We start from the raw sequence: 288,358 nt of genomic DNA on the forward strand, positions 1-288,358 counted from the left end.
ATGGCTAAGTTACCCTTAACATGCCCTTCCAGCCCCTCTCCTAATCAATGGGGTTCCTATCTGTTGCTGGGAGCAGGAAATGGGGAAGGTCCAATTTCTGTCCCAAGTAGCTTTCCCTCCTTTGAAGACCAGTTTGGCTTCTCTTCCCCCACCCTTCTCAACCATCTGCTACAGCAGATCTCCATCCTCCAGCTACTACGTTTATCTCAGCCCCGGCCACTTTACACCTCATCAAGGTAGCCTGGCTCAAGCTGCCAGAGGCTGACCAATCAGGAAAGGGCACTACAGGGCTGAATTGGTAACTTTCAGAAAGAGTTCTTAAACTATTTCTCTGTACTAGTTATATTAAATTCAAAATTGGCAAATTGTGGGATTTATTATAACATTTAATTTGGTACCAAACGTGCTACATTTAGCTCATCTCTATTTGAAATAAGACTTTATTATTTTAAAATAAAGTCTCACAGTGTTAGCCTATAGATCCATTGACTACAATGGGAAACACATTTAGCTGTTTCCCTTCACCAGAGCTTATAAAACATCTTTTATAAGGCCCCTGCTTATATTTACACTGCACCCAACCCTGGGGTCACCTAGGACAGACCTTATTTAAAGCAATAAGGTAGCTTGAGACTTTGGAAGTACGTTTCGTTCCATGGTCAAATTTGGGGTTAATTTTAACTTATAAAGCAGCTAGCTAGACAGGACGTCCTTTAGAATTATGGCAGAGTCTACAGCAGTGCACCCAGGGGTGCCCTATTTACCATGGTACTATGGGGTCCGTAAACCTACATACCCAACCATGTAATAGGTATTTATAGGTAGGTTGTCAGAGTCAATTATAATTATGCCTAATTTGCATATACCATTTTAAGCAGGGCACTGGCCCTGGCACTGGTTAGCAGTGCCAAAGTTACAATCAGAGTCGGAAAACACCAGTATCAGCTAAAAAATGCGGCAAAAAGTGAGGGGGCTTCTGCAATCAGCCCAGTTTTCTCACTGTATCATAACCAAATCAGCCTACTATTAAGGCTATGTATACCAAAGGGTACCACCTGCTGCTTTGCTATAGTTCTTACAATACTTTGGGGGCTTTGACGGATAGCCTTGGAATAAATGCAAATGCAAAATGTATGCTATTTTTTGACACTATGGAGAATCCACAATAAAAACATTGCTTCATTCTGCAGCCTCCATCTCCTTGTAATTCTTGCAGGAGAATACAGTGACAATACTCCGGAATGCACAGGTGACTCCCTGGATGCACGTGGGCTTCCACATTCTGTTTGAAGATTTGTAGCCTCATTACGAGGGTGGCAGTACTAGGCCCTCCAGGCTCACAGTGGCTGTCGGACTGCTGCACTCCAGGTGGTCTGACTGCCAAATTATGATTTTGGCTGGCAGACACGCCCAAAGACTGACGTCCCCGCCAGCAACATGGTTCCTGATGTGGTGCAAAAGATATATAAGTCAAAAATGCTTTTCCTATGGAAACATGGTCCTAACTATAACTACCCAGTGGTGACTGCCACTAGGTAACACACACACACACACACACACACACATATATATATATATATATATATATATATATATATATATATATATATATATATATATGTTACCTATGGTCGGTAGTTATAGCTACGACCTCATTTGTTAGCACCTCGTAATCTTGAAGGACCTCATTTACAAATTTTTGGTTTCCTTATAACTTTCACGTCAGTTGACAAAGCTTCACAAGATGTTCTGAAAAAGTGCCCTACTTTGTCTACTTCAGTATAGAAAGTTTTGGGGTGATCCATCAAGTAAGGGGCAAAGAAAAAGGGGGGGTTCAAAAAATATATGTTTCCTATGTTAAAGAGATTTTATACATGACTACGGACCGAACTGATGAAAGGAATTACACTAATTTTGGCAGAAAGCTAGATCTTGGTCCAGAAAGATCTCTTTTTGTGATTAGGTGTAAATCCATTCAGTAGTATTATAAACATTAATGGAAAAAGAAATACAGATATCTTGGGACGCGGATCCTCTGCAGAATGGATAGATGTCATGCTGAGATCTAAGTGGCTGACAATACTTCATCCAGGAAGTGCTGGCAGCCCTCTTGGGACTCAAACTCAACTGAGGCCCATGAAAAAAGCCAAAACACAAAATAAAGGGGCATGGTAGGAATATCTAGACCCTTTATGCATGATGGTGGAGTTCCAAAACTTTTTTTCCCAATTTTGTTTCAGTTTTGCAGAGGGTTCATTAATCTGCAGCAGACGTTTACCAGAGGGACCCTGCTGGGGTCCAAAAACTTTTTTTTCCAATTCTGTCCCAATTTTACAGAGGTTTCATCAATCTGCAGCAAAATTAAATCTGACGGCTTGTTTTGTAAGTGCTCCCCGGTTAGGTTAGGTCCTGGGGGGAGGTGGATTGATTATGCTTGCAGTTTTTCCAAAGCCTCTAAGCTTTACAAACTTTGAAGTATTGTACTTATGTGCAATATATGTGTATTCCAGATTATGAAATCTTTCCGTGCCCTTAGGTAACTAACACTAGCTCCCTCACCATGCACTGATAGTTGCTCATATAGTACATCACCCATGACATCCTCTATGATATCATTTAAAATATCACTGCAACATTTGGAGTAAAATTATTGATTAGAAAACAGTGCATGGTGTGGGCGCAAGTTTTAGTTACCGTATGGCACGAGATACCATTACTTGAGATAACTGTAGAATTTCTATGGTTTTGTGCGTGTAAAATGTGAACATAACTATAACATCTCTGCAACCTCTTTTAGTGAAATAATATATATATATATATATATATATATATATATATATATATATATATATATATATATTTATACATATGTATGGATACATTTATCTATCTATCTATCGTCTATATCTTTGGCATCTGTTGATGAATTTTCCAAAACTTTGCCCTAAAAAATATGATACTCACGTCAGGTGCTGTCTAGGAAGTTTCGGGGTGATCCGTCAAGAGGAGGGCAAGAAGAAGGGGTAGTCCCAAAATGCAATTTTACCTGTTCATTTATCCATAGGAATTTTGAACACGACTACAGCCCGAACCGTAAGACAGAATTACACCAAATTTGGCAAAAAGGTGGCTCTTGGTCCAGAAAGAGCCCTTCGTGTTATTCCAGGGCAAAAGAAAAACTGAATGCGGGGGGTCATCCAGCCTACCAGCAGACCCAGGGACCGCCACCTCCCCGGGGCAATCATTCAATTACATACGTGGGTCACACGGCATCACCACAGCCATTAGGGACTGTCACCTCCCCAGGGTTAACTTACAATAATATGTGGGGCTGTGGGCCCCCCCACAGCCCTGGGGACTGCACCTCCCCAGGGCTAAAATAAAAAAAATGAGGGGGTCTGTTGTGACCCCCGGGGACCACCACCTCCCTGGGACAAATACAACAATGGAGGGGGAAAAGCAGTCCCCCTCATGGAGCAATAGGTGGCCCTGGGGACCACCACCCCCAGGGTTAGCTCCTGCTATGTCCAGGGGTGCCCACCTCCAGGATATAGCTCTTTGCTCTGACTCGGTGAGAGTTTTGATAGCTCCACCCAAGTCAGAGGAAACACTCTAGTTCCAGCAAGCGAGAACTGCCAAACAGCTCTTGCTTGCTGGAAGCAGAGGTTTCCTCTGTTTCCCTGCCCACAAACATGCAGGCAGGGAAACAGAGGAAACTATTGCTCTCACAAAGAGGAAGCTGCATGTTTAGCAGCTCCCTGTCTGTAACATCAATGCTGGCTCCCGCAGGAGGTGGGAGCTATCTGGGACTGTGGGGGACTTCAGGCTCACCCTGCAGACAAATAGCACACTGTGTGCCCCAGGAATTGGGCTCTCTAGGCCGAGATCGGCCTAGTGAGAGGGCCGGTGTGCCCACCCCCCATTTAGTTGTAGTGGGCGCCAGGGAATGAGGTCCCTGGGCTGAAATCAGCCTGAGGAGGGGAGTCACACCCCCCCCCACACCCACACGGCACATTTAACCAACAAGGTAGCACTTAACCAGAAGAAAGTGCTCAAAGTGCTCCAGTTTGCTAGATGTTTTGTGCTAAACTGTGGACAAATGAGCATGTGAGCTTCAGTTCTGATCATGATGTTCATTTCAAAGAAATTTAACATCAACAGAAAACCCTTACCAATATAAACGTATCAGGTGCCCCAGTTGAAGCTCCCCTTCTGGAAAGTACAAATAATCCTAACTCCTGGGCTTGGCAAAGGCAAAGCAAATGTGTTTAATCCAATGTTCCATGTTAAAAAATTATCTGAAATCCTTCGCAAAGTGAATGCATCTTTTATCTATAGGAGCGCAATCTCACACCACATAGACCCTCTCAAACCCACTCTCACAACCAAACAGACACTCTCACAGCCACTCTCACACCCAGAGACACCCTTTCACACCTACTGTCACACCCAGAGAGACCGGGCTGCAGCCAACACGCACTGTGCACAGCCAAATTCCATGCGCAATGTGGTGTTGGGTGGTTAGGACGTGAGTTATAGTTACCTTAGGCTGCGAGTTATAGTTACTTGAAATGAGTCTAACTATAACTGCTGAATTTCTCTGGTTTTGTGCAAGTAAATTCAGAACCTAACTATAAAGTTCCCATAACCTTTGGTTTTTAAGTGAATTCCTAAGGTTGATTTAGTTCTATTTCATAAAAAACGTCCTTTTAACCTTTGAAAATATATATATATATATATATAGAGAGAGAGAGAGAGAGAGAGAGAGATAGATAAAGAGATAAATATATATATATATATTCATATATTACCTACTGGTAATCAACAGTAGGTTATTATAGTTAGAACCTAGTTTCGATAGAAAAGGTGTTTTTTTACTTGCCTATATCTTTGGCACTGTTTGACGAATCTACACACAATTTTCTGAATTTTCAGGAGTGCTGTCTATAGTCTTGTTCTACAGGGAAAGCTTTGGGGTAATCTGTGAAGTAGTGGCCGAGAAAAAGGGGGCACCTGCAGCCCGAACCACTGGATGTAATTACACCACATTTGTCAGAAAGGTAGCTTTTAATCCGCAGATGAGCCTTTTTCTACTTGGTGTAAATCCGTTCAGTAGTTTAGGAGAAATTGAAGGACATTCACAAATACTGCTGATCTCGTACAAAGATCTGATTGACTGCCAACACTTCAAGCAGAAGGTTTGCACCCATTCTGAGACTCTGCTTCAAGTCTAAAAAAAAAGAAAAAAAAAAAAGAAAAGGGGGCAGAGTGCCATTACTCTAACCCTCTAGCCTTAGTCTAGGGGTCCCCGAGGACACCACCAGGGCTAAAATTGCAGCAACTATCATGTCTATTCACACGTTTTGCTGTGATTTCTTTTTTTTTTTTAAAAGCAAGCACGGGAGACTGTGCTTGATTTTTTTTTAAAGAAAATGATGACAGTGTTATTTTAATTGTGCCCCGGGTGGGCCTGATCTGGAAACACTGTAGGCAAAATAGGAGGTAGGCACATGGGGTCCCCTCCTAGGGCTAATAGAAGACCTGGGGACTACCACCTCTCTGGGGCTTTCTATTAAAAAAATCTAGAGGGGGCAGTGTGCCCCCCGTGCCGCGGGGACATTCACCTCCCTGGGGCAAGATACTTTTATGATAAAAGTGGGAGTCCTGTGGACCCTCCCTAGGCCCCAGGGACCACCACCTTCCAAAAGCAACATAAAAACTAAATATTAGTGGGATACTATTGATTCCCCAGGCCTTGAGGACCACCACCTTCCCAGGGATACAAATAGATGCAAGGATGGGGTCCGTCACAGACGCCAGGCCCAGGGGACCACCACCTTCCCTTGGGCAAAATTTGAAAGATGGAAGGGGGCACACAGCCGTCCTCATGGAGACATGCATGGTGCTGGAGGCTGTCACAACCCAGGGCCAGGCTCCTGCTACCTCCAAAGGTGCCCATCGTCGGGAGGTAGCTGTTTGGTTTTGCTTGGTGTAAACCCATTCAGTCGTTTTCTGGTTGTTAAATGAAAACCACATTTATGTATACAGGGACACAGATCCTCTTTGGTTCCCCCTCGGATACTTCTCGGATTCAGTGGAAAAGCAAGGCCCTAAATGGCTGGCCACTACGGAAACGTTGTGACTACTATTTTGTTTTTTGCATTGCCTGGGGGTGTGGGGAAAAACAGTATAAAACATATAAGGAGTCAGGCTACATGTATCCTGCCCCCATAAGACACATGGGGCAAACAATTGCCCATTTGTTTTCAACTGATATGCAGATTTTAGGATCCTTCTTGAATCTGTGGGTATCCTCCTCAAATCCAGGGGAATAGCAAGACATGGTCAGCTGGCTGCAACCTGCCGGAAATATTAAACTGTCTGTCATAAAAACCATAGAAATTCACTGAACAAATCAAGGATTACATGGATGCAATAGAGAGGCTGACGTTTTACTGATACAAAACCATTGCGATGGTGCTGGGCAGGGGGGCATTTGCACTGCCCATGACTGTCCCCCTGTGGCCCCCTGCACCTGTTCTCTGCCAGCATTTTCATCACGGTGATACCCCCATGAAAACGCTGGTGGAGAATGAGGTCGTAATCCACAGGGCAGTGCTGCACCTGCCGTCAACCCTTCAGGATCATCGATCCCAGCCAAGACAGCAGAGCACTGGCGTTGGTTCAGAGGGTCTTTATGTGGCATCAGACTGCCACAGCAGAGGCGGTCCTGACCGCCACCCTGAGGTTGACGGTCTGAAGACTTCCAGCCATGTAATGAGGGCCTTTGTGTGATCTGGACCAAATTCTAAGAACCAGATCATTTGACAGAGACCATCACATTTTTTTAAATTTATCAGAAGCATGCCTTACATATTTAGCTTCCAATTGTTTCTCTATTCAAAGTGCATTGTGCAAAAATTGCAATTCAAGTTTATGTAGCAGAACATAATACATATATTTCATTTAGGCAGTTCTGGGCATTTAAATATAACACTTTTCCGTGCTAAGTATGGGCTTTGTTAAAGACCTCAGACTATGCTACTTTTAGCAGTTTGTACCAAATATTTGTGTGTCGGTTTCTCTTGAGTAATGGACAGAAATTAGTGCTGTGTTTTAGGAATGGCTGGTCAAAGCAATATAATTGATTGGCTTGGGCCAGAGCCACTTTATAGGTCGCTCCCAAGCACAAGAGAACTCCTCTGGTGTTGCCTCTGCCCTCCTTTGGGCACCACCAGTGACAATATCCTAATTTATAATCTCTTGCGTTGCCTTACTGCATGCTCCTCCTGTCCTTGTGGCTCTCACTTTGATCAATCCATACATTTTATTTTGTTTCTCTTCTTCTTTAGGGGTTTTACTTTTTAAAGCACTTGTACAGTAGGTTCTCTTCACATGATGCATTGTAAGACATCGTCAGACAACTCGTACTGGACTGCTCTCAAGCCCTGAAGCCTGCATATTCAGCTCTGCTTGTCCACCCGCCTCAACACATTTTTTAACCCAGGTAGTGGAACCGTTTTTCCCTGCTGCTGGGAAGCAAGCAATCTTCCTTCTCTCCCTAGTCTACTAGATATGAGGGGTGCAGAGGGGAGCTCATTCCCTCAGCAGCCACTGACTCCGGCCCATGGGCTCCCAAGATGATTCTCCTCAGACTATTAGCCCACTCTCATGGAGCACAAAGCCTAACAGTGCTTCTACTCACTGCCGTTAGGGTAAACTACATTTTGTGCTTGAACGCCTGTTCAGCAGAAGTCAGTGGGACCTACTCTAGTAGCATCAAAAACATGAGCAGCCCACAGAAGTCGAAGAGAACTATGGCCCTGATTTATACTTTTTGGTGCAAAACTGCACTAATGCAGTTTTGCATCAAAAAGTTTAGCACCGGCTTGCACCATTTCTGAGCACCAGCCGGGCACCATATTCAAGGAATAGTGCAAGCCAGTGCAAAGGGTAGGCTAGCGTAAAAAAATGACATTAGCTGGGTGGGGCTGGCAGTATGGAAGAAAGGGGCTTTGCACCAAAAAATGACGTTTAGGCAGAAACACAGCGTGAGAACTCACTATGCTTTTTTTAGAGCAAATGTGGTGTTTTACAAGACATGCATTTATATTTTTCACAATTCTACACCGTAATGTCCTTTTAATTTACTCCATCTCTATGCAAAATAGGAAGAATTAGGTTACATTTTCACAATATAACGGATGGTTATTCCATTACACTCATTTTAATAGCTGAAAGTGTCATTCATTTCAAGCTGCTTTATAAAGTGTTCACGACTGATGTCATCAACGCAAAATCCACATTCACCAATCAAACTATGGCCCTCATTCTGACCCTGGCGGTCTTTGACCGCCAGGGCGGAGGACCGCGGGAGCACCGCCGACAAGCCGGCGGTGCTCCAATGGGGATTCCGACCGCGGCGGTAAAGCCGCGGTCGGACCGGCACCACTGGCGGGGTCCCGCCAGTGTACCGCGGCCCCATTGAATCCTCCGCGGCGGCGCAGCTTGCTGCACCGCCGCGGGGATTCTGACCCCCCCTACCGCCATCCAGATCCCGGCGGTCGGACCGCCGAGATCCGGATGGCGGTAGGGGGGGTCGCGGGGCCCCTGGGGGCCCCTGCAGTGCCCATGCCACTGGCATGGGCATTGCAGGGGCCCCCGTAAGAGGGCCCCTACATGTATTTCACTGTCTGCTGCGCAGACAGTGAAATACGCGACGGGTGCAACTGCACCCGTCGCACAGCTTCCACTCCGCCGGCTCGATTCCGAGCCGGCTTCATCGTGGAAGCCTCTTTCCCGCTGGGCTGGCTGGCGGTCTGAAGGAGACCGCCCGCCAGCCCAGCGGGAAAGTCAGAATTACCGCCGCGGTCTTTCGACCGCGGAACGGTAACCTGACGGCGGGACTTTGGCGGGCGGCCTCCGCCGCCCGCCAAGGTCAGAATGAGGGCCTATATCTTTCTCAGAAAAAATGAATAATGTCATGGCCAATGCACTCATGTTCTCTTGTCTAGAGATTGTTCAGTGAATAATTTTTTGATAGTACTGCCAATTAACTATTGGCATACTGTACCTGGTCCACTTGTTGGACCTACAAATGTAACTTTGTGGTGATTAAGTAGCTGGAAACTGGTGACAGATTTAGCAATGATCTGTGCTAGTACAATGTTACTCAAAGTGGTGCCATCTGCACAAAGTGTTGATTTAGATGTACTTTTGAAAAGGTGCCTAAAAGACTTTGCATTCCCATGGAGCAACCAATGGCTTTTGATGCAACACCCTGAATACTAACATTGGAAGACAGGGTTTTGCACCGAAAAGTAACTCCTCTTTCGGGTATGCATGAAGAAGGAAATATGAAACATCTCCAAATTGTTCTAACTTTGCATGTGGGTTGTACTGAACAGAACACACACTTTGATAGATGCTTTAAAGTAAATCAAAGCATCATACGCAAGTACTTGAAAGGTACTCTTCCAGCGCAAAAAATATCCTAGACTCACACAGACCTTCGCAAAATGGTGTGGTGCAAGGCAGCCTGAACGTTCACCACCACTGGGAAGAGCACAGCAGTGCCATGTCTTTGTAGAAAATGTATTGGTCTACTCTCTCCCATTCACCCAATCCAGCACAGCAACTTTGGTTGGCATTAGAAAAGGAACGTCTTATTTGTCTTTTCTTTCATGCTGATGTAATAAAAGCAGTAGCCATTTTCTTTAAAAAGTAATATTTATAAAAAAAAAAATGGAAAAACAGGACACATTTAAATAGATTTGAGATGGTTTTATCTTTCCTCAAAGTGACTTAAGTCAACGAATGAATACGTTTATTGTTGAGTTAGTTAAAGTACAATCATTAAGAACACAAAAATAAAAAACAATAAAAACCAATAAGCTAAGAATAAAATCAACATTCAGAAGTTGTTTAGCAACCATTATTACATAGTTCTAAGAAGTGCTAAATCAATGACAATTACTTTCATCACATATGTGTTATACCAAGTCCGCTAAAAAAAGGTTTTAAGAAAAAGTGCGAAGTGCCATTAAAATGCTTGTTTCCTAGTTAATGCTTGACTTGACATTAAATATCACTTCATTGTACCCGAATACCATATTGTCACAAAATATACATGCTGGCTCTTAAACAGTCATAGTATTAGCTCCTGCCCATACTTCAATAATGCTACATTGAACTAGTGGCAAATACCTAATTAGTACCAGACATTTTAAAATCCGAAGATCCTTTATAATTTACTATTCGGTGGTTTGGACTCTGAAATTTGAATAAATTTAACACACTTCTCAGTAAACATCACGTCTTTTCCTCGTAATCAGACTTTGACCGTCTGACGCCATGCACATATGCTATTATCAATAAAATATGCATTAATAAACCTTTCCATTCCATCATGAGGGCAGGACAAATACATACCATATGACACATGTTCTCCTTGAAGTATTTACAGAGCCAACATGTGATCTCTGCAGAGCATTGCTTCCAAATCCGGGAATTAAATTGGGTTTGAAAGCTGCCCATCTGTAGAGTTCGCAGTTTAAGAAGGGGTTTTAGACCAAACAGATCCCCTAAATTGTGATTTAGGTCGCAGGAGGCCTTATAAACCAATTACCTTCTAGGCGTGCGATCTTTCAGACAGCAATGCTTTATCTTCATTCTTCATCTTCGAGATCGCTTTCCCCATGGAGTTAATAAACCTGTTAAAAGCAAGTGGTGAAAAGCGGCGAGCGCCTGATTTAAGTAGTTGTGGGCCTCGACATCGCTTGGATCATTTATAGCTTTTCACACAATACTACTTAAATTAGGTCTACGGTAATTTTTTTAATTATAACATAATTTGAAAAACGCACCCAGACTAGTCACATTCTGACTCCGAAGACCGAACTCCATGTGTATTTGTGCTGGTGAGGCACTTAATGGAAGATTAAACACACAACATGTCCTTATTCCACCTTCATCAATTATTTTGTTAGCTCCATCTTTTAGCACCTCAATTCCATGTATAAGAGAGGGGACATGCTTTTTGCCATCATAACCATCAGAAGAGGCTGAAAAGACGTGATCGTCGTTAGGGGAGGGGGGATGGGGGATGTTGTGTGCCTGCATGGGGGGGGTGTGAGTGTTTAGAGGGGGTGTGTGAGTGCGTGCATGCATGCAGGGGGTGTGCTGTGTGCCTGAGACACCACAGATAGCTTTTTGTCTAGAACAACACCCAGACTTTTCACCTCAGTTTTAGTAATGGGTTGGGCTCCCATGCTGGGAGGCAAGAGACATTGGGTCCCATAGTGCAGATTTGGTTCCAACCATCAGCACCTCAGTCTTGTCTCCATTCAATTTTATATGGCATGCTGCCATCCAGCCGGCTACCTTCTCTATACATGTGGTCACATTTGATGGGGCTGACAGGTTATCTGGAGCTAGTGAGACAATAATCAATGTGTCATTGGCATATGAAATCATTGTAAAACCAACGGAGCAGATGATGTTAGAAACAGGCTGTGTAAAAATGCTGTGGGACCCCACAGTTCAGTTTATAAATATTTTTGACAGAAAAGATCCCTCACTTACTTGAAAATTCCTACTGGTCATGTACGATGATAGCCACTTAAGGGCTAGACCAGTGATACCAATGGCTTCTTAAAAGCCAAAAACAGACAGATGATACCTTCTAGGCCTGAGACACCACAGATAGCTTTTTGTCTAGAACAACACCCAGACTTTTCACCTCAGTTTTAGTAATGGGGATGCTCGATCAAGGAGGGTCGGCAGCGCTTATTCTATTGTACCTAAGTGTGGACTTTAATTCCGTTTCGCAACCAGTGTTGAATGCTCTCTATTTTCTAAGATTGTAAAATAAATGCAGTTCAGTTGTGTGCACTGCAAAAACAGCCTTTGACCAGTAGCCCTAGTATGTATAGTCAATGTATGTATTTTACGACCTTTTGATTCCATTCTGTTATGTGATTGGAAATGTATGTTCTCACTTCATTCTAAGATCATGTTTTAGAGTCTGTTACATATTCCTTTTCATTGAAGGACATAGGTTCTTCAATACAGCTTGATTATACAGGCTTTCATTGCAAACGTGTTTTATGCCTTGCCAGTACAGTACAGCCTTTTGCAAGGTAAATAAGCTGAAAAATTATCCAGCAAGATTGCAAGACTTCAAATGACAGTTGTTACTTTGCATCTCATGTGGTCAGTTTGTAGGATGGAAGTGTGGCTCACAAGCCTAAAAATGTGCCTGCTCCCTTTTTTCATTTAGTAATGCTTAATTTATTTACAGTAAAGCAAGTACAACAACTATTAAAGACATTCATGCGTATAATCAGGCCCAATTCCACTGCTATTACCAAAGCTGTGGTTTACTGGATGGAAGTGTTTGTTTAGATGATTAGAGCTAGGACATATATAATTATATATGTCTACCACATAATTACAGAACAGTTTTCACCAAGGGGTTCTGAGTAACATCAAATAGATAACGAGTACGATGCTAGAGTTTTATATGATATCACTCAGCACCCCCGGGTGATAAACTTCTCTGTGATTCACTTTTTATCCATCTATAATTTTATAATATGTATGTCTCCTGTAAGGCAATGCCTCCTCTTGTATGATCACCCCGACAATTTTGTACTGATGCTGGTAGTTTTTCATAAACTGACTTATTTAAAAGTCCCTGGAATGTGATACACAAGAAGATAAGGCACAGTGCTCACCAGCAGTGGTTCCTCTGCTAAGGCGGAGGAGCATCAGTCAGCCCAGTGCTTGTGGGAAGAAGAAAAAATTAAATGATAATAACAGAACATTATTATCATTTTATTTTTATCTGGAGCTTGGGGAGGGTTGGGGCTGGAGAAGGGCTCGAGTAGGAGTGGTATGTGCACATAGCGTTTCTCCACCCGGCCGTAATGCACAGCATGGAGGACAAACTGCACAGGGTTCCACTTCCTGTGTGAGCACTGAACGAGACCGCTCACACCAATCACAACTCTGCTGTCATGATGGTAACAGCAGCATCGTGATTGGCTCAGGGGAGTGTGGGCATCTGTGTGCTTCCCTGAAGGGGATGGAGGAGACAAAGCCATCTCTCAATGAACCAGGTGAGTGATTTAAAAAAAAGAAAAATACAGCTTTTTTAGCCGCCCCGCCAGCCCTGTTCAATGGAAGCTTTCACTAGTGCTCACCCAGGGCTGCAGCAATGGTTGTGCCACCCAGTGTGTGACAAAGTGCAAAATGGCTCCCAGCCTGCCACTTCAGCCTGGAAGGGAAGTTTTAAAATTGTTAGTTCAATGTTGCCATTTAAATTAATGGAAAATCCACCACTTCCTTTATGTAAGTCTCCCCCAAGGAAGCCCTTCCGCTTCCTAAGGCAGGAAGCTGTATATAATTACAAAAGGCTTTGTGACATAACCCCCCCGCCCTCTTGACTTACCTGATTCTGTGGAGAGGGATCCTCATGCGGGGACTTCATTGGGTAGTCTGCAAAGAAACCAACAAGGAACGGTTAAACGAAGGATCACCCTGACACCAGATGTTTTTTACAGATCCTACTGGAAAGAGGAAAGCAGGAAGGAGACCCAGAAGAAGAAATCGAAACATGGAAAAGGGGCATAGATATAGAGGAAGGACCTCAGATACAGGGAAGGAAGGAGAGGGAGGAGAGAGGTGGCTAGGAACAGAGGGGGAAGAAGTGAAAGAGAGGAGGATAAGCTATGACACAGAGATGGGGAAGAGAGCAAAGTGCTGGCCAGGATGAGGATGAGAAGCAGACGAGAAGTGAGGAGGAGAAGAAGACAAAGAGCGGGATGCCAACAACAAGTGGTTTGAGGCAGAGTGCTGTGGAGTCCACCAGAGACCCTACAGCTCCCGCCATGGCTTAGGAGAATCATGGCTGCAGTGGTGAGTGACGGGGCCATATTGGGTGGGGGAGCGGGATAAAAGAGTGAATCAAGAAGCACTTGTATGCCTGATAAAACTTTGGGCCTGACTTATTCTCATTTACTTCATGGGGCCCTTGCACTGGTATCACCTTGGGTTCCTGTGCTTTGTGATAATTAATATTATAGAGACAGTGCTACCTCATCTATCGCACTAAGGGGAAGATGACCTAGGAGAAAGAACAAGGCTAATTTCCCTTTCTCTTCACCTCATATATATATCTTTTTTTGAAACCTGAACAATCTGCACATCCAGAAAGAGGGCAAGTCTGGGAACTTTTCCAGGAAGGCTGGTGGACCTCTGTGTTTTGGTGATGGGAGAATCTCTTTTTTCCTATCACATTACTTACCGCAATGTTTTCCCTTTTCTTTCATTACCTGCTTATGTGCTGACAGCCCTCTGGTGGCAGTCACACCCCTTGAAGATGAACCTGTGAAAGAAAGTAGAAGAAGAATCACCTTCATCGTCCACCTGACTACGAAATACCTCAGACCTTCCCCCCTCTTACCAATGGCAACACACATTAAAACAACCACTCAGTGCAACCCTTGGTTTTTTGTTGTTGCATCATCCCATAAAGTCTGCCAAAATTACTCACCAAATAAAGCCTCCGAAGCCTTATTGCTGACCCAGTCTCCCACAGGCATTTATTTTGAATGTTCCCTAACAGCAAAAGTTGCAAATTGTCATTTTTTTCTGTGGAAGAGTTATTAGCCCCATAGGCTAAAACAGTTATCTGCTGACCCCTCAGCCCGGCTAACTTTTAAATGGTACTACTGAACTGTGTAATTCGAGGTATCAAAATAATTGTGCCATTTAACTCAACTAGGCGTCCAAGCCAAATTTAACATCACTCTTAAGGAAAAGCAACTATGTAGTCTAGTTTTTACCAGTGACATCACATAGTCACTGGCCACCAAAAAGCCTTCTACCTTCCTAAGATGTGTTTCACTCCCAGGAAAAGGACCAATATCACCCAGATACAGGGAGAGGTGTTGGCTCTCCATCGCAGGAAGCCACTCAAAATGTTGACCCAAAAGGCAAGCTTCAAAGGCAAAGCCAACTTTTGTGGGCATATGACGATCACACTCCTAAAGGGATGCCCCTTTGCTCAGGTAGACAGGCTGGCAGCAGGAACAGAGAGAGGAGACCAGTGCACAAAATAGTTTTCTAATGGGCATGTACCCCCCAGGTAGCCACACCTCTTGGGTGGGCTACGAAGCTCCTTACATCCAAGGAAGGGTTCAGAAATCTTGGTCAAGGGCAGAATAATGCATCCCAGAATGTTTAGATGCCACAAATAGTCAGACATTGTAATAGAGGAGGAGGGATCCTAGTTACCCATTGGCTAGTAACTGTATTCTGCCCCGAGGGAGCTTTATGAGCATACATATGGAACCTCTGGCACTTGGAACCTCAGATTGCTACAGAACCGGAGAAAGAACCGAAGAAGGACAGTCCTGGTGACCCCTGGACTTGGCATAGAGTGGTTGCACTGTCTGCTGGCCTGCACCTTCTGCATCTTGGACTAACAAAGAGAGGACTGTGCTTGTGGGTCCTGGTTTGAGGAAAAATCGCTCCTAAGCCCCAGACCAAGGAATTGACTCCAGGGTCAATCAGCTGAGCTCCTGGAATTAGCACTAAGGTCATCAAAGCTGAAGTAGCTCAACTCGGCAATTCTGTAGTCACTTCTGAAAAATTGCCAGTGACGGCCATCGGCACCCTAACTGACCAGTCTTGATGAACAAAAGTTGCACCCAAGTCTCCCAAAAAATCTCCTTAAATCCAGGATTTATAAAGCTCTGCGTATCCCTGCACTGCGAGGGAGGGTGGTGAAGTATGTATAATCTTTAACGATAAGTGGGACTTTGTTCCTATTAGCCTGGACGAGATTCTGAGATATGAGCTGTTAGGTTTTTCCCTTAAGGATAGTAAGGGTCTTTCCTTTTCTGGAATTCTCTGCTACCACCCATCAGGACCCTCTTGTTCTTAATTGCAATCTCTTTTGGACTTATTTGGCAACATAGCCCTGACCCATTCCAGAATTATCATTTCAGGTGAGTTAACCTCTGGGCCTTCATGGCCCCTGGCCCTGCATTATAAGATCTTTTTGGGACCTTTTTGGTTTGTAATAGCTTGCCTCAGGTCCCACCCACTCGGATGGGCACATCTTTGACCTTATTTTCTCTACCCATAATCTTGCTACATTAAAGACATCTCCCCTCTCTGCTGGACAGAGCACTTTTTGGTGACCTTTTTTCTACCGGAGGGATTTCAGTTCTGCAAAAGGTCAATTTGGCCTCAAGTCGCTTTGGTAGAGCTTGCAATGAACTCCTTAGAAAACAGAAAGACAGGATATGTTTCAATGTTTGCTTACTCCATTGCTGCGGATAGATCAGCAGATTATTCCCATTAAAGTGTTAAGGGCTTCTGGGAAACCCTCAGCTCCCTGGTAGAACACCATGCTGAAAGCCTTAAAATGTATCTGCAAACAAGCCAAGACACAGTGGCAAAAAGCTTATAAGGATGAGGACAAGAACATCCTTAAAGCAGCTTTAAGACAGTATAAGAATGAAACTGTAAAAGCTAAGGTGGAATAGTATGCCAGCGCCATCTTGGCTGAACACCAAACAGTTCAAAGGAAGTGTTTGGCATAATGCGTGAACTTTCTCAACCAGATTGCCTGAACCATCCTATACCTGTCTCTCTCTAGCACTGTGTGACAATCTGGTTAACTTCTTTGAGATTAATAAAATTATCACTGATATTGATAACTCGACTCATGCCTCTTTGGGTGCCAGCGCCTCCTGGGGGAACAATATGGAAAGGGCTTTCCATCCTGCATAGGACACAGTAGTTTTGCAGCCACATTGGATCATTTTGAATGCTCCATACCAGATGAATTTAGTTCCCTGACATTGTCAATATCTTCTGGCTCACTTGCTGATCTTCTACCACACAGGATTTGGAAGGAGTTTTCCGCTGAACTATTTCCAGCATTACGGCAAATCTGTTGCCAATCTTTGCAGACACGCCTTTTCAAGAAGTATGGAAACAGGCTATTATGACACCTTTTTTACAGAAATCATTGCTAGACGCTATGGTTTTCAGCAATTATAGGCCTATCTCCCTTCTTCCTTATCCAGTGAATATTCTGAAAAGATGGTTCAGTAAGATCCTATCCAATTTTCTGGAAAGGAACTTTTTCCTGGAAGAGGAGCAGTTTGAATTCCTATCAGGGCATTGGACCGAAACTGTGTTGCTCACTGTTATGGATGAGCTAAGAATACGGGTCGATAACGATCAATTGGTGGGTTAGATTCTTTTAGATCTATCTTCTGCATTTGACACTGTAAATCAAAACATTCTCCTGGTTAGCTTGGATTCGATTAGTGTGAAGAGTACAGTTGCCAAATGGCTTCAGTCATATTTTTCGGGCAGGCAGCAGGCGGTGTCCCTCCCACTGTTCTGTTCTGATTTCCAGTCTATTAAACATGGGGATCCACAAGGCTCCTCCATAAGCCCCATTCTTTTAAATATTTCTATGAGACCACTAATTTCACTTGTTAAATCTCATGGGGTAAGTCTGGTGAATTACGCAGATGACACCCAATTAATATTATCCCTGGAAGGGAACTCAAAGGATGCCAATGGAGGCTTTCCATGCTTGCAGGAAGGTCATTGTTGGGTAGCTTAGTGCTAACACTTTGAAATTTAACAGGGGCAAGACCGAGTTTCTTTGCTGCTCGGCAAACAAGTCTTCAGCCACATTGCCACCAAACTTTTGGCCAGTTTCCCCCATTGAATCGCCAGTTCAGGCAGATAGTGTCAAGAATTTGGGGATACTGTTTGACCAGAAGCTGAGCTTTGAAGCTCACGTAAATAAGCCCACAGGTACATGTTTTTCTCTAATTGGAACACTGGGCAAGTATCTCCAAGGACATCCCCATTGATCGCAGAGCACTTAGCACATCCTTTAGCATCCTCCATTTCCTGCATCCTCAGCATCTGGAGCACTCTGTTAAAGTCTGTGATGGTCTTGACGTAAAGTTCAGAACTAGACTGGAGAACGTTTTGGTGATCAGGTATCTTTACTCCTTATTGGCTCCCTGACCCTCTTCCTGCCAGGTCTGAGGGGCTGAACACAGCTCTTACAAACTTTTCAAAAGTTCCCTAACTTTATGGTTACCAGTTCTTGTTTGCATTTGTGCTGAAAAATACTGAGGTGAATATTTCTTTTAAAAAGCTATGTCTCCGGAAACTTCTTTTGGACTTTGTTCATCTTGAACTCTAAAAATTCATAAAAATGTAATCTATATTTTAAAATTGGTATAGAATTTCTTTCATGTTGTATGACTTCCCTAGTTTACTGTTTGTTGCTTCTAAATACTTCACACTAGTTTCTTTCTTTACGCCTTGCTGTTTGGAGCCACAGTTACCTAGGGTTGAGCTAAGATTTTGCAAACAAGCCTGACTGGACCAGGAAAGATTCTACAAGTGTATTATAGTGTAAGGTCTCACAACCATACCATATAATACACCAAAATCCTCACAGCCCCTCAATATAATCTGTCCTTGCTTCCAAATCCTATGCAAGACAGAGCAATAATTTTGGAGACTTACAAAACATGTTCTTTCCTCCCCCACACAAATGAGAAAACATTTCTTACCTGCCAACCTTAAGCGATTCCCACCACCTTCCCTGCCCCAATGAACTTCAATTCACCAAAAGGCCAGGGGTAGGGGAAGTGACTTCACACACCCTTTGACCTTTATGTTCACTCGCAGACACATGCTCACACACAATCACACAACACACTCTCTCAGGTAAATACGCTCTCACATGCACATGTGCATACAACATACATTTCAAAGCTTTTGTTACATACCTCAGCTGTAAGGAAGGGGCACAATCCAGCTAATTGGACTCCATTTTTTATTATAATGATAGTGAATGTTTTTATTCACTATTACTGTAATAAAAGTATTGAAAAAAACAAGGAGATTGGATCCGCAAATGATGTCCACAAGGGAAGATGCTTCAGTGTTCCTGAAAAAGATTTTGCGACCTCTAAGACCAGGGGTCCCAAATGCTGTGCCAGAGGTCTCAAGGGGCAAGCCAGGGGTCGCAGTTGCGACCCCTGGTGACCCCTAAATGACGCCCATGTCTGACCCTTCCCCCACAAACACATCTGCGGTTCCTCCTTTCTGTGGAATGCCTTTATGATGTAGTAACCGGGTAAATAATGTTGTTATCATCTGTTGCCACATCATACCAGTGAGCTTCCACATTTAAATGCTGATGTAACTGATAAAAGTTTCTAATGGAAGTCGTGCTTAACAAGGAAAAACAAAGAATAATTCATAATTCAAATATCTCATTTATATCCACAGGAGATGTGACCGCTAGGCAATATAATGGCCTCTCAGGGTCCTTCCAGAATCCCCTTCCCCATTACACCAGCTTTCCGAACAATCTTAAGTGATTCACTGCTCTGCGAAATTGCCTTTAGTTTCGGTAAACCTCAAAATTAGAGGGGGAAATTACAAAGCGACGTTTTGAAGTTCTGAACACAGAATACAGTCACCTTGACTTCCATATCTTAGTACCTGTTGTCTTTAGCTAGTAAACTGAACGAAATAACAAACTAGATATGGCTTTCTAATACTTTGTTCGTTGTAATCTGACAAGTGTCCCAAACGTGTCGGGAAAACCATCAGAACAGTTGATTCTAAAGTACATGGATAAAATAAATTCTGCCTGATTTTTTTTCTTAAAAGCTCCTGGAATATGTATTGTTTTAGGTGTTCTGCTATATTTGATATACATTTGTGACTAATGTAATTCGCAGTAGTTTCCAGGAGGACTTGTAGGATGATGTGAGTGTCGGTGCTTTCCCAGGAGTACTCTAGAACCTCCTTTGTGCATTCCATTTACGCACGAGCAGATAGACATATTTATGCGAATCTTGGTGCAGATGCATATATAATCCCCCCCACTTTGAAAAAAAAGTTTCTTTTACACCATAAAGAGTTAATTGTCAATCTGAGTAAATCATTTACATCATTTACTTTCTGTTTAATATGAAGCTTTAATTTCCACTCCAGGCATCCCTCTTGCACGTGTAACCTATAAACAATTATGTAGGACCACGTTAAATGTTCTGAACAGAGATGAAACTATGTTCATATCTGTTCATATCTGCTTCTTAGAGTGCTTTTCAATGTTTTACAGAAACCGTCGTGCACCTACGGTGCCCAGGTTGTTCAAAATGCATACGATACAGAGTTAAACCAAACTACCGGTTCAAAACTATATACAAATATTTTTATCAATCAAGGGCCATATTTTAAAGCCCCTAGCGCCTCCTTGCGCCACATTAGCATAATTTATTTTTACTCTAAGGTGGCCCAACGAGGCCAAAATCGCCTCAATGCAAATATTGTGCCACTTTGTAACCCTTTGCATTACAATATGCCTGCACGAGGCATAATTTATGCAAAGGGGACGTTCCCCAGTTAGGGGGGACTGAAAAAATGGTGCAAATAAATCTAGGAGATTTCTTTAAGTCATTTTTTCAGCACTTTTAATGCTTGCTCAGAGCAGGCATTCAAAGGAGTCTCCCGTTGGTTTCAATGAGCCTCTGGGTGCTTTGCAGGATTAGCGTCAGAATTTTTTAAGCTAATCCTGCAAAGTTACGGACTAGCGTCAAATATTCTGATGCTAGTCCCCTAACTACTGCCATGGTGCACCGTATTTTAAATACGTCGCACACATAGGGACGTTAGGGGGGTGCTAATATATACCTAGATGTTTTGTATGTTTGGATTGCGTTTGCAATACTATCTCTGTGGTGTTATTTGGTGCATAAGATTCAAGTAGGATTGCACATTAGGTCAGGATCAACTTCAGAATATTGCATGCAATCTAAATCCACGTTTATGATGCAGTGGTGGCACAAGTGCTGGTACTTGGATATATTTGTGCTGTGGTGGTGCATTCTCTACCAAAGGAAGATGATTATAAAAGGTGACATGAGAGGAAGTGCGAGAGAGGCATGGAAATATGAAACAGGACCAGATATGAGCAGCCTGCGTAAAGTAGTCAAAGTGCTTGTGTGATATACTAGACGAAAACATACAGCAATGACTATTTTCAGCCTGTTATTTCAGAAAATGGTACAGACTGGAGTATTTCTGAACCGCCGGGGAAACATCGATGTTCCCTATTGTAGGTAATTCTAAGGGGGCAAACAGGTGCGCAATCCACCTGCTGTCATGGAACCGTAGGCATTTGAAAATAATTTGTGTTTTTTCGTAACAGATTAGCTATGCTGCAACACCCCCATTCTGAGTGACAAAACCCAATTACCATCCTTCCTGCGGACAGTGACAAGTTTTTACTTGCAGCCGGATGCTTTAGTAAGACTACTTCTCCACTTTGGATGGACATGGATTGGCATTCTGGCCTCCAATACCGACCTAAGTCTCCAAGGCTGTCCGATGCTTAAGTAATCAGCTACTAGGAATGGGATCTGCACTGAATTCTATGAGACTATTCCCTCACAACCCAGCATGGGTTCCTTAGCTCAGGTCACAATTACTATTAAAAAATCTACTGCCAAGATGATTGTGTGTTATTCTTTTTCTATGCATATTACTCAACTTCTAGAGATTCTGGCCCTCATTCTGACCCTGGCGGTTTCAAACCGCCAGGGCCACGGGCAACGGGCAACGGAAGCACCGCCAACAGGCTGGCAATGCTTCCTGGGCTATTCGGACCGCGGCGGTAAAGCCGCGGTCAGAAAAAGGGATCCGGCGGTTTCCCGCCGGAATACCCCTGGCCCAGGGAATCCTCCATGGCGGCGCTGCTTGCAGCGCCGCCATGGGGATTCCGACCCCCTTCCCGCCAGCCTGTTCCTGGTGGTAAAAGCCGCCAGGAACAGGATGGCAGGAACGGGTGTCGTGGGGCCCCTGGGGGCCCCTGCACTGCCCATGCCACTGGCATGGGCAGTGCAGGGGCCCCCTAACAGGGCCCCACAAAGATTTTCACTGTCTGCATAGCAGACAGTGAAAATCGCGACGGGTGCAACTGCACCCGTCGCACCCCTGCAAATCTGCTGGCTCCATTCGGAGCCGGCTTCCTCTTTGCAGGGGCTTTCCCGCTGGGCCGGCGGGCGATCCTTTGGCGGTCGCCCGCCGGCCCAGCGGGAAAGCCAGAATGGCCGGTGCGGTCATTCGGCGGTAACCGCATGGCGGGCGGCGACCGCCGCCCGCCGCGGTCAGAATGACCACCTCTGTCTCTACAAGGAATATTTGGAAAAACTTGGATTGGGGTTACGAGCTGGGTTCCGTCAATAGTATTTTCTCGCAGTGGCTTGGGGCAAACATTAAATGGCACATTGGGGATTGCAGTCTACAGTGGAGACGTCCCAGGGTTCAAAGAATTTCTCTACAGCATCCACCCTTTAAAGAACTCTGAGGATATTTTAATGAAGAGCTTCTGGGAGCTAACCTTTAATTGCAAATGGGTGAATGTGTTCAATAAGGCAAGTGTTGGGAATGTGACAGATGATGAAAAACCCTGCACCGGATCAGAAAAGCTAGAGTTTGTTGATTCTTCGGTGTATGATGTGAACAACTTCAGGTACCCATATTCTGCATGCAGGGCATCTATGCTATGGCTCTGAATGATCTGATCACCTGCAAAGACCAAGAAGGCCCCTTCGTCAATGGCTCATGTGCAGATTCAAAGGTGTTACAACCATGGGAGGTAAAGACACAGTCATGCTTATTAGTGTTTCCTATCTACCTTAGCAAAACCTCCCTCTTGTAGCATATTTATAAGTTAAGCACCCTTACTTAAAAACTCTAACGATTCCTTGTAGTTCCTGAATGAAGCACGAATTGGTTTGTTTAACTTTCTCAACTCAATGTCCACGCTTCCATCAATTCATGGCAGACTTGAAACAGACAGTGGTCCATGTCATGGTCTTTTAAAAGTCTTCCTTTTTTCTGAAGATTACAATATATGTTTTATTTGCAAATGTTGCACTATGTCAAAAATGTTTACATGGGCAACTCTGAAAGCAGTGAGCGTTTTTTTTACTTCATATGGAGACTCCCAGCAATCATACGATGTATTATATTGGCATGTGACATCAAATGAGAGCAGCAGTTTGTGGAAGTGGGCACCTACGATGCCAGCGCTTCTCCACATCTTAAACTGGTCATTAACAAGAGCAATATCTTATGGGGTGGAAATCACAGTCAGGTGAGAATGATATTGATTATCTTCGATAAAAAAATAATAGTAATAATAAGGCATTGATCACTATTCTCAATTATGCGCTGCACACTTGAGATGGTATAACTGAATTGTTTGGAAGAGAACCCTTGAAAATGTGGTCTGGTAACCTAAGCTAGTTAGTCTTCGGTGATAATCTCCTATCTTTACTATTATGTTGGAAAATGTTTATTTTTTGTGACACCGAAAACATTCTCCTAGTTTTCCATTTCATGAAATAGTACAGAATTTACATATCTAAGATTATTCCGCAACCTACCTTTTTTGGTATATCCTCTAATTCCCTTTCTTTTTATCTAGAATCGATGAGGATTTTATAAGAATGTGCTCATTACATTCTGGTGTGGTGAAATGACAAATGAACTAATTTAATTTGGAAGTTAGATTCACTTTTACACTTCTATCTAGTGCAGTTACTCATGTCTTATTGAGTAAGAGAAGATTATGACAAAGATTTACTAAGATTGTTTGTCTGGTTTGTGCCCTTTTTGTGGAGCTGCCTGATGCAAATTTCATTTTGGCACTTACTAATCCATGCAGTTAATTTGCTTTCTTTTATAATATGTTGCTTTGGGCAGGCATTAGATGGGTGTAACTTGGGCATTCCTATGCATCCACCCATGTATTTTGAGGAAAACGCACTTTTAAAAAGACTTGTAAACCTAGGTTTTTACCATAATGGTGCACCTACCCAACAGAGGCATAAAAAAAGAGTACCATCTTCTTTTCTCCTCATCACTGCCTCCTTGCAAGTGTTGCATTCTGCACACATTTAGCAGTACTCTAATGCTGCTCCCAGTGAGATGTGTAGTCCCTAGCCATGAATCAGGGGTTAACCTGGCACACGTCAGGATAGATGACTGGTTGTTTTGGTTATCAAGTTCTCTCAGCCTGGCTTGGTTAGTTAATATCTGGAGCTATGTTATAGTATCAGAGGAGGCTGACACTGGCCAAGGATGAAGCAGAGCTCACAGTCTCATTTATTCCTATGAAACATGTGGAAAATATGGTAAAAACATGTGGTGAAAGTGTATTCCAGCTTCTCACTTTTTAATGTTTTAAAAATATCCACACCAGCGCAGAATGAGCAGTGAAATCTGCCCCACAAAAAGATAATTGCCTGGAGAGGAAGTTAGGGAAAACGTTTTTTATCATTCCTTTTTTAATTTCTCTTTATATTCACACTTTTCTTCTAACCTCTCCTTTATGGTTGCAAGAATACCTAACCAGATGGTGGGGGATGTCATTTGAATTTGCCTTTGCCAAAGTGGCTGAGAGCAGAAGGCCTCAATTTTCCTCAGAGAATGAAGCTGGTGACAATATTATCTGAATCTCCGACTAAGGGCCTGATTTAGAAATTGGGGGACGGATTACTTCGTCACAACGGTGACGGAGATCCTGTCTGCCGAAATATAAATCCCATAGGATATAATGTGATTTAGATTTTGGCGGACAGGATTTCCCTTACTGTTGTGACAGAGTAACCTGTTAACTGAGTTCTAAATCAGGTACTAAGCCCATTATTGTATTTTGTTTTTAAATGTTTTGATTCCCATTGGAGGCAGATGCTTAAAATAAGGCATTTGCCTTTAAAGCATGACAATGCAATTTGTTGAATTAAATGGATAAAAAGAGAAAAGTAAAACCAGTGTCCTAAGGCCCCCCTTAGCTTTCTGATGGCTTGACTTTCTGCGCACCAGGAGACGTAATGACGCTATGTGCAACCTTTCAACTTCTGTATGTGAAAAAAATCAACACCAAAAAACAGGAGCATGTAATTCCTGTGCCACTGTAATGTTTGAATTGCTCCATGCAGTCAGTTCCATAGCAGCGTTAGAATGAGCCCTGGTGCAAGCAAGGAAAATGGCCCCTTTGACTTCTGTTGGAGTGGTAAATTACAACAATTGTCTGGGTTCAGTCGGTCCCACTCCACTGTACCTGCTACACCAGTAGTGTCTACACCCTGTGCCTGAACAAACTGCTCCTGTACCCGCAATGCCTACATTGCTGAGGTGCCAGCACCTTGCTAATGTACAGTGTCCCTGCAACACATGCAGTGAGTAAATGTGTGTTTCATACAAATGCCATGCATCTGTAGTGTTTACCATACTGACTTCTGTACTCTGATTATTCGCCATGCCCAGGGGTCACCGGCTGTTGTACTGTACCCGGCTGGCCCTGTATTGTCCACAGTGCCCAAAAACTGGAGCATGTGCACTCGCCTGCCTACTGCTTTCAGTGTCCCGAGTTCAGATAAGGGCAGGTCTGAGACTCAGTCATGCAAAGTTAAATGGAGCAACCTCTGAGTAGGACTGCAGCATTCAGTGGCTTTTGTGTGCTGCAGTGGAGGCCTGTCCACCTCCACAATATCGCTTTGCAGCACCAGTCTCAGGCACCAGTTGAGGGTCCTTGACTTTCCTTCATATTCTGAACTTCTCAGCTGATTCATGGGTTCCAGTGACTTTGAGCAGCAGCATCCTGTGATGCACTTCACAGTGGTACAGGTGTGTTCAACAATGGGGAAAACTGAAATTAGCACTGTGACCTTCCATTTCAGAGGTTTTGCAACACTTTAAAGAGCTTTTAAGAACTTCTCAATGCTCAAAGGTGACTTGTTTTTGATAGTTATTTATTTACAATCCATGCTTTTTTTTTATATTCAGAATACCTATGCTGATTTTTCAAGCCTGCAGACGAGCCGTTTTACTGTCTTCTTAGCTCAAAAACGTTAACACTCTTACTATTTGCCTCGGCTTAAACATTATCCCATTCTATAGACATATGGGAATTCTGAAATTTATCATCCTTGACAGGCAGAATGCAGGGTTGGAAGTACTGCAATTTCTTCTATCTTGTATTTAAGTTTTCAATCACCTGGTTCTCACATCACATTGCATGATCAATTTTGTCACTTTTGCATGACTGGGGCAAGCTACAGTACAGTGTAATAGATACTTTCATGTACTTCCACCATAATGTATGCGTTTGATTTAATTCTATCTCTAGATGTATTTTTCTTTAACATTTATTTGCCTTCTCTTAATAGAAATGTCTCTGTTGTTAAAAGCATTATTTGTGTTATATCGTTGTACCCCAACTGGATCATTTGTTTATTGTACTAAACTCTACCCAGGTCTCAAGGTTAATTAGGTTACCCCATTATATTGTAATAGCAACTCAGAACAAAGGTCATAAGGCAATGGCCTGTCCTGATGGGAGCACTGCCACTCAAAAAGGTAGGTTAAGTCACTTTCTGCAATGAAGAATTTGAAATCGGAGTTTGGCATTTTGGTGTGTGTTTTTCCAAGCTGAATACTTAAATCTGTATTTCTTCTCACACTGTCAAGATGTATTATCAAAAACATGGTGATTACTAAGGCTGAGATTGTGCAGGAGTAATAATAGTATCATATGCTAATGGGTGTTCTAAGAGGATGCCTTGGGGTTTAACCAAGAGGACTGCAGAATACTCTGAATATTTGGGGGGATAGTGTGCAGGACAAATTCAACAACAACGCCAAAGGAAGATGCATGAATGAGTATTCTATACAACACACCAACCGTCTTTCCTGAACTTAACCCAGCAAAAAATATATATGTATACCTTTCTGCCCTAAATAGTAAAAACTGGTGTTTTTAATGTTGCATTTAGTGCATGAAACATAAGTACTTTCTCAAAAATGTATCTTTATCTGTTTTTCATCAGATTCACTTGACTGCATGAAGTGTCCAACGGACCACTGGTCAAGCAGCGACAAAGATAAATGTATACCAAAGATTATTGAATTCTTATCTTTTGAGGAACCTCTGGGCTTTATCTTGGCCTCTGTTTCCATCTTCTTCTTCATCAATACCACTTGCATCTTGCTTATTTTTAAAAGGTATCAGCACACCCCAGTAGTGCGGGCAAACAATGTCCATCTTAGTCATATTCTTCTTCTTGCCTTAATACTCTTCTTCCTCTGTTCTCTGATTTTCATTGGTTGACCAGGGAGAGTGTCCTGTATGCCTTGTCAAGTTATCTTGGGCATATCATTTTCACTTGCTGTTTCCTGTGTGATGGTAAAAACAGTCATGGTGGTCATGGCATTTAGTGCCACCAAGCCCAATAGCACGTTAAGGAGATGGAATGGCCCCAGAACATCTTATTCCATCATTCTTTCCTGCACCTTCATAGAGTTGAGCTTTGCAGTAATCTGGCTGGTGACTTCACGTCCATTCCCAGAATTTAACAATAGTGCTGGCAATTGGAAAATTGAATCTCAATGTAATGAGGGGTCATTTCTAATGTTCTACTTCATGTTGGCCTTTTTAGGGCTCTTGGCAAGTGTGAGCTTCGTGAAAGCTTTCCCGACCCGGAATTTACCGGACATCTTCAGTGAAGCCAAGTTCATCACCTTCCGCATGCTCATGTTTGTCAGTGTCTGGCTTTCTCTTATCCCGGCTTATCTCAGCTCAAAAGGAAAATATCTGGTAGCTGTGGAAGTGTTTGCCATACTGTCCTCTGCTGCTTGCCTTCTGTACTGTATTTTTACACCCAAGATTTACATTATATTCCTGAGACCAGAGATGAACCCAAGAGAATCTTTAGTGACAAAATCTATAGTGTCTGCAACAACCAATACAATTATTTCCTGAATGAAGTGGAAGTGTAATTAGAAAAGAGCATCAATTCAACTAGAAATCTTTTCCATGTTCCACACAATAGATTGATTTATGTTGTCATGCTCCTTATTCACATACGCAGTACTTATCTCAGGATGCTTGGATGCTACTTTAATCACCAAAAAGGAAATGCTGTTTCCATCTTAAAGAAGCATGGTTCTAATGTACAAAGACATTTTGCAGGGGCAAACTATGCAATTCACAAAATCACAGGGTTTGCAATTCTAAAGGGGCCTTTCTTAGTGCACAAAAATCTTTCAATGAGTTAGAAAAGTTTCTCAATCATAAAAGGGCTTTTGCACTCCTTTCTGACAAGTGAATAAGAGGGGGCGTGAGAGCAGCGTTTCCCTCCTATTTGCAATGGGGAAAGGAACGTATCAATGGTTTGTGACTGCTCCTGCAGTCACAATCTATTGATGTGTTATTAACCCCCAAGTTGGTGTGGTAACTGATTTGCAAAGGGAAAGGTGTCCGCTAGGTGCCTCATTCCCCTTTGAGAGTCATGTCAGCAGCCTCAAGGGGAGCAGGCAGTAGTCCAGAAGTGCTGTCCCTGCTACCTCTGATATCTTCCTAAATGGTAAACAATTTTTTTTAAAACACCACATGTGCCTTTAGAGGACACAGGCTCCTTTTTAAAAGAACACAAATGCTTTTCTAAAAGGCAATGAAGGGAGAGAATTGCTTACCCTATCAGGCCTCCATCACTGAATTGGCAGCAACAGAGGTTGCAAATTATGACCTGCTCAATTAATATTCCATAGGCCAGTCATTTTGTGAACCCCTACAAATGTAATTACAATTCTACATATACAGAGATCACATCATAATTTTCTTTCCTATTCTCAAACCAAACAGTGTGCAATTTGCACATTTCTTGTCCACCAATGTTAATGAAACATGTGGGCCACAATCCTTTGATAAATATTTGTGAAAAGCAAAAAAAATGGCACAGTTTTCACTGGCATTTCTATTATCTCACGTCCGCAATGTTGATATTTTCAAGTTCATTATCCTGCCCTAAATAAATATTTCAGATATAACAGACTCCATAAATGTGATACAATCCAGAAGAGGCAGGATCAGAGTTATACCCATAAGTTTGATGATTTAACAAATGTGTTAGGTTAAAGAAAGAAATGTCAGGGAAGAGGCATCTAATTAATATTCATAAACTGTGGTTGAAACATAACACACACACACAAGAAAATTTTAATTCCAGAAAAAAGTATGGTAGAAAATGGAACTCAGCAAAGATAACTAAAATAAATGAACAGATTGTTGTGACTTCTGAAATGCCTCAGATGAAAAGTACAAATGTTCCAAGATAACTTTACTTTAAATACATAAACAAGTGAAAGATACCATGGGATACTTCAACTTCAGCATTGTTCCTCTTCAGACTATTACTGTCATCTCTATAGAGACACAATGAAAACTAATGTGTGGATAATTTTCTTTCATTTTCAAGAATTAGTTATCTTCACAGTCATCTCTTTGTTCTATATCTGTGTTACTTTCAATGTACCTCAGTCTCACCAAGAATTAAAATATATTGAGTATGCAGATATACTTTGCTAATGGACATAAACAAATTCAAGATGTCTGGATTTAACATAAAGCAAATATGGCTTAGCACTAGGGAAACTCCCCATGTATGGGAACATCTTGGGAGTTATAGTATTATGAGTATATGGCTAAGAGTGGGAAAAGGGAGGTAAGAAGAGTGTCATAGGAAAAGGTGTGAACAATGCTTACAACACTTACAGAGTCAGCAGCCTGTGATCACTCAAAAGGATTCTAAATTACCTCGCCCACCAGCAAATGTACATTAACCTAATCCTGCTTAGAGTGGATTAGATGTATTTCCTGGGCAGGTAATGGTTTGTAACACCCAATATTCAATGGGGTATTTACTCTTTGGACAATCAGGAGGATCTGGCAGGGGGGGAAGAAATCTATATTTTGTGTTGATTTCCATTTATGCTCTAAGGAATTTTGTTGATTTCCAACATAGTTTGAAATCTATGCATTTAATGGGTAGAAAACTACTGTTATGAATCGAGCCATGCAAATAACCTACGTTCTGCAAAATATCACTGTCAAAAAGCTTTTGTTTACTTTGCTCTTTAAGAACTTTATTAACACTGTTTCATACACCTCTGTGTTATACATCAGTCCCTCTCAAGATGTCAAACAAAAGATGCCTAACAAAAAGACATGGCCCAGATGTACTAAGCCATTGAGTTGCCATTGTGTCACACAAGGTGAAGCAAGGCAATGCAAGGAGTTAAGTGATATTTACTAAGCCGCACAAAGCCACCTTGCATGGCTTAGAAAGTCCAGAATAACGCATAGCAACGCCAATTGCTGCCTTGTGTTTTTGTTCAATGGGAAGGCATTCTATGCCTGATTGTGGACATTCCTAGGCATCAGCCTATGAGTTTTGCACGTTCTCATAATTACTAAGGGTAGTAAATCTGGAAATGCATCAAATGTTATGTAATCTTAGCAGAGGTGTAATGAGGAGAAATATGTTTATTTCTCCACATTATTTCCTCTGTCTTAACGAGCTGTATAGAAAGTGGAAAATGCCTCTGAGGATTTTTTTGTGCAGGAAGGAGTTCCTTCTTAACACAAAAACAATCCTGCCTGGGCCACAGGCACTCTTGCACCATGGCTCAGGGGTACCTGGATGGTGCTAGGGGCCACTTAGGGCACCAGCACAGAGAGAGAGCGAGATAGTAGGAGTGTGCTATATTTTAGTAAATATGGCACATTCCACCTCTCTCCATCTGGCGCAAAGCATATTGTCTTTCTGCATTGGCTTCTGTCAAATGTTACTAATTCTGGGCCAAGGCTTTAACATTGTGCTTGCCTTATTTACAAACCTTGGTTCCCCAACCCTACATTAGTAATTTTATGCTTTTAAGGTTGCTCATTTATCCCCACCATGTTTTTCAAGTGCCCAATGTCTATTTTATTGGGTTTGGCCTTGAGCCAATGCCTAGTATTTTTTTCTTTGTGATAACACTGTACCCCACTACTACACAGTTGTCTTTTTTCTTTGAATGATAGACGAGCACCTTTAATATAGGGGCTGAACTTACAAAAGTTGTATTTCTATGTTGTCCAATGCATTCCACTTTTCTTTGGAATGTCTGAGTCGCTATACCTTCGATGAACAACGTCTCATCAGGTTCTGGAACAGATTATAAACTTTGTTTATAGTTTGGAGGACAGGATAGTCTATCAAAACATGACAGATACCGAGTCCACTGTATTACAAGTGCCATAGATTATTAGGCACTTGTAATACAGCTGATGGACATCTGCCACTTTTGTGAGAGTACCGTTTTCTGATCTCTATGTAAGGTCCTCTGTTTGAATACATCCAATATTACTGCACAGCTTCAATTATTCATATCTTTCATTCTCCTGCATGGCAGTGGATACATGCATGGACCACATCCTGGCAAAACGTTCATTACCCCGGCTTACCTCATCAAAGGTGAAATTTCATCTAAATCATGATTTTTGGGCTACTCATAGCTCATGAAATTTACACTTTTCCTTATGCCCAAGGTCACTGTCTAGCTTTCTTCCCAAGGATTGTTGGTTTGAGCAGAAATATTGTTCAGGAACTGTAAAACTGGATCTGTGTCACGTGTGGTGCTAGTAGCGTTCAAATAACAATGGTCATTTGTGAGTGAAAAGTATGCAGGATAATTTATACTGGTGAGAATGGGGCTCTCTTGATGAAGTACATCGTGGGTATCCCATTGTCACAAGTATGCAGCATGTGCAAAAATTACTAATCTAGCAAAAATGTATTTAAAAAAATCACTTTTTAAAGTGCCACGTAGCATGCGAATGCCCCGTAGGGCATTTGTGCGTTTTACATGGGCACCACTTTTTAGTGGGAGGCAGTAAGGGTACCGTAGGCCTTTGGGCTCCCTTGGGTTTGCATTTCCTATTAGGAAATCACAAATTTAGAAATAATAAACCACTTGTACCTATAGGCCTCTATGCCCAAAGGAATGAATGGTGTAGCATTTCTTGAATAGTGATTTCCTAATAGCCATTCCTAGTCTGTAGGAATCGCTATTAGGAAATCTCAGTTTTTGTACATTCCATTTCGCTTTTCCTAAATAGTGATTTCTTAGGAATTGCTATTTAGGAAACACAAAATAGGAATTTTGTACATCTGGACCTCTATGTATCAGTAGTTTGCAACCGTTATGGGTAACAAACCATGGAACAGTTATTGGGGGTCATTCTGACCCTGGCGGTCGTTGACCGCCAGGGTCACCGACCACGGGAGCACCGCCAACAGGCTGGCGGTGCTCCTAAGGGCATTCTGACCGCGGCGGTTTAGCCGCGGCCAGAAAGGGAAAACCGGCCGCCATGGGGATTCTGACACCCCCTACCGCCATCCTGTTCCTGGCGGGTCTCCCGCCAGGAACAGGATGGCGGTAGGGGGTGCCGCGGGGCCCCTGGGGGCCCCTGCAGTGCCCATGCCAATGGCATGGGCACTGCAGGGGCCCCCGTAAGAGGGCCCCACGTAGTATTTCAGTGTCTGCAAAGCAGACACTGAAATACACGACGGGTGCAACTGCACCCGTCGCACCTTCCCACTACGCCGGCTCAATTCTGAGCCGGCGTCCTCGTGGGAAGGTAGATTTGCCCTGGGCTGGCGGGCGGCCTTTTGGCGGCCGCCCGACAGCCCAGGGCAAATCTCAAAATACCCTCAGCGGTCTTGCGACCGCGGAGCGGTATTTTGTCGGGGGAAAACTGGCGGGCGGCCTCTGCCGCCCGCCAGTCTCAGAATCAGGCCCATTGTGTTCTAGAATGCGGTGGTGGCTGATTTACAAAGACTAAGGGATCCCATCAGGACCACAGCCAACACTCACTGAAATTTTCAAAACTGGAAACTTTAAAAGAAACAAAAAAAAGCAGCATTGTTCCTATTAAGCAAATCGATCTGTGTAAATGAAATAGTTTTCACTTCTGAAATGCAGTCACAGGGATAGTTGTCTGCTGTTCCACACACTCCATCATTCCTGTGATTGTAGTCAATCATAGGGGGGTTGCAAATTGCAACCTGCCTGATATTGTTCATAAGGCAGACCATTCTGTGTCTCCTATGATTCAGTTCTTATTTTGAGGCTTGACCTATTAATACATACGTTGGATTGCAAAATTAGATCCTGTTTCCAAAATGTCTGGTTGCAATTTGCAGCCGCTTTTTGTGACTTGTACCTTAGGGCCAGATGAATCAATATGCAAATTTCAATTTATCACACAGTGGCTCCATAGAAATCGCTATTTAGGAAATGCAAAATGATAGATATGTAATTACCGATTTCCTAGTACTGATTCCTATAAAGCAGGATCGCTGTTAGGAAACAGCAATTGGGAAATCATTTGTTCCAGTGGACCAATTTGGCATTTCCCAAATAGCAATTTCCTATTTACTGGGTAGAAATCACATTTTGCGATTCCCCAGGGGACTTTGAACATCTCAAATGCCCATTTAGCATTTCTTAATGGCCCAAAATAGTGATTCAGACTGTTAAGAAATACTAAAAGGCTGTGCACATGTGCAGACTTTGGTCTGCACTTGTACGACCAAAACAATTTGCCTTTTACCTAATTGCGAATCATTGCGAATTGCAATTCGGAAATCACAAATTAGCATCTACTTACAATGTGACCGGCAAATTGAGAGTCTGTGACAAGTTGCATCGCAAATTGTGTGCTTGCTAGTTCCGTTTTCCTAAATTGCGACTTGAGTTGTTACAGACTCACAATTTTGCGAATTCAGTCGCACATAACAAATTAGGGTTGCAAATAGAGCCCGGGGATGAAAATCAGGGAAAAACACTTCCTAGTCATGGGTAATCACCCCTGAACCAGGAAGAGGAAGGCCAACTAGCACACAGAGCAGAGGCCAAAGAAGCTGAGAGGAGCAAGTGCAGCCATGACCTGCAAAACAACAGACAAACGTACTGCAGGGAGGAAGAGGAAACTCAAATTTGCTGACAAGGTGCTAGAAATTCTCATTGAGGAGTGCTGTCTGCACCATGATGTCTTAATTGGATCGGGCAGTTTAAATCTACCTACCTGCACTCCCTCCGAGTTCATTTAACTGTGAGGTTGAGTCCGTCCAGGTGGCATTGTCCTACCCGGATGGGGCTAGGTGGTCATATGATGAAATAAGACACTATGGTGGTCTTTATGACCCTGGCGGTATTTTAACCGCAGGACCAAAACGACGGGAGCACCGCCAACAGGCTGGCAGTGCCTCCCGGCCTATTTTGACCGCGGCGGTAGCGCCGCGGTCGCACCACCGGGGCCGGCGGTTTACCGCCACAATGGCCCCGGCGGATGTAATACGCCAGGGCAGCGATGCTTGCAGCGCTTCCCTGGAGATTACGGCCCCCCTACCGCCAGCCTGTTTCTGGCGGTTTGCACCGCCAGAAAGAGGCTGGTGGTAAGGGGTGTCCTGGGGCCCCCTAACAGGGCCTCGGCCAGCTTTTCACTGTCTGCATAGCAGACAGTGAAAAGAGCGACAGGTGCAACTGCACCCGTTGCACCTGTGTACGGCTCCTATGTTGCGGCCTAATTCCCGCCGGCCCAGCGGGAATGTCATAATGGGGGCCACGTGAGTGCAGCCGAACGGCAGTTACCGCCTGGCGGGCGGCAGAAGCCGCCCGCCAAGGTCGTAATGACCCCCTATATATGTGTGTGAGACCACCTAGTCTGTAAAGGAAATTTCCCCTACCACATAGCTTAAAGCAGCACGCAAAATAATTCCCATAGTGTGAGATAAAAGAGCCCTAGGTAAATTTGTTACCAGTGGTTCCCACTACAAAACCCCATACTTCCTGTGTATATGGGTCTGCTTCTGGGGAGATAAATCTACCTACCACCTGAATTAAATCAGTGCTGAATTGCATGTGCAAACTAGCATTTTTGAAACAAGTCGCTAATTGTGACTTCCTTGAATATATGGTTTGTGACTCGCAAATAGCAATTCTCTATTTGCGAATTTCAAAATCGGGTCACAATTTATTGCAAATCAGTATTTTGTTGCATCACTATTTGAGCTTACCAAACAGTGTTTGAACATACCCAAAATCCATTAATTTGTTGCAAATAGGTTTGCAACCAAATAGCGAGTCAGAAAATATATGTACATGTGGCGCCTGGCCCTTAGTACAATTGGCCCATTTTATTTTTTTGCATGCCCTGTGTATATAAGAGAGCAATGCAATTGATGGCTGGCTGTTGTATAATTAAAGGACCTTTTCATGATGCAGATCACCACAGTGGCCTAATATTACATTTGGATGTCAGCAATTAGGATATCCTTTTAAGGGTGAGACTCTCACTTCAACTCAGAGGGCCTCAATTTTTAAGTCTACCACACTTACCCAAATTATTCAGTCAGTAAACAAATGCAGAAATATATCTAGACAACTCTGGTCTTTAATTATTTGACAGAAGGGAGGTTAAGCTATCCAATGTCTCAATAGTATCATTTATTGTTTTTTTGTACAAAAGTACCACAGGCAGCATAGAAGAGATGTTTGTAAATTTCCTCGTGTACAGCTTTGAAGGCCACTGAAAATATCTGCACTCCAATGTACTGCCCTGACCTAAAGCAAAACTCCGATTCCACTCTTTGGGGCAACTCAGACACAGAATATATCTCATAAAAAAAGTTTGAGGTGCATTATGAAGACAGTCAACTTGGCAGACCCTATTTGTTGAGCTTTGCAAGAATGTCCAGAACATCCTAAATCATTGGGCTGTAATATTTATCAAAACCTGTCATCCATGTCCGATACTGCTAAAGTGCAGTATAGTGGACAGTGAAACTCAGTAAGCCAGGAAGACCAAGAAAGTGGAGGTGATACCTGTGACACTAGGACCCGTGGCAAGTATGCAAAGTAAATCAAGAAGGGAAGGGTTTCAGGAGTAGTTAGTGGGATATGGATACAGTGTATGTGTGGTGTCCAGATCAGTGAGCTGAGGTGGACTTACGCAGGACTTGATGTAGCCCAGTTGTGGGAACAAAGAAGTGTGGTACAGAAGGCGGCCTCACATGGAGCCCCCTACACTGCAAGAATCATCACCCGCAGATAAGTAGGACGTACACCCATGGGGTCATAGAGGATGCAGTGTCTGTGGATACAATGGGGGTGAGTTCAAGGCAACAAAAGAGGACTTCGCCCAACTTTTTTCCATCACACTAAGGAAAGACACTTTTGATTTCCCAAATATGTCTTCCTCAACAAAAAGAGGCACAGACACGTTAAGAAATGGATTTTTGGACCACCTATTTGCCACACTGCTGAAAGGGGGAAAAAGAAAACAACCAAAGTCCAAGAAACTTGTAGGGACTCAGAGTGTAATCCCAGTTAAAATGTCTTGGACCACAATCACAAATGCATCTTTTTTTATGCTTCTTTCTGGCCAGATGCAACTCAAGAATCTACAAGGAATCTTGCCAACTCTAATTAAAGTCTAAGGAGCCATATAATGGGGGTTGGAGAACCCCTTACTCCCTTCATGCCCTGTAGTGAGAAGCTACTTGCATGATATACAGACATGTCATTTTGCTTTGTGCACATAGAACTTAATATAAAGCCAGGTGCTGGCGAGCCCATGTCTAGTGCACAAACATTGGTGAAGACTCATGTGTTCCTATAAAAGTAGACACCATATCACACCACCATGTCCAGATTAGTCATATTGAAAGATAAAAGCAATTATGCCTCCAGGTAAAGTACACTAGATAGATCTACCAGCGAGCTCCTCGTAGCAGAACACTCAAGTTACTTCCCTTGATTTCTGCAACAGTGGAAGAAATTCCAAGGAACCCGCAAGCAAAAATGTAATGTTAAAAGTGATTAATGCCTGAAAAAGCCTTGGAAGCAAACATAAATAAACTAGGAGTTGACATTCTACAAATGCCCTTAGGAATTCGGCAAAAAGTATCACTGGGACTCATTGGACATCGGATTTAGCAGACAGAGTCAAAACATCATAGGAAACAGCAATCCACCTAAGTACTGATGTCAAAGTATTAGAAAAGTGCTTTAAAGAACTCAAACGGCCCATGAGAAGGAAAAACATCCATTTTGTAGAATGCCTGATGACAGTTGCTTCACAGTTGGAATTGTAGGGATGAAAGGGGGAGGAAGTTGACCAGTTTTTTATTCAGATATATCTACACAACTTACATGCATCTCAATTGCCACTTGGTGGTTTTATGGGAAAACAGAGTTGATTGGATGGATCACAGTTCGGGTTGTGGAGCAATCACAGAGTAAAAACAGTATTGGTGGCTGCTACAGACTGTATTAGGCAGCAAGTGGATGTAGGGCAGGGTGCATGGCTCTGAACCTGCTGGATCTGTCCACGGCCATTAATACCATATCCCCATCCCCATTGATTGAACAACTATGTGAACAGAGACAGCATTGAATCTACTGTCCTCCCTCTTTGAGGATAGATCCCAATGGGCAGCTGTATACCAATTCCCATCATTGTATGACAGCAGTTGCGGGGTGGATGGAACAAAACTACCTGAAGATTATTAGGGAAAAGGCTGAGGTGTTGGTTTTGAAACCCAAGCATCTACTTGGAATAATAACTGATGGCCTGGTACGTTAGGTACTTTACCTGTTCCAACAGAGAAGGCCAAGAATTTAGGGGTGATCTTGGACAATGAGCGCTCACTGAATCGGCAGGCCAATCGTAGCTTGTCAACTTATTTCATGATCATCATAATGCTGAAGAAAATCTTTCTGTTTATCCCTCCTGTGGCACGAGACAAGTAGCCCTAGAGTGGGGCATGTCAAGGATTCATTTTTGTAATGAGCTTTATTTAGACACCAAGAACAAAACACAAGCCAAACAGCAGTTAGAGCAGAATGAGCTGGTAAGGCTTATTTTGGGTATTCCAAAATGACAGACAGTTTCTAAGGGAATGCTTGAGCTACACTGGCTCTCTATAAAAAAGCACATTATGTTCAAGACCCTGTACATAGTTCACAAGGCCCTTTATCAGGCCAGCCCAGAAAGAATTAAGGCAATGTTCCACAGGTACATCCAGAGGAGAAATCTTTGTTCAGATTATCCTAATTGGGAGTCAGTGCCTCGAGTCCTGAAGAAAGGTTGGGGGGGCACAGCTTTCTTGGCCACTGAGGTAAGACTTTGGAACATACTCCACTTCATCCTAAGTGTATTAAATGGCACTCTGCCTTTAGAAAAGCCTTAAAGAGGTGGCTCTTTACATTGTAAGGATATCTCCTAGCTTTTTATTGTAATTCTGATAATTAGCCTCCTGTCTGTGCCATACTACCAAGAATGCAACACCTACATGCCTACTGGTATTTGCTGCACTTTATAAATTTTGTTCATATCGTAGCATGCATACACGTCAGTCCACCACTGCTCCTGGGCTTTCTGGAAAGCATGAAAAGTAACAACCAAGAATTAAGCCCCCAATCACCCCATGAAAAAGCTGTAACGTTAATGGACTACTGAACCAAATAAAAAGAGGGTCTGTCTTAAAAGTGGCAAATCAATGTGGTGTAGACATTTTAATGATGCAGGAATTGCATGTGAGGGCAACGTTTAAAGATGCCTCTGCAGGTATCACATCTACAGTGTGTTTCATGCACATATCAAAAGGGCCCTAAGGAGGTGGTACCTTAGTAAGCAGAGGTTTAGGGCTTGATTAGACTTTGGCATATGGGATACTCTGTCACAAATGTGATGGATATCCTGCCACCAAATTACAAGTGCATTATATCCTATGGCACTTACGATACAGTGGACAGGATATCTATCATGTTTGTGAGAGAGTTTCCCATCCCCTAAAGTTTAAATCAGACTCTAAGTTGGAGAGAGGATACATTTAGGCATATTAGTCAACTATGAAGCAGTTGCAGTGATATGCTAACCCAACCATCAGACACTGAAAAGCAATTTTCAAACTACCAGAGACCCCTATATAGGTCCACCAAGTCCTGTGAGAAGGAGCTAACCATCTCCCATCTTACTTCAATACAGAGATCATGCTTAGCCACTGCAGAAAGCTCCATACTAGATTAAACCTTAATTTCACAGCCTGTCGAGCAACTCCCCTCCAATACCACAAGCCTAAATGGATTACCACTGAGTTTTTTTTTAATTCTGGCAACTTCTCTAGCACAAATTCTCCATAATTTGTTCAAAACTACACAAAATGATACTTTTCACCAAGGCATTTGCAAAACATACATAACTGTGAAACTAAAACCATAGCTCCCCCTGATAGATGTGAATCATTTAAACCTATTACCTTAATACATGTGGAAGGCAAAGATGTTACAAAAGTGCTTTCAAATGCACTATTCAGAGTGATCAAAGACCTCTTTCGTCTGAATCAGGTGCCTTTATGCCATATGCTTACACATTGAGAAAGACAAGGGAGGTGCAAGCCCCCATACTACCTCCCTTTATCAAGAGCCATATACACAAGAGGTATGGGGGGATCTGCTGAACGAACCGTCAGGGTCTCTCCGAGTAGTGATAAGATCACTATTTTCCATGATCTAGTTAAAGATGCTGTATTATTGTGATAACTGTGTCTTGGAGGCCTGTTAGGGGGGTTCCTCCTTATGAAATAGTTGATCTCACATACATTATAGAGTCATGTTTCATCATTTGACCTCCTTTCCCCACCCAAGTAGGATAATACTGCCTGGACGGACTCAACCTCGTGGTTAAATGAACCTCGAGGGAGTACTGAAATTAAATTTCTCTGGATAATGTGGGGATCCAATTATGTGAATAAAATTACATATCAGATCACCAGTGTTGCTCACACCCTTTAATGATGGTGTCTGTTGGTAAAGATAAAAACAAAGGCGGGACATTGATGGGTATAATGACTCATAGTATGACTCAAATCCAACTGGCCAACATGTGTCTGCCCACTTATATAGCCATTCCGGGTCTGGGGCATTTGTCAGGGCCTGGGATCCCTCGCGAAGCTAATGTGTTGAAAGTGCCTCTCCTAAACTAAAGGTGACTGGCTTATATAGAATACACTCTGGGCCTCTCTGAGTATTAACTTGAATAAGTGAGATCCTAAAGATTGAGGGCAGGTGGCCCCTGGTCTGGGGAGGGGGGAGATGCCCCTTATAGTCAAACATCCGTCAAAGGGGCGATGTGTAGTGTCACTTATTAGGGCTCCTTTCCCAGCCACTTGTGAAACATGTTGGCCAGTAGGATTTGAATGACATTATGAGTCATTATATGCATCAGTGTCCTACCTTTGTTTTTATCTTCGCCTTTATGTCATACACATTGAGTGAATTAGTCCTAGCAAATAGAGTTAAGGAGCCACTAAATGAAATTTATTTAAAGTCTTTGATGATCTCTCTTGGGGTTATATGTTTACACTATGGGGCTCATTCTGAGCCCGGCGGGCGGCGGGCGCCGCCCACCGGGCGGAATCCGCCGAAAGACCGCACCGCGGTCAATAGACCGCGGGGGTCATTTTGACTTTCCCGCTGGGCCGGCAGGGGATCGCCAGAAGATCGCCCGCCGGCCCAGCGGGAAAGCCCCTGCAACGAGGAAGCCGGCTCCGAATGGAGCCGGCGGAGTTGCAGGGGTGCGACGGGTGCAGTAGCACCTGTCGCGATTTTCACTGTCTGAAGTGAAAATCATGGTGGGGCCCTGTTAGGGGGCCCCTGCACTGCCCATGCCAGTGGCATGGGCAGTGCAGGGGCCCCCTGGGGCCCCACGACACCCGTTCCCGCCATCCTGTTCCTGGCAGGTTTTACCGCCAGGAACAGGATGGCGGGAAGGGGGTCGGAATCCCCATGGCGGCGCATGGAGGATTCTCGGGCCCAGGGGAAATCCGGCAGGAAACCGCCGGATCCCCTTTTCTGACCACGGCTTTACCGCCGCGGTCAGAATGGCCACTGAAGCACCGCCAGCCTGTTGGCGGTGCTTCCATTGCCCCTGGCCCTGGCGGTTTAGGACCGCCAGGGTCAGAATGAGGGCCTATATGTCCACATTGGATGTGGCCAAAATGTATTTCATATCTGAACAAGTTATGCAGCAGACTCATGACGTGAGTGAGGGTTGGGGGAATAAAGCTGCCACTAAACAGAAGAACTATGGAGAAGATGTATGAAAATGCAATATTTCCTTAAAGGTGACTACATAGAACGTACCATTAAGGAAATTTAAAAGGACATGTATGAAATTACCTATGTTCTAATAACGAGTCCTACAGAGTAGGAATAGCTATTAGGAAATCACAATTAGGAAATCCCAGGGCTTTTGATCCAATTGGTAGGTTTAGCATTTCCAAAATAGCAAGTTTGTATTTTGGAAATGCTAAACTAAGAACGGCTATGGCCATAAGGCCCCCCATGATGCGCCCCCAAAATAGTGGTGCACATGTGGAGCACACATATGTCGTTTACTTTAAAAAACAACATCCTTGGGTGCTTTATATTATTGCGCATGGTTAACATCGACTTGGAGACAATGGTAATTGCTTTTCCTAAATACCCAATTCACATTTAGAAAATGCTTTGCACATGTGAATAGGAATTGTAAATAGGTAATCCCTATCCGTGATTTCCTATTTGATGAATCTCAAATTGCGATTTCTGTTGGGGTGAATTTGCAATTTGTGACACTCATAGGGCTTTGTGCAATTGAAAAGTCCATTTAGCATTTCTTAACGGCCCAAGAAAGCAATTCAGACGGTTAAGAAATGTTAAATGGCTTTGTACATCTGGCCCGGTTTGTAAAAAGATATAAGGTTAGGATGTTACTGTTGAGTCTTCTTTTCTGCTTTTCATATTGTGAAAAAGTGAATTATTATTTGAAGTGAACATTACCTCTTCAAGAAACAATGCCACTAGTCCTACTTGGTCCAGGTAGGTCTCAATGAGCTCAAACCTTGATAGCTGTAGTACAGAGCACAGAGCAGGCAAGATTAACGTAAGAGAAATTTATAAAGAATGTATCAGTACCAAATCACTAGAAAACACAACAGAATAAAAACCGCACTCCAATATATAAATATAGAGAATATTGAAATGAATAAATAGACACCAAAGCACAAAAAATTTGATGTAGAGAACTGAAGATGTGATTTTCTAAAGTTTCAGATGTTTCTAGCACCAAAAAGTACAAGGAGCAAACTGTGGGTATCTTGTGCTAGGTAACCAGGTTAAAGACAAACGCGCAGGTCAGAAACAGAGACTTAGTTCAGCCTGGTGGAATGTTTACCTTCTGACTTAGGGCCTCATTTATATATTAACAGACGGAATCCTATTCAGCCATGGGAATGGGCCACCCACCAAATTTATAAATGACTGCCAAGCAGAAAGTTGTTTATAATGCATTGGCAGGAACCGCTTTCATTGCGGTTCTTGTCATTACATTTTAATGAACGGTACAAGGCTAAATCAGCATGACACAGCCCCGCACCAAACAGTTTTCTTTTTTTATTTTCAAAAAGAAAACAAACCTCAAAACTGTTTTTTTATTTTTGAAAATAAAAAAGTAATGGTCCTCTCGCCATGAAAGTCACTTTCTTGATGGTTTGGATCTAATATCTCAGAAGCCACCATCAGGGTCTATGGAAAATCCGATTGGAACTGGTCAGCTGGGCTCTGCAGAGTATTAGACTTTTTTTGCAGCATTTGTGTTCCTGGAATTTAACAGGAGGTTAGCCAATGATTCCTGCAAGTTCACTCTTTGGTCCTGGTTTCAAGAGTGGAGCAGGCCCAGCCTTTAGGGAATTCGCTCCCCAGGTTCAGCAGTAGGTGCAGTTATTTTTCTTTCTACCATGGTTCCAGTGGTGTAGTGAACTGTGTACCCAGAGGTGCCACTTTTATGCCTGACACTAGCCTGTGGGTAGGGGAAATTCGCCAATAACTAAATGGTTTGCGTGCACAACCCTACACACAGTTTGGGCCTAATTACAAGTGTGGCCATCTCTAGACCACCACACTTGTGGTGGCAGTGTGGACCGCCGCCTATGTGGTGGTCCGACCGCCACATTACAACCCTGGCAGACGGTCCACCAAAGAACTGCCAGCTCTGCCATGATATCAGATCCCAGCGGTATGGAGGTTGGTGGTGATCCTAGTCCACCAGGGCAGCGCTGCCCTGAGGATTACGACCCCCTTCTTCACCAGCAGTTTCATGACAGTAGCACCACCATGAAAAGGCTGGCGGACAACAGGTGCAGGGGCCCCCCTGGCCAGCACCATCACAATGTTCACTGTCTGTTTTGCAGACAGTAAACATTGCAAGGGTGCTGGTGCACCCTGTAGGCTACAGCATTGCCGCCGGCTCAATTACGAGCCGGAGACAATGCTGTAGCCTGTTTCCCGCTAGACCAGTGGGTAGAAACTCACGTTTCCACCCGTTGACCTAGAAGGAAACACATATTAGCTCCGGTAGGGAGGTCACCGCATAGGTGGCGGCCATCCTTTTAGGAGTTTGGCAGGAGGGACTTTCCCATCTTCCAAACTCATAATAGGACCCTTAGTGCCATGCTCTGCCAAAATCCAACATGCCAGAACCTTTCGTCTTCTGGTCAGAGCTCTGGGCACATGCCTGAGTTATGTCTAGGGAAAAGCACTATGCCCCTGTACATCAGTTCTGAATTAGTCTGCACCTCCCCACATCCCAGGGATTGGTACCACAATGCATACTTGGACAATGCCAGGAGCAGGTCTACATTTGATTTACATATGCCTGTGACAGGGGATTCCCCTTTGAAGCTTCTGCAGTTAGTGGGCACATCCTCTAAGCTATCCTGTCAGGAGTAGGTCACACCACCTCCCAGCAAAGGCCCTTTTGTTCCCTACCATTGAAGCCATTCACACTTACTTGCAGGAGACTGGTAGGACACAATAAGACAGTTAAGGATTAAGAGCCTGACTTAGAGTTTGGCTGAAGTGGTTACTTCAACACAAATGTGATGTCTATCTCGTCTGCCTATTACAAGTCCATCATATCCTATGAACTTCATCATACAGCGGACAAGATATCTGTCACCTTTGTGACGGACTAACCTGTCCGCCAAACTCTAAATCGGGCCCTAAATCTGAAAGAGTTGCTAGAGGCTGAAGGTAGGAAAAAGCCAAATTTCTAAATGTGGAAGTTTTATAATAGTAATTTCAAATCGGACTTTACTAACAGATTTAATTTTAAAATGCTATTATTTTGAGTCCTTGAATGATGGTTCTAGCCAGTCCCAAACTAAAGTTATGCATTAGAGGTGTTACAATGTAACCCAGGGTTTTTCTATGGAAGCACCAGCCTTGCCATAGACAAAACACTTTGGAGATTTTTCCTGCCAGGACACTACTTTAGTACACATGTCCCACCATTAAATACCATACAGAGGCCCTCATTACAACCCCGGCGGTCGGAGATAAAATGGCAGTAGTGCCGCCAACAGGCCGGCGGTAAAAAAAATGGAATGACAACCATGGCGGAAATTGCCAACACAGACAGCCACTTTAACACACCGACCGCCACGGCGGTAGAAACAAACACCGCAGCAGTAACCGGGAACAGACAGGCGGAAGACAGTGTACCACCCACACTATTACAAGGCACCAATCCGCCAGCTTTTCCAGGAGGTACCAATGCCATCAAAAGCACGGCGGAAACAGTACACAGAAGGGAAACCACTCACCTCTCGACACCCAACGAGGAACCAGGATGCCATGGAGCCCGAGTTACAGGTCCTGCCCATGTTGGTATACCTCCTCATCTACCAGGAACATCAAAGATGGTGGGGACGACAACGGTGAGTACTGCACCTAGTACACAGGGAGGGGGGAGAAAAAAGAGAGTGACAAACACACACAACACGCAACACCCCCACCCCCAACCCACAACAACATACACACACACACATCCAATAACATCACAGATACACCCGTCACCCCCTGGAAGAACACAAGGACCAAATTAAATGAGTTTAACGAGTGTAATAATCGAGCAATCAGATAGCCTAAGATAACTTTAAATCATCAGTATATACAAATATTTACAGCAAGTACACAAGTCCGTACACTGCCCCATTAAATGTACGTGGACCAGTGGTCCCAATAAGCATGGGCAAAGCCCACACATGACACCTGCCTCAAAACAGAGAGAACACTGCAGGGGCATCAGGTAAAAAAAAAACAGGCACCTCCGGGGGACGTGGAGGGGGGCACCTCAGCCGGGTGATGGGACGACGCCACTGCTCCTCGAGGCGGGCTCCTTGCCCACTGCTTGGTCCTGGGGAGTGCAAAGCCACAGACTCTCAAGTGGGTGGGTTGCCCACCGCTTGGTCATGGGGAGTGCAAAGTCACAGTCTTTCAAGTGGGTGGGTTGCCCACTGTTTGGACCTGGGGAGTGCAAAGCCACAGTCTCTAAAGTGGGTGGGTTGGCCACTGTCTGGTCCTGGAGAGTGCAAAGCCACAGTCTCTCAAGTGGGTGGGTTGCCCACTGCTTGGTCCTGGGGAGTGCAAAGCTGCAGTCTCACAAGAGGATGCTGTTCTCAAAATGGTTGACCGCCCAACAGTGAGGTACCTCAGGAGGTCAATAGCCTCCTCACTGAGGGCAGCAGGGCTGACTGGGGCAGGGCCTGCAGTGCCTGGGGAAAATGAAATGCCCACCCTCCTGGGTGAGCGGGCACGGGAAACATGCTGAGGGGCTGCTAGGCAGCCGGTGCTGGTAGGGGGGATTGTTACTGTACCTGTTGTTGCGTTGGACACAGAGGTGCCCGCCACCGCACGGTAGCTCCCATCAGAGGAGGAGTCGCTGTCGCTGGTGTCCCCTCCTGTCCCCGTCGTGGAGCTACCCTCGCCCTCCGTACCACTGGTGCCTTCAGACTCCGTACATTCACCCTCCTGGGCCATGTGGGCTGCAGATCCCTCCTGCTCCGGTGCCACTGCTCCTCCGCCAGATGATGCTCATGCACACAAGGACAGGGTGACAAAACAAAAATGAGGGGAAAGACAGAGGAGACACATGGTCAATGCCAGCAACACCACTACCGTTGGCGGACACAACACACAGGGAGCAGCCCTATGCACTAGGCCATGCACTAACAGTTCTTAGGAAAATCACCTGCCCATGGGGGACTATGCCTAACCCCATTTGCTGCACACCTGGAACCCACAGGAGGCTGACTAGTTGTAGATGGCCACTACCACTATTGGGGTTGGAGTCCTACCCTACCAAGTTTGCCCTGGCCTAGGGGAACCCACAGTCCACATCCCCCGCCACCTCGTAAAGTGCGCAGATTCAGCTGAATGAGACTGTACTCACCCCCTTGTGGCTACTGTGATGCCTTCAAGCGCCTGTCCAACTCCGGATATGCCACCGCCAGGATCTGGAACATCAGGGGGGTCATGGTGCGAAGGGCACCCCTTCCATGCTGGGAGGCCATCCCCAGCTGGGCCTCTGCTGTCTTCTTGCTCCAGCGGCGTATGTCCTCCCATCTCTTGCGGCAGTGGGTGCTCCGTCTATGATAGACCCCCAGGGCCCACACTTCCTTAGCGATGGCATGCCAAATACCCTTTTTCTGGTGGGCGCTGACCTAGAGGAAAGGTAAAGTGAGAACGGAACTTACTCCCCCGTCCGGTTCTTCATACTCATTGGCCACCAGTTCCCACCCATGCCCTGAAACACGTACACTGACCATCCTCACATGCAGGCCTCAGCCCCCCCACAACATATATCTTCCATCCAGACCACTCCATACATTCATGTCCCATGCATCATGCTCACAATTTACTCACCTGTTTGCCTGGAGGACCGTAGAGTAGCATGTACTGGGGGACGACGCCATCCACTAGTCTCTCTAACTCCTTCGAAGTGAAGGCAGGGGCCCTTTCCCAAGACACTCAAGCCATTGTCGCTTCCAGACTGAGGTCACAGCAGCACTTGCAGTGTAGGTCTTTCTCCTGCTGAAGGTCAGGTATCAAGTGAGTGAACAGCTAAAAAATGGTGGTCACATCCGGGGCAGTGCGTACCGTCACTGCCGGTGTACATCGTCATTGGCTCCTGGAACCCATAGGGCCCAATGATAACCAATGCTGAATTGCACAGCGGTCTTTGACCGCCTACCGTAACGCTGCACAATGCCAGCGCAGTTACCTCATTTCCCCTTGTCCCTCCTTACAGGCCAGGCAGCTGCCATTTCAGGGGGGCACATGGCAGGGCACCTAACTGCATCACAGCACATTTGGGCAGGAATACGGACAGACTGCGCCACACACCGATTAAATCACATTAGTGCACAACACCCTTGTGCAACCTATGTGTTACATGACCCTCTGCTCACTATTCTCCTCCATAAGGCACATCTGCTGGGGCAGATGATGAAATGGCATCATCCTCTGATGTACAGATCCCTGGTGGACCTGTCAACAATGGAAGACAGACACATCATTATCACCTACAGACTTGACCGTGCCACAATCCAAGAACTGTGTGCCCAATTGTAGCCATACCTGATGTCAGCTGTCCGCCATCCCACAGGTATCCTCCCTCTAGTGCAGGTCCTGTCAGTGCTCCATTTCCTGGCCAGTGGTTCTTTTCAAACAACAGTGGCCATGGAATCAGGGATGTCACAACCAATGTTCTCTAACGTGTTGTCCAGAGTGTTATCTGCCCTGCTGAAACACATGCGCAGCTATGTCGTTTTCCCCCAGGTGGAGGATTTGGCCACAGTGAAAGCTGACTTCTATGCCATGGGACATATCCCCAACATCATTGGTGACATTGATGGTACGCATGTGGCATTTGTCCCCCCTGCAGGAATGAACAGGTGTACAGAAATCGTAAAATCTACCATTCAATGAACGTGCAGATGGTGTGTTTGGCAGACCAGTACATCTCTCATGTGAATGCCAAGTATCCTGGCTCTGTGCATGACGCTTACATTTTGAGGAATAGTAGCATCCCTTATGTGATGGGGCAACTTCAGAGGCACCGTGTGTGGTAATAGGTGAGCCCAAGGTCCCCACACAGTATGAATAGGTGTCTGGGTATGGGATAGTCCCTAAGGGTTGGTGTATGTCCAACATATATCCCTCGACATTTTCAGGTGGCTCTGGTTACCCCAACCTTTCATGGCTACTGACCCCAGTGAGGAATGCCAGGACAAAGGCAGAGGAACGCTACAATGAGGCACATGGGTGAACTAGGAGGATTCTAGACCAGACCTTTGGCCTCCTGAAGGCCAGATTCCGGTGCATCCAGATCATCGTGGCATGCTGTATGTTGCACAACCTGGCTTTGCGATGCCAGGTGACTTTTCTGCAGGATGATGGGCCTGATGTTGGTCTTGTGGCAGTTGTGGAGCCTGTGGACAGTGAGGAAGAGGAGACAGAAGAAGAAGATAATGACAACAGAAACAACATCATCATGCAGTACTTCCAGTGACACACAGGTAGGAGACTGGCACTGCTCATCTCATATCAGACTACTGTAGGACATTTTATAAGTCTGCCTTATTACCTCTGTGCATGAACGTGACATTTCACTTTGGCTATCCTTCTCACAGATCTGGGTATCACATTCTGCCTTCTGATATGTTCACTGCTGCCCAACAACTGTCATACTTTGTTATGTGCAAATGAACATTTACTATGTTATTTGTCAAAGAGGTTGTAATAACACATTTGTGAAAGTACAGACTGACTCCAGATTGTTTTGTGATTCAAGGGTGTTTATTTAAGTGCTAATAAGTGGAGGGGGATGTGCAATGGGCTGGGGTGATGGTGGAGGTATACCCACGGTAGAGTCCAGTCTCTTTGGATTACAGGTGCATTGTCCAATGGGGCATGGGAAGTAGAGCAATGGCAGTTCAGGGGGGTCAGGGTGACATAGTGGGACAGAAGGGTGACAATCAGAAGAGTCTTATTTCCTGGCAGGGGTCTTGGCAATGTTCTCTGTCTTGTGCCTGGATCGCAGGGACCGTTTGCAGGGTGGTTCTCCTTCTTCAGGGGATAGGGTGCTGGTGGCCTGTTGGTCCTGTGGTGGGTCCTCCTGTCCTCTAGCGCCTGCGGACGTGGAGGGCTGCTCATCGTTCGGGCTGGTGTCAGTGGCCCGGTGATATGCCACTGTCTCCCTAATGGTGTTGGCCATGTCTGCCAGCACCTCTGCAATGGGGACCAGGGTGGTGTTAATAGACTTCAAGTCCTCCCTGGTCCCCAGGTACTGTTCCTCCTGCAGCCGCTGGGTCTCCTGAAACTTGGCCAGTACCGTGCCCATGGTCTCCTAGGAATGGTGGTATGCTCCCATGACGTTGCAGAGTGCCTTGTGGAGAGTAGGTTCCCTGGGCCTGTCCTACCCCTGTGGCACAACAGTCCTCCCAGCTTCCCTGTTGTCCTGTGCCTCTGTCCCCTAAACCGTGACCCCAGGTCCCTGATCGTCCTGGGTTAGTGGGTTTGCCTGGGGTCCCTGTAGTGGTGGACACATTGCTGATTGACTTGCCCTGGGGACAGTGACATGGGCCCGCTGGGTGGGTGCTGTGGTGGTGTTTCCTGAGGGGGAGGTTCAGTAGTGGTTTGGGATTGTGGCAGGGGAACCAATTGTCAAAGAAGTCCCTGATGGGCCGGGCTGATCATCTTGATCCAGGCATGCAGAGCTGCTGTCGTCACTGTGGGCCTCTTCTGTGGGGGGAATGGATATGGCTGGTATCTCCTGTCCGGTGATGTTGGGTAGGAGTCCTGTTGGGATGTAAATGCATAGTTATTGTATCTGTGTGTGCCATCTTGTGCATTGGGTGAGTTTCCCTCTACTCCTGTGCTTGCATTAATGCCTTGGCCCTTGTGTGAGCCGTGATTGTGTGCCATGGCTGAGTCTCTCTACTGGACATGCTTTGGTGATGGGTGTTCATGCAGGACTGTGATGGGTGCCCATGCATTGTTGTCACATGCAGGGCTTGGTATTGGGATGTATGGGTTGTGATAGTGGGATATCTGTGAGGTGTTGGACTGATGGGTGTGATGGTAGGGGTAGAAGTTTGTGATGGCATGCAGGTAGGGTGGGGGGATATAAAAGTAAAGAGTTGACTTACCAGAGTCCAGTCCTCCTGCTACTCCTGCGAGGCCCTCAGGATGCATGATCGCCAAGACTTGCTCCTCCCATGTTGTTAGTTGTGGGGGAGGAGGTGGGGGTCCACCGCCAGTCCTCTGTACTGCTACCTGGTGTCTGGATACCACGGAACGTACCATCCCCTGTAGGTCGTTCCACCTTTTCCTGATGTCATCCCGTATTCTTGGATGGTGTCCCACTGTGTTGACCCTGTCGACAATTTTCCACCATAGATCCATCTTCCTAGCAATGGACGCCTGCTGCACCTGTGATCCGAATAGCTGTGGCTCTACCCGGATGAATTCCTCCACCATGACCCCGAGCTCCTCCTCAGAAAACCTGGGGTGTCTTTGAGGTGCCATGATGTGGTGTGGGTGATGTGTGAGGGGATGGTTGTTGTGATATGTGATGTGTTGGGGTATGTTCTTTGATATGCGTGGATGGTGTATGCGTGATGGCGTTGTGCGCCTCTGGATGCTGGTGTTGTCGTAGCTTTTCTGTCTCTCTGCTTCTTCCAAAAAAGTCGTTGTAAGCGGTTGTGGGTAGTATGGATGTGTGTTTTATAGTGGTGTGAGTGTGTGGGTGTGGTGTGTGTATGTGTATCAAGTGTGTGTATTTTGAATTGTCCAATGTGGTTGTGTTTTGTAAGTGTGTGTGTATTTTGAGCACGGCGGTGTGTACCGCCAATGGATTACCGCTGTTGAATGACCGTCGCGTTGATTTGTGGGACGTGATAGTGTGAGTGTATTCCTGTTGGTGTAACGGTGTGGGTTTTGCTATTGCCAGTTTATCACTGATCTTTGGTGTGGCGGACTTGTGTGGGTGTCTGTATTGTGGAGGATTTCTAAGTGTAGGTCATAATACCTGTAGCGGATTTCCGCCGCAGGCACGGTATGTTGGCTGCCGTCAGAACAGAGGTCAGCGGCCTTTACCGCCAGGGCTGTAATGAGGGTCATAAAGCAACTGTTAGAAATGGGGTCTTTGGTTGCAGCTGTGCTTCGATCAGGGGCCAGGAAACAGTTTCAGGAAGGCCTCGTAAGAAAGGGGAGAGTCTCCCTTTTCTTACAAGGCCTTCTGAAAGTGTTTCCTGGCCCCCGATCGCAGCTGTGCTGGGATCGGGGGCCAGGAAACCTGAAAGTGTTCCCTGAAAGAGTCTCTCCTTTCTTACGAGGCCTGCTGAAAGTGTTTCGTGGCCCCGATCGCAGCACAGCTGGGATCGGGGGCCAGGAAACACTACTAGACGCCCGAATTTCACTTGGGGGGGCCGGTCCCCTCGGAAAACGGGTACCCCCCGGGCGCCTACCTTTTGGACAGGGGGTCGCCCATGGGCAGGGCGATCCCCTGTGGGGGCAATATTTTTTGTAGTTGTTGTAGGGTTTCCCTGGGGGCCATTTTATATATAGATCTATATATATATAGATATATCTATGTACATGGATATATCTATAGATAGATCGATAGATATATATAGACATATGTGTCAATATGTGTGTGGTTTCCCTGGGGGCTGCGATCGCCCCCAGGAAAACCAAACCCACATATAAAAGTGATATATATATATATAGATTTGCCACTAGTTGACTTGCAGTTGCAGCTTGCGTCTTCAAAGCAATGCACATACTTCAACTGATGCTTTTCAACTGTAGCTTTTAGGCAGCAATAAAAAAGTCAAGTAAGTATTGTGACTATGTTTCTGCTACAAAAGGGTCAGACTTGTCTAGTGGCAGTTTTAGTACCATAAAGAAGCGCAGAAGGTTTATATGCCTACTGCAAAGAGCAAATCTGTATTCTATGTAAATAGCTGAGTACATTAGTAAAGTCAGTCATTACCTGCGCTATAATGCAAATGAAATGTATGTGCGGGGTGGAGGGCGGCTATGGAGAGATGAAGTGCACTTTTGCTGGGTGGTAATGAGGGAATCCGAGGAGGAGGGAGTGGGAGCACCAAAAATGATTGTTGGACTGGGCGCAGGAGGTGCTAAAGACTGTGATGAATGGTATGTGACAAGGTGTTTTTTGAGTGCCTTGAAAGAACGTGCTGATTGAGGGAAGAAGCGCAGGTAAGGTGGCCTCTACTGTTGCACGTATCTCACACACACCATTGATTTTGTGACTGTCTATGTAGGCTAGTGTTTTAGAGCAACAGTTTAGCCAATAGGAGCGATGGCATCTTGATGGATGACTGCTGCTGTCACTCGGGTTATAGAGGAGAGCTCTGACATAGGATCAGAGACTGAGACATCAAATACTGAAACAGCATCTGAGGGATAGGACTATGGCGCAGACTCTGGGAGTGATTTTTCAGTCGGAGAAGTCCCATTCGATAACTCCTATTCCAGTACATTATGAGGGAGGTGATGAGGACAGTCCTGCTGTCCCTTCGCAAGCAGTCTGTGCAACTGCGTAATAGTGGGTTAGCCCAACCCAGAGAGCAGGTGAATGCGGTGGCAAGCAGAGAGAGAGAGAGAGTACTCTCTTGGGAGCTCCCCAATTTAGTTCAGCCCCAAATCCCACCGCCCAAATCGTATTGTGGAGACATCAAAATTATCTATCGCAAAACAAACTGGTTTTGTAAGGCAGGCACCTGTGTTTTTTGTCCTGGGTTTGGCGGCCATATAGAGAAACACACTAAACTCAAACATTTCTGGAAACTAGACATTCGGGGGAGTCCACAGAGGTGTGACTTGTGTGGATTCCCCAAAGTTTTCTCACCCAGAATACCCTGCAAAGCTGAAATGTTGAATAAAAACTCTATTTTTCTCGCATTTCTGTCACACAAACTACAGGAATATACTGGGATCCACAAAATTCCTACCACCCAGTGATTCCTCACCTGTCCTGATAAAAACACTACCCCACTTGAATGCCTACACCTAGTGCCTGCGTCAGGAATGGATCACCCCAGGGTCAATAGCTGCCTCATGTAAGGACCAACATTGACCGTTGTGTGATCTATTCCTGTCGTGGGCACCAGGCCTACCCACACAAGTGAGGTACCATTTTTATCGGGAGACTTGGGGGAATGCTCGGTGGAAGGAAATTTGTGTCTCATCTCAGATTCCAGAACTTTCTGTCACCGAAATGAGAGGAAAAAGTGTTTTTTTTGCCAACTTTTGATGTTTGCAAAGGATTCTGGGTAACAGAACCTGGTCAAAGCCCCACAAGTCACCCCATCTTGCATTCCCCTGGGTTTCTAGTTTTCGAAAATGCACTGGTTTGCTAGGTTTCCCTAGGTGCCGGCTGAGCTAGAGGCCAAAATCCACAGGTAGGCACTGTTTTCTATGAAAAATGTGATGTGTCCACGTTGTGTTTTGGGGCATTGCCTGTCGCGGGCGCTAGGCCTACCCGCACAAGTGAGGTATCATTTTTATCGGGAGACTTGGGGGAACGCTGGGTGAAAGGAAATTTGCGGCTACTCTCAGATTCCAGAACTTTCTGTCACCGAAATGTGAGGAAAACGTGTTATTTTAGCCACATTTTGAGGTTTGCAAAGGATTCTGGGTAACAGCACCTGGTCAGAGCCCCACAAGTCACCCCATCTTGGATTCCCCTACGTCTCTAGTTTTAAAAAATGCACAGGTTTGGTAGGTTTCCCTATGTGCCGGCTGAGCTAGAGGCCAAAATCTACAGGTAGGCACTTTGCAAAAAACAGCTCTGTTTTCTGTCAAAAAATGGGATGTGTCCACGTTGTGTTTTGGGACATTTCCTGTTGCGGGCGCTAGGCCTACCCGCACAAGTGAGGTATCATTCGTATCAGGAGACATGGGGGAACGCTGGGTGAAAGGAAATTTGCGGCTACTCTCAGATTCCAGAACTTTCTGTCACCGAAATGTGAGGAAAACGTGTTATTTTAGCCACATTTTGAGGTTTGCAAAGGATTCTGGGTAACAGCACCTGGTCAGAGCCCCACAAGTCACCCCATCTTGGATTCCCCTACGTCTCTAGTTTTACAAAATGCACAGGTTTGGTAGGTTTCCCTATGTGCCGGCTGAGCTAGAGGCCAAAATCTACAGGTAGGCACTTTGCAAAAAACAGCTCTGTTTTCTGTCAAAAAATGGGATGTGTCCACGTTGTGTTTTGGGACATTTCCTGTTGCGGGCGCTAGGCCTACCCGCACAAGTGAGGTATCATTCATATCAGGAGACATGGGGGAACGCTGGGTGAAAGGAAATTTGCAGCTACTCTCAGATTCCAGAACTTTCTGTCACCGAAATGTGAGGAAAACGTGTTATTTTAGCCACATTTTGAGGTTTGCAAAGGATTCTGGGTAACAGAACCTGGTCAGAGCCCCACAAGTCACCCCATCTTGGATTCCCCTAGGTCTCTAGTTTTAAAAAATGCACAGGTTTGGTAGGTTTCCCTAGGTGCCGGCTGAGCTAGATGCCAAAATCTACAGGTAGGCACTTTGCAAAAAACAGCTCTGTTTTCTATCAAAAAATGGGATGTGTCCACGTTGTGTTTTGGGGCATTTCCTGTCGCCGGCGCTAGGCCTACCCACACAAGTGAGGTATCATTTTTATCGGGAGACATGGGGGAACGCCGGGTGGAAGGAAATTTGTGGCTACTCTCAGATTCGAGAACTTTCTGTCACCGAAATGTGAGGAAAACGTGTTTTTTTAGCCACATTTTGAGGTTTGCAAAGGATTCTGGGTAACAGAACCTGGTCAGAGCCCCACAAGTCACCCCATATTGGATTCCCCTAGGTCTCTAGTTTTCAAAAAGGCACAGGGTTGCTAGGTTTCCCTATGTGCCGGCTGAGCTAGAGGCCAAAATCTACAGGTAGGCACTTTGCAAAAAACAGCTCTGTTTTCTGTAAAAAAATGGGATGTGTCCACATTGTGTTTTGGGGCATTTCCTGTCGCGGGCGCTAGGCCTACCTGCACAAGTGAGGTATCATTTTTATCGGGAGACTTGGGGGAAAGCTGGGTGGAAGGAAATTTGTGGCTCCTCTCAGATTCCAGAACTTTCTTTCACCAAAATGAGTGGAAAACGTGTTTTTTTAGCCACATTTTGAGGTTTGCAAAGGATTCTGGGTAAGAGAACCTGGTCAGAGCCCCACAAGTCACCCCATCTTGGATTCCCCTAGGTCTCTAGTTTTCAAAAATGCACAGGGTTGCTAGGTTTCCCTAGGTGCTGAGCTAGAGGCCAAAATCCATAGCTAGACACTTTGCAAAAAATAGCTCTGTTTTCTGTCAAAAAAATGGGATGTGTCCACGTTGTGTTTTGGGGCATTTCCTGTCGCGGGTGCTAGGCCTACCCACACAAGTGAGGTATAATTTTTATCGGGAGAATTGGGGGAACATAGAATAGCAAAACAAGTGTTATTGCCCCTTATCTTTCTCCACATTTTTTCCTTCCAAATATAAGAGAGTGTGTAAAAAAAGACGTCTATTTGAGAAATGCCCTGCAATTCACATGCTAGTATGGGCACCCCGGAATTCAGAGATGTGCAAATAACCACTGCTCCTCAAAACCTTATCTTGAGCCCATTTTGGAAATGCAAAGGTTTTCTTGATACCTATTTTTCACTCTTCATCTTTCAGAAAATGAATTGCTGTGTACCCATTATAGAATGAAAACCAACTGCAGGGTGCAGCTCATTTATTGGCTCTGGGTACCTAGGGTTCTTGATGAACCTACAAGCTCTTTATATCCCCGCAATCAGAAGAGTCCAGCAGACATAACGGTATATTGCTTTAAAAAAATCTGACATTGCAGGAAAAAGTTACAGAGTAAAACAGAAAGAAAAATGGCTGTTGTTTTCAGCTCAATTTCAATATTCTTTTATTTCAGCTGTTATTTTCTGTAGGAAAACCTTGTAGGATCTACACAAATGACCCCTTGCTGAATTCAGAATTTTGTCTAGTGTTCAGAAATGTTTAGCTGTCCGGGATCCAGCATTGGTTTCACACCCATTCCTGTCACTAACTGGAAGGAGGCTGAAAGCACCAAAAATAGTAAAAATGGATTATGTCCCAGTAAAATGCCAAATTTGTGTTGAAAAGTGTGGTTTTCTGATTCAAGTCTGCCCGTTCCTGAAAGGTGGGAAGATGGTGATTTTAGCACCAGAAACCCATTGTTGATGGCATTTTCAGGGAAAAAACCACAAGCCTTCTTCGGCAGCCCTTTTCCCCATTTTTTTGGAAAAAACAAATGTTTCACTGTATTTTGGCTAATTTCTTGGTCTCCTCCAGGGGAAACCACAAACTCTGGGTACCATTAGAATCCCTAGGATGTTGGAAAAAAAGGACGCATATTTGGCGTGGATAGCCTATGTGGACAAAAAGTTATGAAGGCCTAAGCGCGAACCACCCCAAATAGCCAAAAAAGGGCTCAGCACAGGGGGGAAGGCCCAGCAGCTAAGAGGTTAAAATGCAATAAGTATATGTTGAGATATCACTGGAAAGTGATATAAAGTGTCTTAAGTCTTTTAAAAGCAAACAAAAGTTTCTTTCAAGCACAAAGTACCTGGTTCGCGTGAAAAATATCCTCAAAGAACGGCAGAGGAGGAGATGCGTGGCAACAAAGAGGTGTGTGTCAATTTCTCGGGCCGCACACATCGATGCGTTGTTTAGTTTTCACGCAGGGATGGCTGTGCATTTATTTCTGGTGCTCGGTCATGGATCCTCTTCGAGTTGTGGGGTTTTCAGATGCCCCCGGGACAATGAGCGCATTTCTGGCGCTGACAGGATGAAGTCACAGGGGTTGCGTCGATCCGGTGTGCGTTGCGTCAAACTTTCTACTGCACTGCAGGCGCTGCATCGATTCCTCTCTGGAAGTCAGGCTGTGCCGTTCCGGCTTGGCTGTTGCGGTGATCTGGTAGGGCCGTGCGTCAAATTTCCAGTCGCTACGCTGGTGCTGCGTCGATCTTCTTGTTGCAAAGTCAGGCTGCGTCATTCTGGTTCAGCTGAGGCTTTCCAACAGTGATTAGTTGATATATAATGATCACAACAAGGAGAATGTATTATTCATCCGGACTCGTATACCACATTGTATTATCAGCAAAATCAAACTGAGTCCGCGTATAAACATTTCGCACGGAAGTTAGATGGGCCTCTGAGACTGAACACAAGGCACCAGTCATCCCATCACTCTTTTGCCTTTCCGGGTAACTGTGCTGACAATGGCACATTTGTATATAAATGCTAATCGTGGAATAATAACAAATAAAGAACAGTAACAGTCTTAAACAATGGAGTACCTTCTCTGTAAATATTCGATGGCAGTATTACTGTGCCTGCACGTGCATGGGGTTCCCTCAATATTATATGGGTATAATTGCGTGCTGTGAGCCTTGGTTGAAATCCTGATGCCTAGTGTCTACTCTGTTCGAGGTGATTAGTTTAGCATTCTGGCCCGCTAAATGGTAAGCGTGTCAGTGACCCTTTCATGCTGCCCCCAGTTTTCAATAGTCGCTAGGTCACCTGAAACGCTAGGCCATCCGAGCCGAGTCGGGGTCAGTCTCATGGGTTTGTAAGAGTGACAACATTGCTTCCCAGCCACCTGAAAGAGGGTATTTGCGCAGACCAAGCGTGTCCTCCCACCCCAGCGCCACTCCCTCGGCTCCCGCCCAAATAAAAAATGATCGCTTCCAGGGCAATACAGACGGCACCTCAGCAGCCCTCCATCTGCGAGTTATCAGCCGCTTTGCTGTTATCAATCCCAGATTTAAAAATTGTGCGGTAACCCAGTGACCCGGACCTCTAGGAAATAAGCGCAGCACGCAGGTCTCCCAGGTGGGTGGTAGTGTGCATGATGTGCATGTTGATAAACAAGCGACTACAGCTCCCAAATAGTTGTGCAAGGAAGGGCAGGACCATAGCATGTGTAATATATCCACGTCTAACAGTTTACAACGAAGACAGGCTGCATCACAAACAGAGGAAGTATCTGTTAATGCGAGCTGGCGAAAGGTATGCCCTATAAATAATGTAGAATTGTATGAGTCGAAATCTGGCATTGCGGGGGATGGTGGTGTGGCAAGAGATGACAGACCTCCATTGCAGGTCCATGAAGGGCGTGTCCAATTCTCTCTCCCAAGCAGTACACAGAGTACCATGCTCTTGTTACATGTGAGTTCGGAGTGCTTCCATGAACTACCTGATCAGATGTCTGTCCCTTCCCATAACCTGTATATATTGTATTAATAGATGGGTTGGGGGAGCAGTTGTTAGGTCTCCCCACCTGCTCGATAAATATCGAAATAGTGAGTTATACAACAGAAACTGTCCCACCGGCAGGCCTGCATCAGCGACCAGGGTGGGAAACGCAATCAGCGTACCATCACAGTACATATCGCCCACTGTGTGCAGATCTGCAGCGTGCCACAGCCGGAGCTCGGCCTCAGACGTGGCCCCAAGGCCACGAGGTGTGCCCAATAGTGCCAAGGCCAGGGCAAACGTGATAGACCCCTTCGTGAGATGCAGGGATCTGCGGTAACAGCGGTGGGCCACTTGGAGGAGGATCTCCTCCGGAGGAGCCGAGTGCATGAGGGGGTTAAACAGGTGCATCAATCGCATAAGAGACCAAGGCCCTGCAGTAGTTGCTGTGTCGGATAAATGCAGTCCCACCAGCCATCTGGACACCCAGTGGAGCTGGGTGGCCAAATAATAATGCTCCAGGTTGGGTGCTGAAAGACCGCCTGCTCCAAAGGCACATAGAGTTTCTTAAGCGCAACTCTGCAGCACCCTTTATTCCAGATGAATTCACAGAGCTGCGGTTCCAGTTCCCTAAGCTGGTCGGTATGTAGTATGGGAGGTTGGAAAAGTAGTATAATAATTGTGGCAACACAATCAGTTTAAAAAGAGCAAGTCTGCCTGCTACAGAGAGCTGCAGCGTCTGCCAAAATGTCATCTGGGATCTGATAGATATTACCGCCCTGCCAAGATTTACCAGAGAGGTGTAACCTTGGGTTTGGGAGGTTGGGATCAAAGGGAAAAAGACATGACTTTGCCCAATTAACCCGTAATCCGGACAGTGTGGCGAAGTGTTGCAGTATTGTCCCGACCTGCTGAGGGGACACACGTGATATCCCTAAGGTACAGTAAGTGGTCAACCGCATACAATGATACAGTGTGCAGGCCATCTCCCAGTGCAACGCTCCAGTGGGGGCACCGGCCATGTAGCACCGCAGCCAGGGACTCCATGGCAAGGGAAAACAGTAAGGGAGAGAGGGGGCATCCTTGTCTTGTGCCACTGCGCACCTCCACCGGCTCCAAGATATTCCCCCCGTCTTGACCCGGACCCTGGGATCAGTGTACAGTAGCTTAACCATACAGAGGAAGCGGGGTCCCAATCCAAACTGCCGCAAGATCTCAGAAAGAGGTGGCCATTCCAAGGAATCAAAGGCCTTTTCCAGGTCAAGGACTAGGCAACCCGCCAACGGCCAGTCCTGCTTCGAATAGTGCATGACCCGGAACAGTTGCCTGATATTATGGGAAGTATCGCGGGCAGGCACAAAACTGTTTTGGTCGGCATGCACAAGATCCGGCACCATGGGCGCTAATCGCATCACCAGTGTCTTGGCCAGCACTTTATAATCCGTGTTAAGCATTGCTAATGGTCGATATGAGGCAAGCTCCAGTGGGTCTTTGCCCTCTTTAGGGAGTGACACTAATAGTGCCTTCTTCTGCGATGCCGACAGTGATCCCCTCTGCACAGACTCCTCATAGATGCGGAGGAGACGGGCGCAAGAATAGAGGAAAAGGTCTTATAAAAATCGTCTGGAAGTCCATCTGGGTCAGGAGTTTTACCCGCAGATAAATCATGTATACTAGCCTGGATTTCAGAGAGCTCTAAAGGTTCCTCCAGTGTGTCCCGCTGGGCCTCTGTCAGGTGGGGCAGTGTAGTCAGGAAGAGGAATTCTTCACAGTTCTAATGACTCGGCGAGACGGCCAAGTCGTAGAGGGCCCGTTAGTGCTGTGTAAACACAGATTGGATCTCCGAGGGCCTATGTAGGGCGTCACCAGATGCCAAGTGAATCTCCATAACCGGGCCTGGCTTCGCTCGGATCTAGTCAGCCAGGCTAAGAGTTTGCCTGGTTTGTCAGCAGAGGTATGGGTGCGAGCCGAGTGGGCAGCATAAATTAAACAGCGTAATCACTCTAAAAGGGAGAGATGCTCAGCCCGAGCTGATGCCAAGTGTACCATCCCCGTAGGACTTTGAGTAATTTCCTGCTCCGGCCACAGTAAGGTCCGCTCCACCCGAGTGAGCTCACCCTCCACAGAGCGTCGCAGATTCCACTGCGTTCCCATACAGTGACCTCTAATAAAAACATTGAAGGCATCCCATTCCACCAGCCCTGAAGATGCAGTACCCTCGTTGTGTGCAAAATATTCAGGGAGTGCCCCCTCCAGCAATGCTTTAAATGCTGCATCTTCCAGAAGCTCAGGTCAGAGCCTCCAGGTAGGAATAATAGGGGGTGAGGTATCCCAGCCTAGTTGTACAAGTTGTGGGTCATGATCTGAATGAATGCTGCCTAAATGATCAGTATCCAGTACTGCAGAATATAAATTATGCATGAACAGTATTCTGTCGAGGCGCACATGCAGAGAATGAGGGGCAGAATAGTATGAGTAGACTCTGTCAGTGGGGTTGCGGTGGCGCCACACGTCTAGCAGGTGCCAGTCCTGAGTCCAAGGCCCGTATTTATACTTTTTTAGCGCCGCATTTGCACCACTGTTTGAGGCAAAAACAGTGCAAGCATACTAAATACAATTGTATTTTGTACGTTTGCGCCGATTGTGCATCACAAAGCGACGCAAATGCGGCGCTAAAAAAGTATAAATAATGGCCCAAGTATTTAACGCATGTGTGGCAGTCATGGTGGGCGCCGAGGGCAATGGAGGAAAGGATCGGTCCAAGTCGGGGTCCAGTATACTATTAAAGTCACCTCCCAATAGCCAGGGGTAGTCACTCCACCCCGATAGTCGGTTGGATAAGGAGTGGAGGACAGAGGCCTGATCTAGATTCGGTGCATAAATGGAACCCAATACCTAGGCCCGACCCCCAAGCCGCCCTGCATCAATTATTTTATCTTCTACTTCAAAGGGGATGCCCGACCTAATGCAAACCAGAGCACCCCTAGCGTAAGTGGAGTGACCTGTCGCAAACAACTGACCTCTCCATCGGCGCTGCAGACGTGAGATCTCCAGGTGCGTCAAATGGGTCTCTTGTAGGAAGGCTATGTGTACCGAGTGTCATTTAAGGTAGGAGTATATAGAGTACCGTCACTTTGGCGTACGTATGCTGCGCACATTCCATGTGAGAGCAGTATAGGTATTCATGGTGGATTTTGGTAAGGAGAGTGACTAATCAATTCTGTGGCCCATGTAGAAAAGGTCATGTGTGAGGTAGAGGGGTTCCAACACTCCAGCAGGCTAATAAAGTATGTCCTCCATGTCAACATTAATAAACAAAATACCATCAGAGCAGAGAGACAGGCGGTATCTGCCCAAACCAAATAACCCGCAAGGGCAACAAAACAACTATGTATAATGAGTCTTCCCTAGTAAGAGAGTGGGGTAGGCCGAGAGACTTGTAGGTGTGCGTGCAGCAAGTCACATACTCCAGTGTGTGCGGGGAAATGAGTGGGTGTGGGGCCAGTGGAAATTGATACCTATGAAGAGCAGGAGCACGAGGGTGGGTGATGCACCCCATCAGGAAAGTCCCTTGTAGTGTCCCAAATGTGTCCCCAAGCTCGTCTCAGAAAGATGGTCTGGGGTAGCGAGTCCTTTGCTAATGGGCTGCAACATTTCAGTTTCTGCATCCGAGGCCACCGGGGAAGTGGTAAGGGCCACCGCCCACTGTAGCGTGCCGTGACGTTCCTGGATGATTTGCTCCAAGTCTCTAGGGTGGTGCCATGAGCTCCGCTGCCACGTCTTGCACGGGTGCGCCTACCTCGCGGCGTCAGTGGGTCCACCTCTGGATCTCGACCACTAATTCGGCCCGTGGACTCCAACCACTCCCACGCCGCCTCTGGCGCAGTGAAAAAGTGGGATTTGTTCTCAGCTATTATGTGGCTGGAAATAAAAGGGAGTACTCAAGATTCAGGGCCCACAGCTTGCATTTTAAGGGTTAGTAGGAGGCACGGTCTCTCTGCACAGCCAACGTGTAGTCAGGAAACAGCAAGACCCGAGCGTTATCCACTCGAGGCGGGGAGGACGACCTGGCAGCCCAAAGAATAATATCCCTGTCCGCATAATGGGGCCGCTCCCTGGTGGTTGTGGTCTTACAGGGTTCCTAAGTGCAAGCTCCACGGAGAAGAAAGGTGTCAGGGTGCCCTCTGGTACCAACCCCCGGAGCCATGCCTTGGAGTAGGCAACTGCATCACGGCCCTCCGCACCTTCCGGAAGGCCAATGACCCCTGTGTTGTATCTTCGGGTGCGGCCCTCTGCATCCTCAAAACAACGCTCCAATTTGCCTATGCGGGCCAGTGCGTCTCCCATTGTAGTCTCCAGTTGAGACGCCGTGGGTGCCAGTTCGTCAATTCGTGCCTCAAGTGTACCTGTCTTCTCCGCCAGTTTGCGGTGATCCACGTGTAACAAGACAAGGTCACTAGACACCTTGTCAATTTTGCCCTCTAAGGAGGTGCGGGCCCTCTCCAGCAAGTCGCCTATGCGCTCCACCGCCGCCAGCACGGCATCTAGTTTTTGACCATCTGGAGTCACGGCCTCCTGCATGTTTCTGGCATCAGTTCCAGAGCGAAGGTGGCCAGCCCCCGCCATATCCACAAACTAGAAGAGATATCAGGAATACTGTAGTTCTCTGCTCCACTCATGCAATGTGCCCCAAGAGTGGTCGTCTAGGGTGATCCACCAACACACCACTCAGGTTCGGAAGATTGAATAGCACAGGGTGTTCCGGCCTTTCTCACATCTATGCAATGGAGCAAGCCTATTTAGGCAGACTTCTGTCCCACTCCGTCAAAGTGGCCGTTGTATCCTGCGCTCCTCTCGGAGTGTCTATTTGGGGAGCGCCAGCCACTCCTCAGACCATAGGACTGTGACAAGCGGCCAGAAGACCAGGAATGAGGCCCCCCCAGATTCCTCTACAAGCAGGATGCAACGTTGCTGTAACGATGGAGACGCGGCTGGACCCGTTTGCATGCGTGATAAGAAGGGTGCTGCGCAGCAGCACGAGCGGCCCAGCCACGTGAGTCCATGCCTTCTCTCCGGGTACTCGGACCCCAGGGCTGCCAATGGAGTCCCACGGAATCGCGTGCCGATAACCTCGGGACGCCCACGCCGATCAGGAACAGGCCTGCCTCACTCCCGCGGCATCCACAGCGCCCCGGCAGGGCCTCGCAGTCCCCCTGGCCACAGGGTGCCCAGGCACGGCAGCAAGATCAGCAACTCTCTTGATGCGGGCGCTGCTTCAGCTCCAACGTCGTTTGCAGCCAGCCGCACACACACAGGTCAGAGGTGGTGGCAGCGCCCTCAGCCGGCGCAGTCCATGCCCATGCCTCCCTTGCGTGGGCCTCCGCCCGCAACCACATATGCTCCACCACAATTTACTGCCTCAAATGCGGCGTCACAATGCAGGAGTCTGGGCCATTGGAGTCTTGGGGGGTTCAGCGCAGAGAAGCGCCTGCTGTTTGGTAGTCACTGGGCCCACATGTGTATTTCGGCACAGGAGAAGCCGGAGTCAGGAAGTGGAGCTCAATCAGCTAGCGACCGCCATCTTGGCCATCTAGGCACATCACCCGCAGGCTGTGCATCGTTTCTAGCAGGCTGTGTAACGAATTTCACCGCACAAGGAGTCCTTCTTGCAGAGGTGAAGTCTTTTTGGTCTTGAGACTTCAGGGAACAGGAGGCAAGCTCTAACCAAGCCCTTGGAGAGCACTTCTTTACCACAGCCAGAGAGCAGCAAGGCAGCAGGGCAACAGCAAGGCAGCAGTCCTTCACAGAAAGCAGACAGGTGAGTCCTTTGAGCAGCCAGGCAGGTATTCTTGGCAGGATGCAGGTTCTGGTCTAGGTTCTCTTCTCCAGGAAGTGTCTGAGTTGGTAGGGGCAGAGGCCCTGTTTAAATACACAAATGTGCCTTTGAAGTGGGGGAGACTTCAAAGAGTGCCTTAGAAGTGCACAAGGTCCCCTTTCTGTTCAATCTTGTCTGCTAGGGTCCCAGTAGGGGGTGTGGCAGTCGTTTGTGTGAGGGCAGGCTACTGTTCGTTGACATGCACGTGTCAGGCCCTCCACTCTCCCAGACCAGGAAGACCCATTCAAAATGAATATGTCTGCAAGTGAGGCTGCGTATCCTGTGTTTGGGGGATGTCTGAGTGAATGCACAAGGGAGCTGTCAACTAAGCCCAGCCATACGTGGATTGTAAGGTACAGAAAGATTTAAGTGCAGAGAAATGCTCACTTTCTAAAAGTGGCATTTCTAGAATAGTAATACTAAATTCAATTTCACCAGTCAGCAGGATTTTGTATTACCATTCTGGCCATACTAAATAAGACCTTCCTACTCCTTTCAGATCAGCAGCTACCACTCAAGCTATGCGTGAGGGCAGCCCCAATGTTAGCCTATGAAGGGTGCAGGCCTCACAGCAGTGTAAAAACGAATTTAGGAGTTTTGCACTACCAGGACATGTAAACTACATAGGTACATGTCCTGCCTTTTGCCTACAGAGCCCCCTGCCCTAGGGGTCACCAGGGCACACCTTAGGGGTGACTCATATGCAGAAAAAGGGGAGTTTTAGGCTTGGCAAGTACTTTTAAATGCCAAGTCGAATTGACAGTGAAACTGCACAGAAAGGCCTTGCAATGGCAGGCCTGAGACAAGGTTAAGGGGCTACTGAAGTGGGTGACACAATCAGATCTGCAGGCCCACCAGTAGTATTTAATCTACAGGCCCAGGGCACATATAGGCCCTCATTACAACATTGGCGGTAAAAGCCGCTTACCGCCGTACAGAAGACTACCAACACACCGCGTGGCCGCGGAATTCCGCCACAGCTATTATGACCCACATTTCAGAATCTGCCAAAATTCAGACACCCACACAAGTCCGCCACACAAAAGGTCAGTGATAAACTGGCAAAAACAAAACCTCCACCGTCACACCAACAGAAATACGCCCACATTATCACGACACACGAATCCACACGGCGGTCTTTCAACTGCGGTATTCCATTGGCGGTACACACCGCCGTGCTCAAAATACACACACTCTTACAAAACACAGCCACATTGGACAATTCAAAATACACACACCTGATACACATACACACACCACTCCTACACACCCATTACAATATAAAACACACACCCACATCACCCACAAACCCCTATGACCAAAAATTCCAAAAGAAGGCCAGAGAGAGACAGCACCAGCAAGAACAACAGCATCCACAGGCACACAACACCATCACCCACAGAACTTCCACACACCTCACACAACACCCCACTACATATCAGCACACTTATCACCACACACTCCACACCACACATCACCTACACCACCCCATGGCATGGCAAAGACACCCCAGGTTCTCGGAGGAGGAGCTCACGGTCATGGTGGAGGAAATTGTCCGGGTAGAGCCACAGCTATTCGGAGCACAGGTGCAGCACACCTCAAAAACAAGGAAGATGGAGCTATGGCGAAGAATAGTGGACAGGGTCAACGCAGTGGGATAGCACCTAAGAAATCGGGAGGACATCAGGAAGAGGTGGAACGACCTACGGGGGACGGTGCATTCCATGGTCTCAAGACACCACCTGGCGGTTCAGCGGACTGGCGGCGGACCCCCACCTCCTCCCCCACAACTAACAACATGGGAGGAGCAGGTCTTGCCAATTCGGCATCCCGAGGGCCTCACAGGAGTAGGTGGAGGAATGGACTCTGGTAAAACAAATCTTAATGATTACATCCCCCACCCTACCTGCATGCCAGCACATACCCCCACCCTCACCCTCATCTCCAGCACCCCAACTCCTCAACTCCTCACATATGTCCCAACATCACAAACCACCCATTCCAACACCAAGCCCTGCATGCAACAACAAAGCATGGATACACATCACTAAAGCATGCCCACTGCACATACCCATACAACGCCCTAAACCATCATCACACAAGGTCCCACACAGGAATGCAAGCACTGGGGTACACGGTCACCCACCCATTGCACACCATGACACACACAGATGTAATACCCATCCTTTTATACCCCTGCAGGGCCCTTACCGAACGTCACCGGACAGGAGGATCCACACATGTCCACACCACCAACAGAAGAGGCCCACAGTGATGACAGCACCTCTGTCCAACTGGATCTTGATGACCAGCCCGGCCCATCGGGGACCTCGGGACAGTCGGTTCCCCTCACCCAGTCACAGGCCACCACAGACCTTCCCCCCTCTGGAAACACCAGCACAGCACCCACCCAGCGGGCCAATACCTCCATCCCCAGGACACGTCAATCAGCTGTGTGTCCACCACTACAGGGCACCAGGGATAACCCACCACCCCAACAACGACAGGGACCTGGGGGTAGTGGCAGTGGGCACACGGTCCAGGGGACAGAGGCCCAGTAACACAGGGGAACTGGGAGGGCTGCTGTGCGACAGGTGGCGGACAGGCCAAGGGAACCCACTCTCTATGAGGCCCTCTCCTCCATCATGGGAGCCTACCACCACTCCCAGGAGATGATGGCAACGGTACTGGCTAAGCTTCAGGAGACCCAGCGCCTGCAGGAGGAACAGTATATGGGCTTCAGAGAGGAACTCAGAACCATCAGTTCCACCCTGGGCACCATCGAAGGGGTGCTGAAGGAACTTGTGAACACCAGGAGGGACACTGTGGCACTACAAGGGGCCCCTTACACTAGCATGGATGATGAACTGCCCACCATCACCGTCGGCGCTAGTGGACAGGACGCCCCACTACAGGACCAACACACCAGCACCCCACCCCCTGCAGAGGGAGAACCACCCTGCAAACGGTCCCTGAGATCTAGGACAAAGACAAAGCATGATGCCAAGACCCCCGCCAAGAAATGAGACCACCCTGATTGTCATCCTACTGTCCCACTTTGTCACTGTCATCCTACTGTCCCACTTTGTCACCCTGTCCATACTTAAACTGCCCCAGTTCCACTTACTATGCCCATATGGGCAATGCACCTGTGAGACTAATAGACTAGACTCGGCCATGGACATTTCTCTGCCATCACCCATCACCATTTCACTACCCCCTCCAATATTGAGCACTTAAATAAACACACTTAAAGCACAAAACAATCTGGAGTCTGTCTGTGATTTCGAAATAGTGTATTAGCAATTACAGTGACAAAATGCTCTTTCAAATGTAATGTCAACATACCTATGTCACACAGCTCTAGTCCATGAGGAATCTAAGCAGATGTCACACATTGGGACCCACATCTGTGAAATCGTAAGGGAAAGTGACTACTCAGTGACCATACACTGGGTGAATAAGACAGACAATAGAGAGGTAGTAGTGTTAAAGTACATGTAGTAGGCAGGTCTGTACTCTTACCTGTGTCTCACTGGAAATATTGCTGGATCACTGAGTGCCTGTTGTTCATGTCTTTTTCCTCTGCTTCCTCGTCTTCACTGTCCACAGGCTCCACAGCTGCCACAATACCACCATCTGGACCATCCTCCTGCAGAAAAGGCACCTGTTGTCGCAAAGCCAAGTTGTGAAGCATACAGCAGGCTGCAATGATCTGGCACGCCTAGTAGTAGTAGTATAGAGATCCACCTATCATATGGAGGCACAGGAACCTGGCCTTCAGGAGGCCGGAGGTCCGATCGATCACCCTCCTAGTTCGCCCATGGGCCTCATTGTAGCGTTCCTCTGCCCTTGTCCTCGGATTCCTCAGTGGGGTCAGTAGCCATGACAGGTTGGGGTAACCAGAGTCACCTGCAAATGGTGAGGGACAACTATTAGACACGCACTAACCTGGAGGGATATCCCCTGACCCAGACAACCATTCCCACTGACTTGCTTCCAGGTGCTCACCTAATAGCCACACACCGTGCCTCTGGTGTTGACCCATCACATAAGGGACGCTGCTATTCCGCAGGATGCAGGCGTCATGCACTGAGCCAGGGAACATGGCACTCACATGGGAGATGTACTGATCTGCCAAACATACCATCTGTACATTCATCGAATGATACCTGTTCCGGTTTCTGTACACCTGTTCACTCCTGTGGGGGGGACCAAAGCCACATTGGTCCCATCAATGGCACCTTTGATGTTGGTGATGTGTCCCAGGGCCTAGAAATCACCTTTCACTGTAGGCAAATCCTCCACCTGAGGAAAAACGATGTAGCTCCGCATGTGTTTCAGAAGGGCAGACAACACTCTGAACAATACGTTGGAAAACATAGGCTGGGACATTCCTGATGCTATGGCCACTGTTGTTTGAAAAGACCCACTTGCAAGGAAATAGAGCACTGACAGCACCTGCACTTGAGGGGGGATTCCTGTGGGATGGCGGATTGCTGACATCAGGTATGGCTCCAACTGGGTACACAGTTCCTGGATAGTGGCACGGTCAAGCCTCTATGTGATAATCACATGTTGCTCCTCCATTGTTGACAGGTCCACCAACGGTCGGTACACCGGAGGATGCCGCCATCTCCTCAAATGTCCCAGCGGACGGTGCCTATGAAGGACAACAGCGAGCACAGAGTCAAACAACTCAGAAGTACGTACCCACAGTTTACACAGAACACCATTCATACACAAAAGACGGCCTGCATGTGTGTAGAGTCTAGGCCTAGGTATGTGTGACGCAGTTGAAAATGTAGTCATGTGGGCCCCTGAAATGGCTGTTGCCTGACCTGTAAAGTAGGACAATGGGATGTGAGGTAACTACGCTGGCGTTGTACACCGTCGTGGTAGGCAGTCGAAGACAGCGGTGCAATGCTGCATTGGTTACATTGGACCCTATGGGTCCCAGGAGCCAATGACGATGTACGCCGGTGGTGACGGTACGCACCGCCACGGACGTGACCGCCATTTTCTATCTGTTCAATCACTCAATACCTGATCTTCGACAGGAGAGGACCTACACTGCAAGTGCTGCTGTGACCTCGGTCTGGAAGAGAAAATGGCTCGAGTGTCTGGGGAAAGGGCCCCTGCCTTCACATCGGAGGAGTTGGAGAAGCTCATGGATGGGGTCCTCCCCCAGTACACGCTACTCTATGGTCCTCTACACAAACAGGTAAGTACACAGGGATCATGTTGTATGGGCCATGCCTGTGTGGAGAGGGCTGGATGTAAGAAGGAAGGGGGAGAGTGCTGTGTGCATGAAAGACGGTGAATGCATGTGCCACATGGCAAGGGTAGGGATGGGGGCCAATCACTTTGACGGTGCAGTTGGTAATAACTTCTCTTTTTCCCCTGTACATTTCATATAGGTCAGCGCCCACCAGAAAAAAGATATTTGGCGTGCCATCGCCAAGGACGTCCGGACCCTGGGGGTCTACCACAGACGGAGCACTCACTGCTGTGAAAGATGGGAGGACATTCGCCGCTGGAGCAAGAAGACGGCGGAGGCTCAGCTGGGGATGGCTTCCCAACGTGGGAGGGGTGCCCGTCGCACCATGAACCCCCTGATGTTCAGGATCCTTGCGGTGGCCTACCCGGAGTTGGATCGGTGCTTGAGGGCATCACAGCAGCCACAACGGGGTGAGTACACTCTCATTCTGCTGACTACGCGCAGTGGAGGTGTCTGGGTGGGGGAGGTGGGCTGTGGGTTTCCCTAGGCGAGGGCGAGTTCAGTAGGTAAGACCCCTCCGTAAGGCAGGCCAAGTGGCACCCCACCCCACCTCTGTAGAGTGCCAAGTACACCTAGTCATGCCCCTGTGTCATCTATGTGTGTAGATGTCGTCCATAGCCTTGTAGGCCATTTCCCAGGAATTGAACAGTGGACCCCAAGAGTGCGGCGTAGTGCAGGGGGCTTTTGTGTCTGTTGTGTCCGCCAGTGGTAGTGGTAATGCATGCACTCAACATGTCTTTCTTCTGTCGCCCCCCCCTTTTTGTGGTCTCCCTGTTCTTGTGTGCATTAGCATCATCAGGCAGAGTAGCAGTGGCACCGGAGCACGAGGGAGCTGCATCCCACATGGCCCTGGAGGGCGAGACTACGGATTCAGAGTTCACCAGTGGGACGGAGGGCGATGGGAGCTCCACGGCGGGGACAGGAGCTGACACCAGCGACACGGACTCGTCCTCTGATGGGAGCTCCCTTGTGGTGGTGGCAACATCTGTGCCCCCCACATCTACAGGTACAGCCGCCACCCCCCCTACCAGCACCGCCCTCCCAGCAGCCTCTCAGCCTTTGCCCCGTGCCCGCTCACCCAGGAGGGTGGGCATCACCTTCGCCCCAGGCACCTCAGGCCCTGCCCCAGTCACCTCTGCTGCCCTCAGTGAGGAGGCCATTGACCTCCTCAGGTCCCTCACTGTTGGGCAGCCTACCATTTTGAATGCCATCCAGGGTGTAGAGAGGCAGTTGCAACAAACCAATGCATTCCTGGAGGGCACTCATTCTGGCCAGGCGGCCCTTCAGCGAACTTTTCAGACTCTGGCCTCAGCACTGATGGCAGCCCTTCTCCCTGTCTCTAGCCTCCCCCCTCCAACTTCCTCCACCCAGCCACAAACCCCTGTACCTCAGCCTATCCCAAGCACACCTACAGACCAGCATGCACACACGTTAACACACAAGGGAAGCTCTGGCAAACATAAGCACCACACATCCCACAGGCACTCACGCAAGCATCACACACATGCAGACACACCAACATCCAGTGCCTCCACTGTGTCCCCCTCCTCCTCGTCTTCCTCCTCCCTCCCAGTCTCGTCTACACCCACACTTGCATGCACTACCTCTACAGCCACTACGTCCCTCTCCAGCACACCCACCACCACCCGCTCACGTGCGGTCACCACCCCCACTACCATTCACACGTCCCCTGTGTCCTCTCCCAGTGTGTCTGTGACGCCCCCTCCCAAGATACACAAACGCAGGCACACACACACCCAACAGCCATCCACCTCACGACAGCCTCCAGCGCATGCACCTTCACCCAAAGTCACCAAACGTACACCTCCTACAACCACCACCTCTTCCTCCACTCCCAAACCCCCTCCAGCTACCCGTCCCAGTGTCTCCAAAAAACCTTTCCTGTCAAACCTTGACCTCTTTCCCACAACTCCCCCACCCCGTCCGTCTCATAGGTCCCAAAGTAGCACCTCAGCCACAACATCTCCAGGACCAGTGGTGCCTGTAGTCACCGGAATCTGGAGTGTACCAGCCACCAGGGCAGCCAGTGTGGCACGGAGCCACAGCACAGACAGTCCCCCACCTGTGAAGCATCAGAAGTTGGCCAGTGCCAAGCGGGAGAGGGGGAAGACTCCAGCCACCAAAGCCGCTCCCAGGGGTCCCGGTGGGAGTGTGGAGTCAGCTGTGACACCTTCCAAGATGGGGAAGGGCCACAAGAAACCTTGCAAGTCTGGGAAGAGCAGCACGGTGGAGAAGACCGCCATCATACCCGATGCCCCGGAGCCCACCTCCAGCACAAGCCCATCTGCCCAGGACAGGACCACCAGCACTGGCCCACCTGCCCAGGAGGCCAGGACCAGCCCACCTGCCCAGGAGGCCACCGCCAGCACCAGCCCACCTGCCCAGGAGACCACCGCCAGCACTAGCGCCGCTGGGCCATGAAGGACCGCCAGCAAAAGCCCCGCTGGGCCATGAAGGACCGCCAGCAGCTGAGACCCTGCAATGGAGACCACCATCTCAAGCACCGCTGCACAGGGCACTGCCATCTCAAGCACCGCTGAACAGGGCACCGCCGTCTCAAGCACAGCAGGACAGGGCACCGCCGTCTCAAGCACCGCTGAACAGGGCACCGCCATCTCAAGCACCACTGCACCGCCATCTCAAGCACTGCTGAACAGGGCACCGCCATCTCAAGCACCGCTGGCCCATGAGCGGCAAGGGCACTGACGCAACTGAGTCCGTCACGGGGTGAATGACACACTCTGGGCATCATGCCCCCTCCACAACCAGTGGAGACTGTCATCCACTACTTCTGTACTTAGCAGGATGAAGCACTCTGGGCACCATGCCCCCTCCAGAACCAGTGGAGACTGTCATCCACTTGTGAGACTGTGGCTTTGCACCCCACAGGATATGGCAGTGGGCAACCCACCCACTGTATAGACTTGAGAGACTTTGCCCTTGAACTCCCCAGGATAGAACAGTGGGCAACCCACCTACTGTAGAGACTTGAGAGACTGTGGCTTTACACTCCCCAGGATTGAACAGTGGGCAACCCACCCACTGTAGAGACTTGTGAGACTGTGGCTTTGCGCTCCCCAGGATTGAACAGTGGGCAAACCACCCACTGTAGAGACTTGAGAGACTGTGGCCTTGCACTCCCCAGGATGGAACAGTGGGCATGTGGCCGTCTCCTGGATTTGGCGTAGTGCACTCAAGCGGCTGAGGTGCCCCCCCTTTCCCTTCCCCTGAGGTGCCTGTTTAGTTGCTGTCTGATGCCCCTGCAGTGTTCTCTCCGTCATGGTCGGGGATCTTGTGTGGGCCTTGCCCATACCGTGTGGTCCCAGTGTTCCACAGACTTTCTAAGAGCACTACCTGGACTACTATGCTTGGTATATATTATGTACATGGTGTATATATATATTTCTGCCTACTTGCTTTCAATATATTACAATGGTTACACTAATTTTCTATTGTCTTTGCATTCTTCCGTGGGGTTTCGGGGGTGTAACTGTGATGTATTGATATGCAGTAGTGTGTGTGTTGTAGTGGGTGAGGGTGGGGGTGTTGCATGTGTGTGTCCCTGTTTTTCCCCTCCCCCCTCCCCTGTGTCGTAGGTGCAGTACTCACCGTGGTCTTCGCCGCCGGCATTCGTGCTCCTGGTAGAGGAGCAGGAAGACTATCGCAGGGAGAATTTGGAGTTCCGGGTCCATGGCGTCCTCGTTCCTCGTGGGGTGTGTAGAGGTGAGCATTTCCCCTTCAGGATTCCTGTTTCTGCTGTGTTTTTATCCGCGGTGAATCCGCCCCGGAAAAGGTGGAGGATTGGCCTGTCATAATAGTGTGGGCGGTACATTGTCTCCCGCCTGTCTGTTGGCGGTGACCGCCGCGCTGATTGTTTGTACCGCCGTGGCGGTCGGAGTGTTGAAGTGGCTGTCTTTGTTGGCGGTTTCCGCCACGTCATAATTGCACATTTTTTACCGCCAGGGTTGTAATGACCACCATAGTGCACTCTATTAGGGAGTTATCAGTAAATTAAATAGCCCAATTGGGTATGATCCAATGTTACCATGTTTAAATGGAGAGAACATATGCACTTTAGCACTGGTTAGCAGTGGTAAAGTGTGCAGAGTCTAAAAACCAGCAAAAACAGTATCTCAAAAGTGGAGGGAGGAAGGCAAAAAGTTAGGGGTGACCACCCTAAGGCTGTCAGGTCAACGAGTAACTTAGATCTACCCTTTAGAGTGACTTAGATGTATTAAAAAAGAAGGTTTCTGATTGGCAAAAGGTTTTTTTGCCAGATCGAAAAGGCAGTTTTACAACTGCCCACTTTGTAAGTCGTTAGATGTACTACAAGCATTCCTTCTGACACTGTTTGTTGTCTGCTGTAATGCCCTATGTCCTGGGGTATGCCCAGACGTTGGTCCTTTGCTGACTGTGCTGCACAGCCATGCTAGACCATCTGAAGCTGAGTGAAGAGGCCCAATCAGTCTGAAACTGGTTATGAGTTGCTTATGTTATTTTTAGGGAAGACCTGGCTGGCATGGCAGTTCGGGCAGAACCATTCTTACTGGAGCAGGACCAAGACTTCAGACATTGAAAACAATAAGAAATTACAATATTGCTTGAAAATTCCAGGGACTCTAGAATGATAGAGGCTGAAATAGGCATGCCCAAACTACAAGATTGAAAGATTGCCATCTAAGGCCAACATAAAAGATAATATTCTCAATTTAACAATCTTGGGCTGAACATGACTCTCCTGGAAATATTCTAACAGTTAGCAGAACATTTAATTAATATTGCCCGGATTTTGGCCCACATGTATGCATTTCCAATTGTATGGCACAAAGCGCTATGGTTTCTTTGAACTAAAAGGAAAACACCTGGGTTGTTAGAGCATACAGGAACAGAAGCCCCAAAGTTGCAGGCTCCAATGTGGCAATGAGAATCAGGTTGTCCAAGCTGAATGAGTCTAATGAGTGGAAAGACATTTTAAATTCAATCTCAAGAGTGTCTTGTGTTGACCTTCTTTCCAATGTAGTTCTTTACAATGCATTATCTGTTTTATATGAAATTGTTCTTTAACGGTTTTTAATATAACAGGACAGACTTACCAGTAATAATAATTCGGGGTGTACACTTGGAGGGGTTTCAAAATACAAATCATGTTAAGTATTAAAATAAAGCAATACAATAACACACTTAACATATATGAATATTGTCATGAAAGTTCACATCAGAAAATACTCCTCCACCACTGTTCACACTCCTGCTTGTAAGTGATCTGTACCCCCCAGTGTTCAAGGGCCTTCCTCACCCCCCCCCACACTTTAGCCCCACTTCCAGTATGCAGATTATGTGATCAGGGCTAGCAATGTCCTATTGTCCGGTTGATACAGTGTCTAAATATGCCTATCTGACTAGTCCCTCCCAAAGGGTGGTCCTCTGCGAGTGAGTGGTCTATGCAAGATGTTACCGTGTAGAGCTATCTAATAATATCAATGATAATCATAGGAAAGGACCTCACAAATTATCAAATTGCCAGAGTTTATCTTGAATTTTATAAGTTCCTTTTTCACATGTGGCCAATCTGAAGAGTTCGGTCTACAATTCTTGGTGTGTAGATACATTTGGTGAGTGTCAATTCCTTAATATTCAGATTTTCTCGCTCATCAAGGCTGTCAACATCCTTCACCTTTAAAGAATGGCACTGTCATCTACATCTGAAAGGTCATGTAAAATGGCTAATTTGGCAGATCCAGAAAAATCATAAAGGCTGGTGTCATACAGTGTATGCCAAACGGCCGCCCAGTACTGAGTCAGATTTGGGCAGAAACATATGAAATGCAGCTCATCACACATTATCAATAGTATGATCACTAGAAAAGGACTACCACAATATGTGATATACTTGGTCTTAGCATCTACGTATGAGTTATAGGCTTATCTACAATGAGGTGGTAGCCAAGACTGTTCCAAAAATAACTGGGTTTTCCACCTGCACATGCCATTACTTAGCCACCCTGGTTGGAGTTCCCTTAATAGTGCACGTGTTACTGGCAAAGAATCCATCTTTGCCATTAGATTGATCAAATATTTCAGACTTGATGCTGCAAAATAGTAGCAGAGCAGTCACTGGATCTAGAGGGTCTGGCCTCCTAAAGTTTCAGGAGTTATCAGCATTGAAAGGCATCATGATAAGGGTAATGGGCTAAAAGATAAAGCTCACCTAAGACTCATTAAAGATCTTTACTCCAACAATTCCAAAAAGGTGAGTGCAGGCACCCAACAAACTTAAGGGGTAAATTCACAGATCAAGATGGGTAAAGCAAGGTTACATGTCGGCACCAATGCAGTGTAGTCTCTATTTTGGAACATATGTGAAGAACGTATTTACACAATTATAAATATGTTCAATGTAAAAAATAAACTGGTCTGATTAAATCATTTAAAACACAATTGTGTAGTGTGATGTCCAAATTATATTTTTCAACTCCTTCTAGCAACTCACTTGCCTATCATTTCTTAATCATTTATTTGTTTGTTTTTGCTATATCTAATTGCATGTGTGGGAAAGTGGAGTCCCTCTACCAAGAGGGTAGGCACCTAGGAAGTTGCTGAATGGAAGAGGTTAGAATATTCTGTTCGTTGTAGTCAGTTCATTCTCTGTGCCAACTGGTCAAGAAATTGTGTCATGTTAGCTTCACAGATCGTCAGTGATACCGTAGATTTCTTGAGGGGGATATGTTTCTTCTAAATCCAACATATATTTCTATGGCTATGCCAAGAAGGCATGAAACTGGATTATGTCGGGCTGTCTTCCAAGGTGTATCTGTGCCATATGGGCAGGGAACACGGTTTTAGTTATTGCCTTATCAGAAGTGTGTACTAATTGCTCTACTGGTTGTACAATATTTCACGTTGTTTTTAGATGTACCTGTGCATTGTACAGTGTGTCTCTTCTGGTTGACTTTGTGCAAGGTACCCCATTGCAGTGAGTTGATATTAGGGTTGGAACAAAACCATGCTGATGGGTAACAGGATGAGATTGCATCTGCTTATAAATTGTATGAGTTTTTCGACAACCACCATACTACACATATTGGTGTCTAAGGTACCATTTAGAGAAGTGAACCTTCGGGAGGGAGTTTCATCTTCTGACTAGTATTGCATTCTCATCCCTGCACATCTACCAGTTCAGATTCACAGCGGGACAGACGATGATTGCTACCCATGAAATGTGCCAATTCTCTGCTGGCACTAGCGAGTGATTACATGCAAGAGTAATGGTTGACTTGTGTAGTGTGAACCACCTAGGGAACAAGGCAGGTAATTAATGAGCACTTTTTCCATGTTTGCATACCAGCCTAGGAAAAAATATTGTATATAAGCGTACATCCTGGAGAATGTCTGGACTTCACTGCACACAGTGACACAAAAAGCTTTGTCTTCGCAAATGATGATGCTTGTATCCTTCGCTGATGTCTCAGTAAGTGTATTTTGGTTCAAAAATGTTCTATTTGCTTCCAGGCAAAATAAATGAATATTCTGCCTAAAAAGAGATATCTTCTGCTTGGCCATGGAACTCGTGTTTTCATTATGTGAGGTTTTAATCTGATTCTATTCAAAGAAGCACGTTGAGTTGTGACCGCTATACAAGGAAATGGTTTTGGTTTAAGAAAGCACAAATGAGAGTAACAATATATGTGCAGGGAAGAGTTTTCTTGGAGAATGAGCATGTGAGTGAGTTTCCTGAATATTGAAACCACAATATTGATGGGACACAATACGTTCGACAACAGAAATAAAGGACTGACAAGTAAGTAAGTCTAGATTCCACATTCATGTACCCATGTGGTGCATACAGCTTAAAGCTGCATAGATCTGGAGTTAGGAACAGTAACTATAGTTCCCTTTATGCACTTACCTTTAGCTACTCTGTCCTCTGTATTCTTGTACCACAATATTGTTGGTATTGACACTCAGTAGTACAGTCAGTACATAAAAGGGCATTTTGGTGGACCTATGAAAGTGTATGAAATTGGTCATTTGAGAATTCAGTGGTCTTTAATCAGTTCAAGAGAAACAGAAAGAAGGTTGTGCGCAAAGAAGATTAAAAGGAACCGAAGGCCGAATTCATTAATCAATCAACCAAGCCCTTCGTTCCCTGGTCGTGGAGAGGAAGCACTACACATATGCTATGGATTGTAATACTACAGTATACTACATGGTAAATGATAACTTAAATTAATAATATTTTGATTTGGAAGGTCACAATGCCCTTCATGCACTGTAGAAACATTCGCATTAGCTTGGGTGAGCTTTGTTATTTTATGATGTTATTCTGTTTGTGATTTCATCAGTTTACCACTATCCTTAGCGCAGGAAATCAATATGACTGGACAGCAAATTTTTGTTTTTTATTCCAGTCCTTCTTTCTTTGGTCACTTCTGTGGGGAGCTCAGTACATATTTGACATATTTGCAGTTTGTCCACAATTCCCTATTCCTGCAATTTTTCAAGGTCATTTATATTATGCAATTTCTGCTAATGTCCAAACAACATAGATTTAATCTTCCTTGTCTGAAGAAACCAGCAAGTGCATTTTCGCAATTGACTCACCGTTCAACAAAGAGAAATAAAAAAAAAAATGTAAATTACTGAGCAGTTCTTCGTACCGTGATTCTTTTTTGCAGACTCCATGCCGAAATCGGCCAGAAAAAAACCTCAGAAGAAAAAAAAAAGTAAAAAGTGAAGTTCTAATTGCATCAGTTCACAGATTGCATTTTCATCCAGCTCTACTGTCTAACGACTGCCTGTAGTGCTCTTCCCAGCACCCAAATAGTGCACCTGCTTTCAGGTGCTTTCAATGTGAAACACCTTCTAGCCTGGTTTCCAGAGGTGGGTGAATTTAATTCTTCTCATACGTAACATGCTAATTCTCATGAGAATTGTGGACTGTGCACTTGTTATATGCGGAAAGTGTGCACGAGGTTTGTCCTGTGTCAGGAAGGGAATTCAACTCAACATAGTTCTGATAGGGCCTCTGAAATCCCTCTTCTGGGAAGAGGTAGCAAACAAATTAACCAACAAGTGACCCCTGACGTCTGACTACGTTTGTGGAGTCTTGACTCGGTTGGATGTTAAAGCAAGCCAAGATGTGGGGGACTCCCAAAAGCAAGTTAGATGAATTGTCACGGAAAGAACACCAAAGTTCTCTTTTTTGGGAAGAAGTTCAAATGACCATCATGAAATATTAATGAAGCTGAAAAGCCAGAAACTTTGTTGGGGATATACCACACCCTAGAACTACAATATTATTCCACAAAATAATGATATTACAGGCTTGACATAAATGTATGTACCTTCGATTATTTTAGCTTCCATTAGCTGATTTACATCGCACCTGTTCAAATACAGTAACAATCAGCTGTCGTTACTGTCGCTTGTGTACCACCAGTAACATGGCCAGGCTGCCTTGGGCCTTAGTGCAAATAAATAAATGGGCCACCTGACTGCAGTTAGAGTAATAAATGACAGTAATAATCAGTGCCTCTTCCTGCACAAAAACAATCCTGCCCAGAAAGCAGGCACCTTTGCACCAAGGAGCAAGAGTGCCTGCACTAGAGCTAGTCAGCCACAAGTGTGCCCGTGCTACGAGACAGCAGAAATGCTCCACTTCTTTGCAAATATGGTGCATTTCTGCTCTCTCCATTCCATGCAAGACAGCGCATCAAGTGGTCTTGCTGCTTTGTATGAAAGAATAGTAAATCTGCCCTGTTGGATCTGAACATATCTGGTGAGACAGGAAACTGATCTCAGAGCAGCAGCAGGTCCAAACTCCTCCTATGCAGGATTTGAACTTCTTAATCTGAGAAATCTCACACTCAAAGAGAATATTGGTAGGTTATAGGAAAGAAAAAGTATTTACATTTAACATGCAGATTCACTCTCATCTATCTTATTATTTTTTGTAAGCACAGCGTCACCTCCAGTCTGCTGAAGGGGATAACTTATTCCCAACCAGTTCTGTACTTTGGAATGGTCCCAACACATCTGCTAGTCATAATGTACCTGTGGAAAATTATACCTGCTGCTGCAGCCATGGACCAGTCGACTTGCTGTGGACTCTTCACACCAAACATGGAGTCTTATTCTAAGGAAGGGGATGTGATCTTTGGGATTCTGGCTTCAGTTCACTTGGAGAGTGTCATTCCTGCTACAAAATCCTTATTCACTGAACCTCCTGCCCCCAGGCGCTGTCAAAAGTAAGTAGACTTCCACTTTCACTGCACTTTTCTTGGTAAACTGTGCTGAATGATAATATGGAGGCAATCATATGGTTGCCCGAAGTTTAAACTCTGGTGGTGGAATTGCAAAGTTCACAATTTTGCTCCTTTGTGAAGTTCCATATTTATGCACTTCACTTTCAGGACACAACAAATGTTTTTTAACTGTAGCTTTCTCCTTCTAAAAGGTTTGTTTTGATATATATCAAGTTCAATTTTTTCTTTTTCACTTCATCCTTTCTTTAAAACCTTGTTAGTTTCTTTAGCATCACTCTTTGGTCAAGATTTGAAATGTTGATGTATTAGAATTCTTGGTGATAATGATGACTCCGAGTCGAGTTCTAGAAACTCCATACATACATAAAACTTACATACACGTGTGCATACATACATACTTGCATAAACACATACATACATACATACATACATACATATATACATACATACTTGCATACACACACATACATACATACTTGCATACACACATACATACACACATTACCTGATTCCACATTTTTCCTGAATGATGTGTTCTCCTCATTTCCTTCAGCCCAAGGTGCTTCAAACCCCTTCAAAGGTGACTGCCTTCTCTTTAAAAGTTCCCACCAATTAATATTTCGCCTACTTTTGTCATGCTGAGATCATTCGGATAGTGCACTCATAAAAGCCAAGCTTTTCTAGATATATGTCACTGAGACATTTTCATGTACTACTATAGCCGCATTTTTTTTCCTTTTTTGTGCGTGTTGTATTGTTTGAATGAGAACACAACTGTATAAATCACAATTTCCGCTTATTTTTTTAATTGCTGTTAGTGCTAAAATAGGGCATAACTACAGTTTTATGTTCATTTCATTAACATAGAATGGCTCTAATAATCTTTTGAAATTTTGAGAAATATAATACTAGCTACCTTGGACAAATGCATTACACTACACAGGCCCTCATTACGACCATGGCGGACGGTGGTGAAGTGGCAGTAATACCGCCAACAGGGCAGCGGCAAAAAAAATGGAATTATGACCATGGCGGTTACCGCCATGGTCATCCGACACTTCTCCACTCCGATCGCCAGGGCGGAGATGACCACTGGGCTGGAGACTTCAGTCTCCAGCCCAGCGACCGTCACCAGACCGCCGGCGGTATCAGGACCCTGCATACCGCCATGGATTTTGAGAGGTTTGGAACCGCCACGAAATCCATGGTGGTAGGCACTATCAGTGCCAGGGAATTCCTTCCCTGGCACTGTAGGGGTCTTCCCCCCCCCCCCCCACCTTGCTGCCACCCCTCAAAGCTGGCAGGACCCCCATCCCCACCCACAACATGCACATACACACACCCCTACACACACACATATACTACAACAACACATACCCACACATATACAAACAGACATACACACAGGCTGACCCGCTCACATTTCCCATACACACAACACACCCCCGCATGCATACACGCACTCACACACCTCTTCTACACACTCACACGCACACCCCCATGCACGCACACAACACTCCCCCTACCCCCCTCCCCTAACGGACGATCAACTTACCTTGTGCGTTGATCCTCCGGGAGGGGATGGGATCCATGGGGGCTGCACCGCCGCCAGCACCCCGTCACCACAACACCGCCACACCACATCAAGGGATGTGATTCGTTGGGCGCTGTTCTGATGACGGGGCGGTGGAGGTAGAGTAGCCTCCACTTCCCCGCCGACCGCCAGTATGGCTGCTGGCGACTCTGTATCTGAAAAAGGGCGGAGGGCTGCCCGCAGTCATAATTCGCTGCGTGGAAAACCACCTGCACTGGCGGTCTTAAGCACGGCAGTACCTAGGCATCCTTAAAAAAGACCGCTGAGGTTGAAATGAGGGCCACAGTCTCCGTAATTACTCCCATGGCTGGTAAATCAGAAAACTGGATTGTTAAATAGAAAATATGGCATTCGACGTCTTGTTACCTGCACATTGAATATTCCTGCCCTGTGTGTAGAATTGTCAGCAAACCTAGTAGCGAAGAGGCACTGCATATTGGACTTAGTGTTCATACCTTGCCTCAGGTTCCTTCAGTGAGGAGAATTAAAACGGGTTGGGTATATTTGCTGAATTATTCTCAGGCACTGTTAATTACTCTGGATCACAATGCACACTAGTACTTTTTTGCACAATATGCCACCTCAAACATGTACCAGCCATATGTAAACATGCCTTGCTCCTTCTCCAAAAGTAACAGGCAATCCCGAACTGCCTGTCCAACTAACCTTTGGGCAGGAACACAAGCAACCAGTAGCTGCTTGTGGCGTATGGAAGGGGCGGGGCGGTGAGGAAGGGGGGGAGGGGGAAATAAATATTAATGTAATTTTTTTTAAAAGCACTTACCTTCCCTCACCGCTGTGATGCTCCTCTCCTTTCCTCTGTTGCTGCAGACAGGCACAGTCTGCCAACCTGCACTGCGGCCAATCCTGACGCTGCTCAAGCAGGGTTAGGATTGGTTGGGAGCACCCAGCCAGGGCACCCCCAGGCAGACAAGGAACCTGTGCAGGCTCTCTCCAGCCTGACAACTGTGTTTCTGGGCTGGAGAGACCCTACTGCGCATGTGTGTTTGACCAGCCCGAGACAGCTGGCCACACACATGCGCTCTGAGGGGAAGTGCTAGGCACTCCCCCTCAATGCTCTTCACTCCGTGGTCCCGCCCCCTTACCAGAAAACAATAGTAAACTTAGTTTGTTTTCATTTTCTGGTAAAGGTTTAGCAGCTGCCGCTGCTGGTGGGGGCGGGAGGTGACGCTCCTCCACCCTAATGGAGGAGCTGCCCCTGCAAGCAACCAAACCAGTTTTGGCCTATTTGAGACACATTACTGGGGTGCAGATTGAGTCCTGCGGCAAACAGAGCACTAGGGCACTTATGGAGAAAGGCTAAAACTCATTCCCAGTCCATTCTGGTAGCATAGGACCCTTTCCATTTAGTAAACAAATACCACCCACTGACCCTGAACAGGTAGTGCATGGCCAAAACGTGAGCAACGCAGATTACTGTAACTGGATGACTTAGGGACTGATTACATCTTGGTGGATAGAATACTGCATCACAAACGTGACAGATATCCCATCCACTGCATTGAAAGATCCATAGGATGCATTAGAACTTGGAATACGGTGGACGGGATATCTCTCAAGTTTGTGACTGAGTATCCCATCCTCCAAGATCGTAATCAGGCCCTTAGTTCCTTGATACATGTCCTGGCTGAATGCAAGGCCGTTCATAGAGTATTTTATAGACATAAATGAAGTCAAGGAACCCCAGCATAGGGTTTAGGAAACCCTGCACTCGTGGTCTGTTGGATTCCACCAACTACAATGAACCACTATTCATTGGTTAGGGCAGTGGTTCTCAACTTGTGGTCCAGGGACCCACAGTTGCCGGGCTGGAGAGAGCAGACACAGACTCCCAGTCTGTCTGGGAATACCCTGGCTAGACGCTCCCAGCCAATCCTAACGCTGCTTTGAGCAGTGTCAGGATTGGCCTCAGGGCAGGCTGGGAGCCTGTGCCTGCAGTGCAGTGCAGCAGAGGAGCAGTGTGGCAGAGAAGCAGGTAAGTGATATTTTTCTTTTGTTCATTCGCCCCCCCGCACCCACCTCTGCCCAGCCCCACCCCACAAGTAAGCCCCTGGGTATCCTCATACCTTCATCCCTTTAACAAGAGACACAATTATTTGAAATTTGTGAAACAAAAATACAGTTCAACTTTATACACCCAGAAGTTAAATACAAAATAGTGTTGCTCATCATATTTATAAATAAAAACATTCATTGGTAGCATAGTTTTTAAAAATATATTTGTAGTCCACGCCAATCACACTCTGCAATGGTTAGGAGTCATGCCAGGCCCAGGTGTTTCATGGCATTTATGAGATGCTATTCCTGTTTTCATCAGATCCTTCATTTTCCATAGACTTTCTTCTTTGCCATGTGTTTACATTGTATTACAAACAAAATTGTATACTTTTGAGATGCATTCACTGTGTTTGGGCTGCTAGCATCAAGAAGGCCTGTCCATCAGCAATCTTTTTTAAATCAAATTGTGAACAGTAAGATTGGAGGACAGTGATATATCGTTCCCTCATGATATGATGAACCAGCCATGTTGTTTGTATGTGCAAATGTTTAGTAGTATTTTGAAGACCAGTGGAATGTGAGATCATGGAAAATTGAAGGCTTTCTCATCCTGCCATAGAATTCTGGCTTTCCCGTCCAGCCATAGAATGAATATGAGACATAAAAATTGGGTACTTGAAAACTAGGTACAAGACATAATGGAAAGAAATTGACCTGTCATTGATTCATTTCCGTAGCTGAAGCACTTCTACTACAAACAATATCAAACAAGGAAGCATGTGCTCCATGACTATCAATTTTGACAGTTAAATCATCATGCATACCACCTACCCACAACATCCTCTGCTCTTCTAAATATAGCACAAATCCCACACATCTACTCCCTTGTAAATTACATCTGAGCCCCCCTTAAATATGGCTTGCCTTCTGCTGTATGCTGTTGTATTCCCCATTGACTCTACATTTGCTCAAAGAAACATGATTACTTGGTTTTCTTCTGAACCCTAGAAAGACACTGATTAAAAAGTATAATTAAATATGTAAATTAAATGTATTTCATTCACATGTGTACACTTTTTCAAAATTGTCTGTCCAAAGATTTTCTCAAGCTTGATATTAGCCAGTGTTATAGATTTGATTTCACACTTACACATTTCCTTTCCTTTCTCCAGAATGAATCCAACTGACTATCAGATTGTCCTTGCTATGGTGTTTGCCATCAGTGAAATCAATGCAAGCCCTTATCTCCTACGTAATGCCACCTTGGGATTTGAGATTTATGACTTGTGTTCCTCTGAGATTGGTGCTATTGGAGGCACCTTGCAGCAGCTTTCAGGAGGGAAGAAGACAACTCCTAACTATTGCTGTCAATTAGGTCCCAAATTGGCTGGCTTTATCGGAGCTGGTTCAACAGCAGAATCTATTCCCATCGCCAGAATACTTGGGCTCAGCAGGTTCCCTCAGGTATGATATGAATCTAATACATTATGGAATACTATTCGTAAAGTAACACATTCCTTGGCGTGGGCACATTTACTTACCTCTTTCCTGCAAATACCCCTTCTCCAAATGCTTCTACAGATACTGGTTAACAATAAACCTTACAAACATTAAATTGCACCAATGTAAAATGTGCCATTAAAATATACATTAACATTAATCAATAGCATGATTACTTTTGTTTTCTACCGCTCAGAAAACAGTCAGTTTGCCAACAGCAATATATAAGTATTCAATCACCTGAAAACTATATTTGACTGATGATAAACTAAATGGAAAAAAATGTTTGTGGCACACACTGCTCTATCTGTATCAAGAGGAGAGGGGTCTAATTTTTTTTACCAATTTGTTACAATCAAAGACAAAATGATATATGCTTTCAAATTGTTTGTTACATAATTAAGATATATTCTTGTGAAGTAAAACAAATACAATCCATTAGTTGGTTTTCGTATTGTCAATTGACCAAATTGTAGTCAGAAGTACAGCCTTTTTTTATCAATAATTTATCTGCCATCAATAAAGTAATTGTTTAGCCTTTTCCTATAATATTTCACATATCTGTGGTAAATTGATAGCTGAGGTAAATGGTTGACATTAATTTCCCTAATCTAATCAAATCTCTTGTCACAACCATCTTAAATTGATATTTGGAAATATTATCTAACACCCATTGATACAATGATCTGACAATACTTCAGTATCTTATTATGTAGTTGTTGATCCCTTCTAAGCTGTTTAATAAAATCTCGTCTGGGTGTCTTTATTGAGATTGTTTTCTGCAACCTACCGGCTTCCTTAAAAGAGTTGGCTGTTAATATGATCAAAATACATTCAAGAATGGCTGCAACACAGGGGCATAGTATGCTTGCCATGAGGCCATTTATAATAGTCACTCAATGGCCCACCTTAGCCCCTGTTAATGGATTTAAAACCTCACAATACGATCTTCATTCAGTTTTATTATCACTGAAAATATAATTCTGAGAGAATTGGTTATCTATCATGAAGCATAGTTATTTACTACTGATCACCAATTAAGAGGTTAATATCTACCCTGCCCTATTACTTACATCAACCTCATTCTGAATAAATGCCTTCTTTCACCAGGAGTGCACAGCCACCTACTCATGAGAATTCTGTCATTGGATTGCTTGTTAAAGTGCAGAGGAGATACATAAATGTAACAATGTATCCCATAATCTGTCTCTATTCACTGAATAAAACACAAAGGTGAAATATACATGAATTCACAAAGTTCCGTTTTTTACAAGTACATCCTTTGCAAGTGTAGTGAGTAACAGTCAAGTATTCATCGGAGAGTAGCTCAAATTAAATCTTATTCCTGCAATAATCAGCAATATGTTTCTTCTTTCCATGTTAATAAGTCAGAGAATAATGCTGTGGATATCAATGTTTCACTGGACACAACATAGAAAGCAATATATAGTTTCCCAGATATGTTTTACCTCCTTTTTAATTTACATTCATTGAGATCAAGAAGATGCTACAAAAATGGTTGGTGTCTCAACAAGTACACTAATTAGTCTACATTTTTGGTTTGAAGACGATAGCCCACGATGTGTGGTATGTTACTGCTACAAGATTAGCATAACCATTGTTCCACAGGTTGTAGAACCATTTATAGACTTAACTGGTCAATTTCGGTAAATATTTGTAACTAAATATTGAGAAACCTTTAAAGACAAAGTTAAATATATTTAACAGAATGTGGGCATATTACTACTTATTGGTATATCAAACATCACTTCTTATTTAGCTGCCGGTCTCCTTCTTAAAAGGATTCTGTAGAAGCCTATTCAATGTCCTGGTATACTTCCGGCTATCCATTACCACGTTCTCTGTATTGAAAATAATCTAATTTGTCAATGTGTTTATCATCTGAGGTAGTGGACTTCAGCATCAAACCATCAATCTTTATTTAGAATTACTTTTCAGTGGTTTGTTAGAAGTAGCATACAAGTATTCAAGGTAAAAAGGCTTTTGAAGACATTCAGTCTACCTCATGCAGTTTTCATATGTATTATATGAGCTTCTACTCTCATCTACAACTATCTCCAAAAGTATTTCAGCATTAGAAGAATTTATGAAAGCCCCAAATTAAGGGGTCAAATCCATATCCCAAGCAGCTTCCCACAGGACTCCATTAATTTGAGATAGTGGTAAATCAAACTAGGTTTTAGTTACATTATTTACAAGAATTGCCTGCCCAATAGGATAAGTAGTCCATTTATTCAACACATATTTTTAGCATGCTAGGCAACAGACACTCAATATGCCTTCAAAGCAAAAATCGAGTTTTTTGATCATCTTGCATTTACAATACATTCACCATCGCCGGGTGAAAAGGATTTAATGCAAAGGATTCTGTGGTAGTTCAGGTGTCATCATGGAACAATTTGCTGAAAAAAAGCAACATTTTGCTGAAAAAGAAAGGCAATCATCGCAAAAGATAGTGATGACGTGAAAATCCTGGTATGGCACATAGGATCGTATCTTCTTTAATATTGGATACCGATCTGCATTAATTGAAACAACAGACACCTTCTGATAAATTGTCTTTGTAAACTGCAGAACAGTAGTGGAGTATGAAATACTTACACATCACATTTCAACACAGTTATTCTTTGGTGAGAAACTACTGACAAACTACTACGTACGTGGCTTCACCTTTTGCAGGTAGTTCACAGAGTTCCATGTTCCAACTCAGTCGTCTGTCCTTGTGTGCCCTCAAAGATTAGAAAAACTTATAATTGTGAGGATTATTGAAGTATAGTAAAATGATATTAATAAAAAAAAAATCTTGCAGTTTTGTTTAATTGAACACACGTCAACCCTCTGTCGTTTATTGCATAGGAATATACATCATGAAAACTTTAAAATAGTTAAAATTGAAGAACAACATATTCATTAATGGTTGTTTTTAGTTAATTTGGGAATGTGTCTAAAGGAACTAATAGTGGATTGAATGAAATAGGAATAGTGAGTGTGTGGTTGTGCCAACAGCCAGTACGATACCTGACGAACTGCAAACTTCCTCTATCTGTTTGGACATTTGTGCATGAAATGGGCACATTCTAATAAACAGCAAAACTGGGCTATAGATACACATCGAAAACTCAGGCTTTCAGGCACAAACATAAAAGAAGTAGAGTGGAAGAGAATAAAAGTTCTGGTGTAGAATGTGAAAAGAAAGTTTTTTAATTGCAGGAAACAGCTCTGTCATGTATAATTTAGTACAAAAACCAAAGAAAGAATTTTAGGATGGATACCAAACTTCTGAGCCTTCGAATCTTCATTGATAACAAGCGCAGATTGCAGTGCTGCATCCTGGAATGATACAGACTCTGTTTACTCAAAAGGGAGTGCAGTCAGAGGGGTGCAGAAGGGCAGTGTGGTAACAAAATTTGAGGGGGCCCCTGAAAAGTCCCTGGAGGGGGCCACCTTCCTTCTGGGCCAGTCAGTGACCTGCAGCCTGTTCACAGTGTACTGTGCTGAGGGGGCCCCCTGGAGCTCAGGCCCCCCCCTTGCACTGGCTGGGCTGCATCGGGCTTTGTTACACCACTTCAGAAGTGATGCTGGCTCATCGGAAGAGGGTACAGTGCATTTCAGGGGACGTGCTCCTGTTGCCAAGTTTAGTTATAAATCTTAAAGCAAAACTGTCCAGTTTCTTAAAGATGAAGCTACCATGACTAATACGATTATATACTAGTAAATGCTGGATCTGTTGTATTTTCATTTCACTGCAGGCCTTTTTTTAATTTATTTTGTTAACTAAATACTGAAACAAGTCCTCACCTATGAAGGATTCCCCTTCAGGTTGTTGAACTGGCCCCGTAAAACATTCCTAAACAGGTTGTATCCAGGTCCTATTCAGGGGTATTTGCTCTCTTCACAAATTTTGCCCAGAGATCCGCTGTGGTGTTCCGCAGACCTCCTACAAGAGCCCTACCCTCTTCAACATCTACATGGCCCTGCGCACTAACATAGTCAGAAACCATGGACTCAACATCGTCTCCTAAGCCAAACAACACCCAACTGATCCTCTCCCTCACCGACAAGCCCACAACCGCAAAAGCATCTTTCACAATGGGATGAGGGCAGTCGCCCCCTGCATGAAGGACAGATGCCTGAAGCTCAAATCTGACAAGACTGAGGTCCCCATCCTGGGATCCACACCCTCCTCTTGAGATGACTCCTGGTGGCCCCCAGCATTTGGAACCCCCCACACACTCACTGACCACGCACACAACCTCGGCATCATCCTCAACTCCATGCTCTCAATTGACCGCCAAGTCAATGTTGTTCCATCCTCATGCTTCCACACACTACACCTGCTCTGAAAGTTCTTCAAATGGATCCCAATCGGACCCAGGAGAACAGTCATCCAGGTGCTCTTTACCAGTAAATTAAACTACGGCAATGCACTCTATGCCATCACCACCAAAGCACTATGAAAAAAACTGCATATAACCGAGAACACCTTGGCCAGACTCATCCTGGATGTACAGTTGGGGGCCTTAGGCCCTCTGTGCTACTAAAATGAGGTGATGCAGACACATGGTTAGGGTCCTGGCAACTGGCCCCAGTCACGTGTGCCCGGCCCTTTTTATTGGCAGGGTCATCTGACCGGTGAAGGCCTGTGTTGGATGAGCGTGGGGTGTGTGTATAAAGCCAGCCTTCAGCTGAGTGGCTGGTGGAACACTAGAACATGTCCAGCAGGACACTACATTCCTACCAACCTTTATTAAAGAACAAAACAAAAGTCCAACATGTAAAAAAAACACAGTAACTAAACACCACCATCAGTTTCTCGGCCTCGAAAAGGGAGGCCGCAGTATTGCAGTCGACAGGTGCAGCTAGGAGGACCTGGACACCTTCGCACGAGTCCATGATTTAACCAGGTACAGCTGGGCACCAACACTGTGCGGGTGAAGTCCGGACTCTGTGACATCCAGATGGTTACTTCAGTGTCCACTCATGCAGTGTGGATCAGTCCTGTGGCACTCGTGGCGAGGCTGTTTGTGTATACAGTTCACTTTGTTCAAATTGGGTGCATCAGGAGCGTTGGTGGAGTCCGCTGTGAATATGCTTCTTGAGACATCCTGGCTTCATGATGGCCAATCCCTCGAAGACTGACGACATATGCAATGGTGTGAAGTCCTCCTCTGAAGCCTTGGCACATCCTGAAACATTTTCGGTGGAGCAGCTTCCAGACCACCTCTTGTTTGTGGATTCTTCACTCTGGAAATACCTTGAGGCCTTTGCCCCTGGATTGCCACAGGACTGCGTGGGCTGGCGAGCCAACTTAGGCCGTGCCAAAGCAGTCGCAATGAATTCCCAATAGGGCCCCGTCCAAGTCTTGAGCGACCCCAAGGGTAGATGTTTTGTAGTCAGTGCACTTGTCAACATGGACCAGGTGTAGGTGGGCTCTTAGACGGTCTCAGGGTAATTGTCTCTCACCTTGCCAGGAGGGTGTCTAGTTGGTGTTGTATTAATTCACTATAGACAGTCTTGGTGTTCTGGGAACTGTTGCAGTATCCATTGCCCAGCCTTGCTGTCACTTTGACTTCATCAGTGGGGCAATGTCAAGTCCCTCTCTCGTGCTTGGGGAGGCCCCTTGTTTAGGTTGCCACGCGACTGCTGGTGGTCTGCGCTGGGGCTGCTTGTGTGCCATGTCAGGGCAGCCGCAAGACCTCCGAGGAGCCACTGCCTAGTTGCTCGTGCAATCACAGGGTTAGATGGATCCAGGTCACAACTTGTTCTTGCCACGAGAGCAGGATACAGGCAGGGTGAGTAGGTGGTCATTGGTTGACTGGTTCTTCATAGCATAATAGCAACGGTGTAGGACTCCACTCCGGTTGTTTAACTGCTCCTTTGATGGATACCGTGATGCACATGGCAATCATGGTGCTTGCCATTCAGAGAACTGGATGACAAGTGATTGTTGCAAGAGTGAGGGTGACTGGAAGGACTTTGCCATAGCTAGTACAGTCTTTCTTTTCCTCATGTGCAGATGCTAGCAGCGATGCCATCTGCTTCAAGCCGCCGGTGACAGGTGGCTTGGACAGTCGCACTGCGAAGCGTGGTGCAAGTACGCAGTTCGCGCGTGCAGGCGACTTACATTTGGTGCTCAAGCTGAGCTGTGTCCAGTGACGTTGCTGCACCCTGGTGGCTGTCTTGTCTGTGGGTGCACTCTTCTCTTGTGGCATGAGTCCTCCATCTCTCCACCCTGTTGATCTTCCACTCTTGCACTTCTGTGGTCATCAGGTATTGCAGTGTGACTGGTGTTGTCACACAATCTTCTCTCTTCCTTCATCACGGCATGGTGTCGCTCCACGCTCTCTTCTCCTTTGCTGTGGCATCTGGCCACTTATCTTCCTTTTGTGTGGACCTTTCCAAAGCTCCTGTCCTGTCCAAGGACTAGGGATCTTCTCAGTGTTGCGGTGGTGGCATCGTGCCACTCAGGGTGTGCGACCCTCCTCTTGCCTGTTGTGAGTCACTGCTAATTCTGCCTTGAGGCAGTGTGGGCAAGGACACTCCTTGATCAGTCTCCGGCCTGTTGCTAGGCAGTGACAATGGGTCACTTCCTTTCCCACCTCCTCTTCACTTGAGGGCGCAGTGCTTGTGTTTCAAGGCAGTGCTGTCTCCGCACTCGGTCCTACTTGAGCCTGGGCGTGCTTTGCAGGGTTGGTCCCTTCTCTCGACCTGCTGTATGATGGGCCAACTGTGGCCGTCTTGTGTAGCAGAAAGGCCGGCTGGCACAGGCTCATCTCCCATGCGTTCCGTCATGCTCACATGCTCTCATGCTGCGTTCCTCTGTCCATCTTCTTGGGCTCCTGCCCGTGTTGTCAGCTTCGGTGGTGCAGCTCTCTGTGCACCTCTGACATTGTCTCTTTTCCTTCTGGGCATCCTTTGCTGATGCTTCTCTTATCTTGCAGTGATGTCCATCACTGCTGGGGCACGTGGCGCTCTTTCCATATTGGCCGCGGCAGATGGCCGCTAGGGGCTGCGCAGGCCTTGCACACTCTTGTAGTGCCTCACATGGCACTTATGTCCTTTTCCTGCTTTCATAGCTTAGATGGGGCAGCTGCAGTCTTATCCGCTGCTGTGCAGTGGTTGCACATGTTGCTTCTTGTCTTCTGCACCATTTCAGCCTGTGAGTGGGCTGCTGGTCTTGCGCAGTCACTCTCTGGGGGTGCTGCCGTCAACTTGCCTTGGCCAATGCTTGTTTTCCCTTGTTAGAAATTGGGTCTTTGGTTGGCAGTCAGGTTAGCCCCTGTCCAAGCAAGAACCCTCACTCTTGTCAGGGTAAAAGAGAATTACCCTCAGCTAACCCCTGCTTACTCCGCTGGTAGCTTGGCATGAGCACTAGGCTTAACTTCATAGTGATAGGTGTAAAGTATTTGTACCAACACACACAGTAACTTAATGAAAACACTACAAAATGATGCAACACAGGTTTTTAAAATTGAAAATATTTATCTAAACAAAACAAGACCAAAACAACAAAAATCCACAATACACAAGTCAATTTATCACTAAAAATGAAAAAAGAGCCTTCATGTAATTTTAAACACACACTAACACTGTGAAAAATCTACCTTTGGAGTGTCAAAAAATAAACCCTCACGGGTGAATGTGCATCAAAAAGGGATTGTGATGTGTCGATATCACTCCCAAACGAGACCTTGCATCATTTCTCCTTTAGTCGGGTCGGCGTGCGACGTTTGTTCTCTCCGCAGGAGAGCGATGTGTCGATCCGGTCAGCACTCTCGGGTCCAGGCAGGCCTTGCATTGTTTTTACACGCCCAGTGGTATTTGTGTCTAAAATCCAGCCGCACGATGATCCAAAAACCACGCAGCATGAGTTACAATCTCACCAGCCTCCGTCAGCGATGCTTTGGGTTGTTTCTCCAGCCCTGGGTGTCGATCTTTGGGTCGTGTTGCAGGCGAGCGTTGAATTTCAGCCGAGAAGCAGGCGGTGCGCCGATTTTTCAGCCACAGATCGGAGTTGCGTCAATCTTTTCCTCGCACAGAGCTCTGTGCGTGGATTTCTCCCTCTTTGGCTGCCAGCTTCTCCTTTCAGGGTCCCAGGAACTGGATGGACACCACTTGGCAGAGTAGGAGTCTCTCCAGAGACTCCAGGTGCTGGCAGAGAGAAGTCTTTGCTGTCCCTGAGACTTCAAACAACAAGAGGCAAGCTCTAAATCAAGCCCTTGGAGATCGTCACAAAATGGAAGGCACACACAGTCCAGTCTTTGCCCTCTTACTCTGACAGAAGCAGCAACTGCAGGATAGCTCCACAAAGCACAGTCACAGGCAGGGCAGCTCTTCTTCCTCAGCTCGTCAGCTCTTCTCTGGGCAGAGGTTCCTCTTGGTTTCAAGAAGTGTTCTAAAGTCTGTTGTTTTGGGTGCCCTTCTTATACCCATTTTGCCCTTTGAAGTAGGCCTACTTCAAAGGAAAGTCTCTCTTGTTTGTAAAATCCTGCCTTGCCCAGGCCCCAGACACTCACCAGGTGGTTGGAGACTGCATTATGTGAGGGCAGGCACAGCCCTTTCAGGTGTGAGTAACCACTCTTCCCCTCCCTCCTAGCACAGATGGCTCATGAGGACATGCAGACTACACCCCAGCTCCCTTTGTGTCTCTGTCTAGTTTGAGGTGTAACCAGCCCAACTGTCAAACTGACCCAGACAGGGAATCCACAAACAGGCAGAGTCACAGAAATGGTATAAGCAAGAAAATGCTCACTTTCTAAAAGTGGCATTTTAAAACACACAATCTTAAAATCAACTTTACTAAAAGATGTATTTTTAAATTGTGAGCTCAGAGACCCCAAACTCCACATGTCCATCCGCTCCCAAAGGGAATCTACACTTTAATCAGATTTAAAGGTAGCCCCCATGTTAACCTATGGGAGGGACAGGCCTTGCAACAGTGGAAACAAATTTAGCAAAATTTCACTGTTAGGACATATAAAACACATTACTATGGCCCTCATTACAACCCTGCGGTTGTTGATAAAGCGGTGGTAATACCACCAACAAAGCCAATGTTCTCAATAGTGCTGACCAGAGTGTTGTCTCCTCTGATGAAACACAGGCACAGCTACATTGTTTTCCCCCAGGTGGAGGATTTGGCCACAGTGAAAGCTGATTTCTATGCAATGGGACATATCCTCCACATCACTGGGGCAATAGATGGTACACATATTCCCTTTGCCCCCCCCCTTCAGAAATCGAAAGAGCTTTCACTCTATGAATGTGCAGATAGTGTGCCTGGCTGACTAGTACATCTCCCATATCAATGCAAAGTATCCTGGGTCTGTACATAATGCTTTTATCCTAAGGGATAGCAGCATCCCATATGTGATGGCTCAACTCCAGAGGCACCAGGTGTGGGTAGTAGGTGAGCCCATGGTCCCCACCCAGTTGATGTTGGTATAATGGTGTGGGGTTGGCCCTAAGGGTTAGTGTCTGGCTAACTGGTATCCATCGATATTTGCAAGTGACTCTGGTTACCCCAACCTCTCATTGCTATTGAACCCAGTGAGGAATCCCAGGACAAGGGCAGAGGAATGTTACAATGAGGCACATGGGCGAACAAGAAGAATTATAGAGCGAACACTTTGGCCTCCTGAAGGCCAGATTTCGATGCCTCCATCTGACAGGTGGTTCCCTGTGCTACTCACCCAAGAAGGTGTGCCAGATCATCGTGACATGTTGCATGTTGCACAACCTTGCCTTACGTCGTCAGGTGCCTTTTCTGCAGGAGAATCAGGCTGGAGATGGGGGTGTGGCAGAGGTGGAGCCTGTGGACAGTGTAGAAGATGAGGCAGAGAATGAGGATGTGGACAACAGAACTGCAATCATTCTGCAGTACTTCCAGCGACACACAGGTAAGACACTGTAACTTCACCTACCATTGCAGTTTTGTGTTGTAAATTTTAACTAGCAGGCTGATGTTACCACTACTATGGCCACTTACTGTACCCTTTTACATTTCTATTCACAGATATCTGTGTCCCACTCTGGCTCCTGGTGTATTGACTGCAGCAAACTACAGATCATGCCTAAGTATGCATGATTGTACAGTTGAATTGCAATGTCTACAGATTGTGAAACAAATACATAGTTCAATCACTTGACAGGTTCAATTCTTGTATTTTTTACATGGATGTTTATTCATGTGCTTATAAGTGGATGGGTTATTGCCATAGGCTGGGGGGTGGTGGAGGAGAGTTTAGGGTAGAATCCAGTCTATTTGTATCACAGGTGCATTGTCCAAGGGAGCATAGGAAGTAGAGCAATGACAGTTCAAGGTGGACAGGGTGACAGAATGGGACACAAGGGTGACAATCAGGAGAGTCTTATTTCCTGGCGTGGGACTTGGCAATGTTCTCTGGCTTCTGCCTGGATTGCAGGGACAATTTGCTGGGTGGTTCTCCTTCTGCAGGGGGTGGGGTGCTGGTGGCCTGTTGTTCGTTTGGCGGGGCCTCTTGTCCACTAGCGTCAGCAGAGGTGGAGGGCTGTTCATCAGTGTGGCTAGTGTCAGGGGCCCGTGGGTGTGCCACTGCCTCCCTCATGGTGTTGGCCATGTCTACCAGCTCCCCTGCAATGGTGACCAGGGTGGTGTGGATGTCTCTCAGGTCCTCCCTGATCCCCAGGTATTTTCCCTCCTGCAGGCGCTGGGTATCCTGCAACTTGGCCAGTATCCGGCCCATCGTCTCCTGGGAATGGTGGTATGCTCCCAGGATATTGGTGAGTGCCTGGTGGAGAGTCGGTTCCCTGGGCCTGTCCTTCCCCTGTCACACAGCAGTCCTCACAGCTTCCCTGTTGTCCTGTGCCTCTGTCCCCTAAACTGTATGCCCACTGCCACTGACCCTAGGTCCCTGATCGTCCTGTGTTTTTGGGGTTGACTGGGGTCCCTTTAGTGGTGGCACACTGCTGATTGACGTGTCCTGGGGACAGATGTATGTGCCTGCTGGGGGGGTGCTGTGGTGGTGTTTCCTGGTGGGGGAGGCTCTGTGGTGGTGTGGGACTGTGCCTGGGTGAATGACTGTCCGGAGGTCCCTGATGGGCCAGGTTGGTCATCCTGATCCAGGCGAGCAGAGCTGCTGTCATCACTGTGGGCCTCTTCTGTGGGGGGACTGGATGTTGCTGGCACCTCCTCTCCGGTGACGTTGGGTGTGGGACCTGTGGAGATGTAAATGCAGTGTTATAGTTTTTGCATATGACATTGTACGAGATTGTTGCTCTGTATGGTTGTGATTGCCCTGTCAGCTTTGCCTTGTGTAAGCAGTGATTTTGTGGGCTAGGTGACTCTCTCTAGTGTGCATGCTTTAGTGATGGGTGTCGATGCAGGGCTGTGAGTGATGTCCATGCATTGGTGGTGCATGCAGGGCCTGTTATTGGGATGGGTGGGGTGTGATGGTGGGGTGTATGTGAGGTGGCTGGGTGATGGGGTGAGGGTATGGGTGGGGGTATGTGATGGCATGCAGGTAGGGGGTGATAGTAATAGAGATTTGACTTACCAGAGTCCAGTCCTCCTGGTACTCCTGCCAGACCCTCAGGATGCAGTATTGCCAAGACTTTCTCCTCCCATGTTGTTAGTTATGGGTGAGGAGGTGGGGGCCCACCGCCAGTCCTCTGTATAGCTATCTGGTGTCTTGCAACCACGGAACGCATCTTTCCCCGTAGGTTGTTACACCTCTTCCTGATGTCATCCCTTGTTTTTGGGTGATATCCCATGGTGTTGACCCTGTCCACGATTCCCCGCCATAGCTCCATCTTCCTAGTGATGGATGTCTTTGCGATGCCATGAGTGTAGTGTGTGCAGTGTGTGTGGGTGTGTGGGGTGATGTATTGGGGTGTGTGCTGTAAGGTGCGTGGATGGTGTACAGGTGATGGTGTTCTGTGGCTCTGGTTGTGTGGGTGCTCTTGCTGTATCTCTCTCTAGTGGCAATTTTTGTTAGTCGTAAAGGGATGTGGGCAATGTGTGTGTGTGTTTTATAGTGGTGTGGGTGTGGTGTGTGTATGAGTGTCAGGTGGATGTTATTCAAATTGTCCAATGTGGTGTTGTTTTGTATGTGTGTGTGTATTTTGAGTACCACCAAGGGTTTACCACGGTTGAATGTCCGCTGCGGTGATTCGTGGGTCATAATATTGTGGGCATAGTACTGTTGGTGTACGGTGTGGGTTTTGGTACCACCAGTTTATCACTGACCTTTAGGCTGGCGGACTTGTGTGTTTGTCTGTATAGTGACAGATTGCTATGTGTGGGTCATAATATGGTTAGTGGTATTCAGCCGCGGTCGGGGTATGTTGGAGGCAGTAGGCATGGCGGTAAGTGGGACTTACCGCCAATGTCACAATGAGGGCCTATATGTTCTACCTTAACCATACACTGCACCCTGCCCTTGGGGCTACCTAGGGCCTATCTTAGGGGTGCCTTACATGTAAGAAAAGGGAAGGTATAGGCCTGGTAAACGGGTACACTTGCCAAGTCGAATTTACAGTTAAAAACTGCACACACAGACACTGCAGTGGCAGGTCTGAGACATGATTACAGGGCTACTTAAGGGGCTACTTATGTGGGTGGCACAACCAGTGCTGCAGGTCAACTAGTAGCATCTGGTGTACAGGACCTGGGCACCTCTAGTGCACTTTATTAGGGACATACGAGTAAATCAAATATGCCAATTATGGATAAACCAATCAACCATTCAATTTACACAGAGAGCATATGCACTTTAGTACTGGTTAGCAGTGGTAAAGTGCTCAGAGTTCAAAAGCCAACAGCAACAGGTCAGAAAAAATAGGAGGCAGGAGGCAAAAAGATTGGGGATGACCCTGCAAAAGTCCAACATCCCTTTTAAAATGGAAAAGGGGTGCAGTACCTTTCTTTGGCCACTAAATGCCACTGTGGTGCTTCTTTTCAGTCCAGAAACAGTCTTTCCTCGTTTGTGAGAAGAGATGCTGGTGAGGAGCTATGCTGCTTCGGAGCAGTTCGTCGTGCTGGTGGGGGCTCCTGCTTCCACGTATCCTGGGATGCAGTGTTGTTTTACTTTTTCTAGTCTTTTCTTCTTTCTTATTTTTTTACTTCAGCCTCACAGTGTGGAGGTACACTCAATGTAGGCCATGGTGGCCCTGCTTTGCATCCCTCATGGACTTAGATGAGGGGGGCTGCTCTGGGCACTTTACTTTTTCTGTGAAGCGTGACAGTTCCTCTCACCTTCCTCTTCTTGCGGCCGCAGCAGGCAGTGTCACAGCCTTCCTGGCATTATTGCAGGGAAGGAGGGGGGGGGCGGCCCTGGGCATTTCTCTTCATGCCAGTGCAAGGCAGCACTGTCACGGCTGCCTCCTTGAGGCCGCAGCAGCCTTCCCTCGCACTGTGGGCCATGTTGCTAGGAGGGGGCGGCTGCCCTGGGCATTTCTCTAGTTTGTTGAGCTGCGGGCAAATGTTGCTGGGGAGGGCCGGCTCTAGGCACTTTTCTCTGGATTATTTCTTGGTGAGCAGCAGCACCATTGTGACTCAATCATCTTGGCCGCAGTAGCCTTCCCTGATGCTGCAGGCCATTTTTTCCCGAGAAGAGGGGGGTGGTGGCCCTGGGTACTTCGCGCCTCGTTCGCAGCACTGCAGGCCGCTATACTACATGTTGGGTGCTTGCTGGGGGAGTGGGGCTGCCTCGGGCACTTTCCCCAGTTGGTGCGTTCTAGCACCATCGCACTTCTCTTTATGCGGCCGCACCCATCTGTGCAGTTCTGCGGGCCACAATGAATGCTGTGGTGGGTTGCCAGCCCCTACCATCTGCCCATGTGCCGGCGAGGTTAGGGCTGCGACACGCCTTTCTCCCCCTTCATCATAGGGATCCCCGGCGACACACAGCTTTCCCTGCACTGGACGCTGTTGTGCTGGCAGACATGGGGATGCTTTATACAGGGACATTCTTTCCCCCCATGCACAACATTGAAGTTGCTGTCTCTGGCAGCGTGGGGTTGCTTGTACCCACTTGTCACCATTGTAGAGTTGGGGGCTCTAGGCCATCCTTGCTACGACAATGAGGTGATGCAGACACATGGTTAGGGTTCTGGTTAAGGTTAGGGTTCTGGTAACTGGCCCCGGGCATGTGCGCCCGGCCCTTTTTATTGGCAGAGTCACACCAGTGTTGGATGGGTATGGGGTGTGTGTGTATAAAGCTAGCCCTCAGCCGAGTGGCTGGTGGAACACTGGAACTTGTCCAGCAGGACACTACACAGGACATCCCCGGCTGCAGCCACATCTCCGATCACCTGAGAGAACTTCACTCGCTCTCAATCTAAAAAAAGAATCACCTTCAAGCTCCTCACACAAGCATATAAGGCCCTCCAAAACATTGCAACCGCATCCCTCAACCACCATCTGACCTTCCACATGCCCACCTCCAATCCACCCAGCTGGCCCTCAACATGATCCCAAGGATACGCAAGAACTCAGATGGTAGAAGATCCTTCTCTTACCTCACTGCAAAGACCTAGAACGATCTTCTGCTTCCCCACAGGCATTCACCCTCACTACCTCAATTCAAGAAGATCCTCAAAGCCTGGCTCTTAGAGTGATCTACTACCTGCCAGCGCCTTGAGACCCTCATGGGTGATTAGCCGTGCTTTACAAATACCTGACTGATTGATTCCCCTTCATTGGGGTTTTGCAATCAAAAAAGGGCAATACTGCATATTTCAAAAAACTTTACGTCTAACGTAGATCATTGAGTTTAATTATGACTGCAAGATCTAATTACTGCAGCTCAATCAATATTTGAATGGTCCCTCAGACTACAATGTGGTTTTTCAATAAAGAGAAAAACAAGCAGTTGAATGGAATAAATATTACACAGGAAAGAACTTTACAAAAATACATTTGTTGTTAATACAATATAAAATACGCTGATCTGGAAAATAGTGTTTCTTAAATAGTTTTCAGGGCAAAGAGGAGAAGAAAACTAACAGTAGGTTTATGGATGATCTGAGGTGTAAAGGAACTCTAAGGTTCTCAATTTTTAATGCACTCACCGGGACCTGTCACCATACTAAAGTCCAAAGATGAGACCATCCTCAAAAGAGGACCTTAGTTTTGTCCAAGTGTAACTCGTTAACCATTTGACAAATGCCAGCATTCTGAGAGACCTGGTATGAACTAGATTCCTTTCTGGCTTTATGATTGTGCCATTTCTAGAGACCAACTCCTTATCTGGAGGCTTTTCTAGAGTCAACATATCTGGCATGCCCGTGTGGCTGTCAGTGGTTTCCCAGCATAGTCATTCTCCCCAAGGAAGTGGAAACTACCCAAGCTGTTTGGGTGCCAGTCCTCTGAGCTCGCTGAGTCAGCTGCAGCTAGAGTGCCACAAACAGTATCTTCAAAACTCAGGCTATTTAGAGGTTAGTCTACCAAAGTTTAAATGCAATAATTCACCCCATTTCTGCCCCCAAAAATGACCCATACTTGCTATTTTGGTTGTTAGAGTCCATTGGGTCAGAGAGGCTTGATGCCAGTTTCAACTTAGCCTGTAGATTTTATATTTGTGCTGCATTTCTCCTGAATCATGAAATCAAAACAGAATTGACAAATAATCACACTGCACTTCCAGCAGTAGAAAAATGGACAACAACATGAGCTCTTTTCCTTGTTGGTAAAAATAAGTGTTTTCTTGCTACATCACACCATATGTCTGAGTGTCCACTTGTTCTTACCTACAGCAAATCACTACAGCACCAGTGATGCAAGTGGGGCTCACTATCCAAATTGTGTTTCCAGGTTCTTTCTGAAACAGAACACAAGCAACCCAAGACTGTTTTAGATCAAATTGTGCCTCATCATTTGGCTGCATCTTCATTCCAGTGGCACAGGGAGCACAGGAGACACGTAGGGGCATCTTGTCACACTTCAGGTGTCACAATGAAGAATATAAAAGAAGTGATGGAATGCTTGAATTAATCTTGATCACTGGTAATTACTTGGGGGCTTATCCCAGCCCACTGTTTTTTTGCCCACTGTGGCAAATCACTGTAGACCCAGGCACATGCAAACCAACCTTGCTCCTGCTGCAATAAGAACAACCAGAGAAGGCCAAACTGCCAAACCATATCCTGTCTGAACTAGAACACGAGAAACCATACACTTTTGAGTTTAGTAGTCCTTCATTGTCCTGCATATCTTAACCCAAAGAGTACCAGAAATCAAACTTGTAAAGCAAAATTATTTTTGGAGAGATAAAAACAAGTATAAACATTCACACTTGTAGTAGATAAAAAATATTTTTATTAAAAAAATATATATTTAAAATTCAAAGCAAAACAGTTGTTGGTAATAATCATTACCATCACCAATCATTGACCACTGACTTCAAATGGTCTGACAGTGTTCAGAGATCAAATCCAGATTATTCATTTTATCATAACCAGGTTTTGAACATGAGTCAAGATTGATATTCTTTTCAAGGATAAAATCTCGAATTCATCGACTTGTTACTGTATATAATATTCTTAATTGATCTGTTCAGCTAACATGTGTTTCATAATTCATCTGATTCTTCTGGGCTGTGTACTAATAAAGAGAAAAAAATTGAGAAAACATATATGATGACAAAATAATTAGCCTCACATTTCTTTTAATAAACATTTTTTATAATTTCATAACAGTGATATCCTTATTCATATACTCATATTTCAAATGATAGACATGAAGTGACATTGGTAGCAGGGCAGGAAATTCATGATCATGGTATTACCCCAGATAGCTTCAAACTGGTACACATAGCCCAACAATAGATGTCGGTGTACAAATTGGGCACCCCTATTCTGTTAGGATCTTTCAGAATTACATCTGGACTGTCACATGGGCCCTAATGTAAACACTCAGAATTAGTGGTGATGTAAGTATTTCTCAGATTAATGAGCAATAACTAGGCATAACATGTACATAGAGAGTCAAATTAGTAAGTTCAAAACATGACAATGGCAGGTGATAGTATGATTCAGAAAGACAATGATGACCAAGTCCAAAACAAATACAAATTAAAGCAGCTCTAAATTCATTTTTAGATCTGTTGCTTCTAAGCAACTGGTTATAAAGTGAAAAATATCCAATATTAAATATAGTGAAACACATATAAAATAATACTTGCATTGACATAATATCCTTTCTTACAGAGCTGCTCCTTATGAGAAGTGATGTGTCTGCTTGGGTAGTGGTTTTACTGATTTCCTGCTTGTGATGTTGGTTATAGAACAGATAGGCATGGGTAGTTGCTTTACTTATTTTGTGCTTGTTGTGGTGGTTATAGTGCGAGGGCTCTTTGTCTATCCCTGTTAAACTTTGTAGTAGCAATATAACAGATGATCTTGGCCCAAAATGTGCATTCTGTAGGTCACTGAGAAGCAGCTGTCTAAGCCAAGTTCAATTCTGCCAATGTTAAGCCTCCTCTGAGGATTAAATAATGTATCTGAGGTTAATAATACTTTAGCATCACCTTCATAATATAAAGAATATCATGATGGATGTTGCAATCCATGTGAAGTTCATCCTAACTACCTAGAAAGAACTTAGGACCTGATTTAGGAAAAGTGTTGCTGCAGCCAGTGCAGCGCCACTTTTCTTGCGCCCCTTAGCGCCCCCTAACACCACCATGTGTGCACCATATCTAAGATACAGTGCACCATGGTGGTAGTTAGGCGAACTATCATCAACATTTTTTATGCTAATTCAGAAACTTTCAGGATTAGTGTCAAAAATGTTGTTGCGAATCCTATAAAGCCCATTGAGGCCCATTGTTAACAATAGTGTGCCTCCTTTTAATGCCTACTCTGAGCAGGCATTAAAGTGCCAAAAAAATGATGCAAAGAAATCTCTTAGATTTCTTTGCGCCATTTTTTCAGGCCCCCCTAACGGGAAAACACCTCCTTTACATAAATTATGCCTGGTGCATGCATACTGTAGAGCAAAGAGTTACAAAGTCTTTGTAAGACTGGTGCAGCGATTTTGCCATTGTTGGTCCACATTAGCATATAAAAATGGTGTTATTGAGGCGCTGGGAGGTGCTAGGGGCTCTTAAATCTGCTCCTTAATATGGATATGCTCTAGCCACTCTGGAGTTTGAGAATGCAGGTGGAGATGATAGTCTAAACACAAGACTTTGCCACAGTAGGTTGCTGGGGTCGATTCAGCCATTGAATCACATGATTATAAGATTGTTAGAAGCTTCTCGTGAAGGTATAGTTAGGACCTAGGGCCTCATTTACAACCTTTTGATGCAGGACAGCTCTGCAAGTCTTCCTGCTGCACCGCCCTGCGTCACAAGGAAAGGGCAGGAATGCGTAATGAAATAGAGCACATTCCTGTCCTTTCTGCTGGCACACAATTTGGTGCCTAGTGCCAACGCAGGCATCCTTGCACCATGGTGCATGGGTGTCTGCATTGTTGACACAATTGCTTTTGTGCAGGAAAGGAGAGCTTCCTGCGCAAAAACAATAAATGGAGGCCTTTTCCTCTTTCTATCTGTGCTTCAGAATGCAGCACATATAGAAAGAGGAAAAAACTAGAAGAAATAAAGTTATTTCTCTTCATCACGCCTCTCATGGGGGGATGCACAGTTTTGGCGCTTTCCCATGTTTATAGATCCTTGTAAATCTGGGAATGTATCACAGCCTATGGATGTTGCTTGGGAAAACCCAACTCAACACCCATGGAACACCTCCTAGACATAGAGTAGAGCAAGGCAGTGCTTTGCACTGTCTTGCCTTACTCGATGTCTATGAGGCCATGCAAAGCCACGCAGGGTGGTTTTGCATTGACTCATAAATATGATTGAGAGGCCTGCACCAGCGGTGCATCATAAAAAGTGACTCTCCCGCGGTGGGTGCATCTTGTAAATTAGGCTATAACTTTGACAAGTCTTCAAGAACTTTTATACTATTGTGCCAGCCGCTTCTGCTGCATTCTGGAATGACTGGGGTGATTCGTCAAGGAGGTGCTGAGAAAAAGGAGGGTCTCAAAACACTTTTTTTTTCATGCAATTTTCCCTTGGGATTTTAGACAGAACTGCAGCCCAAACCTCTTAACGGAATTACTCTAAATTTGGTAGAAAGCTAAATCTTGGTACAGAAAAACCTCTTTTTGTAGTTTAGTGTAAACATTTTTAGTAGTTTTAGAGTTATTAAAGGAAAATAATTTATGAATATCCAGAGACATGGATCCATGCACTGCCAGCAATGTTGTGTTTGGTTTGCCACAACTGGAGAGAAAAGTTGAGGTGACCATTTTGTGTATTCGGTCTCAGTCCTGGGGAAAGGGGAGGTGGAATAAAACTGAAAAGTCAAAGAAGGGTTCAGGGTAGAGGTACAATGATCCCATGGGACTGATGGAGGTGTCCTTGAGGGATCCCTCATGGGCAAAAAATTGCCCAAAATGTTTTTGGAGGACAAACAAAGATCTACAGATCCACTGTGTTGCTGAGTGTGGCCCCCCTCGTGTGATCTGCGATGAATCCACGGATTCAGACCGCAATTAGAAAAACATACACCAACTCACAGACCCATTCACAAACTTACTCACACACCCATTCACACACTTATGCACCCAGTCACAGACCCACAAAACCATTACCACACCCAGTCACAGACCCACACAACCACTGACAGCACTACTCACACATCCACTCACACACCCATATACACACACACACAACCACTCACACACCCATACAGCTACTCACACACCCACAAAACCACCCACAAACCCACTCACAAACCCACACAGCTATTCATACACCCACTCACACACTCATCCAACCACTCACAGACCCATTAAACCAATTCTAGCAACAGTAACAGAACCACACAGTTACTCACATACCCACTCACACACCCACTTATACCATCACAGAACTGATCACACACCCACTTACACACTAATACAGTCATTCACTCACCCACTCACAGACCCTCAAAACCATGTGCACACCCACTCACAGACCTACACAGCTACTGATACACTCACTCATACACCGATTCACACACCCACATACCCACTGACAGACCCACAAATCCACTACCACTCTTAGTCACATACCCACACAGCCACTCACACATTTACTCACAGACCCACAACACCACTCACACCCCCAATCAAAGAACCGCACAGCCACTCATACACCCAATTACTCATCCACTCACAGACCCATAAAACCACTACCACACCCGGTCACAGACATACACAGTCATCCACACACCCACTCACAGACAGCATGTGGTTGGCTGCATGCGGGGGTTGCCCACAAGTGGTGGTTGGATTAATTTATTGTAATTAAACATTACATTTTAAAAAACTAGAAATTCCCATCACTCCAACTCCTCACAAATGTCCCAGTATCACAAAGCACACATCCCAACACCAAGCCCTGCATGCAACAACAAAGCATGGACACCCATCACCAAAGCATGGCCACTGCACATACCCATACACCCCCCTAAAACACCATCACACAAGGTCCCACACAGGAATGCAAGCACTGGGGCACACGGTCACCCACCCATTGCACACCATGGCACACACAGATGCAATAAACATCCTTTTATACCCCTGCAAGACCCCTACCCAACGTCACCAGACAGGAGGGTCTACACATGTCCACACCACCAAGGAGAGGGACAACTGTTAGACACACAATAACCTGTAGGGATATCCCCAGACCCAGACACCATTCTCACTGACTTGCTTCCAGGTGCTCACCTAATAGCCACAAACGGTGCCTCTGGAGTTGACCCATCACATAAGGGATGCTGCTATTCCGCAGAATGTAAGCGTCATGCACTGAGCCAGGGAATTTGGCATTCACATGGGAGATGTACTGGTCTGCCAAACACACCATCTGCACATTCATTGAATTATAACTCTTCCGGTTTCTGTACACCTGTTCACTCCTGCGGGGGGGGGCAAAGCCACATGTGTCCCATCAATGGCATCTATGATGTTGGGGATATGTCCCAAGGCATAGAAGTCACCTTTCACTGTGGGCAAATCCTCCACCTGAGGGAAAACGATGTAGCTCCGCATGTGTTTCAGCAGGGCAGACAACACTCTGGACAATATGTTGGAAAACATAGGCTGGGACATCCCTGATGCTATGGCCACTGTTGTTTTAAATGACCCACTTGCAAGGAAATAGAGTACTGACAGCACGTGCACTAGAGGAGGGATTCCTGTGGGATGGCGGATAGCTAACATCAGGTCTGGCTCCAACTGGGCACACAGTTCCAGGATTGTGGCACGATCAAGCCTGTAGGTGATGATCACATGTCTTTCCTCCATTGTTGAAAGGTCCACCAGTGGTCTGTACACCGGAGGATGCCGCCATCTCCTCACATGTCCCAGCGGACGGTGGCTATGAAGGACAACAGCGAGCACAGAGTCAACCAACTCAGAGGTACGTACACACAGCTTACACAGAACAAGATTCATAATCTGAAATTTGCATGTATGAGTGTTTAGGCAAGACCTCGGTATGTGTGACGCAGTTAAAAATTAAGCCATGTGGGACATTGGAATGGCGGCTGCCTGACCTGTAAAGTGGGACAATGGGATGTGAGGTAACTGCGCTGGCGTTATACACTGCAGCGCAATTCTGCATTGGTTAACATTGGACCCTATGGGTCCCAGAAGCCAATGACGATCTACGCCGGCGGTGACGGTACGCACCGCCGAGGACTTGACCGGCATTTTCTATCTGTTCAATCACTCGATACCTGATCTTCAACAGGAGAGGACCTACACTGCAAGTGCTGCTGTAACCTCAGTCTGGAAGACACAATGGCACGGGCGTCTGGGGAAAGGGCCCCTGCCTTCACCACGGAGGAGTTGGAGAAACTTGTGGATGGGGGTCGTCCCCCAGTACACGCTACTCTACGGTCCTCCAGACAAACAGGTAAGTACGCTGGGAGCATGCTGTATGGGCTATGCCTGTGTGGAGTGGGCTGGATGAAAGATGGGGAGGAGGGAAATAGGCGTGCATGAAACAACGGTGAGTGCATGTGCAACGTGGCAAGGGTAGGGATATGGCCAATGACTGTGACGGTGCAGTTTGTAATAACTTCTCTTTTTCCCCTGTACAATTCATGTAGGTCAGCGCCCACCAGAAGAAGGACATCTGGCGTGCCATCGCCAAGGACGTCCGGACCCTGGGGTTCTATAACAGACGGAGCACCCACTGCCGTAAGAGATGGGAGGACATTCGCCGCTGGAGCAAGAAGACGGCGGAGACCCAGCTGGGGATGGCCTCCCAAGGTGGGAGGGGTGCCCGTCGCACCATGACCCCCCTGATGTTCAGGATCCTGGCAGTGGCGTACCCAGAGTTGGATGGGCGCTTGAGGGCATCAAAGCAGACACAAGGGGGTGAGTACACTCTCATTCAGCTGATTCAGCGTGCAGTGGAGGTGTCTGGGTGGGGGAGGTGGGCTGTGGGTTTCCCTAGGCCAGGGCGAGTGTGCTAATTAGGTCACCTTCTTCTGGCAGATCCTGTAGCACCCCACCCCAACTGTGTACAGTGCCAACTACACCTAGTCAGGCTCCTGTGACATCCATGTGTGCAGATGTCGGCCATAGCCTTGTAGGCCATGTCCCAGGGATTGAATAGTGGACCCCAAATGCGCGGTGTAGTGCAGGGGGCTTCTGTGTCGGTCATGTCCGCCAACGGTAGCGGTAATCCATGAACTCAACATGTCTTTCTTCTGTCTTCCCCCCCCTTTTTGTGGTCTCCCTGTTCTTGTATGCATTAGCATCATCAGGAGGAGGAGCAGTGGTACCGGAACAGGACGGAGCTGCATCCCACATGGCCCTGGAGGGTGACACTACGGATTCTGAATTCACCAGTGGGACGCAGGGCGAGGGGAGCTCCACGGCGGGGACAGGAGCTGACACCAGTGATACAGACTCGTCCTCTGATGGGAGCTCACTTGTGGTAGCAGCCACATCTGTGCCCCCTGCATCTACAGGTACAGCTGCCACCCCCCCTACCAGCACCGCCCTCCCAGCAGCCTTCAGCCTTTTCCCCGTGCCCGCTCACCCAGGACGGTGGGCATCACCTTCACCCCAGGCACCTCAGGCCCTGCCTCAGTCACCCCTGCTGCCCTCAGTGAGGCGGCCATTGACCTCCTCAGCTCCCTCACTGTTGGGCAGTCTACCATTTTGAATGCCATCCAAGGTGTAGAGAGGCAGTTACAACAAACCAATGCATTCCTGGAGGGCATTCATTCTGGTCAGGCAGACCTTCAGCGAGCATTTCAGACTCTGGCCTCAGCACTGATGGCAGCCATTGTCCCTGTCTCTAGCCTCCCCCCTCCAACTTCCTCCACCCAGACTCAATCCCATGTACCTCAGCCTATCCCAAGCCCACCATCAGACCAGCACGCACACACCTCAACACACAAAGGAAGCTCAGGCAAACATAAGCACCACACATCCCACAGGCACTCACGCAAGCATCACACACATGCAGACACACCAACATCCACTGCCTCCACTGTGTCCCTTCCTCCTCGTCTCCCTCCTCCCTCCCAGTGTCGTCTCTACTCACACCTGCATGTACTACATCTACAGCCACTACTTCCTTCACCAGCACACCCACCACCACACCCCGCTCACGTGCAGTCACCACCCCCACTACCATTCACACGTCCCCTGTGTCCTCTCCCAGTGTGTCTGTGACACCACCTCCCAAGGTACACAAACGCAAGCACACACCCACCCAACAGCCATCCACCTCATGACAGCCTCCAGCACATGCACCTTCACCCAAAGTCACCAAACGTACACCTCCTACAACCACTACCTCTTCCTCCACTCCCAAACCCCCTCCAGCTACCCGTCCCAGTGTTCCCAAGAAACTTTTCCTGTCCACCCTTGACCTCTTTCCCTCACCTCCCCCACCCCGTCAGTCTACCAGGGCCCGACTCTCCAGGTCCCAACCTAGCACCTCAGCCACAACATCGCCGGGACCAGTGGTGCCAGTAGTCACCGGATTCTGGAGTGCGCCAGGCAGCAGGGCAGCCAGTGTGGCAAGGAGCTACAGCACGGACAGTCCCCCACCTGTCAAGCATCAAAAGTTGGCCAGTGCCCGGCGGGAGAGGGGGAGACTTCAGCCGCTCCCATGGGTACAGGTGGTAGTGTGGAGTCAGCTGCGACACCTTCCGTGGTGGGGAAGGGGCACAAGAAACTCAGCAGGTCTGGGAAGAGCAGCACGGCGGAGAAGACCGCCATCAGCCCCGCTGCCCAGGAGGCCACCGCCATCATCCCCGCTGCCCAGGAGGCCACTGCCATCAGCCCTGCTGCCCAGGAGACCACTGCCATCAGCCCTGCTGCCCAGGAGACCACTGCCATCAGCCCCACTGGGCCAGAAAGGACCGCCAGCACCAACTCCGCTGGGCCAGAAAAGACCGCCAGCACCAGCCCCGCTGGGCCAGAAAAGACTGCCAGCACCAGCCCACTGGGCCAGACAGGACCACCAGCACCAGCCCCGCTGGGCCAGAAAGGACTGCCAGCACCAGCCCGCTGGGCCAGAAAAGACCACCAGCCCCACTGGGCCAAAAAAGACCGCCAGCACCAGCCCCGCTGGGCCAGACAGGACCGCCAGTACCAGCCCCGCTGGGCCGGACATGACCACCAGCACCATCCCTGCTGGGCCAGAAAAGACGGCCAGCACCAACCCCGCTGGGACAGAAAGGACAGCCAGCAGCTGAGTCGCTGCCAAGGACCCCGCCGCAACAAACACCGCTGAACACGACACCGCCGCCACAGGCACCGCTGAACATGACACTGCCGCCACAGGCACCGCTGCCAAGGACACCGCCGCCACAAGTATCGCTGAACAGGACACCTCCGCCACAAGTACCGCTGAACAGGACACTGCCGCAACAAGCACCGCTGGCCAAGGGCACTGATGCTACTGAGTCCGCCACGAGCAGGATGAAGAACTCTGATCACCAAGCCTCCTCCAGAACAAGTGGAGATTTACATCCACTACCTCTGTCCTTGGCAGGATGAAGCACTCTCGGCACAAAGCCCCATCCAGAACCAGTGGAGAAAGGCATCCACTACCTCTGTCCTTGGCAGGATGAAGCACTCTGGGCACAAAGCTCCCTCCAGAACCAGTGGAGATTTACATCCACTACCTCTGTCCTTGGCAGGATGAAGCACTCTGGGCACAAATCCCCCTCCAGAACCATTGGATACTGTCATCCACTTGAGAGACTGTGGCTTTGCACTTCCCAGGATTGCACAGTGGGCAACCCACCCACTGTAGAGACTTGAGAGACTGTGGCTTTGCACTCCCCAGGATTGCACAGTGGGCAACCCACCCACTGTAGAGGCTTGAGAGACTGTGGCTTTGCACTCCCCAGGATTGCACAGTGTACAAACCACCCACTGTAGCGACTTGAGAGACTGTGGCTTTGCACTCCCCAGGATTGCACTGTGGTCATGTGGTCCCCTCGTGGATTTGGTGTCATGCACTCAACCGGCTGAGGTGCTCCCCCTTTCCCTTCCCCCTGAGGTTCCTGTTTTATTTCTATCTGATGCCCCTGCAGTGGACTCTCCGTCATGTTCAGGAATTGAGTGTGGGCCTCGCCCATGCAGTGTGGGCCCAGTGTTCCACGGACTTCAATGGAGCAATACCTGGACTACTATTCTTGGTGTATATTTATTTGTTTATTGTGTGTATATATATTTTTGCGTACTGGATTTTAATAGATTACAATGGTTACACTCATTTCCTTTTGTCTTTGCATTCTTCCGGTGGGGTTTGGGGAGTGTAACTGTAATGTATCATGCTGTATTAGTGGGTGTGTTGTCATGGGTGAGGGTGGGGGTCGTGCGTGTTGCATGTGTGTGTCCCTGTTTTTTTCCCTCCCCTGTGTCATAGGTGCAGTACTCACCCTGGTCTTCGCCAACGGCGTTCGTGCTCCTGGTAGAGGAGCAAGAAGATAAGGGCAGGGAAAATGTGCTCTGGTTCCATGGCGTCCTGGTTCCTCATGGGGTGTGTAGAGGTGAGCGTTTTCCCTTCAAAGTCCTGTTTCCGCTGTGTTTTTGTTTGCGGTGAATCCGCCCCGGAAAAGGTGGCGGATTGGTAAGTTGTGATACTGTGGGCGGTACATTGTCTTCAACCTGTCTGTTGGCGGTGACCGCCGCGCCGTTTGTTTGTACTGCCGTGGCGGTCGGAGTGTTAAAGTGGCTGTCTTTGTTGGCGGTTTCTGCCACGGTCGTGATTCAATTTTTTTTCCGCTGGCCTGTTGGCGGTCTTACTGCCGCTTTAACACCGACAGCCAGGGTTGTAATGACCACCCATGTCCCTATATCGTGATCTCATAGAAAAAACACTAAATAGCCTTAGCTATCCAGATCACCGGATCCCTAGGCTATTTCAAATGAAAGGTAATCCCTTGTGACAATGCACCAGAGAGGTTTCATGCTTCGTGTGCCAGGACAGCTTGTGGCTGTTCTTGGCACACATACACTGGTGTGGAGGATGGCACAGTGCTGTCCTGAGCACCAAAGGAGTTTAAGATCATTGATTGTTTACCAAATATTTATGCTATCCTGTGAGTTGCTAGCTAAGTAATCTAAATTATTGTTGAAAATGTTTCTTTTAGACTTTGTATCATTGAGGTTATTAGCTGTTAAAGAAGCATTTAATAAGGATTAGAACATTAGAATGTTGAGAGTTCAGTTGAAGACAATGGAGCAGCAGCAGCCTATATGAACTGAGATAGGCCTGCTAATTTCAACATTTCACCCTTCTAATCCACAGCCTTTTCCTTTCTCTTTCCCCTGCCTCTCCAAAGTTGATGGAGTGGGTAGGGGAAGCAAAAGGCAGGGGCTGTGATGCAGGAAACACAAGAGCCTTCCCCTCCCTCCTCCCATAGCTTACAGAATCACTTGGAGGAAGGGGGAATGCTGCTCAGCTCTTGAGTCTCCCCGGTCCAGCTGAATGAGAAAAAGCAGTTTAGCCAAGCCCAGAGAGAACCAGGGGCTGACTTCAGTGCCCTTTCACTGCACTGCACAGGGCAGTTAGCTGTTGGACAATCACAGCAATAGCTGTGAAACCAAGTGTCTGAGCTTCAGGGATTTCAAACCCCCTCAAGCTCCAAGAGGCCTTTGTTTTTATAACTAGGCAATTTTTCCCTCAACATATGGAATGTTCTAATAGCCTTATAGCTGCCGTAGTGGGCTACACCATCCATTAAAGGCCTGCTCCCTTGTTATAAGTATTTGCCTTCAGCTTGGGCCTTTAACACTGGAGTGTGCCTGTAATGGCCTGTATTGCCCTCTACAGCAGGCTATAAGACTGTATAATATAGGTGGTAGGTCCATTAGTGTGTACTAAGTAGTAGTAGAGAAGAATCTTAAAGAGCAACTGGGTATGAAAGGATATTATCTCAATACATGTATTAATTTTATGTGTTTCATTATTTGTAAGATTGGATTATTTCACATTGTGACAGAGTGTAGTGTTCTGGTCAAGGGTCCTCCCCCGGATTCCTCTGGTGCTGACATTTTGTAGAATGTTGGTAAGGTTTCCCTGTTAAGGCAGTGGAACTGTTGGTGAGAAGGTGCCCCTGAGTAGCCTGGGATGGTTCAACTTCTTTCATTTGTGACCAACTAAACTATGTTACCTTTCCATGCCACTTAATTTCTTCACCATTATATGTGGCGACGAGTGGAGCAGAACCACTCTGATAGAAAAAACCTGCATGCGTATCTGTATTACATTCTGGTACAGATCCTGTCAACGTTGTGAAATTCCAGGAAGTGAACGTTTGCTGTGCCAGGTCAAACCGAAAGTTTGAAGCTGCAAATTGATGATGGACAGATTGCAAGAGACACATTTATTCCTCTAATATTTTTGTCTCAGCAGTGCACCCCTGTTAGCGCTTGCAAGGAGCTTAGTGGGCGGAAATAGGCCACTGATGAAAGTCACCAGCTATACAAAGCCCTATTTCTGAAGAATACAATGACAGCAGCCGAATCACGACAGCCATTTTGGGATCTTGGGGAAGCACTCATAGCATTAACAATGTTTCCATGTTATTTGTAGGCACTGTGGAGAGTTGAGTGTCACTTTTGGTAAAGCACAAGCAGGCATTTTATCGCTTTGGGAAGAAGTCAACCCAGCAGCACTGCATGAGCATAGCATTGTTGAGTGAAGCAACCACACAAAAACGTTCTTTCAGAAACTTTGCTAGTCTGAACAATTCATCGGCATCATCTAATCTGTAAGACTGGGCTTTGTGTACACAGCATCACTGATGCTGTTTTGTGTGGTAAGCCAGACTGTTTGGTGTCATACTATATTGACAGGCACAGTTTGGATTTCGTGAAAACATTATTTGTGCTGGTCAAGTACATTATTTAGCTTTCTCAGGTAATCTATCTAGCTGCTCACACTGGTTTGCCATTGATGGAGGTATTAATTCAGTGCTGTGTTACACTGTAGATTGTATACCAGACTAGGTACTGTTTGTTTTACAGGCTCATCATATTCTATTTGTGTGATTAGTTTTCCCCTGTGTTTCAATATTTAAGTGGTGGAGTGAAAACAAACATGGAGTCTGGTAATCCACCACCACCTTTACTGGATATCCCAGGGAGCCACCTATCCCTAGGAGACAGTGATTCAATACATTTGAAATGTATTTGGGGGCAATTGGCACCGCTAAGTTTAGATCAAAATAGAAGAAATTCTTACATCTTCATTCTCTCGGAACGAATGAAGGTCTACATTTATGCACTTTCCAAATATTTAAGTGAATGAAGTCGAGAAATTAGATGAATTTCAGGAGGCGGTAAAAAAACTCATTAACAGATTTGATGTTCCTCCAAGTCTGGTACTTTCAAGAGAGTGCAGACAACAAGTGAGGTTGACATGTACATATAAGTGTTGCACAAGCAAGTTGGGGAATGCCAATTCAAAGACTTTAGTGACCAACTGATTTGTGGTCAGTTCATTTCTAACTACACAGTTAGGACAATAAGGGAGAAACCTCTATCTATGGGTAATCATACATTGTCTGAAACATCCATCAAATTTGCAAAAGAGCTGGATGACAGAGTCACAGAACATATAAATCCAATTCATTGCAAGGAAGAAAGGGGAAGAGGAAATAATTAATTTCCAACAAATTATTTCGGTCTAAACAATATGTTTTTTAAACAGCTCAACCTATGTACCAGATGTGGAAATCAGTCTCAGTCAAAAGTGGGAAGATCATGAGTAGCACAAAACGTACATTGTAAATTGTGTAGTAAAATTGTCCACTTTAGTAAAATGTGCCAGAGCAATAAACAGAAGAGTGGTAACATTGCAGTTGGCTGTAATGATAAAGAGGTGACTGATTCGACCAGTGAAGATCAAGACATAGGGGGTCATTCTGACCCCCGCCGGCGGCAGAAGCCGCCGGCCTGGCGGGAACCGCCAGACGACCGTACCGCGGTCAAAAGACTGCGGCGGTCATTCTGAGTTTCCCGCTGGGCTGGCGGGCAACCGCCAGAAGGCTGCCCGCCAGCCCAGCGGGAAACACCCTTCCATGAGGATGCCGGCTCCGAATGGAGCCGGTGAAGTGGAAGGGGTGCGACGGGTGCAGTTGCACCCGTCGCGAATTTCAGTGTCTGCTATGCAGACACTGAAATTCTCAGTGGGGCCCTGTTACGGGGGCCCCTGCAGTGCCCATGCCATTGGCATGGGCACTGCAGGGGCCCCCAGGGGCCCCACGACACCCCTTACTGCCATCCTGTTCCTGGCGGCCGAAACCGCCAGGAACAGGATGGCGGTAAGGGGGTCGGAATCCCCATGGAGGATTTCCCAGGGCAGCGGGAAACCGGCGGTTTTCCGTTTCTGACCGCGGCTGTACCCCCGCGGTCAGAATGCCCATGGGAGCACCGCCAGCCTGTTGGCGGTGCTCCTGCGGTCGTTGGCCCTGGCGGTTTTTACCGCCAGGGTCAGAATGACCCCCATAGTGCTGGTCGTGACAGGGGGTGATGTGCGAAATGGTGATCTGGAAGACTATGTCGATCCCTATGTAAATATTCAGGTGGGGACAAAGTGTTAAGGTTATTGGTGGATTCTGGTGCTAGGATCACCATGATGATGAAGAGCTGTTCCAAAAGACCTGGGACAATCAACCATTGTCACCACCAGTCAGAAGGTTGCAAAATTGAATTAATGAGGTATTTGAAGACATTTGATATTTAAAAGGAGCCATATTCAAGGGAAAATGTATGTTGCAGTGAAAGGGTTAAACATACTTGGGTGGTTTCACCAAGGACTTTCCACCATGATATCATGGCATGGAACAAGAGAAGTGGCAGTTGTACATGACAGCAGTTTGGTGGAGGATCCACAGAACCAGTTTCCCAGTGTGTTCTCAGATGGACTTAGGAGAATAGGGGTACAAACAAAAGATAAGAAGAAAAGAAAATGCTATACCCATTAAACACAAATTGAGAGTGGTATCTTCTACCACCAGCGATGGTTTGAAAAAGGATTTTGAAGGGTTGTACAATAAAGGCATTATCGAGCCTTTGGCTTTCTCATTAGTGGTTGCTCAAACAAAATTGGGAGTTGAGAGTGTATGTCGATCTTTGAGCTATCAATAAAGAGATCTGGGCTGAATCACACCCTCTCCCTAAGATTAACAAGATGTTATCAATAATTCCTTCAGCATAGTATTTTACTGAATTGGATTGACCATGGATATGCTACCAGACAGAACTGGAGCCATAACCAAATCATTTGACAGCATATATTTCCCTGTGGGGTACCTATCAGTACTGCCTTTCAGACTAGCATCAGCTGCCTTAGTGTTCCAATGGGTATTGTCTATTATGCTTCAAGTCATAGCTAATGTGACAATTTTTCAAGATGATATGCTGATACATACCCATGATAGCATAACACACAATGTCATGCTCAAAAAAGTTCTCATGATCTTCAGTGATCATTGAGTGGCGTTGTGGAGAGAACAAATGTCAATTCTTAAAGGATTAAGTGGAATATTTGGGACATGTAATTTCCAGTGATGTTGTTCCAATGAGGCACCACCTTCTGTTGATAAGATAGGTGTCAAGTCTTTATTGAGGCTTTGTGAATTTTATTCACTATTTATTCCTGATTTTGCATCACAAATCAGACCCATTTCTAATTTGCTTAAGGCCTAAGTAGATTTTTCTTGGGGGGGAGGGGAGGAATGTGCAGCATCATTTAAGTATGTCAAAGATCAATTGTCAACTTCTCAAATCATATGACCCTACCCTCAAATGCTGTTTGATGGTCAATGCCAGCAACTTGGGTTGGGGTGTAGTGTTATTGCAGAACTCAGGAGATAAAGAGTTCACCATTGGGTTTGCCTCAAGGGTTCTCTGTGGTACCAAAATATAATATTTAGTGATTGAAAAGGAGATGTTGGCTGGTGGGACATTTAAAAATTCAAATATTATCTGTGGAGAAGGCATTTTGTACTTCAACCACATCACAAGCCTTTGGTATCTATTCTCAGCGGTACTAATGTTAAAAACTGTACACCAAGATTGACTAGGTTTGCGTTGCGGTTGCTCCAATTCCAATTTGACGTTTCAGGAGTAATGAATATATGTGCAGACTTTTTGTCAAGGTCCCCAATAAAGGAGAATGCCCAGGACCCAGACTCACCTATTTCTCTTGTTTTCGGCCCCTGATCAGCCAGAATCTTTCCCTCCTTGTTCTTTGTTTTCTCCTTTTTCTGGTCTTTAGCCTTGCACCTATCCCTTTTATGCCTGCCTGTGCCTCATTCTTCCCTCCTTTTTCTCTCTCCTTTTTCTTCCATTTGTTTTGCTGCCACCTGTTTCCTGCCTTCCACTAGCCCTACCCAATGCCACTCAGCACCTCTCCCTCCTCCCAGGACCTACTAATAAGGGCACTGATTGGTCGTGCCACTGACATTCAGTAGGTGTGCCACAGGCAAGCCTGTCTGCACCTGTCTGTGCCTTGACTGCACCCGGTGCAAGGACCCTGGTTCTCCTACACCCTGCAACACCACCACTGAACTCTGAGCCCTAAACCATGGAGGCCATGATAACCCCAGCTACTGCACCTCCCCTCATACCACAGTATGACCTTTCCCCTGCATCCACTGCTCATTTTTCTTCATCATCAAATCACCCACCAACATCCCATCAATCATCATGAAAACCAACCATCACAACACACCAACTCCACAACAACTTGCCTGCCTTCCCAACGCACAATTGTTTTGCAAATATGCCACCGAGATGTGGATCCTCAACCCCAACATCATCTTCCTTACTGAGACATGGCTCACACCCACATCCACTCACAAAATCACCACAGCAACACCTGATGGATACAAGATCGTACACTGAGACTGCACCAGCAAACCCAGAGAAGGGATCACCATAATCCACAAAGAAAACATCCACTACACCTCCAAGACAGAAGGCTCCATCCAGGTCATGGAACACCTCAACTTTAAACTCCAACCAGATGGAAAAAACACCATCAGAGGCACCGTCACCTGCAAACCAACTTCACCATGCCCTTGCTTTTGCACCTTTATCCCCAACTTCATTTTTCCTTTCGCCATTGATTCCAAAGACTACATCTTCCTCGGAGATCTGAATTTCCACCTTGATGACCTCAACAATACCATTACCGCCAGTCTCCTCATTTACAGCATAAACAACATCAGACTCACCCAACTTGTTACTGCCCCATCCACAACACAGGAGGCACACTGGACCCCATTTTCACCTCCAGCAACAGCATCAAGTACAGCCACATCACCAAATTCACCTGGACTGACCACTCCATTGTACATTTCAACATCTACAGCCCGCAAATCCCCCACTGAACTGCCCAGTGCCCCCACCACAGCTGAAACAAAGTATCAGAGAGCCAACAGGCCGATGCCCTCAAAATATCATGCCCTAACACTGCATCAAACCTATACCAACTTGTCAAAAACTTCAACTCCTGGATCACCAACTGTGCGGACATGATCACGCCCATCAAGATCAGCAGAAACACGAGATCTACCAAGCAGGCAACAAGGTACACCAAGGAATTGAGAACAGAAAAACACCACTACAAGGTGCAGAAAAGAAGATGACACACAAGCAAGGATACCTCAGAAAGGACCACCATCAAGACATCCCTCAACATCTACCGCCAGCTACTGAGAGAAACAAAAAAAAGTCCTAGCTGACTGCATTGAGTTCAGTTCAAACCACAGCAAAGTACTCTTCAATAGGCCTGGGTGGAACTTGTGGAGTTTCACTCCACAGAATTTGTGGAATTACAGAAAAACTCTGTGAGATTCACAGAGTTCCACGAGTGGGCAGAATCATGCACGTTGCTGTGATTATGCTGATTCTACATTGTAAAACCAATGTGAACTGCACCACATGGTGGGCCAGAGTGCACTGCTTCTTTCTGCCGCTCAAATTGATTTTCTACTCAAGCAGCAGCTTTCACAGAGCCAACGGTGTCGACCTTCTTCAACTGCCTGCTTTGAGATATCTTACTAGGAGGCATTCTAGCCGCTGGAAATCATGCTAGTGGATGCCAATCCTTGATCGCCCTTGCCAACTTCAAGTTAGCGAGCTGCATGTGAGAAAAAACTCCACCATGTGGCGGTTGGCAGAGCTTTGCTGGAACTCCATGCTCCAAGTGGAATGCCGAGTGGGCAAAACTCTGCAAACTCCACCGGCGGAGCATAATCTTTTATCTACACCTACTCTTCAACATCATCTGAGAGTTTACCAACATCACAGCTACAGAAAAGAGCATCACCCCTCCCAAGAACTATGTGACAGACTAGCCTTCTTCTTCCACGACAAGATCACAACCATATATAACAACTTAAAAGCCCAGAGCAAGCCCTCAGACTTCATTCACCTTCATGCACTCACCTAAATCAACACCGACCACTGACTGACCTCCTGCGACCAGCTCAACCCCCACAACACCACCACCATCATGAACTCTGTTCACTCAGGTGCCCCCAAAGACCCCTGCCTGAACCACATTTCCAACCTCGGAAGCCACAGGATCAGAAGCAAGCTTAGCACCCTCTTCAACTCCTCACTTAACATGGCACCCTTTCCCAAAGAGTGGAAACATGCAGAAGTCAAACTAGTCCTCAAGAAACCAATTGCTAACCTGCATTTATCGACCAATGTATTGCCTTTTAAGTTACTTATGGGCAGGAAACCTGCAACTCAATTTTGACCTGCTTGGATGGCAAGGCTGTGAAAAGACGAAGCATCTGTTGATAAGCTGGATTCAGTTGTGTGATCAAACATTATTTCAGCCCAACGTAAGCAAAAAGTGTATTATGCTCAAAAGACAACTGTGGGAGTGAAACTGATTATTGTGGGTGATTAGGTACGTATAAAGAAAGATATTTTCGTCAAGAAGAGTGATGCGACATTCTCAGAACCAGTTAAGTTAGACAAAATCTGTAGCAGTGCTGTGCGGGTTGATGGACACCATTGGTGGAAAGTCACAAATTTGGTTAAAGTTTTTTCTAGCCAAGACTCATCTCAAAAGATGGCAGGCATTACGATTGGTGTGCCTTCTTTTGAAAACCTGAGTCACATGTCGCTGTTCATGATCCTCAAATGATTTGTAGGAGTGTAAGATGTCACAGGTTGCCTTTAAGACATAGATAATGTTGCACTTTCCTCAGAATTTGCTCACTCTTTTCCGAGTGTGTGAAAACTTACCTCACTATAGGTTATCATTTTCTGTATTAACTCACCACCTGTAACTGTTCTCATCTTTTTCTGTTTCCTTCTCACCACTGGTATCGTTTCCTATCTTTTTCTGTTTTATCCTCAAACTTCAGGTTGTTTTTCTTACATAGTATATAGTTATTGAAACACTTTGGCAGAGGAGAGGGGCTGCCTCAGGCCGTCTCCTCACATGACACCCTGATATGGCCCAGTTTGTTTTTGTGCCTTGCAGTGCCATAAATAGATACATAATGCATGTGTTTTCCTGTTGCCCCGTCTGGACACGGGATTGTCCAACTAAATGCACAGAGTGGGCAACAATTTTCTTTCTGTATGTTGAATTACTTTCTTCCACACAGTGGGGTCTATGTCCCCTCTACACCACATCTGGAATCACAGGTTCATAGGTAAGTTGAGTTCACAGATGCTGTGGCTGGCTTATGATGGCCATTTCCTCATGTTTTGGTGAGGGCCTGTCTAGATCACAGACGGCTGGACCACTGTGGAGTTACAAGGAGCATTGCAGCAGTCTCTGAGCAGCAAAGCAGGGTTCGCAGAGCCGTTCATTATGCACCAAGATATCAGCAAGCCTCACACTATGTGACCACCAAGACGTTCACAGTTCAAGAGAAGAGCTGATCGATTTCTCGAGATTCACGAACATCCATAAAGGTAATCTAGGCCAGCAATGCGACCCATCTTTACATTTCAGGTGGTTTATTGCATCTTGTTTTCACGTAGAGTGTTTGGCTTTACCAAATGTTTGTTCAGTAGTTTTTTCAAGCAACATACACTGAATTCTGTGATCAAGTCAACTCTACGAGTCAGGGCAAGTTCGGAATGTGAATACATGTTATTGATGCAATACGATTGCTCATTGGTGCTAGGATGTGTGAGATCTCACTGTACCTGTCAGGAGGTCACACAACTGCTCATCCAATCGTTGGCCTCTTGTCAGAGCGCTCATAACACAAATGCAAATTATGTTAATCATTATATTGAAAGCTTATAGAGGAGCTACAGAACTGTTAATTATTGAATTATTGACTGCTCCAAAGGAAAAGAAAATGTGTTTACAAGTGATGCAAGAGTGTATGTGGGAATGAGAAAGGGGAGTCGCATGGAGGTGCATGAAGAAGGACGGGTCGTAAAAATAGTGATGAAGAGGAAGGAGATGGTATGTGAGATATATAGAAAATTTCAAAACAATGTGGGGAGAGAAAGAATTCAAGTGGGTAAAAGAGTAAGGGCTACGAGAGGAAAGTGTTGTGAAAGGGCGGATGGGAGTGAATGCAGCACTCTAAAGACTACACCCCTTCCACATACCTTAATAATGTTTAATCCAGTCTAATAGTTTCACAAGTGAAACATTTTTAATTTCAGTTCACAACTAATTATTTTTAATTGTTCTTCCATCAACCTCAACGCCAACTGGTCTTGCTTGATTTGGAGAATGTTTTATGCTCTGTGTCTGAGTACAATAACAGAAAGCTTGCTGGCGCACCAAACCTAGTTGTTTCTTTGATTTTCTCATGGGGAAGTGTCACTCAAAGTGTCACGCATTTAGCAGTAGAATGTTACTCATTTACACCCTGAAACCATTGAAATGTCACACATAAGCTATATGAAAACTTGGCAACTGTTGAAAAACTATTGAACCTGTTAGCTGAAATCTAATTGCTGGTTTATATGTATGAATATAGCTTGAGGAATAATGTTATCATGAATCTGTTACCTGAGATCTAATTGCTGGAGTATATGTTTGAAGATATGCCTTCCATGCAACAAAGATCATGTAATGTATACTGGTAAAAATATAAACATATATTGATATAGATATCACTGCTATGAAATGATAAAAGTGCAAAACAAATTCAGACTAAATATGTTTTAACTGCCTTTATTTAAATGTGCATTTTTTTCTTATTTTTCGTTTTGCTATTACACAGCCTTTGAGAAGTGGATGAATCAATAAAGGAACTGTTGCCTGAGGCTGTGCTCCTGATTCAATGGTCTATACATAAATGGAATAGACCTATTAAGGATACAGTAGCATCTCAATGATTTAGGGGTTTTGTCCTTATGAAGCACAAAGATGTGGACTCAGTTTTAAATTCTGATTATGACATTATGGGCAATCGGGATGTAGATCTCTGAACACTGTCAGACCATTTAAAATGAATGTGCAGTGATTAGAGATTGTAATGAATATTTGATAAACAATGTTCTTTAAATTTAAAAAAAAATTTTTTTTTACAAAATCAGAAAAATAGAAATATATATGATAAATTACAAGTGCGAAAGTATATGATCGTTGTTTCTCCCCTAAAATAAATAATTGTGTCACACAGCAACCGAAAGCCGCAACAGCAAGTGTTCCTGTGTTTCTCTTCCTCAGCGCCAAATTACCTTGTACATCTGGGGCCATGTGCACCAACGAAAAAATGTGTGTTTACCTAATTGAGAATCATTGCAAATCGCAAATTGACATGTACGTACGATGTGACTGTTCAAATTGAGAGCTGGTAACAAGTCGCATTGCAAATTTTATGTTTGCTACTTCTGTTTAACTTAATTGGTATTTGGCTTGTTACCTACTGGCAGTTTTGCCAATTAAGTCACACATAAAGAATTAGAGTCACGAATAGCGACCATGGCTGTAAATTAGGGAAAAAACAATAATCCCCCTGAACAAGAACCAGAAAGTGCCACATATGAGTGTAGGAGGAGTCCAACTAGCACACAGAGTAGAGTTCAAACAAGATGGGCGGAGCAAGTGCAGTCATGGCCAGCCAAACAACATACAAAAGTACTGCAGGGAGGAAGAGGAAACTCAAATTTGCTTAGAAGTTAGAAATCCTCTTTGAGGAGTGCTATCTGCACCATGGTGTCTTATTTGGTAGGGCATCAATGACTGTGCCAGAATCCTAAAAGGAGATAATTTGGCAGGAAATACAGGCCAAAATAATTGCTGTTGGAGTCAGCCACTTCTCTCTTAAAAAGAAATACACAAGAGTTGGTATGACCTCAGGTCGTGGACAAAGGAAGAGGTGGCAGAGCGACTAAAGGAGTCACAGGGAACAGGTGGTGAACAATCCACAGTACCACCACCAGCTGCTATAGAGACCATGGTGAAGACCACACTGGAGTGGGAGGCTGTCGTGGGTATCGGGGATCTTCAAGGCTGTTCACCCTTGATCCTTTTTGGCAGCATTTGAGATGGGTGGGGGAGTATTGCATCCACCTGACTAGTGTAGCACCAATGATTATTTGAACAGTTCCTCAGGAATACATGACACTCATCTAGAGAGTACTATCACTGCTACACAACCAACAATGAGCAATAATTGTGTAGCTAGAGAAAATACATTGCAGAGATCCACAAGGGGCTAAAGGGACCAAGTCTACTGGCATAAACTGGTAAACCTGTTCAGCTCCAGCTCCTGTGTCCTGGCTTGTTTTGCCCAGTCTAGATAAACTCGTCCAGTATTGAACATTGGACATGACTGAGCTCCCAGATTCTGCACAGAGAGAATCATTGTGGTAAGAGCTAGAGATCTTTCATCAGCCAAACAGAGAGCACATTTTGCCAAGCTTTTCTTTTAGCATATTTAGCTGAATAATCAAATGTACATGGTTTGTATTGTGAATACTCTGTTGCTGTATATAGATTTTTCTAATACCTTAACAAGTTATTCTTTAGAGTATTTAGTCCATAATTCCTTCCTCTGACTCTCATTTCCTCTTCCCCATCTTTCATCTCTCACTCTCTTCTATTCCTTCTAACTTTCTATCCTCTCTTTGTTTGTTCGAATCTTCCTTCTTTCATCTCTTCCTAGCACCGTCTATATTTCCTTTATCCCTTTCTCCCCTTCTTAACTTATTTTATTTCCCATCTGTGGGAGGCTGGCCTGGTTTGTAGTGGGTACCTAAGGTACTTACACCTTATACCAGGCCCAGTTATCCCTTATTAGTGAAGAGTAGGCAGTGTCTATACGCCAGGCTGTCTAGGGGTAGCTGTAGGCATAACAGACATGCAAAGCTCTTGGAATAACACTGTAGTTACACAGTACTCACACACAACAAAGACAATAGTCAGTGTTACCAAAAAAAATAAGGTACTTTATTTTAGTGACACAAGGACAAAAATATCGTAGAGGCTATATTCAATTAGGATGTAAGTGTTATACACAAAATCACTATAGGTTACAATGGGCCTAGGGGAAACACAAACCATACACTAAAATAGTGGAATGCGAATGTCGGTTTCCCACCTAGACAAGAATAGTGTGTAGAGGGGTGCTGGGAGTGTAAGAAAACACCAAAGGTAAGTAAATTACCCCACCCCAGAGCCCAGGAAAGCAGGAGTAAATTACTGCAAGTTTCCTCAGGACACTTTAGAAGTCGTGATGAAGGATTATGCAAAAATCAGGCAAGACTGCAAGACACCAGTGATGGATTCCTGGACCTGAAGATCTATGGAGAGAGGAGACCAAGTCCAAGAACAGCTGAAGAGTCAAAGAAGAACAGGAGCCCCTGCTAACCTGGATGAAGGTGGAAAAGAGGATTCTCCAGTTGGAAGAAAAAAGTCAGAAATGCACAGAAGAAGACAGCTGTGGGTTCCTGCTTGGTGCAAGAGATGTCCCACATCGAGTAGAAGAATGCAGGCTGTTTTTCGCCATTGGATTCCGCCAACAAGACTTGGCTCACGCAAAAGATGCATTTGGCATGAGGAGGTGCTACCTGGACCGAGGAGGTACATGGGGGTCTCAACTCGGACTGAGGAGACAGAGGGGGCTCTCAGCACTTCAGAGAGCCTTCAGAAGACCAGACAGCACCCACAGGAGTCCCAGGACATGAGGACAAAGGAGTTGCAAATTTGTGGTCATTGCAGCTCTAAATAAAAGGATCCCATGCCACTGGAGACACAACTCAGAGAGCTGAGCATCACAAGATAGAGTGCTGGGGACTTTGGCTACTCTGTTCATGAAGGATTCCTTAGAGAAGAGCACAGAAGCCCTAGGAGCTGCTAAACATATGGTGCACATGGGTACTGCCTGGCTCAGGGTGGCAAGCTCATACCTCCACCAAATATGGACAGTTGGACCTTTGGACAGTCTGGGTCACTTTGGTCTACCACCTGTGTTCCAGGATCCATGCTCATTGTCAGGAGAGGGGACCCACTGCAGAGAGATGCCTGCTGAAGCAGGGAAGTGACTCCATCACTCCACAGGAGATTCCTTTGGTCCTTCTGGTGCAGGATGAAGACAGGCAGTCCTCAGAGCATGCACAACCTGGAAACTGTTGCAGTTGCTGGCAGGAGCTACAGAGTTGCAGTAGACTTCTTGGATACTCTGTTGCAGTTGTGGAGTTCTGCGGGTGATCCAACAGTAGAAGGTGGAGCAGAGGTTGCAGAGGAACCCTGCTGGAATCTTGCAAAACCGAATCTGAGGAAACACCCATAGGAGAGACCCTCAATAACCCTGAGAGGGGGCTTAGTCACCTAACCAGGTAAGCACCTATAGGGAGGGGTCTCTGACTTCATCTGCTGGAGCTGGCCACTCAGATGCTCCCACAGTTCCCTGAGAATCCTGAAAACAAGATGGCAGAACCCAGGGACATTCTGGAGGAGCTCTGGGCACCGCCCCTGGGGTGGTGATGGACAGGGGAGTGATCACTCCCCTTTCCTTTGTCCACTTTCATGCCAGAGCAGGGCCTGGGGGTCCCTGAACCGGTGTAGACTGGCTTATGCAAGGGCATCTGTGGCCTTCAAAGCATTTCCAGAGGCTCTGGGAGGCTACCCCTCCCAAGCCTGCAACACCTATTTCTGAAGGGAGAGGGTGTAACAATCTCCTCACAAAGGAAATGCTTTGTTCTGCCTTCCTGGGACTGAGCTGCTCAGAACTCAGGAGAGCAGAACCCGGTCTGTGAGGTGGCCACAGCTGTAGCTGCAGTGCAAGCCTCAGAGAGCTGGTTTGGCAGTTCTGGGGGTCCATGTTGTAGCCCCCAGGATGCATGGAATTGGCTCCCCAATGCCAGATTTGGAATGGGGGGACAATTCCATGACCTTAGACACCTTACATGGCCATATTTGGAGTTACCATTGTGAAGCTACATATAGGTATGAACCTATATGTAGTGCACGCGTGTAACTACGTCCCTGCACTCACGAAGTCTGGGGATTTGGCCCTGGACCATGTGGGTACACCTTTGCTAGTGCAAGGGTGCCCTCACACTTAGTAAATTTTCATCTAGCCTTTAGTAAATGAAGGTTAGACAAATAGGTGACTTATAAGTTACTTAAGTGCAGTGAAAATGGGTGTGAAATAGTGTGTGCACTATTTCATGCAGGCTGAAGTGGCAGTCCTGTGAAAGGGTTTGTCTGAGCTCCTTATGGGTGGCAATAGAAATGATGCAGCCCATAAGGATCTCCTGGAACCCCAATGCCCTGGGTACCTAGGTACCATATATTAGGGACTTATGGGTGGGTCCAGTGTGCCAATTGGAATTGGAATATGAAGTCACTAAACTATAGTGACTAATTTGGAAGCAGAGCAAAGGCACTGAAGTTCTGGAGTTACCATTGTGAAGCTACATATATGTATGGACCTATATGTAGTGCACACTTATAATGATGTCTTCACACTCACAAAGTCTTGAGAAAATGTGCCTGGACGATGTGGGGGCACCTCTGCTAGTGCAGGGGTGCACTCACACCCAGGTACTATGCACCTACACTTCAGCGTCTGAAGAATAGATATATAGGTGACTTATAAGAGACCTGGTGCAGTGACAATGGCTGTGAAATAGTGCTTACACCATTTCACTCAGGCTGCAATGGCAGCCCTGAAGAAGTGTTTGTATGAGCTCCTTATGGGTGGCAAAAGAAATGCTGATGCCCATAAGGATCTCCTGGAACCCCAATGCCCTGGGTACCTAGGTACCATATACTAGGGACTTATAAGGGAGGTCCAGTATTCCAATTTGTAGTGGAATACTGGGTTACAATTTGGAGTGGAATACTGGTTTACGAGTATGTAAGTACAAATTTGCAATCAAAGAGAGCAGAAGCACTGGAGTTCTGGTTAGCAGGACTCCAGTGACACAGTGAAGGATATTGACAAAACAGTAAAACACACTGGCATGTAGGCCACAAACTGTGAGCTCTGGGGTCCTGACTAGCAGGATCCCAGTGACACAGTAAAAACACACTGACAAACACTGACAAACAGGCCACAAATGCGTTAACCATGCTAGAAAGAGGCTACTTTCTCACACCAGTGCAATTGTTTTCATTTATGAGTAAATACCCTGTGATTAGTAACCTTTAAAAATGCTTCCTTTTTCCAAAGCAAACATAACTGAACTTACTGCGAGAAACTGTTCTATGCTTAGTAATACAACAAAAGTGTTTTATCCACTACAGATCAGTTATGCTGCAGGACTCCCTATGTTAAGTGACAAAACCCAGTTCCCTTCTTTCTTACGGACAGTTGGAAGCGGCTCTTTACAGGCAGAGGCTTTGATGCAGTTACTTCTTCACTATAGGTGGACATGGGTTGGAGTTCTGGTCTCAGATAATGACCTTGGTCTCCAGGGCAGCCACAAGTTTAAGGAAGAAGCAGCAAAAAATGGGATTTGCATTGAATTCTTTGAGACTCTCCCCACACAAACCAAAAGGTCCACCTTAGCCCGTGTCACTAACATTATTCAAAAATCCTCTTCCAATGTAGTTGTGTGTTTTGCATTTCCAGTGGATATTTCCCTAGTTCTAAATGAGAAATCTGTGCAAGGGATGACCAGAAAAATATGGGTAGGAACAACTAGTTGGATTCCTTCAACAGTTTTTTCACAGAGGAACCTTTGGAAAACATTGAATGGTACACTAGGAATGGTAGCACACAGGGGTGAAATCCCTGGGTTCAAAGACTTCCTTTACAACATTGATCCATTGAAGGGCTCTAAGGATATCTTCCTGAAGACGTTCTGGGAACAAGTTTTTAATTGTATATGGGAGGATGCATTAAATGAAACATATGGAAAGAACATGACAGCTGCGAATGAATTCTGCACTGGGACAGAGAAGTTGGAGTCACTTGATGCTTCGGTGTTTGAGGTTAAAGACTTCACCATTCCTTACTATGCATACAAAGCCATCTATGCCTTGGCCATGGCACTGGATGATGTACTCCTTTGCAATCATCAAGAAGGTCCATTTTCCAACAGGTCTTGTGCAGATCCTAAAAACTTTCATCCATGGCAGGTAAGTGCACCTTTGTATTGACACTTCACTGGTTTCTTCATTAAAAATTAAGTATTACTCCATGCCATATCACTGTCTCTGGATTGTACAGACCCAATACATCTGGGACACTGCTTTACAAAAGTCTTCTTCATCCCCATTCAATTCATATGTTCTGGTTTACATGCAGATGTTACACTATGTCAGGAATGTTCGCATGAGGAGCCCAACTGGAAGTGAATTCCTTTTTGATTCAAATGGAGACGCACCATCAATATTTGAGTTGTTTTATTGGCACATGACATCCAGTGACACCAGCAGTTTTGTGAAAGTGGGAATCTACAATGGCAGAGCTTCAAAAGGCTCAGAGCTAGTCGTCAATGAAAGTGCCATTCTATGGGGTGGAAAATATATTGGGGTGAGTATGATTTTGATGTTCTTCATTAACTGTACTCATTATCTGTCTATTACACTTGTCTTAGATGATAGAACACATTATGGCGGTCATTCTGACCTCGGCGGTCTTATCAAGAGACCGCTGAGGGACCGCCCTACGGAAGACTGCCAGTGCAGGCAGTCTTCCGCACAGGCCATTACGACTGTTGGCAGCGTTCCGTCCGTTTCCGGACGAAGAGCCGCCAACAGCCATACTGGCGGCAGGCGGGGAAGTGGAGGTAGCTCCACCTCCACCGCCACGCCAACAGAACACCGCCCAGCGAATCACGACTTGTGATTCGCTGTGGCGGTGTTCTGTTGGCGTGGCGGTGTCGGCGGTGCTGCCCCCATGGGTCCCGTTCCCTCCCGGAGGATCACCGGAACAGGTAAGGTGATCGTCCGTTGGAGAAGGGGGGTAGGGGGGTGTTGTGAGTTGTGTGCGTGCATGGGGGTGTGCGTGTGTGTATGTGGAGGGGGCGGTTGAGTGCGTGCATGAATGCGTGCATGAATGCGGAGGGTGTGTGTAAGTGCATGAATGCGGGGTGTGTGTGTAAGTGCATGAATGCGTGCATGAATGTGGGGGGTGTGTGTAAGTGCATGAATGCGTGCATGAATGCGGGGGGTGTGTGTATGTGCATGAATGCGTGCATGTATGCATGCGTGTATGTGTGTATGTGTGTGTATGTGTTGGGGATCGGGGTGGGGGGTCCTGCAACCTTTTGGGGGTGGCAGGGGTGGTGGGGGCGTAGGGGAGGGAGTTGGGTGGGGGTGGAGGCTGGGGGAGACCCCTATTAGTGCCAGGGAAGGGATTCCCTGGCACTGATGGTGCTTACCGCCATGGATTTTATGGCGGTTCCAAACTGCATGAAATCCATGGCGGTAAGCCGGGGTCAGGCGGGTCGGAATTCCGCCGGCGGTATGTGACGACCGCCGGGCTGGAGACCCAGGTCTCGAGCCCGGCGGTCGTTACCGCCGTGGCGGTCGGAACGGTGAAGCGGCGGCTGGCCATGGCGGTAAACGCCATGGTCAGAATACTAGAAAAAAGACCGCCAGCCTGTTGGCGGTCTTACCGCTGCTTCACCGCCGACCGCCACGGTCGGAATGACCGCCTATGTGCCTTATTCTCAAACTGCAGTTTGATAACTGCAGATTTACTACTAATGGGGATGGTATTAAGGAGGAGTAAGACTGGTTTAGGGAGGGTCAGGGGGGAGTTTAGGGAGGATGTCATCCACCCATGCAAGAGTAAGCCAACTGCATTACTCTGAAGGTGGAAACATGCAACATTGTAGTAAGGTTACACTCAAAGTTTCAGACTATCGAAAGTAGTAAACTTACTGCAAAGAGTAAACTTACTTAAAAGTATAACTTACCATTGTGAGTCACGCTTATAGAGACAGAGGGCCAGATGTAGCAAAAGGTTTTTCCCATTCTGTGTCAATGGGAAAATGTGTTTGTACATATGGCCCAGAATGACATAAGAAATACGGTAAAGAACAGAAACCTTTCTTTGATTGTTTATCTTTGTCAGCAGAATGCCTCTGTGAATGAATGCATGTACTGCTGAGATCTGGGTTTAATCTGAAAGTCAGAGGTTCAAATTTTGGTATGTCCTTCCAGCCCTCAATTAAGTTCTAAGGAGGATCATTACGTTAATCTAACCAAGCAGAGTAACACTAACATATTTTAGCATCTCATTAATATTATCGAATCATAATGATGCATTAAGTTAATCTTCGGATGCTGCTCATTTTCCTACCGGTATTGCTAACCAATCATCTTAGATGGTTCATGTATCCAGTATAGGCAAAGATATGCTGTTTTCCCTCGCTGTGATTTCTCTCCCTTTAGGGTGGCAGAGACTCTCTCTCTTTAATTGAATCGAGTCCCTGTCTGATTTTGATCCCCATCAATAAAAAAAACACTTCTTGCAACATGTCAGTGCACCTCCTTTAGCTTTTGATATCCTCGAGCCAGAATGCCAATCTGCATTACCAGTGTTGCCATTTCCTTCTCCTACAGACAACCTAAGAACTGCAGTAAACCTATCGGCAACATCCCTTCTCTTTAGTCACCCAGAACAAACTCTTCCAGGTGATAATCATTTCAGCACACCCTTTTTCAACCTGTTTTTTAAAGTATGGACCTAGATTCCCCATCCCTTTCACAAAGTATCATCCAGTTCCTAAGTAAGATTGGTGGAGTCCATTTTATTTGAGCAAACGCAAACACTTACCTGGCAAGTCTTCCAACTTTGGACCATTAAGTACTCTTCTTGCTGCTGCACCAGCCAACTAACTCTAAATATACTTCCAGTCTTCCCTTACCCTGCCAGTTTCCTCAAACCCTTTCTCATTTTAGTCTATAATTTTTTCATTCTTATCGTGTGCAGTCTGTGCCATCCACAATTTATTATCAGAAAATACCTTTAAATTATCTTTCTCAGTTCTACAGCTGAGACTGACATCCAGTTATACTAGCCCATGTTAATTGCTAGAAAGGAAAGCCCCTTTATTACCTTTGCAAACCTAGCAACAGCAATAACTGTGTTAAACTCATGTCCCCATTTCTCGAATCTAGATTTTTAATATTTTTACATGAGCAGCCCAACTCTTGTCCCTGCAATTGCTTTTGGTGTGGACTTTGACCAGAATGACGTGCCCACATTCAGATTTCCAACATCCGTCCTCTGATCTCTACCGACACTTTGAAATGACACAAAGGTTACCTACTCCATCCACACACATTTAAACATTGTCTCAAATAGGACTGTCGAAAGTCAGGCTTGTCTGAGTCAAAGATTCATGTCCAGTTTCACACATTGCATACATTCTTCCTCTACCTCTTGGCCTAGGCTTCTTGTGATACCATAATAACCCCATACCACCAAACTGGGTTTGCCTTATCCACTTACAAGCATTTAGATGTTGGCATACTGCTATCACTTTATTATTCTTAAAAAGCGCTTGAGAGACATGTCAACCTTTTGCTTTCTATAGTAGCTGGAACTCTCAGGCTCTTCACCAATTTCCTTTCTTCTTCTTTAGAACATTCTTTTTTCTCTTAAATTTTCTGCTCTTTTTGCAGGATTTTACATCCACCACTGCATATTTTTTGCAGCCATCAGGTACAACCCTAGAGTTTTCATAAGGCCCAAGTGAGACATGTCTGGATTGAGCATAAAACATATTCACTTCCAAGAATCTTTTGAGTCACTTTATATGATCTTAATATTACTCTGCACCTCATACCTCTCAATAATAATGTTTCCTATTCCAACAATCTTACTTATAATTCCTTTCTGTCTTCCCTACATTTTCCAACCTGCCAATGACTGTATCCCTTGCTACATTTCATCCACTCCATATCCTTTATTTATCCAAAGTAACACCACAGTTTCTGGTATCTTCTTCTATCCTCTTCTTGTTCACTTTTTACATTCTCTACTTCTTCCTCCTTTTCTCTGTTCCACCTTTTTACCCTCTTTCCGCATCTACAACAAAGCCAGCCCAACCATCGCCCTCATACTCCGCAAAATAATCAACCCCTCTTTCGACTCCGCCACCTACCCAGACCCCTGGAAGCATGCAGAAATCACCACTCTCCGACCCGGAGATCCTCTCCAACTACTGCCCCATCTCCCTCCTCCCTTTCCACGTCAAGGTTGCAGAGAAACTAGTCAACGCCTGCCTATCCCACTTCCTCGAAGCAAACAACACTCTTGAACCCTCACAATCCGGGTTCCGCAAGAACCACAGCATGGAAACGGCCCTCATCGCATGCACGGACGACATCAGGACCAAAGTCGACAAAGGCGAGACCATTGCACTTATCCTCCTAGACCTCTCTGCAGCCTTTGACACCGTCTGCCACCATACACTCCGCACACGCCTCCACAACATAGGAATTCGCCACAAAGCCTTAGACTGGCTCACCTCCTTCCTCACCGACTGGACCCAGAGAGTCCGCCTTCCACTCCACCACTGCCAAGAGCATCTACGAAGGCCCCCAAGGGTCCTCCCTCAGCCCCACAATCTTTAACATCTACATGATCCCCCTAGCCAACATCCTCAGAGCACACGGAATCACTATCCTCCCCTACGCAGATGACACCCAACTCATCCTCTCCCTCACCCGCAACCCCACCACCGCCAAAACCAACCTACACGCCGCTCTCCTCGACACCGCCAACTGGATGACCCCTAACCACCTCAAGCTCAACTCCAACAAAACCGAGATCATCATCTTCGGACCCAACAAAACCACATGGGACGACTCCTGATGGCCCACCGCCCTAGACCCCGCACCCACCCCCGCAAACCAGGCACGCAACCTCGGCATCATCCTGGACCCCTCCCTCTCCATGACACAGCAAATCAATGCTCTAACCTCCTCCTGCTTCCAGACACTCCACACTCTAAAAAAATCCTTCAAATGGATTCCCCCAGAAACCAGGAAGACAGTCACCCATGCACTCATCAGCAGCAGACTAGACTACGGTAACGCCCTCTACGCCGGCACCACACTCAAACTCAAACTCCAGAGAATCCAGAACACAGACGAACGCCTCGTCCTTGGCCTCCCCGCCACGAACGAATCTCACCACACCTCAAATCCCTGCACTGGCTCCCCATAGACAAGAGAATCACATTTAAGATTCTCATCCACGCTCACCAATCCCTCCACAACACCGGCCCAACCTACCTCAACGAAAGAGTGAACTTCCACACTTCCACATGCAACCTCCGATCAGTTGACCTCGCCCTAGCCACAGTCCCCTGCATCCAACGCACCACCACAGGAGGCAAGTACTTCTCCTACCTCGCCCCCAAAACCTGGAACTCCCTCCCCACCAACCTTCGCAAAACCAAAGACCTCCTGCTCTTCAGAAAGAACCTCAAGACATGGTTGTTCGAACAGTGACCCTCCCTGCCCCCCCTCCCAGCGCCTTGAGACCCTCACGGGTGAGTAGCGCACTCTAAAAGTTTTTTCGATTGATTGATTGATTTTCTGTGACGTGTGTCTAGCTGGACTCTCTTATTACTTTGTTGAAGCCCCCATCAATTAGCTCTTGCTTCTTGACCATCTGCCTGCTCTCTTCTAATACTTCACTCTGTTTATGATTCCACATCTTCCCACAGCCTCAAACAACCTTTCATCACTGGAGACTAGAGCAAAGCAGCAGATAGCCACAGTGGAAGGACATGGGGAAAATCTGCCAAGTGATTTGGACCATGTGGCCAAGTGGAAAGTGCAAGATGCAAGGGAAAACAGGGGTGGCTGTGCAACCCTGTGAGACATTTAAGTGGGTTGAAAGATGAAAGATGAACAATGAGCTATTCTAATCTTGCAAGGTGGTGCCTGGAAGTCTTTGAAGTGACACAGTGTTTGAGAGATAATTTACAAGTGACATTTGAGCTACACATGAGATACTGCACACACCATCATCCCCATGCAAAATTGAATTCTACCATGTTTCACCTGAGGTGCTCGAGTAAACAAGTGATAAACCCCCACAATCTAATCTGGAGGACAGCCACCGGGTTGCCTTCTGCAATACAGTCTTTTTGACAAAACTCTACACACTCCCAAGTTTCAAATTAATAGTGCATAGCTAATTCATAAACAAACCAAATTATCTCAATCAATGATCAAGCAAGATTCAAGATGATGGTCCAAAGTTGAGGTTAAAAACATTTCCTTTCTTCTAAGATAATTTTAACACAAAAGTTGATTGTGGCCTGTAAACAACTTTTCCAGTCCTTTCAAGCCAAATTGCTTGATGTAAGTGTGAATATAAACATTGGCAGGAGGAAGAAGTGGTTGATTATTTGCTTATACAATTAATGAAAATAAGGAGCATTGAGGAAGTCAACATTGGAAAGAAAGAATACTGGGATAGTGTAGCACTGCAATGAAAAGTAGGAAATAAATGTTTGGAGAGGAAGAGAGGAACAACTTCATGGATGGCAAGGCGGCTCGCTAACATAAGTTTGAGGAGAGGGCCGAGGAACCACTCAGTCTTAGACTCATTGGTATAAGAGAAGTTATTCTGAAAACCTAATAGTTTTGTAGCAGTGATGGACTGCGTTTTACACCAAGCTCCACTAACTGAGGTGTGCACCAGTGGTGTAACGCTATGAAAAAGTCCAGCATACTATGGCCCTCATTCTGACCCTGGCGGTCAGTGATAAAGCGGCGGCCAAGCCGCCAACAGGCCGGCGGTCTAAAATATGCAATTCTGACCCTGGCGGGAACCGCCAACACAGACCGCCAACTTAACACTCCGCCCGCCACGGCGGTACAAACAAACAGCGCGGCGGTTCCCGCCAACAGCCAGGCGGCAGACAATGTACCGCCCACCCTATTACGACCCACCAATCCGCCACCTTTTCCGGGGCGGGAGCACCGCCGATAAGAACACGGCGGAAACAGACTACGAACGGGAAAACGCTCACCTCTACGCACTCCACGCGAGATTCCGGCAGTATGGACCCAGGGTTGCAGGTCATCCCCGCACTCCTATACCTGCTCATATACCAGGAGCACGCCCGGCGGCGCGGAAGACATCGGTGAGTACTGCACCTACGACACAGGGGAGGGAAAAGATTACCGGCACACACCCACCCACCCACACCCACTACAACACACACATCAATGCATTCCCACAGATCACTGTCACAACCCACAAACCACCCCCCACCGAAATAATGCAAAGACCAAAATAAGAGATCATAAACGGGCAGATATATTGAAATATGGACACCAGTAATCCCAATAAATAAATAAACTATGTACAAAATATATACAGCTACTAAATGTAGTCCAACCACTGTCCGTGGATCACAGGGGTCCTGTGCAAAGGGGCAAGGCCCAGTCCCACGACAAGAACTCCACGGAGAGAACACTGCAGGGGCATCAGAAAGAAAATAGGACAGGCACCTCAGGGGGAAGGGAAGGGGGGGCACCTCAGCCACTTGAGTACACGACGCCAGATCCACGAGGGGACTCCATGACCACTGGCCCATCCTGGGGAGAGCAAAGCCACAGTCCAAACAGTCCATACAGTGGATGGCCTGCCCACTGGGCCATCCTGGGGAGAGCAAAGCCACAGTCCATACAGTCCATACAGTGGGTGGCCTGCCCACTGGGCCATCCTGGGGAGAGCAAAGCCACAGTCCAAACAGTCCATACAGTGGGTGGCCTGCCCACTGGGCCATCCTGGGGAGAGCAAAGCCACAGTCCATACAGTCCATACAGTGGGTGGCCTGCCCACTGGGCCATCCTGGGGAGAGCAAAGCCACAGTCCAAACAGTCCATACAGTGGGTGGCCTGCCCACTGGGCCATCCTGGGGAGAGCAAAGCCACAGTCCAAACAGTCCATACAGTGGGTGGCCTGCCCACTGGGCCATCCTGGGGAGAGCAAAGCCACAGTCCATACAGTCCATACAGTGGGTGGCCTGCCCACTGGGCCATCCTGGGGAGAGCAAAGCCACAGTCCATACAGTCCATACAGTGGGTGGCCTGCCCACTGGGCCATCCTGGGGAGAGCAAAGCCACAGTCCATACAGTCCATACAGTGGGTGGCCTGCCCACTGGGCCATCCTGGGGAGAGCAAAGCCACAGTCCATACAGTCCATACAGTGGGTGGCCTGCCCACTGGGCCATCCTGGGGAGAGCAAAGCCACAGTCCATACAGTCCATAACAGACCCCACTGCCACTGGAGGAGGCAAGTTGGCCAGAGGACATCCTGCAGCCCTACCCGAGATAGATCCTGCCCTGCCACGTCTGCCAAAGGGCCAGCGGTTCTTGCCTTGAAGGGCCCAGTTCAGCGGTTCCTGAGACGGCGGGGCCCAGTTCAGCGCTCCTTGCCTTGAAGGGCCCAGTTCAGCGGTTCTTGAGACGGCGGGGCCCAGCGGAGCGGTGCTTGAGACGGCGGGGCCCAGTTCAGCGGTCCTTGCCTTGAAGGGCCCAGTTCAGCGGTGCTTGAGACGGCGGGGCCCAGTTCAGCGGTCCTTGCCTTGAAGGGCCCAGTTCAGCGGTGCTTGAGACGGCGGGGCCCAGTTCAGCGGTCCTTGCCTTGAAGAGCCCAGTTCAGCGGTTCTTGAGACGGCGGGGCCCAGCGGAGCGGTGCTTGAGACGGCGGGGCCCAGTTCAGCGGTCCTTGCCTTGAAGGGCCCAGTTCAGCGGTGCTTGAGACGGCGGGGCCCAGTTCAGCGGTCCTTGCCTTGAAGGCCCCAGTTCAGCGGTGCTTGAGACGGCGGGGCCCAGTTCAGCGGTCCTTGCCTTGAAGGGCCCAGTTCAGCGGTTCTTGAGACGGCGGGGCCCAGCGGAGCGGTGCTTGAGACGGCGAGGCCCAGTTCAGCGGTCCTTGCCTTGAAGGTCCCAGTTCAGCGGTGCTTGAGACGGCGGGGCCCAGCGGAGCGGTGCTTGAGACGGCGGGGCCCAGTTCAGCAGTCCTTGCCTTGAAGGGCCCAGTTCAGCGGTTCTTGAGACGGCGGGGCCCAGCGGAGCGGTGCTTGAGACGGCGGGGCCCAGTTCAGCTGTCCTTGCCTTGAAGGGCCCAGTTCAGCGGTGCTTGAGACGGCGGCCGGTCTATGGCTAACTGCTAATTGCCTGGTGGTGCCCTCCTGGGCAGCGGGGATGGTGCTCCTTCAATGCCCTCCTGGGCTGTGGGTGGTGGGGCCCTCCTGGCCAGCTGGGCTGGGTCCTCCCTGGGCAGCGGCTATGGGGGTGGTGGGCTCTCCCGGGGCAGCTGTGCCGGTTCCTCCCGGGGCAGCGGCTATGGGGGTTGTGGGCTCCTCCTGGGCAGCAGGCCTGCTGCCTGACCTCTCCGACTTGCTGCCCTTGCCCTCCTTAGTCGTGGCCCTGTGGCCCTTTCCTCCCTTTGGAGCTGTGGCTGGTGACTGTCTCTGGGTGGTGTCCGGGGGGGATGTAGAAGGCGGGCTCCTGCGGCGGCCCTTCCGCCTTCTGCTCCTCTTCCCAGGGGGTGGGCTGGCTGTCCCCTTGCTGCTGGGCGAAGATCCAGACATGCGGGCTGGCGGGCTCCAATACCCCTGCACCCTTGTCAAGGGGGCTGCAGGGCTGGTGGTGGCTGAGGTGCTCTTCTTACCCCGACGAGAAGGAGGGGGGGGCTCAGGGTCAGGAAAGAAGTTAGTAGTGGCGAGGAAGAGCTTCTTGGGACAATGGAGAGTGGTAGGTACAGTGGGAATGGGAGTGGAGGGAGAGGATGTGGTTGTAGGTGAGTCACGTTTGCTGTCTTTGGGTGCAGGTGCAGGAGGGATAGGCTGTCGTGAGGTGGATGGCTGTTGGGTGGGTGGGTGGCTGCGTTTGTGTGGTGTGGAAGAGGGGGTGACAGACACAGTGGGAGAGGACACAGGGGACGTGTAAATGGCAGTGGGGGTGGTGACTGCACGTGTGCGGACTGGAGTGGAGGGTGTGCTGGTGATGGAAACACTGGCTGATGGTGAGGTGAATGGAGGTGTGAGTGTAGACGTCACAGGGAGGGAGGAGGGAGACGAGGAGGTGGGGGTCACAGAGGTGGTAGTGACTGTTGGCATGTCTGCATCGGAATGTTGCGTGTGTGAATGTCTGCGTGATCTGTGGTGCTTATGTTTGGATGAGCTTCTCTTGGGTGTTGAGGTGTGTGCAGGCTGGTCTGATGGTGTGGGTGGGACAGGCAGAGGAACAGGAGACTGGGAGGAGGGAGTTAGTAGAGGCAGGCAGGAGACAGGGACAATGGCTGCCGTCAGTGCTGAGGCCAGAGCCTGGAACGATCGCTGATGGGCAGCCTGACCCGAATGAATGCCCTCCAGGTACGCATTGCTGCGATGAACCTCCCTCTCCACCCCCTGGATGGCATTCAAAAGGGTAGTCTGCCCAACAATGAGCGTTCGGAGGAGGTCAATGACCTCCTCACTGAGGGCAGCGGGGGTAACAGGGGCAGGGCCTGAGGTGCCTGGGGCGAAGGAGATGCCCGGCTTCCTGGCAGAGCGGGCACGGGGCGAACGCTGAGGGGCTGCTGGGAGGGCGGAGATGGTGCGCTGGGTGGCGGCTGTACCTGTAATGGCGGGGGGCACGGATGGTGCCACCCCCGCAAGGGAGCCCCCTTCCGAGGACGTGTCCGTGTCGCTGCAGGGTCCAGTCGCCCCCGTCGTGGAGCTCCCCTCGCCCTCCGTCTCACTGGTCCAGTCTGACTCTGTGGCATGGCCCTCCTGGGCCATGTGAGATGCAGCTCCCTCCTGCCCCGATGCCACTTCTCCTCCGCCTGATGATGCTGATGCACACAAGCACAGAAAGACAAACAAAAAGGGGGGGGGAGAGAGAAATAAAAGGATATTGATTACATGGATCTCCGGTACAGTTAGCGGACATGACAGACACAGATGCCCCCTGCACTAAGTTGCGCACTTGGGGTCACGCCTAGAGTTGACAACTGCACCCATGGATGACACGGCCCAGGGATGGCTGTACTGACAAACTACTGAGGGTGGTGGCTGGGGACACAGGGGCTTACGGGGGTGCCCAGCCTACAGATATCGCCCTGGCCTTGGGGGACCCCCAGCCCTCCTCCCCCACCCAGACATCTCCACTGCGCGACAACAGAGTAGATAATGCTTGGACTCACCCCCTTGTGTCTGCTGTGCTGCCCTCACGCGCCCATCCAAATCAGGGTAGGCCACCGCCAGGATCCGGAACATCAGGGGGCTCAGTTGACGGCAGGCACCCCGCCTACGTTGGGAGGCCATCCCCAGCAGAGACTCGGCGGTCTTCTTGGTCCCGCGGCGGATGTCCTCCCACCTCTTGCGGCAGTGGGTGCCCCGTCGATGGTGGACCCCCAGGGTCCGGACTTCCTTGGCGATGGCACGCCAAATCCCGATCTTCTCATGGGCGCGGACCTATGTGACACGTACAGGGAGGGAGAAATACCACGTTCAAGTTTGTCAGCATTTTCCTTGCCAGTGGCCCAACGCCCCCCATCCCCGCCAGGCCCCCCGCCATGCCCCCCGCCAGGCCCAACATGCCCCCCATCCCCGCCAGGCCCCCCGCCATGCCCCCCGCCAGGCCCAACATGCCCCCCATCCCCGCCAGGCCCCCCGCCATGCCCCCGCCAGGCCCAACATGCCCCCCATCCCCACCAGGCCCCCCGCCATGCCCCCCGCCAGGCCCAACATGCCCCCCATCCCCGCCAGGCCCCCCGCCAGGCCCCCAAGCCAGCCAGTGGCCCCAAATCCAGATTGAATTAAACTCACTTGTTGGTCTGGAGGACCGTAGAGTAGCGCATACTGGGGGAGGACCCCATCCACAAGTTTCTCCAACTCCTCTCCAGTGAAGGCAGGGGCCCTTTCCCCAGGCGCAGCAGCCATTGTCCCTTCCAGACCGAGGTCACAGCAACACTTGCAGTATAGGTCCTCTCCTGTGAAAGTTCAAGTCGCAAGTGGATAAGTAGATAGAAAATGGCGGTCACGTCCGCGGCGGTGCGTACCGCGGCGGTGCGTCCCGCCACCACCGGCGCCCTTCGCCATTGGCTCCTGAAACCCATAGGCTTCAATGTTAACCAATGCGGCTTGGCGCCGCGGTCTTGGCCCGCCGCCCGCCGCGGTGTGCCACGCCAGCGCATTGACCTCACATCCCATTGTCACACTTCACAGGTCAGGCAGCCGCCATTTCCAGGGCCCACATGGCTCAATTTCAACTGCGTCACACAGGCCTAGGCCTTGCATAGCCACTCAGACACGCCATTCACTGCATAGAGAATCGTTTACTGTGCTAGCTGTGAGTACGTACCTGTGGGTTGCTTGACTGTGTGCTCCATGTTGTCCTTCCTAGGCACCGTCCGCTGGGTTGGGCGAGGAGACGGATGAATCCTCCCGTGTACCGACCGCTGGTGGACCTGTCGACAATGGAAGAACGCCACATTATCCTGACCTACCGTCTTAACCGTGCCACTATCCATGAACTGTGTGCCCAGCTGGAGCCCGACCTGATGTCCCCCATCCGCCAACCCACAGGGATTCCCCCTCTGGTGCAGGTCATGTCAGTACTCCATTTCTTGGCAAGTGGGTCATTTCAGACAACCGTGGGAATTGCTTCTGGGATGTCTCAGCCCATGTTTTCGAAGGTGTTATCCAGAGTGTTGTCTGCCCTGATGAAATCCGTGAGGAGCTACATCATTTTCCCTGAGGTGGGCGAATTGGCTACAGTGAAGGGTGATTTCTACGCCCTTGGACATATTCCCAACGTAATTGGTGCCATTGATGGGACCCATGTGGCTTTGGTTCCCCCAAGAGACAGGGAGCAGGTGTACAGGAACAGAAAAAATTACCATTCAATGAACATCCAGGTGGTGTGTTTGGCTGACCAGTACATCTCGCATGTAAATGCCAAATTCCCAGGGTCAGTGCATGACGCCTACATCCTCAGGAATAGCAGCATCCCTTACGTGATGGAACAGCTACAGAGACACCGTGTATGGCTAGTGGGGGACTCTGGGTTCCCCAACCTGTCGTGGCTACTGACCCCAGTAAGGAATCCCCGGACCAGGGCAGAGGAACGGTACAATGAGGCCCATGGGCGTACTAGGAGGGTGATCGAACGCACCTTTGGCCTCCTAAAGGCCAGGTTTTGGTGCCTGCATATGACAGGTGGATCCCTAATGTACTCACCTAAGAAGGTGTGTCACATCATCGTGGCCTGCTGCATGCTTCACAACCTGGCTTTGCGCCGCCAGGTGCCTTTCCTGCAGGAGGATGGTCGAGACGGTGGTGTTGTGGCAGCGGTGGAACCTGAGGAGAGTGACGAGGAGGAAGACGACGGGGCTGAAACAGACAACAGGGACAGAATCATTGAACAGTACTTCCAATAGGACACAGGTAACATTTCAAAGATAATTTAGTAAATGTTAACTACTCTCCTGCATCTCTGCTGCCTGTCTATTTGCCCCAGTGTATGATGACTGAGTTTTGGCTTTTCCCTCCCTATTTCAGATCTGGGGTCCCCACTACGAGTCCTGTGCTTCGTTTCCCCATGGACTACAGCTTTGTGGCAGCTGTTTGTTGACTTCACCATGTACAAGGACATATTTGCACTGTCATGTCAATTACAATATATTGAAATCACAGCCAGACTCCAGATATTTTGGTGCAAAATAGGTGTTTATTTAAGTGCTCAAAATGGGATGGGTGGTTTCAAGTGGGTGGGGGCTATGGTGAAGGAATGTCCATGGCAGAGTCCAGAGTAACAGTCACACAGGTGCATTGTCCAGAGGCCTGTGGAGAGATGGAGCATGGGCAGTTCAAGGAGGGACAGGGTGACAATGTGGGACAGTGGGATGACATCAGGTGGTATCCATTGCTGGCGGGGGTCTTGACATCCTACTCTGTCTTCTTGCGAGATCTCAGGGCCCTCTTGCGGGGTGGTTCTTCTCCTGCAGGAGGTGGGGGTCTGGTGGGCTGCTGCTGTGCGGGGGCCTCCTGTCCACTAGCGCCGGCGGAGGTGGTTGGCTGTTCTTGGTCCAGGCTAGTGGCAGGGGCCCTTGGGTGTTGTTCAGTGTCCGCCCTGGTGTTGACGAGGTCCTGCAGCAGCCCTACCATGGTAACCAGGGTGGTGTTGATGGCTCTGATGTCCTCCCTGTACCCCCGATAGTGTTCCTCCTGCAGTGCCTGGATCTCCTGGAACCGGGCCAGTACCGTCGCCATCGTCTCCTGGGAGCGGTTGTATGCTCCCATGATGGTGGTGAGGACCTCGTGGAGAGTGGGTTCCCTGGGCCTCTCCTCCCCCCCCTGTCGCACAGCTGCCCTCCGAGTTCCCCTGTTTCCCTGGGCCTCTGCCCCCTGGCCGGTGTGCCCACTACCACTGCCCCCAGGTCCCTGTTGTTGTTGGGGTGGTGGGTTATCCTGGGTGCCCTGTAGTGGTAGACACACCGCAGATTGACGCGCCCTGGAGACAGAGGCATGGGCCCGCTGGGTGGGAGCTGTGCTGGTGTTCCCAGAGGGGTTAGGGTCTGTAGTGGCCTGGGCCTGTGTGAGGGGAACCGACTGTCCAGAGGTCCCCGATGGTCCGGGCTGGTCATCGGTGTCCAGGTCGACAGAGCTGCTGTCATCGCTGACGGCCTCTTGGGTGGGGGGTGTGGAGAATTCTGGCCCCTCCGCCGCGGTGTGTTGACGGTCGGGTCCTGCAGGGGTATAGAGGTATGGTTATAGTTTCAATTAGTGGCATATGGGTGTATCTATGGGTTCTCGTGTCCCCAAGTGCTGGCATTCGTGTGTGGGGGCTTTGGTGAGGGTGGCTTGTGGGGGGGATGTGTATATGCATTGGGCATGCTGTGGTGATGGGTGTCCATGCTTAGTGGACGCATGCAGGCCTAGGTTTTGGGATGTGTGGGTTGTGATGGTGAGACATTGGCGGGGAATAGGTGTGCTGGGGGTGGGGGTGAGGATGGTGGTGGGGGTGAGGATGGTGGTGGGGGTGAGGGTGGGGGTGAGGATGGGGGTGGGGGTGAGGGTGGGGTTCGAGGATGGGGGTGAGGGTTGGGGTCTGATTTGGCATGCAGGTAGGGGGGAAGCAGTATTGAAGCTTCAACTTACCAGTATCCATTCCTCCGCCGACTCCTGCGAGGCCGTCAGGATGCAGGATGTTCAAGACTTCCTCCTCCCATGATGTGAATTGTGGGGGTTGAGGTGGGGGTCCTCCGCCAGTCTTCTGCACGGCGATGTTGTGCCTGGATACCATGGAACGCACCTTCCCCCGTAGGTCGTTCCATCGCTTCCTGATGTCTTCCCGATTTCTGGGGTGCTGTCCCACTGCGTTCACCCTGTCGACAATCCTCTGCCATAGCTCCGTCCTCCGGGCAATGCTGGTGTATTGTATCTGTGTGCCGAACAGCTGGGGCTCTACCCGAACGATTTCCTCCACCATGACCCTGAGTTCTTCGTCTGTGAAGCGGGGTTGTCTTTGGGGTGCCATGGGGTGGTGTGTATGATGTGTGGGGTGGAGTATGTGTATTTAAGTGAGTTGAGTGTGGTGGTGTGTGTTGTTTTGTGTGTGGATAGTGTGTGGGTGATGGTGTTGAGTGGCTGTGGCTGTTAGTTTGTGGATGCTGGTGTCTCGCTCTGGCCTTCTTTCAGAATTTTTTAGCGTAGGGGTTTGTGGGTGATGTGGGTGTGTGTTTTATATTGTATTGTGTGTGTGGGAGTGGTGTGTGTATGTGTATCAGGTGTGTGGGATTCAAATCGTCCAATGTGGCTGAGTTTTGTTCGTTTGTGTGTATTCTGACCGCGGCGGTGTGTCCCGCCAATGGAATACCGCGTTTGAAGGACCGCCGCGTGGATTCGTGGGTCGTAATGGCATGGGCGTATTTCTGTTGGCGTGGCGGTGGAGGTTTTGTCACCTCCACTTTTCCGCCGACCGCTGGTCTGGCGGTCTGTTGTGGCGGTCGGATTTTCGGAGGTTTGCCTTCTGCGGGTCAGAATGACCGTGGCGGGTTTCCGCGACCGCAGCGGGATTATGGAGGATTTCTGACCGGAGGTAGGCGCCTTTTACCGCCGAGATCAGAATGACCACCTATATCTATTACTTTAGTCCCACTGTACAAGAGCAAAATAAATACTCTCTTGAAAGCTTTACTCTGTCTCACCATCACCCTATACCACTATCAATCTATCCTCTATCTCCACTCTCTGACTCATCCCATACCTATTCCATACCAGAATGATCTCCAAAATAACCCTCCCTAGATTCTTCCCTCCTCTATCCCTCTTGGCTCACCTCAAACCTCAGTTTTTCTACTATGATCTCCCAAACAACCCTACTAAATTCTCCCTCATGTTTGTCTCCTTTGACTCATCCCAAACCTCACTTTACTACTACGATCCCCCTAATCCCTCACTACAGACTCTTCCCTCCTCTGTCTCTCCTTTACTCATCCCAAACGCCATCTTACTACAATGATCTCAATGAACACTTCTGTATTCTTCCCTCCTCTATCCCTCCATTGTTCTACTCAATCCAACTAACTGACACATGTCCTCTGCTCATATTAACTCATACCTACCTATACTAATACTTTACTCATATTTCCCAATACTAATCCACCACTAATACTTTTGGGTTCCAGAGTAGGGTGCTACTCTCCCGAAAAGTGCTTCAATGCCTCGTCAGAGGTAGTGAGCGCTATAAAAATTCAATTACATGTTCAATTTACTGATTCCTTCATGGTTCAACCTCTCTCATCATTCTAGGTGCCTCTGTCTGTCTGCACTGACAGCTGTGCTCCAGGGTACCGGAAATCTGCTCTGATAGGGCGGCAGGTATGCTGTTTCTTCTGTGCGCCTTGCCTTGACGGGAGCATTGCCAACAAAACAGGTGGGTTCAGCGGCATGGAAAAGTATTTCATTGTGCAAATGCACTCAGACATAGCTTATACTAAAGATAAATTTGAATTTAAACACTTTCTGTCAATGAATTTGTTGAACAATTCCTACAGCAAAAATGGGTCCCCGCCCGCATCAGACACCGAATGTAACTGATCAGACATGAGAAGAATTAAAAGTTAACATTATACTTTCAGAACACCCACTGGGATGCAAATCTAATTCTGCATGGACCGAGATTGGAAAGACAGTTATGGAGAAAAACGGAGAGCCATAAAACAGGCATTTACACGGATAAATGTTCTCATGCATAGCAAATTTTAATGATAATGGAGAATTGATTACATGGGCAGAAGAACTTTTTTTGATTTTGAATTGTCGCCTTGTCCTGTGTTATTTGGCTGGTGCTGGTTGAAAACCTTTTGAGAGTGGCCCTGCTGCCCAATGTGTTTATGCATGAAAAGTATTTGCAAAGTCAGCAAGTGCTATTCCATAAAGTGCTTCTTCACCTCCCCTAAAGTATAATCTTCTCATATAAAGAGGGCACACATACTGACCCGCTGACCCGGGGGTGTATGTAAGAACTATTTACACTTCAAGGACAGCACTACCCTAGAAACACTTGCACAACCTGGAAGAATCTTCACTCCAACTTCTGTTGGGATCTTGTTTTCCTTTTTCCGAGTTATGAAAGGTTTCAGAACATTTCCTTAACGTGAGTCCATCGTCACTCACCTAGATTTTACCATAATCCAAGGCAGAATGTTTCAATTGTTTTTTCAAAGTTATTTGAAATGTATTCACAGAAGCGGTGTGTGTCATTCAAACCCTCTACCACCCCACTGTGTACCAGGTGGCCAACCCAGCATTCCTCAGCATTGTATAGGTGTTAAAGAAACCAGAAACCTAAATACTTTTAAATAATTTTATATTTTTTTCTTCTGTTACAGAAAACGTAACACTAGTCTCCAGTAATGTTTTCTAAACAAACGATTTAGGGCCTCCGGTAGGGTTGAATGAGCCTTGACAAGCTATGGTTCACCCACTCCAATCAGATGGGAGAGAGTGTTGGTCTCAGCTGGTCCTACCTTTGGAAACATATGACCAGTGGCGGCTCCTTAGCTATGCCGGAGGAGCATCCCCCCCACCACCAGCAGCATCAGCTGCAAAACTCTTACTATAAAATGATATTAAACTATTAAAAGTGGTGGGCCAAGGGGATTTGACGAGCATGAAGGTGGAGTGCTGTGCACTCCGTACACATGTATGCTTGGCCGGCCGTCTCGGGTCGGCCAAACACACATGCGCACTGGGCTCTCTCCAACCCAGCAACGCAAAGCACTGAGTTGCTGGGTTGGAGGCAACAGAAAGAGACCTTCACCATGCCTTGGAGTGCCCTGGTTGGGCGCTCCATCCAATCCTAATGCTGCTTCCATGCTGCCAGCCCTACCCACTAGCACCGTCCTGCTTCTTTTCCCTCCTGTGAGCCACTGCTGTATATAACCAAGGAGCCCATCCTTCTTTTAGAGGCCAGAGAACTGCATCTGAATGTATGTGCTATTTCAAGGTTCAATATATATTTCACATGCCTGGCACTACCATGAAAGGCATGGTGGGCCCAGGTATCAATGGCCCAGTTTAACAAACAATCATAGTCCAAGATGCCTAAATTAGATTAAAAGATTCCTGGGGAGAGATTGATCATATTATTGCATTGCTCTTGGATCATGCATGGTATCACAAGTTCAATGCAATGGTAAAGTCCGATTTACCAAGCAGCGCAAGACCACCTTCCATTGCTTGGTAAATAGGAAGTAATGCAAGGCAGATCAAGTTTCTGCATTGCATTACCCTGCCCTGAGAAGGCATTTCATGGGTGGAGCATGAGTGTTCCCACATATTCACCCAGTGATTTCGGTGCATTCACAGTGCTACCAGGACTGGTAAACCTGAGAATACATCAAAATGCTACACCTTCCCATGAGAGGTGCACTAAGGGGAAATACCTTTGTTTCCTCTTGTTTCCTTTCCCAAGTGTACTGCAGCACAATTAGAAAGAGTATTTCTTTGCAGGAAGGCCCCCTTCACAAAAACAAAAACAATTCTGTCTGCAATGGATGCATGGGTGACTACTAAGCAGCAGATTGTGTGCCAGGGCAGACACAGAGCAGGAATGTGTCATAAGTTGGTGAATATGGCACATTCCTCACTATCCCTTCTTGATGCTTTGTTGCATTGCATATAAGATTGAAAAATCTGGCCCATGATCTACTGATGTCAAAATAAAAAAGGTCCTGCAAAATGTTTGAGAACAAATGGAGATAGTTAACTGACCCATATGAGGGGGGGGGGTTATCCTCAGCCCCCTGAGTTACTAAAACTGGAAGTATCGAAGGAGGTGAAAAAAATACAGTCAATTAAAAGTTGGACCCTGTTGGTCCCATTAGGAATTACCCATTGATACAGAAATACTAAAGCTAATTCCCCTGGTTTTAACTAATTTTTCCACAGATTTTCACATAGAGATTCCATTTGCTGAAAGTAGCCAAAATCTTAGTGTAAAAATAAACAGGTCTGTAGAAACATCACAGGTGTACATCACATCACAGTAACTAGTAAAAAAATATATTGTGAACACGCTTTAAAAACATCAAGATAGCACCCATGTTGAAACATAATTTCAGTCTAGCTTGTTCAAGTTATAACAGAAAGTTAAACAAGCAGTGTCAAAGTAAATAAGTCTTGTATTTTTTGTCATAAGGAGACTTATTGGCTTCGACAAAGCATCACTTAGGTGAACTCTCTGAATGAACTATACCTGCATTAAATGACACTTTACTTTCTTAAACACAAGTAATTGTATTCCATCCTATCTCTATATACCAACACGTGAGTATATTATTTTTTCCTGGCACTCCTTTCAAAGGCCACAAATAGCTGATGAATCGTAGTTACCTACAGACAGCCCATGCTTGCATCATCACTAAGAGACTGGCTGCCTATGAGCCTCAGTGTGAACAGTGGACAATTGTGCTGCCGTACTGTGTTTTTATGAAATAACTGCGAACGTGCAGACTCAGGTACAAACCTTTTAGTATTCATAAACCCTTCTATTCACTAAATCAGAGGTTTTGCAAATGTTAAAACCCTTTGTCAAAATTATTTAGCACCTTTAATGATTCAGAAAATGTTTTCTGAGTTGTTAAATGGATTTAGAAAACCATGCCAAATTAATATTTTAAAGGGCGTCCCTTCCAAATACTGATTCCTTAGCATTAAACCTGGCATCCTTGGCATGGTTTTCCCTAATTTATTGCCTTCTGATCTCCTGTTTTGACTCAAGACACTTTACCACTGCTGACCAGTGCTTAAGTGCATGTGCCCTTTCCCTAAGACATACCATTGGCTTCCACACAATTGGCGTATTTAATTTCCTGATAAGCCCCTAGCAAAGTCCACTACCTCTAGGCAGGGCCTGTAAATTAAATGATACCAGTGGCACTGATTGTGCTGCCTACTGCAGTAGCCCTTCAAACATGCCTCAGGCCTGACATTGCAAGGCCTGTATGTGCAGTTTTAAACTGCCATATTGACCTGGCAAGTTAACCCTCTAGCCAGGCCCAAACCTTCCTTTTTAATACATATTAGTTCCCTGAGGATTGGCCCTAAACTGCCCCACGGGAAGGTGCAGTGCATTTAAAAAGTTGGACACGTACTTTTAAGTTTTACATATCCAGGTAGTGAAAAACTGTACAACTGTAAAACTGTTTTTACTGTCCATCACCACCAGGTATACTTTGGCAATGAGGGACAGTAAAAAATATATATTACCCCCTTTACCATGGGATATTGCTCCCATGGTGAGGGGGGAGCATTATCTTGTTGATTAAAAAAAAAAACAATCCTTTTCTTTTTTTACATTTTTTAAATAAAAACATGAGTTTGGTGCAAAGCTCTATCAGGTTGACTGAGTCCTGCACCAAATGGTGAAATCTATTGACAGTGACAGCCATGGTAGCGGTTCCTGGTAAATCTTTAGAAATGACTGCCAGCTTGGTGGTCATTTCTAAATCTGGTAGGTGGCATTTCTGCCAGGGCTACCGAAAAATTTACACCGTCACCCCGGCCTTCCCACCAGCATCTGAATTTTAGCCCCAAATTCTTACATTATCAAAAGAATATGTAGAAAATGCTTTTTCAGTGATTTCTCTACCTTAACAACAAATTCCCATGTGCCTATCTATTGTACACTTTATCTGAGGTAAAGGAAAGCCTTACTAAATCACCGTGAAAACCCATTGCCATTTGCGTGGTTCTGTACTTGGACCTATTGGAAAATATATAGATTTTTATTTTACCAGACCATATATGTTTGCCACCAATAGCTGCATAACATTTAATCAAATTAAGAATTTCACTCATGATAAAAATGTAGACTATTTAAATACACCGAAAAGTGAGTACTTATACACTAAAAATTATCAAGAAGAAGGAATTATGGCCATTGAATAACTTTTCACAGCCAATCATGCTCATATGGCAGTGCCTACCAGTTACTAACAACGCTGGGACTGATTTAGAACGTGGCGGACGGGTTACTCCATCACAACGGTGAAGGATATCCAAACTGGCGAAATCTAAATCCCATTATATTCTATGGGATTTAGATTTCAGTGGGTGGGATCTCCATCACTGTTGTGATGGAGAAGCCCTCCCGCTGAGTTCTAAATCAGGCCCTCTGTTCCTTACTGCCCTTATAAACCTATTTTGTGTTTGATGGTACAAGTAAATGGAACCTCACTGAGAGTGGTCTTCACTCCAAACTTTGTCATTCTTTACCCTGAAGACTTTGAAAAAGTATGATCTCAAGTGAAGGCACTAATAAACCATGACAGATCCAACCAGAGCTTTACAGGTAATATATTCATGAAAGGACAGGGTAATCTGAATTAGGTCAGCATCTTCTTGCAATGGATTACTTCAGCACCCACAGATTTGCAAGTCAACTACCTTTTGGAAAGAATGCCTTGATCTAACTGGAAAAAACTGTGAAGAGCTGTTAGGTAATATGTTTAACAGGAAACTAAAAGGAATTATTTATTATGGCACTCCAGTAACCACCCTAGGGCATTCAAGGATGACAGCCTTTTGGAAGAAAACAGAGAGACTATTTTATGTCACTACATTTCACCCCATAAGAAATTAAGTGGTGAAAAAGGAGTTGATTCTTGATTCTCAGGACAAACATTTGCCAACTGATAGCCTGATGTGTTCCTTTAAAATGGACCACAACCTAAAGAATCAGACTGTGCGTGCTGTAAAATGAATCCAACACTTAAAGAATTACAGGGAGCTGGTATGTACTCGTTATGGTTGGTCACTTCAAAAATATCAACTGAAGACTGTTAGTTTATACTCAAAATAAAGACATTCAATCAAACAATTGCTCTTGTAATCTTTTCTCTGTAAGTCAGACCATTCAAATAACTTGCATTATCCATAGCAGGAGTAATATTTGATATCATGAAACTACACCGTCTTGAGTCACTCTTTTTTTGGTTTCTATGGACCTTAACAAGGATAACATATGTGGGCCAGTGGCTAACTGCAATCTGAACCTGTGTACGTAAGGTAACTTGCCAGTATTCCTCAACAAATACAACAGTTGTCACAATTTGCACATCTACTTCTACCAAACGCATTGGTATTTTGCAAACCAATTTAAGTACTAATTAGTTGGTTCACAAACTACTGAATTATGGTGGGCCACAGTTCCACATAGCTCATGAATATTGCTGAGGAAGGTTGCAAATAATGTCTCACTACAATTCCCTACCATCACAGGCATGGGGGCCTGCTGGGATTAGCAGACCACCATGTCTGTGACTGCTTTTAAAAAAAACAATATTTTTTCATTTTAATGCAGCTCATTTTTCTTGAAGGAAAACGGATTGCATTTAAAAAAAACATGAAAAGTTTCTCAACGTTTCCTAAGACTAAACAAGTGCTCTCAGGGACCACCACAATCCTAAAAAATGTCTAACATTCACAGAGGACCCCTTCCTATTTGTGAATGGGTTATCATCTCCTTTGAGGTGTTGGTATAATATTAATGTTTTGCAACTGGATTTCAAGTGCAAAACATGAATACACACTCTAAGTGTTAGAGATTGGGTTTCTGGTTGGCTGATGCAGTCCCCTGTCAAAAAGCAGCTCCCAATTGGACGGACAAACATATAGCCAATTCTCTGTCAGCCTTTACTCCCTTGGAACATTGGGGAAGTTTGGCCACTGTAGTGACAGAGTGATCACTGGCATGGATAAAATAAAGGTCTGCCCACATCTAAATCAGGTGGCAGACCATTGTGTTGGGGAGGGCGGAAATCCGTTGCAGTTGCAAATGAGTTCCCTCTCTGCCAACATAAAAATCAAGCCTTTAGTTCCTGTTCTCTGAGTTGTTAAGAAGACACTTTCATTGTATATTTTGTTTATAGTCTTTGATGTTAATCCCTAGAAACTAACTCCCTTTAGTAGGCGTTGGAGCTCCTTTGATAAGGATGAATGTTGGGGTGCATTGACTCAGTCCTGACAATAAACCCCCATGTTCCTGAGGATGCCTGTGCATTCAGGGTTGATCAATCCAATGGATTGTATATCTCCTTAGTTTAAAGGTAACAGAGTTATTTGTCTCCTTCCGGAGATCACTGGAAGCCCCAGTTCTTCCCATGCTCCCTTCTATTCGTTCACTGCCTTCCACTGGGTAAGCTTGGATTCAAGACAGAGGTGAACAAGCTTGGTTATACAAAACTCCCAACTGGCAAGGCCTTCTGTCATTTTCATCATCTTGCCACCAGTTTCAGCACCAGGGCTCCCCACGGGGTGGCAGTGCGGTTTACAAGTGGTTATGATTATCATCATCGTCACTCTTACAAATGGGCAGTGCTGTCTATACCTGACATTAAGTGCCTTGTGGGCCATGACACCTGTAAAAAGATTGGCAAATTTGAAACCTCTGCCTACAAATACATTAGATGTGAAATACCGGGGGACAAGATCCCTCAGTATTGTGTGGTCAGTTCCAGGGGTAGTTCATGGCTAAATAAATGCATTCTTAAACAAGAGTAAATGTATTTTATGTACATATTCATAGCATATGGTAAATACATTCTTTACAAACCAGTTGTTAGATGCGCATACGTATTTTAAAGTGGTGTTTTACTAAATTAGCATCTAATTGCTGTCTAAAAATTATCTTCTGTTATAATCTTTAGATGCCTTGGAATGCATGAAGTGTCCAGAGGGCCATTGGACATTTGGTGAAAAGGTCCGATGTGTACCAAAGGTTGTTGATTTTTTGTCGTACAAGGAAACACTTGGTTTCATATTGTCTTCAACCTCAATCTTCTTCTTCCTCAATGCTACTGGAATTTTGTGTATTTTCATAAGGTATCAGCATAGACCAGTGGTGCGAGCTAACAACCTTCATCTCAGTTATATTCTTCTGGTTTCCCTCATGCTGTGCTTCCTATGTCCCTTGGTTTTCCTTGGCCAGCCAAACAGAGTGACATGCATGCTCCGTCAGGTGATGTTTGGTGTATCCTTCTCACTTGCTGTTTCCTGTGTGATGGCTAAAACAATCATGGTGGTCATTGCCTTTAGGGCTACCAAACCCAATAGCAATTTCAGAAGATGGCTTGGATACAAGACTTCTTACACTATCATACTAAGCTGTACCGCTGTAGAGCTAAGCCTTGGAATTATCTGGTTGTCAACGTTACCTCCTTTCCCAGAACTTAACAACAGTGCTCCCAATTTGAAGATTGAAGCTGCCTGCAATGAGGGATCTATCTTGATGTTCTATTGCATGTTGGTATTTTTAGGATTTTTGGCATGTGTAAGTTTTTGGATTGCTTTTCTGGCTCGAAATTTACCAGACAATTTCAATGAAGCCAAGTTCATTACCTTCAGCATGCTGGTGTTTGTCAGTGTCTGGCTCTGTTTTATCCCAGCATATCTCAGCACAAAAGGAAAGTACCTGGTAGCAGTAGAGATTTTTGCAATTTTGTCTTCTGGTGCTGGTCTTCTTTTTTGTATATTTGCACCCAAGGTTTACATTGTGTTTGTGAGACCAGAGACGAACTCAAGGGATTTTTTAAAGAAAACATCGGCAAAGTACATCTAAACTGGTGGAATTAAGGCAAAGCCTTAAACTGGTAGAATAGCTAAACTATTTGGACTGCGATTGCTCAGATTCTCTTTGTGTGCATTTGTAGCATGGTCTTCGGCTGCTCTGGACAATAAAGTCTTTAGTGCATGAATAGTGTAAATTATATAGAATTCCTCTATGCTACTGCAAAGATGAGGTTGCTATTATGGTACTGCAATAGTGATTATGGATCATGCTGTCCTAATAATGTTGGAATTTCAAATGTGATAAATGTAAAATGTTACATACATGTCATTAATGAATACATTTATTATTTAACCCATCTGCCTTCAGTTAAGAAAGATCTCCTGTGACATAAACTAAGGTGCTCTCCCCACTGGAATTCTATTTTCTCTGATCCTATCTGTATTGTGTTTCCTAGACTGTACAAAGCCACAATTATGTCCATTGTAAAAATGGTTAGCAAGAAGATAAGAAAAAGGAATTTGCAAGTAATAGTACTAGATGATGTGAATCCTCGCTGTAACAAAAAGATAGGTCAAAATGAACATGGTAAACATACTAAAGTTAAATCCCTTTTACATAAAAAATAGTCAAACTGACAATCAATAATAAGCCAACGTTTTGAAAACTAATTTTAAAGGTTTTGCAGCAGGACTCAACTCAACAAAACAGTACTTCTAAGCTTCTGCACATCTGGTTCCAATGAAATATTAAAAATGGCAAAGTCTGCAAAAATCACTTGGATTGTTTTGATTGTGTCATTCTAATCTACGATCACTGATCCAGAAAATTAGAAAATTCATACAAATTATTCTCTGATGAAAAGGATTTTTGAGATTGTCATCCAAATAGCATTTTTTTAGGAAAATCACATCAGTCTATTAGCCACATTGCTTTCTGAACCTTTGATATTCAGCATAATCTGCAGCTCATAAGCGGAGCATTAGATGAGATTTAAGTATGGTCTTAAAAACAAATTTACAAGGGTACTTTGAGCAAACAGTTGCTGCTTTGAGATGTGTTAAAATCGAGTCCAGATATTTTGACCAGGGAGTTTTGAAAGGGTTCTTCACATGAAAAAAAGCTGAGTACAAAACTGTTTTTAAAAAATGAACATCTTCATGCGGAATTTTGTTTCAGTAGTCTCATAGAAGATCTTTCTATGAGCCTTAGATTGTAACACAGGGCAAATGCAAGTTATTCTATCTGGAAAGATACTTTCAGCCATAAGTGAATGCTCGTAGCAATTAATACTTCATGACCTATATAATGGTTTCTGCTAAGGGATTCTGTAGATGAGCATTGTTGGACCTGGCCCTCTCCGCAGAGTCACCCACAAACGTTTTGCCTTTTGCACTCCACTTCTTGCTGAATTCATTTTGTTGGCACTTTGCTGCCGCCAACTGGTGATAAAGTGCTTGAGCTTACTCTTCCCAAACAAGGTTTGATTGGCATATACTCAATTGGCATATTTAATTTACTTGCACTTCCCTTGCAGAGTGGTATACCATATACCAAGGGCCTGTATATGAAATGGTACCACTGGGTCTGCAGCAGTTATCGTTCCACCCTCCTAAGTAGCACTCTATAGCCAGTCTCAGGCCTGCCATTGTAGCCTGAGGGCAGTGTCAAACTGCCATGTCAACTAGGCATTTAACCCCCCTTACCAAGATTTAAATTCCACTTTTATAACAGAAAAGTCACTACTGAGGTAGACCTTAGGTAGCCCATAGGGCAGAGTGCTGTGAAATTAAAAGGGAGGACATGTACTTCTGAGTCCTACATGTCCTGGTAGTGATACACATACAAATTTGTTTTTCAATAGTGTGAGGCCTATCCCACAGGATAACATTAGGAATCCTTATTATGTTTAATAAACAGTAATTTCTAATTGAGAGGAGGTGGATATATTATGTTTGATACCTATGCATTTTAATGAAAACTCCTCTTTAATGATAATAGGTCGGATTTGTTTTACAATTTTAAAATGGCATTTTCCTGCTGTTAAGCCTTTGTCTCTGTAGCCTGTCTTGGGTCACATGACTGTGTGTAGCTGACAGACTTTGTGATATCCTCCCACAGAGTCACACTATACTGTGAAGAGCTGAGTTTCAATGGGTCATCAACTGGCAGGATGGGGTGGTACAGCTGAGTGCAGACCCACCTGCACCTGCAGAGGCTGTGTCCTATCTCCTCACAATAGGCCTTCCAACCCTGTATTTTCACTGCAGCCAGATGTGATACAGAGGCGGCAGGAAAGCCCAAGCACTTCAAAGAACCGTTCTGAAAACATCTCCCACCTTCTAGGAGCAGACCATGAATGGCATGAGGATCCCCCAAAATAGGACTTTAAGACCCACTTCAGTTCACTATTGGACCTATAAAATGACTGCCAAAGGACTGCCTACAGCTGTGACTCTGCCAGATTGCTGCTGCACCTGGAAGGACTGCTTTTCTGTCTGGAGCTTGCCTTGAACCCTCAGAGGCCAGCCTTGCTATTGAGACCTCTGTCTACACATGCACCCATGACTACCAGAAGCAACTCGAAGGGCTAGTTTGTTGGCCTTCTGTTCAGAACCACATGGCCTTACAGGCTCCTACCATCTTGAACCCACACTTGGACCCAGCCTGAGTGAGTCCTAAACCCCCAAGAGGTCTCCATCCACTCCTGGATCCTTATTTGTGGTGCCAAAGGTGTCCAGATGAATTGACTCTGTCTTGCACAATAAGATGTCCATGGTTGGCGCTTATATCTTTGAGGCAGAATTTTTAACCTTAAACTTTAAAAATGAATAACTCCAGTTCTAGTGATTGGCTTTGGACCTTTTGGTATCAAATCATTTATTAAAATTTGCTCTAGATGTTCTTAGTTTGGTTTGGGACTTCACATTTTGTATTTTGACCTATTAATTTTTGTGTGCTGCATAAATACTTTACACATTGCCTCCTAGCTAAGCCTGACTGATTTTAGTGGCACCCTACGAGCAATAAGCCCATGTTAATTTAGTGACTGTTTGGGCTCACCATGCAAAATTCTGGATGTTACTTGAAGAGGGCACACATCTCATTCAATCAACAACCCAATTTCTCAAAGTGCTTGTGGCTGATTGTAGTACAATATTGTTGTGCTTGATTACTTATTCTATTTGTGCTTGTCCCCATGGGCCCAGGAGGGATACCAGAAAACAATGTAGTCATTTATTTGAAGTTTGTTTGTGTATCCTGCCTCCCATTGAGTCCCTCTGGGACATACAGGGGCACCAGTTGTATTCATATTGATTTATTTTATTTTTGATTGCCCTCCTGTCTGGCATTGGGTTGAAACTGACCCTGGACGGTCAAGCAATGATACGATTCATTTATTTCATTTTTAAGCAACCTGTTTGTCATGGGGTTTCATTGGTCTTGGAGGAGCACCAGCAATTTTTATATTAATTTATTCAATTTTTGTTTCACCTCCCAACCACCTGCCATGGGGTTCTCATGAGCCCTGGAGGAATACCGCCAAATATATAATTTATTCATTAGATTTTTGCCTGACTACCCCTCTTCCCACCACCTCCCATAGGACTGGTCCTGGAGGAAAACAAGCAATTATGTTATTTATTTATTACATTTCTGCCTATCGTCCCACCCACTTAACCACCAGCAATGACTGCATTCATGTATTCATTTTGTCTGCACCCCACTCCTGCCTGCCATGGGTTCCCCATGGATCATGGAGGGGCAACAAGTTAGCTTTTCCTGAAAAATATCCAGCAAACAAATTACCTTATGCATAGATCCTCTCCTGTTAAGTATTGATGATGATAATGGCTTGTATTACATGGGCTAGATTGTCCAAGTCACACTGGCTTTCTGCTTCATTTGTATTGCCTGCAGTTTCACAAGAGTCATGTCAGTCTCAATATTAAGTAGAGAAGTCTGAGAATTAGCTGACAGTGACACCACCATCCTCTGTGATTCTGCCTGTTGGAAATTCTAAACTATATAAGATGATAGTCCTAAAGAAGGAGGTTTGTGCCAAAAAAGTGGCCAGTGTAAAGAGGAAGAAGAAAACTTATCACTGTTGACTTCCAGCCTTCCAAATTTTTCCTGAAATGCAAAGTCAAAAGCAAGAAGCATGACCAGTGGCTCCTGATCTTTTTTGAAGTAGGTGCAGAGCAGGAAGTCAAGCTGTTCACTACTCTTCCACTAGATGCATCAGCTTCACAATCTCCAACATGGAAAAAAAGCAATCCAACACTTTTTCAAGCCCCTTGTCCAATGATCTTGATATGGATTGGAACCCAATTGAGACATAATGATACCTTTGAGGAGAGATGAGGGAAATTGAAGATACATATATGCCTTGGAAGTGAGGGATGTGATGAGGAGCCTGTGATTGCTAGTGTGCAGATTTTGCACAGAGGAGGTAGTGCTCACCTCTTTTCAACCTGATCATAGTCATGCGGGTCTGCCAGCACTGCATGTTTCCATCTCTTTCGTATCTCAAAAACGCACAGCACCTACCAGTTACTGCAGTCACAGATTGTCCTAGAGAGAGGCCAACACACAGCTTTATTATCACAAGAAAGCTCAGTTTGGGACTTAGGACCTGATTACAACTTTGGAGGAGGTGTTAATCCGTCCCAAAAGTGGCGGTAAAGTGACGGATATACCACCAGCCGTATTACGACTCCATTATATCCTATGGAACTCGTAATACGGCTGGTGGTATATCCGTCACATTTGGGACGGATTAACACCTCCTCCAAAGTTGTAATCAGGCCCTTTGTTTCACTCAGAACAAATAGGCAACACATCACAGAATGCTCATTTCGCAAAACAAAGTTTTTGTGGTAAGCCAGGTGAATTATTATGTTACAAGGGGCCAACAAGTGTGTGGGCAAAGCCCCTCAAAAAAGTAACTGCCTGTGGTGAGAGGAGAAGTTCAACTGACAGACAGACATTGTGGTGAGAAATAAGAGGATATCAGTGTTATGGGAAGCAGCCCCACAACTATTGTACATACCACCACAAGGGACAGAGGGATATTGTTACCTCAAAACAACCAAGTAGCCTATTTGCTCACGGTAGGCCACTACTACCCTTGATATTACAAAGCAGACAGTCACAACAAGCAACTATCAAGTCTATGTTCGATACAAAAGTCGCCGGCACTGCTAAAAAAAAAAGTGTCAAAATAGTAACTAATTAGTTTTTCTGTCTATCCAATAGTAAAGATCCAACCTCCCAGCAAGTGTTACATCAACTGTAGGCTTCAGCAGTTACCTTCACCAAGGTTTGTGCTGCATTCAGCTATCTTTAGTATCTGTAGTATTGTAATATCCCAAGTAGTAACCTGTGGAATAGTATCCCTAAGCATGTTCCTGATCTTTTAGGGCTTTGGGATACCTTCCCCACCAACATAACTGCTGGAGGTAAGAGAGAAGACATTTAACTGACAGAAGGAGGTGAGGGGAGGAAGCAGAATAAGATGGTGTGAACCGGAGCAACCCTGTGACTGTTTCACATACCATGCAGTCACTGCCCACAGCAAATTCAGAATGGCACTAGAGATAGAGATATACAGTATTGTCATCCCAATGTACCCTTATGTGCTCCCTGCAGCCCATTACAACAGTCACAACACTCAACCATTAAGGCTATGTTCACAAAGGGGCACCATACCACAGAACTTAGAAATCAATCTAAACATTGGGAAGCTGGTGAAAATGTTAGCATTTGACCTCCGCCCTTTTTGTATTGTGGAAGGGTTTGTTGAATTTGTGGAGATCCTCTGCCCAAAATGAAAGGTTTCCAGTCAGACCTGTTTTCCACTGTTGCTTGCCAGAGCTGCAGCATCATGCGCTGCAATTGGTGACATTGTGAAGGAAAGTGCTGTTAAGTCTGTCCATTTCACAGTGGACATACACTTAAGAAATCAAACCAACATTGATAAAGTCGACAGGTCTCATCTGTATGGCTTGCTGGATTGCAAATGTTTTTAAGAATTGGCACAAGAAGCAATGCATTCAAGAACCTGTAGGTGCCACATTATGTGACTGCATCATTCAGTAGGTGTGCACATGTATCACCATTATATTTTATTTATGATTCAAGATAGTGGACAAGATTTTTCACTTGCACCGTGGCACATTTATGAAAGTCGAGCAGCCTGGCAGCCAAAGGGAGCTTTCATGTCCTCCAAAAAATGTAAAGATAAATATATGAATTACCCTGATGAGGTGTGCAAAAGTGAGTAGTTGAGTGGTAGCAATAGGAAATGGGTGGGTGGGAGAAACAAATGTGTGTTTGAGTATTAAGTTTAAAAAAAGGTATGGGAAGAAGAGAGCAACACCTTGTGAGGAGGATATTTTACCGTAAAAGCATTACATGAGGTAGGGAGTAGGTGCAACATGTAGGAGCAAAATGTACTACTATTGAGTGAGGGAAAGGGCCATGGTACATTGCTTGTGTCTGGACGTGTGTTTTGTCATTGTGCAAATTGTACATTAGTTATGAAGAAAGTCATTCAAGCAGATTCAGAGATCCAGCTGAATTGCATAAGCATATAGCCTGGAAACTCACTGCTTCACACTATCCTCAAGAGCTGCGTGCTCCTCCACTTAGTTTTAATTAGTGGCACTCTGGATGGGATCCCCAGGGCCTATCATGGCTTTGGAAGAGGGGCACATAGACTGTCTCACCTTAATGTTTAAAAACACCCCTAGGGGATAGGGCTTTGGGGATGGGGTCACCAGGGACCATAGGAAGATTGGGGAGGGAGTCATGTGGCCCCTTCTACTTTTAAATACATATGTCCCTAGTGGATATGGCCCCCATGGCCATAACAGACTGGGGAGGGGGACAGGCAGCCCCTTCCTCTTTTGAAAAGAGCCCTGGGATCAGAGGGCAAGACTCAGTGGTCAAACCTCCACTGCACATGGCTAAAGACCGTGTGCGGCTAGCTGCCTTTGGGGGGTTAGTCTCATGCCCTGACAGCAGGCCCTGCAGAAAAAGAATGTAATAGTTAGGCCTATTTTTCAATACAAAGAGCATTTTTTAGTTTTCTAATACCTTTGGCATCATTTGACAAATCTTCCCTAAACTTTCCCAAAAAATCTTTATATCCACCTCAGCTCCCTCTTGATGATCCATCAAGTGGGGTCCCAGATAAAAGTGGGTCCGTAATGCAAACCACAAAATACCCATGCATTTACCATACACAAATTTGGCAGGATACTAGATCTCATTCCACAGATTGTGCTTTTGTGATTTGGTGTAAATATATTAGGTAGTTTTTGAAACATTGGGGATCAAAAATAATTGTATATTTTGGCCGTTGGACTCATTAGAGTATTAAGAGACTTTTGCAGAAATGTAAATTTAAAAATAGCACATTCTGGGGGTCATTACGACCCTGACGGCCGGCGGTAAGGTGGCGGTAACACCGCCAACAGGCTGGCGGTGTTCCGCCAGCAATTATGACCGTGGCGCAATTGCCACGGCCATACCGCCACCCCTCCAATATACCGCCAGGATTCCGCCTGGCGGTCATAATCCGCAGGGCAGCGGTGCAAGCACCGCTGCCTTGGGGATTATGAGTCCCCGACCGCCAGCCTGTCCGTGTCGGTAAACACCGCAATTGAAAGGCTGGCGGTAAGGGGACTTGGGGTGCCCCTGGGGGCCCCTGCACTGCCCATGCACTTGGCATGGGCAGTGCAGGGGCCCCCAGGCATAGCCCTGTCGCGCATTTCACTGCCCGATTTTCGGGCAGTGAAATGTGCGACGGGTGCTACTGCCCCCGCTGCACATCAGCATTGCCGCCGGCTCTATTACGAGCCGGCTGCAATGTTGATGTGACATTTCCGCTGGGCCAGCGGACGGGAACACTGTTACCGTCAGCTGGCCCAGCGGAAATGTCATAATAGGGAGCCAGGAATACCGCCGGCAATGGCGGTTTTCTGTCTCCCGCGGCCTCGGCAGTCTTTTTCCAAGACCGCCGTGGTCATAATGACCCCCTCTGTTTGGCCCAGGGAGTTTTATTTCCCTTGAGCCGTCTCGCTCCAGCTGGATTCAGAGTCCTGTTAGAGCAAGTGCTCTGATTGTCTGCCAGCAACAAGAGAAAATTGTTGTGGTCTGCCATTACAGGACTTGAGGACTTAGGGCCAAATTTATTTTGGAGGCTGGGTTACTCCATTACAATGATGACATAGATCTTGTCCCCAGAAATATGAATAGGAATAGGAAATAATGGGATTTATATATTGGCAGATGGGATATCAGTCACCATTGAGATGGAGTAACCTGTCTGCCAAAGTCTAAGGCCCTCATTATGAGCATGGCAGTGGTGGTGGTAGAAACCGCCAACAGAGGAGCAGTCCGGACCGCCAAATAATGAACCAAACGAAACTCACGCATCCCGCGCACCACCCACAGACAGGAAAGGAGTCCCGCTGACGACGGCAGAGACCGCCCACAGGCCATCGGAAAGGCCCAACACGCCCATCAAATTAAGAACCACCATTCCGCCGCCAGTTCCAGGGCGGGAACCACCGCCACACAAAGCCAGGCGGAAAAGAAACAAATAGAAGGAAACACTCACTGGAGCTCAACAAAACGTGCAGCGGCAGCCATGGACAGGGAGCTGCAGATCATGCCAGCCTTGCTCCTTGCCATATATCTACAAGACCGAGACCGCCGACGAAAGCGACAACAGTAAGTACCGCAACCTAAAAAACAAAGGAGGAAAGGGCAAAGTTACATACCTACCCACTCCACCCACCCCGCAAAGCCCCCCCAACCCTTCCCAGCAGCAATAGTCAGACACCCCACACAAAGAGGGACGTACCCGACCGAAGGCCACTGGAACTTTGCCATAGGACATACAATAGCACCACAGCCATAAATTATTTAAACAAACACCAGGGTGGAACTGCGTGCAGCCCAAACACAGGCCACACAGAAACTTTATTCAGTAGCTCAGTGAGCTAAATGATGCTAACAGGGCCAGTGGCAGTCCATAAACAGTCAATTGTCCTTTGCCACAATTGGCCACACCTGACTCCCACAAGTGCTGGGTACTCCACTCAACAGGGCACCATAGGGGGATCCAGGCACGGAATGGGGGCAGGGGGTGGGTGTGGCTATTTACGATGGGGGTGGGACTTAGACTTGCGTGAGGAGGTTGGAGGGGGGTGGGCTTCTCCTTTGAAGTGGGTATGGGCTGTTTGGCTTGGGCGGAGCAGGATGCCTTAGGCTCTGAGCGGGTCTTCTTCTTAACTGGAGAAGGGGCATGGGAATGGGAAGGCTGGACCAGGGTGGGCTGCGATGTGGAAGGAGTGGAAAAGGCAAGGAGGTGGGCACATTTCGGGACAAGACGGGGTGGGCCAGTGGGTTTGAACAGGTCTACACAGGACAGGAAAGGTTTTTTGGGAGCAATTGGGGTGGGCGTGGATGAGGGCGTGGGAGTGGAGGCAGAGGGAGTTGATATATGGGGTGTAGGTGTGCGTGTAGTGGGTGCTGGTGACTGTTCAGTAAGCTGTGGTGTGGTGGATGTCTGATGGCTGGGTGTCTTGGTGAGTTTGAGTGTTTTGGGAGGTGGGGGGGTGGACACAGTGGGAGAAGACAGATAGCTAGTGTGGATGTATGTTGGGTGGGTGTCTGCAAGTCGGGTGAGTGTGCTGCATGTGTCAACTACAGTGGAGGTGGTGGGTGCAGGTGTGGTGTATGGGGTGCACGTATGGCTGTCTGCTATTGTGGTGAGGGCAGGAAGAGGAGCAGTAACAGTGAGTGAAGGTGCAGTGCATGAGGGTGTGCATGTAGAGGGGACAGACATGGATGCAGAAGAGGTGGGCACACTGGGGGAAGTGGACGTTGTTGTGTGTGCAGGTGTCTGTTGGCTGTGTGAATGCTTGTGGTGGGATGTGTGGTGCTTGTGTTTGGAAGTGTGTTTCTTGTGTGTTGATGTACTTGACTGCATGTCTGAATGTGTGCCTTGGACGGGTGAGAGAGTGGGGTGCTGGAAGGGGTAGAGGAGGTTGGAGAGGGGACAGAATAGCCAGGGAAACTGGCTGCCATCCAAGAGCAGGCCAGAGCCTGAAAAGATATCTGTAGGGCAGACATGGCACTGTGAATGCCTTCCAGATAGGCATTAGTCTGCTGCACCTCTGATGCTGGCCTCCGGATGGCATTGACAATGGTTGCCCTACAGAGATAGCCTCCTCTGTGAGGGCAGCAGGGCTGACTGGGGCAGGGGAGGAGGTGCCTGGGGCGAAGGAGATGCCCACCTTTCTGGGTTGGCGGGCACAGGCAACTCGGTGGGGGGCAGAAGGGAGGGCGCTGATGGTATGGGTGGTGGCAGAAGATCTCACAGTTGTGATTTGTCCACTACTGTCCTCCACCGCCGGAGGACCTTCATCGGAGGAGGTTTCAGAGTCACTACCCCCTGTGGTAGTAGCCTCCCCCGTGGAAGTCCCCTCGCCCTCCCACCCACTGGTCCCCTGAGTGTCCGTTGTCTCTTCCTCAGAGGATCCGTGGGCCGCTGTCTCCCCACTAGCCGGTGCCTCAGCTCCCTCGCATGATGTTGATGCTGTACCAGACACACAAAAGAGAACAGGGATGGGGAGACAAAACAGGAGAGACACTTGTAAGTAGCTGAATGCTGATACACAATGGCCAGACATACTCTTACCCAACAGACACACCCAAAAGGCAGCACCGTGTACTAGGCCGATGACCATGGCCCTGACTACTGAGCAGTATACTGACGTACACCCATATCCTATCATTGCATTGAAGCTGAGGTAGGTGAAACCTGACAGGGACACCCCTACATCCTTTGGGGAGCAGACAGTAGCTGGACAAAAGTCAAAAACCCTGCTCTAAGCACCTTGAGCCCTATTGCGCACACACTCGTCCTTCCAGGCTGAAGTATGGGCTGTGAGTACTCGCCCCCTTGTGACTGCTGTGCAGCCTTCAAGCGCCCATCCAGGTCTGGGTACGCCACCACCAGTATGCTTCTCATGAGGGGGGGTCAGTGCACGACCAGCATCCCTACCACGTTGGGAGGACTTCCACAGCTGTGCCTCACTGATCTTCCGCACCCAGTGCCGCAGGTCCTCCCACCTCTTATGACAGTGGGTGCTCCGCCAGTTGTAGACCCCCAGGGTCCGTACCTCCTTGGCGATGGCATGCCAATGTGCCCTCTTCTGGTGGGCGCTGACCTACTAGGTAGACACAGAGAAGAAACACAGAGGTCAGGCACCTGCACGATGGCAATAGCTGGCTGACTGTTAGACATAGGACAGACAGTACTCCCAGACATGCAGGACAGTGGCACGAAGCATTCCATGCACCAAGCCCCATCCTGGCTCACAGGAGTGCATATCTGTGCAATCCACTCCATCCATTACACACACAGTGCCCCCAAAATCCAGACTCACCTGTACCTCTGGCCGGCCGTAGAGTCTGCTGTACAGGGGCAGGACCCCTTCCACCAGTTTCTCCAGTTCTTCCTGGGTGAAGGCCGGGACCCTTTACCCTGCACCACGTGGAACATCCATAGCCAGAGGCAGGCCACAGCAGTACACAGAGTGGAGTACTTGTCCACACAGGATCAGGGAGTCAAGAGATCACACAAAGATGAACGCGCGTACGTTCCGCGGCGGTATGCACCGTCACCGCCGGCTGCAATCATGATTTGCCAGGATTCCCCATTGGCATCCATGTTAGCCAATGAGGGTGCGAACAGCGGTCAACACCGATGTACGCTGTGACGTCAACCGCTAACGGTCTTAGGTCACTTCCACAGAAGGGGCAGAACTACATTGGGCAGACATTTTGCCATCACCTATGCATCTTGAAATTCAAATTACTCACAATGCTGGGCCTACTAGCCATATGAAGCACCTATGTCTCTATCCATAGAGTATATAATCACACATGATTTACTCCGTTCCCTCTTAGTGATGTAAATGTACATCTGTCAGGTTGCAGTTATTGTACAGACACTACTATGAACAATGCAGTGAATGCTTATAGCAAATATGCCAGTGTACGTGTGCACATGACTCCTTGTTCTTACCCCTCACAGGTACCGACCCTTGTGGCGAGGAAGGGCACCATCTGTGTACAGACCACGTGTGGATATGGGGACCATGGCGGAGCGTCAGATCATTATCAATTACAAACTCACATGTGCAACTATTCAGGACCTATGTGCATTACTGGATCCTGCACTGACTCCCAGAAATCGTAATCAGCATGCCATTCCAACTGAGGTGCAGGTGCTCTCCGCACTACATTTCCTGGCCACGGGCTCTTTTCAAGTGACAGTGGGCATGGGTGCTGGTTTCTGCCAGCCAGGTACTGACAAGATTTCTGAATGCATTTGTACAACATCTTCAATCCTATGTGCGATTCCCCCAAAGTGCTGAGCTCCCTGCCATCAAGTCAGACTTCTATGCCTTTGGAAACATTCCCCAAGTTATTGGTGCCATCGAAGGAACCCACATACCCATCATCCCCCAAAGAGTGAGTGAACAGGTGTACAAAAACAGGAAGAACGTTCACTCCATGAACATCCAATTGGTATGTACTGCAGACCAGAACATATACCATGTGAATGCCATGTTTCCGGGGACAGTCCATGATTCATTTGTTTTGAGGAACAGTAGTGTGCCACAAAAGATGGAACAACTCCAAGAGGACAGAGGGTGGATCATAGGTAAGTGTGCCTGTCACTAACTGACACATTGCAGAAAAACAGCCTGTCAGACTAAGGACATTCCAATGACGACTCTGTATTGACCATTTCTCTAGGTGATTCTGGCTATCCAAACTTGCGTTGGCTCCTGACACCAGTGAGGAATCCCAGGACGTATGCAGAGAGGAAATACAATGAGCCCCATGGAAGTACTAGGAGGGTTATAGAGCGTACTATAGGTCTCCTGAAGGCTAGATTCCGGAGCCTACATATCTCTGGGGGTTCCCTGGCTTATGGGCCTGATAAGATGTGTAGGATAGTTGTGGCGTGCTGCGTGCTGCACAGCGTAGCAGTGAGACATTCAATCCCTCTTTTGGAGGTGGAGTGTGCTATAGGTCCTGATCTGTTACCTCAGGAGAGTGATGGTGAGGGTGAGGATGAGGAAGGGGAAGATGTCAATTCCAGAAACCAACTGATACAACTCTACTTCCAATAACTGTCTGGGACTTCAGCCTGTATAAGTGGTTAGTGACTCATACTGTAAGTGTGCCATGTCAACTAAGGGGAATTAGTCATGATATGCGAGTCATGGACCTCTTCAGCATGGTACAGACAAACAACATATGCATTCCCTTCTTGACTATTTTGAAATACACTGTACCACCACCATGCACAATTTGACAATAAAGTTTACCCCTGCCTGTTGCATCATTACTCCACTTTGTTCAACACTGAAGACAGGGGGCAGTGTTACAGGTGAGATATGTTGTTTATTGGTGGAATAAAGTGAAATGTGCTATGTACAGTGATGGAAGTCGTAATGGTTGGGTGTCCTCAAAACCGACTTGGTGGCAGGCCTGTTTGATATCATAGGTGAGTCCTATTTGTGGTTTAGTACTTTATTTAGCCCTGAACTAAGTGCAGTGGGTGAATGTGTGGGATGGGTGCTTGGCAGTAGTAGCAGTGTCAATTGTTGGAAGGGGGCTTGTTCTTAGCTGGGTTTTCAGTGCCCTATCTTGGCCTGAGACTACATTTAGGTGCCTAATGTGGAGCTACTTGGGGTGACATGGTTGGCCCTTGTGATTCCTGGAAGGGTATTTCCTGTGCTGTTTCAGCTGCTTGGGACAACTGTTGCTGGTTGTCTAGGGCTGTTGTGGGGGCCTCTTGTCCGGTGTGGGTGTCTGAGGGCTTGTTGACCAACTGCAGCAGTGCTCTAGCAATGGTGGCCATTGTGGCATTATGTTCTTTCCACTGCTCCATGGCCTGTTGGTGGTGTTCAAGCTGCATCCTCGGACTTTGCTCCAGGGTGGTTACAATCTGTGCCAACCTGTCTTGGGTATGTTGGTATGCCCCCAATACCTCAGCAATGAGGTCCTGGGCTGCTGCATCTATCCGGTGCCCTACCCCCTGACCCATTGGGGCACTTGACCTTGCCCTGGCCTCCTGTGCCTTTGTGTCCCCTGCGCAGGTCTTGACATGCCACTAGTACTGGGGCCCTCGTCTTCCGGCATGTTGGGGGTGGGAGACTGTGGCCTCTGTTGCTGTGTTCCACCTGTTTGTGCCCTGGGTCCAGTGGTGTGGGCACGCCTCCCCTGGCCTGCTGGTCTTGACTGGGTGTTAGGGGTGACAGTGTTTTCCTGGGTGGGGCTGCTGCATGGTGAGCATCCAGGGCTGTGTGAGGGGCCTGCCTGCTCATCAGTGTCCAGGGATTCTTCACCAGTGTCCTATGATGTGCCTCTGTCTCCCTGGAATGCTGTGGCACTCCGTGTCCCCTCCATTAGGGTTGCATGGGTGGTGGTGCCTGTTGGGGGACATAGAAATGTTTGTTACATATGAATGAGGGTTTGAGGTGGACTGTACTGTGCAATTTAGTGCTGGTGTGCCTTTCAGTGGCCTTCAGGGGTGCCTTTGTGAGGTGGACATTGCATTTAGTGGCAGTGGTGGTGTTACATTGTGGTGGGGGTTATTATTCCATTGTGGGTACATGCAGGGGTGGGTGGCTGTGCACAGCGGGAGTGATGTGGGCCTGGTAGTGAGTTGTGGGTGATGCAGGGTGGTGGATGTGATGGGTAATGGCTGGGAGGGGTGTGGGTCTAGGTGGGTGTGGGTGGGGTGGGGTGGTGCATGTATTAAAGGTATTCTCTATATGGGGTAAATGTAGACAACTTATTTAAGTCCATTCCACCAGTGAGTCCAGTGAGTCCCTCTGGGTGCAGGATGGCGAGTACCTTCTTCTCCCTGTTGGCGGTGGTGTGGTTGGCGGTCCTCCCCCAGTCTTCTGCACTGCGATGTGGTGCCTGAATGCCATGGCCCGGACCTTCCCCCGCAGGTCGTTCCATCTCTTGTGGATGTCGTCCCTGGTGCATGGATGGTGTCCCACTGCATTCACCCTGTTGACAATGGTCTGCCACAGCTCAATTTTCCGGGCGATGGGTGTGTGCTGCACCTCGGAACTGAATATTTGTGGCTCCACTTTTAGGATCTTGACCACCATGGTCCTTAGCTCCTTTTCGGTTAAGCGTGGATTTTTTGGAGGGGACATGGTGATGGTGGTGGATGGCGTCGGGACTGGGGACGGTGTTTGGGTGCTCCTGTGTGGGTCGCTATGCGTGTCCTGTCTGTTGGCGTTCACTGTCTGGATCTGGTGCTCTCCGTCTTCTGGTCCTGGTTTCCTTGCAAGGGATTGTGGGGTGTGTCTGGGGGTGTTTTATGGGGTTCTGGATGTGTGTCAGGTGTGTGGGTGCTAAGCCTGGCCAATGTGTGCATTGGTTGCTGTTGGGCCCACTTGCCGCCCGTGGCGGTCTCAGCTGCCAATGGTCATCTGGCCTCCACTGTCCGCTGAGGTGATTTGTGCATCATTATTTGGAGGGCGGGATGTGGGTGTGCTTGGCGGTGGCACGGTGGGGTGGGCTGGGATTCCCACCGACAGGGTCCTGGCGGGGAGTGGTGGTGTGGGAATGTTTGGCGGGGTTGGGTTTTTTGTTCATTATATGGCAGGTTTCCATTTGCCCCTCCCCTTAAAAATAACATCAGGTCAAGGGGGATGGGGTCCCTAGAGCCAAAATCAGCACAGGTGGGGGGCCATTTGCACCCCCTTCCCTTTATATAAAAGAGTGCCCCTGGAGGAGTGGGTCCAAAGGTCCTAACAAGGCTCGAGGAAGAGGGATTGTATCCCCCTGCCCTTTATTTAAATAAGTGGGGGATGATCTCTGGGGCCGATAATCACTCAGGGTGGGGGTTCGTATGGCCCACCTCCCCATAAAACAATGCACAGCCCTAGGGAATGGGAAACCCAGGACCTAAAAAAACTAGGTCGACAGGTAATATAGTAGTTTTACACCACTATGTAAACTATAACACAAACTAGCACACTTGTTGGATGATATCATCAGTGATGTCATAAATGTCATAGAATATGTCATGAGAGATGTCATGTGTGAGCTAATAAGCAGTGCAATGCGGAAGCGCAAGTTATATTTAGTGCTGCTAACTGTAACTGGAAAATTTCTGTTTTTTTAGTTAAAAAAAATGAATGTTGCCATTGACAAATTCCTCCAACTATAAAGTTACCTTAACTTTTAATTTTAGTGAATATATATTTATATATATCTTCTATTATATAATTATATATATATGTGAACCTCTTTCCTGAGTATACCTACCCCAATCCACAATCCATTCATCTGGATAGATCGAGGAGACTGCACAAGCTGGTATGATCTTTTTTTTTTTTTTAAAGGAAATTTATTTTCTCATATTCAATTACAAAAATGCAAAGTGCGAGGTGCTACAAACAAGCTGGCCTATGCGTTTCGGCAGAAAGCCTTCGACTGTGCCATCACGTGATACAGTGCACAACAACTATTTAAAGGAACATCCTCCTTATACCAATGCCTAATCTTTAAAGAGATATACATACAGACTGCAAGTAATAAACATAACATTCACTATTATACAAACAATCTTTGGAATCAAATTATGTTTTTAACAGCAGAAATAAACATAATATATTTATAATTTATTTTATCAAACATTTAATCCATCATCATATTTATTTTCATGTTCTTGATCTTATAGTAAAGTACTTTGTAATGTGTATGAGAGTACTAGAGACTGTTGTCATGGATTACCAAAGAGCTGAACATCTGTTACAATAAAGTAAACTGGTAAACTAGTACCTAGGTTCTATAGAAAAAGCTTTTTTTAACTTGCCTATATAATTGGCACCGGTTGATGAATCTTCCCAATTAAAACAAAAAAAAAATATATATATATATATATATTGATGCTCATGCTAGCTGTTGTCTGGAATGTTTTGAGGTGATCCATCAAGTGGGGGCTAAGAAAAAGGGGGGTTCTAAAACGGTTTTTCCAAATGTCAATGTGCATAGTGTTTTTGAACAGCCAGAGCTGATTGTCAGAATGACACCAAATTTGCCAGAAATGTAGGTCTAGCTCCAGAAAGCGCTCTTTCAGTTATTTGGTGTTAATCTGTTCAGTATTTTTTTTAACTATTAAAGAAAGTTCAAATTTGTATATGTATATATATATATATATATATATATATAGAGAGAGAGAGAGAGAGAGAGAGAGAGAGAGAAGTAAAGGGTCCACAAACCCTCCCGCTCTTTTGCTGAGATCGAATTGGCTGCCAACATTTCAACAAGGAAGTGTTGGCAGTCATCTGGGGACTCTGCTTTAGTCCCTAAAAAAAAGATTAAAAAAATAAGAACAAGGGACAGGGTAGGGATACACAGTCCCCTTAGCTCTGGTGCAAGGGTCCCAGAGGGACCCCATAAGGCTTAAAAGAACTTTAAAAAAAATGTTGCAGCAAATTTGCAATGGGGTTGTGGATTTGCAGATTTTTTTTTTTAAAACAAGCGTGGTCTCCTCTGCTTGTTTCAGTAAAGCCCCGGGGTGGGCCAGGTCCCTAGGGCATATCCAAAATAAAGGAGGGGGGGCATGGAGCCCCTCTCAGGGCTTATTTATGCACCAGGGACCACCACCTTCCTGGGGCTCAAAAGAAGTATTAGGGGAGCCATGTGGCCCCCACACCCAGGGACAACCACCTCCCCAGTGTGAAATCTTATAATTTTAGTAGGGGGTCCTACAGATCCCCAGGCCAGGGCGCCCACCACCTGCCTGGGACTAACAATCTGTTATGTGCTGTGGTCGCATGCCCCCCACCCCGCAGCTCCAGGGACCGCCACCTTCCCAGGGCAATTGTTTCAAAATAAGGAGGTCAGCACGGACCCCCCTCACAGTCCCAGAGGCCACCACCTCCCCATGGATGCTTTGATTATATGCAGGGGGGCTGCCCCACCACCTCCCACAACCCCATGACTGGCCGAATTGAAAGAATGGAGGGGATCAGTTGAAGACCCCTGACCCCGGGGACCACACCTCCCATGGAGCTGTTTAAATGTTGGAGGGAGGCTGTGCAGTCCCCCTCGTGGAGTCAATAATGGCCCTGGGGAACACCACCAGGGCTGGCTGTCAACATCAGGGCAGTGCGCGCTCTACTGCCAACTAGAATGCAAAAACCAAATCATTTCAAGCTAACATAATTTATGCATTGTGCTGATATGATGTTATTTAACCTTTTGCATTGCAGAGTTTAATCCTGAGAACTTATGTTCACCATGCACATAAATACTGTTCTCATGTAATGTACTGCCGCAGGCTTTCAGACTGTGTCAGGGTGTGGTCCCTTTCCAGGGCCTTCTAGAAGCTTTCCCTGCAGCATGCCTTGGTGTGGTTGGTGGGCTGGGCTAAGACTCTATAAAAGGGAGCCAGCCCAGCTCCACGGGCTCACTATTCAGAGGTCCCAGTGCAGAGCAGCAGCAACTTCCTGAGCTCCTGTTCCGGCGGCCTACTTTGATCCTCCAGGCCTAGCCCTTTTTTAACTTTCATTGGTGATCCTAGATCAGGGCAGTAAGACGGAGGTCGGGCTGGGCCCCCGACCCCGTTATCGAAAACTCTCGAGTTATTGGGCCTAATCTTTGCATGATAATCTAACGTACTCTTATGTTTGTGAATGTGCGTTTGTAGTTTCGTGGCATTTGCATGCTGACATTCGAATCGGCAAGACGCGCAATTTGTTTTCTTGTGTATTAACTCTTGATATTCATTGTGCGCTAGCATTTTATGGCATTTACAAAGGTAGCATTTGAATCGGCAAGACGCGCAATTCTTTTCTCGAGCTTAATTCTTGATATTCATTGCGCGCTACCATTCCTAGGCAGTTACATGATGGCATTCGAATCGGTAAGACGTGCGATTCATTTTCTTGTGTGTTAACTCTTGATATTCATTGTGCGCAACCATTTTATGGCATTTACAAAGGTAGCATTCGAATCGGCAAGATGTGCGATTCTTTCCTTGTGTTTAATTCATGTTATTTATTGTGCGCTACCATTCCTTGGCAATTACATGGTGCCATTCGAATCGGCAAGACGCGCAATTCTTTCCACGTGCTTAATTCATGTTATTCATTGTGCGCTACCATTCCTTGACAGTTACATGGTGGCATTCGAATCGGCAAGACGCACAATTCGTTTTCTCGTGCTTGATTCATGATGTTCATTGTGCGCTACCATTCCTTGACAGTTACATGGTGGCTTTCGAATCAGCAAGACGCCCGATTCGTTTTGTGTGCTTAAAATCACAGTGTTCATTATGCGCTACCATTTTAAGGCATTTACTTGGTGGCTTTTGAGTTGGCAAGTAGCGTGATTTATTTCTCGAGTCTAATTTGTGTTATTCTTGGTGCACTATCATCCTATGATATTTTTTACTACCTATGTAAAGATCTGCAATGTGCGCAAGTCATGTTCCAGCAATTTGAAAGAACAAAGAACCAGGTTTCTAGACGTAATGCTGTGTGTTCCTAATATGTTTCTCAAACACGATTCATATGATGGTTTAGAAATCATTCAGATTCCTTCCTGATCCTCATGCAAATGATAATTCTTGAATTTGAAAATTGCATTTAATCTTTTTGATTCCCTCACAGGTATCCAGTCATCTTGGAGCCTAATCATTTTAGGTCTATGCTTAGGTTGTCCATGTTTTCAGAATGTCAATGCTTAGATTCATAGCCTAGTACTGATATTCATATAACGTAATTTTGATATTGTGTGTTTTAACCTTTTTGCTTCCTACAGGTCTCCTTTCCAGCTGTTCCCTTCCTAATCCCCTTTTCCCCACTTGGACTCTCTTAGACTCTGTGACAATTCTAATCAGAGTATTGGAGCTGTCTTGTGGCGGAAGTGTTGGGAATGTGCACAGACCCAGAGGATCTGGTGACTCTGACACTGGCTTCTGCTATGTTCTGGGGTGCCCACGCCCAGGACATAGCGGTTTGCTCTGACTTGGCCAGAGCTTTGTCAGCTCCAGCCAGCAAGCAAGACCCGTCAAACAGCTCTTGCTTTCTGGGAGTAGAGGTTTCTTGATTCCCTGCCCGCAGACACACCATGGTTAGGGGTTCTCTTTAATAATAAGAATTGATTTCTACTCAGATTAGCCCGTTTTGCAGCTTTAGGTTAATGAAAGACCTGGGAAGAAATCTAAAGCTCTAATCTAAACCTTGAAGTTTACATGCAGCTCTTTCATAACACTTAATTTCTCACTGTTCTATATTAGGATTTTAACTTCTAAACAGCAAGCAACAACAGGATCTCTGACAAAAGCGATAACCAATGGACCTATTCACATTACATGCACTTTGTGATGTGCATGGCAGATGTTCTTTGCAGCAGGTATATTAACCCTCTGTGCTAGTGCTACCTTATGATGAGTCAAAATTTCCACTAGCAAACACTCCAATCTCTCTCCAGGAAGAACTTTAATCATGGAGCTGTCTGTCAAGGTTTATTGTTGCCTGAAAGTAGCTGGAAGCAAGAAACGTGGCAGCAGTTGCATTTGAAACCATAATAAACTTACAAATACAGTGCCCCCACCCGAAGTCAGCACCCAGTGTGGTGGAACCAGTCGCACCGCACTAGAGCCGACCCTGAATATGGGTTAAGGCCGGGCCACGGGGATTGGGTTCACGGGGTTAAAATCAGCCTGGGAGAACAGGTGTGCGTCCCCCCTTCCCCAATATGAAACCCGAGAGACACCCTCTCACAACTATTATCACAACCACAGAGGCAGGCCCTGTGGCCAACCCTGTCTCCGGCAGTGGTTGGATTAACGTATGGTGAGTAAAATTACTCTGCATGAAAAAAAACACTGAAAAAACAAAGGTTACAGGGATGTTATAGTTAGGAAATAAAAGTGAAAGAAACATAGAAATGAACTTAAAAAAACAAAACTTACAGGGATATTATAGTTAGATTCTGAATTTACTCACACAAAACCTTAAAAATTCAGCAGTTATAGTTAGAGTTATTTCAAGTAACCATAACTTGCGTCCTTAGCAACTCGCACCTCTACCATGCGCTGCTAATTTCCCTATAAATTACAGCACTCATGACAACTTCTATAATATCATAAAAAATATGAATGAAACATTAGCAGTCAAATTATTGAAGAAAAAAGTGTGCATTGCAGAGGCATGAGTTATAGTTACCTTATGGTGTAAGTTATAGTTACTTGAAACTATAACTGCTGAATTTCTATGGTTTTTTAAGTGAACACATATATATATATAAATATATATATATACTTCCACTGCCCTTTACTGTGATTAGCAACCAAGGACCAAGCTCAGGCACCTAATCTTCTCTCTCACAAATTTGTATTGCTCCTTCAGAGCAATATTTGCCATCCTCTCAAAATGGTGCCAGGCCCTGTGGGATAGGGTCCCCGGGACTGAAACTGGCCCAGGGAAAGGGGCCGCATGCCCCCTCCCCCTAAACATAACACCTGGTCCAAGGGGATGGGGTTGAAGGGCCAAAATCATCTGGAGTGTGAACCAGGTGCAACCCTCCCCTTAAAGTAAAAGGATGGCCCTGGGGAAAGGGGAATGTCATCAGTAATGTCATAAATGTTGTCATAGAACACGTCATGAGTGATATCATGTGTGAGGTAGAAAGCAGTACATGGCGGGATGCAGGTTATAGTTAGTGCTGCTAAAATACTACTTATTACCACGTAACAATGGCAATAAGCAGTGTATTATACTCTATATTCCTCGTATGTACCCTATTTATAGACAGACATTTTGGCCCTCATTACAACCCTGGTGGTAAATCCCGCTTACCACCATGCAGAAGACCGCCAACATACCGCTGCGGCCGCGTAATTCCGCTACAGGTATTACGACCCACAGCCTGGAATCTGCAACAATACAGACACCAAAACAAGTCCGCCACACCAGAGGTCAGTGATAAACTGGCGATGACAAAACCGACACCGTCATGCCAACAGGAATACACCCACAGTATCACGACCCACGAATCAATGTGACGGTCTTTCAACCGTGGTAATCCATTAGCGGTACACACCGCCGCGCTCAAAATACACACATATATACAAAACACAACCACATTGGACAATTCGAAATACACGCACCTGATACACATACACACACCCACACACCCAATCCAATATAAAGCAGACACCCACATCACCCACAAACCCTTACTACCAGAATTTTTAACCCACACCAGAGATACTCTACCAAAAACAACACCAGCATCCACAGACACACAACACCATCACTTACACAACATCCACGCACCTCAGACAACACACACCAACACACCCTCTCACACATTACAACAGACACCACCTCACACATCTCCCACACCCCATCATGGCACCTCAACGACACCCCAGATTCTCTGAGGAGGAGCTCAGGGTTATGGTGGAGGAAATCATCCGGGTAGAGCCACAGCTATTCGGATCACAGGTGCAGCAGACTTCCATTGCAAGGAAGATGGAGCTATGGCGCAGAATTGTCGACAGGGTCAACGCAGTGGGACAGCATCCAAGAACTAAGAATGACATCAGAAAGACGTGGAACGACCTACGCGGGAAGGTGCGTTCCGTGGTCTCCAAACACCAGATTGCTGTACAGAGGACTGGCGGTGGACCCCCACCTCCTCCCCCACAACCCACATAACATGGGAGGAGCAAGTCTTGGCAATACTGCATCCTGAGGGCCTCGGAGGAGTAGCAGGAGGACTGGACTCTGGTAAGGCAAATCTTTACTACTATATCCCCCCGACCCTACCTGCATGCCATCACATGCTCCCACCCACCCTTACCCTCACACCCATCACCCCAACAACCCACAGATACCACACCAACCCAACCCACACATCCCAAAACCAAGCCCTGCATGTGACACCAATGCATGGACACCCCTGACCCAAGCATGTCCACTACAGAGACTCACTCATGCCCCAAAATCACCAATCACACAAGGACCAAGCCAAAAATGCAAGCACTGGAGTATAGGGTCAACCACCCATTGCACACAATGGCACACACACATACAATAATTATGCATTTACACCCCAACAGGACCCTACCCAACGTCACTGGACAGGAGGTGCCAGACATATCCAGTCCCCTCACAGAAGAGGCCCACAGTGATGACAGCAGCTCTGCACAACTGGATCAAGATGACCAGCCGGCCCATCTGGGACCTCAGGACAGTCGGTTCCCCTTACACTGTCACAAGCCACCACAGAGCCTCTCCCCTGAGGAAACCCCAGCACAGCACCCACCCAGCGGGCTCATCCCTCTGTCCCCAGGACACATCAATCAGCAGTGGGTCCACCACTACAGGGAACCCAGGCAAACCCACCAACCCAGGAGGAACACTACCTTGGGATCAGGGAGGACTTGAAGTCCTCGCCAACACCAGGAGGGACACAGTGGCACAACAAGGGGCCCCTGACACTAGCCTGGACGATGAACAGCCCTCCACTTCCGCCGGCGCTAGTGGACAAGAGGCACTGCCACAAGAACAACAGAACACCAGCAACCCACCCCCTGCAGATGGAGAACCACCCCACAAACGGTCCCTGAGATCCAGGAACAAGACAGAGAACATTGCCAAGACCCCCGCCAGGAAATGAGACCCCCCCTGAATGTCACCCTTCTGTCCCACTATGTCACCCTGTCCATCCTTAAATTGCCATTGCTCCACTTCCTATGCCCCTTTGGACAATGCACCTGTGAAACAAATAGGCTGGGCTCTGCCATGGATATTCCTCCACCATCACCCCAGCCCATTTTACAACCCCCTCCACTTATTAGCACAGGAATAAACACACTTCAATCTCAAAACAATCTGGAGTCAGTCTGTGCTTTCACTAATGTGTAATTGCAATAACTATGGAATATAGCAATGTCAATTTACTTGTTCACATACCAATGTAACACAGCTGTAGGCCAGCAGTAAACATAGCAGAGGGCACAAAGTTGGACCCAAATCTGTGAAATGGAAAGTCAAAGTGACAAGTTAGGGTCTGTACACTAAATGAAAATGACTCACTTATGCTAGTTCCAACAATAGAATGAGATGTGGGAAGCAGGGGCATCTTCTTACCCGTGTCTCACTGGAAGTATTGCCTGGTGATGTTTCGGTTATCGATAACCTCTTCTTCTCCCTCCTCTTCTTCACTGTCCACAGGCTCCACAGCTGCCAGAAGGCCACCATCTGGCCCATCCTCCTGCAGAAAAGGCACCTGGCGTTGCAAATCCAGGTTGTGCAGCACACAGCAGGCCACGATTATCTGGCACACCTTCTTTGGTGAGTAGTAGAGGGATCTACCTGTCAGATGGAGGCACCGGAATCTGGCCTTCAGGAGGCCGAAGGTGCTTTCGACCACCCACCTAGTTCGCCAATGTGCCTCATTGTAGCGTTCCTCTGCCCTTGTCCTGGGATTCCTCACTGGGGTCGTAGCCATGACAGGTTGGGGTAACCAGAGTCACTAGCAAATGTAGAGGGGCAACTATTAGACACACACTAACCCTTAGGGACAGACCCATACCCAGAAAGCTATGTCAACTGTATAGGGACCTTGCCCTCACCTATAAGCCACACACGGTGCCTCTGGAGTTGGCTCATCACATAAGGGATGCTGCTATTCCTTAAAATGTAAGCATCATGCACAGAGCCAGGGTACTTGGCATTGACATGGGAGATGTACTGATCTGCCAAACACACCATCTGCACATTCATCGAATAGTAGCTCTTCCGGTTTCTGTACATCTGTTCATTTCTGCGGGGGGGGTACAAAAGCCACATGTGTCCCATGAATGGCACCAATGATGTTGGGGATATGTCTCAGGGCATAGAAGTCACCTTTCACTGTGGGCAAATCCTCCACCAGAGGAAAAACGATGTAGCTGCGCATGTGTTTCAGCAGGGCAGATAACACTCTGGACAACACGTTTGTGAACATTGGCTGGGACATCCCTGATGCCATGGCTACTGTTGTTTGAAAAGACCCACTGGCCAGGAAATGGAGTACAGACAGGATCTGCACTAGAGGGCGGATTCCTGTGGGATGGCGGATAGCTGACATCTGGTCTGGCTCCAACTGGGCACACAGTTCCTGGATTGTTGCACGATCAGGTTTGTATGTGACCAGGATGTGTCTCTCTTCCATTGTCGACAGGTCCACCAGGGGTCAGTACACCAGAGGATGCCGCCATCTCATCACCTGCCCAGCGGACATGCCCTATGGAGGAGAACAGCGAGCAGAGAGTCATCCAACACTGAGGTATCACAATGTCTTATTTTCAGAAACGTAATTAATCCGCAATGTGCCGGTATCTGTCTATATTCCCGGCCAGATAGGTGTGACTCAGTTAACATCCTTCCCATGTGGCCTCCTGAAATGGCAGCTGCCTGACCTGTAAGGTTGGACAAGGGGATATGAGGTAACTGCGCTGGCGTTCTACACCGTCGCAGTGGGTGGTCGATGACCGCGGAGCAATTCAGCATTGGTTAACATTGGGGCCTATGGGTCCCAGGAGCCAATAACGATGTACACCGGAGGTGACGGTACGCACTGCCGCGGACGTGACTGCCATTTTCTTTCTGTTCACTCACTTGATACCTGACCTTCAACAGGAGAGTACCTACACTGCAAGTGCTGCTGTGACCTCAGTCTGGAAGCGACGATGGCTCATGTGTCTGGGGAAAGGGCCCCTGCCTTCACTTCAGAGGAGTTGGAGAAACTAGTGGATGGGGTCCTCCCCCAGTACACGCAACTGTACGGTCCACCAGACAAACAGGTGAATACACTGTGAACATGCTGCATGGGCAATGCCTGTTTTGAGTGGTATATAGGAGGGGGCTGAGGCCTGCATCTGTGGATGGGTAGTGTATGTGCGTCAGGGCAAGGGTGGGAACTGGGGGCAATGAGTATGACGGTCCGGACAGGTAAGTAATTTCCTTTTCCCCCTGTACCATTCCTCTAGGTCAGTGCCCACCAGAAGAAGGGTATTTGGTGTGCCATCGCCAGGGACATCCGGACTCTGGGGGTCTACCATAGACGGAGCACCCACTGCCTTAAAAGATGGGAGGACCTGCGCCGCTGGAGCAAGAAGAAGGTGGAGGCCCAGCTGGGGATGGCCTCCCAACGTGGGAGGGGTGCCCGTTGCACCATGACCCCCCTGATGTTACGGATCCTGGCGGTGGCCTATCCGGAGTTGGATGGGCGATTGATGGCATCACAGCAGCCACAAGGGGGTGAGTACACTCTCATTCAGATGCCTCAGCGCCCATTATGAGGTGTCTGGGTGGGGGAGGTGGGCAGCGGGTTCCCCTAGGCCAGGGAGAAGTTGGTAGGCAAGGTCCCTTGTGAGGCAGGCTATGTGGAACCCCAACCACACCAGTGGTAAGAGCCATCTACATCTAGTCAGGCTCCTGTGACTTCCAGGTGTGCAGCAATTGGTCTTAGGCCTCGTACCCCATGGTCAGCTGAAATGTCTAGGAACTGTGTATGGCGTAGTGCAGAGGGCTGCTCCATGTGTGTTGTGTCCGCCAAAGGTAGTGGTGTTGCATGCACTGAACATGTCTTTCTTCTGTCTTCCACCCCCTTTTTGTGGTCTCCCTGTTCTTGTGTGCATTGGCATTTTTGGCACGGGAGCAGGAGAGAGCTGCAACCCACTTGGCCCTGGAGGGCGAAACAACGGAGTCTGAAGTCACCAGTGGGGCACAGGGCGAGGGAGCTCCATGGCGGGGACAGGAGCAGACAGCAGTGACAGCGACTCCTCCTCTGATGGGAGCTCCCTTTCGGTGGTGGGGACCTCTGTGCCCACTGCATCAACAGGTACAGCCACCACCCCCCCTACCAGCACCACCCTCCCAGCAGCCCCTCAGCGTGTGTCCCGTGCCCGCTCACCCAGAAGGGTGGGCATCTCCTTCACCCCAGGCACCTCAGGCCCTGCCCCAGTCAGCCCTGCTGCCCTCAATGAGGAGGCTATTGACTTTATGCAATCCCTCACTGTTGGGCAATCTAGCATTGTGAATGCCATCCAGGGTGTAGAGAGGCATTTGCAACAAACAAATGCATACCTGGAGGGCATTCATTCTGGGCAGGCAGCCCAACAGAGAGCATTTCAGGCTCAGGCCTCAGCACTGCTGGCAGCCATTGTCTCTGTGTCCAGCCTCCCCCCTCCAACTTCCTCCACCCAGACCAAATCCCCTGTACCTCAGCCTATCCCAAGCACACCATCAGACCAGCATGCACACTCATCAACACACAAGAGTGGCTCAGGCAAACATAAGCACCACACATCCCACAGGCACTCACACAAGCACCATCCCCATGCAGACACAGCAACATCCACTGCCTCCACTGTGTCCTCCTCCTCAACGTCCTCCTCCTCCCTCCCTGTCTCGTCTCCACTCACACCTGCATGCAGTACATCCTCAGCCACTGCCTCCATCACCAGCCCGCCCATCACCACACACCGCTCATGTGCACTCACCACCCTCACTACAATGCACACTTCCCCAGTGCCCTCTCCCAGGGTGCCTGTGAGGCCCTTCTCCCAAATTACACAAACGCAGGAACACACCCACCCAACACCCATCCACCTCCGGCCCATGCACCTTCACCCAAATTCAGCAGACGTACACCTCCTACAACCACTACCTCTACCTCCACTCCCAAACCACCCTCCATCTTCCTATCCCAGTGTGTCTAAGAAACTGTTCCTGGCTAACATTGACCTCTTCCCTACACCTCCCCCCCGTCCTTCCCCTAGGGACAGGCTTTCCAGGTCCCAGCCCAGCACCTCAGCCACCAAATCCCCAGGCACAGTGGTGCCAGCAACTGTGGGGTCATGGGGTGTGCCACCCATCAGGCTGCCAGTGTGCCACCTAGCGAGGGCAAGGACATTCCACCACCTGCCAAGGTAAAAAAGGTGCCCACATCCTGGAGGGAGAAGCCGAACGTACTAGCCACCCGGGGCTCAGCAAACACCAAAGGGGATAGTGGCAAGACAACTGCGGCACCATCAAAGCTGGGGAAGGGCCAAAAGCTGAAGAGCAGGTGAGGAGAGGACATGGTGGCACCGACTGAGGGACCAGTGTCACACTTTCTGCCCACAACCACGCCAACCTATATGGCGGTGAACACCGCTAGCTGCCCCGCTGCCACAACCGCCACCACAACCGCCACCTGCACCGTCACTTGCACCGCCCCCGGCACGTCTACAGCCTCAGCGACAGTCCTCAGCAACTTCCCCAGTGGGCAGCCGTCCGAGGCAACAGAAAATGTCCTGCTGTGTCCCTCTGCAGGTGCTGACCCATGCACCGCCACCAGCACCACCGCAAGCACCACCGCAAGCACCGCCACAACAGACACCGCCACAAGCACCGCCACCGGCCCCACGGCGTCCTCGGACACAGGCACGATCCACTGACATGGCTACCATCCCTAGTGGTCAGTCGTCTCAGGCTGGAGGAGAGTTCCTGGATCCTGGACGGCTTCCATGAGGCATTTCTTCCATCACTGATTACACCTGCAGGTGGAAGGCACAGCCGCAGCAGTGTGGGGTAGGTCGCTGCCTCCATGGCATATCATGCTACCTGAACCTCGCAAATCTCGTGGCACGCACACCCAGGTGAGGGAAATATACCGGCCACACTGCACGTGGAGCACTCTGGGCACCATGCACCCTCCAAAACAAGTGGTTCTACGTTTTATGCGTCCAAGTGTTCATCGCGTTATCTGTTTCCTCCCTCATTCTTGAGAGGCGGGTCGCGCGCTCTCTCCCTCCCTCACAACAGCCGCCGCGTCCCCTGAACCGCAACGTGCGCGCGCGCGGCCTGTGCGGATGAGAAAACAAGAGCAGCCCTGATACCGGCGGGGGAGGAGGAGGCGGGGTGCAGTCTTCTGAGACCCCGTTAGACCGAGAGAACGCTACCAACAGGCCTAGTCGGGGGACTAATACTGGTCAGAAATTAGCCGTTAGACTGCTACTGCACTTCCCACAGGTACTTCAAAGTTTACACCATCTCAAAGGGTTCCAGCTCTTACTGGCACAACAGCATCCAACAATGACTTGGCCAGTCTCTTTGAGTGCCCTGTGTGTTTTGACTATGTCTTGCCTCCAATTCTTCAGTGTCAGAGTGGCCATTTGGTTTGTAGCAGCTTCGACCGAAACTTACTTGTTGTCCAACTTGCCTTGGCCCTTTGGGATCAATTCGGAAATTGGCTATGGAAAAAGTTGCCAATTCTGTGTTATTTCTATGTAAATTTGCCTCTTCTGGATGTGAGGTGACCTTGCCCCATAAAGAGAAAGCTGATCATGAAGAGCTCTGCGAGCTCAGGCCTTACTCATGTCCTTGCCCTGGTGCATCCTGCAAGTGGAAAGGTTCATTGGATGCTGTAATGCCACATTTAATGCATCAACATAAGTCTATAACAACATTGCAAGGAGAAGATATATTTTTTCTTGCTACAGACATTAATCTTCCTGGTGCAGTCGACTGGGTTATGATGCAGTCTTGTTTTGGCTTTCATTTCATGTTGGTCTTGGAGAAACAGGAGAAATATGATGGACATCAGCAATTCTTTGCCATTGTTCAGCTCATAGGAACACGCAAACAAGCTGAAAATGTTGCTTATCGATTGGAACTTAATGGTCATAGGCGGCGATTGACTTGGGAAGCAACTCCTCGATCAATTCATGAAGGAATTGCAACAGCCATTATGAAGAGTGACTGTCTAGTTTTTGATACAAGCATTGCACAGCTTTTTGCAGAAAATGGCAACTTGGGAATCAACGTGACAATATCCATGTGCTGAAATGGCAGTCCTTTTTGTTTTTCAGGCCAGTGTTTAACTGCTTTCAAATAAGGCAACAGTGCCAATGTTCACCTTTACTGATATTTATTGCCAGATGCAAACTATTTTACTAGATCTTTGGCGTATGAAGGGTAATAAAGGTAAGACGGTTAAAGTACAGGAACCAGTTGCATGTAGTAACACTAATATATTTAAATCAACAGTAAACCACTGAAATATATATATTGCTCTAAATATATATATATATATATATATATATATATATATATATATATATATATATATATATATATATATATATATATATATATATATATATATATATAAATATATGTACCCTGAGATGGGCATCTTTTGTATTAAAAAGAAGCCTGAATCTTAAAATGATGTAAAATAGTTCTGCAATGTGTTTGTAGATTGTACAGTGTAAAGGATGCTGTTTTGTGTATTTTTTTATTTTTATTTTTCACCCTTGACAAGCCATTATGAGTGGTCTCTACCCATTTGCTTTTTCTTCTTTTGTAATTCACTACATAGTATTTGCTGCTGTTTTGTGTAAAATTTGTGTATTTCTAAGTTGTATTTACTTTTAGTTTTTCATCAGTAAATTTGACCTGTCTGTAATGCAGGTTTTTTAAACAAGGATTTGTTCTTCGTACCTCGTGATCAACTATATCTTGTGATGTCTAATCTTGTTTTCAGTTGATACCTTCGAGTCTCATTTTTCTAAATTCAGTTATTTTTGTGATAGTTTGAGCATCTAGGTGAGCTAAATTGCCACAACAAAACTAAATTGATGTTACACGCTTGTTTCTTTTTTTTTTTTTTTTAAAGAGTCATCTGTTGCCCGCAAACACAACTTGAAGCAATTGTGCAGAAATGTTGGAAAAATATGCTCTGGCACATTTACAAAGAGGTTTAGTGAGATTTAAATTATAGCTTTGTTCCTCTATCAATTGCTTTGCAGTACAAGTTGTTGCTTTCCACATTTCTTGAATCAAAAATCAAGTCTCAAAATTGAGATGTTATACATCTTTTATATTTGTCATTAAAGTAATACCTGTCAAACAAGTGGAGAGATACATCCACTACCTCAGTCCTTGGCAGGATGAAGCACTCTGGGCACCAGGCCCCCTCCAGAACCAGTGGAGAGATACATCCACTACCTCAGTCCTTGGCAGGATGAAGCACTCTGGGCACCAGGCCCCCTCCAGAACCAGTGGAGACATGACATCCACTTGAGAGACTGTGGCTTTGCACTTCCCAGGATAAAGCAGTGGACAAACCACCCACTGGAGAGACTTGAGAGACTGTGGATTTGCACTCCCCAGGATAATGCAGTGGGCAAACCACCCACTTGAGAGACTGTGGCTTTGCACTCCCCAGGATAAAGCAGTGGGCAAACCACCCACTGGAGAGACTTGAGAGACTGTGGCTTTGCACTCCCCAGGATAAAGCAGTGGGCAACCCACCCACTGGAGAGACTTGAGAGACTGTGGCTTTGCACTCCCCAGGATACATCAATGGGCATGGACCCCCACTCATGCAGCAGTGGCGTTGTGCGTTCATCAGGCTGAGGTGCCCCCCTCCCCCTTCCCCTGAGGTGCCTGTATATTTTCGATCTGATGCCCCAGCAGTGTTCTCTCCGTTTCCAGTCAGGTATCATGTGTGGGCCTCGCCCATGCATTTTGGGCCCAGTGGTCCACGGACAATGATTAGTACACTATCCGGACTTGTGTAGTTGGTGTACATATTTGTATATACTGAATTGTGACTTTTGAATACTGGATTTTTCTTGATTACAATGGTTGAAACCATTTCATTTTGTCCTTGCATTCTTCCAGGGGGTGGGAGGGTGTATATGTAATGTTGCTGCATGTATTTGTGTGTCTGTTCTTGTGTGTGAGGGTGAAGGTGGGGGTGTTGCATGTTGCGTCTGTGTGTCACTCTCTTTCCTTCCCCCTCCCCTGTGTTGTAGGTGCAGTACTCACCGTGGTCGCCGCCGCATCCGTTCATACTCCTGGTAGAAGAGGAGGTAAACCAGCATGGGCAGTACGTGTAGTTCGGGCTCCATGGCGTCCTGGTTCCTCAATGGGTGTCGAGAGATGAGTGTTTTCCATTCTGTGCACTGTTTCTGCCGTGCTTTTGATAGCGTTGGTTCCGCCCCAGAAAAGGTGGCGGATAGGCCTCTTGTAATATGGTGGGTGGTACTTTGTCTCCCGCCTGTCTGTTGGCGGTGACCGCCGCTCTGTTTGATTCTACCGCCGTGTCGGTCGAAGTGTTAAAGTGGCTGTCTATGTTGGCGGTTTCAGCCATGGTTGTAATCCCATTTTTTTCCGCCAGCCTGTTTGCGGTATTACCGCCGCTTTAACACCAACCGCCAGGGTTGTAATGAGGGCCTTTGTTGTATATAGTAGGACAGCGCAGTGAATAACAGGCATTTGGTCAATCATTTTCATAAGAGGACGCTCTACGATCAGAGAGATTGCTCTTCCCCCATAGAGAGGAGGCAGTGCATCTGTTGCTTGTATACAGATGTACCACGTTCTATGAACTTTAAATGAGGATCTCAATTGTGATTGAAAAATATGTTTTTGCTCCGCTTATAATGTTTCCAGCAATAAATGATTATCTATGTAACTACCTCTTCTCCAGGTTCATAGCTCGCCATTAATATCTCCCAGTGGAGCTGTGCCTGCAGTGCTGATATCTATGTCTAACCTGAATGCCACAGATTCAAAACCTAGAAGGTCCTCTAGGCCTTCACTGCTAAGGAAAAATAAAAATTATCATAATTTAGTTGAGTTAGTAATTCTAAACTCTGATTTTGATGTTTAAGCGTCTAAAGTTAATTTGGTTTTTAGATTGTACTAAGTATAATTATTAATATTAAACCATAAAAATACATTCAACCCAACATCCTCAGCGGCCTCTCACACAGGAGTAAGATGGCCCTACTCTAGTGGTCACTATTTAGCAGTGTAGGGGTCTATTAGGAAAATAATTACCGCTCTTGATGAATCCATGACTATTGAGGAGAAAGCCCCCACCTTAAAATTTTTCCCTTCCTTTTCCACCATTTCTCACATATTTGACATAGGTAGGAAAATGGATGACGCCACTGTGACCTTGTTGTGGATGGACCGGTGGCTCATGGATGGTCATTGGCAGAGACAGAGGAGGGTCTGCAACTATAAACCAGCAGTTTCCATTACCCTTAGCAGAGCAGGGGATGGCAAGTCAAATTTGAGACGGTGGAGCTTTATTTCAATCCTCCTACTCCATCACACACTAAAGGAGGTCTTTAGATTGTATTGCTTCCACTGTGAGCCATCCTTGCTTGGTCACCAGTAAAGCCTTTCCTATTCTATCACTGTGTACTGATTCAAATCATTCTCACCTAAGGGACTCTATAAAATGTCAAGAAAATCCTGCAGTGTGATGATGTCATGGAACATTGATAACAGTGGTTAAAGTCCCTTTCCCCCTTTTCTGGCCCTACAAAATATCAGGACTTTTTGTATGCTCTACCCTAAATAAAGCATTATAATATTTAGCTCTGTGGTATGCTAAGCCCAACACAATGCCTATCTTCTGCTGGCTGTACTCTTGCCACCAGAGCTTTTCACACATCACTGCACTGTCAATCTATACTTGAGCAGACAGAACAGCACTAAGTTGCACTGTACTGCATCACCTACGATAATGAATACAAACCTCACTGGACAACTTAGGATGCCTCTCAAGAAATTGAAGCCAGGGACCAAAGTGGCCACACACGGCCAATCCTTGATGGCTAGTATTGGGAACGACTCTGGTTAAAAGGCCCAGCATTCATGAGAATATGGAGAGGCTCTTGCAAGAAAAGCCAACCTCTCCGTGAGAAGAGTTGTTTTGCAGACAGACAGGTTTATCTGCAGTTCAAAGAAATGTGCGTCCAGTGTGAGATCCCTTGTCTATAATAGAGTCACCCCCGCATTAAAAATATTATTGTATTATCTCCACCTGGAGTCTTTAATCATTACACTATGGCGCCCATTTCAACCTAAGTCATGGTGACACCAGGGCAGGTGGATTAAAACAGGGAGTGACAACAACAAACAAAGGAATTCAATAAAAAGGAGTGCATGCCATAATTCTTTATAACATGTGGAAACTGAAGCTTTGGATGCACTTAAGGCAATGGTTCAGTACCTTAAACCACTTCAGTGGCTCGCTCAAAACAATGAGGACCTGACATATTAACGAGGACCTACATTATTCAAAGAGGACTTGCCATATTTAATGGTGTCAGCCTTGTAGTGTGCCCCCCTGGTCTTTTTGTTCATCAAGAGACCGCTAATAGCCAATGGCACTGTGCACCTTGTACTCCTATTCCGGCAGCATAATGTATTGTGTCAGGGTTCTCATTTGCAGAAGTGCCAGAAAAAGCTGTGGTGGGTCTATTATGGCATTCAGATGTCTAGCTGAATAGGTTTTGTGGTACGGTTATGGGCTGATGTTTGTGGGAATGCCATTTTTCTTTGTTTTCTTTTTTCCTTTTAAATTTGGCTTGACCAAGCTAATGCTGTCATGCACATATACTGCAATTTCCACAGTAAAAGGGAAACGGAGGATTGAAATGTGATTTGCATTATTTTCTGCTCATCTCACAGTTCTAATTCGAGTGTCAGCCCTGATTTTTTGATTTTATACCTGTCTCTTAATGAGCCAAGTATACCTATATACATTTTAGCTGCACCACACCAAGGAAAACGTAGTGCTGCAGGTAGATAGGGTCAGTTTGTGGATGAAGGTTTGACCCTTTGAAAGGTAATTTTAAGTTTTAAGACTAGTTAGTTAACAAAAGCAAGAGGCCTACAGGCTTTGCAAATATGTGAAAATGCTCTCATGGAGACTAAGCACTAAACAGATGAAGAAGGGTTCGACTTCTTGGTTTCTACCATTTAAAAATTACATTTCTCCCTAGTTGATGGTTTGCTGCAACCATTGACTGTTTTAGTCCCAGAAGCAATCTTTAATTCAGCAGGGACACAAACCTGAATGATAGCATTCCTTATAGAAAGGGAAGTGAGGACTTCAAGCATGTTTTCCCAAACATATTCAACTAGCATTAGCAAAGCCAATAGCTTTGTTTTAATGTACTATTGCATAGCAAAAGGTTATGCACAAATGTGCAGAGGCTATTTCTTCTGAATCACTAAGTAGCCTGCTATGTGGAGGTGCTTGTCTGGGGAATAAAAAAAGATGGCACACGTATAGGAAGTAGAAAAAGAGGCTGGTTGCACCGAGGGAAAATTATAACTTTAAATCCGGTTTTACCATTAAAGAGGATTTTTAATGACAATTTCTCAGACGACAAACACAAAATGCTTACCCATTACCAATGGAATATTAACATTTATTAAATATAATAAAGCACTCAATACTATTCAATGGGAGATGTAATTCTCAAAGTAGTAAAAAACAAATTTAATAGATTTTCACTACCACAACAGGTAAAACTCAAAAGTACATGTTCAACCTTTTAATTACACTGCACCCTGCAATAAGGGCTACTTACGGTCAACCTTAAGGGTGACCTTTTTTGCAAAAAAAAAAAAGGGAAGTTTAAGGCCTGGCAGAGGGGTTCTATTGCCAAGTCAAATTGGCACTTTAAAACTGCATTCAGGCTGCAATGGCAGGACTAGAAAATGTTTAAGTGGGTGACACAATAAGTGCTGCAGGCTGACTAGGTGCATTTCATTTACATGCCTGGGTTGTATAGTATACCACTCTACAAGAAACTTATCAGTAAATTAAATATGCCAATCAGGTTAAAGACAAATTTGCCATATTTATGTCTTTAGCACTAGTTAACAGTTGTAAAATGCACAGAGTCCAAAGCCCAAACAAAATGAATTCATCAAATATAAGAGGAGTGAAGGCAAAACGTTTGGCAGTGATCCTGCAGAGAGGCCCAAGTCCGCTATTGTCCGTAAAAGGGTGTCAGACATGGTCTCTGCTTGGTTCCTGCAATTGTCAGTTCACTTGTGTCAGCACCAAGACACTGTTTTGTGGCAATTGTTGCTGTGGTTGTCATTGTTGTGGCAGCATATGTTACTCCTGTGTTTGCTGCCATGATTCTTATCACTGCAGCAGTTCTGGTTTGTTGACCATGCTGTGATGAAATCTGTCACTCCTGTTGTTGTGCCCACCTTTGATGTATCTTTTGAGTTTGTTGTGTTAATATATGTTGTTGCTGTTGTGGTACCTGTTATGGTAGCTGCTATGGCTGTTATGGTGATATCTGCTATGGTTACAGCTGTGGTATAAACTATTTTTAATGCAGTGGTTCCTGCTGTGCTTGTAACCGTAGTTGGGTTTCTGTTGCTGCTGTATTTCCTGCTGTGGTAGCAGCTATTTGTGCTGTTATTGTTTCTGTTGTGGTGACAGGTCTGTTTGTTACTGTGGTCACTGCTGAAGTTACAGCTATGGTCACTGCTCTGGTTTCTGCCTTGGCTGCAGATGTGATCTTTACAGTGAGGGCAATGGTCGCCACTGTTGTGGTCTCTACTGTGTTTGCTGCTGTTGTTGTTGGTAATGCAACATTTGTGATTGCTGCAGCAGCAATTGTTACTTTTTGTTGGGGTCCCTGTGGTAGTAACTATCATTGAAGTTGTGGCTCCATCTGTTGTGCCAATAGTTGTTGCTTTTGCACTTGCTGTGGTTAGAAATGCATGCACTGCTTTTGGCAAAAGCTCTAGATAGGTATATTATTAAACAGTTACCTTCCTTTCTAGAAGAGCATAAGAACCTAGACCCCTCTCACTCGGGCTTTGGGGAACTACCCAGTACTGAGACGGTATTATTAGCAGTCACCAATATCAGGCTCTCCACATATGCAGAACATCGGTCGTATTAGTGGTTTAGGATCTATCTGCAGCCCTTGACACAATCTCCCATTCCATTCTAATTCACAGATTACATGACTCAGTTCTCCATGGTAGAGTGCTACAATGGCTCAGGGACTTCTTGAACAATATCATACAAAATGTCTGTCTTGGCCCTTTCAAGTCAAGAACAAAACATACTAACCAGGGGGTCTCCACGGATCATGCCAGAGCCCCTCTTTGTGCCATATTTATGTAGCGCCGCTAGCTCAGACTGTGAGATTGTGTGGTGTGGAGATCATGTCATATGCAGATGACATCCAACTCCTCATCTCCTTCGGCCCTGACTCTGAAAAAGAGAAGGACACATTTGAGGGCTGCATAAGAGAAATTGATGTTTGGATGAATGAAAACTGTCTCCAATTGAATAACTAGAAGATGGAGATCATGCTATCTGGCAAAGCAATACATTTATGGTCAGTGGACTGTTGGCCTCTAGAACTGTGTCCATCCCCTTTGCCCAAGCAGGTGGGAAAAAATCTTGGAGTAAAACTAGACCAATCCTTGTCCATGAAAGACCAAGTTAATGCCACATGCAGCTCATTTTTTGCTACAATGAGGCCTTTGAAAAAGGTTTTCCCTTGGCTCCAGGACACTTCCACAAAAAACTTTGTCTATGTGAATGCCTTATTGTTAGCAGCAAATGACACCCTGCTGTTGAAGTTGCAGGTAGTGCAGAGCACAGCCACTCAGCTGATCTACAATGTACCAGCCCGGTCATCCTCCACCCCCATTTTAAGCCAACTTCATTGATTGCCTGTTAGAAAGCGAGCTATCTTTAAACTTTGCTGCTTGATACATAAGGCAGGTCACAAGTCCCATCCTGTTTACTTATACTCATGCCTAAGTCACTATCAGCCCACAGGCAGCTAAGGTCCTCTAACAAAGCGCTCCTGCTGACATCATGCATTCGTACCTCCAGGTTTGGAGGCAGATCTTTCTCATATATGGTTTCCTACTACTGGAATTTACTTCTTCGAATTTGCTCCGATTGTGGACATTTTAAAAAGATGTTAAAAACGTGGCTGTTTTTGGGTGTTATACTAACCAAATCAGCAGACCTCTGAGATACTCCTTCAAGAGTGAGTTGTGTACTATATCAAGAGACAGAAATAAATAAAATAGATTGTATCTCGTATGCTAGCAGCCATTATTACTGCTATTGTGTTTACCATTTTGGCAGCTGTAATATTTGGTGTGGTGGTAGATGTGATTGCTCCTGTAGTCCCTAAACTGCTAACAGGCTTGACTTCTTTTTGTGTTCCTGCTGTTATTTCTGTTCCTGTGTTGTCATTCTAGAAGCTGCAGTCTTTTCTATAGTTACAACTGTAGCAGCAGGTGTTGCCCATGTCATGGTGGATTTCTTGTAACTGATGTGGTCCTTGCTCTGCTTGCAACCATTCTTCCAGGTGTTGTTGCTACTGTAGTGGCTGTGGTTGCAGCTTTTGTGACTAGTATTGTGATACGTACAGACACAGTGGGGGTTGCCTGAGCTCGAGATCTTACCCTTTAGCCTGCCTTTATCTTGCAGAGGACCGCTGGGGATTCCACAAGTCAGGAGTCAGGAGACTAATTACCAGCAAGCACTGCGGAATGACAGCCGCAGGTGCTCCCACGTTTGCTGTCATCTGCAATACTTAAAAGCTCTTCATTTTCCCACTGCGCAGGACGCACCCGGATGAAGACTGGGCCAAGTTAGGCTCATCATCATGTTTTTGGAGTTCTGGAGTTGAAGACTTTAAGACTTATCCCATGGCCTCAGTGATTCCAGCAAGACGTCGCAGTATCATATCCAACCTGCATCTTGGATGGCTCACTTTACTAAACTCTATGCCACATGAGACTCTGAACCAGATTGTCATGCTTTTACAGCTCCTGAACACTTGGCAGCTAATAGGTTGTCTGCAGAAGGAAAGCTTGAGTTAGTGCATTTTTCAATTGATTGAGGACACAGGCAAGGCTATAGAGCTTCTTAAAACTGCTAAACCTCCTGGGCCCGATCCGATTCCAGATGACCTGTTTAAATCTGAATCTAAGATTTGGACTAGCAATATTAATCTTATATCGATTGCTATTGCAGGTAGGGGTATGGGAAAAGGGGGGGTTCCTGATACTTGGTAAGGAGCAGAGTTAATCTAACTTTATAAAAAAGGAGACCCTGCTTTCCTTCCAATTATAGACCCACCAGCCTTATTGACAATCTGCAAAAAGTATCTGCTAGGCAGTTATTGGATAAACGTCTACCATAGGTCAAGGATACCCAGGTTCAATCCAAGCTAGGTTTAGACCTAAGACCAACACTTCTGATCAAGTGTTCCGGCTTGTACTTTAAGTACCCCCTGCTTAGAAGGCAAAATCTGTATGTGGCATTTGTTGACCTTGAAGTCGCTTTTGACTTAATTCCCAGGGGTAAGCTTTGGGTAGTTCTGACTCAGATGGGAGTACCAGCGAACCTGGTCCAAGCCATAGAAGAGCTATATAAGGACAACTATGCTCAAGTCCAATTAAGCGTACTGTTTGGCAAGGTTGCATCTTGGCCCCAACCCTATTTACTTTTAAGGAAGTGGTCCAGCTTTTCCTCGACTGCCAGAATGCCTCTTCCACCTTGCACAAGAGAAAGATTCAAAAATTAAATTTTGCTGATGATTCCCTTCTCATTTCTATAACTGATCTCTAATAATTTTAGGTGGAAATTACAGCAAAATAAAGTGCCTTTATCATCCAGCATAGATGGAGGGCTATTCTGTGGTTATATAAGAACACTCCCCAGCTCTGGAAATTTATTGTGCTAGAGCGCAAAGTGCTGCTGTTTATGGAGCAGAGATATGAGGATACTGTGATCACCAACAATTGCTGAAAATACACTTGTGCGATCACTTCTTGCCTGCTTCGCTAGCACCCCTTTACTCCTGCTCTTTTTTTTTCCTTGGAGTCAAACGAATGTTGAATGTGCTCTCACTGAAACCACTGCCACGGTGGGTGTGGAACTGGGCTACCCCAAAACTAAAATAGTACAAGGAGTTTGTAGAGAACCTAAAGCCCCCTAACCATGCCTTTCAAATACCCTTGTTTAAATTTGTGTTTGGGATAACCCCAGTGCAGTTTGCAAATCTGATATGCCTAGGCTCAAAACCTGCTACTGGGAGTACATACATGAAAAGTATGTCCTTTGTGAGGCTTCTGCGTGTCCTATAAAACAGTTCTTCGAAATAAAGATTTTCTCTTCTTTCAAGCTTTCGATTCCATCATGGCATTCCATTCCAGAGGCTTGCATGTATACTTTCGTTATGGTTGCCTACCATTAAAGTCTTTTACCTGCTGATAGAGAAGGAAACCTTCATCTGATTTACGTCCAGTTTGTGGCTTAGCCTCTGAGACTGAGGAACATATTTTCTTCTGCTGTGGTTACCTTATTCACTGTCGAAACTGTGAAATACAATGTTTGTATTAAACTAAGGATACAGTCTAATGTAACTGCTTTCAGGATCCTCAAAAGTGATACTTCAACTTAGGTTCTATTTGCAGTAAGCCACTATCTAGCCATCATATGGCGTAAACGGGGAATTTGCACGTCTAAACCTGCTATCTAGCAATCTAATTTTCTTTTAATTTGCACTGAATTGTATATAGATTTGTTAATCTATTTATCTGTTTTTTATATCTTATTATCATGTCGTTTTGAATATTTATTGTTTTTTATGACATTCATGATTTGTTGATTTTACTTTGTGCTTTGATGGTTGTACTTTTTAACTGAATACAGCTTTAATGATGATGAGTATTAGGACAACTTCTGATGATGTGAAATTTGCAGTGAGTGAAGCTATTATCTCTGCTGTCAAAGCTGTTATGGTGATTCTTGATGTTGTTACAGCTGTGGTGACTGCTCTGGTCAATGTCTTTGTGGCTGCTTAGGCACGAACGTCAATTAGCCAAAATGCCAGGGGTAGCGGAAGTGACCTCACACGCTCTTCGAAGTTCACTTTTACTCACACACACGCTTACACTTATATGCGTTTTTACCCATAACAATACTCTCTCTCACATAAACAGTGTTATCCACAAACATGCACACAGCATACATTTAGAAGCATTTTATTACTTACCTGAGCTGCCAGAGATGGTCATATTCCAGCGAATTGTACTCCGTTCTTATTATACTAATAGTGATAATGTAAGTAAGTGTAAAAAGAAAAATTTCAGAAACCAAAAGAGTGGAACACCAACCAATGTCTGAGGTGCCCCAACACTGATTCTGCCACCTCTGAGGCGAGGGATCGCAAAGGCAGTGCCAGGGGTAGCAAGAGGCAATTTAGGGGTCACAGTTGGGACCCCTGGCGACCCCTAAAGGACATCCATGAGCTTAGGTCCCACCTATGAATACTGAAGTCACTCACTCTGTGGTCACTGCTTGTTCTCTTCTGTGCTTGGATGAGTTACTGCTACTTTGGTAATAGCTGTTGAAGCTGACATGGTGACAGCTGCTGCTGCAGTGGTGATTGTTCTGGTAATAGCTGTTGTCACACTTGTTGCTGCTGTGAGATGCTGATGCTATACGTGTTGCACACTCAGCTGTTGTTGGTCCTGCCTACTTAAAAAGTCCCAATAATTAAAAAGACATCCTCATGCTGTGGCCCATTTTTATGCAATCATCATAACTGGACTATTTCTATCTCACCTGATAAATTCTGATCCTTGACCTGTCTGAAAATAATGGGTATTGTGAATATTGCTTTTTTTCCTGGACCAACCATAATTGGAACCAAAGTGTGCCTATGAACGCTCATATCAAAAACCTACGCTTGATTCACAAACTGCACTGTTGAGTAAATTTACAGTTTTGAGTAAGTTTACTACTTTCGGGTATTCACAAACTGAACTTTGTAGTGACTTAGGGACATATTTATATTTGTTTTGCGCTGAATTTGTGTCATTTTATTTATGCAAATGTGGTGCAAAACTAACTTCATATTTATACTTTGGCGCTAGACCCATCTAGCACCAAATTTATGGAGTTAAAGTCATTTTTTGGACGTGGAAACCTACTTTGCGTCAGTGAGATGCAAAGAAGTTGTTCCTGTGCAAAAAATGACTCTGTGGCCTTAGCGCCATATTTATCCCCCACACTAAAATCATGCACGGGGGAGGAAGGGTCAAATAATGGTGCAAAGCTCTTTGCAACATTATTTAATTCCTGGGTCAGGGCAGGTAGTAGGGGACCGGTGGGCCAATTTCCATGGTGGAACACCATTGAATAAGCCCCCAGGTGCCCTCCCCATGCCCCAGGGACACCCCCACCCACACCAGAGGGACAGCGGAGGATGGGGGAACCCATCCCATGTAAGTATAGGTAAGTACAGGTAAGTATTTTTTAAGTGCCATTGGGGGCCCTGAAGTGGACCCCCGTGTATGGCACTGGGTGCACTGGGCATGCCCACGGGACCCTGGTCCCATGTGCTGGCCTTTGGGGTGGTGGCATGACTCCTGTCTTTGAGACAGGAGTCATGTGTTATGTATGGTTTTGCGTCAGAAAATGACGCTATGCTGGTTAGAGTCATTTGTTTTACTCTAACCTCATTTTTTGGTGTAAAAACCCCTTCTTCCATACCGCCAGCCCTACACGGCTAACGTCATTTATTTTTACAATAGCCTACCCTTTGCACCGGCTTGCACCATTCCACAAATATGGTGCCCGGCTGGTGCTTAGAAATGGTGCAAGCCGGTGCTAAACATTTTGGTGCAAAACTGCATTGGTGCACTTTTGCACCAAATAGTATAAATCAAGGCGTTACATTTTCAGTAAGTTCAGTGCTGCCAATGGCCAACCACTGGTTGTGGTACTGCAATCGTCTCCCTTGCAAAATAATAGAGGATGGTTGTAAAACCCTAGGAAATAATGTTAAATTACATTACATTGTTTAAAGTAGTTTTAAATATATCTAAAAATGAAGTAATGTTTCAAAAACATAAAATAGATATTCTTATTTTATAATAAAATATTTAAATTATTTAAATATTTTATGTTAAAGTAAAAAAATACACAGAAAGGGTTAGTGGCTTCCGGGAAGCCAACTGACCCAGAACCCTAATAGTGACAGAAAATTGCAATATACCCACCGTCTGCTGGGCCCATGTGTCAAAACTACACTCAAAATAATGTAAACTTCATCTTGTTTGACACGGGGATAGGGATTTTTAGGGCCCCCTGGGAGGAAAAAGACTGTTGGTGCTTTAGGGATGAGGGTGTGCCTAATGGCACCAGATAGATGCCACTTGGTCTTTCACTAGTTATTTTGAAATAAAAACAGTCCCTTGCATTTAGTGTCTGGGGCCTAAACAAATTGCTTGTTAGACTCACTAACCTCTTGTTCCAGTGATCTGGTTCCTGCAGGAGTGGCAAATGATCTACCCACCACTTTTTGACTCTACTAAAACTCTTAAAATGCACCCTCACCCACCTATTAGTGTGTTGTGCTCGCTACAGCCAAATTCGTTTTTTGGGAGACTCTTTCTCGAGAAAGAAGGGAATCTTTTCGTATCTACTGCTCTAAAAACTTCCAAAGATAACTAGAGAGGATAGAGGAGATGTGATTGGAGTTATTCAAAAGACTAAGGGGGTTATTCTAACTTTGGAGGAGTGTTAATCCGTCCCAAAAGTGACGGTAAAGTGACGGATATACCACCAGCCGTATTACGAGTTCCATAGGATATAATGGACTCGTAATACGGCTGGTGGTAAATCCGTCACTTTTCCGTCACTTTTGGGACGGATTAACACCTCCTCCAAAGTAGGAATAACCCCCTAAGACATCACAGCTCCAACTCAAGGAATCTTCACAAATTGAATTTATGGACACTTCAGCACCCATACATAATAATTATTTTATTTATGTCTACCATTCTTTGTTTGAAGCGCTGATCCAAGTGTGCTGCTCAGATAAGTATCATATCACTAACTGTTGGTCTCTTAAGATTTCCAAACATTCAAATGCTACAATGTGTTGCTTTCCTCAGAATTCACCCTTGGACCTTGGAAGGGATGAAAAGCGTATAAGAGGAACTTTTAGGTAATCATGAATACAGGTCAGGATAGTCAAGGCAAAGCAAAGCAAGAAAGTGTATGGTTTAAAGAACTTTTGACAGGACTAGGTTTATAAAAACCTTCAGGTCCTGCAAGAGCACCTCACTCTCACGACATTCAAGAGGAAAATCCTGACACCGCAGACCCAGTCGTCCATGGCACCTCAAGGGCAGGACTAAGGTATGAACCTGAATAAAGCCAAACTCGGGCAGACATTGATAACGCAAATTTCAGCGTCCTGAAACACAGGTTTCTCTTTAGTCAGCTGTCTAAAGAGGATCCTAAAAAAGGGTGAGTTCTTGTGAAATGTACAGGGTTAGGCTGTATGCCTTGTGGAGATGGAAGCGTCTGACATTCATTGTGCTTCCTGCCCTCTCTTAGCAGATTGGAGGTACTTTTTTCTAGTTTTCACCCGTTTTTGAGGGGGGTGGGGGACTTAGGCATCAGACAATCACCTATTGCAGTCTGGTCCTCTCCCTGTTTTGTTTTAAAAAAAAAACCTGTGTAAGTGTAGCAGGCTTTCTGTCCCCAGGCTTTCTGTCTCCAGGAAAGCAGAAAAAGTCTTGGACCCTTCATGGGATGGGGGTATGGCCCGATCCTTGGGTGGGTGTGGGTGCAGCACACATAGGGGGTCATTACAACATTGGTGGTAAAAGCCGCTAACCGCCATGCAGAAGACCGCCAACACACCGCCGCGGCCACAGAATCATTATGACCCACAGCTCGGAATCCGCCAAAATTTAGACACCCACACAAGTCTGCCACACCAAAGGTCGGTGATAAACTGGCAAAAACAAAACCTCCACCGTCACGCCAACAGGAATACGCCCACACTATCACGACCCACGAATCCACGCGGCAGTCTTTTAACCGCGGTATTTCGTCGCGCTCAAAATACACACACTCTTACAAAACACTACCACATTGGACAATTCCAAATACACACACCTGATACACATACACACACCACTCCCACACACCCAATACAATATAAAACACACCCACATCACCCACAAACCCTTACGACCACAATTGCAACAGAAGGCCAGAGAGAGACACTACAATCTACAACCAAGCATCCACAGGCACACAATACCATCACCCACATAACATCCACGCACCTCACACAACACACCACTGAATATCACCCTACATATCACAAAACACCCCACCCCTCACATCACCCACACCACCCCATGGCATGGCAAAGACACCCCAGGTTCTCTGAGGAGGAGCTCAGGGTCATGGTGGAGGAAATCATCTGGGTAGAGCCACAGCTATTCAGATCACAGGTGCAGCACACCTCCATAGCTAGGAAGATGGAGCTATGGTGAAGAATAGTGGGCAGGGTCAACGCAGTGGGACAGCAATCATGAAATAGGGATGACATCAGGAAGAGGTGGAACGACCTACGGGGGAAGGTGCATTCCGTGGTCTCAAGACACCACATTGCGGTTCAGAGGACTGGCGGCGGACTCCCACCTCCTCTCCCACAACTAACAACATGGGAGGAGCAAGTGTTGGCTATTCTGCATCCTGAGGGCCTCGAAGGAGTAGCTGGAGGAATGGGCCCTGGTAAGTCAAACCTTAACTATTATATCCCCCACCCTACCTGCATGCCAAAACATACCCCCACCCTCGCCCTCACCCCCATCACTCCTACTCCTCACAAATGTCCCAATATCACAAACCACACATCCCAACACCAAGCCCTGCATGCAACACCAAAGCATGGACACCCATCACCAATACATGGCCACTGCACATACCCATACACCCCTCTAAACCATCATCACACAAGATCCCACACAGATGCAATAATCATGCTTTTACACCCCTGCAGGACCCCTACCCAACGTCACCGCACAAGAGGGTCCACACATGTCCACACCACCAACAGAAGAGGCCCACAGTGATGACAGCAGCTCTGTCCAACTGGAAATAGACGACCAACCCGGCCCATCTGGGACCTCAGGACAGTTAGTTCCCCTCACACTGGCACAGGCCACTACAGAGCTTGTCCCCTCTGGAAACACCAGCACAGCACCCACCCAGCGGGCCCATACCTCTGTCCCCAGGACACGTCAATCAGCAGTGTGTCCACCACTACATGGAACCCAGGCTAACCCACCACCCCAACAACAACAGGGACCTGGGGGCAGTGGCAGTGGGCACACCGTTCAGGGGACAGAGGCCCAGGGAAATCATAGGAACTGGGAGGGCTGCTGTGCGACAGAGGGAGGACAGGCCCAGGGAACCCACTCTCCACAAGACCCTCTCCAACATCATGGGGGCGTACCATCATTCCTGATGGCAACGGTACTGGCCAAGTTTCAGGAGACCCAGTGGCTGCAGGAGGAATAGTATTTGGGCTTTTGGGAGGAACTCAGATCCATCAATTCCACCCTGGGCACCATCGTAGGGGTGCTGAAGGAAATCCTCAACACCAGGAGGGACACTGTGGCACAACAAGGGGCCCCTGACACTACCCTGGACGATGAACTGTCCACCACCTCCGCCGGCGCTAGTGGACAGGAGGCACCGCCAAAGGACCACCACACCAGCACCTTATCCCCTGCAGAGGGAGAACCACCCCGCAAACGGTCCCTGAGATCCAGGGTAAAGACAGAGAATGATGCCAAGACCCCCGCCAAGAAAAGAGACCACCCTGAATGTCATCCTTTTGTCCCACCTTGTCACCCTGTCCATCCTCAAACTGCCTCAGCTCCACTTCCTATGCCCCTTTGGACAATGCACCTGTGAAACTAATAGACTGGACTCTGCCATGGACATTCCTCCACCATCACCCCTCACCATTTTACAAACCCCTCCAATATTGAGCACCTAAATAAACACCCTTAAAGCACAAAACAATCTGGAGTCTGTCTGTGATTTCAAAATAGTGTATTAGCAATTACAGTGACAAAATGCTCTTTCAATTGTAATGTCAATATACCTATGTCACACAGCTCTAGTCCATGAGGAAACAAAGCAGATGTCACACAGTGGGACCCACATCTGTGAAATCATAAGGGAAAGTGACAACTCAGTGACCATACACTGGGTGAAAAGGACAGACAGTAGAGAGGTAGTAGTGTTAAAGTACATGTAGTAGGCAGGTTTGTATTCTTACCTGTGTCTCACTGGAAGTATTGCAGGATCACAGAGTTCCTGTTGTCGATGTCCTCTTCTTCTGCTTCCTCGTCTTCGCTGTCCACAGGCTCCACAGCTGCCACAACACCTCCATCTGGACCATCCACCTGCAGAAAAGGCACCTGTTGTCGCAAAGCTACATTGTGAAGAATATAGTAGGCCACGATGATCTGGCACACCTTCTTTGGTGAGTAGAATAGGGAACCACCTGTCATATGGAGGCACTGGAACCTGGCCTTCAGGAAGCCGAAGGTCCGCTCTATAATCCTCCTAGTTCGCCCATGGGCCTCATTGTAGCGTTCCTCTGCCCTTGTCCTGGGATTCCTCACTGGGGTCAGTAGCCATGACAGGTTGGGGTAGCCAGAGTCACCTACAAATGGCGAGGGACAATTGTTAGACACACACTAACCTGTAGGGAAATCCCCAGACAACTATTCCCACTGATGTGGTTCCAGGTGCTCACCTAATAGCCACACACGGTGCCTCTGGAGTTGCCCCGTCACATAAGGGATGCTGCTATTCCCAGGATGTAATCGTCATGCACTGAGCCAGGGAATTTGGCATTAACATGGGAGATGTACTGGTCTGCCAAACACACCATTTGCACATTCATCGAATGGTAACTCTTCCGGTTTCTGTACACCTGCTCACTCCTGCGGGGGGAACCAAGGCCACATGTGTCCCATCAATGGCACCTATGATGTTGGGGATATGTCCCTGGGCATAGAAGTCACCTTACACTGTAGGCAAATCCTCCACCTGAGAGAAAACGATGTAGCTCCGCATGTGTTTCAGCAGGACAGACAACACTCTGGACAACGCGTTGGAAAACATAGGCTGGGACATCCCTGATGCTATGGCCACTGTAGTTTGAAAAGACCCACTTGCAAGGAAATGGAGAACTGACAGCACCTGCACTTGAGGGGGGATTCCTGTGGGATGGCGGATAGCTGACATCAGGTCTGGCTCCAACTGGGAACACAGTTCCAGGATTGTGGCACGATCAAGCCTGTAGGTGATGATTACATGTCTTTCCTCCATTGTCGACAGGTCCACCAGCAGTCTGTACACCGGAGGATGCCGCCGTCTCCTCACATGTCCCAGCAGACGGTGCCTATGAAGGACAACAGCGATTACAGAGTCAACCAACTCAGAGGTACGTAAACACAGCTTACTCAGAAAACCATTCAGAACCCGAATTTTGCCTGTATGAGTGTTGAGGCAAGGCCTAGGTATGTGTGACGCAGTCAAAAATTAAAGCCATGTGGGTCCCTGAAATGGCAGCTGCCGGACCTGTAAAGTGGGACAATGGGATGTGAGGTAACTGCGCTGGCGTTGTACACCCTCGCGGTAGGCGGTCGAAGACCATGACGCAATTCTGCATTGGTTAACAGTGGACCCTATGGGTTCCAGGAGCCAATGATGATGTACGCCGGCGGTGACGGTACGCACCGCTGCGGACGTGACCGCCATTTTCTATCTGTTCAATCACTTGATACCTGATCTTCGACAGCAGAGGACCTACACTGCAAGTGCTGCTGTGATCTCAGTCTGGAAGAGACAATGCCTCATGCATCTGGGGAAAGGGCCCCTGCCTTCAGCACGGAGGAGTTGGATAAACTCGTGGATGGGGTCCACCCCCAGTACACACTACTCTACGGTCCTCCCGACAAACAAGTAAGTACTCTGGGAGCATGCTGTATGGGCAATGCCTGTGTGGAGTGCTGTGGGTGAAAGATGGGGGGGGGGATAATGATGCGTGCATAAAACGACGGTTGATGCATGTGCCATATGGCAAGGATAGGTATGCGGGCCAATGACTGTGACGGTGCAGTTGGCAATAACTTCTCTTTTTCCCCTGTACAATTCATGTAGGTCAGCGTCCACCAGAAGTAGGATATTTGGCATGCCATCGCCAAGGACGTTCGGACCCTGGGGGTCTATTACAGACGGAGCACCCTCTGCCAGAAAAGATGGGAGGACATTCGCCGCTGGAGCAAGAAGAGGGCCGAGGCCCAGCTGGAGATGGCCTCCCAACGTGGGAGTGGTGCCCGTTGCACCATGACCCCCCTGATGTTCAGGATCCTGGTGGTGGCATACCCGGAGTTGGATGGGCGCTTGAGGGCATCACAGCAGCAACAAGGGGGTGGGTACACTCTCATTCTGCTGATTCAGCGTGCAGTGGAGGTGTCTGGGTGGGGGAGGTGGGCTGTGGGTCTCCCTAGGCCAGGGTGAGTGTGCTAGTTAAGTCCCCTTTTTCAGGCAGGCCCTGTGGCACCCCACCCCACCTGGGTACAGTGCCAACTACACCTAGTCAGGCTCCTGTGATATCCATGTGTGCAGATATCGGCCATAGCCTTGTAGGCCATGTTCCAGGGATTGAATAGTGGACACCAAGTGCGCGGCGTAGTTCAGGGGGCTTCTGTATCTGCTAACGGTAGCGGTAATGCATGCACTCAACATATCTTTCTTCTGCCTCCCCCCCTTTTTGTGGTCTCCCTGTACATGTGTGCGTTAGCATCATCAGGCGGAGGAGCAGTGGCACCGGAGCAGGAGGGAGCTGCATCCCACATGGCCCTGGAGGGCGAAACTACGGAGTCTGATTTCAACAGTGGGACGGAGGGCGAAGGGAGCTCCACGGCGGGGACAGGAGCTGACACCAGTGATACGGACTCGTCCTCTGATGGGAGCTCCCTTGCGGTGGCGGCACCATCTGTGCCCCCGCATCTACAGGTACAGCCGCCACCCCCCCTCCATCACCGCCCTCCCAGCAGCCCCTCAGCCTTTGCCCCGTGCCCGCTCACCCAGGAGGGTGGGCATCTCCTTCGCCCCAGGCACCTCCGCCCCTGCCCCAGTCACCCCTGCTGCCCTCAGTGAGGAGGCCATTGACCTCCTCAGGTCCCTCACTGTTGGGCAGTCTACCATTTTGAATGCCATCCAGGGTGTAGAGAGACAATTGCAACAACCAAAGCTTTCCTGGAGGGCATTCATTCTGGTCAGGCAGCCCTTCAGCGAGCTTTTCAGACTCTGGCCTCAGCACTGATGGCAGCAATTGTCCCTGTCTCTAGCCTCCCCCCTCCAACTTCCTCCACCCAGACCTAACCCCCTGTACCTCAGCCTACCCCAAGCACACCATCAGACCAGCATGCACACACCTCAACACACAAAGGAAGCTCAGGCAAACATAAGCACCACACATCCCACAGACGCTCACGCAAGCATCACACACATGCAGACATAGCAACATCCACTGCCTCCACTGTGTCCCCCTCCTCCTCGTCTCCCTCCTCCCTTACAGTCTCGTCTCCACTCACAAGTGCATGCACTACATCTACAGCCACTACTTCCATCACCAGCAGCCCCACCACCACACCGTGCTCACGTGCAGTCACCACCCCACTACCATTTACACATCCCCTGTGTCCTCTAGCAGTGTGTCTGTGACACCACCTCCCAAGGTACACAAAAGCAGGCACACACCCACCCAACAGCCATCCACCTCACGACAGCCTCCAGCGCATGCACCTTCACCCAAAGTCACCAAACGTACGCCTCCTACAACCACAACCTCTTCCTCCACTCCCAAACCCCCTCCAGCTACCTGTCCCAGTGTTCCTAAGAAACTTTTCCTGTCCACCCTTGACCTCTTTCCCTCACCTCCCCCACCCCGTCAGTCTCCTAGTGCCTGACTCTCCAGGTCCCAACCTAGCACCTCAGCCACAACATCAGCGGGACCAGTGGTGCCAGTAGTCACCGGATTCTGGAGTGCACCAGGCAGCAGGGCAGCCAGTGTGGCAAGGAGCCACAGCACGGACACTCCCCCACCTGTCAAGCATCAAAAGTTGGCCAGTGCCCGGCGGGAGAGGGGGAAGACACCAGCCACCAAAGCCGCTCCCAGGGGTACAGGTGGGAGTGTGGAGTCAGGTGCGCCACCTTCCAAGGTGGGGAAAGGGCACAAGAAACCCGGCAAGTCTGGGAATATCAGCACGACGGAGAAGACTGCCATCAGCCCCGCTGCCCAGGAGGAGACTGCCAGCAGCCCCGCTGCCCCAGACATGACCGCCAGCATCAGCCAGCTGCCCAGGAGGCGACCGCCAGCAGCCCCGCTGGCCCAGACAGGACCGCCCGCAGCAGCCCCACTGTCCAGGAGGCGACCGCCGGCAGCCCCGCTGGCCTAGACAGGACCGCCAGCATCAGCCCCACTGCCCCAGACAGGATGGCCAGCATCAGCCCCGCTGCCCAGGAGGCGGCCCAGACAGGACCGCCCGCATCAGCCCTGCTGCCCACGAGGTAACCGCCAGCAGCCCCGCTGGCCCAGACAGGACCGCCAGCATCAGCCCCGCTGCCCAGGAGGCGACCGCCAGCAGCCCCGCAGGCCCAGACAGGGCCGCCAGCATCAGCCCCGCTGCCCAGGAGGCGACCGCCAGCAGCCCCGCTGCCCAAGACAGGACCGACAGTAGCTGAAGCGCTGCCAAGGACAACGCTGCCATAAGCACCGCTACCAAGGACACTGCCGCCACAAGCACTGCTACCAAAGACACCACCGCCCCAAGCATTGCAGGCCTATGAGCGCCAAAAGCACTGAGGCTACAGAGGCTGCCACGAGCAGGAAGAAGCACTCTGGGCACCAAGCCCCCTCCAGAACCAGTGGAGATTTACATCCACTACCTCTGTCCTTGGCAGGATGAAGCACTCTGGGCCCAAAGCCCCCTCCAGAAACCAGTGGAGAATGTTATCCACTTGTGAGACTGTGGCTTTGCACTCCCCAGGATTGAACAGTGGGCAAACCACCCACTGTAGAGACTTGTAAGACTATGGATTTGCACTCCCCAGGATTGAACAGTGGGCAAACCACCCACTGTAGAGACTTGTGAGACTGTGCTTTGCACTCCCCAGGATTGAACAGTGGGCAAACCACCCACTGTAGAGACTTGTGAGACTGTTGCTTTGCACTCCCCAGGATTGAACAGTGGGCATGGGGCCCCCTCGTGGATTTGGCGTTGTGCACTCAACTGGCTGATATGCTCCCCCTTTCCCTTCCCCCTGAGGTGCCTGTTTTATTGCTATCTGATGCCCCTGCAGTGTTCTCTCCGTCATGTTCGGGTATCTTGTGTGGGCCTCGCCCATGCAGTGTGGGCCCAGTGGTCCACGGACTTTAAGGGTGGAATACCCTGGACTAATATTCTTGGTGTATATATTTGTAAATAGTGTATGTATATTATTTGACCACTGAATTTGAACATATTACAATCGTTCACCTCATTTCTTTTTGTCTTTGCATTCTTCCAGTGGGGTTGGGGGGTGTAACTGTAATGTATCATGCTGTATTAGTGTGTGTGTTGTCGTGGGTGAGGGTGGGGGTGGGGGTGTTGCATGTCGCCTGTGTGTCACTGTTTTTTCCCTCCCCCCTCCTCTGTGTCATAGGTGCAGTACTCACTGTGGTCTTCGCCGCCGGCATTCGTGCTCCTGGTAGAGGAGCAAGAAGATAAAGGCTGGTAAAATGTGGAGCTTGGGTTCCATGGCGTCCTGGTTCCTCGTGGGGTGTGCAGAGGTGAGCGTTTTCCCTTCAATGTCCTGTTTCCGCCGTGTGGGCGGTACATTGTCTCCAGCCTGTCTGTTGGCGGTGACCGCCGCGCTGTTTGTTTGTACCGCTGTGGCGGCCGGAGTGTTAAAGTGGCTGTCTTTGTTGGCGGTTTCCGCCACGGTCGTAATTCCTTTTGTTTTCCGCCAGCCTGTTGGCGGTCTTACTGCCACTTTAATACCGACCACCAGGGTTGTAATGACCACCATAGTGTAGTGTAGCCATTTTAGTTATAGCTCCATGCATGTTATTTTAACATACCAGGCCTGCCGCTGTGCACTTTAACCTAGATGTATTTTATTGGGCTTTGCTTTATTATTGTTGCAGTAGCCACTTTTACAGTCTTGTTTTATTTTCTCTCTATCTGACTGTTTTTGCCTAGGCCAGCACTCCGTTCTCAAACAAGACATTCTTGCTCACTCTGTACTTCTTTCAAGGCTACAGCAAGATACGTTGCCGGTGAACATGGTATAAGTTTAGTCTCTGACATTCATAGAAAATACACATCCTTACATAGGGACATTTTCTTAGAACACCAGCTGTTTTATTATAAAAACACATTCTTGTCCTTTACACGTTAGAGGGAGATTCCAGCCAGAGAACCACGATTGAATGCTGATTGCCAAATGCTTCGCTAAAGCTGTTTTTCAGACTTCAGGCCTTTGCTCAGGTATGGGGGATGATGTCTTTCCAGGGGAACCTGAAGGGCATAATTAGAGCTTAACACGCTGTGCTCTATCATAGCCTAGGTAGGAATTAGCCTGTTGACTCTAGTGACAATACGGTAGCATTATTTTGATGTTTAACTCTCCTCGTCACAATTTTAATCTTGTCAAGCTGTATCGTCCTGGTTATTGCAGTCCACGCTTTGCTATCTAAGATGCAGTCGCTTTATTAAAGCATTATTGGAAAATAAACTGCCTCTGTCATTGTGTATTTGAGACTAATGTAACTGAGAGAAACGGATGAGACCTGAGTGACGACTGCTTCCCTGAGAAACCAGTTATGTCATGCGCTCGGCTGCCCATTCATCCCTGCCCTTGGGTAGAGATGAGGCACTGCTAGATAGCCGGAAGAGAACCCGGATTGGAGCGACAGGTGTCATCTGTAATGGGTTAGGCTCAGTCTCCCACATTGCAGGCGATTCTGCCACTAGAAATACAGTTGTCTCGTTAGAATAATGAGAGACCAAGGCGACAATAGAAAGAGGAAGAAATAGAAGAAATAATGGTATTTTTTATTGGTATGCCTCCCCTGGGAATGGTTAAGATTTCTTTGTCATATTCCCAAGTTTACCTGTCTTGGGAAATCTGAGAATGCATCAAAAACCATGGGTGGATGCATGGAAACTCTCATGCTCCACCCAAGGAACTTTTCTTTTGGGCAGAGCAAGGCAGTGACTTGCGCTTCCTTGTGTTTCTACAGGTTTGCCAAGCCACGCAAGGCCATGCAAGGTGACTATAGGGGTCATTCTAACCCTGGCGGTCGGTGATAAAGCGGCGGCCAACCCGCCAACAGGCCGGCGGTCAAAAAAATGCAATTCTGACCCTGGCGGGAACCGGCAGCACAGGCCGCCGCTTTAACACTCCGACCGCCACGGCGGAACAAAGAAACAGCGCGGCGGTCACCGCCAACAGGCAGGCGGCAGACAATGTACCGCCCACCCTATCACGACCCACCAATCCGCCACCTTTTCCGGGGCGGGAGCCCCGCCGATAAAAACACGGCGGAAACAGACATTTTCAATGGAAAACGCTCACCTCGAGACACTCCACGCGGAATCCGGACAGCATGGAACCCGAATTGAACATCATACCTGCTCTCGTCTACCTGCTCATCTACCACGAGTACGAACTCCGGCGCAGACGTCAACGGTGAGTACTGCACCTACGACACACGGGAGGGGGGAGGACGAAAGGTTACGGGCACACACATATGCGACCGCCCCCACCCCCCCAATATGTACACACCAATGCAGAGCAACAAGTCACAGTGACACCACACAAACACCCGTAAAAAATACAATGACACAACCAAATTTAGAATAAATATTTATGTACAAAAAAAGCTCCTGGAAATTATTGACCAACCGTGATAAATATATACAAAAATAAAAAATATATACACATCAGTGTATAACTGGAGTAACAAGTCCTGCACATCCTACGAATCTAACATGTCCGTGGGCCAATGTTCTGCGAAACAAGGGCAAAGCCCACACACGAGACCTGAGTCCTTTGGAGAGAACACTGCAGGGGCATCTGATGTTAAAACTACAGGCACCTCAGAGGGAAGGGAAGGGGGGGCTACCACAGCCACATGAGTCCACGACGCCAGATCCACGAGGAGCCACCATGCCAACTGCACCATCCTGGGGAGTGCAAAGCCACAGTCTCTCAATGTCTCTACAGTGGGTGGGCTGCCCACTGTACCATCCTGGGGAGTGCAAAGCCACAGTCCATCCGGTGGATGACAGTCTCCACTGGTCAAGGAGGAGGCATGGTGGGCACAGTGAACCATAAACAGTGCCTGAGACGGCGGTTCCCAGCGGAGCGGTGCTTGAGAGGAAGGGCCCAGCGGAGCAGTGCTTGAGAGGAAGGGCCCAGCGGAGCGGTGCTTGAGAGGAAGGGCCCAGCGGAGCGGTGCTTGAGAGGAAGGGCCCAGCGGAGCGGTGCTTGACAGGAAGGGCCCAGCGGAGCGGTGCTTCAGATGAAGGGCCCAGCGGAGCGGTGCTTGAGAGGAAGGGCCCAGCGGAGCGGTGCTTCAGATGGCGATGCCCAGCGGAGCGGTGCTTGAGAGGAAGGGCCCAGCGGAGCGGTGCTTGAGAGGAAGGGCCCAGCGGAGCGGTGCTTGAGAGGAAGGGCCCAGCGGAGCGGTGCTTGAGATGAAGGGCCCAGCGGAGCGGTGCTTGAGATGAAGGGCCCAGCGGAGCGGTGCTTGAGATGAAGGGCCCAGCGGAGCGGTGCTTGACAGGAAGGGCCCAGCGGAGCGGTGCTTGAGAGGAAGGGCCCAGCGGAGCGGTGCTTGAGATGAAGGGCCCAGCGGAGCGGTGCTTGAGAGGAAGGGCCCAGCGGAGCGGTGCTTGACAGGAAGGGCCCAGCGGAGCGGTGCTTCAGATGGCGATGCCCAGCGGAGCGGTGCTTGAGAGGAAGGGCCCAGCGGAGCGGTGCTTGAGAGGAAGGGCCCAGCGGAGCGGTGCTTGACACGGCGGGGCCCTCTTCAGCGGTGCTCTTCTGCACGGCGGGCCCTGTTCAGCGGTACCTGTCTTCACGGCGGGGCCCTCTTCAGCGGTGCTCTTCTGCACGGCGGGCCCTGTTCAGCGGTACCTGTCTTCACGGCGGGGCCCTCTTCAGCGGTGCTCTTCTGCACGGCGGGCCCTGTTCAGCGGTACCTGTCTTCACGGCGGGGCCCTCTTCAGCGGTGCTCTTCTGCACGGCGGGCCCTGTTCAGCGGTACCTGTCTTCACGGCGGGGCCCTCTTCAGCGGTGCTCTCCTGCACGGCGGGCCCTGTTCAGCGGTACCTGTCTTCACGGCGGGCCCTCTTCAGCGGTGCTCTTCTGCACGGCGGGCCCTGTTCAGCGGTACCTGTCTTCACGGCGGGGCCCTCTTCAGCGGTGCTCTCCTGCACGGCGGGCCCTGTTCAGCGGTACCTGTCTTCACGGCGGGGCCCTCTTCACCGGTGCTCTTCTGCACGGCGGGCCCTGTTCAGCGGTACCTGTCTTCACGGCGGGGCCCTCTTCAGCGGTGCTCTTGCAGTATGTCAAGGGAGTCAGACCTGGCCTGGACACCCTGCTCACTCGCCATCCGAACGTGCAGGGTCAGGCCCCTTCGGGGACGGAGTCCTGGGCCCTTTGGTGTCGTCCCTTGCAGCCGGGATGGGGCTTGTGGGGCCCTCCTGCTCCGCGCTCCTGGTGGCTGTCCTCTCCGCCCTGCTGTCCTTCCGCTCCTTAGATGGGGCTCTCGGGCCCTTGCCTCCCCTGGCTGTTGTGGCAGGTGAAGTGGCCGGAGTTACCTCCTTGGGGGCAGCCGTCTCTGTCCGCTCACGGCGGCCCTTCACTTTCTGGGTCCTCTTGCCTGGGGGGGTGCTGGCTGTCCCCTTGCTGCTCACCGAAGTGTCACTGCCGCCAAAGGGTGGACTCCACATGCCATGCACCACTTGCACTTTAGAAGCTGGGCTGGTGGTGGCTGAGGTGACCTTGGGACTTTTCCCAGTTGGAGGGGGTGGGTCAGGGGAGGGAAAGAGGTCAAGATTGGAGAGGTAATATTTCTTGGGACCAAGGTAAGGGGTAGGAGTAGTGGTGAGAGAAGTGGAGGAAGAGGATGTGGTTGTATGAGAGTCAGGTGTGCTGTCCTTGGGTGCAGGTGACTGGGACGTAGGCTGTTGTGAGGTGGTTGGCTGTTGTTTGGGTGTCTGCCTGCGTTTATGTGTCTTGGAAGAGGGGGTGACAGACACAGTGGGTGAGGACACAGGGGATGTGTAAATGCCAGTGGGGGTGGTGACTGCAGGTGTGCGGACTGTAGTGGAGGGTGTGCTGGTGGTGGAAGAACTGGCTGATGTTGGTGTGCATGCAGGTGTGAGTGTAGACGTCACAGGGAGGGAGGAGGGAGACGAGGAGGACGGGGACACAGAGGTGGTAGTGACTGTTGATATGTCTGCATCTGTGTGTTGCTTGAGTGAATGCTTGTGTTTTCTGTGGTGCTTATGTTTGGATGAGCTGTCCTTGGGTGTTGAGGTGTGTGCAGGCTGGTCTGATGGTGTGGATGGGATAGGCTGAGGTACAGGAGACAGAGAAAGGGTGGAGGCAGATAGAAGAGGGAGACTGGAGACAGGAACAATGGCTGCCGTCAGTGCTGAGGCCAGAGCAGTGAACGCTCGTTGATGGGCAGCCTGACCCGAATGAATGCCCTCCAGGTAGGCATTGCTCCGATGCACCTCCCTTTCCACCCCCTGGATGGCATTCAGAAGGGTAGTCTGCCCAACAATGACCGTCCTCACCAGGTCAATGAGCTCCGCACTGAGGGCAGCAGGGGTAACAGAGGCAGGGGCTGAGGTGCCTGGGGCGAAGGAGACGCGCGCCTTCCTGGCCGAGCGGCCACGGAGCGAAGTGTGAGGGTCTGCTGGGAGGGCGGTGCTGGTGCGCTGGGTGGCGGCTGTACCTGTTGTTGCGGGGGGCACAGATGTTGCCACCACCGCTAGGGAGCTCCCAAACGAGGACGTGTCCGTGTCGCTGGTGTCTCCACCGGCCCCCGTTGTGGTGCTCCCCTCGCCCTCTGGATCACTGGTGCCCTCGGTGTCTGTGTCAGTGCCCACCGGGGCCTGGTGACCTGCAGCTCCCTCTTGCTCCGACGCCAAATCTCCTCCGCCTGATGATGCTAAAGCACAAGAAAACAAAGATTTAGGGTGGGGGGAGAAAAAAAACAAAGTTGAGTGCATGCCTTATCAATGCCCTTTGCGGAGAGGACAGACACAGGTGCCTCATGCACTAAGTCGCGAACTAGGGGTACACTACTCAGTACTTCTGACTAGGCCAACAGGTCTAGGGACAACAGACGCGCAAATGGGTGATGCTGGACCATGGGTAGCTGCGCTTGGCACCCTACAGAGGTGGGGGGCGGGGGCACAGGGCCATGCCTAAGGGAGAGGACTACACTACAGAAAGCGCCCTGGCCTAATGTCACCCACAGCCCTCCTCCCCCACCCAGACGCCTCCACTGCGCATACAGATAGGAGAATGTGCAGATGCTCACCCCCTTGTGTCTGCTGTGCTGTCCTCAAGCGCCCATCCAAAGCAGGGTAGGCCACCGCCAGGATCCGGGACATCAGGGGGGTCATGGTGCGACTGTCACCCCTCCTAGGTCGGGAGGCCATCCCCAGCAGTGTTTCTGCGGTCTTCCTCGTTCCGCGGTGGATGTCCTCCCACCTCTTGCGGCAGTGGGTGCCCCGTCTGTTGTGGACCCCCAAGTTCCGGACTTCCTTGGCGATGGCACGGCAAATATCGATTTTATGATGGGCGCTCACCTGTTTGACATGTACAGGGTGGGAAAGAGAAAAAGTCACATATCTGTTTGTTTGGAGTACATGCCCCCCCCTCCCCAACCTTGCCATGGGTCCCATTCTCTCATCTGTCGTGCGTTGCATTCCTCATTTCCTCCCCACCCCACCAACTTGCATCCCCCCCACACCACACAGGCATAACCCATTCAATGTGCACTCAATGTACTCACCTGTTGGTCTGGAGGACCGTAGAGTAGCGCATACTGGGGGAGGACCCCGTCCACGAGCTTCTCCAACTCTTCTGAACTGAAGGCGGGGGCCCTTTCACCAGTAGCAGCAGCCATTGTCACTTCCAGACCGAGTTCACAGCAGCACTTGCAGTATAGGTCCTCTCCTGTGGATGATCAGGTCTCGAGTGATTAAGCAGATAGGAAATGGCGGTCACGCCCGCGGCGGTGCGTACCGCGGTGGTGCGTACCGCGACCGCCGGCGCACATCGTCATTGGCTCATGAAACCCATAGGCTTCAATGTTAACCAATGCGTCTTCGCACAGCGGTCTTCGACCGCCTACCGCCACGGTGTGTCCCGCCAGCGCAGTGACCTCACATCCCATTGTCCCACTTCACAGGTCAGGCAGCCGCCATTTCAAGGGCCCACATGGCTTAATTTCTACTGCGTCACACAGGCCTAGGCCTTGCTATGGCACACATACAAACATAGCAACCCATACATTTACCTGTACTGTGCAAGCTGTGTTGTACGTACCTGTGAGTGGATTGACTCTGTACTCCATATTCTCCTTCCTAGGCACCGTCCGCTGGGACTTGCGATGAGAAGGAGGAATCCTCGCGTGGACCGGCCGCTGGTGGACCTGTCGACAATGGAAGAACGCAATATAATACTACGATACCGACTTGACCGAGCCACCATCCATGAACTGTGTGGCCAGCTGGAGCCAGCCCTGATGTCCCCCATCCGCCAACCCACAGGAATTCCCCCTCTAGTGCAGGTTCTGTCTGTCCTCCATTTTTTTGCAACTGGCTCATTCCAGACAACAGTGGCCATTGTCGCGCCGCACCGCGCGGCGCGAGCCGAGAGCTCGACTTCTGCCGGGCGTTCGGCTCGGGCCGCGCACCGCGTTATTAAGACGCGGCGCGCCCCCAGCCTCTCCTGCGCGTTTCGAGGCCCCAGATTTGCTTGGGGCCTCGTTCTTCCTTCTGCCTTTCACTGTCCCAGGGGTCTCTGAACCCTCTTACCTGTTTTTCTTCGTTTCTTTGTCCTTTCTTCTTTTTTGCAGTCTGTTGTGTGCCTTTCTTTATGTTTTTTCCTCCTTCCCAGATTCCTGTGCTTTCCCAGCATTCCTTGTTCCCTATTCTCTATGGTTCCTCTACTATTCTGTTCTATGTATTGTTTCCCTATCTAAGATGGTGTCCTTTTACTTCCTGTGGGTCACTTCCTGTTTTTTGGTATATAAGGGCTGTGTTTTTCCTCTTTCTTTGCGCTGCAACACTTTCTGCTCAGTTAGTGTCTTCGCTCCTGATTTCCTTGCCTTTTGGTTTTGGATTCAGCATTCTGTGTTTTCTGATTTTTGCTCCTTTTGGATTCCTGTTTGTTTGTTCTTGTTTTTCTCCAGGAGTCTTCCTGTTTGGAGGTTTTTTCCCCTTTTTAAGGGTTTTTTTCCCTCTGGCGCTACTTTCTGAAGGGCACGGTCTGTTCTTGGTGTCTCCATTGCCTACAGCACCGTGGCTGCCAGAAAGAGTCGCCCCTTTTTGGGCCAAAGCCGAACATTGAAGATTCACGCCACCAGATCTGCAAATTCCAGGCGCAAGCAGCACGTGAGTCGTGACAGATTGCAGCGCCAAACCATTCCGACGTCCTCAAACACCATGGATAATACAGTGGCGGCTGCTGCAGATCCGGAGCAATCTCTGTTGACCACGATTCAGCAACAAGCCCAGGAATTGCAACAACTACGTAATGAAAATGCTGCGTTACGACAGGCTTTGGCCCTCCGCACCAGTGATGTTCCGACAATCTCCGCTTCTACCCCTTGTTTCTCTGGTGAACCAACCAAGCTTCGCGAGTTCTTGGATGCTTTAACGGTGTATTTCGCCTTCCGACCTACTCAATTCTCCCACGACAGGACCAAGGTGGGTTATCTTATCAGTGCCTTATCCGGTCCAGCCTTGGCCTGGGCAACCCCGATGGTGTCCTCCAACGACCCTGTATTGTCAGACTATTCCGCCTTTGTGAGTCGCTTCAAACAGATGTTTAGCCGTCCTGGATTGGAAGCCTCCGCTGAAGAAGCCTTGTGCGACATCCAACAAGGCTCCCAAGACGTCCTGCAATATATAACCCGTTTTCGTCAGCTGGCGGCAGAGACCACTTGGGTGGAACGTACTCTGGTAACATTATTTCGTAGAGGACTCAAAGAAGAAATAAAGGATGAACTAGTGCATTCTACCAGAGCGGAAGATCTTCGTGGCCTGATGGATCAAGCACTGTCCATCGAATATCGTCTTCAGGAACGGAGATCGGAAAAGAAAAGGAGTAAAGGGTTTGCCCAGCCAAGTAGCTCACGTGCATACCTGCAGCGTTCCGAGGAACCTCGCACTCCTGCTAGAGACATCGAAGGGGAACCCATGCAGGTGGATACTACCCGAGGTCCGCTCTCTGCTAGTGAACGAGAAGACAGACGCAAGAGAGGGTTGTGCCTGTATTGTGGTTCTGCTGGTCACATGCTCCGTACCTGTCCAGTACGTCCGTCCAGGCCTTCGGGAAACGCCACCTCCCGTCCTCTGTAAGAAGGGAGGGGACGGGATCTACAGCTATACCTTCCATCAGCTCCTTTAATGACAATACAACTGCCTTGTTCATCTTTCCTGTCCTGTTACAACTTCCTGACGGTCGTCAAGAAAAGACTATGGCATTACTAGATTGTGGTGCTAGTGGTATATACATGGACAAGACGTGGGCTGCTGCTAACCTAGTTCCTACTCAAGCAAAAGAAGTACCCGAACAGGTACACACTGTGGATGGATCTTTGATATCCTCTGGTCCTGTAGACACCACTACCCTGATGTTAAGTCTACAGGTGGGAAACCATCAAGAACACATCTCCTTCGATCTTATTACGTCCCCTAACCATACCATCATTCTTGGAATTCCGTGGTTCATCAGACATAACCCATATATAAATTGGGTTACCCGGACAGTCTCTTTGTCTTCGCAATTTTGTCATGAGAACTGTTTTACTTCCGACAAGTATTGGTCTCCGAAAAGATCCTTAGCTACTGAAGGTGCCACTGGTATGTCCATTAATACGGTCCAAGGGGTCCCAGACCACTATTTGGAGTTTCAGGATGTTTTCCAAAAACCGTCAAAACCTGTGCTACCTCCACATCGAGAATATGATTGTGCAATTCCATTGGAACCCGGCACAATTGTTCCTTTTGGGAGGATGTACTCCCTCACGGAACCCGAAAAGGAAGTTCTAAAGGAGTATCTGGACGAAAATATACAGAGTGGTCTTATTGTTCCATCGTCGTCTCCGGCTGGGGCCCCTCTCTTTTTTGTGCCCAAGAAGACTAAGGATCTTCGTCCGTGCCTGGATTTTCGAGGTCTGAATAAAATTACCATTAAAGATCGTTATCCTTTGCCTCTCATCAGGGACATACTGGAAGCAATCAGAGGGGCCCAACGTTTTACTAAATTGGATTTACGAGGAGCCTACCACCTTTTACGCATAAGAGAAGGCGACGAATGGAAGACAGCATTCAGGACCCCATTTGGCCATTTTGAATATAGGGTTATGCCGTTTGGTCTTACTAACGCCCCCGCAATCTTCCAGAGATTTATGGACTCAGTGTTTTCAGACCTACTGAATCAGACAGTCGTGATCTACCTAGATGACATTCTTATTTATTCTAGAAATCCTGAACTCCATACTTCCCATGTGAAACAAGTTCTTCAAAGACTTCGTGATCATCAACTATTTTGCAAACCAGAGAAATGTGAGTACGACATGACGGAAGTCAAATATCTGGGCTATCATTTAAGTCCCACCGGCATAGCTATGGATCAAGAAAAGGTACAAGCTATCCTAGAGTGGCCTTCTCCTTCTACCATAAAAGAAACACAATGTTTCCTAGGTTTAGCAAACTTCTATCGACAATTCATTCTAGACTTTGCCAGTCAGACTAGCCACATAACTCACACCTTAAAGAAGGACAATTTAAAGAAGGGGTTTGTCTGGACTGAGGCTGCTGAAGCAGCCTTTCAAAGCTTAAAGAGAGCCTTCACCCAAGCCCCCATCTTAAGACATCCAGATACCACCAAACAATTTATAGTAGTAACTGATGCTTCTGAGAGAGCCATCGGAGCTGTCTTACTCCAACGACAAGAGGATGATGGCCTTAAACATCCTGTTTTCTATTTGTCTCATATCCTTTCCACAGCTGAACAACATTATTCCGTACTTGAAAGGGAATTATTGGCTCTGAAAACAGCCTGCCTTGAGTGGAGACAGTTTCTGATGGGTTCCAAGGAACCATTTGAGGTGAGGACAGACCACCGTAATTTACAATGTTTAAGAAATTTTGTATGCCAGAATAGTCGTCAGGCCCGCTGGGCCTTTTTCTTCAGTCAGTACGATTTTTATATTACATATATTCCAGGATCTCAAAACATTCTGGCTGATGCTCTGTCTCGCCGATATCCAGAGTGTTCTCCTTCCTCATCCCAGTATCTTCTAGAACCCAGTAAGATCATTGGAGTGGCTCAGTCTTTCCTGGAAGAAGTACAACAAGAATACGCCAACCTATCGGACCATGACATAGAAGAACTAAGACCATTATTGTACAAGAAACAAGGATATTTTTATTACCAAGACCTGATATTCCTCCCTACAAACAAGGTGCAAAAGAAAGCATTACAAATGTGCCATGATTCCCCTGTAGCTGGTCACAGAGGCATCAAAGCCACACAAGAACTACTTTCACGATTTTTCTGGTGGCCTACCTGGAAACTGGATGTGGAAAAATACGTTCAGGCCTGTCCCATATGTGCCCAAGTCAAAATACCTCACACCAGACCGGCAGGATTACTACAGCCTTTGCCTGTTCCATCGGCCCCATGGCATACTATCTCTACTGATTTTATGTGTTCACTCCCACCATCAGCAGGAAACCGGGTTATCATGGTCACAGTGGATTCTTTCACAAAAATGGCTCATTTCACTGGCCTAAAAAAGCTGCCTACTTCTCAAGAACTAAGTCAAATATTCATAGATCATGTCTTCCGTCTCCATGGACTTCCACATACCATAATATCTGATAGAGGACCTCAGTACATCTCCCGATTTTGGAAGCATTTTTGTAAAACACTGAATATAAATAGAGCCCTGTCTTCAGGGTTCCATCCTCAGACCAACGGACAGACTGAGCGTCTGAACCAAGGACTAGAGCAATATCTTCGATGCTTTTGCAATTCTACCCAAAGTGACTGGAGCACTTACCTCTCTTTAGCTGAATTTTCCTACAATAACTCAGTCCATAGTGCCTCCAAGGTCACTCCCTTTTTCTGTTCCTATGGTTTTCATCCTACCTCTTTCCCTACTTCTCCACAATCCAACTCTCCTCTACCTGCTATTAACTATTTCTCCAAACGCCTTCTCCAACTCCATAAACTAATTCGATCTAATTTGTTACATACCAAGAGGTATATGAAGAAGGCTGCAGACAAGAGACGTACAACCAATCCAAATTATCATCTGCAAGATAAAGTCTGGCTCTCCTCCAAATTCTTGCCCTCACGTCTCTCTCAAAACAAGTTCACACCTCGTTACTATGGGCCTTTCCGTATTCTCCAGTTGGTCAATCCTGTCACTGTCCGTCTTCACTTACCCCATACATGGAAGATCCATCCGGTTTTTCATGTTTCTCAGCTTAAACCTTATGTGCCTGATCCTTACTCACGTCAGTTTCCTTGTCCACCTCCTGTCCTTGTGGATGATGTTCCTGAATATGAAGTGCAGGAAATTTGTGACTCTCGTCTTTTTCATAAACGACTTCAGTATCTGATTCATTGGAAGGGTTATCCTCTCAGTGAATGTTCATGGGAAGATGCCTCTTCCGTTCACGCTCCTCTCCTGATTCAACGCTTTCACTGTTTATTCCCTCTTAAACCTGGGCCTTCGGGAGGGGGACCTACTGTCGCGCCGCACCGCGCGGCGCGAGCCGAGAGCTCGACTTCTGCCGGGCGTTCGGCTCGGGCCGCGCACCGCGTTATTAAGACGCGACGCGCCCCCAGCCTCTCCTGCGCGTTTCGAGGCCCCAGATTTGCTTGGGGCCTCGTTCTTCCTTCTGCCTTTCACTGTCCCAGGGGTCTCTGAACCCTCTTACCTGTTTTTCTTCGTTTCTTTGTCCTTTCTTCTTTTTTGCAGTCTGTTGTGTGCCTTTCTTTATGTTTTTTCCTCCTTCCCAGATTCCTGTGCTTTCCCAGCATTCCTTGTTCCCTATTCTCTATGGTTCCTCTACTATTCTGTTCTATGTATTGTTTCCCTATCTAAGATGGTGTCCTTTTACTTCCTGTGGGTCACTTCCTGTTTTTTGGTATATAAGGGCTGTGTTTTTCCTCTTTCTTTGCGCTGCAACACTTTCTGCTCAGTTAGTGTCTTCGCTCCTGATTTCCTTGCCTTTTGGTTTTGGATTCAGCATTCTGTGTTTTCTGATTTTTGCTCCTTTTGGATTCCTGTTTGTTTGTTCTTGTTTTTCTCCAGGAGTCTTCCTGTTTGGAGGTTTTTTCCCCTTTTTAAGGTTTTTTTTCCCTCTGGCGCTACTTTCTGAAGGGCATGGTCTGTTCTTGGTGTCTCCATTGCCTACAGCACCGTGGCTGCCAGAAAGAGTCGCCCCTTTTTGGGCCAAAGCCGAACATTGAAGATTCACGCCACCAGATCTGCAAATTCCAGGCGCAAGCAGCACGTGAGTCGTGACAGCCATGTCATCTGGGATGTCTCAGCCTATGTTTTCAAAGATCTTGTCCAGAGTGTTATCTGCCCTGATGAAACTCATGCGGAGCTACATCATTTTCCCAGAGGAGGGTGATTTGCCTACAGTGAAAGCTGATTTCTATGCCCTTGGACATATCCCCAACATCATTGGTGCAATTGATGGAACCCATGTGGCTTTAGTCCCCCCAAATGACGATGAACAGGTGTACAGGAACAGGAAGAATTACCATTCTATGAATGTGCAGGTGGTCTGTTTGGCTGACCAGTACATCTCCCATGTAAATGCCAATTTCCCTGGGTCAGTGCATGACGCGTATGTTATGCGAAATAGCAGCATTCCCTATGTGATGGAACAGCTACAGAGACAGCGTGTGTGGCTAATAGGTGACTCTGGTTACCCCAACCTGCCGTGGCTATTGACCCCAGTGAGGAATCCAAGGACCAGGGCAGAGGAACGGTACAATGAGGCCCATGGGCGTACTAGGAGGGTGATTGAGCGAACCTTTGGGATCCTGAAGGCCAGATTTAGGTGCCTGCATATGACTGGTGGATCCCTAATGTACTCACCAAAGAAGGTGTGCCATATCATCGTGGCGTGCTGTTTGCTTCACAACCTGACTTTGCGACGCCAGGTGCCTTTCCTGCAGGAGGATGGTCCAGATGGTGGTGTTGTAGAAGCCGTGGAGCCTGTGGAGAGTGAAGAGGAGGAAGACTCAGAGGACGACACAGACAATAGGGACAGAGTGATACAACAGTATTTCCAGTAACACACAGGTAAGAATCACCCACGCCATTTCACAATTGCTTATAGCCTCCTGCATCTGTAATTTCTGTAGTTCCCCCCAGATCTTTTTCATTAATTTTTGCCTTTCCCTTCCCTTCTCAGTGCTGTCTGACTCAGTGCCTGACTTCTGCTTGGTTTGCCCATGAACTACACCATATTGACATTGGTATGTTGTCATGACTAATTGACAGAACAGATATTGAACAGTAATATGTAATACATTTGTTAATAATACAGCATGACTCAAAACAGATTTGTGTGCAATATGTGATTTATTTACAGTGCTAGATATCGGTACATGTGATTCTAAGGGTGATGGGTGGGGGTGGAGGAATATCCATGGCAGAGTCCAGTTCTCAGTCTCACAGGTGCATTGTCCTTTTGCCTGTGGAAGGATGGAGCATAGGCAGTTCATGGTTGGACAGGGTGGCAATGTGGGACAGTGGGAAGACTTGAGGGGGTATGTCCTGCTGGCGGGGGTCTTGACATCCTACTCTGTCTTTTTTTGGATCTCAGGCTCCTCTTACGGGGTGGTTGTTCTTCAGCAGGAGGTGGGGTTCTGGTGGCCTGTCGTGGTGTTGGGGCCTCCTGTCCACTAGCGCCGGCGGAGGTGGTAGGCTGTTCCTGGTCCGGGCTAGTGACAGGGGCCCTGTGTGGTGCAACATGGTCCCGCAACGCGTCCTCTATCCTGTTGAGGGCCAGGACGATGGTCCCCATTGCGGTCCCGATGATTCTCAGCTCCTCCCTGAACCCCATGTAGCGTTCCTCCTGCTGTGCCTGGATCTCAGTGAACCTGGCCAGTACCGTCGCCATCGTTTCTTGGGAGTGGTGGTAGGCCCCCATGATGGTGGTGAGGGCCTCTTGGAGAGTGGGTTCCCTGGGCCTCTCCTCCCCCCCCTGTCGCACAGCAGCCCTCCGAGCTGCCCGGTTTCCCCCGGACTCTGTCCCCTGGACGGTGTGCCCGCTACCACTGCCCCCAGGTCCCTGTTGTTGTTGGGGTGTTGGGTTAGCCTGGGTGCCCTGTAGTGGCAGACACACCGCTGATTGAGCTGTCCTAGAGACAGAGGCATGGGCCCGCTGGGTGGGAGCTGTGCTGGTGTTGGCAGAGGGGGTCGGGTCTGGTGTGGCCTGAGGCTGCCTGAGGGGAACCGACTGCACAGAGGTCCCTGATGGTCCGGGCTGGTCATCAGGTTCACTGTCGACAGAGCTGCTATCCTCAGTGTGGGCCTGTTCCGGTGGTGGGATGGACATTTCTGGACCCTCCTGGCTGGTGTGTTGGCGTTCGGGTCCTGCATGGGGTAAGAGAGTTTGGTTATTGTTTCTGTGTGTGCAATAGCGTGCGTGTTATGGGTGCCCTTGTCCCCCAGTGCAGGCATTCCCTTGAGGGAGGTGTTGTGAGGGTAGTTAGTGGGGGGGGGGGGTTAGTGCAGTGGTCATGCTTAGGTGATGGGTGTCCATGATTTGTGTTGGCATTCAGGGTTTGGTGTTGGGATGGGTGGGTTGTGCTGGTGAGACATTGTCAGGGAGGATGTGTGCTGGGGGTTGGGGGTGAGGGTGGGGGTGTGGGTTGGCATGCGGGTGGGGTGGGGGGGATATAGTAGTTGAGATTGGACTTACCAGAGTCCATTCCTCCGGCTACTCCAGCGAGGCCCTGAGGATGCAGGATGTTCAAGACCTCTTGCTCCCACGATGTAAATTCGGGAGGGGTGGGTGGGGGTCCGCCGCCAGTCTTCTGGACCGCGATGTTGTGCCTGGAGACCATCGATCGGACCTTCCCCCGTAGGTCGTTCCATCTTTTGCAGATGTCCTCCCTATTCCTGGGATGCTGTCCCACCGCGTTGACCCTGTCCACGATCCGCTGCCATAGCTCCGCCTTCCTAGCTATACTGGTGTGCTGCACCTGCGAGCCGAAGAGCTGGGGTTCCACTCTTAGGATTTCCTCCACCATGACCCGGAGTTCTTGTTCCGAAAAGCGTGGGTGCCTTTGGGGTGCCATGGGGTGGTGTGGGTGAGGTGTGGGGTGGTGTATGTGATGATGAGTATGTTGGTGTGTGGTGCTTTGTGCTACTATGTGGTGTGTGTGATGGTGTAGTGTGCCGCAGTGTGTCTTGCTATGGTTTGTCTGCTGTGTCTCTCTCTCTCCTTCTCTCAATAATTGTGGTCGCAGGGGTTTGTGGGTGATGTGGGTGTGTGTTTTATAGTTGATTGATTGTGTGGGAGTGGTGTGTGTATGTGTATCAGGTGTGTGTATTTCGAATTGTCCAATGTGGCTGTGTTTTGGTGCTGGGTGTGTATTTTGACCGCAGCGGTGTGTAGCGCCAATGGAATACCGCGTTTGAAAGACCGGCGTGTGGATTCGTGGGTCAGAATGGCATGGGCGTATTTCTGTTGGCGTGACAGTGGAGGTTTGGTCATCTCCAGTTTATCGCTGCCCGCTGATGTGGCGGACTGCAGTGGAGGTCGGATTTTTGGAGGTTTGGCCGTTGTGGGTCAGAATGACCGTGGCGGCTTTCCGCGGCCGCGGCAGTGTTATGGTGGTCTTCTGACCGGCGGTAAGTGCCTTTTACCGCCGAGGTCAGAATGACCCCCTATGTGTGACTTGGCAAATATTCTGGGTTTTGCTCCATCTTGCGCTACCTTGCATGGTGCAAGGGCGATGCCAAACTGTGATAAATGTGGCTCTAGGTTTCCAGATATGGCATACTTTAGGTTTGAGATGAGCAATTGTAGTATGAAGCACTGACATCCCAGGTCCTTGTGTCAGTCTGCAGTAAAATTTGCGTGCCAGGATGCTGAGAGTCCAAAATCGAAGGACTCCCTAAGTGCTGTTTCACCTGTGTGCCCTGTCCTGATGGGATCATCACTAACCAAACAGGTGGGTTCAGTGAAACATAAATGTATCACGCCCTAAATTTTGCTCTTTAAAATGGCTGTTAAAAAAGATGTTTTTCTTCACAACTCTGCAGTGAGGAATTCAGTGAGTATAACTTTTGGATGAGTGGGATGCACCTTCATCAGGTATAGGACATTCAACATCAATTGGCAAGTAAACAATGAAAATCGAAAGATGAAGGTTCAAATTAGCCACAAGAATGACATGCTAGTCCTGCATGGGCTGTGGTTGAAAGACAAAGGCCCTGATTACAAATAGTATACAATAGGCTCAATATTCAACATCTTTCTTAATACCCTGTGAGATATTTACAAGTTATGATAAATGTTTCCGATTCCAATATGTGAACCTGGAAATAAGCCGTAACTTTAAGATTCGCTATTCAACTCAACAAATTCTGCAGGCTTTGTCTGTTTTTCTGAGTACCTCGCTCCAATAAATGTTGGTAGGTTTGACTTGTAGAAATCTGTCAGGAAGAAAACACAGATCATGCATCATAATTATTATACAACATCAAATTTAGATCTCAGCTAACTGCGTATTTAGCCCTAAACTTGTAATCGGGGCCAAAAAGGGAGAACAAGGTTATTAATGAATTTAATGGGCCACAAATAAAAACATTTTACCCATGGGTAGAGAAGTCACTGAATAATAGATTGCATTTTTTCAATGGAGTATGAAGAACAATAAAGTATTTTTTCTGGAGCTTCTCAAATTGTAAATACTTTTAGGGGGATTATTTTCAGAATGTAAATCTGTTGTATTTGGTCCTTGCAAGTTATAATCCATTTGGAAGTGTCCCTCCTACATAGCTCTAGTAACTATAAATAGAAAAGGAGTTAAGATGACACCATTACAATGTATTATTCTTTCTTTTTATGTTGGTTTCAACCAAAATGTCACACTATTGTTTACCTGTTCAAGCAGTGTAATCCATATAAGCTTTTCCTCAGTTCAAAATGAATCATATAAGGGGTTAGAACCCACCAAGGCTGCCACTATCTTTCAGTCTTTATTACAGGTTGCCTTTGAAGTTTTTGTGGCCGTTGGAGTAGAAAAACAAATAAACATGTGCATAGCTGAAATAAACAAGCAAAACGGGCTAGACTAATAAAAGAAGGAAAGATGAAGACGCATAGAAATTTTAAAGAAGGTGGCCTGAATAATAGTAAATAGTAAAAAGGATTGAAGCTCTTCACATCACACACAGCTGTGACATAGATTTAGCATTTTTGCGACTAAGATATGAAATCAGTGTACACATGCACTTTGGATTGTTTGGGAGTTAAGCTATTTGTAATGACATTTACCCGAAAATTGACCCCAAAATTGACCACTGAGGTATGAATGGAATATCATTAGTTTTGCTTTCTGGAAGTTGCAAATTTGCGAATAATATTTGGCTTAGCATAAAATTTCTTACAGTTTTTCCACAGTAGTTTGAATGTGCTATTTTGGATATGGGCTTTCTTAAGGTATTTCCCTGAAACCTTTTGCTTTTTCCTCTCAGTGTTTTGCTGTCGCTCATTGAGTGGCTGTAGGAGGCTGGCCCTCTATGTAGTGTGCAAACTAGGCACACTTTGTAGGGGTGCAGGCAACCACACATTGGTTTCCAGAGGCAAAAACTAGATCAGCTAATGCTCTAATTTTTTAAATAGCTTGGTCGAGTAGTTAGGTCAATCTTGGAGAAGTGCTAAGCATTTGTTGTACTCACAGTATCAATCATGCACCACACAAACTCAAGGAATAACTTGAGACCAATTTTATAAAAATACTTCAGATTTTTAAATAATTTTTAAGACCAAGATGGTCCAGATACATTAAGTGCTTTTGAGTTATGATTTTTCAAAGTTTTAATAAAGTTAGTCTTTTTGTGAGTAATCACGCAACATAGGAATCAATAGGCAGTCACTTTTAAAAATGCACTAAAAATCGTACAGTTGGCTTCCCACTCTCTTCTTTGCAGGGTGGTTGAAGCAGTCAGTGAGCACACTGTGACAGCGGGAGAGCCTTGGTGGCTCCTGGTTCCAGCGGGAGCAGAGCTGGAAAGTCTCTTGGCATGTGCACAGGGCCACAGGAGATGGTTTGCAGATTTAAAGGTGGTGCCTTCATATCCCTTTGGCCTGTTGAGGTCGCAAGAGGTTAGGGACCTGTGGAGCACAGCTGGTTCCTCATTGCAGGGCACAGGGCGGCAGGGTGCACGGCGAGTTGGTGATCTAGGAGCTGTGTGCAATGGAGCCCTTTGGAGCTGGAGGTAAGTCTCTTTGAAGGTTGCTTGCAGGACAGCAGTGGCACTCTGGCGGGGGTGTTTCTGAAGTTCCTTGACTTGGGCTGTTGCAGCTGTGGGAGAGCTGGTTTTCTTGGAGTCTGATGTCCACTGACAATTACCTGGGGTATTAGCACAACTCGGCCACTGGAGGGTGCAGTGCCACCAAATTTGGCATACTTATAGGTCTCACCTGGGCTGTTATCAGTGTGCCACTGGGTCCACATGTGACTTCTGGTTGCGGAGATATTGGCCAGTCAGTGAAGTGACCCTCACTGGCTTGTTGGTCTTTGTTTGTTTGTAGAGTGGTGCCTCCACACAGAAGGGAGATCTGGTGTGATTTGTGAAGCCTGGATGTCTCCTGGGTTTCCTGGGGTCGGTCCAGTGTCCGGATCCCAGATCCTCTGCAGCAGCGATTTTCAGGTTCTGGGTGCAGCAGGCAGGTTTTGCCACCTTTTCTTGTGCATCTGGTCCACATTTCTCTTGCTTTGTATCTTCTTTGGTGCTGGTCCTCTTTGTCTCTTCCAGTCTGATTTCTTGGTCTAGGGGAGCCCACTAAATACTGAATTTAGTGCGTGTTTTAGGGGGAACCTGGTAGTGTCCAATGCAACACTTACCTTTGGGTGGCTACACCCACTATAGTGGCCACTTCCTGTGGGAAGGGTGACTTCCCTAAACCTGATTGGTTATTTTCCTTCATTCCAACACGGAGGAAAATTAAATGGAGAGTCCACTTCGCCTGCAGGACCCTAGGGATGGTGCATGCTCAGTGAGACCCCTCCTCCTGCCCTTTGTTTGGTTTTCCCGCCTTTGCTCCCATAAAAAAAGTGGGGGTTTGCAAAAGGGGAGGCCATCTGTTAGCAGCAGGCCTGGAGGTTGAGTTTCAAGGGCGGTAGCCCTTCGAAGCTCACTGCCAGGGCAGTGAACATTCCTGAGAGAGGGGGTGTTAGCTCCTCCACCCAGGAATGGCTTTGTTTCACAAACCAGAGAGACAGGGCTGTCCCCCAGGTTTGTTTATTGACTGTCTGGATGTGGCAGGCTTGCTGGAACCAGTCAGCTACCATGCCAAGTAGTTAGCTTTTTCAGGGGGTACCTCTAACATGGCCACTTGGTACTTTTTATAATAATTCCAGTACTGGTACCAGTTTGGATTTATCATTCTGAGTTGTTTGATACCAAACAACCCGGGGTAGAGAGTAGCCATTATGTAGCTGGGAAAGTCATATTGACCAGTGTCCAGCACATATATTAAAATGGCTGCTCTATTCACTGACTATGTTCCAGGTTTGGCAAGGACACAGTGGAGCACATTGCTCATGCAATTATGCCCTCACATATAGTATGGTGCACCATGCCTTAGGGCTGGAAGGCCTGCTAGAGGGGTGACTTACCCATAACATATGCAGTATAGGGTGGACAGGGCACACAGGGAGTGTTTCATGTCGAGTTTGTCTTTTAGGTTTGCACCAGGACACTTAGGTGGTCATTCTGACCCCGGCGGTAAAATGCACTTACCGCCGGTCAGAAGACCGCCATAACACCGCCGCGGCCGCGGAAACCCGCCACGGTCATTCTGACCCGCAGAAGGCAAACCTCCGAAAATCCGACAGCCACAACCGACCGCCAGACCAGCGGTCGGCGGAAAGGTGGAGGTGACCAAACCTCCACCGCCACGCCAACAGAAATACGCCCATGCCATTACGACCCACGAATCCACGCGGCGGTCATTCAAACGCGGTATTCCATTGGCGGGACACACCGCCGCGGTCAGAATACACACAAACGAACAAAACTCAGCCACATTGGACGATTTGAATCCCACACACCTGATACACATACACACACCACTCCCACACACACAATACAATATAAAACACCCACCCACATCACCCACAAACCCCTACGCAAAAAAATTCTGAAAGAAGGCCAGAGCGAGACACCATCACCCACAAACTAACAGCCACAGCCACTCAACACCATCACCCACACACTATCCACACACAAAACAACACACACCACCACACTCAACACACTTAACTACACATACTCCACCCCACACATCATACACACCACCCCATGGCACCCCAAAGACAACCCCGCTTCACAGACGAAGAACTCAGGGTCATGTTGGAGGAAATCGTTCGGGTAGAGCCCCAGCTGTTCGGCACACAGATACAATACACCAGCATTGCCCGGAGGACGGAGCTATGGCAGAGGATTGTCGACAGGGTCAACGCAGTGGGACAGCACCCCAGAAATCGGGAAGACATCAGGAAGCGATGGAACGACCTACGGGGGAAGGTGCGTTCCATGGTATCCAGGCACAACATCGCCGTGCAGAAGACTGGCGGAGGACCCCCACCTCAACCCCCACAATTCACATCATGGGAGGAGGAAGTCTTGAACATCCTGCATCCTGACGGCCTCGCAGGAGTCGGCGGAGGAATGGATACTGGTAAGTTGAAGCTTCAATACTGCTTCCCCCCCACCTGCATGCCAAATCATACCCCAACCCTCACCCCCATCCTCGAACCCCACCCTCACCCGCACCCCCATCCTCACCCCCACCCTCACCCCCACCACCATCCTCACCCCCACCACCATCCTCACCCCCACCCCCAGCACACCTATTCCCCGCCAATGTCTCACCATCACAACCCACACATCCCAAAACCTAGGCCTGCATGCGTCCACTAAGCATGGACACCCATCACCAAAGCATGCCCAATGCATATACACATCCCCCCCACAAGCCACCCTCACCAAAGCCCCCACACACAAATGCCAGCACTTGGGGACACGAGAACCCATAGATACACCCATATGCCACAAATTGAAACTATAACCATACCTCTATACCCCTGCAGGACCCGACCGTCAACACACCGCGGCGGAGGGGCCAGAATTCTCCACACCCCCCACCCAAGAGGCCGTCAGCGATGACAGCAGCTCTGTCGACCTGGACACCGATGACCAGCCCGGACCATCGGGGACCTCTGGACAGTCGGTTCCCCTCACACAGGCACAGGCCACTACAGACCCAAACCCCTCTGGGAACACCAGCACAGCTCCCACCCAGCGGGCCCATGCCTCTGTCTCCAGGGCGCGTCAATCTGCGGTGTGTCTACCACTACAGGGCACCCAGGATAACCCACCACCCCAACAACAACAGGGACCTGGGGGCAGTGGTAGTGGGCACACCGGCCAGGGGGCAGAGGCCCAGGGAAACAGGGCAACTCGGAGGGCAGCTGTGCGACAGGGGGGGGACGGGCCCAGGGAACCCACTCTCCACGAGGTCCTCACCACCATCATGGGAGCATACAACCGCTCCCAGGAGACGATGGCGACGGTACTGGCCCGGTTCCAGGAGATCCAGGTACTGCAGGAGGAACACTATCGGGGGTACAGGGAGGACATCAGAGCCATCAACACCACCCTGGTTACCATGGTAGGGCTGCTGCAGGACCTCGTCAACACCAGGGCGGACACTCAACAACACCCAAGGGCCCCTGCCACTAGCCTGGACCAAGAACAGCCAACCACCTCCGCCGGCGCTAGTGGACAGGAGGCCCCCGCACAGCAGCAGCCCACCAGACCCCCACCTCCTGCAGGAGAAGAACCACCCCGCAAGAGGGCCCTGAGATCTCGCAAGAAGACAGAGTAGGATGTCAAGACCCCCGCCAGCAATGGATACCACCTGATGTCATCCCACTGTCCCACATTGTCACCCTGTCCATCCTTGAACTGCCCATGCTCCATCTCTCCACAGGCCTCTGGACAATGCACCTGTGTGACTGTTACTCTGGACTCTGCCATGGACATTCCTTCACCATAGCCCCCACCCACTTGAAACCACCCATCCCATTTTGAGCACTTAAATAAACACCTATTTTGCACAAAACTATCTGGAGTCTGGCTGTGATTTCAATATATTGTAATTGACATGACAGTGCAAATATGTCCTTGTACATGGTGAAGTCAACAAACAGCTGCCACAAAGCTGTAGTCCATGGGGAAACGAAGCACAGGACTCGTAGTGGGGACCCCAGATCTGAAATAGGGAGGGAAAAGCCAAAACTCAGTCATCATACACTGGGGCAAATAGACAGGCAGCAGAGATGCAGGAGAGTAGTTAACATTTACTAAATTATCTTTGAAATGTTACCTGTGTCCTATTGGAAGTACTGTTCAATGATTCTGTCCCTGTTGTCTGTTTCAGCCCCGTCGTCTTCCTCCTCGTCACTCTCCTCAGGTTCCACCGCTGCCACAACACCACCGTCTCGACCATCCTCCTGCAGGAAAGGCACCTGGCGGCGCAAAGCCAGGTTGTGAAGCATGCAGCAGGCCACGATGATGTGACACACCTTCTTAGGTGAGTACATTAGGGATCCACCTGTCATATGCAGGCACCTAAACCTGGCCTTTAGGAGGCCAAAGGTGCGTTCGATCACCCTCCTAGTACGCCCATGGGCCTCATTGTACCGTTCCTCTGCCCTGGTCCGGGGATTCCTTACTGGGGTCAGTAGCCACGACAGGTTGGGGTACCCAGAGTCCCCCAATAGCCATACACGGTGTCTCTGTAGCTGTTCCATCACGTAAGGGATGCTGCTATTCCTGAGGATGTAGGCGTCATGCACTGACCCTGGGAATTTGGCATTTACATGCGAGATGTACTGGTCAGCCAAACACACCACCTGGATGTTCATTGAATGGTAATTTTTTCTGTTCCTGTACACCTGCTCCCTGTCTCTTGGGGGAACCAAAGCCACATGGGTCCCATCAATGGCACCAATTACGTTGGGAATATGTCCAAGGGCGTAGAAATCACCCTTCACTGTAGCCAATTCGCCCACCTCAGGGAAAATGATGTAGCTCCTCACGGACTTCATCAGGGCAGACAACACTCTGGATAACACCTTCGAAAACATGGGCTGAGACATCCCAGAAGCAATTCCCACTGTTGTCTGAAATGACCCACTTGCCAAGAAATGGAGTACTGACATGACCTGCACCAGAGGGGGAATCCCTGTGGGTTGGCGGATGGGGGACATCAGGTCGGGCTCCAGCTGGGCACACAGTTCATGGATAGTGGCACGGTTAAGACGGTAGGTCAGGATAATGTGGCGTTCTTCCATTGTCGACAGGTCCACCAGCGGTCGGTACACGGGAGGATTCATCCGTCTCCTCGCCCAACCCAGCGGACGGTGCCTAGGAAGGACAACATGGAGCACACAGTCAAGCAACCCACAGGTACGTACTCACAGCTAGCACAGTAAACGATTCTCTATGCAGTGAATGGCGTGTCTGAGTGGCTATGCAAGGCCTAGGCCTGTGTGACGCAGTTGAAATTGAGCCATGTGGGCCCTGGAAATGGCGGCTGCCTGACCTGTGAAGTGTGACAATGGGATGTGAGGTCAATGCGCTGGCGTGGCACACCGCGGCGGGCGGCGGGCGAAGACCGCGGCGCGAAGCCGCATTGGTTAACATTGAAGCCTATGGGTTTCAGGAGCCAATGGCGAAGGGCGCCGGCGGTGGCGGGACGCACCGCCGCGGTACGCACCGCCGCGGACGTGACCGCCATTTTCTATCTACTTATCCACTTGCGACTTGAACTTTCACAGGAGAGGACCTATACTGCAAGTGTTGCTGTGACCTCGGTCTGGAAGGGACAATGGCTGCTGCGCCTGGGGAAAGGGCCCCTGCCTTCACTGGAGAGGAGTTGGAGAAACTTGTGGATGGGGTCCTCCCCCAGGATGCGCTACTCTACGGTCCTCCAGACCAACAAGTGAGTTTAATTCAATCTGGATTTGGGGCCACTGGCTGGCTTGGGGGCCTGGCGGGGGGCCTGGCGGGGATGGGGGGCATGTTGGGCCTGGCGGGGGGCCTGGCGGGGATGGGGGGCATGTTGGGCATGGCGGGGGGCCTGGCGGGGATGGGGGGCATGTTGGGCCTGGCGGGGGGCATGGCGGGGGGCCTGGCGGGGATGGGGGGCATGTTGGGCCTGGCGGGGGGCCTGGCGGGGATGGGGGGCATGTTGGGCATGGCGGGGGGCCTGGCGGGGATGGGGGGCATGTTGGGCATGGCGGGGGGCCTGGCGGGGATGGGGGGCATGTTGGGCCTGGCGGGGGGCATGGCGGGGGGCATGGCGGGGATGGGGGGCATGTTGGGCCTGGCGGGGGGCATGGCGGGGGGCCTGGCGGGGATGGGGGGCGTTGGGCCACTGGCAAGGAAAATGCTGACAAACTTGAACGTGGTATTTCTCCCTCCCTGTACGTGTCACATAGGTCCGCGCCCATGAGAAGATCGGGATTTGGCGTGCCATCGCCAAGGAAGTCCGGACCCTGGGGGTCCACCATCGACGGGGCACCCACTGCCGCAAGAGGTGGGAGGACATCCGCCGCGGGACCAAGAAGACCGCCGAGTCTCTGCTGGGGATGGCCTCCCAACGTAGGCGGGGTGCCTGCCGTCAACTGAGCCCCCTGATGTTCCGGATCCTGGCGGTGGCCTACCCTGATTTGGATGGGCACGTGAGGGCAGCACAGCAGACACAAGGGGGTGAGTACAAGCATTATCTACTCTGTTGTCGCGCAGTGGAGGTGTCTGGGTGGGGGAGGAGGGCTGGGGGTCCCCCTAGGCCAGGGCGATATCTGTAGGCTGGGCACCCCCGTAAGCCCCTGTGTCCCCAGCCACCACCCTCAGTAGTTTGTCAGTACAGCCATCCCTGGGCCGTGTCATCCATGGGTGCAGTTGTCAACTCTAGGCGTGTAGGGCATGTTCCACGGAATGCGTAGCGGACCCCAAGTGCGCAACTTAGTGCAGGGGGCATCTGTGTCTGTCATGTCCGCTAACTGTACCGGAGATCCATGTACTCAATATCCCTTTATTTCTCTCTCCCCCCCCCTTTTTGTTTGTCTTTCTGTGCTTGTGTGCATCAGCATCATCAGGCGGAGGAGAAGTGGCATCGGGGCAGGAGGGAGCTGCATCTCACATGGCCCAGGAGGGCCATGCCACAGAGTCAGACTGGACCAGTGAGACGGAGGGCGAGGGGAGCTCCACGACGGGGACGACTGGACCCTGCAGCGACACGGACACGTCCTCGGAAGGGGGCTCCCTTGCGGGGGTGGCACCATCCGTGCCCCCCGCCATTACAGGTACAGCCGCCACCCAGCGCACCATCTCCGCCCTCCCAGCAGCCCCTCAGCGTTCGCCCCGTGCCCGCTCTGCCAGGAAGCCGGGCATCTCCTTCGCCCCAGGCACCTCAGGCCCTGCCCCTGTTACCCCCGCTGCCCTCAGTGAGGAGGTCATTGACCTCCTCCGAACGCTCATTGTTGGGCAGACTACCCTTTTGAATGCCATCCAGGGGGTGGAGAGGGAGGTTCATCGCAGCAATGCGTACCTGGAGGGCATTCATTCGGGTCAGGCTGCCCATCAGCGATCGTTCCAGGCTCTGGCCTCAGCACTGACGGCAGCCATTGTCCCTGTCTCCTGCCTCCCTCTACTAACTCCCTCCTCCCAGTCTCCTGTTCCTCTGCCTGTCCCACCCACACCATCAGACCAGCCTGCACACACCTCAACACCCAAGAGAAGCTCATCCAAACATAAGCACCACAGATCACGCAGACATTCACACACGCAACATTCCGATGCAGACATGCCAACAGTCACTACCACCTCTGTGACCCCCACCTCCTCGTCTCCCTCCTCCCTCCCTGTGACGTCTACACTCACACCTCCATTCACCTCACCATCAGCCAGTGTTTCCATCACCAGCACACCCTCCACTCCAGTCCGCACACGTGCAGTCACCACCCCCACTGCCATTTACATGTCCCCTGTGTCCTCTCCCACTGTGTCTGTCACCCCCTCTTCCACACCACACAAACGCAGCCACCCACCCACCCTACAGCCATCCACCTCACGACAGCCTATCCCTCCTGCACCTGCACCCAAAGACAGCAAACGTGACTCACCTACAACCACATCCTCTCCCTCCACTCCCATTCCCACTGTACCTCCCACTCTCCATTGTCCCAAGAAACTCTTCCTCGCCACTACTAACTTCTTTCCTGACCCTGAGCCCCCCCCTCCTTCTCGTCGGGGTAAGAAGAGCACCTCAGCCACCACCAGCCCTGCAGCCCCCTTGACAAGGGTGCAGGGGTATTGGAGCCCGCCAGCCCGCATGTCTGGATCTTCGCCCAGCAGCAAGGGGACAGCCAGCCCACCCCCTGGGAAGAGGAGCAGAAGGCGGAAGGGGCGCCGCAGGAGCCCGCCTTCTACATCCCCCCCGGACACCACCCAGAGACAGTCACCAGCCACAGCTCCAAAGGGAGGAAAGGGCCACAGGCCCACGACTAAGGAGGGCAAGGGCAGCAAGTCGGAGAGGTCAGGCAGCAGGCCTGCTGCCCAGGAGGAGCCCACAACCCCCATAGCCGCTGCCCCGGGAGGAACCGGCACAGTTGCCCCGGGAGAGCCCACCACCCCCATAGCCGCTGCCCAGGGAGGACCCAGCCCAGCTGGCCAGGAGGGCCCCACCACCCACAGCCCAGGTGGGCATTGAAGGAGCACCATCCCCGCTGCCCAGGAGGGCACCATCAGGCAATGAGCAGTTGGCCATAGACCGGCCGCCGTCTCCAGAACCGCTGAACTGGGCCCCGCCGTCTCCAGAACCGCTGAACTGGGCCCCGCCGTCTCAAGCACCGCTCCGCTGGGCCCCGCCGTCTCAAGAACCGCTGAACTGGGCCCTTCAAGGCAAGGAGCGCTGAACTGGGCCCCGCCGTCTCCAGAACCGCTGAACTGGGCCCTTCAAGGCAAGGAGCGCTGAACTGGGCCCCGCCGTCTCCAGAACAGCTGAACTGGGCCCTTCAAGGCAAGGAGCGCTGAACTGGGCCCCGCCGTCTCCAGAACCGCTGAACTGGGCCCTTCAAGGCAAGGAGCGCTGAACTGGGCCCCGCCGTCTCAAGAACCGCTGAACTGGGCCCCGCCGTCTCCAGAACCGCTGAACTGGGCCCCGCCGTCTCAAGCACCGCTCCGCTGGGCCCCGCCGTCTCAAGAACCGCTGAACTGGGCCCTTCAAGGCAAGGAGCGCTGAACTGGGCCCTGCCGTCTCCAGAACCGCTGAACTGGGCCCTTCAAGGCAAGGAGCGCTGAACTGGGCCCCGCCGTCTCAAGAACCGCTGAACTGGGCCCTTCAAGGCAAGGAGCGCTGAACTGGGCCCGCCGTCTCCAGAACCGCTGAACTGGGCCCTTCAAGGCAAGGAGCGCTGAACTGGGCCCCGCCGTCTCAAGAACCGCTGAACTGGGCCCCGCCGTCTCATGAACCGCTCCGCTGGGCCCCGCCGTCTCAAGAACCGCTGAACTGGGCCCTTCAAGGCAAGGAGCGCTGAACTGGGCCCCGCCGTCTCAAGAACCGCTGAACTGGGCCCCGCCGTCTCATGATCCGCTCCGCTGGGCCCCGCCGTCTCAAGAACCGCTGAACTTGGCCCTTCAAGGCAAGGAGCGCTGAACTGGGCCCCGCCGTCTCAAGAACCGCTGAACTGGGCCCCGCCGTCTCATGAACCGCTCCGCTGGGCCCCGCCGTCTCAAGAACCGCTGAACTGGGCCCTTCAAGGCAAGGAGCGCTGAACTGGGCCCCGCCGTCTCAAGAACCGCTGAACTGGGCCCCGCCGTCTCAAGAACCGCTCCGCTGGGCCCCGCCGTCTCAAGAACCGCTAAACTGGGCCCTTCAAGGCAAGGAGCGCTGAACTGGGCCCCGCAGTCTCCAGAACCGCTGAACTGGGCCCTTCAAGGCAAGGAGCGCTGAACTGGGCCCCGCCGTCTCCAGAACCGCTGAACTGGGCCCTTCAAGGCAAGGAGCGCTGAACTGGGCCCCGCCGTCTCAAGAACCGCTGAACTGGGCCCCGCCGTCTCATGAACCGCTCCGCTGGGCCCCGCCGTCTCAAGAACCGCTGAACTGGGCCCTTCAAGGCAAGGAGCGCTGAACTGGGCCCCGCCGTCTCAAGAACCGCTGAACTGGGCCCCGCCGTCTCAAGAACCGCTGAACTGGGCCCTTCAAGGCAAGGAGCGCTGAACTGGGCCCCGCCGTCTCAAGAACCGCTGAACTGGGCCCCGCCGTCTCATGAACCGCTCCGCTGGGCCCCGCCGTCTCAAGAACCGCTGAACTGGGCCCTTCAAGGCAAGGAGCGCTGAACTGGGCCCCGCCGTCTCAAGAACCGCTGAACTGGGCCCCGCCGTCTCAAGAACCGCTCCGCTGGGCCCCGCCGTCTCCAGAACCGCTGAACTGGGCCCTTCAAGGCAAGGAGCGCTGAACTGGGCCCCGCCGTCTCAAGAACCGCTGAACTGGGCCCCGCCGTCTCAAGAACCGCTCCGCTGGGCCCCGCCGTCTCAAGAACCGCTGAACTGGGCCCTTCAAGGCAAGGAGCGCTGAACTGGGCCCCGCCGTCTCCAGAACTGCTGAACTGGGCCCTTCAAGGCAAGGAGCGCTGAACTGGGCCCCGCCGTCTCAAGAACCGCTGAACTGGGCCCCGCCGTCTCAAGAACCGCTCCGCTGGGCCCCGCCGTCTCAAGAACCGCTGAACTGGGCCCTTCAAGGCAAGGAGCGCTGAACTGGGCCCCGCCGTCTCCAGAACCGCTGAACTGGGCCCCGCCGTCTCAAGCACCGCTCCGCTGGGCCCCGCCGTCTCAAGAACCGCTGAACTGGGCCCTTCAAGGCAAGAACCGCTGGCCCTTTGGCAGACGTGGCAGGGCAGGATCTATCTCGGGCAGGGCTGCAGGATGTCCTCTGGCCAACTTGCCTCCTCCAGTGGCAGTGGGGTCTGTTATGGACTGTATGGACCGTGGCTTTGCACTCCCCAGGATGGCCCAGTGGGCAGGCCACCCACTGTATGGACTGTTTGGACTGTGGCTTTGCTCTCCCCAGGATGGCCCAGTGGGCAGGCCACCCACTGTATGGACTGTATGGACTGTGGCTTTGCTCTCCCCAGGATGGCCCAGTGGGCAGGCCACCCACTGTATGGACTGTTTGGACTGTGGCTTTGCTCTCCCCAGGATGGCCCAATGGGCAGGCCACCCACTGTATGGACTGTATGGACTGTATGGACTGTGGCTTTGCTCTCCCCAGGATGGCCCAGTGGGCAGGCCACCCACTGTATGGACTGTTTGGACTGTGGCTTTGCTCTCCCCAGGATGGCCCAGTGGGCAGGCCACCCACTGTATGGACTGTATGGACTGTGGCTTTGCTCTCCCCAGGATGGCCCAGTGGGCAGGCCACCCACTGTATGGACTGTATGGACAGTGGCTTTGCACTCCCCAGGATGGCCCAGTGGGCAGGCCACCCACTGTATGGACTGTATGGACTGTGGCTTTGCACTCCCCAGAATGGCCCAGTGGGCAGGCCACCCACTGTATGGACTGTTTGGACTGTGGCTTTGCTCTCCCCAGGATGGCCCAGTGGGCAGGCCACCCACTGTATGGACTGTATGGACTGTGGCTTAGCACTCCCCAGGATGGCCCAGTGGTCATGGAGTCCCCTCGTGGATCTGGCGTCGTGTACTCAAGTGGCTGAGGTGCCCCCCCTTCCCTTCCCCCTGAGGTGCCTGTCCTATTTTCTTTCTGATGCCCCTGCAGTGTTCTCTCCGTGGAGTTCTTGTCGTGGGACTGGGCCTTGCCCCTTTGCACAGGACCCCTGTGATCCACGGACAGTGGTTGGATTACATTTAGTAGCTGTGTATATTTTGTACATAGTTTATTTATTTATTGGGATTACTGGTGTACATATTTCAATATATCTGCCCGTTTATGATCTCTTATTTTGGTCTTTGCATTATTTCGGAGGGGGGTGGTTTGTGGGTTGTGACAGTGATCTGTGGGAATGCATTGATGTGTGTGTTGTAGTGGGTGTGGGTGGGTGGGTGGGTGGGTGTGTGCCGGTAATCTTTTCCCTCCCCTGTGTCGTAGGTGCAGTACTCACCGATGTCTTCCGCGCCGCCGGGCGTGCTCCTGGTATGTGAGCAGGTATAGGAGTGCGGGGATGACCTGCAACTCTGGTTCCATACTGCCGGAATCTCGCGTGGAGTGCGTAGAGGTGAGCGTTTTCCCGTTCGTAGTCTGTTTCCGCCGTGTTCTTATCGGCGGTGCTCCCGCCCCGGAAAAGGTGGCGGATTGGTGGGTCGTGATAGGGTGGGCGGTACACTGTCTGCCGCCTGGCTGTTGGCGGGGACCGCCGCGCTGTTTGTTTGTACCGCCGTGGCGGGCGGAGTGTTAATACGGCGGGCTGTGTTGGCGGTTCCCGCCAGGGTCAGAATTGCATATTTTAGACCGCCGGCCTGTTGGCGGCTTGGCCTCCGCTTTATCACCGACCGCCAGGGTCAGAATGAGGGCCTTAGCCTGCTATGGCAGTACTGGGTGCAGCTGGATGCATGGCCCTAGAGGGTGGCACTGGGAACCTGGTTAGCAGTATTTCAGTGCACTCCAATCCAAGCTACATTCATAAAACAGACAAAAAGTGGGCAGTACTGCAACAAGGGGCCAGTTTCCCACAACATACACATTTAAAAACAAACACAGTGAATATTGTCACAAACAAATTCACCTATAATAACAAACAAACAAAAAAGCAAAACAAATGTTGTGGTTATTCATTGAATAGCCCTACCACAGCTCTGGAACACTATTTGAATTGTGCTTATGATTGTCCTTCAAAGAGTTCATATTCCACCTAGGAGGTAGCCAGGGAAATACACAAATAGCTTTTTTCTATGCCCAATTAAAACTTTTTCCGGACATGGATAATTATGAAAACTCATCCTTGGTTTGCTCTTACAAATAATAGTAGGTTGACGCGTTTTGGCCTGTATAGACGTAAAGGCCTCGTCAGGACCAGCCATTGATAGGTGACCAATAATACTAAAGTAAAAAATACTATACATGACACATTTATTCTAATCCTCTTTTCCATTGCTAATTAACGCTAAACCAAGAATGTAAGTAGACCCAAGCCATTGGTGACCCAAAGGAGGAAATACAGTGCTGTCTACATGTACTTAAACAAGCATATAAGCGCAGGTACTCATGTTTATATCTCAAGATTGTTTGTACTCATAAAAAAGGGTGTGCACCTCCATGGTGCCAGGTGTAGTCAAAAACTCATGTTAGATTCGTAGATTATTCATTTTGCCATTTTGCTTGATAAAAAGAGCTGCCCACTTCCATACTTCAAAAGACAACACTGAGTCCAAATTAGTGCTCATCACGTTGATGGAATTTATGGTGTGCAGCCCTGTTTTGGAAAACAATGTTAACACACAAAAATCCATGCTCAAATCAATATGTACAACTCAGACCTTGGCACAGGACTGAGACATCTTTGAAAGTTTCCATGGGCTAGTAAGAATGAATTACACAGCCTTGTAAAGTCACCCACAGTCCTCTTTTATGTAGTGCTAGTTCAGAAACCTGCAAGAGAAAATGCATTGATTTCTAGGTAATTTTAAAACATTGAAATGTGTTGCCGCTGTGACAATGTATTGAGTGCCAGATGCTTACCAGTGGTATTTCACATTCAGACATGAAATTTGAATGTAGTGTAGGCAACTGGCTTGTCCTAGTGAAATTAGAAATAACAAGACACTTCATTTGACTGACCCCAGGAACAAAATCGCACGTATGGGAATGCTTTGGCCTGTACACTTACTTGGGCTGTGAAGTAGATTGTGTTCTCCCTAATATTGGGTAAAAACAATGAGTAGCGTTCCTCACTGGTAGCATGACATCACTTGAAGATATGAAATTAAGCAACCATTGCAGTCCGCATTTTAAAGTCCCGCCCATGTGGGCAGACCAGAGTGCATGTACTCGGGCTCACATGGCAAAACTGGTTGCCATTTTGGTAGGAGTCACAATCGGAGTGCCATCTATGAATTTGACTTGCAGCCATTATCTTATGAATGTAATGTTTGGGGGAAAAGGGGAGCATAACCATCACTGACACACAGCTGTGTGAAAAAGTCTGCTTTATTGACAACAGGCCCACCTAACAATCAAAAACCCCTGGCCTTTGCCTCACGAAACTAACAACCTCAGTATACATATCATTTAACTGTACCACAACACTCACTTCCACACTCCCCTTCCTCCTCCCTTCCCCCTTTCAGTATTGCCCTCTAGTCCTCTTCCTTTTGTAGTTGAGTGATTGTTGTTTAAAAACTCATTTCCAGCTGATAGTACTCTGCAACTGTAACTACCATAACTTCCTGCTGAACATTTAAACAACCTGGCTCGACCAGGCATAATCCAATGCACCCTCTCTTTTCCCACCTGCGTGTGCCGCTTTCAAGCCTAAACTGTGCAAACCCTCAAAGCTTGACCTGCCCACACTAATGCATCTGCTTCCAAGAGACAACTATTTACAACATTTCCCCCTAGCGCGTCCATAAACAAGAAGGCGCCCCCTGAAATCTGTAATGTTTGCACCCCCCCAACCTTAAGCTCAAGGGGTGGGAGGGAGGGGAAAAGAGACCTTGGAGCCTATCCCTGACAAACTACAATGTTGCCTTGCCAAAATGGTGGTGGGCGGCATGAAATAGCTGATTATATAACCCGCAACCATTAAAGAGCCCAAGATAGCTCAAAGGCATCCAAAGCAGTCTTAGACTGCTGAAATTCCCAATTGGTACCTGGAGGGTGGAGAGCTCCCCGGTGTCGGTTACCACCAAAACCCCAATTGGGAACAGGAGAGCATAACCCAGACTAACAGGAGGCTATGTGAAAAAGGCAGCTTTATTGAAAATAGGTGCAACTAACTTTCAAAAACTTCTGACCTTTACCTCACAAAACTAACAACCTCACTATACATATAGTTTAACTCTACCACTCCACCAAACCCCTATCTCCCCTCCCCTATGTTAGTATTGCCCTCCTGTCCTCTTCCTTTTGTAGTTCAGTGATTGCTGTTTAGTACTCTGCAACTGTAACTAACATATCTTCCTGCCGAACATTTATACAACCTGGCTTGACTAGGAGTATTCCAGTGTACTTTTACCTTTCCCATCTGGGCTGCTGCTTTCAAACCTAAAACTGTGCAAGCCCTGCAAACTTCACGTGCCCCCACCACCAGGAAAGACCCAACAGGCTTTTTCTACCCCCCTTTCCTTCCCCCTCCCCACCTCTAGACCCTTTTAGCTGACTCAAAACATGCTTTACAAAATGTCCTACATGTGCAACAAATAGAGTTCTAAGCCCACAAAAGAAAAGTGAACTCCAACCCCCCTAAAAAAATGGGTCTGCCACCCGCATAGCTGCAAACTCCAAATACATGACTCTTCTCTCCCCGCAGAAACCTTTCATCTCTTTGTTTATTTTCCTCCTTGCCCCCTCAATCGCTGCAGGCTGTCTATCCCCCGCCAGACCATCTCTGGCACAAATGCTGTCTAGAATAAGTGGCACCCTGCCCATTGCTGCTGCACTTCCTTAATATCATTCTTCATGTTTATTAGAATTTGTAGCACCTTCTCAGACACTAGGGCCCTCATAATGAACTTGGTGGTCGAGATCGCCATGCCGTTGGCGGCGGAAATTACCACCACCGGCATGGCGGTCAAGACCGCCAAATAATGAAGGCAGTAGGGACTGCCATAGGCGTCCTACCACCACCGCCAGGCTACCGCCGACAGGGCAGCACTCCGGATAAAGAACCCGTTTCTGCCAGCCATTCCTTGGTGGTTTCACCCACCAGGAAAAGGCTGGAGGAAGGGGTGGTCTGGGGCCCCTCTAGGGGCCCAAGCACTGCCCATGTGCTTGGCATGGGCAGTGCAGGGGCCCAGTGCAGTGCCCCGTCGCACAGGCCCCTGCCCGATTTGAGGGCAGTGATCTGAGCAATGGGTGCTGCTGCACCCGCAGCACTGAGGAATTGACGACGGCTCCACTGATTTCGCCCGCCAGCCCAGCAGAATGTATATTATTCGGTCGGCAGGGTCTCAAGGGGGCTGGCGGTCTATGAAAAGACCGCCAGCATGAATGTCGGGGTTTCCCACCGTGTTCATAATGACCCCCTGAGTCATTTTCATCTAGGTGGACCATAAGCACGTTTGGATACTGGCCCCTTACCATCAGCTTGTTTAAATATGGTAACAATTCCTTCCACTGCATCCGCCCTGTGCATTGCAATTGTAGGCAGAACTCTGTAGATTCTAGGGCCAAATTGGCACCATGAATGCCCCTCTGTTCTTGTATTCTTGCCCATGTCTTGATGGAGTAGCCCACCAACAATACTGACTAAACCTTGTTAGCTGTTCTGGCTACTGAACCTGTAAAAACAAACACAACAGCGATCACCAACAACGCAATTAATGCTGTACTCCCTCCGCATGCACGTGCCTCTGAAAAGCATCTCCCCGTCCTCATAATAGGATCCCTGCTGCAACCTCTTCTACCCACATCCGTAGCCAAGTCTATTCTAAAGGAGTGTGTACCAAAATCTCCCGGTAACAGGCCCAGAGCCAGGGCTGCATTTAGCAGAACTGACAGCAGCTGAAAAACTGTTACAGGTCTTTTGTCCCTGTGCACAAACAATAGCTCCACCAGAACTCCCTGCCTAGCCGATAACTTGTGTCCCAGCGCTACTGAGCATATTATCTTATCAGGATAGACCCTCAACAGGACACTGTGACCCCAACCATGTAGGTCTGTTTTTGACCTGCTAAGCCACACCAAAATCAGTTCCCTCCCAAAATTAATATCCTGCCATTATACTCCTTGTTGTCCCCAGCCACCCAGGAGTTCAGATACCCTGAAGGCCCCAAAGAACATCTATACAATCACTGTGCTAAATAATGGATTCAGCATCATCAAAACAGATTGAGGGCAAGGCTGGCATGATGACCGTAAGTAGCGCCAGTGTCACCAGTCTCCTGGCTGAACCTCGATTTCCCAACTCCCAAGCCCAACCCTCCAACATATGCTTCCCTAGCTCCCCCAAAGATGGAGCATACCACCAATGTAGCTTTGGCATGAATGCTATCCTTGCTAGTTTGCCTGCTATCGTCACCCTAGATTGCCCCCTTTGTATAGGCATCAAGATACACTGCACTATGTCCTTGACCTGCTGCAGCTGGTCCCACCACCTGCAGGCCCCGTTTTGCAAGATAACCCGCCAAGCTTGTGAGTATGTCTGTCGCCTGGATACTGCTAGTGAATCCAAAACAAGCTGAAGCATCGTCTGTCTCCTATCATCCACAACTCTGGAAGCTCTGCGTTCATGGTCAGCCCAAGGAACCTCTCCCACTGTGAACGAGACAAAGCATCTGCAATGTTATTGTCCACACCAGGAGTGTGCTTCACCCTGAATGATGTATCATGCCTGAGACAAAGCAGTACAAATGCACAGCAGTTTGGCAACCTGCAAATCCCTTGTGAATTGCCAGTTGACCACATGTACTACTGCCAAATTATCAATCCTGAGAAGAACCATCCTGTGGGCTAGTTCCTTACCCCAAAGTATCATGGCCATCACAATAGGGAAGAACTCAAGAAAAGCAATGCTCTGCCCGCCCCATTTCTACTGCTGGGACCATTTCTCCACATACCACCTGCCCTGCCAGCATATGCCAAAGCCGGCAACTCCTGCGGTATCTGAAAAGATTTGTGCGTCTCATTCCATCTCCCTCCATTGACACAGGGGAATCCTATTAAAGGCCTCCAGGAAGATCTGCCACATCCGTAAGTCCTCTTTAACCCCTGCTGTTAAACGCACATGATGGTGGGGCTACAGTCTCCCCACTAAGGACAATTCCAACCACCTGCAGAACATTCTTCCTGCTTTGAAGGCTCTGCACGCAAACTTTAGGTCCCCCAACAGGACTTGGATCTCGCTCACTTTTAATTTTTCATTCTTCAGCATGTAATCCAACAAGCTGGCCATCGCCACTTTCTTATTTATGGGCAAGCATGCCTCTATTGTCACTGCATCTATTTCAATTTCCAGAAATGACAAAGAAGTGGCAGGTCCCACAGTCTTTTCGGGAGCCCAGGGGAACCCCTGGCTCACCCAATGTCTTCTGAAAAGCCTCTAAAATTGTTCGACATTGCTCTGACTCTGGCTTTCCCAGGCTATGTGTGATCATTGTACGCCCTGTCCGTTTTGAGAACACCCATTGTAAAAATGTATTGGAACATTCTAACCATGCGCAGGAGATGGAGCTACCCATCAGTAGCACCTTATCCACATACCAGCAGCCCTCAATCCGTATACCTAGGAGTTTGAAGTTATCAGGGTGTACAGGCAACAAACGGAGAGCCGAATTGATGCCGCTCTTTGCCCTGAGGGCACCCTGTCTGACCTGTTCAACAAAAGAAAATTCCACATCTACCGAGGCATAAAAGACTGATATTTGGTCCTCGTGAATGAAATCATTACCCAAATGCCCTTCTGAACATGAAAGGTGCTGAACCAATCTAAACTGCCCAGGACCTTTTTTGGCCACTATGCCAGCAGGTGATATTATCAAATTCTGCATCGGCCAATCTGAAAAAGGGCATGCATGAGACTTTCCTTTATCACCTTCTGTATTTTGTTCCTCTCTGCCTGCTTGTGAATCCCGGCTGATTTCAAATTGTCCACCCACTGTCGCTCCCTAGGACCCATGTACCCCAATTGAAACCCTCACAAGAAGACCTCACGTAGCAGAACTGCATCATGTGGTCTGTCATGCTGGGTCAATCAAATAAGCAAACCTATCTATTTTAGCTGGAGTATAAGCTCTTTCACCCAGTTCCCTGTGTACCTATTGTGCCCCTGGATGTGTTTGTCAAGACTGCTGACAGCCTTTTGCTGTGCTGGCCACTGGCCCCTTGTACCCCCCAGAAATCTGTCCTTCCGAGCAATTTCGAAGCACATGTCTGCCTGCACACTTCAATCACTGGTGCCGAAAACGGCAGTACTCCCTTGTGCACATGCCTTTGTTAAAGTCACAGTATTCCCCCACCTTTCTCATCCATTGTGAGCTACTCTGCCCTTTTGCTGTTCCCCCCACCCCTTCCCGGCTGGTACATTCTTGAAAGGAGTGGTAAAGTATGGGAAGACCACGCACCATGAATATGCATTCCCGAACTTCGTAGGTACCAAGGTGTGTTGCCATAAATCGGCATCAATCTCACCCCATTGCCCTTCTGGGTCAACCCCCATGTGGACCCGAGACATATTAGACCCAGGCATAATCCCCCCATAGTTTAACTGTGCCTTTCTAACCACATCCATATATTTGAAGAGGGCCACTGACCTCTCCAGGTATTTCTGCCAATACATGCTGGCAAAGATCAAAAATGCCACAGTCCAGTTCTCAATCATGACTGGAACCCTAGGATATTGGCTAGCCCCACTTCCTCATCTTTGAAACCCTCCTTTGACCGAAGTTCCCTGTGTAGGAGCTTCAACATTTCAGCATACTCCCCTTTCTAGATTTTCTCCTTCGTTGCCAGTATGAGGTGTGCCCTCAAAGGCTTAGATGTCCCCATGTACAGTAGTTTCTTAACTTTTACCTCCTTACTCTCCAGCCTGTCCTGTTTGTCCAACTCACCATCTGCCCTCTGTCACCCATGTGACCCTGATCCAGTCGCTACTTTGTATCCACCTTCTGATCCCTGTCCACTTCCCCGTTTGTCTTGTCTTTCCCTTACTGAGTCCCATCCTCAGTGCCTACACCCACATCCGCTATGTACACACCTTTCCAAAGGCAGGTCTCTCTGACCCCGTCCAACTCCATGGCATCCACTGCCACTGGTAGAATAATTTTTTTGCTCCCCTGTCATAGCTTACCTGGCACTGAGGTCAGTGGGCTCTTCTGACTCTGCCACCCTGCCAGTTCCTGTTCCCTGGTTGCATCCAATGCCTGATAGGCCTTCCCACTGCACTGGACACCTGCAACATATGATCAACAGCATCACATGATCCGCCCTGTCCCAACCCCTGCTTTCCCTGCCACCACACTTCCTCTCTGTCGTGCATACACTCATTGCCCGCACTTCCCCTTCTTCCAGACTCACCTCATCGTTATCTAGGAGAATGTGACCACTCAGCTCCACCACTGTTAGTCATGATGGCCCTGGTTGCTCATCCGTATACCTTCGTAGTCTGCTGCCGGTGGGTGCTGAGGGGCTGTAAAATTCTCTCTCTCCCACCTTGCCTCCAAACCCAATATATTGTGCTGACCTGGGACGCTGGAGGTTGCGCGACACCTGTCTTCCCTCTGCGCCTCAAGACTGACGCTATGCTGTGCCACCGACATTTGCTCCTGTCCCTCGTTGTTTCAGCCACCCACCCCAGGTCTCATTTTCTCTTCCTCTTGGTGGTAGCAAGCTGCACCAAGCTCCCCTGAGTCATTCCTGGTCCCAGGTGTGGTAACCTGCAAAAGGGAAAAGAGGCCCAGAGTGCTGGTCATACCCCTACCTGCTCCCCCTTTGCTTTCCAAGCTATGACCTGACACCAACCCCGCTGCGGCCTGGCTGCCCCTGTTGGACCCCAAGACCTCCCCTTCCTGCTCCAACCATGCCCCCACCCCACCGCTGCACTGCGTCACCGACTATATGTCAACTCTCCCCCTCAGAGCAGTCCCCCCACATTTGCCATATACCTTACTTGGGGACTTGCAACACCAGAACTCCTTTCCCTCTGCCTCCTCCTTCAAAAAAGCTCCTTCTCTCCCTCTTCCTCCCCAAGGAATAGGTTCTTCATCTGCTCAATTTATCCCTTGTTGTGGGTACACTAGCACATCCAAGCTTTTGATTACAGTAAGATGCTATTGCTTGCAAAGACAAGACTTATTTGGGTGTATTCATTACATCTTTGAATATCAAGTTTGCAATAACCAATGCTAGTTAAATTGCTGATTTACTATAACCAATGCTTGTTGATTATGCACATTGTATTCCACCTGCTCCAACTGTAACTGCCAAAACGTGTTCTTCATAACGTGTTCTGCATTGAACATGTGCCACAATCAGGAGGATAATTGCTCATTTCCTTAACAAACAATCAATTGCCAAAAGGCACAAGTGCACATTTTATTATTTAAGGAGGCTTGTGAGTCAGAGGCCTTGCTTTGCTTCATACATATTGCTCTGCTCACCTGTTTCCAGTCTGTTAGACCTGACAGCCTTAGGGTGGTCACCCTTAACTTTTTGCCTGCCTGCCTCCCTCCACTTTTTAGATACTGTTTTTGCTGGTTTTAACATTCTGCGCACTTTACCCCTGCTAACCAGTGCTAAAGTGCATATGGTCTCTCCCTTTAAACATGGTAATATTGGATCATACCCAATTGGACTAATTAATTTACTTATAAGTCCCTAGTAGAGTGGATTATATGTGCCTAGGGCCTGTAGATTAAATGCTACTAGTGGGCCTGCAGCACTGATTGTGCCACCCACTTAAGTAGCTCTTTAACCGTGTCTCAGGCCTGCCATTGTAAGACTTGTTTGTGCAGTTTCACTGCCAATTTGACTTGGCATTTAAAAGTACTTGCCAAGCCTAAAACTCCCCTTTTTCTACATATAAGACACCTCTAAGGTATGCCCTAGGTAACCCGGAGGAGGAGCCGGAACGATGCAGCCCGACTTCCAGAAAGGAATCGACGCAGCGCCTGCCGTGCAGTAGAAAATTCAATGCGACACCCACTGCATCGAGCGCAGGAAATCCATGCATTGTCCCCAGGGCGTCCAAAATCCCCGAAACCCAAAAAGGATCCATGACCGAGCGCCGGAACTCGGTGCACAGCCGCCCCTGTGTGAAAACTATACGATGCATTGCCGTGTGCGGCCCGAGAAAACGACGCACACCCCTTTGTTTCCACGCTTCTCCTCCTCTGCGGCCCTTTGCAGAGATTTGTCATGCAAACCAGGTAGTTTGTGCTTGAAAGAGACTTTGTTTACTTTAAAAAGACTTAAGACACTTTATATCACTTTTCAGTGTTATCTCTACATTTACTTATTGCATCTTTGATCATTTTGACCTGCAAATATCCAGATAAATATTATATATTTTTCCAAACACTGTGTGGTGTATTTTTGTGGTGCTATATGGTGTTATTGTATGATTTATTGCACAAATACTTTACACATTACCTTCTAAGTTAAGCCTGACTGCTCAGTGCCAAGCTACCAGAGGATGGGCACAGGATAATTTGGATGGTGTGTGACTTACTCTGACTAGATTGAGGGTCCTTGCTTGGACAGGGGGTAACTTGACTGCCAACCAAAGACCCCATTTCTAACACAGTCACTTTGAGTTATTTGTCCTCCAGCCTACCTCCAGTTGAGTTCCAGTGCATGCCAAGTTCTTTGTTCTCTAGCCTGCCTCCAGACGAGTTCCAGTGTTCCTCATCCTCCGACCAGCTTCCAGTCAAGTTCCAGCATTTCTCGTCCTCTAGACAGCATCCCGTTGAGTTCTGGTGGTCTTCGCCCTCCAGTCGGCTTTCTGCAGAGTCCTGGCTCCCCTCGTCCATCTTCTGCTAACGATCCTGTATTCCCCGTAAAAGAGAGAAAATAAAAAAGGTGAAATAACCCAGATTGGGTTCTTCGGAAATTTTCAAGCAAGTAACTTGATTTGAAGGTAAAGAAAGATTAATTGGTCAAATGAAACATAACAGATCTCTGTATTTTAAATAATTTATGACAATAAGATCTAGCATGATTTATCGTTTGGGTGGGAATCCAAGATATCGCTAAACAGACATTAAGGAAAGACATATTCCCTGTAAAAAGCACTCCCCTGAGAATTGGGAGATTGGAAATAGAGCAAGTTTGTCAAAACTATTATTGCCAAGAGATATGCCGGAACACAAAGAAGCTCTTTATTCAAGTTGATTGTTTTTGAGTTTGGACATTGCTTCAGTGTCTCTGAAAGTATTTTAAAAAGAGGAAGAGCCTTACAGAAATGTATGCACAATGTGTCAACAATAACTGACATTATGCCATGTACAATATGCAAGTTCAATGTTTTAATGAAGTAATACTTTTGCAGCCCAGAATCTTAAAAAAAGAAGAACCCAGTATTTTGAGAAATCAGAACTCCTGACGCCCAACACAACATGCAGTCCAGGGTCCAGCAGTCCAATTCTGCAGTCCACGAAGTAGAAGTTGGTATTCTCTCCTTTCCCGTTCCCAAAACCCCCTACCCCTTCAGGACTTGTGAGAGGGCAATGTACCCTTCATCGCGGTCATGTTAGTCCTCAACGGGATTGGGGAATTGTCATCACCCCATCAGAACGCCTGGAATTCAGGTGAGTGGCTTGCACTGAACACTGCTTTCCCCTCCTTGACACTCCACTCCAGTAATGAAGCCACTAAGGCTGAAGTGAGGCCCAGCTCCTCCACATTCTCCTGGGCCACTTGCTCCTGCGTACCCTGCAATAGGCTTCCCTGGGGCTTGTGGTCCTCCATTAAGTGCCCTATGGCCTGTGGTCATGGGGGACTGCAGGTAAATGTCATTATCACCCCACAACCCCTCCACCCCATAGACCATCTCCTTCTCTTCAACCCCTATGACAAGCAAATCCCCCTGCGTGGCCCATGCCTTAGCGGGAGCTGGCGGCATTGGCCTGTATTGAGCACTAAAAGCTCCTTTTGTGGGGCCTCCTGCCTCATCTTTCTCCCCTCCTGATAGTTTTTTCCTACAACCATCCTCCCGCCACTCCCTTCACCTCTCCCACGGCCTCTCCCATGGCCCTTCACCACTGCAGCATTGGGTTTCCTCCAAGCCCCGCCCCCCTCCAAAACTTGCCCGTGGCCCCCCAGATACTGGTGAGAGCAGCGCTTGCAGGAGCGTCGCACTGCTTTCCCCTCCCACTCTCTGAGGCTTCGTTGCTGCTGAATGCTGGTGCCCGAGAGTCCCGGGATCTGCCCAGCACTCACCTGATCTCTAGTCCTGAACTCCGGGCATGGCGACGAACATTCTATCACCGCTGCTGCCACCAATGCTGCTGCTCGTCTTGAAGGCCGTGCTTCGGTGAGCGTGCTCGCTGCCAATACATCAAGCCTGCCCACCTCCTCGAGAAGCTTCATTGCTGCCTCACATTTTCTCCGACCATTCTCGGTAAGTGCCCAGCAACCGTGATATACCAGTACTACCACCAAATCAATGCTAGCACCAAATCACTAAAAAGTCCCAGGGGGAGACCTCTCTGGCATTGTAAGTGCACTCACATGAATAATCACGGCAGCCATTTTAATCAGGGATACATAAGATCATTGTGTGATCAAACACCTTGTGATACTTGTTTATGCTAGAATTATGATACTGACAATAATACTGGAGAGCATAAAGCTACTAACAATTTAAGAGACTAATATTAATTGCTCCAGCAATGGTACATATAATTACACCAATATTCTACAGAAGAAAAACAATAATTAGTCAATAGAACACAGCAACTAGTCTTGATGAATGTTCAAACAATATAAAGCATGTTTACTTTTCCGAACCCAGCAGCCTTATATAAGGATATTGTGCCTACCAAGGCTTTGTTTCTTTATGAATAATTTATGTTTCTTTGATGATGAGGGAAATTGCATCAAGCGAGATACGCTGAAAATTATCACAGGGCAGACTTATGCAATTAGAAGCCACAATTCATCATCATCATTTAACCCTATTGATGCTGTTTTGAATTTTACTATCAGTCTGGCCTCCTGTATGTTAAGGATGTTTGGTAGAATTGGCAACTAAATGTCTGAAAAATACACTTTTCACTTTTAAAGAGGAGCTATAGGTTACTCCCATGAAAAATGTTACCTTTTCAAAGTCCAAAGTGAAGAGTCCATTTGCAAGAGGGTGCTGCCAGCAACAGGGAGAAAATTGTGGATCATTCTTGCTCTAGTGGGAAGAACAGGCTTGGATGTTCCAGACTGTCATCACTGAAGTGCGAAGATCTGGTTGGGTATCACAGATTGATGCTCCAGGGACTTCACATTGCCAGTCACTCTGGGCTGTCATTGTTGTAGCGAAAATTGCAGATCTCATATTGCTGGTCATTGCTGGTGATTAATGTAGTGCATAGATGTAGTGCATAGGGTCCGGTTCACCGGAGAGTTAAGTTGATGGTAGTCACAGATGGTAGACACTTGTTGCAAACGGGTCTGTTTGCAGTTGCGAAACCCCCAAAACATCAGCATTTCCCCTTTCTTTACTGAGGAGTGAACTGTGATACCTGGGTGGGGTCTAGGACCTGGGAAGGCACCTCTTGGGGATCAGGGACTAACACTAGCAGATGCCAGCAGGGCTCAGTGAGGCCTAATTGCAGGCCCAGACAGGTCCAGTTGCAGAAGGCCATCTGTGCAGTAGCAGGGAGGCATCTAGAGCTTGATGTGTCCCTGTAGCTCAAAACTGGAGATCAGCCACATGTCCTTTAGAATCACTCAGCTTAGCCTTGGATGACGGGAGTGGGTCCAGTTATACGTCTCGGAGAGTAGGACAGCTCTCAAGCAGCATGGCAGTCCTCTGGAGAACAAGGCAGGCTTCAAGCAGCAGAACAATCCTCTGGTGGCAACTGGACAGATCTCTCAAGACCAAGGTAGTCCTCAAACAGAAGGGAAGTGCTCTGGGGAACACAGTAGTCCTTCTTCTGTGTTCCACATGTCCAAGAATGTACTGAAGAGTGGCTTGGGTGGTCCAATATTTTTACCTGGTGCTCTCCTTTGAAGTGAGTGAATTTTGTAGGCTACTCTATGTCAGGTTCTGGACAGTTCTTCCCATCCCCTGCAAAGGCTCTGAAAAGCCTGGGGTGAAAAAAAAATATTGTAGGGTCCTAAGCTTCCTTTGCATGTGCTGGAGGCAATCTCTTTGAAATGTAAGTATTTCAAGGAACAGCTTTGCCCCCAACCATCCTGCAGGATGGTCTAAACTGCCAACACCTAGGCTCTATTGCTTTACTGTCTAGGAGGAATACCAAAACAGCGACCCAGGACACTGGCAGCAAGCACCAAACTGTTAGGACAAGAAAATGCCAACTTTCTAAAAGTGGCATTTTGAGAACGGGGACTTAAAATCCGACTTTGCAATTAAAGAATTTAAATTAAAAACATGTAGAGTTTGTTTAATACCAGGGCATGTTAAACATAAAAACACATGCGCTACTTTTTAAATACAATACGCCCAACCCTGTGGGCTACTTATGCCCTACTTTAGGCATAACTTATATGTTTTAAAAAGGAAGGTTCAGGCTTGGTAAAATGTAGTTTTGTCAAGTCGAATTGGCAGTTTAAAACTGCAGTACAGGCTGCAATTGCAGGTCAGAGACATAATTTAAAGGGCTACTTTATTGACTGGCCCTATCAGTGTTGCAGGCTGACTAGTAGCATTTAATGTACAGGTTTGGGGTACATGTAGTACCATATACTAGGTACTTGCAAGTTAATTAAATATGCCAATCAAGTGTAAGCCAATGTTGCCATGTTTTCAAGGGAAAGAGTACTAGCACTTTAGCACTGGTTAGCAGGAAAAAGTGAACACAGTCCTAATGCCAGCAAAAATGAAGTCAGAAAACAGGAGGTTTGAAGGCAATATGTGTGGGGGTGACCCTGCTGAGAGGGCAAGGCCAACACACTGATGTGCATGCTTGGGTTATCAAGATCTTTCTCTGTAGCATTTTATGTTACAAGGATCATTCATGGTAAAATACGCTAAAATACACCTAGTAGTGGACAACAGTAAATATTGGCGGTCATTATGAACACGGCAGGAAAGACCGCCGACCGCCGTGGCTGCAGTGAACAGAAGTCCGCCGTTGGTGGTGAATGGAAAACCGCCATATAATGTACGAAAATCCCAACCCCACCAAAAATCACCAGACCACCACTCCCGGCCATGACCCTGTCGGACGGAATCCCAGACCTCCCCACACCCACCTCCCCCTGCCTCCGTTCCATGAGGTGCCTGGATGCCCCTTTGTTGCCCCATTAGGTGGAGTAACGTGCACTTTTAGGAGTCAGGTTGGGTCTGTTGTGGCCCATGGCACGTGTAGCGGTACAGACTGGCCATTGGCCCTGTTTGAAGTAGTTGGCTCTGTGAGCTTTAATAAAACATTTCTGTGTGGCCTGTGTTTTGGCGGCACACTGTTGAACCTTGGTCTTTCGTTTCATTGTTTATGGGTGTGTGGCGTTTGTATGTACTATGGTCAAGTTGTATTTGCCTTGTCTCGCGTAAGTACCTCTTGCTGTGGGGTGTATGACTTGTGCTGCTGTGAAGGGTTGGGGGGGCGTTGCTTGGTGGGTGGAGTGGGTGGGTATGTAACTGTGCCCTTTCCTCCCTTGTTTCGTAGGTTGCAGTACTTACCCTCGTTGTCTTCGGGGCGGTCTCGATCATGGAGGTGTATGGCAAGGAGCAGAGCTAGCATGATCTGCAGCTCTCTATCCATGTCTGCTTCGTGCGTTGTGAGGGCCTCTGGTGAGTGTTTCATTGGATTTGGTTCATTTCCACCTGGCTTTGCGTGGAGGTGGTTCCCGCCCAGGAACTGGTGACAGACTGGTGGTTCATTATTTGATGGGCGGGTTGGGCCTTTCCGTCGGCCTGTGGGCAGACTCTGCCATTGTCGTCGGCACTCCTCTAATGGTGGTGGGTGGTTTTCTGGGTGCCTGTGTTTCGTTTGGTTCATTATTTGGTGGTCCGGACCGCTCCTCTGTTGGTGGTTTTTACAGCCGGCGGCGTGGTACGGACCGCCGTGTTCATAATGAGGGCCATTATCTGCATATGTTAAATACATTAGTGGTCAAGCATTTTGTTACATGAATGTGTATCTTGAAAAGAGCCTCAGGATCAGGCTGCCCTCTTACATTGATGGGCATATTTACAAGAAAGTGGCACATTGGTCCTGATGTGCAACTTTTCTTTCATTGCCCCTCCACACCTAACGACACTATGGTTGTCCGTATTTAAAATATGGCACACCATGCTGGGCATTAGGATAATAGTGTCAACATTTTTTAAGCTATTGTGGTGCTTTGCTGCTCTAGCATCTAAAATTTTGACTCTAGTGCAGCAAAGCACAGGGAGGCCCATTAATTAAAATGGGTACATAATTTTGATGCCTACTCTGAGCAGGCGTCAAAAGTAATGGAAAACAAATGGCGAAGTGAAATGTTGTAACTTTTACTGCACCATTTTTTGGGCCTTGGGGCATTGGATCTCCCCCCCTTGCATACATTATGCCTTGCATGAGCGTTTACAAAGTGGCGCAATGCAAGCATTGCACTACTTTGTAAATACCATGTGGGAGAAAGGCCTTATTAGTGTACAAAAAAATGACGCTAGGGCGGCAAAGGTGGCACTAGGGTATTGTAAATTTGCCCCTTAGGGGTATATTTATACTATTTTTGTGCTGAATTTGTGTCATTCATTTTGACACAAATTTGGTGCAAACTTAACTCCACATTTATATTTTGACGCTAGACACGTCTAGCATCAAAATATTGGAGTCAGCACCATGTTTTGGATGCGTGCACCTACCTTGGGTCAATGAGATGAAAGGTAGGTGTTCTCATCTGAAAAATGGTGCTAACCCCAGAGCCCCATATTTATCCATGTGTTAAAATGATGCCTGGTGGGAGAAGGGGCTAAATAATAGTGCAAGCTTTCTTTGCACCATTATTTAACCATTATTTAACCCCTGGGACATACCAGGTGTTAGGGGACACGTGGACCCATTTCCATGGTTAAACCCCATGGAATGGGCCCACAGGTGCTCTCCCCAAGCCCCAGGAACACCCCAACCCACACCAGAGGGACACCAGAGGATGGGGGACCCCACCCCAGGTTAGTAGGGTAAGTATAGGTAAGTATCTTAAAAAAATGTTTAAATGCCATTGGGGGACCTGACATGGGACTGGGTGTAATGGCCATGCCCAGGGGACCCAGCTCCCCTGTGCTGGCCATTGGGGTGGTGGGCATGACTCCAGTCTTTTATAAGAGAAGAGTCATGTGGTATGGCTGGTTTTGCATCAGGAAACAAAGCTAGGCTGCTTAATGGCATATTTTTTGTTGCTCTAACCAGCCTAGTGCCATTTTTTGAGGCAAAACCCCATTCACCTGTGCCACCACCCGTACTCGGCTAAGGTAATATTTCCTGACGCTAGCCCCACTCTTAGCGCGAGCTTGCGGCATTCCATAAATTTGGCACCCAGCTGGTGCTTTGGAATGACTCAATCCAGTGCTATACTTTTTGCCGCAAAACTGCGTTAGGGCAGTTATGTGGCAAAAAGTATAAATCTACCCCTTAGCGTATGCTATTACCTTCATATGCATTAGAATGCATGAGGTTTCCAGAGGACCACAGGTCTTTCAATGAAAAAGGCAGTTGCATACCAAAAGCTACTGTTTTGGTGTCGTATGAAGAGCCACTTTGGCTTTGGCTGCTTTCTTCCTCTGTGTTACTGCCATTTTGTGTTCTTTCATGAAATATCGGCACGCTCCAGTGGTGTGTGCCAACAACCTCCATCGCAGTTATATTTTTCTTGTTGCCCTCATGATGTGCTTCCTCTGTTCCTCAGTTTTCATTGGCCAGCCCAAATTAGTGTCATGTATGCTCTGTCAGGTGATCTTTGGTCTAACTTTGATGTTTCCTTTGTGATGGCTAAGACAATTATGCTCGTCATCATCTTCAGCGCATCAAACCCAATAGCACACCCACAAGATGGTTTGGCACCTTCATAGAGTAGAGTCTTGGGGTTATCTGGCTGGTGACTTCATATTCCATTCCTACGACTTAACTATGGTGCTGTCAATTGGATGATTGATGCTACAAGCAACAAGGGTTCCATCCTCATGTTTACTGCATTTTGGTCTTTTTTGGATCCTTAGCATGGAAACGTTTTGGAATTGCTTTTCTCGCTCAAAATTTGCCAGACAATTTCAGTGAAGCCAAGTTCATCACCATCAGCATGCTGATGTTTGCCAGTGTCTGGTTCACTTTTATCCCTGCCTATCTCAGCACAAAAGAAAAATATCTGATAGCTGTTAAGATTTCTGTAATTGTGTCCTCTGGTACCAGTCTTATGCACTGTGTATTTGCTTACAAAGTTTACATCTTCTTTCTGAGACTAGGAATGAACACAAGTGTTGTAATAAAACCATCTGCAAAGTACGTTAAAACTGAGTAGACCAATGACTGAATAAACATGACTTGTTAGCAGAAATCATTGATAAGAATGAACTGATGAATTCTAAACTTACCTATACACATGGAGAGAGTATGTGGGAGAAAGGGATTTTAAAGGGAACACAACCGTACTCAACTATATAACTGAAAACACACAGATGGAGTACGGGGTTCTTCTATTGCAATGAGGGGTAGACACCTGGTGCACCAATTGTGCCCCAGGTTCCTCGTGGTCCTCTAATGGAGGAGGGGGGTTGGTGTGAAGTGGGAAAGCAGTGGGTCTGGAGAAGAAAAAAAAAGGGGGAATTTCCTTTACGGACTAGGTGGTCTCACACACTATATAGTGTCATGCTTCATCATATGACCACCTAGCCCCACCCAGGTAGGACAGTGCCACCTGGGCGGACTCAACCTTGCTGTTAAAAGAACAGGAGGGAGTGCGTAAATCAATTCTAAGTCTGTAAAGATCGTGATCCAGCTAATCTAGGGAATAAAAACACCTAAACAGACACCTGTGTGAATTTTTAATAGTAAGGTCTGTTTGGTGTGGTTAAAAAACGTAGATTGGGACATCTCTGTGAGAGCAAGGACTCACAGGGTCACCTATCTAAAGAGTGATAGCTGACATGTTTCTGCCCTCAGTGGTGAGCCTAGGAAGGTCTTGAGGCATTCATCAGGGCAAAGGATCCCTAAGACTCATCTAGGAGTATAAGAAAACACTGTCCGATGGGTAACAGTTCTAGAAAAGGAAACAAAACAGCCTACCTTACTAAGGAACTACCTGGAGGAGGCCCGATCCCTAGAGGCTATTGGCCTCTGGTGTCCAGGAGGGGGAGTGTCCCCTTATAGTCAGACATGCAACAAAGAGGGTGCTTGCTATGTGCCTATACCGTCCTCTCCCTGGACCGTTTGGATCTAAACTTAGTCTGTGATTCCTCAAATAATCTTTATGTTAATTTGCAGCTGTTCAGTTAAAAAATATTTAGTTATAAGATGTTATCCTGCCACTTCAAACAAAGCATAGTGCCATTCTATAAACCACAACAATGTGTTTTGGACACGTTTTTCTGGTATGCTAAATTTTGGAGTATGTTAAAATGGTCAGGCTTTATAAAATGTGTCAACTGATAACTGCAGTGAGGCAGACGCTATTAAAGTGTACATTTTTGTAGCTAAAATCTCTGCCTGTGTCATGGGCAATTTCACTTGAATAGAAGTTCAAGTATATCATTATATATTACTTATTTCCTAGTCCCTTTTTTACTGTTTCACAATTGTCCATGGCAGTTTGGGTATCTGTGATGAATAGGCGTTGTGCCAAGTGTTATGTTTTCTTCATGTTGAATGGTTTGGTTGCTTGTGCTAGGTGATTTGACCCTTTGGGAACTCATTGAACGTTCCTGTTTTGTTAGGTCCATTAAATGGGACTTTTGGGAAGAGAGTTAATTCATGGTGGGTTCTTTTCTTAGTGGTGTCAATGAAATCAGTCAATTTACTGTGCAGACTGACCAGAAGTTAGGGCTTCTTGAAGTTTTGTTGTGTCTGTGTGTCTTATTGCGCCCGTGTTTCGACTGTGCATGGCGCTGGGCAACCTTAGCTAAATCTCTAAGGTGAACGAACCTATGCCAGGTTGCCATGGCACGGATTTTCAGTTATCACCTTTACGTGTGTCTGTGTGCATGAAAGCACTGCAGGATCTAGTAGAAGTTGCTTTACTGTTGTTTTGCTTTCACTAATGACCGAGCTGGCAAAAATCTCTGGAATGCACTTCTCAGTTTAAAGAAAACATTTATTATTACTTCACCACGAAGTTCCTGAGAGAGGAGATTAGTAGGTTGGAGACACATGTTTAAAAATAGTCACAGCAATGAAAGGAAAATATATCAAAGGGATTCACAACTGCAATGTACACAGCAAATATATGTGATTATATTGTAGCATAACTGCCAAGCAAAGAATAACGTAAAAATTCATCACCGTAGGGCCTATCATTGCTCTTCATCTTTCTCATGCCAGAAAGTTGATGACACCTGTTCAACTGCGAGAAAGAGATTTTCCACCCTCACAGGACAGGTCAGGCAGTTGACGTCCACTCCTGACTGAAGTCTCCGAAAATTCCCCTTGATGCTGCCCAGAGACACCTTTCGTAGATTAAATAATGAAAAAGCCTTCTGAAAGGCCCTTCCCTCTAATATTTAAAACATGCTGGCTACTGTCGGTCAGAGTTGGAAGAAACAACTTAGAAAGTTGGCTAAGTTTTCAAGACTCTCCCAAGGCCGAGTCCTTCCCTGCACTAAAGAAAAACACAAAATATGCGCTTCCTTATCATGCTATCGTGTTCAGTTTGTGGAGAAGTGTGGCACAATGGTTAGAGCGGCAGACACGGATGCAGAGATCTGGCCCAGGACATGGTTTAATTCCCACCTTGGTGGGTTTTGGGCTCAATTCCCTTGGACCAGACAATTCTCACCTTGGTGCCTAATCTAATTGATGGGCCCCACTCTGGGCAATAGCTTGCTTAATCTCCACAATGTTCCTGACAATGCTTGGATGCCTGGCCTCACCCTGGGGTTGCCCAGGAGTGGGCGCCTCACAAGGAAAAAAGCTAGGAGGGGTTCTACAGCGGTATGCGTTCAGTGCTTAGAGACCCTAACAGGTGAGTAGTGTGCTATACAAGTACGAAGTTTATGTTTTTTTCGGTAAGAGACAATGCGAAAAACACAAGCTTAGTTTACCATGTGGAAAAATACAGCTCATCTGCAATGTCTCAACTGCAATGTCTAACGCCACAATAAAGCCAATAGGAAGCTAAACTGAATATAAAATGTAATGTCTAACGCCATGATAAAGTCAATAGGCAGCTAAATTGAATACAGAATGTAGGGGGTCATTCTTACGCTGGCGGTCATCGACCGCCAGGGTCGACGACCATGGAAGCACCGCCAACAGGCTGGCGGTGCTTCCATTGCTATTCTGACCGCGGCTGTAAAGCCAAGGTCGCCCAGCCGGGTCCGGCGGTTTCCCGCCGGATTTCCCCTGGCTGGGCTGTGCTTGCAGCGCCGCCATGGAGATTCTGACCCCCTTCCCGCCATCCTGTTCCTGGCGGTAAAACCCGCCAGGAACAGGATGGCGGGAACGGGTGTCGTGGGGCCCCTGAGGGCCCCTGCACTGCCCATGCCACTGGCATGGGCAGTGCAGGGGCCCCCTAACAGGGCCCCAGCAGGATTTTCACTGTCTGCTTTGCAGACAGTGAAAATCGCGACGGGTGCAACTGCACCCATCGCACCCCTGCAACACCGCCGGCTCCATTCCGAGCCGGCTTCAATGTTGCAGGGGCTTTCCCGCTGGGCCGGCGGGCGTTCTTTTGGAGGGCTCCCGCCGGCCCAGCGGGAAAGTTGGAATGGCCGCTGCGGTCTTTTGACCGCGGAGCGGTCATTCGGCGGACAGATTTTGGCGGCCGGCGACCGCCGCCCGCCAAAGTCAAAATGAGGGCCGTAATGTCTAATGCCACGTTGAAGCCAATAGGCAGCTAAACTGAATACAAAATGTAATGTGCTACTGGTGAACATTGAACGACTAATATGGACAGTGGTGAAACACAAAGTCAGTGATCAAACATACTTATTTTCATTACAACTGTTTTTGCCATTGAGCACAGTAGGGTTGTAAAGTTTCCATGCTTTCCTTGGTGTGACTTTGCCAGCTGTTGTGGAAGATGCTCTAATGCGCAGTGGCATAACAAAGGCCCTCACAGTCCCCGTGGTGCAGGGTGGCCCGAGCTCCAGAGGGCCCCCTCAGCTGAGCCTCCGGGCCCGAGAGCTCCAAAGTGAGTCCATGTACCTTGCATGGGAACCCCCTCACGTTTCGTTATGCCACTGCTAACGCAATGGTCTGGGTATTGTCCTGAGTGGATATCCTGCTGGTGGTCATTGGATATTACTACTGCCTAAGAAGTAGAGAGATTTTGCTTTTCACAAAAGTTGTGCATGACTTCTTTTTACAGAAATGAACATCCAAGTGGGTGTGTAATTCCAGTGAGCATTTTAATTCACACCACCGCAGATCTACCAACTGAGCCTTGCACTGGGACAGGCGGTAATTGCTATCGAAGAAAGCTGTAAATTATGTGCTGGCACCAGGCAGATGACTACTCAGAAGACTTTTCCCTAGATGTAGGCGAGCCTAGGGAGGGGAATAAGGTATAAAACTATGACCACAAAGAAAGTGTGTGTGATCTTTGATAGACTGCTAATACAGGGTTTGGTATGCAGATGACAGTGCCACCATCATTCTCTGATGACTCAGTAAGTGTTATATTATTATCTCTATAATTGTTATTACTTATTTTTCCAAGCAACGTATAACATACTGTTTAAAATGACCCATAAAATGTTGGCATATAACTGATTTTCCCATTCCATACGTTTTTAGCCCAGCCGCATTAAAAACAAGCATTTGCAATGCAATAGGTCTCACATTTTCAAGAGTAAGAGCTGTTGTAAATGCCTGATTGGACTTTTCTTGCCACATAACCTGGTCAACCCTGCCTCATAATTTGGTTCTTTCATGCCACTTAATTCTAGTGACCCTGCATATAACTAAAGCACTTCCATTTACCTTCTTCCTCTATCTGCCGCAAAAAAATGAAAATGTTGTCATTTTGCATCCAAATTTAAATCTGCCATGCTAATTACAATTAATAACACTTTCACCACCTCACCATCAGAGTTGCTGGCTGGTGAACACAATTCCCCAAAAAAAGACACAAGATAGCCACAGGGACTGAACTAATCAGTTCAGCCGAGAGATAGAGCGAAAGAGAGAGAGAGAGAGAGAGAGAGAGAGAGAGAGAGAGAGCGTGCTACTCCCTAAAAGCATGCTTGTTTCTGAAAAGTGGTTGTCTTGTGTTTCCGTAGTTTACTGAGTCTGACATTTTGTGAAAGAAAACCCTACTCCTGCCGAATGGTACACAACACAAAAATACTGGTAAATATGAATAACTGGCTCTAGAAGACGATGCAGTCAACAAGGGATGATAAAATGTACTAGCAGCACCCAATTCTCTTTTTTAACTATAATTTCTGAAAATATACTTAGATTTCACTGCAATAAGTCAATAATGAAAATGGCTAACCGGGACTGCTTTATGTATGGGAACTTATTACACAGGCTGCAGATCTTGGGTGCCAATGCTCTTTACTGCAAGTTTACAGCCAACATATCATAGTCATTTTGCAAAACCCAAAAATTGTCTTAAGTAGATTAATTGAAGAAACAAGCATGCATTACATGCTTATTGAGCCTTAGCAACACTGACCAATCATTCTGCTGAATATTGTCTGGTATTTTTTCAGCTTAAGAACGGCAAGGGTTGGGGAATATTCTAGGGATCCTGTTGCTTAACCATCTAAAACCACACTAATCATTCTCATGAATGAAACTGTGGACATAAAACAAAAATGATGGTTCAAAGCCAAAATTATTGAAACTAAGTGAAAGTGAACTTTTACTTTTTAAAGTTAAGGCACCATACAGTCATTTTCTCCTGTGAATACAATACTGATTAGTATAGATGATATTTAACTATTCAAACGTAATTCAAAGGATCACGTAATTGACGTTTGCAAATATATTTTACATGCCCAAACATACTGATGAGTCACATCTACATGTGCCAATACACTGTATGGCTGTCTTCTTTCCTCCACAAGTACATCCATATTGTGATATCTACTAGTTTAGTTTACAGAGCAAGCACACTTCATTTCATTCTCTGAAAAGTATGATACACCTCATTTGCTAATTTATAAATATCATTGCATGTATTGCTTTTGTGAGCAGGGACTTCTTACCCCATATTTATGACCGATGGCTTTAAGTGGACTGATAATTTGAAGAAATATTATGTGAATGATAATGAGAAATATTATAGGAGCTGACTCGAGTCAGAGCGAACACCTAAATCAATCCTTGACATCCACATTACGTGACCTCGGACACTAAAAGTGCTACAAATGGGTCGGCGCTGTGAGTGTAACTGACTTTTGGTATTTTAGAATGTGTGAAGAGAAAAAAAAAACAACAGTGCCTGCCCATTATCTTTGGTTAGGTGTTAAGAAAATGCTTGTAAACACACAATAAAGCTCCTTTACCCATTTACCATACTGTTTAAAAAAACACATTTCTAGTAAACTGTTGTTGCTGAACCATGTGAGCAAAAAAATAGCCAGAAGTGGGTAGGAGGAGTTCAGAAAAACTATCAACTGCCCATCTCACTCGGTGTCAACGGGCTAGTTAGAATGCTGCAGGTCCATGATGGAAGAGTTAAAACGAGTTTGGATGCCCTATGTGACACATCACAGCGCGGTCCTGCCACTACCTACAGCATGGAGGTGATCACCCGTCTGACTGTAACACTCACAACAGTGCGCTCAAACCTTCTCTCCTTACATCATGCTGCAGTGCTGAGTACCATGTGAAACTGCCTTCAAGGGTGTAGAGAAAGACCACTAGTATGAAAGCCAGACGATGGACTTTAGGAAACTAAAAGGTGATGCTCGCTGCACATCGTGATCAAGGCTGTAGCCTTGTTAAGAAAAAATTTAAAAAGCCACAAAGTGTTTGATATGTGAGGAGGGGCAAGCAATGATGAGGGGTTTGGGACAGATAAACACAACAGAGCGTAATTACACAGTAGTTGGTCCTTGCTCCCAAAGGGAAAAAGGAGGGACAAAGAGCCATGACTGACCGCTAGCAAACAAGAATTTTTAAATGACACTGAAACGAACAAATGAAATGGCTTTAAGCCCACAGGAGAAGTATGCTTAAAAGTATACAAGAGGTTGTATCCCTAAGGGACAACTCCTCCTCGTTAAAAAGTTTGCAAGGTGCTGAGTGTTATGTTTTCCTATTGATTATTATTAGTGGAGGTGGATTTCTTCATCAACCGGATGTTTTAAACAGCGGTTTTGAAACCAAGAAAAGATAATCTATAGGGAAATTTAACAATCGGCACCTCACAAGCATATTTTATAGCATCTGGAAGAATTTCCAAACCATCTAATAGTGCGCCTTTTGCAAGTTCTACTACCTACATCAAAGAAGTAAGCAGGAGGAAAACTGGGCAAAGGTCTTACACAATTGCCTAATTTCATATCTTTCTCACCACATTTTACAATAACAAATAGCATAGCTAATCATAAAACACTGTTGAGACACCAGCATGTGCTTGTATGTTCTCATTGAGAGCATGATTGCTTGTCATGTTGCATGTCTTATTTAGAAAGCAGGATTCTTCCTGTATTTTTCTGCGTATACTGAGCATACAGGGCCCAAACATTATTTTCTTAAGGTTAAAATAATACAAAATGCATTTTTATCGCCATGATTTTTTTTTTTTAAGGTGCACCAGTATCCCTCTGGTTTTAATCTTAATGTTACAGTTTGGTGGGAACAGAAAATCGTATATTTTTTGCAGGAAGTTTTAAATCTGAAATAGAATCATCAAGTAGAATTAACTAGACCATAACGATAGTGTAATTGAGGGAATTCCGCCTGTGAATTCTCCTTCTTCATGGTTAGCACTTTCTTGACAAACGAAAGGCTGATTCGTAACTAAACACCTCAAACGTCAGGACATACATTGTGTCTGCTTTTCCCCTGCATTCCTTGTTCATTAAGATGAAAAAAGTTGCAATGTGTTTGTTAATATTCTGATCGCTTCTCACACTGTTTGTTACTGTCTCTTCCACAGCCAGATGTATTTTTGATAATTCAGATTTGAATATGTTGTTTGTACATATTCTGTGCCAGCTATTATTTCTCAGAGGGAGACTCAACTTTATTCCTTATTTTGACTACAGCTGAAGTTCCCAAAATACAGCTCCAGCACAAAATTTTCAATTCATTTCAAATGTTGCAGTTTATCACCTATCAAGTGAGAAAATAGGTTATTTTTCATTATTTTCCTTTGCTTTTGGACGCCATCTTTTTAGACCTCCGTTCTAAACCAGCCTCCCCATGTCAGCTTCTGTTTGTAATGAATTTGAGCTGCAGCTGTGAGTGCATACATTGTAAGAGAAGGAGGATGTTTTATTCAATTGGGGCAAGTGACTCTTAACAGTTCACGCACAACACAGGTTCACATCTCAGGGTTTTAGAGCTGAGGGAAGACACGTTGTCTAACACGGCCTAGTGTCCGCAGAGATACTAGTGCAACCGCTAGGTTCAATATTTTATGGATTCTGGCTGAGTAAGGCTTTGTAAATGAACCTGGGACAAAAAGAAACTCCCCTTCTCCAGCTGACTTAAGTTTAGAATCTGTAGCAGTTCAATTGTTTTTACAATTTGAGCAAAATGTGCCTAAAATAAAAGTTTTGTTTGGCATGAAAAGCATTGATATTGGGTTTAATATATTTTCTTCTTTACTATATTTCTTCAAAGCATATTAAGAGCCAGTTTTGATCTCTCTGCATGTTATTTATGTCACTCAAAACTGGAGCTATTTTCCTGAGCCAGCCCTAATGGTGATACATGTTTTGAGCTATCCTGCTGGACCACATGAATTGCTCTGCTGGTTTTGTGGCACTTTACAGGCACTCCCTGAACAACAGCCACAAATGAATGGATTCCTCTTCTCTTGGGAAAGGACAAGTTATCAGGTTCTCAGTTGACTCATTCTTAAAAAACCTTGCACGATTGGCTCACAGTAAATAGGAGGGCAGGAAGGTCTCTGTCACCACACAGGTTCTCTTGAAAGCTTGGAGGGGAGAAACCAGATCTGCATGTTGGTCTTGGCTCAAACACAGGGGTCTTTTTCAGTGCTTCTTGCAACTGCCATCTTGCTCAGATAATGCTCTGCATGAGGATGGGCTGCATGTGGCTTCTTCCAGGAGTTACTAGTTAAGGGTGAAGGGGTGCTGTATCTTCTCTGGTTTAGGTAGGGTCTCCCAACTAGACCTCTCCTCCTTTATTTCTAAATCTCTGCACAAGGGAAAGGAGGAAACACAGAAGAGGAAGGCAATGAACCCACAGCATGAATGAACCCTCGCCTGGAGAGGAGGGACCAGCTATAATTATAGACACAATGTTTTTTAGGTATGCCCCTTCTTAAAATATATATGTTGTTTATTTCGGAATAAATGTTAAGTTAAAATGCACATGTATCTATGTTATTCAATTCAACATACTGTGATAATCAAGCCCGCATGTATGGATTGAATCTCCCTTTTCAGTGATTGCGACAAATAGTGAACAAGATTTCATAGAAGCTGATAACTTCACTCTTTGTTTATTGTTCTAAACAATATGCAAGGCTTCACAGAATATAAGTAGGTGAAAGGGTAAAAGGAAGTTTTGCTTATTGTTTTTTTCTCAAAATTGTCAACAATGCTCAGATACAATATACAAACTAAAAACAGAGTGTAAGGGGATAGAGAGAACTTTCATACCAGAGACTCAAGAGTAAGACCATAAAGTGGTGTGATTGTCTTCTGTTGCTGAAGGCTATCCTGAAGCTCATCTACCCTTTCCTTAGTGGACGTATTGGCTTTCCTGTCTACACTGTAGAGAATTATTTGGTGCTGAGGTTTAGTTTAGTTAGGCAAGAGAAACGTGGGTGGGTGGAGATATTAATATGGAGAAGTCTTTATCATAGCACCACAGTGTTAAAATACTATTTGCTATTCACACATTTTACTTTTGATAAACATTGCTATCACTCTTTTGCTGATTTTCATCCTAGCTACGATTCATATGGTATGTACTAGGTAGGTTTTGATTTCAAATAAATATTTAAAATACATTCTTGGTTTCCTAGTGTTCTTGAGTATGCCTTTTGCATGATGAGGAAGCTCCAATACCTATTCCTCTAATAACTCACAGGACTGATCATTACCCAGAACCTATTTCATACAAGTGGTGTTCAGTGAGTTGTTGGGTGGTGTAAGTCCAGCTGGCTCACTGTCTCAAGTGCCAGAAAGTCTAAAAAGCCTATTACTGGACTGTGTTCTGGGAAAAAATTACAGAAAAACGATCACTTTTGACTTTTGTCCTTAGGCTCTAGTTGGACTCAATCTGCAGAGCTAGTGGTACTGTTTCTCCACTTCACTGTTGGGAAGAGTAGAGGGTAGACTTGGGGGGGACTGGTTCTGGCTGTAAGTGCCATGCTATATGATGTGGTACCCCAGGCTCCTGCTGATGGACACACAGGCGCCTTAACACTCTGCAAGCAATTAAAGGTCTGGTTGCTTGGGGAGTCCAGACAAGGACAGAGGCTCAAAGGGTCACTCATGGTGGGAAGAGCACACCATCTGGAGAAAGAAGACACAGATTCCATAAACATTTGCCGGTAAGCCTGGAGATAACTCTGTTTGATCTTGCCGCACATGTGCAGCATTCTACATTTACTTGGTGGGTCCTTGAAGACTGATGAATGCCAGGAATGGCAGGCTGAGGAATCTGTACCTAGAACAAAAGATCACAAGGTATACTCTAGGGCGTCAATGGTCAATTGGGTCCCACTGAAGTAAGAACCAGAGCACTGGAGTACTAGTTTGGAGTGAACTCTAGTCAGAGATGGCTGCCTTGGGACACCCTTGTCTTGGACCTGAGAGCCTGTGACATGGGAGGTCGCCTAGGCATCCATAGCACTGTCATGATCACTTTTACACTGACATTGAAGTTCATCCACCTACAGGAGGTAGCGGGGAGTGTTTTATGCAGGCACTGGATGTTGTAGGGACAGTGTTTTTTTTTCAAACAGAAGATTAGGGGACAGTGTGATTTATTTTCACAAGGGAAGTTGCAAGGACTATGTGGTTTGTCTACTTACTGAATGTTACAGAGATAGTGTGGTTTATCCACCTACTGGATGTTGCGTGAACAGTGTGGTTTATTCTTGATGGGAGGTTGTGGAGACAGTGTGGTTTATCCTCACATGGGAAGTTGCAGGGACAGTGTGGTTTATCCTCCCAAAGGAAGTTGCAAGGACAGTGTGGCTTATCCACCGACTGGTTGTTGTAGAGGCATTGTGCTTTATCCACCCACTAGGTGTTGTGGAGATAGTGTGGTTTATCCACCCACTGGGTATTGAGGGGACAGTGTGGTTTATCCACCCACTGGAGGTTGCAGGGTCAGAGTGACTTATCCACCCACTGGATGTTGCAGGGAGAGTGGTTTATCCACTGACTGGGTGTTGAAGGAACAATGTGGTTTATCCACCCACTGGAGGTGGACAGTGTGGCTTATCCACCCACAAGAGGTTTTAGGAACACTGTGGTTTATCTACTCACTGAAGGTTGCAGGGTCAGTGTGGTTTTTCAGCCACACCTCTTAGAAAGAATTTCTAGTTACACTTCCTAGACCACTCCCCTTTGAGAGACCTGGCTATCAGCTCTGTGGGTTTCAAAGGTCCATGTGTGGTGTGCTGCTCCAGTCCAGTTTTTTCTTTCAGTTCTGGGAATCATAAGCATGTTTATTTCGTTATAGATCAGGACTGCAAGCTCCAGAATTCAGGGAAAGGGAGCTGAACTGGAGCAGTACATTGTGCACGGACCAAGGAGACCTGGTAGCTATGCACACACTTTTTTCATCCCACTTAATTCCCTGGCCTGCTCTAAGTAGAGACCACACAAAGGAGGAGTGGTGCATTGTAGTTTAACCTGAGAAGGACCTTAGTGGGTGCCTGCCTCCTCAATCTTGGGATGTTGGAGAGGTCTGTGAATGGGACTGTGGCTGCACAGCCCTGGAAAGTGCTTAGGTTTTAAGGGAGCATGTCCTGTTCTGCAGGAAGACAGAGGGGGTCATTCTGACCCCGGCGGGCGGCGGTTGCCGCCCTCCTGGAGGGAACCGCCATGTGGCCGCCCCGCGGTCAAAAGACCGCTGGGGCCATTCTAACTTTCCCGCTGGGCCGGCGGGCGCTACCTAAGGTAGTGCCCGCTGGCCCAGTGGGAAAGGGGCCTGCAACACTGAAGCCGGCTCCGAATGGAGCCGGCAGTGTTGCAGGTGTGCAACGGGTGCAGTTGCACCCGTCGCGCTTTTCACTGTCTGCTAGGCAGACAGTGAAAAGCAGGCTGGGGCCCTGTTAGGGGGCCCCTGCACTGCCCATGCCAGTGGCATGGGCAGTGCAGGGGCCCCCAGGGGCCCCAGGACACCCATTCCCGCCAGCCTGTGCCCTGGCGGATTCTCCCAACCGGGGGAAATCCGGCAGGAAACCGCCGGACCCGGTTTTCTGACCGCGGCTTTACCGCCGCGGTCGGAATGGGCTGTGAAGAACCGCCAGCCTGTTGGCAGTGCTTCCGTCATTCTGCGCCCTGGTGGTCAGAGACCGCCAGGGTCAGAATGACCCCCAGAGTCCTTTGTTGCGCCCAGCCACCGACCTTGGCAGAATGATAGATGGCTTATGGAAATATAACTGAGGAGCTGCACTATATTCAGGATAATCTACAGTGGTGCAGAACTGGGTCTTCCTGAAGTAAATCTTAAATTACACTGAAGGACCCAGAAAGCCTGGTGTGTAATCACAGAGCCCAAGATGTGGCTCCGGGATCGAAATAAGAGGATCCATGAATATGAAGGCCAAGACCTCAGAATCTGGTGAGCGGGGCAGCTGCCAAGCCACAAAGATGTATTTGGTGCCTCCGTCTTCACTCATTCATGCACTGGTCAGGGCAACAAGAGCACAAGAGAAAAAAAAAGTCACTCTCTACAATGGACTACTTTTTAGTGGTTTCCAACCTTTTGACTTCTGTGGACCCCCACTTTATCATTACTGAAACTTGGGGATCCCCACTGAATCATTATGAGGATCCACAGACCCCTAACTGATTCATTACTCTAAGCCCGGCACCCAGATCTGAACATTGTGGATGATTTGAACCGCAAAAATATACACCAAAAATACAGAAACAAACATTCCATCAATAACATACACAAATGAAAACACATTTTATTTGACTGGCAAACAAATAAAATCATTAATAATAATATTATTATTAATTAATAATGTTTGATGCACCTGCACTGCTCCCACAAATCACTATGAGGATACTAATTACATTTTTAACCACCATTTTCAAATTCCTTGACATTTACAGTCCATTCTTAAATGTTCAATTGTGCATTTAGCCACTTTATATATGCACACTTTATTATTCTGTTAATACTAGTTAATTTTCTAAGCGGTCACGGACCCCCAGAGGAGGCTTCATGGACCCCCAGGGGTCTCTGGATCAGAGGTTAGGAACCCCTGCACTACTCTGTCTCACCCTACACCGCTCTCAATCTATCCTCTATCACCATTCTCTGACTCATCCCAAACACCATTCTACCACTACGATCTCCAAAATAACCCTTTCTAGGCTTGTCTCTCCTCTATCCATCTTGGCTCACCCAAACCTTAGTTTACTACTATGAACTCCCAAACAACGATACTAAATTCTTCCCTCATGGATCCCTCCTTTGACTCATCCCAAACCTCATTTTACTACTATGATCTCCCTAATCCCTTTCTACAGACTCCTCCCTCCTCCATCTCTGCTTTTATTCATCCCAAATCTCATCTTATAACTGTGATCTCCCAAATAACACTTTCTAGATTCTTCCCTCTTCTATCCTCCATTGTTCTATTCAATCCAACTAACAGACTCCCATTTCCACTGCTTAGATTAACCCATATTTGCCTACTAATCCACCACTAATGCTTTTGGGTTCCAGAGTAGTGTGATACTCAAACCGCTTTGATGCCTCGTCCAGGGTAGTAAGCGATATATAAATAAAATTGCAATTACAATTACAATGTGTCAGGGACTCAATTGAGTCTGACGTGGATGGGGACACTATTACATCATACATATCGCACACATACACAACTGTCATTTTGGTGTCAGTATTAATTGCCAAAGGAACCCTGGAACCACAATGATATTAAAATCACACTTCTCAACCGCATCTATCTTTGCACATTCCAAGGGGACTTCTACCTCTCATGTTGTGCTGCCAGTTGTGTATTTGAGTTAGTAAGTGTCTCTGTATGTGTGATGCGACTGGCTGGTTGAGGTAAAGGGTGCTGGAGCGGGTGATGTGGTTGTGACAGTATGGCTGCCACTTGCATATGGGTCTGATGTTGTTGGGTATGTAGTGTTGGGTTGTGTTGCTGCATGCAACATTCATGCAAGTGTTGTGTGGTAGTCATTGTTGTGATGTGTACAGCTGTGCCTTTCTGTGAGTGTGTTTCTGTAGATGAGTGTGTATTTCTGTTGGTTTTTGTGGTTATGTGGTGTATGGGTGAAGTTTCAATAGTGTGTGTATGTTGTGTCCTGGATGTACGTCAATGTGTGTATGCAGCATGTACGTGTTGGGGTGGAATGGCAATGGATACAAGTGTGTATGTGGTGTGTTGTGTCATGTGTGATGCAGGTGTACACATGTGGGCAAGGTAAAGTGTGTGCATGTGTGAGACTTACCTGTAATCAATCAGTCAATCAATCAAGGAATTTGTTAAGTGCACTACTCACCTGTGAGGGTCTCAAGGCGCTGAGGGGGGGTTAGGGGGTGGCACTGCTACTGCTCAAACAGCCAGGTCTTGAGAAGTCTCCTGAAGGTAAGGAGGTCTTCAGTCTGATGCAGGTGGGTGGGAAGAGTGTTCCACATCGTGGTGGCGAGGTGCGAGAATGATCTGTCCCCGGTTGTAGTTCTGTGGATGCGTGGGACAATTCCGAGGGGTGAGGTCGGTGGAGCGGAGCTGCTGGGTCAGGGTGTAGAAGGAGAAATGTCTGTTGAGGTATTCTGGTCTGGTGTGGTTTAGTGCTTTGTGAGCATGGGTAAAGAATCCATTGCCGCTGTCATTGTCCAATCTCCATTGGGGTCAGCAATGGTCTGCCTCTGTCAGCAGTACGCCAGCAGTACACCACCTGTAGGACTGTAACATCTACACATGGTCAGCAGGAAACCGTCAGACTGATGGCTAGGAAGAGCACTCCTTTGTGGCAGGCACAATAAATCTCAATACTACAGCGGACACCGTGACTTGAGGATATTTTCAGTGACACCAACATGGCAGATTGGCAGTAATACTCTGAAGATTTAAATCAGGCCATGAGAATATTTTATGAAAGTCCACAATCTTAAGGAGGAAGATGCTGTAGGCTGTTTCAGCAAAGAGCTTCACAAAGTTGGATACCCATTCTGCAAGGAGTCACTGAACAAGATTCGCTGCTGAGGAGAATGAGTCACTGAACAAGATATGCTGCTGAGAAGAAGAATGTGGCTGGAGTCATCGCAAAGTCAGGAGGCCAACCAGTGATACACCTTGGGCAGATCAGAGAGGATGCAGGAGCTGGTCTCCTCTCTGTAATCAGAGTAATTTTAGTTGAAAATGTTCCCAGGCTTAAGGTTTGGATTTGGGCTACTTTGGTCCCTTTAACACCACTTCCAAAGACCCAGGGCGACAGGGATTCCACTTGGTGGACCATAACGTACTCAGTCTAAGTCCAGGTGTGGGTTCAAGATGGTTAGAGCCTTCTTTGTACCTGAGGCTCTGATCATGAGGCCAGCCAACCAGACCTTGGAGTCACTCAGGAACTTCTGGGTTCACGTAAAAAAGCAGGTTGCAGTAGGGCAGTACTTTGAGGGCAGAGGACAGGGTACAGGGAGCAGCACATTCTTTTGGTGCAGCAGTGCAGTCCACTGAAGCACATAGCAAGACACAGGCAGCAGGGCAGTCATCTGGGAAGTGTACTGAAGAATGAGTCTTGGGATCCTAATTTTATACCTGGAGAAAAAGTCTGGAGTTCCCCCCTCCCTTACAGAAGGAGTAATTGTATGCCTCCCTGCCCTGGTCCCAGGCTGTCTGGAGTCACAAAATGCTAGAGTGAAGTTATTTGTGTGTGAGCTGAGGTAGTGGTTTTAAAGTAAAAGTGGGTCTGTTCACTCCTCTGCCTCCTCATCCTGCCAGGAAGGCCTGTCCTACCAACACCCAGTCCCTCTATTACATGGCTGTCTGGCAGGAATACACAGGCCAACTGCCAAGTAGACCTGGTCATGTGACCCGGAAACAGGCAGCTGGCACAAAATGGTTAGGACACAAAAATACCAGTTTTCTAAAAGTTACATTTTCTGAACTGAGACTTAAAATCCAATTTTCCATTAAAGATGAATTTAAATTACAATTCCGTAGATACTAAACATACTTTTTCTACTTGCTCTAAAACAATAGTTAACACTTATTAAATGCAATAAATTAACACATTATCTTCTGGGAGAGGTAGGCTCATAGTAGTGAAAAAATAATTTGTGAGTTATTTGCTATAACAGGACATTTAAAACTTCAAAGTACATGTCCTACATTTTAAATACAATGCGCCCTGCCCGTTGGGCTATTTAGGGTCTGCCTCAGTGGCGTAGCGAAACTTGAGGGGGCCCACATGCAAAGTACCTCGACAGGCCCCCTTCACACTAAACCCAGTCAAGGGCCTGCAGCTCAGGCACGGTGTAAAGTGCTCAGGGGCTCCCCTGGAGTCCACCTCTACACCTGCACCGTAAGGGCCAAGTGCTCTTTGTATGCTGCTGATCAGCCTTAGGGGAGGCATATAAGGACTATAAAGGGATTTTTAGGCCTGGCAAGGGGTGTATTTTGTCAGGTTGAATCGACGATTTAAAACTGCATACAAATTGCAATGGCAGGCTCCCACATGTTTTAAAAGGCTACTAGGCTACTTGAGTGGGTGGCACAATAAGTGCTGTGGGCCACTAGTAACCTTCCATTTACGGCCATGGGTATATGATATACCACTCTACTAAGGACTTATAAGTAAATTAAATATTGTGTAAGCCAATTTGAACATGTTTTAGGGAGTGAGCAGAACACTTTAGCACAGGTTGGTGGTGGTAAAGTGCTCAGAGTTCTAAAACTACCAAACCCTAATTCAGCAAACAAGGTGAGTGAGAGCAAAAGTTGGGTGAATTCCACAACATGTATGTCAATTCAAAGACTGGACAAGTTGATTTAATGCTTTAAGTACCAAAATCCATGTTAGCCTCGACAAACTCATACTTTAAGGGCCAGATGTATAAGAAAAACTATTTGCATTTCTTGAATAGGAAATTTTAAGAAATCACTATTTAAGAAATCTAAAATGGTATGTATGATTTTTGTGATTTGGTAATAGCGATTTCTTAAAAATTGCAAATGCTATTACCGAATCGCAAATAGAGAATCCGACCCCATTCGGACCTATGGACCTGTTGCAAATGTTTTTGCATTTCCCAAATTGTGAATTCCAGTTAGAAATTTGCAAATTAGGAAATGCAAATCCCAGGGTGCTCGAGCCCTAAGACCCCCTCTGCTGCACCCCAAAAATATTTTTACGGACATGTGAAGCACACACATGCATTAGGGGCATGTGTGCACTACGTGTTAATTTTAAAAATGCATTTATAATGCATTTTTTAAATTCTCAAATGCTTACCACCAAACTTTTATTTGTGGTAATTGCATTTCCTAAATATCCAATTTGCATTTAGGAAATGCTTGATACATTTGATTTGGAAATCGCGAATAGGAATTCTCTATTTGCGATTTCCAATTTAGAGAATCGCAATCTGTGATTCTCTAAATTGGGTCGTAATTTTAAGGACTCGCTATTTTAGCTATTCCTTAAAATTGCACTGTGAATGCCTTTTATACATTGGGAAAGGCATTTTTGCATTCACAAACGCTTGAATTTTGCAATTCTCACCGTTTGCGAATGCAAAAAAGCTTGATACATATGTCCCTTAGTTATTTATTGATCCTAGGCATATCAACCCAGTGGACTCACTTATTATAAGTCCAATAAATAACCCAAACACTGGGCTTCTCGTAATGAGGACCATTGCCAGACTCATTTACACTTGTCATGAGTGGCCCGCAGGTTGGTGCACTATTAATTGCACCTGTTAGATACCCCAGAGATTGGGATGTGTGGAGGAGGTAGAGACAGGGAATGTGCTTTCTAACAGGGGGTGCAGTATGTCCTCCGCTGTCAAAATTTATAAAATGGGAAACAAGGCTTGGCGGCGGCTGCATCTAAAGTCTCATGCAATTTTTCCTGCCAGAATTATGGTTCCGAACAATCGCATATGATTCTCCCCCAACCAGATAAAACAGGTGTAGAAAAGCCTAACAACAAAAATCAGTCAAAGTGAAACTTCATGGGGTAATTTGGCTCCACCTGTCTCAGAATTCTGGGCCAGACAATTTTGAGGATTGTATATGTGTTGGTAAAAATGACTAACTACTGCTATGCAGCTGCACATTTCAAACAGGTATTTTGTGCACGTTTCATTGGGCAGGTTACCTGTTTCTCCCTGCGTCAGGAGCAGATCTGGAAATTACATCGGTGAATGCCTGCTATGCAGTGTTTCTGACAGCTGCTGACAGATCTGGGCGCCATATGTCAACTTTCTATTCTGAAGTCTGAAACATTGTAAGTGAGTTGTGCTGTAGGTTTATTGTTTTACATCTGCGCTTGGAACAATGCACCAAATGAGCTGCAATGACATTACTGGTGATAACACGTCCCGACCTAGGTGCTTCACTCACACCAGGACTCGTTTTAGGCCAATGAACCTTTTGACCCTGATTGGAGACACCGTAAGACGAGATCAATCAAATTAGTTAATTGCATTTAATGAGAGTTGAAACACTACATGACCTTCCAGCCATCAATGACCACGCAAAGTTTTAGTAAGATTTATGATATTTATTCCCTGTTGGTCACACTCTGCTAGCAAGTTTATTAGTCTTAATACCAGGAAACACATTAACAATGTCACAATGTGGCAATTTGAATATGACTTAAGCAAAGCAAAGATCATGAACATTAGAACAAAGCACGACGTCAACATGAATCAACTTTAGCAGATTATCATTAGTACAATATTCAACAAAGCAAAGATTCTGTCATTTGTACCCAATATTAGGAAATTCCTTAACTAACCTCTAATTAGCATCAGCATATTGGGCTCCATGCAAAACAATTTAGCAACACAAATTTAGAAAACATCTAACTATGGACTCTGTCAAAAGAGCAGTTGGTACCTAGAAAGAAAAGGCAAACAGACAATTACAATTTAATTATCTTATAGTTACCCTCCGTAATGGGTCAGCATACAGAATCAGTCTTAGTCCTCAGGACAGCAGTCGATTCGCCATCAGCCAGGATAGAACAGCAAAGTCTCAGCCGTATAGGGTAAGTAGGAATACTGAACGACAATGCACTGGTGACAAATCACTTCTGCAGCCTGTCTGAACTTGGGGTTAAACCAGTCAATTTTAAACAACCTGATCATGGCATCTCTCCGAATATGTGCTTGATCATGGTGAAACCTTGCAAACTGAGACAAAAGGCTGTTTGGCAAACCATTTTCCCCTCATTTGAGACCCACAAGTCATCTGGTCTTTGTACACATTGCATCTTAAGCCATGAACGTTTCTCTTCTCTGCTGGCACGTCCTTGCAACAATTTTAATTCTTCCATCGTGTCAACCACCCTAAATGCGTAACCTGTGCATGTCTCATTTTCTGTTTCAGGTAACAATTCCCTCTGATCCTCGAACAATATACAGTTCAATGCACAAAACCTTGCGACTTGATCTGGCTATCCATTTCTCATTGACACAAAATCTTGTGATTTCACATGAGCACTGCATTTCACAATGGCAATTTCAAGAGGTAGTTGAATCGCATGCAACAACTCCTTAATTCGTTTGCCCTTTTTCACTGGAGAACCAGAAGAGGTATTGAAACCCCTCTGGGACCGTAGCTGGCCAAAATCATGGACAATTCCAAATCCATATCTGCTATCGGTATAGATAGTTACTTTCAGCTTGTCAGTGGCATGGCATGCCCTAGTAAGAGCAACCAATTCAGCCACTTGAGCACAGTATACTCTTTCAAGCCAAGATGCTTCTAGGATACCAGTGATTGTACACACAGCGTATCCGGCTCTCAGTACTCCTGCTGAGTCTCTCAGACACAAGCCATCGACAAAGATAATGTAATCATTTTCTTCCAATTGGGTGTCTTTAATGTCAGGTCTCGGTTTGGTGCACAGTTCTGTTACCTCAAGACAATCATGTTCTACCTCCTCAGCATCATCAACATCTGTATTCTCATTGGGAAGCAAAGTTGCCGGGTTTAATACAGTACATCATTTCAATGACACATTTGGTGACCCCAATATAATTGTTTCATACTTGGTTAATCGGGCATTTGTCATGTGCTGAGTTTTGGTTTGGGTCAGCAGGATTTCGGCTGAATGTGGGAACATAACTGTTAAAGGATGTCCCATCACTATGCCTTCACACTGTGTGAGGCTTTGACCAACTGCTGCAACTGCACGCAAACAACACAGTAAGGCTGCTGCGACTGGGTCCAAAGTAGCTGAAAAATATGCTACTGGTCGGTTTGCACCTCCATGGACCTCGGTCAAGACAGACAAAGAACAAGCATCACGTTCATGACAAAACAGGACAAAAGGCTTTGTGTAATCAGGCATACCTAAAGCTGGAGCCTGCACATCTGGGCCATCCTTAACCTCCTTAACTGTCAGTCTCGCCAAGGGCTTGGAGATAACTGAGAAATTCGGGATCCACTGACCACAGTGGCCCACCATCTCCAGAAACATCCTGACGTCTCTCCTAGATATTGGGGGATTCATCTACAATATGGCAGTCACTCTTTCCTTGGATATTCTCCTCGACCCCTTCTCAATCAAATGGCCTAGATATTTCACATCTTTCTGACAGTATTGCAGCTTCTTCGGGGTTACCTTATGCCCATTCTTTCCCAAGTGGTTCAGTGAGGCAATAGTATCGTACTTGCAATCATCTCTTGTTTTGGAAGCAATCAACAAATCATTAATGTACTGCACTAGAGTTGATTGCAAAGGTAGTTACAACAACTCCAAATCCTTCTTCAGGATCTGATTAAAAATAGAAGGTGACTCTGAAAACCCTTGAGGAATTTGACAACAACTGTAAACCTTATCCAGGAATTTGAAACTGAAAAGAAATTGTCTGTCCTCATGAAGAAGCACGGAATAGAACGCTTGGGACAAATCAACAACTGAGAACCATTCTGCATTGCATGGAACTTGAAACATAATCACAGCTGGATTTGGCACTTTCGGGCAACATTTTACCACTATGTCATTGATCTTTCTCAAGTCTTGAACAATTTGGACTTTTCCACAGGGCTTTCTCAGACCCATTATATGTGAGTTACATGGGCTGCTCATCACTTCTTTTAGGACCCCCTGCTTCACAAAGTCTGCAATTATCTGCGTCACCTGAATGAGGACATCCTGTGCCATATGGTACTGCGGTACCTGGGGGAACACAGCATTTGGCTTCACATCTACTTTGACTGGTTCCACTCCTATTATCAGTCCCACTTCCTTTCCTGTCAAGTCCCACACTTTCTCTGTGACCGTCCCCTGCAAGTCTGCGGGCAGGTCAGTCATTGGGAAAAAGCTTATCAAGGGGTACTCTTCATCAGTGGTCTCTGTCTCTGGCTCTGAGATCTGACCATCATCCCCCTCATCCCCCTCATCATCACCATTTGTCTGCACCTCAATTCCCTCATTAGAGCAGGTGATAGAACACCTCGTCTTACACAGTAAGTCTCTTCGAGTAGGGACACGGGACTTGAGTCACAAACCACAAATCTGTGCAATCCCTGAAAGGTACCAATCTTGACTTGAACCGGATCTGTGATCAGGTTAGTCAGGAGCTGGTTGGCCACTCCCACTACCTTTATTGTATGTCCTGAAAGGGGCAACTTCGGTACGTCTGCACTTCTGATTGTAGAACGTGTAGCTCCTGTGTCAACCAAAAATGAGACCTTGTGACCCATCACCTTTCCTGGCACAAAGGGTCCCTTCTGATCTACTTCTAGGTACTCTGCAAGCCTGCACTCCTCACTATCCGAACTGTCATCCGACCATTCATTGTATATTCCATTCTCACCACGCAATGGGAACTGTGGTACTGTGTTATTTTGACCCATTCCTTGACTTGTGACCTGTTGAGGAAGCATTCCCTTTTGCTGTCTCATCGGCGCTAAGGGCAACTGCATTTGCTGTCTAGGTACCACTGGATTCTGCTGTTGCACTTGCTGCATCTGCACTGGTTGCATGGGTTGGAGACCCTGCATCTGAACCATGTTATTCTGAAAATTTGGATTAGGACCCCCCATTCTTGGTCCTTTAACATTTTGGAATGCATTGACATCATTGCTTTGTTGAACAACACCTTCCTGCGCCATCATCGGACATTCCTGCTTCCAGTGTCCCATGCCCCGGCACGCGTGGCATGGCAACACCTTCTTCATCTCTTGTACATCATTCTGAACCACTACTGTATTCAAATCTGGATCACGGTGCACAAAACCTCCTTGTCCTCTGCCTCTCGCCTGCGTCTGAAACATTCTGTTTCCTTGCGGCTGTTGCACCATCTGCTGTACTCCATTCCCCTGCATCCCTGCTTGCGCTGCTTTAATTTGCATCACCATCACCTTCTCTTTCAGCTTTCTCTGCTTCAACTCAATCTCATTACTACAGTACTTTGCATACTGTAACACCTCATCAATTGGCTTCGCTTGCTAACAGATCAAATGATTCTTAATCATCTGGCTAATCCCTGGTCTCAGCCCTTCAACGAACCTGAACATAAGGTGATTGATATCTTTCGACTCTATGACCTATGTACCACTGTAGTGCTTGAATGCTTTCAGCAACCTCTCAGAGTACGCATGTATCGACTCTTTGCCTTCCTGTGCCGTTCGATCAATCTTTTGCCAATCAATATTTTGCGGCGACACCTTCTGCTTCAAAAACTCAATCACCTTAAAGTAGTACCTCATCACGTCAGGGAACGGAGCTTCTGATACTCTGTACCTCGTTGGTTCTTCCGTCGGCCAATCCACACTTCTCTTGCACTCGAGCCACAAATCGGCTGGAACTATGATCTCAAAAAATGTATTCAAGTCTTCCCAAAGACACTTTGCAAGCTTCACATACCTGTCTGTCTGCTGATACCATTCTATCGGCTTCTCCCTCAACCTGGGAAAGTCATTTGTGAATGACAAAATGTCACCCCTCGACCAAGGTACATGAACAAGAATCCCTCCAGCTGTTTCTCTCATTGGCAACATCTTTATTGTACCCGTATCTGGCACGGCTTTCGCCTGCTGCTGTTCCGAGCAGTCACTTTTCCTCTTATCTATCTTCTTTGCCCATCTGCCTTCCCACTTCTGTAAGGCCCCCCAAACCTGCGCACTCTGTAGTATCTCCTTAAGGTGTGCCTTCATTCCAGTATACCTCATGTGATCAAAATCTTTAGGCTCGAAGTCTAACCTGTAACTCCTCTTCAGATGTCTAGTATTTTCTAGGTCTATGCCATATTTGTCCGCTAGGTTTGCCAACCTTTGGTGCACCTTGCTCACTTCTTTAGTTATTTTTGGGTACAGATACCTCCGTTCTGCTTCAGTGTATGACTCTAGCCTCCCATGCTCCCTTCAACTAATTCAGCTGCTTCCACGCCCAACCTCACAAAATTCAGGTATTCCTCTCTCTCTGACCACTCTGCTGTCGCCAGAGTAGTCTGTGGTGAATTAAGCTTGTCCAACCATTCATTCAATTGTTGCGCGGTCAAACCTTGCAACGAGATATTTCCAGCCTGCATCATCGGTGGTTGTCCCATGTTCGCACTTGGTATCTGTGGAGTTAGTAGTCCCAAACCTACCTGTCTCATTGTCTCCAGAAGAACCCCAATCGGACTGAAGTCCAACAAGGATCTAGATCTCTCTACTGTCTGTTCTCCCGGTATCATCCCTTGAGAGCTCTCTGTGAGCCTTCCTCTCATCGTTTCTTGAGTCAGTACCCTTTGATCACATATGCTAGGCTTGGTCTGTGCATACAGCAGTACTGGTGGACCAACTGTAATCGGCAAAGATATAGCAGCTGGCGCCTGTCTGTTTCCCAAACCCTGGGGAGCAATAACTCCCATAGTCTGATTCATTACGGGTGCTGTGACTGACTGCGGTCCTGTGACCGAAGTGTAATTCGGAATTCGGAACCATCTGTTGCTGCGGCTGGGGCAGCAGAAGTGAGTTGGCTCAATCTGCACTAACTTCGATCTCACATATGCCTGGTCAGGCGGCACCATCAAACTCGTAGTGGTTTCTAATGTTGGGACATCAGGGTAGAGCCTCTGAACCAGAGGTGGCTGCAACTGTGTCTGCATCTCTGGAGCAGTAGACATACTGACACTATTCTGTACTGGAGCTGATGTGGTAACATTATTTGCCTGTGCCGCATTTGTTGTTCCCTGGTTCTGTGTTGAATTTACAGTACCTGCACTAGTACTTGGTCTATTGTCACCCATGGCATATGGCGGTGGACGATCATGTAACAACTGATTAAGGAACTCATCATCATCAGAGTCATCTGCATCTGCCCAAGACTTGTTATTCTCTTTCCCTTTACTAGAACCCTTGTCTGTTTTGCAAGTGGCCTTTCTTTCCTGCGTGTCGGCTTCTTGAGTAATTGCCGGAAGCATCGTGACTCCATCTATTATTTCTCTTCTCCACATCCTGTTCTTGCTATCCCATCGAGCATCCGCTAGCGTCTTTTCTGCTTTTCTCATTCTCCTCTCAAACTATTGTTGCCTCTGCCGTATGGCCATCAATTCCCAAATTGCTAACACCTCAAACTGCGCTGGCCTTGGAGGCGGCTTTTGCTCATTTAATGCCTTCTGCAAATTTTCTAGAATCCCTATGTTGAATGACCCATTCTCTGGGAATGCCAAGCACCCATCATTCTCTGTTAATTTGCACCATTGCTTTAGCCAAAGACATGGCGCAACTCCCTTCTCCTCCATTACGGCATAAGTCGGAGTATCCTCTGACGGTGTAGGATCCCCCACACTCGCAGTAATGTACACATCTCCCCTCAAAGCACTCTTTAAAGCCTTGAAGAACTGCATTTTTGCGTCTCTTATTTTATTTATAACTGAATCAGGAAGTGACTTTAATTCCCAGAACACCCTTTGCCTACCTTCTCAACCAGTTGCCTCTCACAGACGGCTGCCAATCTGTGCGCGGCCCTTCTCACTAACCAACCTATCCCAGCGCGGCTTCAATGACGTCACACTCACACACACTGTGGCTGACAAAGTCTTGCGGCTTGTCCTCCTCACGCTTGATCCACACAGAACTAATGCAATATATTGTGAGCACTTAACAACAAAAACTCAAATTTGCCGGTTTACTACAGGAAGGGTAACACAATCGCTTCAGAACTTTACAGAGATTTCACTTTAAGTCTCGGCCCTCCTCAGATCCTGCACTCGCAAGCAAAATTTGACCCGCAAATTCTACTCTCGACTTGTCAATGGTTTGTCCTAGTGCACTCTAGAACTCACCAAATCTCCATCAAAGTTTTCATTCACTCATTTGACCCAAAGTCGACGTGTCAACCACGCCCAATTGACTTATTAAACCGCGCAAATTACAACACAAACCAAGTGTCTCATACACTTATCAATATACTCCGGAGTCTTAGACCACGCAGGGTCCGTACTTCACCAATAACCACGTGGACAATATTTTCAGCACAGAGTGCCACACTCACATGAAGTTTGCCGACTTCCCTACTCTCATACTGCGGAGTACGCACACTCCTACTAAAGCATCATGTGGCCTAAAAATTCTCACAACCTCACAATTCACCTGTGTTATACATAAGCTGTACAAGCGCAAATCCTACTTCCCTCACACCATCACTAGAATGCCAAGAACATACCCAACTCACTTTGGCAAGCTCCGGGGTCCCGGGAAAGTCATTTGGGGCTTAGGGGAACATTATATTTCCAATTGGCATTATCTCGAAAACAATTCTAAAACAATGGTCCCTCGGCTTGGGGCCCCAAAGGGCCTAAACCGTCTTCTGCTACCAGAACTGATAACGCGTCCCGACCTAGGTGCTTCACTCCCACTGGGACTCGTATTAGGCCAATTAACCTTTTGACCCTGATTGGAGACACCTTAAGACGAGATAACTATTCCACATTTCAATTACCAGATCAATAATCTAATCAATATTCACAATAACAAATCAATCAAATTAGTTAATTGCATTTAATAAGAGTTGAAACACAACATGACATTTCAGCCATGAATGACCACGCAAAGTTTTAGTAAGATTTATGATATTTATTCCCTATTGGTTACACTCTACTAGCAAGTTTATTGGTCTCAATACCAGGAAACACATTAACAATGTCACAATGTGGCAACTTGAATATGACTTAAGCAAAGCAAAGATCATGGACATTAGAACAAAGCACGATGTCAACATGAATCAACTTTAGCAGAGTATCATTAGTACAATATTCAATAAAGCAAAGATTCTGTCATTTGGCTATTTGCACCCAATATTAGGGAATTCCTTAACTGACCTCTAATTAGCAACAGCATGTTGGGCTTCATGTAAAACAATTTAGCAAAACAAATTTAGAAAACATCTAACTATGGACTCTGCCAAAAGAGCAGTTTGTACCTAGAAAGAAAAGGCAAACAGACAATTAAAATTTCATTATCATATAGTTACCCGCCGTAATGGGCCAGCATACAGAACCAGTCTTCGTCCTCAGCACAGCAGTCGATTCGCCATCAGCCAGGATAGAACAGTAAAGTCTCAGCAGAATAGGGTAAGTAGGAATACTTCCCACATAAGGAGAAGAAGTACGCTATAGGGCAAAAAGGGAAGATGAGGATGGTTTAGGATATCAAGCAACAAAGTCCCAAGGCAGGGTGGAGTGGCGGGATAAAAGGCACGCAATGGCTCGCAGAAAATTGGCTGATTTCGCCTTGTGACACGTCGTTAAATTGAATATGCCGGACAAGTCTCTAATTTCCAATTGGTCAGTATTTGGTGCACAATTATCTCTATCCAATAGTCCGTTGATCACCTTACTAGAATTTTGACTTAAAACAGTTCTCATGCAATTCATTGGCTCCTGTGATTTACGTCTTCAACGGGTAGAACGTCAGGTAGAAAAAGTTGCACTCCTTGCTTTAGTCAGCAGCTCCATTGTCTTTACCAGTTTGGGTGACCTTGTACCTGTTGCGAATTACACTGTTGCATTCAGCAAGAATGTCTCCTTGAGCAAGTCAAGTCTCATGAGAAATAATTTACTATGGTTACACATATCTCTAGCTTCTGGAAAAGTACAGTTTTATGTCTTTCAGGAAGACAGCACATTTGCACGTTAGGAAAATCACATTAAATATGAGACCAGGCAGCTAGGCCAAGACCCTTGCTAACTAAGGCCTAGTGACTAAGGCCCCTATTCTGACCTTGGCGGGCGGCGGGCGCCGCCTGCCGGTCGGAAACCGCCAAACGACCGCTCCGCGGTCAAAAGACCGCGGCGGCCATTCTGGCTTTTCCCGCCAAAGGAGCGCCCGCCGGCCCAGCGGGAAAGCCCCTGCAATGAGGAAGCCGGCTCCGAATGGAGCCGGCGGAGTTGCAGGGGTGCGACGGGTGCAGTAGCACCCGTCGCGATTTTCACTGTCTGCATAGCAGACAGTGAAAATCATTGTGGGGCCCTGTTAGGGGGCCCCACGACACCCGTTCCCGCCATTCTGTTCCTGGCGGGTTTTACCGCCAGGAACAGGCTGGCGGGAAGGGGGTCGGAATCCCCATGGCAGCGCCGCCATGGAGGATTCCCTGGGCCACGGGAAATCCGGCGGGAAACCGCCGGATCCCCTTTTCTGACCGCGGCTTTACCGCTGCGGTCAGAATGGCCCTGGAAGCACCGCCAGCCTGTTGGCAGTGCTTCCGTGGTCCCCGGCCCTGGCGGTTTCAAACCGCCTGGGTCCGAATGACCACCTCAATTGGCAAAACCTTAATACATGATTCATAAAGCTGGTATAAAATCACTCATTAGCACATTATTAATTCAGCACTAGTCAAGTTCATTAATCATCGTATACATTGGTGGCCACTCCCCGTGGGCACATTTCAAACGCAGACATTAGTGGTACAGAAATTCAATTTCTCTGTAATTTCGCTATACATTATTTTGCAAGCATATCACGTTAATATTAAGTATAAAAGCTACACTCCAACAATGGCACACCACCGCTTTGTTTCTTCCCACCTGAGCCATGGCGTTTGAGGATTGGCAGTCCATAGCTGGAATGCACTGTGGGCTTTCACTGTGTTTCACTATCTTATGTGTATTTAAGTACACTCTCACAGATGAATAGCTGTGCAGGAACAGATGGGGTCATTGGCTTTATCTTCTGTGTTACTTCAGCTGTAAAGTTGGGGTCATCAATGCAGAATTGTAATGCAATGGGGTTACACTGCCATTCATTTCTAGAATTCTTCAAGGGTTGTGCACAAGTTCCTGATTATGATGCTGATGAAGAGCAAACTCTACACACAAAAATTGTATTAGCGCTCAATAATACTGCACCTTTACAGTGAAATTAAGAGTTAAGCCCCATGGAAAGTGGGATAAATATGTGGGCACCGATTTACCTCGTTTAATGCTACATCAAATTGCCTACTTCTTGGGGATTGCCATATCCATTTAACACCTGCTGTAAACAGCACCTGTTAAAACAGGCCCACTCATGAACGGGTGAGTGGCATTCTATACAGTAATTGTGATCCAACAGACTTATAGCCAGGACCAAAGTGTGCACTCTTCATTAACAATGTGCCGTTATCACCACGTGTCTGCTTACTTAAGGCATCTGCCTTCTCAATCTCATCTCCGATGTATCGTACTGCCCAAGATGTTACAAGGCATGAATGTTATAACTGCTCAGTGTTCGTGGTATCGCAGGGACGTTGAGTTACCAAAATGCTGTGGGATTTGGGAATGTCCTTTTCCATCCTGTGACTTTACAGGAAGTGGCATCATGTACCCAAATATCTAATGAAATCACTGCATGTAGCTTTATGTGGAATTTACCATTTCATCATGATAGGAAATTAAATCACATGACCTGAGAGGAAAATCTAATGAGGATTTCCTCAAATCAAACGCATTTCTTGTAGTTTAATGAAATGACTCATTGGTCATGATACCTAGGCCCATATTTATACTTTTTGACGCAAATCAGCGCTAGAGCAGATTTGTGTCAAAAAGTTTACCGCCGGCTAACTCCATTCCAACCCGCCAGCTGGGTGCCTCATTTACGGAATGATGTTAGCTGGAGCTGCGGCCTGATTAGCGTCAAAACAAATGACTCTAACCGGGCAGCGGAGGCGTAGGGAATAATGGGGGGTGTGCGCCAAAGAATGGTGCAGGTCAGGTTAGAGACAAAAATATTGACTCAAACGTGACTAGCATCATTTCTTGACACACAACCCCCATGGAAATGACTCCTGTCTTTGTTAAGACAGGAGTCATGCCCCCCTGCCCAATGGTATGTAGGGGGGCCCAAGTTAGGCCCCCCTATGCCACTTTACAAAATACAAAAAAATACCTCTACTTACCGTAGAGGGGGGGGTGAGGGTGGCAGGGGGTGTCCCTGGGGGCAGGGAAGGGCACGTGTGGACTGCGTCCATGGTTGGAGACCATGGAAATGAGCCCACAGGTCCCTTAACGCCTGCCCTGACCCAGGCATTAACAAATGACTCTAAACTGGTTTAGAGTCATTTTAAGGCCCTCCTGTGCGGCATTTTTGCACAGGAGTATAAATAAGGTGCAAAGGCATTAGAGTAATTTTTTGCCCTGGAACGCCTACCTTGCATCTCATTTACGCAAGGTAGGTTTCCACTGTAAAAAAATGACTCAAAATCCATAAATTTGGCTCTAGACAGGTCCTGCGTCAAAGTATAAATATGGAGTTAAGTTTGCAGCGGATTTGTGAAAAAAAAAAAAATGTATAAATAAGCCCCCAAGTACCTAGGATGGGGGTAGTGAGAAAATGCCCCTTTTGTGTTGTCAGCCCCATTTTTTGCTGAATTTTATTGGTGGTTTTTAGACCGTGCACACTGGGCCACCCCTGTCTAGTACTCAGTGTATTTGCTCTGACTCCTAAGCCATGTAGCTGTCGATTAATCCCTGGTTAGCTTTTCAACACTTCAATTAGGCCATATTATATGGCCTATCAGTACAACCCTGGCTTAGAAGGCTGCATGTTAGCAGTGGACTGCATCACTAAAAAACATGGCTTTAGGACTACCACCGTAGCTTAACTGATGCAGTTTAAACCTGCAATTCGGCCTATCAAAGTGACTTTTAAAAATGAAAAAAACTCCCTTTTAAATATTAGTAAGTCACCCCATGGTAAGCTTTGCAGTCCACAAGGTAGGGTGTATTGTGTTTAAAAATGAGACATGTAGAAACTAAGGGCCTTATTTACAAGGAAGTGGTGCAGCGCGGCCACAAATTATTTAGCGCTGCACAGCCTCATTTCAGAAAGGCAGGGATGCATCGTATTTACTACAAGATAGTGTACCCCTGTGTTTTCACTAGAGCTAAAATTAGCAGAATGCAGAACACATAGGAAAGCCAAAAAAAGAGGAATAAAAGTATTTCTCCTTGTTGAGCCACTCTGAGACCACCTCTGGTGTGGTGTTAGTTTTGCGATGCCTCAGGTTTATGATTTTTCGTAAATCTGGGGGAGCATCAAAATGCAATGGGTGTTGCGGTGGAACGCCCACAGCAACACCCATCGCATGCCCCTTTCTCACATAGTGATGCGTGTAAAGGGGCCATATTTATAAGGTGGTGTTAACCCACAAAACGTGGCCTAACACCTCTTTGTAAATATGGAGCTGGGCATTGCGATACCAGAACATTGGAAAAAGTGACATTCCTGTGGCCCCAACACTCTTTAACCTGTATATAGCGGATCTGTCTACAAAGCTAAACGAGGATCCATCCCACTCCCCCTCATTGGGCGGCCAACAATGATCTAGTATGTTATATGCAGATGACCTACTACAAATTAGTAACACCAGAGTAGGCATGCAGAAACTGCTAAATAAATTAGGAGAGTTTGCAAGGATAAACGAGTTAGAAATCAATCACAAAAAATCCAAAATGATTACCCTCAATCGCAGGCCTACCGGCCAGAGTAAATAACTTCTAAACAAAAAGACCCTGGAGGAAGTAATCTCCTACAGATATCTAGGAGTCGTGGTCGACGCCAGATGCAACTTTGCAGCTCAAAAAGAAGCAATAAAAAAGAGGGCGCAGACCCTTGCTTACGCATTCTTCAAACTCGCTAATTCAATTTGTGGTCACGCCTTGAATCCCTTAACAGCCATTCTGAGAGCCAAACTATTGCCAACTCTCTCGTATGGAGCAGAAATATTGAGGGGTATGGAGGAAACTCTTTTGGAGAAGCTTTTGATAAAGAAGTACAAGCGTGTCTTTCAGGTACCAAGGCATGCTCCCGCTGCCCAGGTGAGACTAGAATTCATGTTGGTTAAACAGTTGCTAGCTCGCCCGGCAGCCTTCATCAAATGCTGTTACAAACTGAGCCGCGCCCAAGAAGGGTCTCTAGCCAACCTAGTCTGGCAGGAAATCACCCTGGAAAAAGGCAACGGAAACTACAAAAGGTATCTGGAAAGGAGTGTAAGCCTCTTGAATCTAGGTGGGGTGTGGGATCAGTCACATTTCCACAACGTTTTTTAACAAAGCAGTCAATAAGTCATGTAAACTGCTTACTTGGTTAAATGACAAAGAGGCTCTGACTAAAACGTCGCATGGCTGGCTGACCCTCAATTCGTATAAAACTCTAAAAGAATTTACACTCTTGGCCACCCCTACTCACAGAAAATTAAGCAATGCTTTTTAAGGCTTAGGCTGGGCGATGTTCCCAATCTGGAAGAAAGGGCCACAAGTGAGCGCGTTTATTGAAAAAAGAAATAAACGGCCTAGGGATTAGATCCTGCAGACAAGCACGAACCAAAGCATTCAACCCCCAAAACACCATATTGAATATTAGATTGGTTCAATTTTTGGAAATTTATTCTGGTAAAATAATGTCTGCTGAAAGAAGCCTGTGATAGGGAGGGCGCAAACAGAGACATAATCCACCTACTTTGAGTAAAAACGACAAAGATAGGAAAGTATTTTGTTAATATTTTCCATACGGCCAGACCACTATGAAGTACTGTATTAGAACCCGGAGCCAAGTAGGGATTCTTTTTCCTTGTGAAATATGCTTTCTCTCAGTTATTTAAAAAAAGGTACGTAACTTATATTTTTTAATGTATGAGCACGGCTTTGTTAACTTTTTTTGTCAAAGGACTACTTTTATGGTTTTAATGAACTAATAACATAAACAATCTCTCTCTCTCTCTGTGGAGCAATGCCCTTGTAAATGAGGCACCTAATGTTACCATGTCGCAACAGGGACAAAGAGACTCAAAAGCTATTTTCACTGTGGAGGGCTCCGGTAGTACCAGAAGAAAACATTGAGTTCAGATTAAATTATGAATTCCTTTATCTCAGGTTTGGGACCAGCTACAAAATAGTTCAACTACTAATATTGACAAGTATTAAAAGCCCAAATTCAAAGGTGAGGTTGGAGTTTTCATAAATATATACCAATAAATACATTCATAAAGTTACCTTTTCCCTTGGGGCTAAAATGCATTAGTTTTCCAGCAGATGCTCAGCCAGTGCTTGACCTTAATGAAATATGTAAACTATTCCTGAAGTATAAATAATTGCCCCTGTGTGGGATAGTGCTTTTCTTCTCCTTGAATCAAGACCAGACCTTACCTTTAAAAAATAAATGTGAGGTGATATCTGAGGAAGACAACCTGAGCTACCAGAGGGTGAGTTTAGGCTTAAATTAATGAAACCTTTGCCTGAATCTAACCGGTTACCTTTCTTTAAAAAAAGCAGGATGAGAGTATACAGTTTTGCTGACCACAAGCACAAATGATTAGTGTCTCCACAAGTACTGATTCCTTCTTTTCTTCATTCACTTGTTATATGATTGAATGTCATTGCTTTGCTATAATCATTGCCCTAACTACAAGAGCTACAGAGAGAGACACTTTAGCAGTATAGGACCAATAGCTCAGTAAGATGCAGTTACTTTTACTTCTTTCACTGGATTGGGACCTGACTTTTTTCTTGTTAAGGGTTATCAGGGGGGACCTGGGTGTTGGCTAAACATATTATCATCAACTGTGGGTGGGATAGAAGCAACAGCCATCTCAGTTACTGGAGCGGGGGAAAGAGGTTGTTTATTCATGTTATGTTAAAGGGAGAGGAAAATGCACTATGGACCTCTCAGAGACAAGGCCTGTGCAGTCAGTTAATTGGACTTCAGACATGGTAATAACAACATTCACCTGGAATATTAAAGGCTTAAATCCCCTGCTAAATGTCACAAATTATGGAAACATTTACTTTAATTTTGATGTGGTAGCAGTACATGAGACACAACTTAAGTGCAGGGAGAACCACATACTGAAGCACAAAGCATACCCACAACTGTTTAAATCCTCCATCACCACTGAACACAATGGAGTGGCACTTATGTTCAACTCATCGATAAAATTTCAAACAGCTGGGCACAAAACCAACAAAGAGTGGAGGGGCATCATCATTAAGGGCCTTCTTTGGGGTCTGCTCACCACCTTCTCCTCTAACTATGCCCCCAACACCTACCAGGATCAGTTGCTACACTCCTTTTTAACACTACTTGGGGGATTTGCAGAAGAGCAGATTTTCCTATTGGGAGACTTCAATTGTATTTGGCACGCTAGCACTGACAGCACTCATCCCCACCGATC

General features: G+C 47.3%; 1 pseudogene; it reads left to right on the plus strand.

Annotated features, from left to right (window-relative positions):
• Nucleotides 1–63,158: 63,158 nt before the first annotated feature.
• Nucleotides 63,159–182,956, plus strand: LOC138262361 (E3 ubiquitin-protein ligase SIAH1-like; annotated as a pseudogene).
• The last annotated feature ends 105,402 nt before the right edge of the window (nucleotides 182,957–288,358 follow it).

This window comes from Pleurodeles waltl, chromosome 10 (genome assembly GCF_031143425.1).
Source record: "Pleurodeles waltl isolate 20211129_DDA chromosome 10, aPleWal1.hap1.20221129, whole genome shotgun sequence".
NCBI lineage: Eukaryota > Metazoa > Chordata > Amphibia > Caudata > Salamandridae > Pleurodeles > Pleurodeles waltl.